The sequence below is a fragment of the Dasypus novemcinctus genome, chromosome X (assembly GCF_030445035.2).
Source record: "Dasypus novemcinctus isolate mDasNov1 chromosome X, mDasNov1.1.hap2, whole genome shotgun sequence".
Lineage (NCBI taxonomy): Eukaryota > Metazoa > Chordata > Mammalia > Cingulata > Dasypodidae > Dasypus > Dasypus novemcinctus.
The window spans coordinates 118,589,520-118,877,877 of record NC_080704.1 but is presented as its reverse complement, the minus strand read 5'-3'; the positions used below and the strand labels follow the sequence as shown (position 1 = coordinate 118,877,877).

Sequence of the window (288,358 nt, the reverse complement as noted above, 5' to 3'; positions counted from 1 at the left end):
AGGTTACATTAAATTTCATTGTCATATCTAATTAGGCTCTTTTTTTTCCACTATACTTCTATTTTTTTGTCTTTATCATTTTAATGTTACATTCAAAAAATATAAGGTCTCCATATACCCCCCACCCCCCTCACCCCACTTCTCCCCCCATAACAACAACCTCCTCAATCATCATGAGACATTAATTGCATTTGGTGAATACATTTATTGCATTTGGTGAATATATCTCTGAGCACCGCTGCACCTCATGGTCAATGGTCCAAATCATAGCCCACACTCTCCCACAGTCCACCTAGTGGGCCATGGGAAGACATACAATGTCTTAGATTCCACACGGATGCCGGATGCAATTCTGCTTTCAGTTGTAGGCACTCTTGGCTCCATGGTGTGGTGGCTGACCTTCTTCACCTCCATGTTAGATGAGTGGAGTAAGTCCAATAAACCAGAGTGTAGGAGTTGCAAGTCTGTTGAGGCTCAGTGCCTGGCTATCATATGGTCAGTCCAGAGATTCAGGTCCCCTGGGTATACATTAAACCGCAGCACCAACTACAGTTCCGGTAGAAGTAACAGGAGAGACTTGTGGACAAAGATCACATCTAAGTCCAGCTCCATCACACAGAAACACAAACTCCAAAGTAGGGCCAACTGAGATGGCACTGAACGCCATCTGCTATGACCAAAGAACCTGTGGGTCTCTGTAGTCCTCAGAAGAACCAATACCCGGGGTTGTATCTACTTTATCGGTCTCTGGGACTCTGCTGAGGTGTGCATAAGGACAACCCCTCTGATAACCTCCTGGCTCTTTTAGGAGACTCATAGCCATATTAACTCATTTGCCCTTTCCATTTCCCCCTTTTATTCAGGTCAAAAAGCATTTTTAACTCCTGGTATTATATGTAGACTGAGATATTCTGATGGTCCGAGTTGACCCTTTTATTCAAGGTCATTTTCAGTTACATCATCAGCTGGTAGTAATCGCTCGGCTCCAGGGTAAAAATAAATTGGCGTATCAAAAAATTTAAAAATGCAAAAGCTTTGTTTTTGATATTTTGGCTTCCATCACTGCAATAAGTGTTGCCCTGTATGCAAATTGGTAAGGCAAATACTTCCGTCTTTTCCTCAGTGTCTATGTCCTAATTTTATTTTCCCTAATTATTAAGCTTATCTTCACAAAAGTTTTAGATCACAGTAATTCATATATACAATATACAGTACTCCCACATATCCAACATAAAACCCTTTTCCCTTCCTCAGCAATAATCTTTTTACATATTCATATTATATTTACTGAAACTGATGTATAGATATTGATATGATAGCTTTCAAACAAGGTAGCATTTGTGTTTACATTGTGGTTTATATTTTAGACCACACAATTTTCTAAATTTGTAATTATTTTATGTTTTACATTATGATTTACATTTTAGCCTATCAGGCCCTATGTATTTTCGGTGTAATTTAACAGGTCTTATATCCATCCTTGCATAATATTGTGGAACACTTCTATTGCCCACACAGTTACATTGGTTCCATCTATTCAATACCTCTTTTCCCCTCCCCTTAGGGCCCACAGTGACAGTCAATCTTCATTGCTTGAAGGGCCATGTTCAGAGATACTTGCAACAGTGTTGAGGGCTTGACATGCTCAACTGCACTAATGCCCTGGGAGCCACCATTTCTCTCGAGAGATACAATATCCTCTATTTGAGAACATCAGTCCTGCCCAGGATGTGGGTATATTTTCGCTCACATTATATGGGTCTCTATCCAATGATAGAACCCACTATGGCAAAATGAGCATTCACATACTCCCTAGGAGCCTGTCCTGTGTAGGATTATCACCTTTTAGCATCTTAAATAGGTAATCTTCTTTATTATATTTTTGAAAAAGTTTTCTCAGCATTATACTCTCAACCAAATACCTGAAAAACTTCTATGTACATATGTTGCGCCACCCTCCCCCCAATTTGTTGGGCAATATTACCCATCCTCCCATCCCTAGCCCCCCTCAAACCTGCAAAGCCCTACCCAAAGGTAACCCTATGCCCCCATTTTATCCCTTCCTTGTACAAATACTTACCTCCAGTTTATCACAGATTTCTCCCATGTAGGTGTCAGCTTACATCCTTCCTATACCCCCCGATTTCCTGTAAGCCTATCATTCAGTCTCTAGCTCTCTGAGGCAGGTTGGTTTACTTATTTCATATGATTGAGGTCATGTAGTATTTGTCCTTCAATGCCTGGGTTGCTTCACTCAACATAAGGTTCTCAAGATTCATCCATGTTATCACGTGTGTTAGTAGTGTATTCATTCTTAAAGCTGAGTAGTATCCCATTGTATGTATATACCACATTTTATTTATCCATTCATCTATTGATGGCCATTTGACTTGATTCCAACTTTTGGCAATAGTGAACAATGCTAGTATGAACATTGGTGTGCATATATCGGTTTGTGTCCTTGTTTTCAGTTCTACTGGGTATATACCCAGCATTGAATTTGCTGGATCATATGACAAATCTATAGCGAGCTATTTGAGAAACCGCCAAACTGTTTCCAGAATGGTTGGATCCTTCTGCATTCCCACCAGCAGTGTATGAGTGTTCCCCTTCCTCCACATCCCCTCCAGCATTTGTAGTCTTCTGTTTTTTTCATAGCTCCCAATCTTACAGAAGAAGGATGGCATCTCATTGTAGTTGTGATTTCCATTTCCCTAAAAGCTAGATATTTGGAGCATTTTTTCATGTGCTTTTTAGCCATTTGTATTTCTTCTTTGGGGAAGTGTCTGTTTAAATCTTTTCCCCATTTTTAAAATGGGTTGTTTGCCTTTTTATTTTCAAGATATAGAAGTTCTTTTTATATGCAGGTTATAAGTCTCCTATCAGATATATGGTTACCAAATATTTTCTCCCATTGTGTAGACTCTCTTTTCACTTCCTTGACAAAATCCTTTGAGGTGCAGAAGGCTTTAATTGTGAGGAGGTCCCATTTATCTATTTGTTGTTTTGCTGCTCATACTTTGGCTGTGAAGTTCATGAACCCATTTCCTATTACAAGGTCTTGTAGATGCTTCCGTACACTGCTTTTCAAAGTCTTTATGGTCTTGGCTCTTATATTTTGGTCTTTGATCCATCTTGAGCTGATTTTTGTATAAGGTGTGAGTTGGTAATCCTCTTTCATTCTTTTACATATGGATATCCAGTTCTCCAGGCACCATTTGTTGAATAGGCCATTCTCTCCCAGTTGAGAGGGTTTGGTGCCTGTATCAAATATTATATGACCATATATATGAGGATTTATATCAGAACTCCCAATTTGGTTTCATTGGTCTATGTGTCTCTCCTTTTTTTTTTATTGACTTTGTAATAATATTACATTAAAAATATATATATGAGGTCCCATTCAACCCCACCCCCCCACCCCACCTCTCCGCGCCCCCAGCAACACTCGTTCCCATCATCATGACACATACATTGCATTTGGTAAGTACATCTTTGGGCACCTCTGCACCTCATGGTCAATGGTCCACATCATGGTCCATACTCTCCCCCATTCCATCCAATGGGCCCTGTGAGGATTTACAATGTCCGGTGATTGCCCCTGAAGCACCATCCAGGGCAGCTCCATGTCCCAAAGACGACTCCACCTCTCATCTCTTCCTGCCTTTCCCCATACCCATCAGCCACCATGTCCACTTTTCCCAATCCAATGCCACCTTTTCTATGTGGATATTGGATTGGTTGTGTCCATTGCACCTCTATGTCAAGAGGAGGCTCAGATTCCACATGGATACTGGATGCAATCCTCCCACTTTCAGTTGTAATCACTCTAGGCTCCATGGTGTGGTGGTTGTCCTTCTTCAACTCCATCTTAGCTAAGTGGGGTGAGTCCAATAAATCAGATTGTAGGTGCTGGAGTCTGTTGAGGCTCAGGACCTGGCTATCACATTGTTAGTCCAGAGATTCAAATCCCCTAAATATATCTTAAACCCCAACACTAACTGCAACTCCAGCACATTAGCATGAAAGTCTTATGAAGAGAGATCCCATCTGAGTCCAGATTCATCACACATAAACACCAGTTCCAAAGAGGGGCCATCTGACCTGGTAGTTAACCCTATCTGCCATGACCATAACTCCCATGGGTCTCTTTAGCCCTCAAAGGAACCAATACCTGGGGGTTGTATCTGCTTTATCTGTCTCTCAGACTCTGCTCAGTTGTGCATAAGGGCAATCCTTCTGACAGCCTCCAGACTCTTTTTTAGAGACTTGTAGCCATATAAACTCATTTCTCCTTTCCATTTCCCCCTTACATTAGGTCAAACAGCATTTTAAAGTCATGTTATTTTATGTAGACAGGGATATTCTGCTGATCCGCATTGAAGCTTCTGTATAAGGTCATTTTCCAGTTGCATCATCAGTTGGTAGTTGATAGTGGTCCCTCGGTGCCAGGGAGGCTCATCCCCGGGTGTCATGTCCCACGCTGGGGGGAAGGCATTGCATTTACATGCTGAGTTTGGCTTCGAGACTGGCCACATTTGAATAAAATGAAGGCTGGCAGGAGGAAATTCACAGGCACAATGCTGCTCTAGGCCTTGTTCTTATTTTAGGCTTATCAGCTCACAAGCATAGTCATTAGCATCAGGGACTCACTGTTGAACCCTCACTCCCTCCCAGTCCCCGCCGCTGTACCTGGGAGACTGTCGCTGCTCCCCTAGGGACCACGACAGAGCACCACTGGCCAGGAACCCAGTACCGTCCCCTGCTGTGGTTTTTAATTGTTGCCACTGTGAGTATATCCAAACATTACCATGCACCCTGGACATATGTTCTGTACAGCTCCCTGTCAGCCATATATCACCTGTCAATGGTTTCCTATACCAGTATTCCTCCGTTGCCATTGTTGAACCACTCTGTGATCCAGAACTCCCTGAAATTTGAAGTCCTATATAATGTCAGGGTCCCTTACTAGGAAATGGCATATACCGATGGGTTTAAAGGTTAGATAAAGAATACGTGTTGACTTGGAAAAATTTCTACATCCTATCTTTTTCTTTTTTTTTTTCCCCTAATTATTGAACTTCTATTCACAGGAGCCCTAGACCACAGCAATGCATATATATAATATACAGCACTCCCATACATCCACCACAAAACCTTTTCCCTTCCACAGCGATACTCTTACACCCTATTCACATCATATTTACTTAACGTGATGTACAGAGTCTAAGACAATAGCTTTCAAACAAGGTGACATCTGTGCTTACATTGTGGTGCATACTTTAGGATACACAGTTTTTTACATTCTTAGTTATCCTATGTTTTACATTATGGTTTACATTATCAGTCTGTCATCTCCTATATGTTATGGTGTAATATTACATGTTTTATATCCATCCTTGTGTACTCTCACGAAACTCCTCTCTTACCCCCCATTTACCTTGGTTACACACATTTAACATCCATTTTCCCTTCTACCTTGGTGCCCACAGTGACAGCCAACCTCCGTTTCCTGAGGAGCCACATCCAGAGATAGTTGGAATAGTGTTCAGGGACTAACTTGCTCAACTGCCCCAATGCCCTGTGAGCCACCCTTTCTCTCAAGGGATACAGCTCCCTCTATTTGATGGCATTAGTCCTCCCCAGGATGTGGGTCCACCCCCACTCTCACTACTTGGGTTTCTACCCCAAGGTGTCACCCACTCTGGCAAAATGAGCATTTAGACATTCCCCAGGAGCCAGTCCTGCATCAGACCCTCCCCTCTGAGCATTCTAAACAGGTATCCCTCTTTATTATATTTTGATATGATTTTCTCAGCATTTTACTCTCCACCAACACCTGACACTCTCTTGTGTTCGTATGCTACCCTCCCTCCCCCCACTTTTGGGCAATATTACCCATCCGCCCATCCCCAGCCACCCTCAAACCTGCAAAGACCCAAACAAAGGCAAACCCTTGCCCCCATTTTATCTCTTCTTTGTGTTCATACTTACCACCATCTCGTTTTAAATTCCACCCCTGCAGACATCAGCTCACATCCTTCCTCCACCCCCCGATTTCCTGTAAGCCTATTGTTCAGTCTCTTGCTACCTAGGGCAGCTTGGTTATTTCATATCATTGAGGTCATGTAGTATTTGTCCTTCAATGTCTGGGTTGCTTCACTCAACATAAGGTTCTCAAGATTCATCCATGTTATCACATGTGTTTGTAGTGTGTTTGTTCTTACAGCCGAGTAGTATTCCATTGTGTGTATATACCACATTTTATTGATCCACTCATCTGTTGATGGGCATTTGGGTTGATTCCGACTTTTGGCGATAGTGAACAATGCTGCTATGAACATTGGTGTACATATATCGGTTTGTGTCCTTGTTTTCAGTTCTGCTGGGTCTATACCCAGCAGTGGTATTGCTGGGTCATATGGCAAATCTATGGCTAGTTTTTTGAGAAACCGCCATACTGTCCTCCAGAATGGTTGGATCCGTCTGCATTCCCACCAGCAGTGGATGAGTGTTCCCCTTTCTTCACATCCTCATATTTTTTTAATGTAATATTTTTACAAAATCAATAAAAAAATAAATAAATAAATAAATAAATAATTAAAAAAAAATAACCATAGATTTGCCATATGACCCAGCAATACCACTGCTGGGTATATACCCAGCAGAACTGAAAACAAGGACACAAACCGATATATGTACACCAATGTTCATAGCAGCATTGTTCACTATTGCCAAAAGTTGGAATCAACCCAAATGCCCATCAACAGATGAGTGGATCAATAAAATATGGTATATACATACAATGGAATACTATTCGGCTGTAAGAACAAATACACTACAAACATACGTGATAACATGGATGAATCTTGAGAACCTTATGTTGCGTGAAGCAACCCAGGCATTGAAGGACAAATACTACATGACCTCAGTTATATGAAATAAGCAAGCTGCCTCAGAGAGCTAGACACTGGAAGATAGGCTTACAGGAAATCGGGGGTGGAGGAAGGATGTGAGCCGACGTCTTCAGGGGTGGAATCTATGACGAATTGGTGGTAAGTATGAGCACAAAGAAGAGATGAAACGGGGGCAAGGGGTTGCCTTAGGGTGGGGCTTTGCGGGTTTGAGGGGGACCGGGGATGGGCGGATGGGTAATATTGCCCAAAAAATTGGGGGGAGGGAGGGGCAACATACAAACATAAGAGAGTGTCAGGTGTTGGTTGAGAGTAAAATGCTGAGAAAACAGTATCAAAATATAATTAGGAGGGTTACCTGTTTAGGATGCTCAGAGGGGATGGTCTGACAGGGGACGGACTCCTGGGGAATGTCTGAATGCTCATTTTGCCAGGGTGGGTTGTACCATTGGGTAGAGACACAAGTAGTGAGAGTAGGGGTGGACCCACATCCTGGAGAGGACTAATGCCGTCAAAAAAGAGGGAACTGTATCTCTCGAGAGAAATCGTGGCTCCCAGGGCATTAGGGCAGTTGAGCAAGTCATGCCCTGAACACTATTGCAAGTATCTCTGGACGTGGCTCCTCGGGAAATGGAGATTGGCTGTCGCTGTGGGCCCCAAGGGGAGGGGAAAATGGATGTTGAATGGATGGAACCAAGGTAAATGTGGGGGTAAGAGAGGAGTTTCGCGAGAGTACACAAGGATGGATATAAAACATGTAATATTACACCAAAAACATGTAGGGGATGACGGACTAATAATGTAAACCATAATGTAAAACATAGGATAACTAAAAATTTAGAAACAACTGTATATCCTAAAGTATGGACCACAATGTAAGCACAGATGTCACCTTGTTAGAAAGGTATTGTCTCAGATTCTGTACATCAGTTTAAATAAATATGATATGAATAAATGATAAGATTATTGCTGTGGAAGGGAAAGGTTTTATGGTGGATGTGTGGGAGTACTGTATATGGTATATATGAATTACTGTGATCTAAGGCTCTTGTGAAGAGAAGCTCAATAATTAGGGAAAAAGAAAAGAAAAAGATAGGATGTAGAATTTTTCCAAATCAATATGTATTCTATATCTAATCTTTAAACTCATCGCTATATTCCATTTTACTAGTAAGGGAACCTGACATTATATTGGGCTTCAGTTTTCAGGAAGTTTTGGATCACAGAGTGGTTCAACAATGGCAGCAGAGGAATACTGGTATGGGATGTTATTGACAGGTGATATATGGTTGACAGGGAGTTACACAGGGCATATGTCCAGAGTGCATGGTAATGTTTGGATATCCTCATAGTAGAAACAATTAAAAACAACATTTTGGGGGTACTGGTTTACTGGCTGGGGCAGGCTCTGTCGTGGTCCCTAGGGGAGCAGCGGCAGTCCCCCAGGTGCAACAGTATGGACCAGGAAGGAATGAGGGTCCAACAGTGAACCCCTGATACTAATGACTATGCTTGTGAGCCTATACGCCTGAAATAAGAACAAGGCCTAGAGCAGCACTGTGCCTAGGAGTTTCCTCCTGACAGCCTTCATATTACTCAAATGTGGCCAGTCTCTAAGCCAAACTCAGCATGTAAATCCAATGCATTCCCCCCAGAGTGGGACATGACACCCGGGGATGAGCCTCCCTGGCACGGAAGGATCACTACCAAGTACCAGCTTATGATGCAACTAGAAAATGACCTTGAGTTAAAGGTTCAACGTGGATCAGCAGAATATTCCTGTCTACATATAATAACAGGAGTTTAAAATGCTGTTTCACCTAAATTAAGGGGGAAATGGAAAGGACAAATGAGTTTATATGGCTATGAGTCTCTAAAAAAGAGTCTGGAGGTTGTCAGAAGGATTGCCCTTATGCACACCTGAGCAGAGTCTCAGAGACAGATAAAGTAGATACAACCCCAGGTATTGGTCCTTTTGAAGGCTAAAGAATCCCGCAGGTTCTATGGTCATGGCAGATGGGGTTCACTGCCCTGTCAGTTGGCCCTTCTTTGGAGCTGGTGTTTCTGCGTGATGGAGCTGGACTCAGATAGGATCTGTTTTCACAAGACTTTCATGCTACTTACTGGAATTGTAGTTGGTGCTGGGGTTTACGATATACCTAGGGGATTTGAATCTCTGGACTGACAATATGATAGCCAGGCCCTGACCTCAACAGACATCAGCTCCTACACTCTGATTTATTGGACTTACTCCACTCAGCTAATATGGAGTTGAAGAATGTCAACCACCACACCACAGAGCCTAGAGTGCCTACAACTGAAAGCAGGAAGATTGCATCCAAAATGCATCCAATATCCATGTGGAATCTAAATCCCCTCTTGACATAGATGTGGAATGGACACAACCAAGCCAAGGTCCACAGGAAGGAGGAATACAGTAAGGATCAGAGTGGACTTAATGATATTCTATTCATGAACTATTTTGGTTAATAATCGAGAAAATGTGGCATTGATGTGGAAAAAGTGGTCATGGTTGCTGCTGGGTGCCAGGAAGGGGAGGAAGAGAAGAGATGTGGAGGCATTCTAGAGACTTGGAGTTGTCCTGGGTGGTGCCCCAGGGACAGTTGCCAGATGTTGTATGTCCTCCCATGGCCCACTGGATGGAACGAGGCAACATGTGGAACATGGGACATGGGGTGCAGCGATGCCCGGAGACATACTCACCAGATGCAATGGATGTGACATGATGATGGGGGAGAGTGTTATTGGGGGTGGAGTGGTGGGGTGGGGGCAGTGGGGGCGAATGGGGACCTCATATTTTTCTAATGTAATATCTTTTTTAAAAAATGAATAAATTGAGTAGAATTTGGAGAAAAAAAAAGAGAAAGAAAGAAAAAAGAAAGAAAAAAAGGCCTTTGGTGGATAAAGAGGAAGGAAAAACAAGGAAAACCAACCAAATACTAGGGAAAGTTTCAAGCAAGGAAACCTGTTTGCAGTTAAATAAAATGCTTAGCGATTTGACGTTCCCCCTTTTCTCCCTTCTTCACTTCCCTCTCTCCCAGGCAGCAGAGGTCCAGTCGGAGATTCAAGTGGGCCCTTGTTGAATCAGCTGCGCACAGAAAACAATGACTCTTAATTTCCAGAGAGAGAGCACCCACACCTCACCATGAACACCAAGTATGCTATTGGAGGCTTGGAAAGCACCTCCTACAGTCCCTCTCCTTTAGGTATGCTATGAGAAGTCTAGTTGATTTTCTAACTCCACCTTCTCCCAGGCGAAGTTTCCTATCGCAGGATATTTAGGTGAATTGGGCTTTCTCAGCAGGTACGCCACTCCTCTCTTCCCAGACTCTCCCCAAGCCAGCAGGTACACTCCTCCAAGCGCAAAAAAAGAAAAAAAGAAAAGAAAAATGGGAAGGGGAACACCAGAAAATTGAACCCACACTGGCCAGGCCCATTCCTGCACCCCCCACTGAATCCTTCCCACCCACGGAGTCAGTCGAACACCAGAGGGCTAAGGCAATCCCAGACCTCCGGGAGCACTGGACTTGGGAAAGGGAAGCCTGGGACTCTGCAGACCCAGGGCATGTAGGTCCATGGAACACAGGCTATGCGGCTCAGGGGACACGGACCTGGGGGTCATGAATCTGGGGACCATGGGACCCAGGAATGCCACCACACAACCGACAGATCTCAGGAAACACCGTGGCCGACAGCCCCAGGGGGAAGGGTCCCGCCAGTCCACAGCTTCTGACCTCTGTACTTGGAAGCCGCAATTCTACCTTTAGCAAGCACCACCTCTGCCACTCTCTCTCCAAATCAATGTCCACACACCCTCCACCCTGCAAGCCCCCAAGACAGCCTGCTCTGGCAAGACTCCAACCCCACTCAGCTGCCTCTTCGCAGGAGACCATAAGGTGCACTCACTCAGACACCATCTTGCCCATAAGCAACAGCTTCATTTTAAACATAATTTACATACCATTAACACTAACTAATTCAGAAAACTTTCATCACCCCAAAAAGAGAACCCATGAAGCCAACTGGGTCAGGAATTTTTTGACGTGGGTAGTTTTTTATTACTTACCCAATCTTTTTGCTTGTTATAGATCTATTCAGAGTATCTATTTCTTCTTGCTTTGGTAGTTTGTGTCTAAGAATTTCTCCTTTTCATCTAAGTTATTTAATTTATTGACACACAATTATTCATAATATTACTTTAAAATCATTTTTATTTCTGTAAGGTCCTTTTTTTCATTTTTGCTTCTAGCAATTTTAGTGTTCTCTTTTTCTCTTGGTCAGCCTATCTACATGTTTGCCTACTTTGTTAATCTTTTCAAAAAACCAGCTTTTGGTTTCATTCATTGATTTTCTCTATTGCATTTCTATTCACTAATTAATTTTCACTTTAATCTTAATTATTTCCTTCTTTCTGCTTGTTTAAAGTTTAGTTTTTCTTCTTTATCCAGTGTCTTAAGTTAGAAGTTTACATTATTAGTTTGGGATCTTTTCTTATTAAAAAAAAAAAAAGGCTTTCAGAGACAAAAGTTCCCCTCTAGGCACTGTTTTAGCTGAGCTCCATAAGTTTGGGTATGTTGTAGCTTTGTTTTCACTAATATCAAGGTAGTTTCTTATTTGTCTTTTGACTTTTTCTTTGACACAATGGTTATTTAGGAGTGTACTATTTAATGTTCAAAATGGGTAAGTTTCCTTGTGTTATGGCCTTCTAGTTTCATTCTGTCCTGGTAGGAGAACATACTTTGTATGATTTAATCACTTTAAATTTACTGAGGTTTGTTTTATGGCCTAGCATATGGTCCATCCTGATAAATGTTCCTTGTGAAAATAAGAAGAATGTGTATTCTGGCAGTATTGGGTAAAGTTTTCTGTAGATGTCTAGGTCTAGTTGGTTTATAATGCTGTTAAACTCTTCTAAACTTAATGATCTTTTTTAAACCATTATTGAATGTAGGGTATTGAAGTCTCTACTATTGTTGAATTGTCTGTTTCTCACTTCAATTCTGTCCATTTTTGCTGCATGTGCCTTGGTGCTTTGTTATTAAGTGCATATATGTTTACAATTGTTGAATATTCCTGAAGGAATGATCATTTTCTCACTATAAAATGTTCTTTTTTGTCTCCAGGAACAATGTTTTTTTTTTTATTCGATTTTGTCTGATATTAGTATAAATACAATAGCTCTTTTGGTAAATACTTGCAGGTAAATTTTTTCCCAGCCTTTTACTTTCCAACTATTGGGTACTTTGAATATAAACTGTGTCTCTTGTACATGGCATATAGCCCGTTCTTCCAATCTCTTTCTCTTAATTGAAGTTTAAATCATTTGTATTTACCATAATTATTGATAAGAAAGAACTTACTTCTGCCCTTTTGGTCTTTGTTTTCTAAATGTCTTGTATCTTTTTTCCTCAAATCCTCCATCATTTGCATGAAATATGTATTTCTTAATATACATTTTAATCTCTTTGTGATTTCTTTGAGTTATTTTTTAGTTGTTGCTATGGGGTTTACAAAAATACTTTATATCATTCTAGCTTAGATTAAGATCAGCTTTATTTCCATAAGTATACAAAAATTACTACTCTATACCTCTGCCCCCTTTTATACTTTGTGATTACAAACTATATCCTTTATACATTGTGTGTCCATCAATATAGATTTATAAATATTCATAACTATTATTAGGCAACTGTCTTTTAAATCAAATAAGAAAAAAGTGGAGTTACAACAAAAATATATTAATACTGTCTTTTATATTTACCTATGTAGTTACCTTTACTGAAGTTCTTTATTTCTTGGTGTGAATTCAAGTTATTACCTAGTGTCCTTTCATTTCAACCTGAAGAACACTCTTTAGCATTTCTTGTAGGAAAGGTCTGCTAGCAATGAACTATTTCAGTTTTTATTTACCTGGGAATGTCTCAATTTCTCCTTAATTTTTGAAGTATAGATATTCTCAATATTAAATTCATGATTGACAATCTTTTTCTTCCTTTACTCTGAATATGTCATTCCATGACCTTCTGCCCCCATGATTTCTGATGAGAAAACAGCTATTAAATCTTATTAAGGATCACTTGTATGTGAGGATATGCTTCTTTTTTGCTGCTTTCAAGATTTTCTCTTTATCTTTCAACAGTATGATCATGACATGTCTACGTAGGTGCATATCTCTTTGAGTTTATCCCAATTGGAGTTTATTAACCTTTTTGGATATGTAGATTAATGTTTTTTCAGCAAACTTGGGAATTTTTAGGCCATTATTTCTTCAAATATCCTTTCTTTCCTTTCTCTCTCTTCTTGGCCTGGAACTTACATTATGCATATGTTGGTATATATGATGGTGTTCCACAATTCTCTGAAGCTCTGCTGATTTTTCTTCATTCTTTTTACTTCCCACCCTCAACTGGATAATCTATCTTCAATTTCCTGATCTTCTTTTCTGCATGCTCAAATCTGTCTCTTGAGAATCTTTAGTGAAATTTTCATATCAGTTATTGTTCTTTTCAACTACAGAATTTCTACATTGTTCCTTCATTTATATTTTCTATCTCTTTATTGATAGTTTTCATTTGATGCACCATTGTTCTCTTACTTTTATTTATGGTTTTCTTTAGTTCATTGAACACATTTAAAATAGTGGGTTTAAAATCTTTATCTAGTAAGTCTCACATCTAGGCTTCCTTGGAGATGGTTTCTATTGGTTGTGGGTTTTTTTGTTTTTTGTTTTTTTTTTCCTGTTATGAACCATCCCTTTTTTCGTGTTGCATGTCCTATAATTTTTAGTGAAACTAGACATTTTAAATAATAAAATGTGATAACTCTATAAATCATATCCCTCTGCCAGATTTTATTGTTTTTATTAATTGGTTTTGTTGCTGCTGTTAGTTTAGTGACTTTTCCGATATAGTTCTGTAGAGTCTATATTTTTTTCTTGTGTAGCTACTGAAATCTCTGCATGGTTAACTTAGTAGAGAGCTAATGATTGGACAGAGATTTCCTTAAATGCCTTGAACCAATAAATCTGACAGAATTTGCTAAGGATTTCTGTGTCCTGGTTGAGTCATGCCTTGATGCTCTGGCAGTTTACTAATCTGACTTAGCCTTCATTTCCTGTTTTCACAGAGCCTCAGGGGAAACCAGTTTCCTGGCCTTCTAGATTCCCAGGAATATGCTGGAGCTTTACAAAGCACTCTATAGACATCGCATTAATCAGTTTGTCCTTTTCTTTTTTTTCATACTCTTGTTTGCCTCAACTGTTGCCCTCTTTTTGCCTCAATTCTTAACACTGATTCAGGCAACTGCAATTTTAAAATATCACTACTGACTGTTTTTTAAACGTGCTCCAGGGAAATAGCTGTTTACAATGAGTGAGCTGAGTCAGATAAAATAAAGATAACCCCTGCAAGTGGGGGTTCCCAGCGAGATGTAATATCAAATAATGATAATTCCCTGGAAACTGAGTTTTGAGGGGGCCTCCAAACCCATTCATCCCCCTCCAGTGATTGCTAGATTACCATAATTGTGAAGGTGTTGGTTTTCAAGGTTACTTCAGAGCTGGGAAGAGGAGTGTGGGAAAAGGGAAGTTAAAATGCCACATATTTTGCTGTTTATATAGAGATTCATTTGCTCTTCTTGACAAAATACTCCTCAGATTGTTGCAAGACTTTGGTTAATTTCCAGGTTTCTGAAAATGTTGATTTTTACTGTTTTTCCTGTGTTCTTATTGTTTTTATGAAGGATCAAATTTTTAAAAGTTCTTACTCTGCCATTCCAGAAGTGTTCTCCTATAGGTATGTTTTAATCCTAAAATATTTGTTATTCCAAACAAAGTCCAAGTATCATCAATCCCATTATACATATATACTACTCCAATCCAAGCATATCACACTCATTGTTGTATGCACAAACACACAACTTTTCACTCCTTTTTGTCAACTGCCAAGTGGATGGGGGTAAAGAAAGGAGGCACTTGGAAGGTTGACTTTTGGTATGTTTGCCTTTCTAACAGTGAATACCTCAAATATTCTGTGCAGGTAGATAACTATCCAAACCATGGAAACCAGTAATAGACCGTTTGCCTCAAGGCTTAAGAATTCAAGATTATCTTACTAAAAACAGGCAGTGTACTTAAAGTAATCATGAAGAAGTAATATGAAAAGGTATTTAATATACTACTCTACTTTCTTTTTCTTTCATATTTTTTTAATTGGCTGTTCTTTAATTTCTTATTGATTTGTCATCATTCTTTACATATTCTAGAGACAAATCTTGTGGGATATATATGTTATGAATATCTTCTTTCACACTGGTCTGTCTTTTTCACTCTCTTAATAGTATCTTTTGATGAATGGAAATTCTTCATTTTGAAGAAGTCTAATTTATCAGCAATTTCTCTTTATACTTAGTGATTTTTGTGTTCTTTAAAAATCTTTGCCTCTCCATCTGAGGTATTTTGAGGCAGGAAAAATGTGGAGATCCATTGCTTCAGTCAGACTGAGCATTATGTGAGTCTTGTGTTTGGATTGGCTGCTTGCCTAGCATGGTGTTCTAAGCCCTATTTAAGAAGTACTTTAAGCTTTTCAGACTCCTTCATTGTTCCATTTCATTTGATCCCTTGCAGAAGTTCATTAAAGTGCTTGCAGGAGGGCTTAGTTGATTTTTTAAAAATTTATTTTATTGTTTTTTTAAATTTATTGAAGTATATCATTAATACATACACATTCATAAACAATCAATGTATAGTAATACTTAGGAACTTATAAACAAACATACATAATATCATACAGGGCTCTCATACCTCTCCCTACCAACAATATCTTGCATTGTTGTTAAATGTTTTACCTAATGATTAAAGAGCATCCTCAAAATATTACTATTAACAAAAGTATTTTCCTCGAACCCATCTTATTATTATTATTGTTTTATATCATTTACATATGAACATACAAAAGCAATAAGTGTGTAGTAAAAGCTGTGAACTTACAAAGCAAACATGCCTAACATCATACAGGGGTCCCATATATCAGCCCACCAACAACACCTTGCATTGTCATGAAGAATTTATTATAAATTTTGAAAAAATATTGTTAAAATCTTACTACTAACTGATCTGCAGTAGTCCTTAACACAGTCGCAATAAAAAGGCACCCCCCAGCAGGCTGTTTTGGGGGCTTGCAGGGCAGGAGGTGATCTGAAGTTGAATTGGTGACACAGTAACAGAAGAGAATCTTGTGAGAGGGGGAATTTTGGGTTTCTGACACAGAGGTCAGAGTTTGCAGATGTGACCCCCCTCATAGGGCTGACACCCAACAGTGGGGATCCCTGAAGGCTGTGTTGCACTGCTGTAGTGCTCCCAGGCTCCCTGTTAACCAGATTTGAGGTGGCCAGGTCTCTGTCCCCTATACCCTGGTGGCCCACACCCCAGAGACTCACACCTCTTGAGTCTGCAATATCACAGACTTCCCATCCCTGAATCCACCATGCCCTGAGGCCCATCTGAGGTCCTTTATTGTCCTAGCCCTCGATGTTTGTGCTTTCCTTTTGTTTGTTCATTTGTTTTTTGTTTTCTCTTTCCTTTTTCTCTTTTTTCTTTTTTATTGTCCTGGTTGCTAATATTTCATTATCTCCTAGTCTTTTCTCCCATTGAATTCCCCAAGGTCTTTTTTCATTTATTTAGGGTTTTTTTTTCACTTTCTTCTTTTCTTTTTCTTGCTTGTTTCCCTCCCTTCTCTTTGCCCACCCCCTTTTTTTTCTTCTCTTTTTTTTCTTTTCCCTCATTTTCTTCTTATTTTATTTTATCTTAATTATACAATAGGTGCTGCAGGGAACACCTCACATTTGCTGGGTTTCCTCATCCTCAATTGCCTCATTTCAGTGTGAATTGATTTTGACCACCTACACTATCCCTTTTCCCCCACATCTTGATATCCTCCAGCATCTACTGACTCGCCTACATACCACCTCCCTTTCTTTGGTCCCCAAATTGTCTAAGTTTTAATTTCTAATACCTTTGTTTTGTTTTCTGTCTTTTATCCACTCTTGGTATTATTGTCTTTCTTTTCTCTTTCCCTCCCTCATGAAAACACTGGCTTTTTAATTCATACTATATTCCTCCCATATTCAGTTGACTACCTCATTATAGGTACTCTACTTACTACTATAACTCTACACAACTTACAGGAGTCTAATACCCATCCTCCCAGATCTCATATTGTTGCTCTGGTAACATTTATTATCAATACTACTTTACACATTTTCTCTTTTTACACAATTGCCTATCCCTGGCCCTAATATTTTCCTTCAAAGTCAACTCAGCCAGCAACAAGAAATTAGAATAAGAAGAACAAAGTGAAAAAGAGAAGATATAACACTCACATAAGAACAACAGCTAATTAATCCCCAAGACTAGACAAAGAAACTAAGGAGCTGATTAAACCCATAAAGATAAAATGATGACCAGACAGCAACAAAAAACTAAAAACCAAACCAGTAATCAGGAAAACATGGCTGAATCCAATGAACAAACTAAAAACCAGGAAGGTGAGCGGAACTTCAGACAAGTAATTAAAGATCACAGAACATATATCAGAGACAAACTTAATGAAGTAAAGGAAGAGTTTAAAAAAATGAAGAAAACACTTGGAGAGAAATTGCAGACATATGCAAAAAGATAACAGATATAATGGGAATGAGCACCACAGTTCAAGAAATCAAAAATACACTCACAGCAAATAGGAGCAGATTAGAAGAGGCAGAGCAGACAATTAGCGATGTGGAAGACAGTACATAGGAAATCAAATAGATAGTAGAATTGATAGATAAAAAGATAGAAAAAATCCAGCTAGGATGTAGGGACCTGAATGACAATGCAAAATGCAAAAACATATATATTATAGGCATCCCAGAAGGAAAAGAGAAGGGAAAGGGGTCAGAAGGGGTGTTGCAGGAAATAATGGCTGAAAAGTTCCCAAATCTACTGAGAGAGACAGATGTACATATCCCAGATGCACAACACACCCCAAATATCATAAACCCCAACAGGTCCACCCCAAGACATGTATTTGTCAAATTATCCAACACTCAAGACAAAGAAAAAATTCTAAAAGCAGCAAGAGAAAAGAAAACCATCACATATAAGGGAGGCTCCATAAGATTAAATGCTGACTTCTCATCTGAAACCATGGAGGCAAGAAGGCAGTGGTATGATACAGTCAAGGTATTAAAATTAAAAAATTTCCAACCAAGAACACTCTACCCAGCTAAACTAGCATTCAAAAATGATGGAGAGTTCAAAATATTCACAGATAAACAGAAACTGAAAGAGTATGCCAAAAAGAAACCTCCCCTTCAATAAATTCTAAAGGGAGTTCTGCAGGAAGAAAGGAAAAAACAGGACAGGCAGAGTTGGAGGAGAGTGTAAGAGCAACAAAAAAAGACAAAAAGAGAAGAAAAAAAACCAACAAAACAAAATATGACAAACACAAGTAAAATCAAAATATGGCTAATATAAATAATTCCTTGAAAGTAATGACACTGAATGTCAACAGATTAAACTCACCTATCAAAGATTCAGACTGGGACATTGGATAAGGAAATATGACCCATCTATATGCTGTCTACAAGAGACACATCTTAGACCCAGAGACTCATGGAGGCTGAAAGTGAATGTTTGGAAAACAATCTTACAAGCAAACAATAATCAAAAAAAGGCAGGACTAGCTATATTAATATGAGACAAAATAGACTTTAAATGCGAAAAAATTGTGAGAGAAATAGAAGGATACTACATATTAGTGAAAAGGACAATCTCTCAAGAAGAATGAACAATCATAAATATTTATGCTCCTAACAAGGGCACCTCTAAATATGTGAGGCAAACGCTGGAAAAACTAAGTGAAAGAATAGATGCATCTACAATTATAGTGAGGGATTTTAATACACCACTATCAACTCTGGACAGAACATCTCAAAAGAGAATCACTAAAGAAACAAAATATTTTAACAGTGTATTAGAGCAGCGGGATCTAATAGACATATACAGATCATTACACCTGAATACAGCAGGATATACATTTTTATCAAGTGCACATGGATCATTCTCCAAGATAGACCATATGCTAGGCCACAAAGGAAGCTCAATGAATTTAGAAAGATCAAAATCATTACAAAATATTGTCTCTGACCACAGTGGAGTGAAGCTGGAAATCTGCAAGGGCCAGAGGCCCAAATTTCACACCAAGATATGGAAATTAAACAGCACACTCTTAGGAAAACTGTGAGTCATAGAGGAAATCTCAAAAGGAATCAATGACTACCTTGAAACAAATGATAATGATAACACAACATACCAAAACTTATGGGATGCAGCAAAAACAGTACTGAGAGGGAAATTTATAGCCATAAATTCATACATCAAAAAAGAAGAAAGAACAAAAATTGAAGAACTAACTGCACATTTGGAAGAATTAGTAAAAAAACAACAAAATAATCCCACGGGAAGAAGAAAGAAAGAAAGAACAAAGATAAGAGCAGAACTAAATGAAAGAGAAAATAAGAAAGCACTTGAAAATATAAACAAGACCAAGAGCTGGTTTTTTGAGAAGATCAATAAAATTGACAAACCCTTAGCGAGACTAACAAAGAAAAAAAGAAAGAAGAGGCAAATAAACAAAATAAGAAATGAGAAAGGAGATATCACCACTGATCCCACAGAAATAAAGATAATCATATGAGGATACTTTGAAAAACTATATTCCAACAAAAACTACAATTCAGAGGAAATGGACAAATTCCTAGAAACACATAAGCAGCCTATATTGATGAAAGGAGAAATTGATGATCTCAACAAACCAATTACAAGTAAAGAGATAGAATCAATCATTAAAAGCCTCCCAACTAAGAAGAGCCCAAGGCTAGACGGCTTCACAGGTGAATTCTACAAAACATTCCGGAAAGAACTAACACCAATCCTGCTGAAACTATTTCAAAAAATCGAAACAGAAGGTACATTGCCTAACTCCTTCTATGATGCCAACATTACCCTAGTACCAAAACCAAACAAAAACACCACAAGAAAGGAAAATTACAGACCAATCTCTCTAATGAACCTAGATGCAAAAATACTTAACAAAATACTTGCTAATTGTATTCAACAGCACATTAAACGAATTATAAACCACGACCAAGTGGGATTCATTCCAGGTATGCAAGGATGGTTCAACATAAGAAAACCAATCCATGTAATACACCATATAAACAGATTGAAGGGGGAAAAATCCCATGATTATAGATGCAGAAAAAGCATTTGACAAAATATAGCACACTTTCTTGATAAAAACACTCCAAAATATCGGAATACAAGGAAATTTTTTGAACATGATAAAGAATATATATGAAAAACCCACAGTCAACATCGTTTACAATGGAGAAATCCTAAAATCCTTCCCTCTTAATTCAGGAACAAGATAAGGATGCCTACTCACTCCCCTTCTATTTCACATTGTCTTAGAAATACTTGATCGAGCACTGAGGCAAGAACCAGATATAAAAGGCAGTCAAATTGGAAAGGAAGAAGTAAAAATTTCATTATTTGCAGATGACATGATCCTATACATAGAAAACCCTGAGAGATCTACAACAAAGCTTGTAGAACTCATAAATGAGTTTAGTAAAGTCGCAGGTTATAAGATCAATGTGCAAAAATCAGTAGCATTTCTGTACACCAATAATGAGCAAGCTCAGAAGGAAATCAAGAAACAAATACCATTTACAATAGTCAGTAAAAAAATCAAATATTTAGGAATAAATTTCACTAAAGATGTAAAAAACTTATACACCGACTACACAAGACTGTTCAAAAAAATCAAAGACCTAAATAAATGAAAGAATATTCCCTATTCATGGATAGGAAGGCTAAATATTATTAAGATGTCTATCCTACCAAAACTGATCTACACATTCAATGCAATCCCAATAAAAATCAACACAGCCTTCTTTAAGAAACTAGAAAAACTAACTATGAAATTTATTTGGAAAGGAAAGAGGCCCAGAATAGCCAAAGACATATTGAAAAAGTAAAATGAAATTGGGGGAATCACACTACCTGACTTCAAAACATACTACAAAGCTACAGTAGTGAAACCAGCATGGTATTGCCATAAGGAGAGACACACAGACCAATGGAATCCAATTGAAAGTTCTAATATAGAACCTCATATATATAGCCATATAATATTTGATAAAGCCACCAAACCCTCTCAACTGGGAGAGAATGGCCTATTCAACAAATGGTGCCTGGAGAACTGGATATCCATATGTAGAAGAATGAAAGAGGATTACCATCTCACACCTTATACAAAGATCAACTCAAGATGGATCAAAGACCTAAATATAAGAGCCAAGACCATAAAGACTTTGGACAGCAGTGTAGGGAAACATCTACAAGACCTTGTAATAGGAAATGGCTTTATGAACATCACACCAAAAGCATGAGCAGCAAAAGAACAAATAGATAAATGGGACTTCCTCAAAATTAAAGCCTTCTGCACCTCAAAGGAGTTTGTCAAGAAAGTAAAAAAGGAGCCTACACAATGGGAGAAAATATTTGGAAACCATATATCCAATAAGAGACTTATAACTTAAATATATATAGAACTCCTATATCTTGAAAATAAAAAGATAAACAACCCATTTAAAAAATGGGAAACAGATTTAAACAGAAACTTCTCCAAACAAGAAATACAAATGGCTAAAAAGCACATGAAAAAATGCTCCAAATCTCTAGCCATCAGGGAAATGCAAATCAAAACTACAATGAGATACCATCTTACTCCCATAAGATTGGCAGCTATGAAAAAAACAGAAGAATACAAATGCTGGCAAGGATGGGGAGAAATGGGAACACTCATCCACTGCTGGTGGGAATGCAGAAGGAGCCAACCATTCTGGAGGACAGTTTGGCGGTTTCTCAAAAAGCTAACCATAGATTTGCCATATGACCCAGCAATTCCACTGCTGTGTATATACCCAGTAGAACTGAAAACACACGACACATTCTCCTTGGTGGATGAGTTAAGAGCTCATCTAAGATATGGCAGACCTCTTCCACAAGGGAATTTTGGGAGTGATTGTTCTCCTGGGTATTCAGTAATACTTCTAGGAGAAAAAAATAGAGCCTTCTCATGAGGCTGCAGACAATGATGAAGGGTTAGAGAATGGAATGTTTGCTTTGAATCTTCTTTCATAAGCTTGGGAACATGGTGGGATTCACTGTCATTTCACTTTATATACCAGAAAATTTCACATCCTGAAACTCACCAGTGTTCCACCAGCCTGGGTGTAATATTTGTTATAATCCAATCATAACAGTAATTGAGCCAAATCTGAATTGATCTGATGATTCCAAACACGGGAGAGAATCTTGAGCAGGAGTGAAGACTGGTGCCCAAATCTCTTCATGAGAATACTCAGCTGTGTGGCCCTGCACTCATCCAATGGGTCAGATTCTTACTAACCAGCAAGCAAAAACTGTGACAGAGATCTAGGATTTCATTCAGACAGTGAAACACAGATTTCATCAAGATAAAGGCCTGAGCCAGCAAATTCTTCAGCAAGTGGTCATGAGCCAATCAGATGCTTTCAAAGTCTTGGATAGAATTGATTTGATGAAGCAGCTGTGAGAACTGAGACTCCAACACATCTGCCTGGAGATAGTACTGGAGATTATCTATGAAGAATGCCATGTGATTTCTTAGGCGCCATTTGACTGCATCAGACTGGTTGGACTTGAGGTGCTTTTGATGCATATGTAGGGCACAGCAGTGCTGCAGCTTGGCTCATACCCAGCACATACTCAGTAGGCAATTAAAAACAGCATTTTGGGGAACAGATGAGGTTCAAGTGATAGGGCTTCCAACTACCACATGGGAAGACCTGGGTTCAATCCCTGGGGCCTCCTGGTAAAAAAGAAAAAGAGAAAGTATGCCTGCATGGTGAGACAGTGCCCATGTGGCAAGCCGAGTGCCTGCACAGTGAGCTGAGTGTCCACTCGGCAAGCCAAGTGCCCATGCATTCACCTGAGTGCTTGCATGAGTGCCTGTGTGGCAAGCCAAGTGCCTACACAGTGAGCCTGCTGCCCATGTGAATGCCTATGCAGTGAGCTGAGTACCTATATGGTGAGCCAAGTGCCCACATGAGTGCCTACATGACGAGCTGAGTGCCCGCATTGTGAGCCAAGTGCCTCTACTGTGAGCCAGTGCCTGTGCAAGTGAGTCATGCAGCAAGATGACAATGCAACAAAAAAGAGATGAAGGGGAGTGGCAAGGAGAGGTGCAACAGAAACCAGGAACTGAGGTGGTGCAAGTGACAGGGAACCTCTCTCCACATTAGGGGACTCCAGGATCAAATCCTGGTGAATCCTAGAGGGGAAAGACAAGAAGAGAAGTAAAAAAGAGAAATAGATACTGATGATCACACAGCAAATGGACACAGACAACAAAAACAGCAGGGCAGTGGGGGAGGGGAGGGAAAAAAACAAAGTTAATAGATACTTATATTTTTAAGAAAAGAAAAAAAAAAAACCAGCATTGTACTTTTCCAGGACAGGGGTGAAAAGAATTTGGAGTGGCCACTGCACTTTGTAGGAAAGACCTACGGCTGCCCATCCACATGTAGGGGCTTCCTGGCAAGGTTCCCCAAGAAGGTTCCTCTCTTGTCTGAGTAGCATCTTTATGCTCATTTCTATGACACTCATTTGTCAAGTGCAACAGAGGGAGAAAATTGTCACCATCTAGCAGTAACTTGTGTGCTGACTGTTGAAAGGCCACGTTCACATCATGCTCAGTTACCACACTAGGTGGTGTTTTAACATGTATTGAGCTGTGTCAATGAAGGCCTGAAACAGTTCTCCATGTCCCAGGAGGTACAAGTCTAATGATCTTCAGATAACCCAGTAAAGCAGACTCATACCATCAGCTTCCACAGATGCTCAGCCACAATGCTACAGATGTGATCCACCACTTGCTCAAAATCCACCAGGCTGAACAGTGGCTGCTGCTTGAGACAATGCAACTCTGCAGCACAAGTATCCTCCTGGTTTTTCAAAATGGATCCTTTTCTAGTCAGGTTCACATTTTGATTCTCTAACATCTGGACAGATTCTCCAACAAACAAGATATTTTCAGCAACCCTCACTGGAATGTAGGATGCCAAAATCACCACATGCAGAGAAAACTGCTTTAGTATATTCTCTTCCTCAATCAGGCACAAGTTGTGAAGTTCTCTCAACTGTATTCCTGTCAGTCCCCTAATGCCCAGATCCTCCTTGTCCTCTTCTGGCTAGGCAGAGATACTACCAGAAGATGGACCCTGTTTGATAAAGAACTCTTCATGCTGGTCTGAGGGAAGTCTGTGTAACATCCAGGTTGAGAGCTGCTTGTACATGACCCCATGACAAATGGCCAAGATTTTTTCTAGAGCACTTCAAACAGGAGGCACCCGCATACACAGCTGTATTTGTAGTGTTTCCAGGATTTGGCACCCATGAATCTTTTGCCTTTTCATTTGCTCTACTACAACTATCACAGAGGGAAATTGGATCTGGATCTGGTCTAAGGAGTAATTGACATGTGATACAGAGAGATGGGGATCAGTCAGGAACTCTTGCTCCAAATCAAGCAGTGCTTGGTGACAAGGTTGCAAAACTGAATCCAACCCCTTTCAGAAGGTCCTCAAATAGATTCCATGTAACCCACCTTGGTCCTGCTGAGATGGATGGTGATCCTGTTGCTGCACATGGTCCATATACTCTTCAATGAACTCAGTGAAGCAAATATTGTCTGTGCCAAGTTGGCAGTCAGTTCATGATGCTGATTTCACTGGAATGGAGAAATGGGAAGTCCTATGATGTCATCAAGTTGGTAACTTCATGGGTAGTATGGCACACTGCTTAAAGACCTGGTCTTTGGAGCCAGACAGCCTGGGTTTGAATCCCTATGTTGCCTCTTACTTGAAATCTTAGGCAAGCCTTCTTTATTAGTCAGTCAAAGGGATGCTGATGCAAAATACCAGAAGTCTGTTGGCTTTTATAAAGGGTATTTTTGGGGGTAGGAGCTTACAGTTACCAGACCATAAAGCATAAGTTACTTCCCTCACCAAGGTCTATTTTTACATATTAGAGCAAGATGGCTGCTGACATCTGTGAGGGTTCAGGTTTCCCGGGTTCCTCTCTTCCCGGGTCTTGCACCTTTCCAGGCTTAGGGTTCCTTCCTTCCTGCAGCTTGCTTCTCTTTCCTCTGTGTGCTTATTTCCCAGGGTTCTAGCTTAAGACTTCAGCATCAAAGTCCAACATGAAAACTCCAACATTAAGTACCCTCAACTCTGTCCTTTGCCATGTCTTTTATCTGTGAGTCCCCACCTATCAAGGAGTGGGAACTCAATGCCCTAATGACATGGTCTATTCAAAGTCCTAGTCATAATTTAACCATGCCCAGGTCCATACCTGTTTACAAATATAATCCAATATCTATTTTTGGAATTCATAACTATATCAAACTGCTGCACCTTCTATGCCTTAGTTTTCATATTATGTGGCAAAAACTGTGCTAGATGCTTCCAGTACAACAATGAAGGCTGCTATGGTCTCTGCTCCATGATTTGATGTATGCAGGAGAAAGACTGGAGGCTACTCCAGTTATTCCAAGTGAAAATGGAGCCCAGGTACCCACTCAGAGCCAAGAGTAGTTCATGCATCATTCCCACAGTGGACCTTGAGCCCCTGGATACATCATGCTCTCCTCCAGCATCCCTCTAGGCAACCACATAGATGATGCACCCTCCTTGACATGCTCCCAGGCCCATGGGATGGGCAGCTCCTCCTGAAGCAACCCGTCCAAGAGACTGTTGTGAGAGGAGCCAACAGAGAGTGAGAAGAGGTCCGCATGCTAAGTCCAAGAAGTGAACAGAGTTTGACGTGGTCCACAGGCTCTCTGGCATTGGCCTACCCAGGAGATGGAGTCGCCTTAGCTGCCCCACTTCTTTTCTTTTGAAACATGTTTATTTTATTTTATTTTATTTTATTTTATTTTATTCAAATTCAAAAACTAAAATAACAGACAAAATGCAGCTCAACAAGTTAAGGAAGCATTACTCCTAAAAAGTTTTATCCAGACACTTTTACCTCATCTAATTCTAACAACAAATTCAATTGTTCCACCATTGTTCAGAGAAATGCACAGATGAACACAGGTTAAATGACAGTCAACATTTCCTTATTAATGAAAAAACTGAAGAGAAAAAAATGCTTAATCATATTCCTATCTCACAAAACCAAACCCCATAATCTTTTTTTTTACCTTTAGCATTAATATAGTACTTTCTTTGCTTTTGCTACAAGACTATTAAAATATTGTTGCTTACTATATTCTATAAATTACATTAGTTATATTTTTCCATGTATCACACATTCTTAACACCTTGTAGTAGAACATTCCTGTATTTATATTATTAACCACAATCTTCATCTACCACCAAAATCCCTATTATACATTCCCTATATTATGACCCAGCTGTCCCCCAAATAATACTAACATCCCTAGACTACTGTTTCCACCACAATCACATCCATAAATCAACTGTGTTTGTTACAGTCATTATAATGTGCTACCATCAAGTCCACCCATTACCACATATTTATAATTGACCTTACTAAATATCCTACGTACATCCAGTATCATCTCCCCCTTTTCAAATCACATTCCATTTCCCACAACCTACACTTCGTAGTCCAACCCCATAAGTCTACTCATTGTATTTATTTCATATCAGTGAGACCATACAATATTTGTTCTTTTGTGTCTGGCTTATTTCACTCACCATAATGTCCTCAATTTCCTCTGCTTTCCCATGTCATCACGTGCTTCCTCAATTGATTTCTTCTTAAAGGAGCAATAGTATTCCATTGTATGTATATACCACATCTTGTTTATTCATTCATCGGTTTACAGGCACTTAGGATTTTTCCATTTTTTAACAATTGTGAATAATGTTGCTATGAACATCAGTGTGCATATTATTTTTATTTTAATACATTTTATTAAACTCAACATACCTCAAGTTTTATCATTTCAATATGCAAACAATGTAAAACAATTATTAGTCAAGTAATTTACATCCTTTTTAGCTATACAAAGTCCTTAAAACCTTTGGTGTACATGTTACACTTATAGAACATTAAATTCAGATTGGCAGCATTAAAGTACCTCAAGAGCCACACTGGGCTAGCGGTCGGGGGACATGACAGCAGAGCCCTAGGACATGCCCCCCACACACACGTTCTGGTGGCCAGAAATGAGGATGGCAGGGCAGTAAACTGCTGGAAAGAAATGTTTATTGTACCAGTGTAAACTTTCATAGAGCATGACACTCTATGAGGTACTGGTAGGAGTTATTACCTTAAAAGAACAGAGGAGACTCAAGTACTTGGTGATTACCAAGAGGCTTAAAATGTTCATATGCTTTAAATGTTCATATGCTTTATTTATGATAACAATGAGCACAAATGCATGGATATATAGGTAATTATATGTGAAGTTTCTGAAGTAGTGGAGGTATTGGTATCCATAGATTATGTCTAATTGGTGCATGTAGACACAAATTCCTTTCCCTGAAGTTTCTCAGTGTTTCACAAGATGTAATGATGAAAAAAATTCAGATGTGATGTTACCTCATTGTTAGAGATACAACCCATTCATTGACTCCCTTATTGATAGATAATGCAGTAGCTTCCAGTTGCCTATTTCAAGCCATGGGGTTAACGTAAGATCTTTTTCCTGAATTCCCAAGATTAGGAAGTATAGCACTTCCTCATTTTCTACACATAAACCTCATTTCAAATTTGCTTCCCATCTTGTCAGTAAGGAAAGCAATGCAGATATATAACAAAAGTCCTAGTCTCCTCTCTTGGATATTGTGAGAGTTCTTGGATTGTCCAGAATGCCAAGGATGTGATGATGAGTGGGCAGGGGCAATCATTTGCCTTAAAATACTTTGCTCATCCACTATTTGGCCCATTTATCCACTCCCTGGTGTCCATGATGCCCCCCAAAGGTAGTTTGGAGCAAGAAAACCATCCTTTAGTCAATAAAGTTAATAGAGGGGGCAACTGCTGCTTCCCAGCCAGAGTGAAATCCTCCATTTGGGTTTCTGAGTCCTTGATCCTTCATTTTGGTTTGGAATTCCTCTGGAGCACGATATTTAATTCCCCTGGTTCTGCACCAAAGCAAAAGTAGTTTAGTCTAAGGTTTAAGGATTTAACCTTCTCTATTCCTAAAGCAGAGCCCCCTCTGAACTTTGTGGCATGTCAAGAAGAGCCTGAAATTCTTCCTCACTGAAACAGATATTTCGGCTGTTGAAGAGTGCTGCTCCTGGGGATCTAGATTAAGGAAAAGTTGTGCCTTTTCCTAAAATTCTGGGCTCAACAACAATTTGTCTAAAAGGCTTAAAGTCTTCAGATCTTTCTGGTGCTCTAGGGAAGACAGAAGGGATGGCTGCTCAACTGATTTCTGCCAGCTGCTGCCTCAGCTGTGTCTCAGTGTGTCCAGGCTGATGAAGTTTTCCATCAGGATGTTCGCATTCTACAATCACACTCTGGAGCTACTCACCACAACAATGAATAAAGTGATATGTGTGTGGCTGACCCACATCCTACAATTTTTGCTTTTCATTTTCAGTTTGAATCAGAGGATTATCTTTTAACTGCCCCCCTTTTGCACCAATGGATTCGTATTGATCATGACATTTTCTATCTAATGGGAGGGGCAGGTAAGGAGTCTGAGTATTTAAGAATTGTCTTCCCAGAGTGGTGTCTTTTGGCAAGTGACTTATAAGTGTTTGTAGGGTAGAGCATTCTCCATTCCTTCTGCAATATGGGTAGGGTGGACCACCAGGACCTTGGGTACTTGACTCACACAGCTTGTGAACAAATCCCAAGGAACATAGGATTTGAGGGGAAAAAGAAGAATGGGCTTAAGTACCTGGTTTCCACAGGAAGAAGATGATGGTAGCTGCTTGGGACACTACACAGGTGGCTTAAATCCTGCCCAATGGTCAGACTGGAACAAGCGTTTGCAGCATCTGCCAAGAAATTCATGGGTCCTTTGTCTGCTGTCTGAAACAGTATTTGAATTCTTGCTTCCAGAAGGCTTGATTTGTTTAGCCACTTCTCTCCTTCTAAAACCAGGAAATCAGTTCTGCTCAAAGGCTTCAATGAAGGTGGTAGTTTGAGATCTCATGATGGATGTCCTCTTATGGTGAACTTCTTTGGGTAATCACTCTTGATTCCAAGGCTGCTGCTGCTGCTGCTGCTGCTGGGACTGCACTTCTCCTGAGGAGGATCCAGACTGCAGTCTGCTCTTCTTTACACATCCAGCTCCGTGATTCTGGAATTAAATCTGAATTGGATCTTCTGGAATGCCAAGATCTTTGGCCAGGTGTTCCCTGGCAGCTATACCAGAGTAGGGGTTCTTTTCAAACAATATCAACAGGGCATCCTTTTGACAAATGGGTCTGAAAGAATACTCTTTTATTGGTCCTCTCTTTTGAGCTTGCCACTCGAAGTGCTACTCAAATCCATATTGGGCAGATCTGGATCCTATGGAGACAAGGTTCCAACTGATCAGTTTCCAGAAACACAGGTCCTATGATAACCAGGAGGTCCCACACACTTCTAAAATGCCCTTCTCATTGGCCCCTCATTAAGCATTTATGACCACCAAGGAATCAGATTAGGAGGAAGAGATTCCACTGGACAATTGGGCACCCCTCAGAATCCTTTTTCACTGGATCCTATAGTTTATAAAAATAAAAATATTTAGTTCTCTGTTCTCTTCAATTACTCTTGCTTCTACTTTATGATGGATAACCATATTATTTAAATGTGGAGAGCCTCAAATAGCCTTGTACTTTCCCCATTTTCTCAACTTTTCCTGACACATAAGTGGCTCCTCTATCAAATGGTTTCTTTCAGCATGATGAGAAAAAAGAAAAAGAAAAAAAAATAGGAGAATTGGTCTCAGAGGGGCAAGTTTTGTGAATGCAAAATGTTATGGAATGCTAGAGAGATGGCAACCCAGTTTATGCCCTGACACATTTTTTTCAAAGATAAATGAAGTTTATTATATTTTGGAATTTTGTTTTGTTTTTTATTTTTTTAAATAAAACTGTGAAACAATTATTATATCCCAATGGTAGAGCGACCCCTGAAAGATGCACTAAACCCCTTCTTAAGGCCTTAACAAGATTTTTTGTAAATTTTTTCTTCTTTAAATACTTAAATATTTAAAAATTATACAATTTATAAAACAAACAATATAACATAAAGAATCATGTAGTATGGAGCTGCTTGACTGACAGGCCTTTCCATTTATAAAAGTGAAAGCAAAGAGAAAAAAGTATTAACTGAGTGTTCCTAGACAGCTGAGCTCACACTGCTCACACACTGACACAGAACCTTCTCATGTGTCAATTCTTGTAACTTAACCCTCCTGTCCCAACAACAGAGGCTGGGACCTCCCACCAGCCCCAAAGGTCAGGACACAGCTGCGTGGAATATGCCAAAAATGGCCAGTCTGTGCAGAGTCATCTCTCGGTCTTGCCTGCTGACCACACAGCTATGACCTTAGGGAAACCTGCCAATTTTACCCCCAAAAAGAGAATTTTAAAAAAACATATAGTGTTTCTGGAAAAGAAAAAAAATGTACCTTTGTGTTTAAATATCATTCCTCCACTCTTGAAAACATGGACCTTCCCCATTTCCCTACCTCCAAAAAACCTTCCACTTTGAGATAAATTAATAGCAAAAGGATGGTTTTGGTGTGGTTTGTGTGCTCTTTCTATCCTGGGTCTAGTGTTCTCTAAATAGGTGTGAAACAGGCTAAAGCTCAAAGACACACACAACCCTATCCTTTGTTCTCAGAGTTTGTTCAGTTCAATTTCACTTTCATTGGAACAAATCTGGAGTTAACTAGACAATTTTAAAGTAGAATCAAAGGGATAGTGCACCTTTCATTTAAACAAAGTCTTCCCAAACTATATAGATATAGATATAGATATATAGATGTTTTTCTTTTTATTTTCTTTGCATTTATTATTTTTTAATATTTTTTAAAGACACACAGATCACACAAAATGTTACATTAAAAAATATAAAAGGTTCTCATGTATCCCCCTCCCCATAACCCCCACTCCTCTCACATAGACAACTTCTTTCATTAGTGTGGTGCATTCATTGCATTTGATGAGTACATTCTGGAGCACTGCTACACAGCATGGATTATAGTTTATGTTGTAGTTTACACTCTCTCCCAGTCCATTCAGTGGGTTATGGCAGGATGTATAATGTCCTGTATCAGTCCCTACAATATCACTGAGGACAACTCCAAGTCCCAAAAATGCCCTAATATCACACTCCTTTTTCCCTCTCTCTGCCTTCAGCAACTCCTGTGGCCACTGTCTCCACATCAATGATATAATTTTTTCCATTGCTAGATTCACAATAATTCTACATTAGAATACCAGTAAGTCCACTCTAATATATATTTTATTCCTCCATCCTGAGGACCCTGGGATGGTGATGGCCATTCCAGCTCTAAATTGAGAGGGGCCTTGGATGGATGGGATTCTCCTGCTTGCGGCTATAGACTCTCTCAGTTCCCTGGTGTGGTGGTTGACCATCTTCACCTCCTTGTTAGCTGACCTGGGTAAGTCCAACAAACTGGAGAATAGATATTGCAACTCTCCTGAGGCTCCTGAGTGTTAGGGAGTTGGACTCAGATGTGACCTCTCTATGTATACTACTTCTGTCACTTTTACTGAACCTGTGGTTGGCACTGGAGTTGGTATATGCTCAGGAGACTTGAATCTCTGGACTGTCTCTCTCTCTTTCTCTTTCTCATTCTATATATGTGTGTGTGTGTCTGTGTGTGTTTATCCCTCCCTTTAATTTCACCCACCCTTTCCCCATAATCCCTCTCCTTCCCCTTCCCCACATTTTCACTATGGAGATTGTGTCCATGGAATCAGCCACTCCAAATTCTTGATTCTTTCCTGTGATGTCACCAACCTTAGTGTGATGTAAGAACTTGGGAAGGAAGTGCTGGCATGGGCAGGCACATTGGAATGGGGTGGAGCAGGGGTTGTGACTGTGCAGTAAGACAATTTCCATGTCATCACTAGGACCTACCACCTTCTCATCTCCACAATAATACCTTGTGCTTAGGTATGTCCTTACAAATTTTGTAAAATGAGAACTGAGAAAACTGGGAAACACAAAATGGGACAAGCTCTCTACATCCTTGAAGGAAGTAAAGAGAAGTATTTATCCCAGAGAAATCCCTAAAACTGGAAAACCACCACCCTTACCATACCTTATCCCACCTCCACCCCACCCTAAACCCCAACCCAGACCTCACGACCATCTTGCCCAGACTCCACACCCACACATATCACTTCCACATCTTGGGCTGTTTCCCTACTTTGGAGTCAGAAGGCAGGGAGCATCAGAGAGATCTGAGTTTTCTCTTTTAAGTGGAAATATTGATAGGTTCCCTTTTAAGATTCATTTAACAACATCTGATCATCTTTCTATGACTTTTAGGTGCTTTGCTGAAAACAAAACCAAGGGGATTTTATGAAGTAATACACACCCAGGCATTCAGAAGATGCTGGATTGGCCAAAACAGAGGCTAAAGGTTAAGTCTCTGACAATGTTTTATCTTTAATTCCAGCTGCTTGGGAGATTGTTTTAGACTCTTCTCCTAGCCTGATAGCCCAGGTATTCATAAGATTCTATCTCTCTTGGATTTCTCTGTCCTGCTGAAAGACAAACTTGAAGAAATGCATAGGAAAATATTTTTCTCATCTAAGTAAGATTTTCACATTTAAAATATAGTGAAAATCATTATTTAGACCAGTGGTTCTCACTCTTATTGTAAAATGGAATTATCTGAGGAGCTTTAAAAAGTTGTGATGCCTTCCTATCACCTCCAGGGTTTCAAATTGATCTGGGTATTAGAATTTTATGACCTGAGCACTAGAATTTTAAAATCTGTACAAGTGATTATATTGTGTAACCAAAGTTGATAAACATTGATTTAGATAATTCCTTAGTGAGTTAATTTTCTTATTACTGCTGTAACAAATTATTATAGACATAGTGGCTTAAAACAATACAGATTTTTAAAATAAAATTTTATTGAAGTATATGATTCATACATGAACATGAATAAACTAAATGTATATAGTAAAATTTGTGAACTTACAAAACAAACATGCATATAATCAAATAAAACTCCCATATAGCTCCACACCACCAACACCTTGCACTGCTATGAAATATTTGTTACAAACTATGAAAGAGCATCATCAAAATATTACTACTAATATAGCCCATATCTTACACTTGGTGACAATGCAAATTTTTTATCTACAATTCAGGAAGTCTGAATTTGAAATGGGTTACACGGACCTAAAATCAAAGTGTAGGCAGGGCTGTGTTCTTTCTGGAATCTCTAGGGTGTAATCCGTTTCCTTGCCTTATCCAGCTTCTAAAAGTCACCCTCATCCCTTTGTTCATGGCTCCAGTGCTCCATCCTCAGTGTCAACAACATTTGGCCACGCCTTTCTCATACTCCACAACTCTGGTTCTCCTTCTGTCTCCTTCTGTCTCCCTCTGTCTCCCTCTTCCACTTATAAGGACCCTTGTATTTATATTGTGCGAACCTCGAAACCAAGAAAAATTTCCCCATCCCAAGGTGAGCTGATTAGTAAGCTTACTGCCATCAGCAACCTTAATTTCCCTTTGTTAGGTAATCAGACTCTGGGAATTACATGGACATCTCTGGGAAGCCATTAATGGGCCTGCTACAAAGCGGTCTCTACTGAGTGAGCTATAGAATTCAGCATTGAAGAGGAGTTTGCTGCTACCCGTGCAAGGCAGAGGGGAGGCAAGGGGAGCTGAAGAAAGACACATAGAGGCAAAGACAAGATTAGAGGGGACCAGGTGGGCCAGGGCTAGCTGATAGCAAAGCCAAGGCCCTGAGCTGGCACCACAAGCTTTACTTAAAGCAGTTAACTAAGTCATTGTTCCCAGAGCAAGGGCTATCAGGCATGAAATTCTTTGAGGAGGAATTTTTTTTTTATTGCCAGGTTTCTTTTTTTTTTAAATTTTATTCATTTTGTAAAAATATTACATTCAAAAAATATGAGGTCCCATTCAACCCCACCACCCCAACCCCACCACTCCCCCCCCCAGAAACACTCACTCCCATCATCATGACACATTCATTGAGTTTGGTAAGTACATCTCTGGGCATCTCTGCCCCTCATGGTCAATGGTCCACATCATAGCCCATACTCTCCCACGTTCCATCCAGTGGGCCCTGGGAAGGTTTACAATGTCTGGTGATTGCCCCTGAAGCACCATCCAGGGCAACTCCAAGTCCCAAAAACACCTCCACATCTCATCTCTGAGGAGGATTTTCTTAGAGTTTCTTCTTATCAGGACATCAGCTCCTTTCTCCTTACTTGCAGGTACAGACATGGCTGACCACACCCTCTCCACTCTGCACACATTGAACCTCCCTAGCAACATGGCTTGAACCCCACACATTATTTTGGGGACCCCTACAGGCCCCTCTTTTCTTTTTTGTCTGGACATCAGCTGTGCCTGTGTTAGGTTGGTTTCCTCTGAAACTCTTACCCATCTTTGACTACCAGCCGGCTACAGACTATTGTGCATGGGGCACCACGAGAGCGGTCAGAGGCCATGCTGAGCCTTTTGTGCAAGTTTAAGGTGTGTGGTTTCAGTTTGAAAATGTCAGAGCACTCATCGAGCTTGGCTGCAAAATAGAGAAAACATGCACCACAATACAAGAACACAGACAATAAGGCCTGCTAAATACCAAAAGCTATGCTGAAACAGGTTCCAAAGATTGAAACCGTGTAAAGTATGTAGGAAGTTTTTGGCCAATTTTTGGGGGTCCCTAACTGCCAGATGAGCAGTTGGGAGAGCTAAGATCTCATCATGCAAATGTTTTAGATCCATACTAATTTCTTCATGATTCCATACCCCTTGTAGGTGCAGTTTCACTGCTGTAAAATTCCAAGAAGTTTAATCGAATTGGACAGAGGTCATGCAAACACATGTGTACTGTGGATGGCATTGTAGCCTTACATGGTACTGCAATGCCTCCAACTGATCTCCTAAAGAAAGGACCATTTCTTCCAATGCATTTAATTTTGCTTCCAATTTTTGGTCAATATGTTCCTGATTTTCTAATGCTAGCGAAGTGTTTTTAGCCAAATCATTTACAAAATGAGCTGTCTGAAGGCTATTTGCTAAGGCCACACCAGCGGATACAGAGGAGGCTACAAGGGTAATGAGGGCAACAATGCTGGCAATGATCAGGCCGAGGTCTCTACGATGTCATGACTCTAGTGCATGCTGCATGAGCTTCAATGTTCATTCCCCAGTGTCATCATACCAGGGCTCAGCTAGGGTCACTGGGAGCATGACAAAACTAGGTTGTTGGATGATGAGTAGATCATCATCCCAGTTAGCAGTGGTAATGCAATTGGTAAAGTTACAGAGGGGCATTCTACCACATAGTAAGATCCCTGAAAGGAAATATTTACATGGTCCACTAAAACTGCATAAGGGCTGGGGACACAGGCCTTCAGTCTGTGGAGAGGATGGCCATGGTGGCTGCTGATGGTCGGGAGAGGGAAGAAGAGATATGGTATGGGGGAATTTTCAGGATTTGGAGTTGTCCAAGGTGGTGCTGCAGGGACAGATGCTGGATGTTGTGTGTCCCGTCATGGCCCACTGGGTGGACTGAGGGACAGTGTGGACTACAATGTGACCACTGTCCATGTGCTGCAGCGGTTCTCCAGAATGTATTCACTGGGTGCAGTGGATGTGCCACAATGATGGAAGAGTTTGTTGATGTGGGAGGGGTGGGGTGGGTGGGGTGGGGGTATATGGGGACCACATATTTTTTTAATGTAACATTTTAAAAAAATAAAGAAGAAAATAAATAAATAAATAAAGTTATTAAAACAACAACAACAACAACAACTGGGGAACATGGTCTGCAGACCCAGTAGCTGTGAAATTGATATTATGAGTCACAGCAGTCAACCGCCACAGCTTATCCTGCAAAATAAACTTTGGAGAAGTGATGACATTAGCAACAAAACCTCCTGCAGTCATATAATGAAAATCTGGATGCTGGGAGTCCACACAGTGGGCCCAGATATATAAAGTACCCAAGCCTCCTGAGGTGTTATGAGCACAGCTGGAACATAAGCACAGGAGACCCAAGGAGGAAAGCCCTGAAACTCTAAATTAGTGCTTTTAGCACAGAGTGGCAATGGGGGCTGATAGTGCATGGCCAGTGGAGTATCATTAGTGAATCCCCATTTGCTTACAGTTTGGATGTATTTATAGAGATCCCACGGGCCAGCAACATTGGCTACATGACTGTCTCCATAGGCTGTCTGATTTTCCTGCTGGGTATGTAGACAACCCACAGTTTCCTGGGGAGAAAAACAAAAAGGCACTTCAGTAGTGAGGCCACTGTGGTTAAATGATTGACAACATGAGGTTTGATATGTTCTGTCAACAAGCCTCCTATCATGGTCATATAGTTGACAAACACAGGCACAGGTGGGTCATACCAAGTGACCGGGTAGAATTGGGGAGGCCCAGGAAAAAGCATCCAATAGGAATAAGATGCTTGGATGCAGGTTAACTGCAGCAACAACAACCACCCCGCCTCCTTACTCAGCATCCTGTTGGCCCCTGTCCTTGTGGGGTTTTTTTCACTTTTTTTTTCTTCTTTAGTTTCTTTTAAATGTTACATTCAAAAAATATGAGGTCCCCATATACCCCCCACCCCACCCACCCCACCCCTCCCACATCAACAACCTCTTCCATCATTGTGGCACATCCACTGCACCTGGTGAATACATTCTGGAGCACCACTGCACCACATGGACAGTGGTCCACATTGTAGTCCACACTTTCCCCCAGTCCACCCAGTGGGCCACTACAGGACACACAACTTCCAGCATCCATCCCTGCAGCACCACCTAGGATAACTCCAAATCCTGAAAATGCCCCCACACCATATCTTTTCTTCCATCTCCCTACCATCAGCAGCCACTGTGGCCACCCTCTCCACATCACTACTACAATTTTTGAAACTTCTCGTTCAGCTCCAAGCAGGTTGTGGCTGGCCAGACTGTGTGATCAGGAACCCACAGCAGCTGATCTGCTATTTCAAGAAACACACAACAGTAACCTCGGCCCCATAATAACACAGGGTCAGGACTATGCCACTGGCCTGTAAGGAGATCCTTCCAGAAAACAAGTCCTTTTTCCTCCCGTGGGGTCCTAGTGAAATGCCGTTCAGATGCAGAGGTCCCTGAAGCATCACAATTTTAAAAATTAATTGACGCCATGGACTCCTTGCTGCCTCTTCATTTCCCCCCTTTTTGTTTTAAGAGCTGCGTTTTTAGGGTGTGATTGGTTCTCTCAGCAACTGCTTGTCTGATTGAATTGTATGGAATGCCAGTTGAGTGGCGGATACCATAAGCAGAAAAAAATTGTTGCAATGCATGGCTGCAATAAGCAGGAGCGTTATCAGTTTTTACATGATGGGGCAAACCCATAACTGCAAATGCTAGCAAACAATGGTTGATAATGTGCCGCGGACTTTCTTCTGTTTGGCAGGTAGCATGGAGAAAATGGGAGTGAGTATCTACAGTTACATGAACCCGCAGAACATGGCCAGAAGGGGCAAAATAGTTGACATCCATTTGCCAGAGGTGATTGGGGCACCGGAGGTGGGGATTAATGCCAACAGTGGGGACAGAACTGAAAGGAAGACAGTTAGTACATTGCTTTACAATCTGACGGGCTTGTTCACAGGTTAGTTGAAATTGTTTCCGCAAACTATTTGCATTTGGTGGAACATAGCATGCAAGCATTGGGCTTCTGAAACCTTGACAAAGATGGGGGCTACTAAACGATCAGCTTGGGCATTACCTTCCACTAGGGGTCCAGGTAAAGACGTGGGGGCACGTAGATGACCTAAATAACAGGGATGAGACCGTTGGCGGATATAAGACTTTGCAAACGAGAGAAGAAAACACAAAGCTCTTCAGATGGGATAATATTTAAACGAGCAGTTTCAATTCGCAGGGCCACACCGATCACATAGCAGCTGTCAGAATAAACGTTAAGGGGCTCTTGCGGAAAATACTGTAGAGCATCACAAAGCGCACAGAGCTCCACTCGCTTGAGCAGAAGTGTAAGGCATTTGCCGGCCGCGAGAGAATGAAGATGAAACAACGGTGGCCAGACCCCAACTGGAACCATCTGTAAAGATAGTACGTGCATGTGGTATTGGACAGGCAGAAGTACGACTGGGAAACACGAAAGGGGTTAACAAGAGAAACTGTAATAGAGGGTGTTTTGGATAATGACTGTTAATTTCTCCTGGGAAATGCGCCAGTGCGCACTGCCAAGGGATGAAGAACATTACCAATTGATCAAGTTGGGTTTTTTTTGAATATGGAAGAACAATCCGTTGGGGTTCCATGCCAAGTAATTGAATTGCATGAGCACGACCCCTAGCAACAAGGGTGGCAACCTCTTCTGTGTAGGGAAGCACACTTTTTTGCGGACTATGAGACAGGTGAATCCACTCCAGGATGCCTATTGATTGCCACAAAACATCTGTAGGGGAAAAAGTAGTAGCGCAAATCAGTAATTTAACAGGCAAGGTAGTATTTTTTTTTATTTCTCTCCCCTTCCCCCCCATTTGCTGGGTGTTCTTTGTCCGTTTCTGTTGTTGTCAGCGGCCCAGCTCCACAGGGGTCAAGAAGGCCCAGAGTTTGAACCGTGGATCTCGCACGTGGTGGACAGACGCCCTAACCACTAGGCCAAGTCAGCTTCCTGGCAAAGTAGTATTAACTCGTGTTAGTTGAGCGTCTGCTATTTTTTGCTCCACAAGATTTAGAGCAGACTCAGCTTCAAGTAACAGTGTCTGTGGAGACGTGGGATCAGAGTCTCCTCAGAGAATGTCAAATAAAGGTGTTAAATCACCTGTGGTTAGTCCCAAAGAGGGTCGCAACCAATTCATGTCCCCTAAAAATTTTTGGAAATCATTTAAAGTAGTTAAATGTGATGCACGAATAGTCAGCCTTTGTGGCACTACTCACTGCTTTTCCACTAGATGGCCTAAGTAAGTGAAAGGAAAGTCTTTCTGGACTTTTTCTGGAGCAATTTGCAGTCCCCACTTCGTAAGCAGCTGTTGGGTGTCTGCAAAAAGTGAAAGCAACTGTTCTTCTGTTGCACAAGCCAATAAGATATCATCCAAAAGTGAATAATATAGGCAGAAGGGTATTTTTCTTGCACTGGGGTCAGCACCTTAGCTACATAAGCTTGGCAGACAGCAGGACTGTTGGCCATGCCTTGAGGCAGTACGGTCCAACAGAAAAGGCATAAAGGTTGTTGACAATTAGGGCTTGGCAAGGAAAAGGCAAAACAGGGGCGGTTGGCAGGGTGCAAAGGAATAGTGAAAAAGGCATCCTTTAGGTCTAGTACCAAAAGGTGATATGGTAAAGGGATAGTGGTTGGAGACAGGAGTCTGGGTTGTAATGAACCCATAATCTGCATGGTTTTATTTACTGCACACAGATCTTGATACAACCGCCAATTTCCTGATTTCTTTTTAATAACAAAAATGGGAGTATTCCATGGACGAAAAGTTTCACAGAGATAGCTGGCAGCTCTCTGTTCATTCACTAGCATTTCTGCAGCAACTAACTTCTCCTGTGTAAGGGGCCACTGATCCACCCAGACAGGTTGGTTGGATAGCCAAACTATGGGTGCTGCAGTTGGCTGGGTTGAAGTATCAGTGACCCCAGCTAAAAATGTGGGTACCCTAACCCCCATCGAGGAGGATGAGTTTAGCAAGAATTGTCCAGTCCTTTGGACAAAGGGGGTCAGTACCTACAGGTTCCAAAAGGGACAGGGTGAAAGCTGAAGTAGGATCCTAAACACCGCACGCTATTTTTAACTCTTTCAGCAGTTTAAAAGGAATGGAGTCATGAGAGCACGAGACCTGGCCAGGATTATTAGGGTCTGGGCATTCTATCACAGGGAATAATTGAAACCCTGTGACACCTTCCCCAGCAAGAGTGCCATGTGCAGCCCTTGCTGCAATGGAGATACCAAAGGAGCCTCTGCTTTATGCATGGGCGCCACAGGGGCAGAAGGGAGAGCTGGAGCTAACAAGTTCTGATCCTACACAGACAATTGAGACATCTGGCATTGTAGTCCCCCTAATCCAGAGCCCAAGGGCATGGTAAATTCTTCCCCCTCTTCCTTGGAGTCGTCAGCAGCAACCAGAGAGGACTCCTTTAACCCTTTATTAACTGTGGATGCTAAAGCTTCAACCATAGATTTGCATTCCAACTCCCTCAGAGAATCCTGGGAATCCCTTATTAAGCCCCACAAAGTAAAGGTGCACACTGGCATGCCCTGTGGCCCTTCAGCAGTGTAATGGTCCAGAGGGCATTGACCAATCTTACACCATGTCTCTTCATTAACGGTGCCTTCATCTGGAAACCAAGGACAGGTCTATTGCACAAAATCTAAAAATGTTTCCAGTTGTGAGGTCTTTACTTTTGAACCTCTATCAGCTAACAAAGCTTTCAGCATTTGGACATACAAACTATGCTGTGACAAACTGTGATTCCCCTTTTTTTACACCCAGCACTTCCTCCCTGTGCTTACCACTCTTCACAGGGGACTCCTTGCTTTCTCTTGATGTTCCTCCATACTCAGGTCCCTGTTCGGGCACCACTTGCCATGACCTGTGCGGGTGAAATGAGAACCTGAGGGGAGGCAAGGAGAGCTGAAGAAAGACACATAGAGACAAAGACAAGATTAGAGGGGACCAGGTGGGCCAGGGCTACCTGATGGCAAAGTGAAGGCCCCCAGCTTGCACCACAAGCTTTACTTAAAGCAGTTAACTAGGTCATTGTTCTCAGAGCAGGGGCTATCAGGCATGAAGTTCTTTGAGGAGGGTTTCCTTTAAGTTTCTTCTTATCAGAACATCAGCTCCTTTCTGCTTACATGCAGGTACAGACATGGCTGACCACACCCTCACCTCTCTGCACACATTGAAACTCCCTAGCAACGTGGCTTGAGCCCCGCACATTACTTTGGGGACCCCTACAGAGTTAGGTAGAAGAAGAATATATACCAAAGGGAATATACACAAATCAATTTTATTTATGGAGTGCATGAAGAGAGATATAGTCACACATTTGTGTTTATGTGCTCATTCAGACACTTTTGCAGTTAATAGACATTTGTGACAGAGCCTTATAAATACTAATCACTCAATAAATGTTCATTGAATGAATGAGTGAGTAAATGAATGAGTAGTTGATCATATGTTTCCAAAGGTGTGCTTCCTCCAGTTTTCCACATGTCTTTGTCTTGAATTATTTGTACCTGTAATGACATAGAAGAAATTATATTTGGTACCTCATCATCCTGCCAGATTTAGTCATAAGTTCCACTTTTGACTGAACACCCCAGTTAGCCATGCCATGGGCATAACATCAAGCAGGAAGGGTGAAAAGACCTCCTCCTAGCTTTTAGGAAAGGCCTCTGCCAGTTCTTCTCCAAGTGGCCCCTTGCCCTTTTGTGCTGCATAATTTACTAGCAAGGCCCTATTTCTCCATATGATTTGGATGATAAGAAGCTGCCCTCTGCTTCTACTTTTCATGCCATATGGTTTAAAACTTCCAATCCTCATACCTGTAGGAAAGCCTTACCCCTCCCCTCTGGATCACAATAAAGGAAAGAGGGCAGGACCCACCTGTGCTTCTCCCCACCTTCCTCCATGGGCCCTCAAGGAGCCTAGGTTGGGCAAACCCAACAGGCCTCCCCAACTCCCTCAACCCTTTCTCTCCCACTCCAGGACATTCTTTCATCTAACAAAGCTATGCTTTCATGCATTCTTTCCTGGATGGCTACCTGTGTTTGCATCTCATCACCCAAAGAATTTCCATATAACATCCAAAACAGTGCCCTAGTGAAAAAAGACCACCACATACTATCAAGTTCAAATTTTACCTGTGAGGCAGTTTCGATAGAGGGAGAACTGTATGGGCTGAGGTGCCCAGAATAGGAGTGGAATTGTCAGTAATAAGGCCAACTGATAACAACAGCAGCAGTAGGAATAGTGGCTCAGGCCTTTTGGGCCTCATCAGAGGAGAACTGCATTCATGGATGCATGATCTCCTCATATGTTAGAAGTGTTGACAGTATTAGATGTTCTGTACTGTCTTGAACATTTGATACACCAATAAGACAAGGGATATACAACAAAATCCCTGAAAATGAATAACAAGAATGAACAACCCAATTTTTAAAAATGGGGCATAGATATTTCTCCAAAGAGATATACAAATGGACAATAAGCACATGAAGAGATGTTCGACATCATTAACCATTAGAGAAATGAAACATCAAAACCACAACAAGATATTACCTCACACTGACCAGGATGGGTATTATTTAAAACAAAAATAACATGAAGTAGCAAGTATTAGCTAAGATGTGGAGATATTGGTAACTTTGTACATTTTTTATTTTAATTTTAATTTTAATTTTTATTTGTTAGAGAAGTGATGCATTTACAAAATAATCATTCATAAAATACAGGATTCCCATGCATCACACCACCACCTATACATTGCATTGGTGAGGAATATATGTTTTACAATTGATGATAGCATGTTTTTATAGCTGTACTATTAATTAAATCCATGATTTAACTTAGAGTTAACTGTTTGGGTAGTATAGTTCTATGGGTTTTTTATAACTTTTATTCTGTTACCATATATACAATCAAACATTCCTCCCTTTTAATCATATTTGGATATATGTTTAAGTGCTATTAATTGCATTTTCAAGGATATGCTACTATCACCACCACCAATTAACAAAACATCCTGTATCACCAAATGAAACCACAATGTAATGTGCTGAGGCAACTGGCTTGCAAGACACTTATAATTCTTCTTGTGACTCACCCCTACCACCCTTGTTTTCTTCCAGACCTATAACTAGACTGGCATCCCAACAGGCTTCAAAAGGTAAGGCACAAAGTGTGACCCATGAGAAGGTATGCTATACTCCCAATGAACTACATGATTTTTCCAATTTATATAGGCACAAATCAGGATAACATGTATGGAAATGGATATTAAAGGTATGGGGTAATGTGTGGAAGGAATATAAAGTTGATTCAGGCTGAATTTATTGATACAGATTCAGTGTTGTAGCTCAAGGGGTTAGAAAGGGCTCTAACAATTTGTTCAGGTGGTTGGCTAAAACATGGACCAAAAGGTGGCCTATATTAAATGAGGTTGAAATTACAGAACTGTCCTGATATAATTTAGATAAGGGGATACAAAGGCTTATAAAGATTGGAATGTTAGAGTGGATTTATCATGTAAGAACTGCACACCAATCCAAGGAATGTCCAGAAGACACAACTTTCAACAGGACTGTAAGGAACAAATTTGTGAAACTAACTCCCTTTTTCCTGAAGAACTCTGTGGTCTCTTTTTAATATAGGTTAGATATTACTATGATAACTGCTTTCACTGAACTTGGAAACTTGAACACAATGTGATCAGACCCCAGCTGGCAGAAATCAAGTGGCAGCACTTAAGCACCAAAGACAAGGTGGGCATAGCTATCATAACAGACAACAGACTCAAATTAGCAATCAAAAGAATCTGACTCACAAAGATCTATGGCATTGGCTAGTAGGTCATGGGGTTCTTAGTAGTAAAACAGATGTGCAGACTACTTGTTTCTTACTATATCTGTATAACCAGAAGAGATCTAAGTCAAGTAAACAAAAGATTAATTTGAATTACAAAAACAGAGAGTCATGAGCCCTTAATCAATTCCCAGACCTGAGACAGTTTACAGACCCAGAGCCCCTTGAATGAAGGGAAGTCCAGGTCCTCTTGGGAAAGGACCCTGTTATACTGCCTAAAATTTATACTGCTGATCTTCCTTCCAGCCTTCTCCAAAGAGACCTGTGGCATTTTGCCAGTGTATCTGTGCATTAGGGAAAAGGAAATGATCAGATATTTGTGGGATTATTAGACAATGGCTCAGAACTGACATTAAGTCCTTTGTGGTCCACCAGTCAGAGTAGGGGCTTATGGATGTCAAATGATCAAGGGAATTTTAGCTCAGGTCCATCTCACAGTGGGTCCAGTGAATCCCTGAATTCATTCTGTGGTTATTTCCCCTGTTCCACAATGCATAATTGGAATAGACATACTTAGCAACTGGCAGAATCCCCACATCTGTTTCCTGACTTGTGAAGTTAGGACTATTATGGTTTGAAAAGCTAAATGGAAGCCACTAACTGGCCCTACCTAGCAAAATAGTAAATTAAAAACAATACTGGATTCCTGGAGGCATTGCAGAGATCAGTGCCACCATCAAGGACCTGAAGGACGTAGGCATGGTGATTCCCACCAAATACTCATTGAACTCTCCTATTTGGCCTATGCAGAAAACAAACTGATCTTGAAGGATGACAGTGGAATATCATAAACTACACCAGTTGGTGGCTACAATTGCTGCTGCTATTTCAGATGTGGCATCCTTGCTTGAGAAAATCAGTACATTACCTAGTACCTGATGTGCAGCTATTGTTCTGGAAAGTGCTTTTTTCTCAATTGCTGTTAATAAAGACCACAAGAAATAGTTTGTTTTCAGATGGCAAGGCCATTAATACACTTTCACTGTCCTGTTTCAGGGGTATATCAACTTTCCAACCTTATGTCATAATCCAGTCCTCAGGGAACTTGTTCAACAATCCCTCCCACAAGACATCGAACTGACCCATTGTATTGATGATATCACATTGATTGGATCTAGTGAGCAAGAAGTAAGAACTAGTCTGAACCTATTAATAAGGCATTTGGATATCAGAGATGGGAAATGAGTCCGAAAGAATCAGGAGCCTTCTACCTCATTGAAATTTTCTCGGTGTCCAGTGGTATGTTTTATGTTGATCTATCATTTCTAAAGTGAAGGATAAGTTGTTGCATCTGGCCCCTCCTGTGACGAAAAAAGAAGCACAACACTTAGTTGGACTCTTTGGATTTGGGGGACTACATATTCCACATTTGGATGTGCAAGACCAGTCCATTTATTGAGTGACCAGAAAAGCTCCTCATTTTGACTGGGGACCAGAAAAAGAAGAGGCCCTGTGACAGGTCCAGGCTACTGTGCAAGCTGCTCTGCCATTTGGGCCAAATGATCAAGCAGATTAAATCATGCTGAAAGTGACAAAGGTAAATAGAGTTGCTGTGTGGAAACTTTGGCAGGTCTCTATAGGAGAATCACAACACAGAGCTTTGGGATTTTGGAGCAAAGCTTTGCCATCCTCAGCAGATAACTATTCTCCTGGGAAACAGCTTTTGGCTTGTTACTGGGCCTTAGTAGAGACTGAATGCTTAACTATGAGCCATCAAGTTCCCATGAGACCTGAGTTGCCTATCATGAGCTGAGTGTTGCCTGACCCACCAAATCATAAAGTTGGGTGTGCACAGAAGCACTCTGTAATAAAGTGGAAGTGGTATATATGATATAGGGCTTGAGTGGGTCCTGAAGGCTCTTGTAAGTTACATGAGGAAGTAGTCCAAATACCCAAGGCCTCCACTCCTGCCACATTACCTTCACTTTCTCAGTCCACAGCTGTCCACATGGCCTCTTGAGGAGTTCCTTACAATCAGTTGAATGAGGGAGAGAAAACTTGGACCTAGTTTACAGATGGTTCTGAACAGTGTGCAAATACCCCCTGAAAGTGAACAGCTGCAGTACTACAGCACTTTTCTGAAACATCCCTGAAGAACAGTGATGAGTGGCAATCCTCTCAATGGGCAGAACATCTAGCAATGCAACTGATTGTTCATTTTGCTAGGAAGGAGAAATGACTAGAAGTGTGTTTTTGTACTGATTCATGGACTGTCAGAAATGGTTTGGCTGGGTGATCAAGAATATGGAAATAACATGATTGGAAAACTGATGATAAGGATGTCTGGGGAAGAGGTATGTGGATAGACCTTCCTGAGTGTGCAAAAATCTTGAAAATATTTGTGTCCCACATGAATGCTTACTAGAGGGTGACTTCAGCAGAAGAAAATTTTAATAATCAAGTGGATTAGATAACCCATTCTGTGGATACCAGTTGACCTCTTTGCCCTGTCATTGCCCAATTTGGTCATGAACAAAGTGGCCATGGTGGTGGAGATAGAGATTATGCATGGACTCAGCAACATGGACTTCCACTTACCAAGGCTGACCTGGCTACAGACACTGCTAAGTGCCCAATCTTCCAGCAGCAGAGACCCACACTCAGCCCCTGATATGGCATCATTCCCCAAGGTGATCAGTCTGCTCCCTGGTGGCAGATTGATTACATTCGACCACTTCCATCACGGAAAGGGCAGGGATTTGTTCTCACTGGAATAGACACATACTTCGTATATAGGTTTGCCTTCCCTGCATGCAATGCTTCTGCCAAAACTACTATCTGTGGACTTACAGAATGCCTTATCCATCATCATGGTAGTCCACACGGTATTGTTTCTGATCAAGGAACCCATTGTACAACAAATGAATTGCAGGAACGGGCACATGCTCATAGAATTCTGTGGTCTTATACCATGTTCCTCATCATCCTGAAGCAGCTGAATCAACAGAACGGTGGAATGGCCTTTGGATGACTCTATTACAGCACCAGCTAAGTGCCAATACCTTGCAAGGATAGTGTAGCATTCTACAGGAGGCCATGTATGTTTAAAATTAGCATCCACACTTGGAGATGTTTCTCCCATAACCAGGACTCACAGGTCTAAGAATCAAGGCTAGGAATGGGAGTGGCACCACTCACTATTACCCCTAGTTATACACTAGAAAAATGTTGGCTTCCTGTCCCTGCAGCCTTAAGCTCTCCCAGTATACAGGTCTTAGTTACAAAAGGAGTGCTTTCAACAGAAGGAACAATAATTCCACTAAACTAGTAATTTAAGACTGCCACATGGCCATTTTGGGTTCCTCATGCCTCTGAATCAATAGGCAAAGAAGGGAATTACTGTACTGGCTAGGGTGATTGTTCTTGATTATCAAGGGGAAATAGGACTGCATCTGCAGAATGGGGGCAAAGAAGAGTTTGCCTGGAATACAGGAGGTACCCTAGGAAGTCTTAGTGCTACCGTACCCTGTGATTAGAGTTAGTGGAAAACTGCAACAACCCAATCCAGGCAAGACCACCAACGATCTAGAATCTTCAGGAATAAAGGTTTGGGTCACACTACTAAGCAAAAAACCACAGGTTGGTGAGGAATAGTGTCTCATGCTACTCTTCCTAACACACCTAGAATAGTAGCAATTCTAAAGGGAGTGAAATGATATCTCATGGTGGTTTTGATTTTCATTTCTCTGAGGCTGATAATGTTGAGCTTCTTTTCATGTACTTTCTAGACAGTTGTATATCTTCTTTGAAGAGACGTCTGTTCAAATCTTTTGTCCATTTTTTAATTGGTTTGTTTGCCTTTTTTGTTGAGTGGAAGGATTTAATTACATAATCTGGATATTAAACCTTTATTGCATATGTGGTTTCCAAATATTTCTCCCACTGTGTAGGTTGTCATTTTACTTTCATGATAGTCACTTCAGGTAAAAGAAGTTTTTAATTTTGATGAGGACCCATTTAACTATTTCTTCTTTTGTTGCTTGTGCTTAGGGAGTAGCGCCTAAGAAATCATTGCCTAACACAAGATCCTGAAGATGTTTCCCTACAATTTCTTCTAGGATTTGATAATTCTGGTCTTATATTAAGGTCCATTTTGAGTTCAATTTTGTATATAGTGTGATGTAGGGGTCATCTTTCTTTTATTGCAAATGGAGATCCAGTTTTCCCAGCACCACCTGTTGAAGAGACTATCTTTCCCAATTAAGTGGTCTTTGCCACCTTGTCAAAAATCAGTTGACCATACATGTGAGGGTTGATTTCTGAGCTCTCAGTTCTATTCCATTTGTTTATCTGCTTGTCCTTGTGCTTGTACCTTTCTGTTTTATTTGCTGTGGCTTTGTAATAAGTTTAAAATTGAGAAGTGTAAAATCCTCCAACATTATTCTTCATTTTCAAGATGGTTTTAGCTATTTCGGGCCCCTTACCCTTCTATATAATTTTTAAAAGATTAATTTATTTCTCCCTTCCCTTATTGTTTGTGCTCACTGTCTGCTCTCTGTGTCTGTTTGTTGTGTGCTTTCTGTGTCTACTCATCCTCTTTTTAGGAGGCACCAGGGGCCAAACCCAGGACCTCCCATGTGGGAGGGAGGTGCCCAATCACTTGAGCCACCTCTGCTCCCTGCTTATTGTGTCTCTTATTTTGTTTCCTCCTTGTGTCTCTTCATTGCACCACCTTGTTCTATCAGCTCGCCACACCAGGCAGTCGCGTTGGCTCACTGTCCTACTTCTTTAGGAGGTATCAGGAACTGAACCTGGGACCTCCGATGTGGTAGGCAGGCACCGAACTTCTTGAGCCACATCTATTTCCCCTCCATATAAATTTGATGGTTGGCTTTTCCACTTCTGCAAAGAAGGTTGTTGGAAATTTTACTGGTATTGTGCTGCATCTATAAATCACTTTGAGTAGGATTGACATCTTAATGATATTTAGTCTTCCAGTCCATTAACAGAGAATGCCCTTCATTTTTCAGGTCTTCTTTGTTTCAGCATTTTTTTTTTTTTAGTTTTCTGTGTACAAGTCCTTTACATCCTTGATTAAATTTATTCCTAGATATTTGATTCTTTGAGTTTCTTTTGTGAATGGAATTTTTTTCTTGATTTCATCTTCCAATTGCTCATTACATGTGTATAGAAACACTGTTTATTTGGGGGTATCAACCTAGTACCCACCAACTTGCTGGATTTATTTATGAGTTCTAGGATCTGTGTTGTGGATCTTTCAGGATTTTCTGTATATAGGGTCATATCATCTGCAAATAGGGAAAGTTTTACTCCTTCCTTTCCAATTTGGATGCATTTTAATTCTTTTTCTTGACTAATTGCCCAAGCTAGACCTTCCAGTACAATGTTGAATAACAGTGGTGACAGTGGGCATCCTTGTCTTATTCCTTATCTTAGAGGGAAATCTTTCAATCTTTCACCATTAAGTAGGATGTGAGCTGTTAGTTTTTCATATATGCCCTTTATCGTGTTGAGGAAATTTCCTTCTATCCCTAGTATTCTAAGTGATTTTATTAATTTCCTTCTATTCCTAGTGTTCTAAGGGTGCTGTATTTTGTCAAATGCCTTTTCTGCTTTAACTGATATGACCATGCATTTTTTTCCCTTCATTCTGTTAATGTGGTGTATTACATTAAGATTTTCTTATGTTGAAACACCTTGCATACCAGGAATAATTCCCACTTGATCATGGTGTATAATTCTTTTATTGTACTATTGGATTCGGTTTACTAATATTTTCTTGAGGATTTTTGCATCTGTATTCAGAAGAAATATTGGTCTGTAATTTTCTTTTCCTGTGGCACCTTTATCTGGCTTTGGTATGAGAGTGATGTTGGCCTCATACAATGAGCTTGGAAGTGTTCCCTCCTCTTCAATTTCTTGGAAAAGTTTGAGCAGAATTGGAGTTAAATCTCTTTGGAAAGATTTGTAGAGCTTCCCTGTGAATCTATTTGGTCCTGGGCTTTTCTTTGTAGGGTTTTTGTTTTTGTTTTTTATTACCGATTCAATCTTTTCACTAATAATTGATTTGTTAAGATTTTCAGTTTCTTCCTGAGGAAATGTAGGTAGTTTCTGTGTTTCTAAGAATTTGTCCATTTCATCTAGGTTATCTAATTTATTGACATATAGTTGTTTTTTGTATCCTTTTATAGTCCTTTTATTGCAGTGGGGTCGATTGTAATGTTCCCCTTTTCATTTCTGATTTCCATTATTTGTATCATCTCTTTTTTAAAAAAAGATTTGTCATTGTAGCTAAATTCTTGTCAATTTTATTTATCTTTTCAAAGAACCACAATTCGGTTTTGTTGTTTCTGTATGCATTTTCATTTTCTATTTCATTTATCTCTGTTCCAGTCTTTGTTAGTTCCTTCTTTCTGTTTTCTTTGAATTTAGTTTGCTCTTCTTTATCTCATTTCTCCACTTTTAAGGTTAGGTTTCTGATTTGAATTCTTTCTTCTTTTTTAATATAAGTATTTAGAGCTATAAATTTCTCTCTCAGCACTGACTTTGCTGCATCCCCTAAGTTTTGGTAAATTGTATTTTCATTTTCCTTCACCTAAAATATTTCCTAATTTCACTTATGATTTCCTGTTTAACGCCTTGGTTTTTTGTTTAAAGAGTATCTACAACTGCAAGCAAAACAGTTCCTTCCATCTGCCCCGTAAGAGCTAAACCTTATCTTAATCTGAAGTAGAACAAACATCACCTCAAAAATCTTCAAGAGGAAAGTGGACTTGGCCCATGGATATAGCATCCACATACCACATGGGAAGTCCGTGGTTCAAACCCCAGACCTCCTTGACCCGTGTGGAGCTGGCCCATGTGCAGTACTGATGTGCACAAGGAGTGCCCTGCCACGCAGGGGTGTCCGTTGCGTAGGGAAGCCCCATGCACAAGGAGTGTGCCCCATAAGGAGAGCCGCCCAATGTGAAAGAAAGTGCAGCCTGCCCAAGAATGGTGCCGCATACACGGAGAGCTGACACAACAAGATGATGCAACAAAAAGAAACACAATTCCTGGTGCCTCTAAGGACAGAAACGGTCACAGAAGAACACACAGTGAATGGACACAGAGAGCAGGAGCAGACAACTGGGGAGAGGAGGGGAGAGAAATAAATTTAAAAAAAGAAATCTTAAAAAAAATAAATCCTTAAGAATGAGGAATAAACAAACATAAGGGGGGAATATAACCATGGACCAAAGTAGACTTACTATCATTGTTGTAATGGAAGAACTTGTAACATTGATATAAAAATAGTGCTTACCAGAGGTTCTTTTGGGAGGAAGGGAATAATAGGTGGAACATAGGGCATTTTATAGCATTGGAATTGTTCTGCATGGTAATGCAATGATGGACACAGGCCACTATGCATTTTGTCAAATCTTATAAAACTGTACAGTGAAAAGTGTCAACCATAATATAAACTATTAATGGCTCTGCTGTTATGTGCATCTATATTTATAATTGTTACATCTTCTTGTTGAATTGTCCCCTTTATTAGTATATAATGACCATCCTTGTCCCTTGTAACTGTTTTTTATTTAAAGTATGTTTTATCTGATATTAGTATAGCTACCCCAGCTCTCATTTCACTGCTAATTACAAGGTATATTTTTTCCATCCTTTCACTTTCAACCTATTTGTATCTTTGACTTTGAGGTGAGTCTCTTGCAGAAAGCATAGTGTTGAGTCATGTTTTTCTTATTCATTCTACCAATCTCTGCCTTTTGACTGGAGAGTTTAATCCATTTACCTTTAAAGTCACTAAAGATAATACAAGACTATCTTCTGCCATTTTACTCTTTAACTTTTGCATGTTTTACAGTTTTTCCACCCTCAATTCTTCCATTAATGTCTACTTTTATATGTATTTGATTTTGGGGGGTTATGCCATGATAAGTGCCTTCTCTTTTATGTCTGAATATATTTTTCCTCTCTTTTCATTGTGGTTACCATGGAGCTAAAATTTAACATCCTAAACATACTACAATTATATTTGTTTTGATACCAACTTAACTGCAATAGCATACACATATTCTTTTTCTGTATCACTCCATCTCCCCCACATTTTTAATGTAGTTGCTACCACTTAGATCTTTGTACATTGTACATCCAAAACTATAATCATGACATTTTATGCATATGCATTTTAGCAGGTGTAGAAAGTAAAAAGTGGAGTTACATAACAAACAGTACCCTACAATAATGGTGGCATTTACAATTACCCAAATCATTACCTGTTCTACAGATCATTATTTATTTATGCTGCTTTGAACCACTGTCTAGTGTCCTTTCCTTTCAGTATGAAGAACTCCCTTTAGCATTGCCTTTCAGGCAGGTCTGGTGGTGATGAAATATAGCAGCTTTTGCTTATCTGGGAATGTCTTGATTTCTCCTTCATTTTTTTCCATTATCAGTAATGACTTTATTTTTTAATTTTTTAAATTTTATTTTGAAAGAAGCTTTAGATTACATAAATGTTGCTTTGAAAATATAGGAAGATTCCTATATATCCCACCCCACCCCCACAGAGACTTTTCCCCATTAACAACCTCATTCATTACTGTGGTACATTTGTTACAATTATGAACACATATTGAAGCATTGATACTAACCAGAGTCTATATTTTATATTATAGTTTATATTTTGCATCACACAATTTTTTAAGTTTTGATGGAATGTATAATGACCTGTTTCCATCATTGCTCCATGTTGCACCAATTCTTCCCCCCCTCTCCCCTCAGAACCTCTGTTGGCCACTGCCATTATATCAATGTTACAAGTTCTTCCATTGCCAGAATAATAATATGTCTATTTTAGTCCATAGCTGCATTTCCTCCTTATGTTTGTACATTCCTCAATCTTGAGGATTTTGGGATGGTGGTACATACTCTGTTTCTGATTGAGAGGAGGCTTAGATTCCATGGGGAAGTTAGATGGAACTGTCTGGTTTGCAGTTGTAGATACTTTCTATTTTATTGGGATGGGCATTGTCATCATCGTCTTTGTGATAGTTGTCTTGGGTGAATCCAATGAATCGAAGAGTAGGTGTTGCAACTGTGCTGACATTCAGGGTTCAGTTGGCATATGAACAGACCAAAGATTTAAGTCTCTTGGACATATATTTAATGAGTATATAGTGCTAAATATAAGTTCAAACAAAAAGGTTATAAGAACCATGTGTAGGGATATTATGAATGAGTCTAACTCTGTTACAGTGGGGAGCATATATTCCAAGGTAAGGCTCACTGACAGGGTGCTGAATTCCAGAGATTGCCTGCCCTGCCTATAGTGTCTAGAGGCCTCTGAAGCCCTCAGGAGCACCCTTTCTTGAGACATTGTTTACTAGTGGCAGCCAATGAGATCCCCCTAAGACATGCATAAGCATAACCTCTGAAATGACCTCCTGACTCACTTTGAAATCTCTTAGCCATATAATATTTCCCCCTTTTGGTCAAGGTCTTTTAACAAATGCATGGCTAGTTGGTGCTTGGTAATAATTCCTTGGTTCCAGAGAGGCTCCCCGTGGGGGAGTCATGAACCATGCTGGGGTTGCTGGAGGGGGAAGGTAGTGCATATATATGCTGAGTTTGGCTTAGAGAGAGGCCACATTTCAGCAACAAGAAGGTTTTCAGGAGGTAAATCTTAGGCAATATATAATACTAGGCTAAGTTTCAATTTCAAGAACAAGGTTCAGGAATACAACCATCAATATCAAGGGCCTGGCATAATGGTCTGTCCTATTTCACTAGGCACTGTCCATGTACTCAGGGGCTTCTTGCTTCTCTATTAGAGGATGTGGCGGCACTTCCCAGGATTGTCCCTCATTTTTGCAAGAAGGTCTTGCTGTATATAAAATTCTTGATTGAAAGATCTTTCTTTCAGCACTTTAAGTATTTCAACTCACTGTCTTCTTGCCTCCATGATTTCTAATGAAAAATTGGCACTCAATCTAATTGGGACCCCCTGATAAATAACATGGTGGTTTTCTCTTAGAACTTTCAGAACTCACTCTTTGACCTTGGCATTTGATAGAATGAATAATATATAATGGGGTATATTTTTCTTCATATTTATCCTTTTTGTTGTTCTCCAGGCATACCACATCTTTTGCTAAGTTTACAAAGTTCTCTGTTCCTATTTCTTTGAATATTCCCTCTGCCCATTTCTCACTTTTTTCTTCTTATGGGGCTGTCATGATACATACATTGGTATGCTTGATGGTGTCCTAAAGCTGTCTTGGGCTATTTTTGCTATTTTTTTTTGTTAGAGATTTATGTATGTATGTATATATATTTATTTATTTATCCCCAACCCCCATTTTCTGCTCTCTGTGTCCGTTCAGTTGTAGGTTTTCCTGTGTCTGCTTGTATTCTCTTTAGGCAGCACCAGGAACCAATCTTCAGACTCTCCAGTGTGGGACAGAGGTGCTCATTCTCTTGCACCACCTCAGCTCCCTGGTGTGCTGCATGTCTTATGTCTCTCCTCTGTGTCTCTTTTTTTTTCTTCTTTTTAATTTTTTTATTTAATTGTCTTTCTTTTTAAAAGATACATAGATCACAAAAAAGTTACATTAAAAAATAAAAGAGGTTCCCATATACCCCACACCCCACCCTACCCCCATTACTCCCACATCAACAACCTCTTTCATCATTGTGGCACATTCATTGCAATTGGTGTATACATTTTGGAGCACTGCTGCACCTCATGGATTATAGTTTACATTGTAATTTACACTCACCCCCAGTACATTCAGTGGGTTATAGCAAGATATATAATGTCCAGCGTCTGTCCCTACTATATCATTTAGTGTCTCTTTGTTGTGTCATCTTGCTGCACCAGCTCTCCACTCAGACCAGCTTGCCATGCAGGCCTGCACTCTCCATGGGTCAGCACTCCATTCAGGCCAGCATGCTACCTGGACCAGCACTCCACATGGGTCATCTCTCCGCTCAGGCCAGCTAGCCATGCTGGCCAGCCTGCCTTTACCACAAGGCAGTAGGAATTGAACCCTGGACTTCCCATTTGGAAGAAGGGAGCCCAATCACTTGAGCTACATATGCTTCCTTATTTTTGCTTTTAATAATCCTTTTTTCTTTTTGTTTCTCAGCTTGACTCATTTCAAGTGGCTTGTATTTGAGTTACTAATTCTTTCCTCTGCCCACTCCAATGTGTTCTTGAAGCCCTCCTGGGAATTTTTCATTTCATTTATTGTGGTCTTCAATTCCAAAAGTTCTGTTGGCTCCTTTTTAAAAATTTCTATCTTTTTACTAAGATTCTTATATTCCTGATTCATAGTTTTCCTGATATCCTCTAGTTCTTTCTCTGTATTTTCCTTCATCCACTTGAAAATTTTTAAGATGCTTTTTTAAAAGGCTTTGCTCATTGTGTCCACATTTTGGTCTTTTCATTGGTGTTTTATGGATTTTTCTCCTATTCCTTTGGATGAGCCATCATTTTCTGTTTCTTTGTTTGTCTTGTACTATTTTGCTGGACATTGTACATTTTAATATTTTAAAATGTTAACTCAGGTTTATTCCCTGAAATATCTGTTTCTTGGTTTCATAACCAGCTGATGATAAAACAGAGATTTTCTCTAACTTCAGCCCTCTTATCAGGAAGGTCAGCCTAAGGCAAATGCAGTGCACAGCGTTTTCCCTGTCTTTCTGAACTTCAGTCTTGTCTTGGGCTTTTGCTTGTTAATTGTTTTGGAGCACCCCTGTTTATAGGAGTTTGGTTGTTTCTTCTGTTTTCCAGGAGACAGACCTCTCTCTTCCAAGTGTTTGGTCCCAGGCCTTATGTTTTTTTATACTACTTTCTTTGTCTCAAACTTCTTTTGCCTGGAGAAAAATTATGGGAGGAAGGGCACCCAGAGAGGACTTTCTCAAGTCACTTTTTGCAAAGTCAAGACAGGGCCAGGGACCTATGAAGACACTGACCAGTTCCACAGTGTGCTGGGGAGGGGAGCAGAAAGGGTACCAAGAATTTCTCCAATTGTTCCCCAAAGCTGAGCTTTCCTGTCCTGTTGAGCAAATGCAGCCCTTCTGCTAACTCTCCCGTGCAGACTCTAGGAAGCCCAGTATATTTAAATCTCTACTGCCTCTACCCCAGGAAGGGCTGAAACAATGGATTCTGCCATCTTTGTCCCATGAGTCGAAACAAGAGCTACCCTCTGAGCCAGACCCCAGTGATCTGAATTTGTAATAAAAGTCTTGATCGCGATCAGCTGTGCCCATCCTTGTTCTTGGGGAAGGTGATTTTTATGGCCCTTTCTGTCACCAGCAAACTAGCCAGGAGCTGAACTCCAAGGTCATCTACCGCCAAACTGGAAGATGGGTGCTGGTATCCACTACATGGAAAGAACAATTTACAGTTTTTTACTGTAATTTATCAGTTTCTTCCTCTGGTTCTTTCTTGGATGCTGTAAAGCATTCTTCTGGACTCTGGACTTTTAAAATAGTTTTTTTTCAGACAGTTCCTACCTATTTAATAATTATTTTGGTAGAATAACTGAGTGTTGGAGTTCCCTACTCTACCATCATCCCCAGAAGTCCCAGCCCCTTGCACATTTTTTTATGGGAATGTAAAATGGTACAGCCGCTATGAAAAGCAGTTTTGCATTTCTCCAAGAAGTTAAACAAAGAAGTACCACATGATACAGCAACTACACTTCTTGGTATATAACCCCCAAAATTGAAAATAGATTCAAACTGATACTACATCAATGTACATAGAAGCATTATTCACAATAGCTAAAAGGTGGAAACCAACAAAGTGTCCATCAACAAATGAATGGATAAGTAAAATGTGGTATATTCATACAATGGAATATTATTCAGCATAAAAATAAACCAAGTTCTTATGCATGCTGTAACATGGATGAACCTTGAAAACGGTGTGCTAAGTGAAAGCAACCAGACACAAAAGGATAGTTTATCCAGTTATAGAGTCCACTTATGTGAAATACCTAAAATAAGCAAATTCATAGAAACAGAAAGTATATTAGAAATCATAAGAGACTGGAGAGAGGGGTGAATATGGAGTTATTCCTTAATAGGTACACAGTTTCTGTTAGGTGTGATGAAAAGGTTTTAGAAAAAGTGATGATGGATGCCAGCAGCATGAATGTAATTGATGACACTGAATTACACATATAAAATGGTGGAAACAACAAATTTTACATTATATATACATTTTGCCACAATAAATTAATTTAAAAAGGAACAACAAGAACGAAAAAATTAAAGTAAATCAAGTTACATCATTGTATTGTTCAGGGTCCTCTAGGGAAACAGAACCAAAAGGGGATATCTGTAAATAGTATGAGATTTTATAAAATTGTCTCAAATGACCATTGGGGTGAACAAGTCCAAATTCCACAGGCAGTCTGCAAACCAGGGGCTCCAATGAAAGTCCTTGATGAGTTCCCCAGGAGACCCTGGCTGTCTGAAGTAGAGATGGGAGTTCTCTCTCTGAATGCTGAAATCACTTCTCCTTTTATGGACTTCAACTGATTGGATGAGATGTCACTCACTGCTGAAGGCAATCTCCTCAGTTAATTGTAGATGTAACCTGCTATATATGCAATCAACTCACTGATTATTAAAATCCATGAAATGCCCTTGTATTACAGCTAGCCTACTGCTTACTTGATCAAACAACTGGGTACCATATCCTGGCCAAGTTGACACATTTGCCAAATCATCACAGTCCTGACTAAAAGATTAATAAACAAAAATCACTTGTACTTCTGTACTCCAGCAAAGAACATTCTGAAGTGGATTTTTTTTTAAATTCTATTAACAATAGCTTCTAAAATAATAAAACACCTAGGAATAAATTTAACCAAGGAACTGATGACTGTGTATCCCCAAAACTACAAAATACTACTAAAAGAAATTAAGAATACCTAAATAAATATAAAGAAGACCTCAGTAAATTCCCCCTTCATGGATAGGAAGTTTTAATACTGTCTGTCACCCAAAGTGATATTCTGGTTCAACACAAAACCTATCAAAATTCCAGCCACAATTTTCTGCAGAAATGGAAAAGCTGATATTCAAATTCATATGGAATCTCAAGGGGCTCTGAAACAACAAATTGATATTGCAAAAGAAGAATACATTTGGAGATCTCACCCCTTCCCCTTTCAAAACTTACTACAAAATCTTAGTAATCAAAATAATGTGGTTAAAACATAAAGATAGGCATATAAGCCAATGGAATAGAATTGAGAGTTCAGAAATAAATCCATGCATCTATAACCAACTGATTTTTGACAAAGGTACAAAGTACATGAATTGGGGAAAGAAGAGTATCTTCAACAAATGGTGCTGGGAAAACTAGACAACTACATGCAAAAGAATGAAGTTGGGGCAGTGGACTTGGCCCAGTGGTTAGAGCATCCGTCTACCACATGGGAGGTCCACAGTTCAAACTCCGGGCCTCCTTGACCTGTGTGGAGCTGGCCCATGCACAGTGCTGATGTGCACAAGGAGTGCCATGCCACGCAGGGGTGTCCCCGCGCAGGGGAGCCTCACGTGCAAGGAGTACACCCCATAGGGAGAGCTGCCCAGTGTGGAAGAAAAGTGCAGCCAGGAATGGCGCCGCTCACACAGAGAGCTGGCACAACAAGATGACACAACAAAAAGAAACACAGATTCCCGTGCTACTGACAACAACAGAAGGACAAAGAAGACACAGCAAATAGACACAGAGAACAGACAACCGGGGTGGGGGGGGAAGGGAGAGAAATAAATAAATAAATAAATAAATAAATAAATAAATAAATCTAAAAAAAAAGAGCTTGGAGGAATTATCTCTTAAAAAAAAAGAATGAAGTTGGTCCAATACCTCATACCATATACAAAAAAAATAGCTCTAAATTGATAAGGGCCTAAATAGGAGGGCTAAAACTATAATGGAGGTAACCTTTATAATCTTGAATTTGGCAGTACTTTTCTTAGATATGACACCAAAAACATGAGCAACAAAAGAAAAAATAGTTAAAATGCTCATCCTCAAAATCTAAAACTTTTTATATCAAAGAACATTATCAAGAAAGTGGGGGGGGAAAGCAAAATACAATATGGGAGAAAATATTTGGGAATCATAGATCTGATAAGGGTGTAATATCCAGAATACATAAAAACCTACAAATCAACAACAAAAAGACAACTCAATTTTAAAAAGTGTAAAATGAACTCAGCATATAAGTGCAAAAATTCCCTCCAGCGTGGGACATGACTCCCAGGAATAATACTTCCTGCACTGAGGTATTACTACCAAGCATCAACTAGCAATGCAACTGGAAAAAGACCTTGACCAAAAGTCAGAAAATGTAAAGACAAATGAGTTTATATGGCTAAGAGACTTCAAAGTGAGTCAGGAGATCATTCCAGAAGTTACATGTATGCATGTCTCAGCAGGATCTCAGTGATTGCCATATTAGACCCTATCCCAAATAGTGGGGCTCTTAAGGGCTTGGGAGACACCCAGACACTATGGTCAGGGCAGATAGCTCATGAGTTTGGTTACTTGCCAGTGAGCCCTACTTTGGGGTTTGTGTTCCCCAGCGTGACAGAATTGGACTCAGTTGTGGTTTCCCTATGCATGGCTCTTCTGTCCCTTCTATTTTGAACCCATACTTGGTGCTGGAGTTTGTAGGTCCATGTCCAAGAGACTTAAATCTTTGGACTGTCCATGTGCCAGCTGGCCTTGAATCTCAACAGAGTTGCAAAACCTATGCTCCAGTTCATGAGTCTCACCCAGGACAACTAATATGGAAGTGATGATGTACAACTACAGTACCAAAGAACCAGGAACATCTACAATTGCAAGCAATAAAGTCCCATCCATGGGCCCTAACAGATTGCAGCCCCTTCTCAATTAGAGGTGTACTGAACATCACCATCCCAGAATCCTCAGGATTGGGGAATGAACTATTGACTAAAGTAGACTTACTGGCATTCTACTATAAACTTACTGTGACTTTAGTAATGGAAGAAATTATATCACTGATGTGGAGGCAGTGACCCCTGGAGGTTCTGAGGGCAGGGAAAGGGAAAATGTGGTGTAATGCAGGGGCATTTTCTGGACTTGGAAATTGTCCTAAATGACATTGCAAGGACAGTTACAGGTCATTATGTATCTTGCCATAACCTACAAAATTGGGTGGGAGAGAGTGCAAACTACAAGGTAAACTTTAATCCACACTTAGTGGAAATGCTCCAAAATGTGTTCATCAAATATACAGAATGTACCACACTAATGAAGAATTATGTTAACGTGGGAAAGTGTGGGAGTGGTAGGGAGTGGGGCATATGGAAAATCCTATATTTTATGTAACATTTATGTAATCTAAGTATCTTTTCAAAAATTAACAAACATAGTAATTAATTAATTAAAACAAAGAAACTGTGCTCATGTCATTTGACCATTGACTATCTGTATATCTTTCTGAACATTGGAGGAACAATTGAGTTTATTTTTAGGATTAGATGAGCTAAATGTGCCTGGATAGAATTTTCTGGACTGATGCGTCTATAAATTCTTAAAGAACAGAGTCTTAAACATGGGGTGTCTGAGGTAGTTCTGGGAGTTTTGCCACTGGAGCTCTACTCTAATTGGACTCAAGGATACTGATGACTCCCTTTCTAACAAGGAAGAGGCTGCTAACAGTCCATTGTGTGAGATGGCAATTGAGATATGCAAAGTATCATCACTGGATTCACCTACTTCCTCACTTATAAGAAGCAAGAATCTGGGTGAGAGTATTTTCATCACCTTAACACAGTTTTGTGGAGTCAAACATTATAAGGAGGTAGACTGGCTCCTCCTAGATACTCTAGAAACTGTTACAAAAGAAAGAGGTGAGTTAAAGGCCCCAAATTTGGGAAGCAGACTTGGCCCAGTGGTCAGGGCATGCGTCTACCACATGGGAGGTCCATGGTTCAAACCTCGGGCCTCCTCGACCTGTGTAGAGGTGGCCCACGTGCAGTGCTGATGGGTGCAAGGAATGCCCTGCCACGCAGGGGTGTCATCCCCATGTAGGGGAGCCCCACGTGCAAGGAGTGCACCCTGTAAGGAGAGCTGCCCAGCATGAAAGAAAGTGCAGCCTGCCCAGGAATGGCGCCACACACACGGAGAGCTGATACAACAAGATGACGCAACAAAAAAAAAGAAACACAGATTCCTGTGCCACTGATAACAACAGAAGCAGACAAAAGAACATGCAGCAAATAGACACAGAGAACAGACAACTGGGGTGGGGGGTGAGAAATAGATAGATAGATAGATAGATAGATAAAAGGCTTCAAATTTGAAACTTAAAACACTGCATGAATGATGCAAAAGTGTTTCTATGTATCCTCTGAAAAGAAAGTCTTGTCTCCTGAAGCCACAGACTCATAATGTCTGAGAACCAAACTCAGACTCTCATTGTACGAGTAGCAGAGTAACAAAGGAAACTAAAATCTCAACCCTGCAGCGTTTCTGCAGTTAAGGTGAAGGCATTGATTGGAAAAGAGTGGAATACAGAGAACTGGGATGGAGACATATGGGATGATGATAATATTGATGGAGACATTGGAACCCTGAATTCTGCTGAGACTTTACCGGATAAGCCTGCTATGGCCTGCCCTGTGGAGACCACACCTTGTCAACTTAGTATCATCCAGCCTCCAGCCTGCTCCAGGGAGTCTGGACCTCCTCCCAGCCCTGAGGCAGATACCAGCCAAACTCCAGCATACACTGCTGAGCCTCCAGTCTGCCCTGAGGAAACTGCCTTCCAATCCCTGCCTGAAGAGATTAATCCTGTCTCACCAGATGAAAATGCAAGGGAATGCCCTGAGGTGAGTACCTTGTGAGGCATTTCTAATCATTCTCCTTACCCACCCCCACCACCTCTCTTGTTTTTGACACCTATTACTAGACTAAAGTCACAACAAGCCCCCAAAGGTGAAATACAAAGTGTGACCCAAGAGGAAGTAAGGTATGCTCAGAAAGAACTGCATGAGTTTTCCAACTTATATAGGCAGAAATCAGGGGAATATGTGTGGGAATGGAAACTAAGAGGATGAGATAATGGTGGAAGGAATACAAAGTGGGATCATGTTGAATTTATTGATATGGGCCCACTAGGCAGAAATTCTAAATTCAACACTATAGAAAGGGATCTAACAGTTTGTCTGGGTGGCTAACTAAAACATGGACCAAAAGATGGCCTAGTATGTCTGAGGTTGAGATGCCTGATTTTCCCTGGTACACAGTAGAAGAGGGAATTCAGAGGCTTAGGGAGATTGGAATGCTAGAATGGATTTACCATTTGAGAGTTGCTCACCCACCCCAGGAATGTCCAGAGGACACATCTTTAACCAGGATTGTGAGGAATAAATTTGTAAGACTAACTCCATCTTCCCTGAAGAACTCTGTGGTTGCTTTTCTCTGTAGTCCAGATATTACTGTAGGGAGGACTGTGATGGAATTAGAATCCTTAAATATTATGGGGATGATTGGATGCTGGTCTGGTAAAGTCAAGTATGGGCAGTTAATGGCCAAAGTCAAGTTGGGCGTGGCCACTAAATGAAAGGCAGATCCAAAAAAGCACTCAAAATAGACTTGAGTCATGTAGAGTTATGGCATTGCCTAATACATCATGGGATACCTAGCAGTAAAATAGATGGGGAGTCTACTAAATTTCTTCTGACTCTGTATAAACAGAAGAGTTCTAGGTTGAGTGAACAAAACCCTAACTCAAATTACAAACGCAGAGAATCATGGCCCCTTAATCAATTCCCAGACTTGAGATAGTATACAGACCCAGAGCCCCTTGAATGAGAAGGCCAGGTCTCATTGGGGAATGAACCTGTTAAACTGCCTAAAATTTTTACTGTTATTCTTCTTTCCACCTTTCCCCAAAGAGATCTACGGCCTTTTACCAGAGTAACTGTGCATTGTGGAAAAGGAAATGATCAGAAATTTCAGGGATTATTAGACACTGGCTCAGAAGTGACATTAATTCTAGGAGACCCAAAACCTTACTGTGGTCCACAAGTCAGAGTAGGGGCTTATGGAGGTCAGGTGATTAATGGAATTTTAACTCAGGCCCATCTCACAGTTGGTCCATTGGGTCCCCGAGTGCATTCTGTTCTTACTTCCCCAGTTCCAGAATGCATAACTGGAATAGACATACTTAGTAACTGGCAGAATCCACACACTGGATCCCTGACTTCTAGAGTGAGGGCTAAAATGGTTCGAAAGGCCAAATGGAGGCCACTGGAACTGCTCCTAGCTAGCAAAACGGTAAACCAAAAGCAATACCAGATTCCTGGAGGGATTGCAGAGATTAGTACCACCATCAAGGATTTGAAGGATGCAGGGGTGGTGATTCCCACCATATCCCCATTCAACTCTCCTATTTTGCCTGTACATAAAACAGATGGATCTTGGAGGATGACAGGAGATTATTGTAAACTTATCCAGGTGGTGACTCCAATTGCAGCTGCTGTCCCAGATGTGGAATCATTTCTTGAGCAAAATAACACATGCTCTGGTACCTGGAATGCAGCTGTTGATTTGGTGAATGCTTTTTTCTCTATTGCCATTAGTAAGGACCATCAGAAAGAGTTTGCTTTCAGCTGGCAAGGCTAGCAGTTTACCTTCACTTTCCTGCCTCAAGGGTATATCAACTCTCCAGTTCCAGGTCATAATATTTTCCACAGGGATCTTGATCATCTCTCCCTCCCACAAGACATCACACTGGTCCATTATATTGATGATATCATGTTGATAGGACCTAGTGAGCAAGAAGTAGCAAAGACTCTAGACTTACTAGTAAGACTTTTGTGTGAGAGAGAATGCGAGATAAATCCAACTAAAATACAAGGTCCTTCCACCTCAGTGAAATTCCTAGGTGTCCAGTGGTGTGGGTCATGTTGAGGTATCTCTTCTAAAGTGAAGGATAAGCTGTTGCATCTTGCCCCTCCTACAACCAAAAAAAGGACCAACACTTATTTGTGTCTCTGGATTTTGGAGACAACACATTCCTCTTTTGAGTGTGCTACTCTAGCCCATTTACCAGGTGAAAAGAAAAACAGCTAGTTTTGACTGGGGACTGGAACAAGAAGAGGCTCTGCGTCAGGCCCAGGCTGCTGTGCAAGCTGCTCTACCACTTGGGCCATGTGATCCAGGAGATCCAGTGGTGCTGGAAGTTTCAGTGGCAAATGGAGATGCTGTCTGGAGCCTTTGACAAGTGCCTATAGGAGAATCACAAAGCAGACCCTTAGGATTTTGGAACAAAACCCTGTCATCCTCTGAAGATAACTACTCCCCTTTTGAGAAACAACTTTTAGCCTGCTACTGGGACTTAGTGGAGACTGAATGCTTAACCATGGGCCATCAAATTATCATGAGATCTGAGTTGCCTATCAGGGGCTGGGTATTGTCTGACACACCAAACCATAAAGTTGGGCATGCACAGCAGCACTCTGTAATAAAGTGGAAGTGGTGTATACAAGATAGGGCTTGAGCAGGTCCTGAAGGCACAAGTGTGACATGAAGAAGTAGCCCAAATGCCCATGGTCACCACCCCTGCCGTGTTACCTTCTCTTTCCCAGCCCACAGCTTTGGCCTCTTGGGGAGTCCCTTACAATCAGTTGACTGAGGAAGAGCAAACTCGGGCCTGGTTTACAAATGTTTTCACACAATATGCAGGTACCACCCTAAAGTAGCCAGCTGTAGCACTGCAGCCTCTTTCTGGGACATCCCTCAAGGACAGTGGGGAGGGCAAATCCTCCCAGTGGGCAGAACTTTGAGCAGTGCACCTGGTTGTTCATTTTGCTTGGAAGGAGAAATGGCTAAAGGTGTGTTCGTACACTGATTCATGGGCTGTTGCCAATGGTTTGGCTGAATAGTCAGGGTCTTGGAAGGAACATGATTGAAAAATTGGTGACAAAAAGGTCTGGGGAAAAATAAATAAATAAAAAGGTCTGGGAAAGAGGTATGTGGGTAGACCTTTTTGAGTGGGCAAAAACATGAAAATATTTGTTTCACGTGAATGCTCACCAGACAGTGATTTCAACAAAGGAATATTTTCATAATCAAGTGAATAAGATGACCTGCTCTGTCGCTAATGCTCAGCCTCTTTCCCCAGCTACTCCTGTCATTGCCCAATGTGCTCATGAACAAAGTGGCCATGGAGATAGGGATGGAGGTTATGTATGGGCTCAGTCACACAGACATCCCTTACCAAGGCTGACTTGGCTACAGCCACTGCTAAGTGCCCAATCGGCCAGCAGCAAAGAACCACGTTCAGCCCCCAATATGGCACCATTACTGAAGGTGACCAGCCTGCTACCTGGTGGCAGGTTGACTAAATTGGACCACTTCCACCATGGAAGGGGCAGCACTTGATTTAACTGGAATTGACACATACTCTGGATATGGGTTTGCATTTCCTGCACGCAATGCTTCTTCCAAAACTACCATCCATGTACTTACTGAATGTCTTCTCTACTGCCATGGCATTCCACACAGCATTGCTCTCAAGCAAGGAACCCATTTCACAGAAAGTGATGTGTGGGAATGGGCACATGCCCATGGAATTCACTGGTCTTACCATGTTCCCCATCACCCTGAAGCAGTTGGATAGATAGAACTGTGTAATGGCCTTTTGAGGACTCAATTACAGTGCCAAATAGTAATACCTTGCAGGGCTGGGACAATGTTTTCCAGGAGGCTGTGTATGCTGTAAATCAGTGTCCACTGTATGGCGCTGTTTCTCCCATAACCAGGATCCATGGGTCCAGGAATCAAGGGGAGGAAACGGGAGTGGCACCATTTGCTATTATCTCTAGTGACCCACTAGGAAAATTTTTGCTTCCTGTCCCTGCAACCTCAAACTCTGCTGGTCTACAGGTTTTAGTCCCAAAAGGAGGAGTGCTGTCACCAGGGAGCACAACAATGATTCCATTGAACTGAAAGTTACAACTGCCACCTGGCCACTTTGGGCTCCTTTTACCTCTGAATAAACAGTCAAAGAATTATTGAACTGGCTGGGGTAATTATTCCTGACTATCAAGGGGAAATAGGACTGCATCTACATAATGGGGGTAAAGAAGAGTTTGCCTGGAATACAGGGGACCCATTGGGGTATCTCCTAGTACTGCCATGCCCTATGATTAAAGTCAATGGAAAATTCCAACAATCCATTCCAAGCAGGACTAACAATGACCCAGAACCTTCAGGAATGCAAGTTTGGCTCACTCCACCAGAAAAAGAATCACGGCCAGCTGAAGTGCTTGCTGAGGGTAATGGAAACATGGAATGGGTAGTGGAAGAAGGTAGTGATAAACATGAACTTCGAAAACATGACCAATTACAGAAACAAGGACTATAATGATCTTGAATCTTTCTTTCTTGATTCATGTGATGACTACATATGTACACAAAACAAATTTCTTTGTCTTCTTCCCCAATCTTTTCCCTTATCATATAACAAGTTGTATCCGTTTCATTTCATAATATTTGAGGATGTCAAGTTTGAGAGTGAATATTACCCAAGAACTTGCACCCTATTCTGTATGGAATTAATGCTTTCCAGTTGTATGCAGGAAAGTTGAACATTATTAGGCAGAAATTTATATATATGCATGTCTGTTATTGCTTTTACTTAGAGACTAAGTATGGTTTAAAGTAATGTGTATGGTTGTCGAGTTGACAAGTGGTAGACTGTGATGGTTAGGCTATTGTGTCAACTCAGCCAGGTAATTGTGCCCAATTGTTTGGTCAAGCAAGCACTGGACTAACTGTAGTACAAGGGCATTTATGGACTTCAGTCACCATTGACTTTACTACAGTAGTAAATCATAGATAGCTGATTACAATTATATCAATCAGGGAGATTGCCATCAGCAATGAGTGACACTTAACCCAATCAGTTGAATGCCTTAAAAGGGGAAGTGATTTCAGCATTGAGAGAGAATTTCCTAGCTTGTCTTTGGACAGCCATCCTCTCCCAAAACTCATTAAGAACCTTCATTGGACATTCATTGGAATCCCTGGCTGCAACCTGCCTGCAGAACCTGGACTTGTGAATCCCCATGGCTGCGTGAGAGACTTATAAAACCTCATACTATTGACAGATATATCTTGTTGATTCTGTTTCCCTAGAGAACCCTGAGTAATACAGCTGTTAAGGTGCCTTTTGCCTGTTATTTTATTTTTTTGAATTTGACACAAAATTTTCTTTAAAAAAATTAAAAATTAAAATTTAAAACTCTAAATATCTTTTTAAAAAAGAAAAAAAACAAAACAAAAAAATTGGCATATGACTTAAATAGACATCTGTCCAAAGATATACAAATGGCCAAAAGATGCTTCAATCATTGGGCATGAGGGAAATGCAAATGAAAACCACAATAATATACCACTTCACACCCACTTAAATTAGTTATTTTTTTAAAAAACAGAAAATAAATTTTGGCAGGTGTGGCAGTTTGAGATTTAGTTATGAATCCCCAAAAAAAGAAAGATCAGAGGAGGGGGCAAGATGGCGGCTGAGTGAACATCCCTGTTAGAGTCTTCTGCAGGGAATCGGCTGGGCGGCGTTGGAGACTCTTTGGGACCGGATTGTTTCGGGATTTTTGCTGGTCCGGAGGTGTCTGGACATCGATTTGGAGGGAAGGTAACAGAGAGGATTCGTCTGTGAAATATACACGGAGATCCCAGCTACCTGCAGAGGATTCCCTTCTTGGGTAGGCGGAGACGAGGCATCTAGCCCCGCTCGGTGGGGCTGAGCCAGGCCGGGCCGGGCCGCGGTAGCGTTTGGAGCCGGGCGGGGCCGGTGCAGGCCCCGGCTGCGGTCCGCGGTAGCGCTTGGAGCCGGGCGGGGCCGGTGCAGGCCCCGGCTGCGGTCCGCGGTAGCGCTTGGAGCCGGGCGGGGCCGGTGCAGGCCCCGGCTGCGGTCCGCGGTAGCGCTTGGAGCCGGGCGGGGCCGGTGCAGGCCCCGGCTGCGGGCCGCGGTAGCGCTTGGAGCCGGGCGGGGCCGGTGCAGGCCCCGGCTGCGGGCCGCGGTAGCGCTTGGAGCCGGGCGGGGCCGGTGCAGGCCCCGGCTGCAGGCCGCGGTAGCGCTTGGAGCCGGGCGGGGCCGGTGCAGGCCCCGGCTGCGGGCCGCGGAAGCGCTTGGAGCCGGGCGGGGCCGGTGCAGGCCCCGGCTGCGGGCCGCGGTAGCGCTTGGAGCCGGGCGGGGCCGGTGCAGGCCCCGGCTGCGGGCCGCGGTAGCGCTTGGAGCCGGGCGGGGCCGGTGCAGGCCCCGCCTGCGGGCCGCGGTAGCGCTTGGAGCCGGGCGGGCCCGGGTCAGGCCGCGGCGGGTACGGAGCCGGGCAGGGCCGGTCCAGGCCGCGGTGGCGGGAGGTGGATGCCGGAGCCGGCTGGGCCGCTGTAGCGAGCGGAGCTGGGCGGAGCCAGGCCAGGCCAAGGCGGCGTGAGGAGCCGGGCAGAGCCGGTCCAAGCCTCCGCGGCGGGCAGAGCCGGGCCTGCGGAGGGGTTTCTGTTTTTTTTTGTTTTTTTTTGTTTGTTTGTTTGTTTGTTTGTTTGTTTTAATTTTACTTAAATTTTTTTTTTTTTTTTTTTGAGCATCTGCAGTACTGGGGAGTTCGTGGGCCCTGGGCGGCCTATTGGGGGTTTGTGGGAAGGGAGGTGCTTGCAGACCCATTTGGGCAGACAGACGGGGGGGTTTTAGGGCAAAGCGGGGGGAAGTTGTTGTTTTAGATAGTGTTGCAATTGTGACACGTGTGTACCTGTATCTCTCTTCTCCCTATCCGTTCCCCACCGTTTGCCCATCCTCTTTTTCTTTCTTCCTTTCTTCTTGCCTTTCTTTTTTCTCTATTATAATTAGTTTGTTTGTTTTTTTTTTTGTTTTTTTTTCGGTTTTCTCTTTCCCTCTTGTCCCTCATCTTCCACTTATTTTTACTTTAATTCAAGTATACAATAGGTGCTACAGGGAACACCTCACATTTGCTGGGTTTTCCCATCCTCCACTGCCTCATTTCTGTGTGAACTGATTTAGGCTACCTACACTATCCCCCTTCCCCTGCATCTTGATATCCACTATCATCTACTGTCTCTCCTATATTCCACCCCCCACCTCCCGTTCTTTGATCCACAAAGTGTCTAACTCTTAATTTCTAATACCTTTGTTCTGTTTTCTGTCTATTATCCACTCTTGAAACTATTACCTTTCTTTTCTTTTTCCCTCTCTCATGAAAACAATAGCTGTGTAGTTCATACCATATTCCTCCCAAATTCAGTCATCAACTTCATAAAAGGTACTCTACCTACAGCTATAACTCTATACAATCTACATGAATCTAACCTCCATCCTTCCAGATCTCATATTCCTGCTTTATTAACAAACATCACCAATACAACTTTACACTTTTCCCTTGCTTACACAATTGCCTTTCCCCAACACTAATACTTTCCTCTAAAGTGAACTTAACCAACAACAAGTAACTAGAATAAGAAGAAAAAAGTGACAAAGAGAAGATATAACACCTGTGCAAAAATAACAACTAATTAACCTCCAAGAGCAGACAAAGAAGCTAAGGAACTGATTAAATTCGTCAAAATAAAGAGATGACCAGAAAGCAACAAAAATCTACGAACCAAACCAGTAATCAGGAAAACATGGCTGAATCCAATCAACAAACCAATAATCACGAAGGGGAGCAAAACTTGGCACAAGCAATGAAAGATCTCAGAACATTTATCACTGACAAATTTGATGCAGTAATGAAAGAGGTTAACAACATGAAGACATCACTTGGAGGGGAAATTGCAGACATACGCAAAAACATAACAGATATGATGGGAATGAACACCACAGTTCAAGAAATCAAAAATACACTTGCAGCAAATATCAGCAGACTAGAAGAGACAGAGCAGAGAATTAGTGATGTGGAAGACAGTACATCAGAAATCAAACAGATAGTAGAAGGGGTCAATAAGAAGATAGAAAAAATCCAATCAGGATTTAGGGACCTGAATGACAATGCAAAACGCTCAAACATACGTATTATAGGCATTCCAGAAGGTGAAGAGAAGGGAAAGGGGTCAGAAAGAGTGTTGCAGGAAATAATGACTGAAAACTTCCCAAATCTACTGAAAGAGACAGATGTACATATCCAAGAAGCACAGCGCACTCCACAAGTCATAAACCCCAACAGGCCCACCCCAAGACATATACTTGTCAAATTATCCAATGCTCAAGACAAAGAGAAGATCCTAAAAGCAGCAAGAGAAAAGAAAACCATCACATACAAGGGAAGCTCAATTAGATTAAGTGCTGATTTCTCTTCTGAAACCATGGAGGCAAGAAGACAGTGGTATGATATAGTCAAGGTACTAAAGGAAAAAAATTTCCAACCAAGAATACTCTACCCAGCTAAACTAGCATTCAAACATGATGGAGAGTTCAAAATATTCGCAGACAAACAGAAACTGAAAGAGTATACCAACAAGAAACCTCCCCTTCAAGAAATTCTAAAGGGAGTTCTGCAGGAAGAAAGGAAAAAACAGGAAAGGCAAAGTTGGAGGAGAGTATAAGACCAACAACAACAACAAAAAAGACAAAAAAATATATACAAACAAAATATGACAAACACAAATCCAATCAAAATATGGCTAACACAAATAATTCCTTGATAGTAATAACACTGAATGTCAATGGATTAAACTCACCTATCAAAAGATTCAGACTGGGACACTGGATAAGGAAATATGACCCATCCATATGCTGTCTACAAGAGACACATCTTAGACCCAGAGACGCATGGAGATTGAAAGTGAAAGGCTGGAAAACAATCATACAAGCTAACAATAACCAAAAAAAGGCAGGAGTAGCTATATTAATATCAGACAAAATAGACTTTAAATGTGAAACAATTGTGAGAGACAAAGAAGGATACTACATTTTAGTCAAAGGGAAAATCTGTCAAGAAGATCGAACAATCATAAATATCTATGCCCCTAACAAGGGTGCCTCTAAATACGTCAGGCAAACGCTGGAAAAACTAAGTGAAAGAATAGATACATCTACAATTATAGTGGGGGATTTTAATACACCACTATCAATTCTGGACAGAACATCTCAAAAGAGAATCACCAAAGACACAAAACATCTGAATAGTATATTAGAGGAGCTCGATCTAATAGACATATATAGATCGCTACACCCAAACACAGCAGGATATACATTTTTCTCAAGCGCACATGGATCATTCTCCAAGATAGATCATATGCTAGGCCACAAAGAAAGGCTGAACGAATTCAGAAAGATTGAAATCATACAAAACATTATCTCTGACCACAGTGGAGTCAAGCTGGAGATTTGCAAGGGAAAGAAGCCCAGATTTCACACCACGATTTGGAAATTAAACAACACACTCTTAGAAAAACAGTGGGTCAAAGAGGAAATCTCAAAAGAAATCAATGACTACCTTGAAACAAATGATAATGATAACACAACATACCAAAATTTATGGGATGCAGCAAAAGCAGTACTGAGAGGGAAGTTTATAGCCATAAATTCATATATCAAAAAAGAAGAAAGAGCAAAAATTGAAGAACTAACTGCACATTTGAAGGAATTAGAAAAACAACAACAAAGTAACCCAACAGGAAGAAGAAGGAAGGAAATAACAAAGATAAGAGCAGAACTAAATGAAATAGAAAATAAGAAAGCACTTGAACAGATAAACAAGACCAAGAGCTGGTTTTTTGAGAAGATTAACAAAATTGACAAACCTTTAGCAACACTAACAAAGAAAAAAAGAGAGAAGATGCAAATACACAAAATAAGAAATGAGAAAGGCGATATCACCACTGACCCCACAGAAATAAAGACTATCATAAGAGGATATTTTGAAAAACTATATTCCAACAAAAATGACAATCTAGAGGAAATGGACAAATTCCTAGAAACACATAAACAGCCCATATTGACAAAAGAAGAAATTGATGATCTTAACAAACCAATCACAAGCAGAGAGATAGAATCAGTTATTAAAAATCTCCCAACTAAGAAGAGCCCAGGGCCAGATGGCTTCACAGGTGAATTCTATAAAACATTCCGGAAAGAACTGACACCAATCCTGCTGAAACTATTCCAAACCATCGAAACAGAAAGAACATTACCCAACTCCTTCTATGATGCCAACATTACCCTAGTACCAAAGCCAAACAAAGACATCACAAGAAAGGAAAATTACAGACCAATTTCTCTAATGAACCTAGACGCAAAAATACTTAACAAAATACTTGCTAATCGTATTCAACAACACATTAAACGAATTATACACCACGACCAAGTGGGATTCATCCCAGGTATGCAAGGATGGTTCAACATAAGAAAATCAATCAACGTAATACACCATATAAACAGATTGAAGGAAAAAAATCACATGATTATATCTATTGATGCAGAAAAAGCATTTGACAAAATACAGCACCCTTTCTTGATAAAAACACTCCAAATGATTGGAATACAAGGAAATTTTTTGAACATGATAAAGAGTATATATGAAAAACCTAAAGCCAATATTGTTTACAATGGAGAAATCCTAGACTCCTTCCCTCTAAACTCAGGAACAAGACAAGGATGCCCACTGTCGCCGCTCCTATTTAACATTGTCTTAGAAGTACTTGCTCGAGCACTGAGGCAAGAACCAGAAATAAAAGGCATTCAAATTGGAAAGGAAGAAGTCAAATTTCATTATTTGCAGATGACATGATCCTATACATAGAAAACCCTGAGAGATCTACAACGAAGATTCTAGAACTCATAAATGAGTTTAGTAAAGTCGCAGGTTATAAGATCAATGCGCAAAAATCAGTAGCATTTCTGTACACCAATAATGAGCAAGATCAGGAGGAAATCAAGAAACAAATACCATTCACAATAGTAAATAAAAAAAATCAAATACTTAGGAATAAATTTAACTAAAGAGGTAAAGAACTTATACACTGAGAACTATACAAGATTGTTCAAGGAAATCAAAGAAGACCTAAATAAATGGAAGACTATTCCTTGTTCATGGATAGGAAGACTGAACATTATTAAGATGTCTATCCTACCAAAATTGATCTACACATTCAATGCAATCCCAATAAAAATCAATGCAGCCTTCTTTAAGGAACTAGAAAAACTAACTATGAAATTTATTTGGAAAGGAAAGAGACCCCGAATAGCCAAAGACATACTGAAAAAGAAAAACGAAATTGGAGGAATCACACTACCTGACTTCAAAACATACTATAAAGCTACGGTGGTGAAAACAGCATGGTATTGGCATAAGGAGAGACATATAGACCAATGGAATCGAATTGAAAGCTCTGATATAGAACCTCACATATACAACCACATAATATTCGATAAAGCCACCAAACCCTCTCAACTGGGAGAGAGTGGCCTATTCAACAAATGGTGTCTGGAGAACTGGATAGCCATATGTAGAAGAATGAAAGAGGATTACCATCTCACACCTTATACAAAGATCAACTCAAGATGGATCAAAGACCTAAATATAAAAGCCAAGACCATAAAAACCTTAGAAAGCAGTGTAGGGAAACATCTACAGGACCTTGTAATAGGTAATGGATTTATGAATATCTCACCAAAAGCACGAGCAGCAAAAGAACTAATAGATAAATGGGACTTCCTCAAAATTAAAGCCTTCTGCACCTCAAAGGAGTTTGTCAAGAAAGTAAAAAGGGAGCCCACACAGTGGGAGAAAATATTTGGCAATCAGATATCTGATAAGAAACTTATAACTTGCATATATAAAGAACTCCTACATCTTGAAAATAAAAAGATAAACAATCCATTTAAAAAATGGGAAAAAGACTTAAACAGACACTTCTCCGAAGAAGAAATACAAATGGCAAGAAAGCACATGAAAAAATGTTCCAAATCTCTAGCTATCAGGGAAATGCAAATCAAAACCACAATGAGATACCATCTTACACCCATAAGATTGGCAGCTATGAAAAAAACAGAAGAATACAAGTGCTGGAGAGGATGTAAAGGAAGGGGAACACTCATCCACTGCTGGTGGGAATGCAGAAGGATCCAACCATTCTGGAGAACAGTATGGCGGTTTCTCAAAAAACTAGCCATAGATTTGCCATATGACCCAGCAATACCACTGCTGGGAATATACCCAGCAGAACTGAAAACAAGAACACAAACCAATATATGTACACCAATGTTCATAGCAGCATTGTTCACTATTGCCAAAAGTTGGAATCAACCCAAATGCCCATCAACAGACGAGTGGATCAATAAAATGTGGTATATACACACAATGGAATACTACTCGGCTGTAAGAACAAACACACTACAAACACATGTGATAACATGGATGAATCTTGAGAACCTTATGTTGAGTGAAGCAACCCAGACATTGAAGGACAAATACTACATGACCTCAATGATATGAAATAAACAAGCTGCCCTAGATAGCAAGAGACTGAACGATAGGCTTGCAGGAAATCGGAGGGTGGAGGAAGGATATGAGCCGATGTCTGCAGGGGTGGAATTTAAGACGAGATGGTGGTAAGTATGAACACAAAGAAGAGATAAAAGGGGGGCAAGGGGTTGCCTTTGCTTGGGGCTTTGCGGGTTTGAGGGTGGCTGGGGAGGGACGGGTGGGTAACGTTGCCCAAAAGTGGGGGGAGGGAGGGGTAGCATACGAACCAGGAGAGGGTCAGGTGTTGGTGGAGAGTAAAATGCCGAGAAAATCATATCAAAATATAATAAAGAGGGTTACCTGTTTAGAATGCTCGGAGGGGAGGGTCTGATGCAGGACGGGCTCCTGGGGAATGTCTAAATGCTCATTCTGCCAGAGTGGGTGACACCATGGGGTAGAAACCCAAGTAGTGAGAGTGGGGGTGGACCCACATCCTGGGGGAGGACTAATGCCATCCAATAGAGGGAACTGTATCCCTCGAGAGAAAGGGTGGCTCCCAGGGCATTGGGGCAGTTGAGCAAGTTAGGCCCTGAACAATATTCCATCTATCTCTGGAAGTGGCTCCTCAGGAAACGGAGGTTGGCTATCACTGAGGGCACCAAGGTGGAAGGGAAAATGGACGTTAAATGTGTGGAACCAAAGTAAATGGGGGGTAAGAGAGGAGTTTCTTGAGAGTACACAAGGATGGATATAAAACATGTAATATTACACCATAACATATAGGAGATGACAGACTGATAATGTAAACCATAATGTAAAACATAGGATAACTAAAAATGTAAAGAACTGTGTATCCTAAAGTATGCACCATAATGTAAACACAGATGTCACCTTGTTAGAAAGCTAATGTCTCAGACTCTGTACATCACTTTAAGTAAATATGATATGAATAGGGCGTAAGAGTATCACTGTGGAAGGGAAAAGGTTTTCTGGTGGATGTGTGGGAGTGCTGTATATTATATATATACATTGCTGTGGTCTAGGACTCCTGTGAAGAAAAGCTGAATAATTAGGGGGGGGGGGGGGGGGGAAAAAAAAGAAAAAAATAGGATGTGGAATTTTTTCAAGTCAACATTCTTTATCTAAGTTCTTTATCTAACTTTATCCAAGTTCTTTATCTATCCTTTAAACTCATCGCTATATGCCATTCCCTAGTAAGGGACCATGACATTATATTGGGCTTCAAATTTCGGGGAGTTCTGGATCACAGAGTGTTTCAACAATGGCAATGGAGGGATACTGGTATGGGATACCAATGACAGATGATATATGACTGACAGGGAGCTGTACAGAACATATGTCCAGGGTGCATGGTAATGTTTGGATATACTCATAGTGGCAACAATTAAAAACCACAGTAGGGGGGGGTACTGGGTTCCCGGCCAGTGGTGCTCTGTCGTGGTCCCTAGGGGAGCAGCGACAGTCTCCCAGGTACAGTGGTGGGGACCGGGAGGGAGTGAGGGTTCAACAGTGAGCCCCTGATACTAATGACTATGCTTGTGAGCTGATAAACCCAAAATAATAACAAGGCCTAGAGCAATTTTGTGCCTGGGAATTTCCTTCTGTCAGCCTTCATGTTACTCAAATGTGGCCAGTCTCGAAGCCAAACTCAGCATGTAAATGCAATGCCTTCCCCCCAGCGTGGGACATGACACCCGGGGATGAGCCTCCCTGGCAACGAGGGACCACTATCAACTACCAACTGATGATGCAACTGGAAAATGACCTTATACGGAAGGTTCAATGCGGATCAGCAGAATATCCATGTCTACATAAAATACCATGACTTTAAAATGCTGTTTGACCTAAAGTAAGGGGGAAATGGAAAGGAGAAATGAGTTTATATGGCTACGAGTTTCTAAAAAAGAGTCTGGAGGCTGGCAGAAGGTTTGCCCTCATGCACAACTGAGCAGAGTCAGAGAGACAGATAAAGCAGATACAACCCCCAGATATTGGTTCCTTTGAGGGCTAAAGAGACCCATGGGAGTTATGGTCATGGCCGATGGGGTTAACTACCAGGGCAGATGGCCCCTCTTTGGAAATGGTGTTTATGTGTGATGAATCTGGACTCAGATGGGATCTCCCTTCATAAGACTTTCATGCGAATGTGCTGGAGGTGCAGTTAATGTTGGGGTTTAAGATATATTTAGGGGATTTGAATCTCTGGACTGACAATGTGATAGCCAGATCCTGAGCCTCAACAGACTCCAGCACCTACAATCTGATTTATTGGACTTACCACACTCAGCTAAGATGGAGGTGAAGAAGGACAACCACCACACCATGGAGCCTAGAGTGATTACAACTGAAAATGGGAGGATTGCATCCAGCATCCAGGTGGAATCTGAGCCTCCTCTTGACATAAAGGTGCAATGGACACAACCAATCCAGTGTCCACATAGAAGAGGTGGCATTGGATTGGGAAAAGTGGACATAATGGACAAAGGGTATGGGGAAAGGCAGGAAGAGATGAGAGGTGGAGGCATCTTCGGGACATGGAGCTGCCCTGGATGGTGCTTCAGAGGTAATCACCGGACATTGTAAATCCTCACAGGGCCTACATGATGGAATAGAGGAGAGTATGGGCCATGATGTGAACCAATGTATATGAGGTGCAGAGGTGCCCAAAGATGTACTTACCAAATCCAATGGATGTGTCATGATGATGGGAACGAGTGTTGTTGGGGGGGGGGGAGGGGGGGGGTGGGGGGGTGGGGTTGAATGGGACCTCACATATATATTTTTAATGTAATATTATTACAAATTCAATAAAAAATAAAAAAATTAAAAAAAAAAAATAAAGTACATTTATATCTCCAAAAAAAAAAAAAAAAAAAAAAAAGAATTGAAAGCAGAGACGTGAACAGATACTAGTATACCAATTTTCACAGCAGCATTATTATAATAGCCAAAAGGTGGAAGCAACCCATATGTCCATAAACTGATGAATGGATAAACAAAATATGGTATATATACACAGTGGAATATTACTTTGTTGTAATAAAGAATGAATTTCTGATACATGCTACAATATGGATGAAGCTTGAAGACATTAAGCTGAGTGGAATAAGCCAGACAAAAAAGGATAGATTTTGTGTGATTTAGCTTATATAAAGTATCTAGAATATCTAAATTCATAGAGACATCAAAGAGATTAGACATTGCCAGAGGCTGGGAATAGGAATAATGGGAGATATTGCTTAATGGGTATAGAGTTTCTCTTTGGGATTATGAAAAAGTTTTGGTAATCAATGGTGGTGATATCATAACATTTTGAATGTAATTACTGCCACTGAATTGTACACTTACACTTTAAAATGGCTTAAATGAGATATTTTGTGTTGTATATATGTTATCATGATAATAATTTTTATTTTTATTTTTATTTTTAAAGATTTATTTATTTGTTTATTTCTATCCCTTCCCCCCCCCCCCCAACCCCGGTTGTCTGTTCTCTGTGTCTATTTGCTGCATCTTCTTTGTCCGCTTCTGTTGTCAGCGGCACGGGAATCTGTGTTTCTTTTTGTTGCTTCATCTTGTTGTGTCAGCTCTCCGTGTGGGCAGCACCATTCCTGGGCAGGCTGCACTTCCTTTTGCACTGGGCAGCTCTCCTTATGGGGCGTACTCCTTACGTGTGGGGCTCCCCTATGCGGGGGACACCCCTGCGTGGCAGGGCACTCCTTGCGCGCATCAGCACTGCGCATGGACCAGCACCACACAGATCAAGGGAGGCCCGGGATTTGAACTGCGGACCTCCCATGTGGTAGACGGATGCCCTAACCACTGGGCATTGTACACTTACACTTTAAAATGGCTTAAATGAGATATTTTGTGTTGTATATATGTTACCACGATAATAATTTTTAAAAATATATATCTTACTGCTTGAATAAATTTAACCATCATTTTTGCCATTTTTCCCAAGCTTGTTGGAGTATATGTGAAAAAAAAAAGTGTAAATTCCTCTCCTAAAAGGTGGGGGAAATTAGTAGATTCAGAGTCAGTAGAGTATTGTATGGAAATATCAGGAAAGGATCAGGTGGAAGGAAATGAACATGATAAAAACTGCAAACGTGAACTGTTTACCTCATTATCATCAACTCAGAATTTTTAAATATGAATCAGACTAATTTATAATATCCCTATGCATGATTCTTCTACCTTTTTATTTGAACCTATAATTAGCACTATACCCATTAAATATGTGTCTCGGAGACTTAAATCTTCAGTCTGTTCATACACTGGTTGAGCCCTGCGTATCTCAGCAGAGTTGTGACCAACACCTACTCTCCAGATCATCAGACTCAACCAGGACAACTAACAAAATAATGATGATGGACAATACCCATCCAAAAAAAAAAAAAAAAAGAACAGAGAGTATCTTCAACTGCAAGCAAAATGGTTCCTTAGATCCTGCCCCATAAGATCTAAGCTCCTTCTCAATCTGAGATAGAGAGGTCATCACAATCTCAAAGTCTTCAAGACTGAGGAATGAACAAACATAACAGGAGAATGCAACCATGGGCCAAAGTAGACTTATTATTATTGTAGTAACAGAAGAACTTAAACATTGATATAAAGATAGTGGTTACCAGAGGTTCTGAGGCGAAGGGAAGAAAAGAATAGGTGGAACATAGGGCATTTTTCAGATATTGGAATTGTTCTGCATGATATTGCAATGATAGATATAGGCCCTTATAAGTTTTGTCAAAATCTATAAAATTATAAGTAAATGAGTGTCTGTTGTTTGTTGTATTTTTCCTCGTTGTCTGCTTGTTGTTTTTGCTCAAAGTCTGCTTATTGTCTGCTCATTGATTGTTTGTCTTCTTTGGAGGCACTGGGACCCAAACCTGGGACCACCTCCCATGTGGGAAGTCTCAGCTGCTTGAGCTACATCCATTCCCTCCTCTATGTTTTTTTTTAATAATTAGGATTTTTATTTTTAAAGAAGCCTTAGATTACATAAATGTTACATTAAAAAATGAGTCCCCAAGGGGTGGAATTTATGATGAGCTGGCAGTAAGTATAAACACAAAGAAGAGATAAAATGGGGGCAAGGGGTTGCCTTTGGGTGGGGCTTTGTGGTTTTGAGGGGGGCTGGGGACGGGCGGATGGGTAATATTGCCCAAAAAGTGGGGGGAGGGAGGGGTAGCATACGAACATAGGAGAGCGTCAGGTGTTGGTTGAGAGTAAAATGCTGAGAAAATCGTATCAAAATATAATTAAGAGGGTTACCTGTTTAGGAGGCTCGGAGGGGATGGTCTGATGTGGAACGGGCTCCTGGGGAATGTCTGAATGCTCATTTTGCCAGAGTGGGTGGTACCATTGGGTAGAGACTCAAGTAGTGAGAGTGGGGGTGGACCCACATCCTGGGGAGGACTAATGCCATCAAATAGAGGGAACTGTATCTCTCAAGAGAAAGGGTGGCTCCCAGGGCATTGGGGCAGTTGAGCAAGTTAGGCCCTGAACACTGTTGCAAGTATCTCTGGACATGGCTCCTCGGGAAACGGAGGTTGGCTGTCACTGTGGGCACCAAGGGGATGGGAAAATGGATGTTAAATGTGTGGAACCAAGGTAAAAGTGGGGTAAGAGAGGAGTTTCGCGAGAGTACACAAGGATGGATATAAAACATGTAATATTACACCATAAACATATAGAGGACGACAGACTGATAATGTAAACCATAATGTAAAACATAGGTTAACTAACAATTTAGAAAAATGTATATCTAAAGTATGCACCACAATGTAAACACAGATGTCACCTTATTTGAAAGCTATTGTCTCAGACTCTGTACATCACTTTAAGTAAATATGATGTGAATAGGTTGTAAGAGGATCGCTGTGGAAGGGAAAAGGTTTTGTGGTGGATGTGTGGGAGTGCTGTATATTGTATATATGAATTGCTGTGGTCTAGGGCTCTTGTGAAGAGAACTTCAATAATTAGGGAAAGAAAAAAAAAGAAAAAGAAAAAGATAAGATGTAGAATTTTTCCAAGTCAACACGTATTCTATATCTAACCTTTAAACCCATCGCTATATGCCATTTTGCTAGTAAGGGATCCTGACATTATATTGGACTTCAATTTTCGGGAGGTTTTGGATCACAGAGTGGTTCAGTAGTGGCAGCAGAGGAATACTGGTATAGGACACTATTAACAGGTGATATAGGGCTGACAGGGAGCTATACAGGGCATATGTCCAGGGTGCATGGTAATGTTTGGATATACTCATAGTGGCAACAATTAAAAACTACAGCTGGGGGGGTACTGGGTTCCTGGCTGGGGGTGCTCTGTCGTGGCCCCTAGGGGAGCAGCGGCAGTCCCCCAGGTGCAACGGTAAGGACCAGGAAGGAATGAGGGTCCAACAGTGAGAGCATGACTAATGACTATGCTTGTGAGCCTATATGCCTGAAATAAGAACAAGGCCTAGAGCAGCACTGTGCCTGGGAATTTCCTCCTGACAGCCTTCATGTTACTCAAATGTGGCCAGTCTCGAAGCTAAACTCAGTATACAAATGCAATGCCTTCCCCCCAGCGTGGGACATGACACCTGGGGATGAGCCTCCCTGGCACTGAGGGATCACTACCAAGTACCAACTGATGATGCAACTGGAAAATGACCTTGAATTGAAGGTTCAATGCGGATCAGCAGAATATCCCTGTCTACATATAATAACATGACTTTAAATTGCTGTTTGACCTAATGTAAGGGGGAAATGGAAAGGAGAAATGAGTTTATATGGCTACGAGTCTCTAAAAAAGAGTCTGGAGGCTTTCAGAAGGATTGCCCTTAATCACAACTGAGCAGAGTCTGAGAGACAGATAAAGTCGATACAACCCCAGGTACTCATTCCTTCGAGGGCTAAAGAGACCCACGGGTTCTATGGTCATGGCAGATGGGGTTTACTGCCATGGCAGATGGCCCTTCTTTGGGGCCGGTGTTTCTGCGTGATGGAGCTGGACTCAGATGGGATCTCTTTTCACAAGACTTTCATGCTACTTTACTGGAATTGTGGTTGGTGTTGGGGTTTAAGATATATTTAGGGGATTTGGATCTCTGGACTGACAATATGATAGCCAGGCCCTGAGCCCCAACAGACTTCAGCTCTTACAATCTGATTTATTGGACTCACCTCACTCAACTAAGATGGAGTTGAAGAAGGACAACCACCACACCATGGAGCCTAGAGGGCCTACAACTGAAAGCAAGAGGATTGCATCCCATATCCATGTGGAATCTGAGCCTCCTCTTGACATAGAGGTGCAACAGACACAACCAATCCAAGGTCCACAGAGAAAAGGTGGCATTGGAGTGGGAAAAGTGGACATGGTGGCTGAAGGGTATGGGGAATGGCAGGAAGAGATGAGAGGTGGAGGCACCTTTGGGACTTAGAGTTGCCCTGGATGGTGCTTCAGGGGCAATCACCGGACATTGTAAATCCTCCCAGGGCCCACTGGATGGAATGTGGGAGAGTATGGGCCATGATGTAGACCATTGACCATGGGGTGCTGAGATTCCCAGAGATGTACTTACCAGGTGCAATGGATGAGTCATAATGATGGGAGTGAGGGTTGCTGGTGGGGGAGTGGTGGGGTGGGGGTGGTAGGGTTGAATGGGACCTCATATTTTTTTTAATGTAATATTTTTACAAAATCAATAAAAAAGGAAAAGAAAAAGATAAGATGTAGAATTTTTCCAAGTCAACACATATTCTATATCTAACCTTTAAACCCATCGCTATATGCCATTTTGCTAGTAAGGGATCTTGACATTATATTGGGCTTCAGTTTTCAGGAAGTTCTGGATCACAGAGTGGTTCAACAATGGCAGCGGAGGAATGCTGGTATAGGATACTATTGACGTGATATATGGCTGACAGGGAGCTATACAGGGCATATGTCCAGGGTGCATGGTAATGTTTGGATATACTCATAGTGGCAACAATTAAAAACTACAGCTGGGGGGGTACTGGGTTCCTGGCTAGGGTGCTCTGTTGTGGTTCCTAGGGGAGCAGCGGCAGTCCCCCAGGTGCAGCGGCAAGGACCGGGAAGGAATGAGGGTCCAACAGTGAGCCCCTGATACTAATGACTATGCTTGTGAGCCTATATGCCTGAAATAAGAACAAGGCCTAGAGCAGCACTGTGCCTGGGAATTTCCTCCTGACAACCTTCATGTTACTCAAATGTGGCCAGTCTCGAAGCCAAACTTAGCATGTAAATGCACTGCCTTCCCCCCAGCGTGGGACATGACACCCGGGGATGAGCCTCCCTGGCACGGAGGGATCACTATCAACTACCAACTGATGATCCAACTAGAAAATGACCTTGAATTGAAGGTTCGATGCGGATCAGCAGAATATCCCTGTCTACATATAATAACATGACTTTAAAATGCTGTTTGACCTACTGTAAGAGGGAAAAGGAAAGGAGAAATGAGTTTATATGGCTACGAGTCTCTAAAAACGAGTCTGGAGGCTGTCAGAAGGACTGCCCTTATGCACAACTGAGCAGAGTCTAAGAGACAGATAAAGTAGATACAATCCCCAGGTATTGGTTCCTTGGAGGGCTAAAGAGACCCACGGGTTCTATGGTCATGGCAGATGGGGTTCACTGCCATGTCAGATGGCCCTTCTTGGAGCTGGTGTTTCTGCGTGATGAAACTGGACTCAGATGGGATCTCTTTTCATAAGACTTTCATGCTACTTTACTGGAATTGTAGTTGGTGTTGGGGTTTAAGATATAATTAGGGGTTTGAATCTCTGGACTGACAATATGATAGCCAGGCCCTGAGCCTCAACAGACTCCAGCTCCTACAATCAGATTTATTGGACTCACCTTACTCAGCTAAGATGGAGTTGAAGAAGGACAACCACCACACCATGGAGCCTAGAGGGCCTACAACTGAAAGCAGGAGGATTGCATCCAGTATCCATGTGGAATCTGAGCCTCCTCTTGACATAGAGATGCAACGGACACAACCAATCCAAGGTCCACAGAGAAAAGGTGGCATTGGAGTGGGAAAAGTGGACATGGTGGCTGAAGGGTATGGGGAATGGGAGGAAGAGATGAGAGGTGGAGGTGCCTTTGGGACTTGGAGTTGCCCTGGACGGTGCTTCAGGGGCAATCACTGGACATTGTAAATCCTCACAGGGCCCACTGGATGGAATGGGGGAGAGTATGGGCCATGATGTGGACCATTGACCATGAGGTGCAGAGATACCCAGAGATGTACTTACCAAATGCAATGGATGTGTCATGATGATGGGAGTGAATGTTGCAGGGGGGGGAGTGGTGGGGTGGGGGTGGTGGGGTTGAATGGGACCTCGTATTTTTTTTTAATGTAATATTTTTACAAAATCAATTAAAAAAAAGAGTCCCCAAATGCCCTCCCTATCCCACACATTCCCACATTAACGACATCTTTCATTAGTGTGGTACTTTTATTACAATTGATAAACCCATATTGAAGCATTGCTACTAACCATGGACTACAGTTTACATTATAGTTTACACTTTGTCCTTCACAATTTTGTAAGTTATGACAAAATACACAATGACCTGAATCCATTACTGCAATGTCATGCAGGACAAATCCAATGTCCCAAAAATACCCCCATATTTTACCTATTCTTCCCTCTCCCATCCCTCAGAGCCTCTGGTGGCCACTGCCTTTACGTCAAAATAAGAGTTCTTCCATTGGTAGAATAATAAATCTATAGTAGAATAATAATTAGTCTACTGTAGTACATTGTTCATTCCCCAATCCTGAGGATTCTGGAATAGTGGTGCCCACTCTGCCTTTAATTGTGAGGGCCTTAGATCCCATGGGACAGATGGATGGGACTATCTTGCTTGCAGTTGCAGACACTCTGTTCCTTGGGATGGGCATTGTCCATCATCTCCTTGTTAGTTGTTCTAATTGAGTTCAATGAACTGGAGAGTAGGTGTTGCAACTCTGCTGAAATTCAGGGCTCAACTCCCACATGGACAGACCTAAGATTTAAGTATCTGAGACATATATATATATTAAATATAGTGGTAATTATGGGTTCAAATAAAAGGGGCAGAAGAGCCATGTTTAGAGAACCTATAAATGAGTCTATCTCTGTTACACTGGGAAGCATAAATTCCAAAGTAAGGTCCACAGACAGGGCGCCAAATTCCTGAGCTGTCTGCCCCGCCTATAGTTGCTGAATATCTCTAGAGCCCTCAGAAGCCGCACTATTTGAGGCACTGTTTACTGTGGCAGTCAATGAGACCCTGCCTAGACTTGCATAAGTGTAACCTCTGAAATGACCTCCCAACTCACTTTGAAATCTCTTAGCCAAAAAAACTCATTTTTACGTAACTTTTCTGTAATCTGAAAATTCTTTAAAAATAAGTTGTTTTTTTTTAAAAAAAACTAGAAAATATATGAATCACATATACAAAAGCAAACTCTGGAGCAAAGGCATTGCTAGGATACAGCTCTCCTGGTACTTCTATTTCATGATGCATGGTTGAAGTTCATGAGATAGATCAGCTGAGTTTTGATTTTAAAAGAAAAAGTTTTTTTCTTATCAAATAAGCAGAAAGTATGGTGATTTATAAGACCAATTGTAGATTTAGAAGATTTGGCTTCAAATCCCTACTCCTAGCTAGCTGTGTAACCTTACTAACTATATGACCTCACAACATTTCTGAACTGCTGTGACTGAAAACAATAGTGGTCCCCCAAAATTTGCACTCCCATTTCCTTAGAGTATAATTGTTACAGGGAAGTGCTTGCCTAATCAGGGACTATATATCCCTGTTCCTCTTGCATCTAGATGAGGCCATGTGACTAGTTTTCACCAGTGAAAGCTGATCAGAAATAAGGGGTGTCACTTTCAAGTCAAGGCATTTACAAAGTGGATATACCTCCTTCACATTCTTTTTGTCCTCTACCAGTTGATTGTAGAGAAATCTCAATCTTTAGAGAATGGCCAAGCCATAACACAAAAGGAAACAAGGTTTCTGAAACGCCTCAGGGAGGAAACCTATTCACTAACCATAAATACCCACACGGGGCTGTTACATCAGTTTCTTTTGTGTTAGGGACTGAAATTTTGAGGTTCTTTTGTACTGTAGTTAGAGTTATCCTAATACAGATTCTGACTCCCCACCTGGAGACCGTGTGTGTGTGTTTGTGCATGCATACCACAGCACCACTACATTTATTATATAAAAAGTCATCAGAGAGAGATGTGCTACTAGACTGGTCAAATACGAGGATGACACGGAGGACTTTGGTGTGATGGAAAGGGCTAGTAGACAGGCAGGTGTTGGAAAGACTTGATTGTGAAAAAATGGGATGAGCAGTTTAGGGAAAATAATAGGTCAGCATGCAGACTACAATAGTGATTTCTGCACCCAAATATAAGCTCTAACACTTTACCAGCTACAACCTTGAACATATCACTTCACTTCTCTGTGCCTTATATATCCCAGTATCTTTCCAATAATAGTCTACTTTGCTTTGTAAAAACATATCATTTTCATTATTGTTACCATTATTAATAATAAATTAAAGCCATTTGCATGACTTGAATTTAAGGATGGCAATTCTCTTGATTTGTTTACCCACAGCCTTGTTCTTTGCAGACATTACCAATTAATCGATCACATGTTCTCTTTTTACCTGATTCCCAATGTGACCTAAAATCCTTCTCAACAATTTTCTAAGCAGCCTTTACCAAGTAATTGAAGCAAACGTGTAAATGGAAATGTATATGCCACTCCTGCTTCATAGTTTCAATGCATACATTTTATTCTTGCCATTGATGAAGACTGAACTGCCTTTGTGAGCATGTGTGAGACAACCCCTGAAGCTCCTAGAAATAGTGTGCATGCTGAGGGTGTGGAAGGGGCATGACCTTGTTGCAATAAATATAAATTGAGGAAAGAAGGAACTAAAATTAATAATAAATAATAAATGGCATTAATGTTGTGAATCAAACCTCTGGAAAAGGTTTCAAGTGAATCTGGACATTTCCTCACAGGCTCCTAGTGGTGTTTTCAAAGAGGAAAAATGTATTTGTACAACTGTATCAAAATGAGGTCAAAAACAAGGTTTGATTAGAAATTAAAATGCAAAATCTTTCTATTGCAATCTTAAATTTGATAACAGGCAATGAAACTTGCAGATGGCCAGAAGCACTCTTCTCGCTGGTTTATTTACAGGTTTTTTTTTAATTTTTAGAAATTACTTTACTTTTGTAAGAATGCCATTTACAAAAGAGGAAAAAACTACATTTTTAAATTAAGGAATCCTAAGATAGCCACGCTCCAACCAGTGTCATTAGAAGAATTGCTTATACAATGCTGCCCTCTAGAAATGGCTCAGTCTGTGCTTCTGCTCCAGCAGCCACTCTCCAGGCCACTGGACACTTTGTTACAACCAGAGCATATGCAAATGAGAGGGGAGGTATTCCTTAGTCTAGATCCCTAATGAGAATCTAACAGTGGTAAAAATGAGGTAACCAAGGCCTAGAAAGATCAACTGACTTGCCCAAAATCATACAATTTGTCACTGGCACATCTGGAATTGGAATGCAGGTTTTCATCTCGTATTACTCTCTTTCTCCCTCCTTCCCTCCCTTCCTCTCTCCCTTTCCTCTTCTTTCTCTTCCTTCTCTTCCTCCTCCTCCTTCCTCTCTCTCTCCATCACTCTTTCTCTACCCATCTCTTTATCTTCCTCCCCTCTTCTTCTCTTAGAGCGTAGGACATTAACTTTGGTGATTGGATGATGGAAAAGCTCTGAGTGGTGTCAGAATAAGAAAGGGTCTTGGTCTAATGAATGGCCAGAGCAATGATTTATATTTGGTTTATTTTAGTTTGTTATGAAAGGAGGAGGAATCCATAGGGGAGGGGCCACATTTCCCTGGAAATTTTCTTTTGAACTATGGTTTCTGGGCATCCAGAAAACTCTAAAATGCAAGACCACACTCACATTTGTTCTTACTTTTGATGCAGAAGGAGTATTTGAAAAGAAGTAGTTATCAGTCTGGGCAGGTCTCAGAGAGTTTGCATCTCTCAAACTTCTCTTCCCCTATCTTGAAAAGGTTTGGCACCATAACTCGTTGGGGTGGGCTGGAGAATTAGGGGAGCAGTAACTTGCCCCAGCACATTCACCAAAATTGTCTTCCTACAGAATTTATGGTAATATCTGGCTGTACAATTGAGTTTGTAACAAAAAGATATTAGAGGGATGCTCAACATTATTAGCCATTAGGGAAATGCAAATCCAAATCTCAGTGAGATACCACTTCATACTCACTAGGATGAGCAAAATCACAAAAACAGATAATAACAAATGTTGGTAAGGATATGGAGAAATTCAAGCACTCATAAATTGCTGGAGGGAATGTAAATGGTGCTGCCATTTCTAGGTGTATACCCAAGAGAAATGAAAACCTATGTCTACACAAAATCTTGCACATGAATGTTCATAGCAGCACTATTCCCAATAGCCAAAAGGTAGAAGCAGCCTGAATGTCCAACGACAGATGAACAGATTTTTAAAATGTGGTATGTGATCTAGGTTTCTTTAAAAAAATAAAAGATGATTTAAAATGTGGTATATCCACGCGATAGAATATTATTCAGCCACAAAAAAGAATGGAGTTCTGATGCCTGCAACAATATGGATCCGAACATTGAAGACATCATGTTTTGTGAAATAAGCCAAACACAAAATGACAAGTGTTGTATGATTCCACTTACATGAAGTATCAAGAAAAAGCACGTTCATAGAAACAGAAATAGAAATTCATAGAAGTGTATAATCTACAATGTAAACCATAATGTATCCAAAAATTTAGAAAAGTGTAGAGTCTAAAATATAAACCATAATGTAAGCTATAATGGAACCATGGTTGCTAGCTATGCTTCAATATCTGTACATCAGCTATAGCAAATATAACATCCACATGTAAAAAGATTATTGATGGGGAAATGGGAAAAGTGTTTGATGTTGGGTATATGGGAGTCCCCTATATTGTATATGTGACTTTACTGTGATCTAAAACTTTTTAGAGAACAAAATTAAAAATAAAAATAAAGGATGTAGACACTGAGGAAGGAATGGAGGAGATTGTCTTGCCAATGTACATGCAGGGCAACACCTATTACTGTAACAAAAGGCAAAACATCAAAAACAAAATTTTATGATATTTTTCATTTTTTACTCATTTTAGTTTTTCTAAATTATTATGTATTCTATTTCTAATCATTAAACCTGTCAAACTATTTCATTTTCCTACTAATTGAATTTGGTAATATATTAGGCTTCATTTTTGAAGATGTTTTAGATCACAGAGTCGTTCAACTGTGGCAGGGAAGGAGCACAGATGCAGGGTGTCAATGATGGGGGATGCATTGGTGGGAGGGAGTTCTCCAGAGCAGGCATACAGGGTATATAGATATGTTCAGATGTTCATTGGGTATTGTCATAGTGGATAGAGTTACACATGACAACTGAGGGAATGCTGAGTTTCCATCCTGGGGAGTTCTGTTGCATTCCACAATTGAACAGCAACAATCCCCCAAGTGCAAGGGCAAAGACCAGTGAAGAATGATGGCCCAATGATGGGTCCTTGATACTGGTGACTATGCTTTTGAGTCTGTGTGCTTGAAATTTCAACTAGGCCTAGAGCTGCAGGGTGCCTAAGAGTTACCTCCTGAGAGCCTTCATGTTGTTCAAATGTGGCCACTCTGTAAGCCAAACTCAACATGTAAATGCATTACCTTCCCCCTAGCATGGGACATGACTCCAAGGGATGAGCCTCCCTGGCACCAAGGGATAACTACCATCACCAACTGGTGATGCAACTAGAAAAAGACCTTGAATAAAAGGGGGAAATTGTAAAGACAAATGAGTTTACATGGCTAAGAGACTTCAAAATGAGTTGGGAGGTCATCAGAGGGGTTGTGCTTACGCACATCTCAGCAGGATCCCAGAGAAAACCAAAGTAGATACAATCCCAGGTACTAGTGGCCTGATGGCTATGGAGACACACAGGTTCTATGGTCATGACAGATGGCTCTGGAATTCATTGCCTTGCCAGTGGGCCCTACTTTGGAATTTATGCTCCTGATTGTGATGGAGTTGGACTCAGACGTGACTGCTCCACACATGCCTATTCTGTCACTTTTACTGAAACTGTGATTGGTGCCGGGCTTTATGTATGCTCAGGACACTTGAATCTGTGGATTGTCCATGTGCCAGCTGGACCCTGAGCCTCAGCAGAGTTGCAAGACCTACTCTCCAGTTCATTGGATATACCCAGATCAGCTGATGAGGAAGTGAGAATGGTCAACCACCACACCAGGGAACCGAGAAAGTCAACAACTGCAAGCAGGAGAATTTCATCCATCAATCATGTGGGATCTAAGCCCCCTCTTGATTTAGAGATGGAGTGGACATCACTATCCCAGGGTCCACAAAATGGAAGAACATATTATGAATTGGAGCAGACTTGCTGGTATTCTACTATAAAACTGTTGTGACTCTAGCAATGGAAGAAATTGTGTCATTGGTGAGGAGACAGTGGCCACAGGAGTTGCTAAAGGCAGGGAGAGGAAGGAAGAAGTGTGATATGGGGCATTCTGGGGACTTGGAGTTGTCCTGAATGATACTGCAGAACAGATGCAGGGCATTGTTTATGCTGCCATAACCCACTGGATGGTCTGGGGGAGAGTGTGAACTACAGTGTGAACTATGGTCCATGTGGTTTGGCAGTGCTCCAGGTTGTATTCACCAAATGCAATGAATGTGCCTCACTGATGAAAGGGGATGTTGATGTGGGAGGAGCCAGGTGGGTGGGTGGGGAGTGGATTATACAAGAACCTCTTATGTTTTTTAACGTAATGTTTTGTGTGATCTATTTATCTTTTTAAAAATTTTTAACAAGTGAACAAGGGTTGGGAGAAGGGATAATTGCTAAATGGATGCAGAATGTTTGTTTTGGGTAATGGAAGTTTTGGTAGTGGATGGTGGGAATGGTAGCACAGCATTTTAAATGTAATTAATTCCACTGTATTATACATTTAAAATAGTTAAAAAGGTAAATTTTATGTTTTTGCATATATATGTGTATATATACAGTACCACAATAAGAAAAGGAATAAAGTACTGATGCATGTTACAAACGTGGATGAACCCTGAAAGCATTAGTCTAAGTGAAAGAACCAGTCACTAAAAACTATGTATTGTATAATCAATTCATATGAAATGTCCAGAATAGGCAAATCCTTAGAGACAGGAAGTATATTAGGGAAGCAGATTTGGCTCAACTGATAGAGCATCTGCCTACCACATGGGTGGTCCAGGGTTCAAACCCAGTGCCTACTGACCCATGTGATGAGCTGGCCCATGCACAGTGCTGATGCACACAAGGAGAGCCATGCCATGCAGGGGTGTCCCCTGCATAGGGGAGCCCCACATGCAAGGAGTGCACCCTGCAAGGAGAGTCACCCCATGTAAAAAAAAGTGCAGCCTGCCCAGGAGTGGCACCATACACACGGAGATCTGATGCATCAAGATGACATAACAACAACAAAAAAGAGACACAAATTCCCAGTGCTGCTGACAGGAATACAAGCTGACACAGAAGAACACACAGTGAATGGACACAGAGCAGACAACCAGGGGAAGGAAGGGGAGAGAAATAAATTTTTAAAAAAAATTATATTAATGGTTGTTTGAGTCTGGTGGTGGGATGTGAGGATTGGAGGATAATAGATAAATGATATGGGATTTCTTTTGGGGATGCTCTATTGATTATACAAATCATGTCTATTGATAATGGTGATGGTTGTACAACTCTGTGACTAAACTAAAAAACATTGAATAGTACACTTGAAATGGTTGAATTGTAAGATATGTGAATTATATCTCAATAAAGCTGTTACTGAAAAATAATATATCTTTTTAAATGTATTAAAGGAAATTTGGGAAAGCAAGTGTCTGTTTAGTAGCTACTACCACATCAGTGATATTCTTAGCAAAGGTGCTTAAAGGAATTTTCTTAAGCTTGCTTGCTTCCCCAGGCCCTGTCCTCTGCTGCACTGCAGAGTTGATTGCATTAAATTCAGTTAAGGGGCCTTTGTTTAGATCACTTTATTAAAATGCTTTAGGGCTTTTGAGTGGATTCAGTCTGTGTGGCATGTCCTAGTGCTGGGTCTTATATAAACTAGAACACACAGAATGAAAAACACACAGAAAAGTGAGCTCTGCCATTTTGACCTAGCCACTGATAGTGAAGACTCTGGGTTTGCTTACAGCTGCAGAAAGACAGAGAAGCCCCAAGAGGCCCAGGGAGATGAGTCCCAGAAAGAGATGCCTGATCACCCTCAGTTGAGCTTGAAGAGAAAATAGAGTCCAGCAGACTCACCATCTTGCCTCACCACACATGGCAGGACTCCAGGATCTGCTAGCAGCTAACCTTTGGTGAGAAAGCATCTCTGATGATGCCTTTATTTAGACATTATTTTGCATTTTACCCCAAATAAATCCCCCTGATAAAAGCCAACCCATTTCTGGTATTTTTCATAGGGAGCCTTTGGCAAACTAAAACAAGGGCTCAAGATCCCTCTTTATATTTTACAGCAATGTATTCTTTCCACACTTGATCCAGCATTTCCTTGAGTTTGCAGTGGGAAAGACAAGTCTAGATTAGGTCTAAGTTGCTGAAACCAACAACTGATTCCTCTTTAATATGTGTTTTCTCCCAATATCATACTATGATACTCTTCAGTTTGTGATGGGTGTAACCACACACAAAAAAAATCCTTTTCATTTTCAGAGTCCCATGCCCTTTCCCAGGCTCATGGGCCCAAGACACACCTTTCTCCTCAATGTGAAGATACTCAGGGAAGAATCTTCACTTCCTTCTTAGGCAGAGTTCCAAAGAGGAAGCTACTGATATCTAGAAAATATGCTTATAAAATTTCTTCACTTAAGCAGCTCTGAAAATTCTAATACACTAATTGAGCTGGTTTTCTATCCATCTAATTTTAGAAATTTACTCTTTGTTCTTAATTCCCTGAAGGATATTAACCAGACCTTCTCAGTTTTGCTTACAGGAGTAAGATAACATCTCAAAGCAAAACCAGACAGAATGGTGTAAATCTCTAGCTTTTCTCAGAGACAAAAAGCTTGATATCCTTGAGCAGCTGGCTTCAAAAGGAGCAATGAAAGCCTTGCACCTGCGTAACAATATCCAAACTGTGGAGTTTTAGCCTGCTAAAACAAAGACAAAGTTGGACATGCTTGGGACAATACAGGACTGACAAATTACACATACTTTCCTCACAAGTCCTCTAGCAAATATTGCTTTTCTTCTCCCCTACTCTTTTCCTTTGCCTATAAAAACCCTAACTCCCATTCTCTCTTTGAACTAGTTTTGGGAAGATTCCCCCAGTTCCTTGCTTGTGCACTCGCAATAAATTGCCTTCTTACTGAGAGATGTGTTGCTCCTTTGTGGCGCTGGATTGGGTGGGCCCATCTACGGGAAATGTGCTTTGCTTACAGTAGTACTACCAATCCACATACTCCACTCTGGGGCTGCAGCTAGACACTGAGCAGAATCTCCTGGACTGAATAGTTTCCCACAATCATTCTTTGTTTTGCCTGGTGTTTCTTTTTTTTTCACATTTTTTTAATTGAAATTTATCATTCATACATGAACATCAATAAACAATAAGTGTATAGTTTAAGTTGTGGACTTAGAAAATAAACATGAAGATCATCATACAGGGCTCCGATATATTACCCCACTACAAACACCTTGCATTGTTGTGAAACAATTGTTACAAACTGCGAAAGAGTATTGTCAAAACATTACTACTAATTATAGCCAATATCTTACATTTGGTGTATTTTCCCCCCATCACCCTGTTAATGACACGCTGTATTAGTATTATACTTTTCCTTTTCTCAACTACCTCTAGGAGAATTCACATCTGGATCTTAAGAAGGGTCAGGGGTAAAGCAAGACCATTTTGGCTCAGCCCTCAGACTTTAAAACTGTAAATGTTGACTGCTGTCCAGTGGCAAATGTGTTCAAGGGAACAGGCAGAGCCCTCACAGTAGCCACCTGGTTCTGAATAGTGAAGTCATATGTTGTGCAGTGGTTTAATGTGTGGGCTCTGAGATCAGACTGCATGTGTTCAAATCCCAACTCTACTGCTTCTGAGTTCTGTGGCCTTGGGCCAGCCACTTAAGCTCTCTGTGCCACAGATTCCCCATCTGTAAAACAGGATTAATGAAAGTATCCATCTCTTGGAGTTGTGAAAATTGCACGAGATAATCCAGATAAAGCAGTTAGTCCAGAGCTTTGGCCCATGGTAAGTGCTTGATAGATGGTAATATTAAACTGTGGCTTTTGCCTATCTTCAGCCAGAGCTTCACTTTTTTTAAATTTACTTTTATGTCTGCCCCCACAATTTAAAGCAAGCCCTTGAAGACACTGGATGCTAAATATGTCCCAATTAGCCTATCCTCCCTCCACCTACCCCTCAAATCCCTCAGGGCTGAGTTTAGGTTTCCAGATAATAGCAAGGTCTTACATTTGTATGTATTGCATTTGATTTATCCAAATGTGCCCATATCTTTCATCCTGTGATGCTGTGAGATTAGCAAGGCAATGATGATTATCCCCATTTTAGAGATTTGGAAACTCCGGCCCTGAGTGGTAATGTGGCCTGTCTAGAATTACCCAGCTAGTGAAGGTGCAAGACAGAGGTATTCAAAGGCAAGTCTCATCCTGCAGTAGTCATTTCTACCTACTACAATGTCTATTTTCCTATGTGTCACAAGGACTCTAGCCACAACCCCTCCCTTTGTGTGTCCATACTGCACAGAGCTTTCAGACCAAATGAGAGGAAAGGAAATATATCATCCATAGGGGAAAAAACACTCCCTATAGTGCTTAGGTGGGTACATTATTTTATCTGTAATATTCTGGTTGGAGAATGAGATTGAGAGCACCTCAGGATCTCAAAAAATGGCCTATTGGGAGAAATAGGGGTAAGAGGTCCTTCAATTGATCTGACCAAAATAGTCTAGGCTGAGCCCAAAGTAAGACTCAGAGGTGTCTGGAAACAGAGGCATTGGTTGGTCAGTGATACCCCCAGCATGTGTTTGAATAGGGAAAGTGAACTTCAGGAGAAAAGTTTGTATAATATCAGCCCTTGATGGGAAGAGACAGATACCAGGGTGTGGAGTAAGTGGATGGGAGAAGGATAGAGGAAAAGGACAGGGAGACATTTGTTCTCCAGCTGGGCCTCAAGGACTAGGTATGTTTAGAAGGATTCTGGCATCTATTTGCATGGAGGAAGGTAGTTTTGAAGAGATCTGTAGACTTACATAGCCTAAGAGGGCAGGGATAGGGAGCAGAGAGAAGAATGAGGAACTGGGGACTGAAGGGTAGATCTGGAGAAAGGACATGACATTTGTTCTCCAGGCACAGGGACTAGATGTGAGTCCTTGTGTGGGAGGGGGAGGGTGACCCTGCAGGCAAAAGCTGAAGATACTCTCCTCACACAGGCCTCACTGAGATGTGGGGTAGAAGCAATGTTATTTCAGTGCTCAAGTGACATAAAGTGTGGCATAGAATGTGGAGAAGACATTTCCGCTCCTCATTGGTGACTTCAGCCAAAGCTGCCTGAAGGGAGGGCAGCATGTTCAGGCCCCTTGCAGTTTTGCAGCTGTGAAAGCCCCGGAATCTATGCCCCCCACCCCAGAAGGGTCCTCCATGTTGAAAGCACTGTCTCAGAGCATATGAAACTTCTGGGGTCTTCCAGAAGTAACTGGAGGAAACCTTCAAAGTGTTGAGGTCGTGTAACACCCGGTGGGGTACATCTAATTTTTTTACTGTTTATAGGACCCAATTTTTACCCATAGGCCAGGGAGATCTGGAGCAAGTTAAAACACTATTTTATGGCAGAAGAGATTATCTTAAGCCAAGCTTCTTATCAATGCTGAGTGACTCTAGAAATATTATATTTCTAATATAACCTTTAGGGTGAATGGGGTGGGTAAAGGAGCAGGGGGCTGAGCTCTGGCAGTATATGATTGAGCTCCATTTGTTCCATTTATCTCTTGTGATGTTAGCTTGAAGGAGAGGAGAGGCAAAAGCACATAGAATGGGAAGAAAAATAAAGATAAACAATGCTACTGCTCTCCATTATCATGGCTATTAGATAATCATTTTCATTTTTAAGGCATTGTCCTTTCCACATACATTTTCTTTTTAAGAATGCTCATTTTTTATTTATTTTTTTATTGTCTTTTCTAAATATGGATTATTAATTCTATGTCAATTTATTTTCCAGTGGAAAGTAAACTCATTAGTGCTTTCCTGAGCTAAGATTGACCCTGGCTAAATATGGAGATTTAGTCTAGTTCCTGTACTGGGCTAGGTGAGAGCCAAAAGGGCCAGAAAAGAGGGTGAAAGCTGGGTCCCCAGAGGCCTGCTGCTTCCGTGACTGGAATTTGTGTTTCCCAACTTTTTTTTTTTTTTTTTAATTTTTTTATTTTTTATTGACTTTGTAATATTACATTAAAAATATATATGTGAGGTCCCATTCAACCCCACCCCCCCACCCCCCCTCTCCCCCCCCCCCAACAACACTCGTTCCCATCATCATGACACATCCATTGGATTTGGTAAGTACATCTTTGGGCACCTCTGCACCTCATATACATTGGTTCACATCATGGCCCATACTCTCCTCTATTCCATCATGTAGGCCCTGTGAGTGTTTCCCAACTTATTGCACCCTCTTTTTCCTGAGGCAATAGCACTGGTGATTGATGCAGCTTTAGGCAACCCACAGAGCCAGATTCTCATCTACATTATCATGTGACTGCCAATTTGTCTGCCAATCTCTGTTTATTTTAAGAAGTGTTTTGCTCTTCCTGGAACCTCAAATCAAACCCAACATTTAGGGTAATGGAGCAGCAGACTTGAGTTTTCAGAGAGGACAATCAGGAGACATGGCGTTTGGTCTCTGTCCTTGTCTTTTTTTTTTTTAATTCATTTTTTAAAAAAATATTACATTCAAAAAATATGAAGTCCCATTCAACCCCACCGCCCCCACCCCCCACTCCCCCCACAGCAACACTCTCTCCCATCATCATGACACATCCATTGCACCTGGTAAGTACATCTCTGGGCATCGCTGCACCCCATAGTCAATGGTCCACATCATAGCCCACACTCTCCCACGTTCCATCCAGTAGGCCCTGGGGGGATCTACAATGTCCCGTAGTTGTCCATGAAGCACCACCCAGGACAACTCCAAGTCCCGAAAACGCCTCCCCATCTCATCTCTTCCTCCCATTCCCCGCACCCAGCAGCCACCATGGCCACTTTTCCCACACCAATGCCACATTTTCTCTGTTGTCCCTGTCTTTCTAAGCCCACTGCCACCTCCCTATACAGTCATCTGACCAGCAATCTGGACTATCGCAGTAGGGGCTCATAACTGGTCTCTGACCCCCCTCCCCCATCCTTCCTCCAAGCTGTTGCCAAGTTAGCTTCCTCAAGTATGTTTCTAATCATGTCATTCCTACTGTTTTTAAAACATCATTAAGTAACACAATTACATAGATTATTATTGAATAAATAGATCGGTCCTGTTATATCAAAGTCCCCATTGTTCTGCCTTCTTCTCTAAATAGCTTTCACCATAATTGCAACCTAACTTACTCATATGTTTTCTTCTTTATTGCCTCTCTCCCCACCCATATAAATGTAATTTTCATGCAAGCATAGTTCTTATTTGTTGGATTGTCCCCCAAACAGTGGCTGGCGCATTTTAGATGATAAATATTGATTGAATTGAGAACTCAATAAATCAAATTCTATTAGCCACTAATTATTCCTTTTTTCATAAGTGAACTTTATTTGCTTTTATGATTACAAATGTGGTACACACTTACTGCAAAGTATCTAGAAAGTACAGAGAAGTATAAAGAAGAAAAAAAAATTTTAAACCCCACTAACCCCACTATCTGAAGGCAAACACTGTTCATAGTATGTTCTGATTATCTATACTTGTTTAGAGACAAAGACCCTTATCAAGAGTGCTGGCCATGAAGCATAACAGCCAAGGGGACTGAGGGCAATTAATAACTGAAGCAGTCACCCAGAAGTCAGAGCTAGAGATTCAATACTGAGGGACAAGACAAGAGTCATAAACAGATCAAGAGGTCAGAAACTGACAGCACAAGAACAACTTGTCTTATTATAAGAATGCAATGAAATGATGCTTGTCAAAAGTTTAGCCCAGTACTTCTCACAGGGCACGCAATCAATAACTGTTAACCACTACTAGTGGTGTTATTATTATGGGTCAAAATGAATGATTCTGGGTGGAGACTACAAACAGGGCAAGGGTCACAGAGACCCATTTTTAGGTGCTATGGTTGTGGCACTTAGGGACAAGGTTACTGGGTTAAAAGGGTAGTATAAGAATGGGCATCACTCTCCTTATAAGATCCCCTTCCAGGTGAAGCTGGAGCAGAGCTTCATCAAGTTTGCTCGGTGACATGTGGTGAGACACTCTTAAGTAAGGCATGATTTTCCTACCTAGACTGTTCCCCAGGCCAAGATTTAAGACTGGTCTTGATGGTGATGGGAGTGTAGAATCTCACAAACCATATATGCTCAAAGTCCATCGTTTGGTTTTCAGGACACATCACAGACATGAGAGGCGAAGGATAATGTCAAGTCAGCTGAATAGAATATGGGGTGGGAGCTGCTTGGAGCAGGAAGCTGGAGGGAGGAGGCAACAAGGTTTATGATATAATTGAATGGAATGAGTTCAGAAACCAGTTCTCAATTTAGCAGCAGAGTCAGATATCACAGAAGAGTTCAGCAAGCATTACTAGTTAGTGAGGGCCTTCCGGTGGCCTGTGCTCTGTCGAAGATGATTGTGAAGACCTTCTCGAGGGTCTCCGTGCTCTTTCAGGTAGCAACAACGTTTAGGAACATGCTGGAGCTAGTATCAAGGAAAAAACAAGAGATGTAAGGAGCCACACTTACTATGATAGGGGATATTCTGCTGCCTGGATAAGTGCAGTAACTTAGCAGAAGGAACTTGGCTAATTTATCTTACTATATAAAATGTAACCAAGGACGAGGCTAGCCAAATACCTAGTGACCTGAGTCTACAACACACATGTTTAGGTGGGACCCAGTCCCCAAAGGAAGATGCCTTCCTTAGAGTTGGCCTTGGAATAAATAGAGAATTGGGACTGAGCACACCCAGAACCCTCATAATCAGATTTCATCCAATAACCATCCTAGACCCTTAGTAACTTGGACAGGCCATTGCTCCTTAAAGTGATTAGTCCACCTAAAATGACTGCTTAGCCATGCTCACTGATGAAACTCCAGGTTGGAATTTATGGTCTTGGAGTTCAATGACTGCTCATTGCCTCCACCTTATTCTACTCAAAGGGGTAAGGTATATTCCCCATCATTACCTCCTCATTTTTCTTCTCAAAAAAACTTGAATATATCCCCCCATCATTACCTCCTCAGTCTGCTGATCAGCATCCAGACCATTCTCCATTGCCTCCTCATTATTCCGTTTACAGGCTGACAGCAGAACCTGGCTTGAGTTGCCCGGGGAATCCTTCTCTTCAGCCAGCTGGCATTCAGTGTAGAGAGACCTGTCTATCAACTCCTTCAGGCTGCCAGCCACCTTCAGGAAGATCCGGCCCATTTTGGTGGTAACAGCTTCTGAGAGTCCTTCCAGAAACCTGGTCTGTAGAATGGCATCAGACCAAGACAAATGTCGTGCCAGCAGTAGGAAGTCAGTGGCATACTGCCTGACTGACTTCTGGCCCTGCTTGGGATGGCAAAGAACAGCACTGAGGATGTCTGCTTTTGACAGAGAGTCATATAAGCCCTGTGATCTGGTTAGGAAAGATTTATTGTCATCTGAGAGGGAGCTTCCTACTTCCATCTGCAAGATGGACCACCTCTCTGCTGCCCCCAGATGAAGAGATATCAGAAATGCCATTTTCTCTGAATCGTCCAAAAATTCCTTGATCTGTTTCTCCTCGTCGATCTCCATCTCCTCCTCCACAGAGCATGAACCCCAGGCTGCTTCCTGCTCTTCTAGGAGGTGACAGAGTGCTGGAGTCAACATTCCAAAGGATGGGACTTCCTTTGGCGGTAGGTTCATTGTTTTGGGGGTTGTGGTTGTCATGTGAGATGTGGACTTGGATCCAGAGGCTGTGGCATTGGAGGTGGATGCCTCTGCCTCTCCAGAGTCTGTGGTTTTTATTTCCAGAGTGGACATCACTCTGGAGGTTGTGGCTACCATTTGTGGTACAGACACTGTTCCCAGAGCTGGGGCCCTCATTAGCGGTGTTGACATTCCCCCAGAAACTGTAGCTGTCATTTGTGGCACAGACATCCCTCCAGAGGCTGTGGCTCTCAATAGTGGTGTGGACGTTGTTCCAGAAGCTGAGTCTCTCATAAGCAGTGTGGACATTGCTCCAGAAGCAGGGGCTCTCACTTGTGGTGTGGGCATCCCTCCAAAAGCTGTGCATGTTATTTGTGGCTTGGACATAGATCCAGAGCTTGAGGCTCTCGTTTGCAATGTGGACATTGCCCCAGAGGCAGTGGTTTTTATTAGTGGCCTAGGTATCTCTCCAGAATCCATGGCTGACATGGACAGCATGGGCATTGTTCCAGAGGCCATGGCTCTCATTAATTGTTTAGACATCCCTGCAGAGTCCATGGCTGCTATTTGTTTTGAGGACATCTCTCCAGAGGCTGGAGCTCTCATTAGCTCCAAGGGCATAGCTTCAGAGGCTGGGGGTCTCATGGGTTGTGGGAACATGGCTTCAGAGGCTGGGGTTCTTCCTAGTGGTGAGGACATCACTTCAGATCCTGGGGCTTGCACTGACAGTGCACACATCCTTCCAGAAGCTGCGGGTGTCTCCTGTGGCATAGACTTTGCTCCAGCAGCTGGGGTTTGCATCAGTGGCATGGACATCCCTCCTGAGGCTATGGCTGACATCTGAGGCACAGACATAGCTCCAGAGGTTGTGGATCTCATTAGCAATGAGGACATTGCTCCAGAGACTGGAGCTCTCATCTGTAGCATGGACATTGTTCCAGCGCCTGTGGCTGTCATTTGTGGAGTGGGCAGTGCTTCATAAGCTGGGGCTCTCAGAGGTGTGGCTATTTCTCCAGAAACTGGGGCTCTCATTAGTGGTGTAGACATCTCTCCCGAGTTGGAGGCTCTCATTAGTGGTGTAGACATTGATCCAGAAGCTGGGGCTATGATTTTTGATGTGGACATCACCTCAGATGCTGGGGCTTTCATCTGTAGTGAGGACATCCCTACAGAAGTCAAGGATCTCTTGAGTGATGTGGACATCCCTCCAGAGTATTGGGTGCTCATTGGCTGACTGAACATCTTTCCAGAGGCTGTGGCTCTGATGAGCGATGTGGGCTTTGCTCCAGGGATTGCAGTTCCAGAGGCTGTGGCTGTCATTTGTGAAGTGGACATTGCTCCAGAGGCTTGGGCCCTCATTAGCTGCACAGACATCCCTCCAGAAGCTGTGGCTGTCATTTGTGGCATGGCCATAGTTCCAGAAGAAATGTCTCTCATTAGTATTGTGGCTAGCTCACCAGAAGTGGTGGTTGTCATTTGTGGTGTGAATGTTGCTCGAGAAGGTTTAGACGTCACTAGTGGCTTGGAGACTGTTCCAGATACAGTAGCTCTCATTTGTGGCATGGACAATGCTCCCAAGTTTGTGTCTCTCATTGACCATGTTGACATTGATCCAGAGGCTTTGGCTGTCATTAGTGGGGTGGATGTTGCTCCAGAGGCCGTGGCTCTCATTTGTGGTGTAGACATCACTCCTGAGGCTGTGGCCCTCATTTGTGACATGGATATTGCTCCAGACACTGGGGTTCTTATTTGCAGTGTGGACATTGATTCAGATTCTGGGGCTATCAACTGTGGCATAGACACTGTTTCAGAGGCTGCATCTGTAATTAGCTGTGTTGACCTTGCTCCAGAAGCTGGAGCTCTCCATGGTGTAGACATTACTTCAGAGTCTGGAGGTCTCACTCTCTGTGTGGACATTGCTCCATTGGTCATTGGTTTCATAAGCCCTGTGGATATTGCTCCAGAATCCACTTTGTTTTTGGACCTTGTTAACTGTGTGGACATTACTCTAGAGACTGTGGCTGACATTTGCTCTGGGGACATTGTTCCAGAGGCTGTGACTGTGACCAGTGGGTTATACATTGCTGCAGAAGCTGGCATTGTCTTTAGCAATGCAGATGCACCTCCAGAAGCTGGGAGTCTCATTAGTGGTGTGGACCTCACTCCAGAGGTTGTTGCTCTCATTGGTTGAGTAGACATCATTTCAGTATCTAGATCGTGTGTCAACATTTGAGACAACACTCCAGAGCCCAGGGCTGGCATTTTCTGGGTGGGCACCACTCCAGAGGTTAGGGCTGTCATTAGCAGTGGGGACATTGCTTCAGAGTCTGGGGCTGGCTTTAGTAATGTGGACATCTCTCCAGCATCTGGAACTGATGATAGTGGTATAGACATTGCTGCAGAGGCTGGAGTTGACATTAGCAGTGATGACATTGCTTTAGAGTCTGAGCCTGAAATTCCCCCAGTGTCTTGAGTACTCGTTGGCTGGTTTGACATTGCCCCAGAACCTAGGGCTGACATTATCAGTGAAGATATTGCTTCAGAGTCCGTGCCTGACATTAGCAATGAAGATATCTCTCCAGAGGCTAGGGCTGTCATTAGCACTTTGGACATTGCTTCAGTGTCTTCATCTGTAATTTGCAAGGGGAACATTGCTTCAGAGCCTGGAGCTGGCATCTGCTGTGTGGACATCACCCCAGGATTTACCTCTGGCATTAGCAGTGGGGATATCTCGCCAGGATCTGGGTCTACCATTAATGGTGTGGACACTGATTCAGAGGGTGGGGTGCTCATTATAGGTGTAGACATTGCTCCAGAGGATGGAGCTGGCATTGCCAATGGTGATAGATCTACAGAATCTGATGCTGCCATTAGTGCTGTGGACATCGTTCCAAAGTCAGGAATTGTCATCAGCCCTGGGGACATTAATCCATAGTCTGTAGTGGACAACAATGGGGACAGTGTTCCAGAATCTAAGGCTGGCATTAGCAGTGGGGAAAGTGTTCCAGAGTCTGAGGATGGCATTAACAGTGGGGTCAGTGCCCCAGAGTCTGAAGCTGGCATTAGCAATGGTGACACTACCACAGAGTCTGAGGCTGGCATCATCGGTGGGGATATTGCTCCAGAGTTTGATGCTCCCATTAGAGGTGTGGACGTGGTGTCAAAAGGAGAAGATGTCATGATCTGTGTGACCATTCTTCCAGGGTCTGAGGCTGAATTTGAGGCTATAGGCAACTGGGCATGAGAAAGCAGAATTTGGACCTCTGCTCTGGTCTCTGCCATTGGTCTAGGGAATGTTGTCCCCCTGTTTTGAGTGTTGACATTTTCCTCCCTCAGCATATTGTTGAATTGCAGTGAGTGTAAAGTCATTGACATATCTGCCATGGCCACAAGATTGTATGGAGCAGGCCCCTAAAGTGACACTATTAGGGGTCAGTCCTGCTGAAGCCAAGCAGCGAGGAAATCTGTAAACAAGAAACACTTGTAGATGTTACAATCCAAGATTAAGAAGATTGGGAAATAGACTAACAAGTCAGTTAACAATTCACAATCGAGGCCTGTTTTTATCTGCTTCTGGCTATTTGGTATTAAAGATGGGCCTATCAGGTTAAAGAAGCTATACAGTAATGAACAAGTTTGAAGATGAAACAAATATATCCTTTTAAACCAATCCACCTAGTCACATTTAAGGTTATAGCATTTTCAAACTCTTTTTTTTTTCATTTTTTATATATATTTTTTAAAGATACATAGATCATACAAAATGATACATTAAAATATGTGAAGACAGTAGCCACGGGAGTTGATGAAGGCAGGGAGAGGGAAAAAGAGGGGTGACGTGGGGGCATTTTGGGGACTTGGTGTTGTTCTGAATGATATTGCAGGAACAGATGCTGGACATTATATATCCTGCCATAACCCACTGAATGGACTGGGAGAGAGTGTACACTACAAGATAAACTATAAACTATAATCCTCATATTTTTTATTGTAACATTTTGTGTGATTTATGTATCTTTTTTTAAAAATTAAAAAATAAAAATAAAATAAAATAAAAATAAGAGGTTCCCATATACTTTACTCCCCACACCTCCCACTCCTCCCACATCGACAGCTTCTTTCATTAGTGTGGTACATTCATTGCATTTGATGAGTACATTTTGGAGCAATTGCTACACAGCATGGATTATAGTTTATGTTGTAGTTTACACTCATTTTTTTCTCTATTTTTTTAAATATTACATTCAAAAAATATAAGCAGTCCCCATATACCCCCCATCCCCCTCACCCCACTGCTCCCACATCAACAACCTCTTTCATCATCGTGGCACATTCATTGCATTTGGTGAAGACATTTTGGAGCACTGCGGAACCACATGGATAATGGTTTACATTGTAGTTTACACTCTCCCCCAGTCCACCTAGTGTGCCATGGTGGGACATACAATGTCCAGCATCTGTCCCTGCAGTACCACCCAGGACAACTCCAAGTCCTGAAAAAGCCCCCACATCATATCTCTTCTTCCTCTCAGTTTTTAACTCTCAGCAGCCAGGAGCCTGATTAGTCCTGTAGCAAATGAAGCAGCAGCACCACCTACTGGCCAACTATGAGTAGTGCAGTTTCTTGGGTTATCTTCTATCATATACCAGCACTCACAAGCCTAGCCTCTTACCCCAGCCTAATCGTAAGGTCCTTGGGCTCATTGATTCCTGCCAGTATTACTCTGATAGCCTTGAATGGCCTCCTCTGGAAAAGGAAGGCATTTGTCTGATCAAATACTGAGAGCAGCATTTCCATGAACAGAAAATCCTATTATTATTATTATTATTATTATATAACAACAATCACTACTACCACCATTTATTGCTCATTTAGTGTGTGTCAGGCACTGTAGCAAGGGCCCTACAAGCATTATTCCATTTGGACCTCATAGTACCCTGTGCAACAAGTAATATTATTAATTCCATTACTCCAGCTTTCTCAGATTAGCCTGAGTTGGGGTTAAAACAGTCACTCTGACAGTAACAAACTGTATGTCTTTAACTCTCACCCCCTTTTCAGAGTTTCCTAGCCTTTTCATACCTAAAGTTGCATTCAGTTATGTCTATACTATCCTAGACTGTGGCTCGCTTGAAGTCTATAAAGGATACATATTTTGAACTTCTATGATGACTTAGGGGTGGGCAATCTTGGGGTCTCACCCCTCTGGCCCACCCTCATAAGTAGTTCCAGAAGGGGCTTCTTGGCACACAGCTTAGAAGCCAATGCACACATTACACAATGTTGGCACATCCCACAGCCAGCCCATTCCAAAAATGGAAGACTTGCTACTTTGAGACAATGTCACAAAAGTCATCAGTTTCATAGCTTTCTACTTCCATAATAAATGATAATACTAGCAACAGAAATACCAATGGCTATCATTTCTTGAGATTGTCCTGATTCTCAAGCACTGTGTTAAGCACTTTATATGTATCATTTCATTCCCCACCCCACCCCCGCCCCCCCACAGCAAAACTAAGAGAGCTTGGTAGTATTATTTCTTCATCTTGCAAATGAGAAAACTAAGGCACAGAGAAGTTTAGTAATTTGCATGCAATCACAGATTCCCAGGACTCTAACTCCAGAGCTCCTACTCTTCATGACTGTGTTATAATGATCCACCTTGTCTGCCCTCTTTTCCCCTTTACTTAGTGCGAGTACCAAGAATCCCACCCTCTCTTTTCAGCCTGGACAGCCCTGAGTTAAGAGTATGGTAAAAGAGATATTGACCTCATGACACCTTGGTCACTCTAAGACTTGGTACAATGGGAAAGACAAGAGTCAAGAGCAGTCGTGGAAGTCCATACCCTTCTTCAGAGAAATCCCTGAAGATGCCAGTTTCCCACTAGGTATAACCCAGGAAAATCTTACCTTGCCAGTCAGGGAGAAGAGGGAAGATATATCCTTTGTACCCCCAACTCTTTTAGTCTGGTCAATTTATTTATGCCCCGTGCCCAGCCAGTTAATTAAAGTAAGACCCAATACCAGCAGCTGTTCTCTGCAATCTCGCGTAACTATCCCCCGCCACGCCCCTCTTCTGCCCGCCAGCCAGCCTTCCCGCCCACCCGCCCCACTGCTTCTGACTTGCTAGTGCTTGCTCTGTCTCTCTGGTCCCAGATTCCTGCCTCTATATAGGCTCTGACATTTGCTTCTGGCCGCCTTTCATTTGACAGCCCTCCAGAAGCTCTGCTTTAACACTTGGCCTATACAACCCCACCCCTCTTCCCCACCCCACCCCCCATATTTCCACTAGCCTACGCCCCCATCTCACCATGCCAGACCCTGGCTGCCCCCCCCCCACTTCAAAAAGAGCAGATTCACACAATTACATAGATGAGATAGGAAGAGTCCTGACTCAGGAAATGATACATACCCTCCGTGGTTTGGGCAGACACAGGAGTCCTGGGAGCTAGGCACTGTAACTGGTGTGACATGCATGGAAGGGCAGGCAGGCAGAGGGTTAGAAGTAAGGGATCTGGGGTTGGAGTTTATATGGAGCTGTGTTAGAAATTTTCAAAGAGGCTCAGGTGCAGGAAAACCAGAATTTGGGGAGAAGGGCAGTAGGGTCTGGAGAGCAGAAATCTTAAGAGATCCTTGCAATAGCGATAATTTTTTAAAAAGGGACAATGCTCCCCAGTGTCAGAAGCACTGAGGGAAATCTAGCAACTGGTATCCTTGTCACAGTGCTAGGATTCAGCAGCAAGTCTCAAGGGATTTCAGACAGTTGGCTAGGAAAGCACACTAGTCTTGAGCATACCGATTAAGTGTTTGCTCATAGAAAGAGAGTTAAAGCTTGCTTTCTAGAACTGGGGTGCAAGGTCAGAGTAGGTCTAGCAGAAAGGTTTACTTGACGCCAAGTCCCCAACCTTTTGAACTAGTTTCCCTTAAACATCCAGACTAGGAGTAGAATTGATCCTGGATAGGACAGAGCTTTCGGGTGAAGTTCAAGGAGCCCAGGTATGGGGACTCAGAGTTTGGAATGGGGAGGGGGGACAGCAGAAGTATTCAGGTCATTATAAACATTCCCATACTCATAATTAGCAAAGAATAATAACTGAGCACTTGGGTAAGCACCACACTATATGTGGATTAAATGATTTGGGCTTCCTCTTGATCTAGAGGTGGAGTGGACATCACCATCCCAGGGTCCACGGAATGGAGGAATAAAATATGGATTAGAGTAGACTTACTGATATTCTACAATAAAACTCTTGTGACGGGTAATAAAAGAAATTGTAGCATTGAGGTAGAGAAAGTGGCCAGAGTAGTTACTGAAGGCAGGGAGAGAGAAGAAGAGACATGATGTGGGGGCATTTTGAGGACTTTGAGTTGTCCTAAATGGTGTAGCAGGGTCAGATGCTGGACTTTATATATCCTGCCATAACCCACTGAATGTACTGGGGGAGAGTGTGAACTACAGAGTAAACTATTATCTTTGTGGTGCAGCAGTGCTTCAAAATGTTTTCACTGAGTACGATGAGTGTGCCACAATGATGGGGGAGATTATTGGTATCGGGGGAGTGGGGTGGGAAGGTGGGGGGTATACAGGAACCTCTTATGTTTTTTAATGTAACATTTTTTTTGTGATGTGTATATCTTTCAAAATTACCATTTACAAAAATGATGGGGTGGATGGGTGGGGAGTGGGGTATATGGGAACCTCATTTTTTTTTAATGTTTTTTTATGTTTTTTAATGTAACGTTCTTTGTGATCTATTAACTTTAATTTAAAAAGTTAAAAAAAAATGATTTGGGCCTTACAGAAATCCATGGAAAGGAGGCACTGTCATCATTCCTGATTTCCAAATACAGAAAGAGGCTTGGAGAAGTTCTATGACCAAGGTCACAGAGCTAGTAAATTGGCAAAACTCAGGTTTGAGCCCAGTCCAGCCTGGTCCCTAACTATTATATTTCCTCTCTAAGTGCCCTATCCATTGCTATTCCTTCCTCCCCACTACCCACACTCTGCCAAGCAAGGAAACTTTACTGCCAATTCCTGAATCACTACAGTGTTAATTATAATAATAGCAACTGACACTGATTGAACTTTTCGATAAGCCAAGAACTATGCTGAGGGCCTTACACACGTTATCTCACTTAGTCTTAACAGCTACCCTGTGAGTTAGGTCTTTTTAATCCCAGTTTACAGATAAGGAAACTGAGCCTCACAGGTGAATTGACATGACCAAAAGCACACAGCTCTCTCTGGCTCCAGAGCTCACTGTAGTATACTACTCAAAAAAGAAAAACTCCAATCATTCTCCCCTCTCTCCTGAACCAAAAAAGTCACAGGAAACCCACTCACTCTATTCACTAGTATAACAACAGCAATAGCAACAGAAACAATTATTATTACTATTATATCTAATAATAAAAACTTACCAAAAAAAAAAAACCTTACATTTACTGTCCCAGGCATGGTGCTAAGCACTTGGCTTACATGATCTCATTTGATACTCACAAGTTATGTACTATTATATCCTTCATTTTCTAGATGAGAAACTAAAGACACAGAGAGTTTACCTAATATTCCCAAGGTCACACATCTAGAAAGCACTGTCGTTATGATAATAAAATATTGAAAATAATGTAAACATCCAATATTAGACTATAGTTCGTTTAATTGAGCAACTGAATCAGCATGCATCAGTAGCTGCCATTTATGTAACTATTGAAAATGCTGTTCCAGTGTGTACTTAATGATTATTGATTTTTCTCAAATAAATGTGCATATTTTACATGGAACAAATAAAGTCTAGAAGGATATATATGAAAAATGTGACCATACCCAAGTGGTGGGATTAAAGGGGATTTTTATTTTCATTTTCCTTATCTGCATTTTCTCATTTGTCTATAATGAAGCCATATTACTTTTATAAAAAGTAAACAACATTAAAGCTATCTTTAATTTTTTAAATTGTATTTCCCTAGGGTTCTGTCTTTAGCTTTCTCCACTCTTTTTCCTGCATACTCTCTCTAGGGACCCTCAACATCCCCCACCCAAGCAACCATTCTCCCCCAACAAGCTTCATGGTTGTGCCACTTGTATGTTGGGTCAGCAGTGACCTCCAAAAAATGTCTCCAAGGGCTTTCTTTTAGTTGTTTATTTTTAAGCATTTTTAACTTTCAAACTTATATTTATGCTTAAAAATTACCCAAGTAATCTAGGCTACATTCTCAGTATAAATTTTTTAAATAAGACAGATAAAGCTAAAATCCTGAAACTACCCTACTCCTCCCACCCGCAAAGTCCCATTCCTCTCTCGGTTAGCTATTGGGTGTGTCTCCTACCAAACTTTTCCTAACTGCTGCTACATTTAGAATTCATATCATGCAATTGCTTGCAAAACCCAGTGTGTGCAAACAGCTACAGTTAGAAAACTCTTCTTGCACTGGTTACCCAGGGCTTTAAGTTCTGGTTTAGTGTGACCATTTATCATCAGCCTGTTTCTAAGGAGTCTGCTGAGAAAGGGCTCTTGCATAGTTAGCCCAGTTAGGGCACATGCTTCTGTTTTATTAAGGTCAGAGTCTCTATTAACACAGTAAGGAAAGGCCTTCTCAGGAAGGAAAGGCCCAGAAATTTCTGTTTAGCATCTCTCAGGTCCAGGTCGCTCAAGTCCCGCCTAGTCTGGACTGATCAATAAGGCTAGAAAGTGTCATGCTTCTGCAACCTCACAAAAGCTAATTGAGTTTGGGGGATTGCATGACTACCTGCTCAAGGAAATAAGAATAAACAAAAGATTGTTCAATTTGTCAACAAATTGAGCTTTTCATCTCTTGAAAATAAATCTCTCTCTAGGTTCTCAACAATATGTTCTCCCCCATTCCCAGCAATCAGGTACTCAGATAACTGAAAATAGACAACCTAAGAATAAAGAAATGTTTGGTCTACATCAGTGTTCTCTGCTTTCCCTGACCATTCAAGGAGGGAGATACCTTCTCCCCCAGATCCCCAACATTCCCAACACTTGATATTCCCACTCAGCTCTTTATAAATAAAGAGGAGGAAATAGCTAACATTTATTGAGTACTTACTATTCCAGGCACTGTGTTAAGCACTTTACATAATGTTTTTTACTGTACAATAAACCAATGAAGTGGGGTTTTTTTACCCTCATTTCACAAATCAGCTGAAGAAGTGAAGTAGAGAGAAATTAAAATTAAGTAACTTACCTTGGCTCACACAGCTGAGAGGGAGTGAAGCTGGGCTTGTCACTCAAGACTGTCTGACTCAGCCAGTGCTCTTAACTCTTGGAAGAGTCACCAATATTGTCTTCAAGTCTCTAAAGAGCTGTCATGTGGAAGAGAAGGTAGGAATGTCTGAGTCGCTACAAAGGGAAAGATTTCACTGTTAGCTGGGAATTATGCTTTCATCGGATGTGCTGCAAATTCCCCAAACAACATGTATATGCATGTCCAACTCTACAGTGAAAAGAACATTATAAGAGCGAACGAATCTGCCTTGCATTAGGTGCTGTCCTGAAGTATTTGTGGAATCAGAGAGAACAGGAGGGATACCAAAAGACTGCAAATGGGTAGCGTCCCAATTTTCTTAAATAGGGAAACTACAGACTGTATACCATAAGCTTCAGAGCTGTGAGCTTGGTATCAATCCTCAGAGAGATTCTGCCACAATTATGAAGCAGGTAATGTATAAGCTCTTAGGAAATAAGTAGTGATGGGAGGTACCTAGAGTATGCCCAGTACTCTGAAAATAGGACCACGTTCCCAGACTTGAAACTCTTGCAAACCCAGATATTGGGAACTGACATTGGATCACCAGGTTTTTATTTTTCCAAGTAAAGACTTAAAGAATCAAGACAAAACAACCCCAAATCATCATTTCATAAAAAGGAAGGATTTCTTTAAACACCAGAAGAGAAGTTAATAACCTCAGAATAAAGGACTGTCCTTTAAGTTAAATAGATTTTACTTTACAAAAAAATGTACTACATAGTCTTCAGGCTTTTGGATTGTACCAGGGACTGCTACAGTTTTCCTCGAAGATGGGCACTGGTCCAAGGACTTGCTTTAGGAAATCACTCAGAGTTAAAATATCAACACAGATAAGATCAGATACCTGTAAGACAGGAAGTCTTTCTGGTCGGAAAGGGAAGAATAGAGTTTGACCTTAGCCTAAGTGAGGACAATAATATAGGTAAAGAAAGTATCCATAGGTGTGGGCATGAGAGAAATAAAAGTTGCCGCATGTGGATTCAAGCACTGCTGTGACGGGATTTGGTCAACACATTTGACCTCGACCAACCCTTGGTTCACACAGCCCTCTTGTAGAAATAAATGCCTGATAGTATTAAGCATTTGGAACCACAAGCCGGGTTCTTATTTGAGACTCTCCAAGCAAAATTCTAACTACTATTTGTCTTCCCAGGGAGATTTCCTAGAGGTAAAGGAATTCAAAACTGACTGAGCACCATTGTCCTGAAACAACCTGAAGAAGGTCACTAAGGGCATGCCACACCTTTCCAGCCTTGATATTATCCAGGTCAACCCTTTCATCAATAGCATAAATAAGGGCATGGAGGCGAATCTTACACAATTACTCTAACGTTGATAAGAACATGCATGATCAGGCTAGAAAGTAGGATTTCATTTTAAATCCATTGGTTTCAAATCCGTCTTTCTGTTTTTGAGAAGTTACCCTCCCATGTTATTTGTTGTCAGTCACTAAGTTCCTGCAATTGGTGCTCTTCATGGAAAATGTTCAGTGCACATATGGTAGCTATGAGCTCAGCACCCTGAAGAGCACATAGGGTCCTTCATATAAACTGCCAAGTGTGCATCTGAATCCTGTCACCCTCCCTCAGATAACTGGAGCCAATGTATCATCCTTGGTTGATGAGAAAAGAAGCAAAGTCATGTCCTTTTATTCACAGAATTGACCCCATTGCCAAAAGAGTTTAAATTGGAGTTTGGCCACATCTGTTGAACTAGACCTCATTTCCAAATGTGAAAGTAATACAATGTTCAGTACTTGCAGTAGCCTCTAGAACTGCACTTCTCAAAGTGTAGTTGGGGAACACCCTACATCAGCTGACCCCTGGGAGGACTGTTAAAATGCAGATTTGAGATCTTCACTTTTACAGAGCCACAATCAGTATGTGTGGGGGTGGGACCAAGGAATCAGCATTTTTTAAAAGATTTATTTTTTATTTATTTCCTTCCCCTTCTTCCACCCCCCCGAGTTGTCTGCTCTCTGTGTCCATTTGCTGTATGTTCTTCTGTGTCCGTTTGTATTCTTGTCAGTGGCACCAGGAATCTGTGTCTCTTTTTGTTGCATCATCTTGCTGCATCAGCTCTCCATGTGTGCAGCGCCACTCCTGAGCAGGCTGCACTTTTTTTCACATGGGGCGGCTCTCCTTATGGGGCGCACTCCTTGAGCATGGGGATCCCCAACATGGGGGACACCTCTGTGTGGCATGGCACTTCTTGCACGTGGGCCAGCTCACCAAATGGGTCAGGCCCTGGGTTTGAACCCTGGACCTCCCATGTGGTAGGTGGATGCTCTATCCGTTGAGCCAAATCCGCTTCCCAGGAATCTGCATTTTTAACCCAAATGATTGTAAGACACAATAAAGTTTAAGAGCCACTGGCTTATGGATTCATACACCCAGATTTTAACATTAAATAAGCCTGGGCTGAAACCTTAGCATGACAGGTTATTTCACCTCAGTTTCTTCATCTGTAAAACAGTGATAATAACAGTATCTACCACACAGGCTCTTTGAATATTTTAAACAAACAATGTGTGTAAAGTGTCTGACACTTAGCTGATGCTCAGTAACCTCTCCTGGTCCTGCTTATTCATGGACCCTGCTGCCTGTCATCTCTGTATTCAGCTTCTGGTCCTGTTGCCAACTGCTCACTCTTTCTAGTTCTGGTATTCAAACTCCCCAAGAGAGAAACTCTCATTGATCCAAATTTAGTCATCACTGTGCTCACTGGTCAAAGTGCTTGCATGGGATTCCCTCATAGGCTGCTTGCCAGCCTATAGAGCAACTGCTTTTGGGTCAGATGCCCTCTCCTGGCTCAATCGACTACTGCCAGTGGGAGGCAGGACCATGTGGTCCCAAACACAGCCATTCATAAGAAACTGCTACTTCCCTCAGCTAGAGTCTGTGAATGGAAATGCCTTAGAAGGGGTCCGTGGGTGTGGTAGGAATTCTGAGGCTTAGCCATTTCAGTACACCTAGGCTTCTCTTCTCATCCAGTCTGCCAAAGAAATGAAGTGTTCAAGTTCACTGATACCTTTGTTTCGTTCTGACTTTTCATCTCCATCAGACCAGGAACACCCAGTTTTCAAAAACGAGACCTCAGTCAAGGGGGCAAAAAAAAAGAAACTTAACCCTAAAACCAGACCTTCGGTTTCGATAACACATTTCCAAGGCAATTTCACATCTATTTCCTCATTGCAGAGCTTGAAAACTGGCAGCCACAGGCTGGATGCAGACTGCAGGTGTATTTTAATTGACCCACACAATGTTTTTAACATTTTAAAATTAGTTACCATTGATGTGGAGGCAGTGGTCACGGGAGGCTCTGGGGGCAGGAAGAGAGAAAATCAGGTATAATCCGGGGGCTCTTTTGGGACTTGAGAATCATCCTGAATGACATTACAACAACAGATGTAGGCCATTTTATATCTTCCCATAACATGCAGAATTGTGTGGGAGAGAGTGTAAACTACAATGTGAACTATGGTCCATGCTGAGTGGCAATGCCCCAGGATGCGTTTATCAATTGCAATGAATATGCCACACTAACGAAGGATGTTGTTTATGTGGGAGGGTATGAGAGGTATAAGGAGTGGGGCATATGGGAATCCCTATATTTTATGTGTAACATTTATGTAACTTAAGCATCTTTTAAAAAATAAAAAAACATTTTATTTGGAACTATTGTGATTAGTAATGGAAGAAATTATAGCATTGATGTGGAGAAAGTGGCCACGGAAACTGCTGAGGGTAGGGAGAGGGAAGAAAAGATATGGTGTGGGGGCATTTTCAGGATTTGGAGTTGTCCTGGGTAATGCTGCAGAGACAGATGCTGGACATTGTGTGTCCTGCCATGGCCCACTCAGTGGACGGGGGGAGAGTGTAGACTACAATGTGGACCACTGGAGCACAGCAGTGCTCCAAAATGTATTCACCAGATGCAGTGAACGTGCCACGATGATGGAAGAGGTTGTTGATGTGGGAGGAGTGGGGTGAGGGGGGTGGGGGATATTTGGGGACCTCATATTTGTTGAATGTAACATTTAAAAGAAAATAAAGAAGAAAAAAAGATATGGGATATAGTTTGTAGTAATATTTTGATGATGCTCTTTTACAATTTGTAACAAATGTTTCACAACAATTCTAGGTGTTGGTAGTGGGGTAATGTATGGGAGCCATTTATGATGATATGCATGTGGGGTTTTTTTGTAAATTCCCAAATTTTACTATACATTTATTGTTTATGTGTGTTCATATGTAAATGATATACTTCAGTAAAATTTTATTTTAAAATGTCCTATCAATGTAGCATGAAGGAAATGAAATTTTCCATTTGTGTCCTGAAAGAAACTCTCATTTTGGGTTGCCACAGACTGAATACATCTGGAAACAATACACAAATACACATCTCATTGTGTAAGTGGCTGAATACAGCATGAATTGAATTCTCAAAAAAATAAAATAAAATTAGTTACCGACCTTTAAGAGTAAGGAGATTTCACATAAAAAGCTGGATTTCTGGATTCTTTGGGAGAAATAGACTTAGATCCTTACTCTGACATAGCAACAGTCAACTGGAACTGAATAAGCCTCTCTCTTTAGATGGGGCATGTGTCCACAAGTTTGCCACAGTCACCCCCCGTGGCCACCTTTACTTTTTCACAGTGACCTTGGCTCTTGTGAGCATTTGTAGCCTCACCTTAATCCCATGGAATAGGTAGAAAAGGTGGTTAAAAACAGATTCTTGAGCTGGATTGTCTGAGTTGGAACCCCAGTTCAGTCCCTTCCTAGCTGTGGGACCTTGGGCAAGTGATTTAACCCTTCTGAACCTCAACTTCCTCAACTATAAAATGGGGATGGTAACAAGAGTACCTACCTCACAGGGTTAAGGGACCAACTAAATGAGTTAATATATATAAACTTCTTAGAACAAAGCTGGGCACAAAATATATTCGCTTCTTTCGTTGTCCACAACTCCTATCTATCGTTCTGGTATCTGAAAGATTCTGAAAAATGAAGTTTTATGGTAAGGTCATTTGGTAGTAAAACTGGATCTGAATTGGCATGAGGCTCTACTTTTATCCCATATAGAAATAGGAATGCATTTGATCACAATGTACTGCCCCAGAACTTTGTAGGTGGGTTACACAATATATGTCATAAGAACCATGTTACCTTTCTAAAATCCAAAAATTCTGAACTCCAAAATACACCTAGCTCTAAAGATTTTAGATGAGAGATTTGGGATCTGATTATTATTCATTTGCATACCCATTTGACAGATGGGAAAATGGAGGTACTGAGCATTAAGCAATTTGCCAAAAGTCCCACTGCTTGAAAGGAGAAATACTGACAGTTAGATATGAAGCCCATAGTGCCCAGTATTAAAGTATGCACCAGGCTTGCTGTTAGGTATGTTGATGCAGGACTCCAGTGACTACCAGCCAGGACCCCCTGAAGAAGTGAAGAATGTTACCATTTACTGAGAGTAGCAAGCCCTTTCCTTAGTAGCATTCTTTCAACTCTGTGTTAATCTTCATTATACAACATTGGGTTTGAATGTAGATGGGGATTATTTTTTCTGTTTTACAGACGAGGAAACTGTGTGGTCCAGAAAAGGAAAGTGACTTGCCCAAATTCACACAGCAAAGGAGAGGCAGATATGGAACTTAGAAACTCGATTTTCTATTTTTTTTTCCCTTAAACACAAGGACTAGTCCAAGGAAGTATATCCTGACCTTTCCACATCCTGACCCCCACTCTCTACAGCCAACTCTAAACTTTTCATGGAAAGGATGAAAGGAGAATATCCTAAGATCCCAACAAATACAATGAGACAGAGTACCTGGGTGGACTTCATCCTTGCCTGTACTACAGGCAACAGTGCCCAGACACCATCGAGTCAGAAGACAGGGAGAAGAGAATTCTCAAATCCCAAGAAAATCACAGAGACCCTACTGTTTGCTCTTCTCTGTTGATATTAAGAAGCTGATATTTACTGATGCCAAAGGTCAAAAGAAATGAAAAATCTACTGAAAAGGGAATGTCATCAGTTATGAAGCAATATCCTAAAGAAACCTTTGCACAGTATCAGTTCCTTTGTTTGAAATGCAGAATATAGAACACTGCTATTTCATATTGTTATCACATCAGAGACCTGGAAATGAAAACAGCATTTCCAGAACCTCTTTCCAGCCCCGTACCTTGGTACAAGGGAGCTTTCTGATAATGCCCCGAAGTTAAGCAAGTTGGAAACGAGAAGGCAGGTCATAACCCAGAATGACCTCATGTTGCTCCAAAGCTCATGGCTTGAGCCTAGGTTACTCCTACCAGCAAATCCGCACTTTGATCACACACCCACAGAAACCCAGATCTTTGAATTCAGCAGTCCTTTTTCAGGTTTTAGCGAGGCATTGGCAGCCTGAGCTATTTTGGGACACTTTCTCTGCTGCAGATGCCACTTTTGGAATACGCCTAGAACAAGCCAAGGACCTGGAGCTCTCCATCCTGGACCAGTTTTTGGGTTTGCTTGCTCTCTCTCTTTCTCTGGGCTGATTGCTTGGAGGACAGTTGCTCTTGCCAACCTAATCCCAAGAGCTTGACTACCTTGCATAGGCTCAAAGAGGCAGTGTGGCTGCCAGCACCCTCACAGGAAGGGGCATGGAAACACCAGGCAGCCTGGCAGGACAGGAGGCATCCTAGGAGTGGTCCAAGTTTGGATTTGAGCTGAGAAGACAAATGCAGGGGGTGGGGGCAATATTTTCCAAACATCTTATTCTTACAATCATCACTTCCTAATCTGATGCAACTGACTCGGCAGGCATTCAGGAGCCTATGATCTCCATCTTCCTGTCCTAAAATCCTCTGCACCTGTAAGTACCATCACTCACTGATGCTCATGCTGTCTTTTGGGGAGGGGGAGAGGAGGGCAGGGCCTTGGCTGGTCATCTAATAACCATTATCTAACTCAGGGGTGGGCAGGTCCACTGCGTTAGAAGAAATCCTGGCATCCCCACCCTCCTGAACTGCTTCTTAGTTTGAAATATGAAAATGCTTCTTTGTTCTTTCCCATGCCCCTACGGTACCAGAAACTCCACCTGTCCTTTGGGGTCTTCTGTTTTTCAATGATTTACACAGCTGATTGTTCGTGTTGGACTTACTGGGAAAAGTGTACCTTCGGCATTTGAGTTTCTTAAATACAACCACAGCTACTATTGTGAGCACAGTCCCTGCTGGCTTCTCCATCTTTTATGCAGCAGTTTGCTCAAACAGTGAAAGATGTTGTAAGCGGGAGGATGCAAAATGAGGATCTGGAAACTCCTCCACGGCAAAAGGGAAGAGCAATATGGCTTTGGTTGATTCTCAACGCAGTTAGAAATACTGTCACAATGGGAAGGGCTCCATGCTATGCCATATTTTAATAGAAAGAGGAATCAAATAGCTACAGGCTCCTCAGAAAAGGAGCATTTATGATGCTTTTATGGATTTATTGAGAGATTTGGCATTGTCCCTGGTGGACTTGTCAGTCCCTAAAGCAGCGCCAGCAGCTGCTCAGAAGTAAACATATAGCCCTTCTCCTTCTTGTCTTGGGGGCTGCTGAAATTCCCTCAAAATAGCCCAGGATGACAGAGCAAGGCCCTGTTACCTAATCTCTTTCCTAACATCAAAGCCAAATCATTCTCAAGGTATAGAATTTGGTTTTTTGTTTGGAGGTGAGGGTTGGGAATGTCTTTGATAGGAAGTCATTTGGAAAACCTGCCATGATCCATACCAAAAAATTGTCCCTCTGGGCTTTCGTAATGATTGCCTTAGCCATGACCAAAAACACCAAAAACAGGACCAGGCAAATATGTCTTGCCCTTGTATTTTCTCTCAGCAATCATGGAAGGAGCATTGCCTTTAAGAAAGAAAAAGTATAAAGTGTTCATTAGTTTAAGGCTGGTTATCTTTAGTTTCTTTGACTGAAAAAATAAATAATTTATTATTTGTATTCTACTAAGAGGGTTGGATCTGAGGAAGTTTTGAGGTGAACGATGTTAATAGCAAGGCCAATGATATCAAGAAAGAAAATTCAGGACACAACCAATCCAATGTCCACATAGAAGAGGTGGCATTGGATTGGGAAAAGTGGACATGGTGGCTGATGGGTATGGGGAAAGGCAGGAAGAGATGAGAGGTGGAGGCGTCTTTGGGACATGGAGCTGCCCTGGATGGTGCTTCAGAGGCAATCACCGGACATTGTAAATCCTCACAGGGCCCACTGGATGGAATGGGGGAGAGTATGGGCCATGATGTGGACCATTGACTATGAGGTGCAGAGGTGCCCAAAGATGTACTTACCAAATCCAATGGATGTGTCATGATGATGGGAACGAGTGTTGCTGGGGGGGGGAGAGGTGGGGTGGGGGGGTGGTGTTGAATGGGACCTCACATATATATATATATATATATATTTTTTTTTAAAGATTTATTTTATTTATTTAATTTCCCCCCTCCCCTGGTTGTCTGTTCTTGGTGTCTATTTGCTGCTTCTTGTTTCTTTGTCCGCTTCTGTTGTCGTCAGCGGCACGGGAAGTGTGGGCGGCACCATTCCTGGGCAGGCTGCACTTTCTTTTCACGCTGGGCAATTTTCCTCAAGGGCGCACTCCTTGCGCGTGGGGCTCCCCCACGCGGGGGACACCCTTGCGTGGCATGGCACTCCTTGCGCGCATCAGCACTGCGCATGGCCAGCTCCACACGGATCAAGGAGGCCCAGGGTTTGAACCGCGGACCTCCCATATGGTAGACGGACGCCCTAACCACTGGGCCAAAGTCCGTTTCCCTATATTTTTAATGTAATATTATTACAAAGTCAATAAAAGAAAAAAAGAAAAAAAAATATTTTAAAAAAATCTAAGGAACTATATTGTACAGTGAACCCTAAGTGAAATCATGGTCTTTAATAGTACAATTGTAAAAGTATGCTATCATGAATTGTAACTGATGTTGCATGCCATTTCAAGGTGGTGGTGGGGTGGTATATGATAATCCTGCATTTTATGCACCCATAACTTCTCTAATAAAGAAAAAAATGGTCATTCTAAAAAAAAAAAGAAAGAAAATTCAACTTGTGTCTAGGGGAGACTGACTTAGTTCTCAGGATGTAGAAAGAAACTGGTCTCGGGAGGAATTTGTTTTAAACTTGACTATTGTGTGATTGTGTAGTCTTTGACAACTCATGAAATTTCTTGGCCCTCCTGCTTGTATGTTTTTCCTCTGAGTAAATGATGTTTGGATCAGAAAGTTTCATTGTCTGGAAGATTTTGTGAAAGATTTGAGTGCTGGGGAGAGGGGGTGCCCTATGTTAGAGATTATGATTTTATTCAAAATAATCCAAGTTCTGGTTTGGCAGTAGCCTGAATTTTATGCCTACCTTGTGGCATTCCAGGAGCATTAGGAAAGTTCCCCTGACCTTCCAAATATGCCCCTATCAATTCCCAGGGGCTTGAAAATTGTTAAGTACATAATTCCTTTAACTCAAGGCTTTGGAATCAGTTAAAATGCCAACCTCTTGGGAGGGTCAACCTATTAAGCCTCATCTGGATTCATCCTATCCTGCCAGCATATTCTGATAGATGGGAGAAGAGAGATAGGAGAAACATGAGATCATTGTAGGTGCAAAGATAAACCTCAATGCAGGCGTCAAGAAGGATCTGGGCCAAGGCCAAAAGTACCAAGAAGCATTGTTGGCAGAAAAGGAGGGTTCCATTCCTGTTAAAATGGGGTGCAAGGCAACTTATCGAGGCAGATAAACAGGATTTAGGAAATAAGAAAAAGACTCACTTAAAGAAACTAGGGTACAGGGAGGAGGAAGAATCCTACCAACCGGGGTGGAACTGGAGGTAGGAGAATTTCCTGCAAGGGTACCCTAAGGCTGAGTTATCTGAGCCACTGAGCTAGGACTCCCAAAAACATGAAGTAGGGAAAGAGGTAACCTACCGGGGCAAGGAATCAAAGAGATCTTACATGCCACCATACTTGAACCCTGCCATTTCTGCAGCCTAGAGGGGGTAGGGCAAAGGGGAGGAACACATAAGGACTTAGATTTGAGACCTTTGTTCCTCCCTTTCCTTCCTCTGGGATCAACACTGAGCTCATATCAGTGGAGATCCACCATATATACAGTGACTCACTGTATTCACCAAGAACTGTCTGGAGTGGGATGGGAAGAAGAATGCAGAGCCACAGGCTAAGAGTGAGCCATCCCCATATTTCTATCTACATGGACACCTTCCTAGGACCTAGCGGGCAGGGTTTTGGAGTAAGGCCATCTGGGTTCAAATGCCAGCTTTGACACTTAACTAGCAATGCGGCATCGGGTATAAGTCACTTAACCTGTCTGAGTCTCATCCGTAATATGGGCACAATAATAGTAAAGTCTAAATAATAATAATAATAAGTAGTAAGGTCTACCACAAACAGTGGTCATGAAGATTAAATGAGACAGTGCATATAAAGCCCAACCCAGTGCCTGGTACATAGTAAGTACTTAACAAAAATCAGCAATGATTGCTATCCCCAGTTCTCTGCTGTGTGCCTCATGACCTGAGAATAGTTTATAGTAGCAGATAGTCCTGCTCAGTGCAGGTCTAACACCACCAGGGTTTGGGGGCTAACTATCTCCTTCATTTAAAGTGGCCCTCTTCTACTTTTTCTCCCAGTCTGCTAAACGGGAGTGTTTCTAAGCCTTTCCTCTCACTAGTTCTGTATGCACTCCATTCCCCCAGCTAATTAAACAGATGGATTCATTGCTAAAGTTTCATGAAATTCTTCCCTTGGCTTTCCCCAACCACAGAGTAAGTTTTGCCCCCATTCCCTAGTGGTGAAATGGAATCACTTTTGGGAGGGTGGAGTCAAGAAGCATGCAGATCCTGAAATACTAACAATAAGGAAATGAGATACACCTAAAACTTTGCCTCTGTGGATCCTGTAAAGTTTGCAGCAGCTGTGGTGTCCCTCAGTAGCCATGGCCACTCCCACTGTGGCTCCCTAACTCTGTGGCTGCTGGTTCAATGCTGCTCCTCCCCAGTGTCCCCCTCCCTCCCTCAGGGGACTCCTTGTTTGGGCCCCAGAGTCCTTTGGCTTCAAGAATCTTTCTTTTACTCTCTCTCCCTTCTCCCTCCCACCCTCTCCTGGGAATACTGATTTCAATGTCGCTCAGGGGGTGTGGCTGCAAAGAGGTAGCTCTGCCTTCTGTGCAGGCATGCCCTGGCTGTGCTCTCTGCATTGGAGCCCTCCCTAATTTTTGACTCACTGTGTGGAGGGGGAGGAAGCACCACCCAGGAATGCTTATGGCACCATCAGAATCAGAAAACATGCCTATAACCTCTTAAAAATTAAACAACATGCTTTTCAGACTAATTTAGTTTGGGTAGGAATCCCTCGGGGAGTTTATTAAAATGCGTATTCCAGAGACTATCCCATTGAGATAGAGTTTCTGGTTGTGGAAGTCAGTCCCAGAATCTGCATGCTTAAAAAGTTCTCCAGATGACTGCTAATGGGTGTAGGGTGGGGGGGGGTGTCCTTCGACCACCTCTTAAGATATGGTGCACCCCATCTTGTGGAATGGAGGCAGAGATGGGAAGAAAATCACAGAGCTCTGATTCCTGTAATGAGCCTCAGCCTATATCCTGACCCTTTGGGAGCAAAATGCAAGGGCCTTCTGTGTCCTGACACTCCTTTACCCAGCAGCAGCTCCTAGGCCATTTCATAAAGATCCTGAGCAGATTTAAATATCTGGACTACAGACTTAAATCTGGGATGCTGCCAATCTGCATGGCCAAATGGACAGAGAGCCCTCATCTAGAGGCATTTTGAGCTTGTTGGGGCTAAGGATGACCTCAGTGGTCAACTGCACACTGGAGCCACACTGTCCAGGGTTTGACTCTCAGCTCAGGCCCTTTATATGCTGTCTGACTTAAAACAATATATTCAATTGCTCTGTGATTTGTTTCTTTGTCTGTACAATTTGGATAGTGATAATAACCACCTCAGAGGGTGGTTATGAGTTATTTCATGTGAAGTGTGTAGAACTAGGCCTGGCCTAGATTAAGCACTCAGTAAATATTACCTATTATTATTGTTACTATAAATACTATTTCATATAAACAGGGTCTGTAATATCCATGAAGAATATTTGAGGAAATACATGTAAAGTGTTCAGAACTATTATTGGCGTGGACTCGGGGACTTAACAGATAAATCAGTAGAAGTCCTCATGGTGTCAGGGGAGACCAAGGCCATACTGGAAAAATAGTTTGGAGGATGAGACTCGTCAAGGGTCATTCAGAGGCTCAGAAAGAAGATGAATAGATAAAACGGCAATTTGGAGCTCTCTTACTTTCAAAGTGCAACTAAAAGTCTCAGGCCCAACTTGTTGCTATAGATTTATGCGATTATGGGATTTGGTTATAGAACCTGCTAAGTCTAATTAAAGTTTTAGGACTCCTAGGAGACTGGCTATGGTTTGCACACACAAGATCTTTTTTAAAAATCCCATTGTGAATGTAATCACAGTTCTGCAGCGCAGACGACTCAGTTACTCGCACTGGATGCTTCAGCAGTCATTGTATAGCTGTGGTTCTCGTCCTTTTTGTCCCAAACCCCCAGTCATCAATTTGTTGGATTTCAATAGAAGACAGAACTCAAAGGCAAAAGTGTTTGTCCTTTCCTTATATCAGAGTCCCTGTGAGTTCTGCACATGGAGCCCAATCCTTTGCTGAACAGAGCACAGCCCTGAAAAGGGGGATGGGAATAAGATTTCTCCAGAGAAGATGGGGATAAGATTTCTCAGAAGCAACAGAAGAAGGGTGATTTCTCACCTGGGCCAGTGCTCCCACCACCTTGCCGCTTAAGTGCTATGGCTCACCTGGCTCTGTCCCCAGCCCTTGCACTGGAGGAGTATAATGGGAGAGGAGAAAACTCCATCTAGTCCCATTGGGTCACCTAATACCATATGGACCCTAGTAGCTTCCCAGCCCCATCTCTCACCTGAGCACTAAGCCCAGTTTCCTGCTGGACATGTCCACTTGGATGTCTCACAGGCACCCCAATTCAACATGTTCAAACTGAAAGTGTCAACTGATACTGCTCATCCCCCCTCCCACTAATGGTCTTGTGCTCCCCTCCTTGGTTAACAGTATTACCAAGCTTGAACCTCAGGGTCACTATTTCCCTCTCCCTAACCACCCCTCCATCAGTGACACCCAGTCCTGTGGTTTCTACTTATTGGCTTGTGCCTGGAATTGTCCCCTCCTAACTGCTCTCACTACCATGGTCCTGCTTCACAGCACTTACCACTTCTTCCCTGGACTCTTGAGATGGCCTCTTAACTGGTTTACCTAATCTTAGCCTCCCTCCCCTCCAATCCTTTCTCACCCTGGTGCTGTAAGAACTGTCTTCCTAAACCTAAACCTGGTCTGTCACTCCTCTGCTTTAATTAAAAAAAAAAAATCCATTCCTGGGAAGTAGATGTGGCTCAAGTGATTGGGTTTCCATCTACCATATGGGAGGACCCAGATTTGATCCCTGGGGCCTCCTGGTAAAGGCGTGCCTGCGTGGTGAGCCACTGCCCACGTGGCAAGCCACACAGCAAGATGATGACAAAACAAGAGACACAAAGGGGAGAGACAAGGTGAGACGCAACAGAAACCAAGAACTCAGGTGGCACAAGTGACAGGGAACCTCTCTCCACATCAGAGGTCCCTAGGATCGAATCCTGGTGCAACCTAAAGGAGAAAGTGAGAAGAGAAGACAAAAAGAGAAATAGACAAAGATCACACAGCAAATGGACACCGACAGCAAAAGCAGCAGGGGGAGGGGGAGGGGCAGGGGGAAAAACCCTCTTTGGTTCCCTGTTGTTCAAAGAACAAAGTACAAAACTCTCAACTTTGGAGGTACCCAAAGGATGCCTGGAGCCATACTGGGTTCTCCTTTATATTTTCAATCACCTAGGCCTGGATACAATGAGCTATTAGTTTCTTCATTTGTAAACTGAGGATGAAAATAATAGTTGCTACCTCCTGAAGTTACAAGGATTAAATGACAGAATGTCCATAATATTCATGCAGATGATGCTGATAAAAAGGAAGAATAGTTTACATTCATTTGGTGTTTTCTAAGTGCCAGGCACAGTTCTAAGCTCTTTACATGGTTGGGAGTCAGTTGACTAGAGGAGTTAATAATACAGGGAAAGTGATTATGTAGGTATGTATATATAAGCACATACACACTCACCTCTAATCTTCCTTTCTTCTGCCCATCTTCCCATCCTTCATCATTCCTCCTCCCTAACCATCCCCGCCCCCACAGGGCTGGGTCAAGAGGAAGACAACTGCAGAACGGGTCTCTGTGTCTAGTCCCTGGTAACAGACTAGTAGAAGAGAGAGAAACTCTTGGAATTGCTTTTAGACTGTTGTCCAAGTTTTGTCTCCCCATTCAAGTTATCATTTTGCTGATGACAGAAACTATTCTATACCCCTTTCTGTATCCTGCATAAGTACAGCAGGTGCTGGACATGGGCAAGTGCTAAATAACATTCGGTGGGGCTCTACTTCTGAGGGCCTGGTTATCAGCATATCAGGTTATTCAGCAATTGCTGAGGCAGGTCTTGGAACCAGAGCTGATGGGTTCTCACAAGCGCATGGAGAGCAACAGCTGTAGTCACCCAGGTTAGCCTCCATCTGGCAGTGCTCAAGTTGGGGGTTGAGGACATGCATCCTGGACACAGCTCTGCCACCAAAGGCAGGGACAGGGGGGTGTGGGCAACCCTCTGCAAATCTCTCTGCTTTCCTGGGCTTCAGAGTCTTCAACTGTAAAATGCTACTTCTCAGGCCTACCTGAGGATCTGTGGCATGACAGCTGTGAAAGCTCTTAGTAAAAAGCTGTGCACATGGCCAGTCCAGAGATTCAAGTCTTCTGGGTATAAACCAACCCCAGCACCAACCACAGGTTCAGTAAAAGTGACAGAAGAGGCAAGTGTAGAAAGGTCACATCTGAGTCCCACTCCATCACACTCACAAACACAAGTTCCAAAGCAGCGCCCACTGATGAGGCACTGAACTCCAGGGCCAACTGCCATGACCATAGAACTTGTGTGTCTCTGTAGCCCTTAGGAGTACCAGTACCTGGGGTTGCATATACTTTGGCTGTCTCTGGGACTCTGCTGAGGTATGCGTAAGCACGACCCCTCTGATGACCTCCTGACTTTTTGAAGACTCTTAGCCAGCTGGGCCCTGAGCGTCAGCACAATTGCAACTCCTACTCTCCGGTTCATTGCACTTACCCAGGTCAGCTGACAGGGGGGTGAAGATGGTCAACCACCTCAACAAGGAACCGAGAGTGCCTACAACTCTAAGCAGGAGAACTGCATCTCTCAATCATGTGGGATCTAAGCCCCCGCTCGATATAGAGGTGGAATGGACATCACCATCCCAGGGTCCATAGGATGGAGGAATAAAATATGGATTAGAGTGCACTTACTGGTATTCTACTATAGAATATTGTGACTAGTAATGGAAGAAACTGTAGCATTGATCTGGAGAAAGTGGCCACAGTAGTTGCTGAGGGCAGGGAGACGGAAGAAGAGATGTAATGTAGGGACATTTTTGGGACTTGGAGTTGCCTAAATGATATTGCAGGGACAGCTGCTGGATATTATATATCCTGCCATAACCCACTGAATATACTGGGGAAGAGTGTAAACTACAATGTGAACTATAATCCATGCGGTGCGGCAGTGCTCCAAGTTGTATTTACCAAATGCAATGGATGTGCTGCAATGATGGAGGAGGTTGTAGACGTGGGAGGAGTGGGGGTGGAATATGTGAGAACCTCTTATATTTTTTAATGTAACATTTTTGTAATCTATGTATCTTCAAAAAATACATTAAAGAAAATAAATGCTCATTTTAAAAAAGAAAGGAAAAAAGCTGTGCAGATGTGAGGTGTTGATAATTTCAAGGGCTAGGGCTTCACTCGACAAGGAAACATTCAGGAAGTGGGGGAATGGGGGGAAGAAGCAGGGGACTTGTGTACCCAGGACATATAGGAGCCTATATTTGTTGTCTTTCTGCTTAGCAGCATTAGCGATTCAAGCGGGTGCTGCCTGTCCTTCGGGATCCTCGGGGATAGGAGAGGCTGCAGAGCAGGGAAGCAGCAGCCAGAGCACAATACAGTGAAAAATAGAGTAACAGCGATGAGGTGCCACGCATACAGGTTCATATACTTGTATTCACACTCCTGGTGGCCCCCAACGCTGCTGCGCCACAGCAGCTGGAGCTAATTACTGACAGCTCATTCTCGGCTCTTCTCTAGCAAGCGTCAACGCCCTCCAATCCCCACCCACCCTGGGGATTGCCTGAACTCTCAGAAGGAGTGTTGCTGGCGCCACAGTTAAGTGCTTAGAAAGAACATGGCCCAAAGATGTACTTACCAAATCCAATGGATATGTCATGATGATGGGAACGAGTGTTGTTGGGGGGGGAGAGGGGGGGGTGGGGGGGTGGGGTTGAATGGGACCTCACATATATATATTTTAATGTAATATTATTACAAAGTCAATTAAAAAAAAAAAAAGAAAGAAAGAACATGGTGGGGGGGAGGGGGCGGCGAGAGGAGTAGGAACCTGCCATGTGGTTCCCTGTCTTGTGGGGTAGGGTAGAGAAGAGGGAATGAAGGGGGAGAGAGTGGCTGGGATGCAGATGCAACTTTGTGCTAACAGATGTGCTCTCCTGGCAAGAGGGAGCCCCAGGCACTCAGCCCCTCCCTTCTCCTTCATCTGGATCTACCCAGGGATCCCCTTTTAACTCTTCTTCCTCTTAAATCCTTAACTTCCTCTTTCACTCTGTTTCTGGCATAAAGCTCAAGAAATGTTGAACTGATGGATAGATGAATGAAGAAATGAAGCATCCTCAAACCCTTACTACTCCCAAGCCCTATTCCCACCTCAGAATAATCATTCTATAACACCTTTCTTCTACTTTTCTTTCTAAATACTCCTTTGGGCAGTTTTAACTCTCACTGATATGCTCCCAACTCTCAAATCTGCATTGCCAGCCCTGATATCTCCAGCTGTCTGAATGTTCCCCATGCTCCACAAACATAATGTGCCCCCACATTAAAGTCTTGAGCAATGACTTCCCCAGGAGTTTTCTAAGAGTGAGTCCTGGCTGGTCTGTTGAGGGTATGGGGAGGGCAGAAACTGCCTTAGCTCCCTAGCAGAAAAGGGCAATGAGCATATTAGCATTATCCTCAGGGCAAACTCCTGATCCCAGGGCCATGCCAGCATGGGTCTGGGAAAACAGTCTCTTCACACTAGGATCCCCAAACTCTTCCCTTTACCCCCTTAACCCTCAACCCACCCACCCATCAACTCATAAAGAGAGCCAAACTGGAAATCTCTGGGGCTAACTGCCCAATCTGGGCTTCTAAGATGGGAAACAGGCAAGTTGTTTCAGCAAAGAGAGGCCCTTGAAAAGGAACTGGGGAGTTATTTCTTCACCAACACATTCCTTCCCAACCCCACTCCCGTTGCTTCATAATCCTGCATCCTCCCTCATTCTCCACCCAGTACACACAATTCCTCCTCACATAGAAAAACACCCCTCCCTCTCCAACTCCATCCTCTTCATTTTAGAACCCTGTCCCCAGGATAACTGCTCACTGGAAACTCTCACATAAATATTGAACCAAGATCTAAAAGTAATTTCAAGGTATGTTTGTGAAGGTATCTCCATGATATCCACAGATTGGTAGAAAGTGAGGATTTCATTCCACCAGAGCAGTGCTGGAGGGGAGACCTAGAATGTTTACTGAGAGTCCACACTCAAATACTTTCCTAGCCTTGGCAGGGAAAAAATCAAATAAAGCCCCTCTTTCCTCTAGGCCCTCTTGATTTGGATATCAGCCAAAGGAATGGTTAACAAATACAGTGGCTTTTGGTTCCTGGCAGCCCCTGGTCCTGTGAAGGCAGAATCCGAGTTACTTTCTTTCTCTTCCCGTGGGCTCCTGTATACCATACACTGGTACAAATGCAAGGTGTTATTCTACCCAGACATTTTATGGCCATATCTAGGCAGTTTCAGGTTTTAAAGCAAAGAAAAAGCTTTAGCACCAATTTCAGTCTTGACACACAAGATGTGATGTAATTTATTCAAAGCACTCCTCTTTAATTTCAAAACATTCGTTTGTTCATTCAGCAAATCTATATTGAGTATTTCAAAGAGGTGTAATCTATGGTCCTTGCCTTCAAAGTCCTCCTACTCTAGTTGGGGGGAAAAGAACATTTTTACAAGGGTTCACTAACAATACAAGACCATACCAACTCTCCTCCCAAGCCTAATGTGTCTCTTGCAGTCTCTGGTAGTACTGACATTTTCCACTCCATTGCTGTCATCACTATTGTTGCTCTCTTCTCCAGTATAGGATGGTGGTTATATATGGCTCCATGCTGCCTGGGTTCATATCTAAGTTCTCCTATTCATTAGCCTTGTGATCTTGAGCAAATTGTTTAGCCTCCCTGAGCCTGGTGCCTCCTTTATAAAATGCGACCATAATAGTACCTCCTAGAGTTAAAGTGAGAAGTAACTGAGTTAATGCATACAAAGTGCTTATAATGGTACCTGGCACATTATAAGGGCTCAATTTGCTCAATATATGTTAGTAATTATTATTTTCCTAATGTATCTATCATCCTTTGCTACCAGAAGTTATAATTCTTATGGGTCTTCCAAAAATAGGCAGTAGTGTGCCTTATTCATTCATCTTTCCAATCAACAAATACAAGTTGAACATCTGCAATGGGTGCGTCCCTGAGCTAAGCACAGGGCTAATGGACAAATAAATTATGACCCTTGACTTTGTCCTGGGTTAACTGTGCCTTAGAGCATCTGGAAGAAGCAGACAAAAATCCTCCCTTGAGGGATATACCCTCAACCCAGGTTTCATGGGATTACCATGGATGAAGACTTGCAATTGTATGATATAAAATATGAAGTTTTATGTGTATTAAAAAACTAAAGATTTTGAAGACATTATCAAGGAACATGATACCAGCAGAAAATAACCAGGAAAAGCATCATTCTCTTAAAGGTGGCAAAGCTAGAGTTCAGAGAAGTGAAATAACTCATCCAGCATCACACAGCTAATAATGAGTAACTCAAGTCAGATTTTCAGACTATAAGTCTATCATTCTTTTGGCAGACTCAGTGACTGGGGCTGTGGCATTTGTTCCCCGTGTCATTCAACAAGTGAGATAAGTACAAAGGACTGTGCTAGGCCTGTAAAAAGTACAAAAAATTAACAAAATAGTCTCTACCTCAAGGAACTTAAAACTTAATAAAGAGACAAGACAATACACAAATAAAGATAACTGATAATATCAGGCTTGTGAAAGAAACTACTATGGTCTGGAATGGTAGGTGGAGGCTTGAGCTGGCCCTTAAAGGACACGAAAGTGGTAGACCTATGGTGAGGGAGAACTTTCGATTGATACAAAGGGTAAAGAACACTGAGAACAGACTAATAAGTCATGGAGGAAGTGAACCTACAGAGCAGTTCAGGGAACAGTGAGTATATTTGGCTAGCACACTGGATAAATATAGGGGCAAGGCTGTGCAGTTACACAGGGTCCTGCACTCAGATGGGCCCCAAGCTTGGTTTAATGCTTTGCTTTTATCGTCTTGAAATTCTTAATAGTTTTTTTTAAGATTTATTTTTTATTTCTCTCCCCTTCCCCCCCCCCACCCCGTTGTCTCCTCCCTATGTCCATTTGCTGTGTGTTCTTCTGTGTCTGCTTGCATTCTTGTCAGCAGCACCAGGAAGCTGTGTCTCTTATTTTTGCATCATCTTGCTGCATCAGCTCTCCGTGTGTGCGGTGCCACTCCTGGGCAGGCTGCGCTTTTTTCACACAGGGCAGCTCTCCTTGCAGGGTGCACTCTTGCTCATGGGGCTCTCCTATGCAGGGGACACCCTTACGTGGGGGACACCCCTGCATGGCATGGCACTCCTCGCATACATCAGCACTGCACATGGGCCAGCTCACCACATGGGTCAGGAGGCCCTGGGTTTGAACCCTGGACCTCCCGTACGGTAGGTGGATGTTCTATCAGTTGAGCCACATCATCTTCCCTTAATTTTTTAACAAGGAGCTCCATGTTTTCAGTTTACACTGGGGCCCACAAATGGTGTAGCCAGTCCTATATAGGGAAATGGGGAGAAGTATGACTGGAAAGGCAGGGGCACTATTGGGAAGGACCTTGAGTGCCACTTTGACATTTGTTCTGGGGACAATGAAGGAATCACTGGAAGTGTTTGAGGAGGGGAGTGTTGTAGTGACTGGTTTTAGAAAGCTGCATCTGGTGGGGGTGTTTCATATGGATTGGAGAAAAGAAATATGGGAATTATTTAGGAGGCTGTTGTGATAAAGCAATTGGGCCTGGACAACGATGGTTGCAGAAGGCATGGAGAAGAAGACAAGGGTCTTCATTTATTCATTCATGCATTCATTCTACTGATGATTACATGTCACTGTGGTACAAGCTGGGTATGCACAAGACTCCACCCCTGACCTCAAATTGCTCACAGTCCAATAGGGGAGGTAGATAAATAGACTATGGTAGACCTATGTGCTAAGGGCTAGGATTAGATTAAGTTTAGGGTGATGGGGGAGCCCAAAAGAAGAGTGCTTAACCCAGACTGAGGATTCAGAGATTTCCAGGAAGATGTGATATCTGACCTACAACTTGAAAGTTGAGTAGAAATTCATCCAATGGAAAAGGCTCGGAAGGGCACTCTAGGAAGAGGGAACAGAATGTGCAAAATCAAAGAGCATCTACCATGTGCCAGACACTGTCATTTAGGTTAAGAATCCTTGCTTTCATGACAGGTAGGGGAAGCAGACATCTAACCAGAGAATAGCAAGACCTCATGGGAAGCACTGTGCTACGGAGGCTATGGGAGTATAGGGGAGAGGTATATAAGCCAGTCTGGGGAATCAAGGAAATCTCTTCTTTGGTAGAGATTACTTCCTGCACAAAGTGCTGTGGTTGAGATACTCACTAGGTAAAGGAAGAGGGGCGGGAGGTCAAGGCAGTCTGAGAAATGTGTGCAAATGCACAGATATAAGAGATGTATATGGATCTAAGAGAATTGTAAATGATTCACTATGATTCTAGAATAGAAAGAATGAATGGGGGAATGGGTAGATATGACCAAGGAGGTAGGCCATGAATGTCAAGCTAAGGAGTTTGGACTTTATCCTATAAAGCAGCAGATCTCAGCCTTGACTGCACATTGGAATCACTTGGGAAGCTTTAAAAAATACTGATGACTGGGTTCTGCCCCCAGGGATTTTGATTTAGGAAGGCAGAGGTGGGGAGGAAGCCTTGAATTGCTAAAGACTCCCCCAGTTTCTTCTAAATGTGCAGCCAGAGTTGAGAACCAAGTTCTCAAACTTTAAGCTCAACAGGATCACCTGAAAGGCTCATTAAACACAGAAGGGGGGCACCCTCAGAGTTTCTGATTTAATACCTACTCTAGTGAGTTTTCAGAGATGCTGGCTGGCCCTGGGACTACATTTTTAGAGCCAATAGTCTAAGGTGCTGTGAAGCCATTTACATGTGTAAAGTGTAGGGGAAAGTGGTGGGTGTGAAATGTTCTGATTTGCATTTAGAAAGATCACTCAGCTACTTTTGGGAGATATGGGGTGGGGGAGGTGGGGGGGTTGTGTGTATGAAGGTGAGGAAACATGCGACTATTGCAGGAATCAAGGCAAGAGATAACTGGTGGAAGACCTGAACTAAAGCACTGGCCATTAGAATGGAGAAAATGGTTTGAATTCCAGGAATACCTAGGCATTAGACTTGGCAGGGCTTAGTGGCTGGCTGGATGTAAAGGTGAGGAATAAGGATGAGTAAAAGTCAACTCTTGGGTTTTTGCCCTGGACAACTGGGTGTGGTACCATTCCTTGAAATAATGAACCCAGAATGAGGATCAGATTTGTGCAGGCAGGTGAACTCCATTTTGTACAGGGTCTTTTGGGCATCTAAGTGAAGATGTCTGGTAGCCAGATCTGGAGTTCAAGAAAGAGTTCATGACTGGAGATGAAGCTTTGGAACCATCCACACATGTATGGTAGCCAAAGCATGGGGAAAACTGAGATGAACCAAAGAGAGTATGTAGAGGTAAGTTGACCCCAACTGTTGGACATGATGATAGTACTGTAATCAAAAGTTAATTGGGAGGGGGAGGCAAGATGGCGGCTGAGTGAACTTCCCGGTTACTAGCTCCTGGGGGGAATTGGTTGGGAGGCGTCGGAGACTCTTTGGGACTGGCTGTTTCGGGATTTTTCCTGGTCCGGAGGTGTCTGGACATCGATTTGGAGGGAAGGTAACAGAGAGGATCCATCTGTGAAATATACACGGAGATCCCAGCTACGTGTGGAGGATTCCCTCCTTGGGTAGGCGGAGCTGAGGCAGCTAGCACCGCGCGGAGCCCCGGCGGGCGGCGGCCAGGGTAGCCGATTCCGGCCGAGCCCGGCTGAGCCGCGGCTGGCGGGGGGGCGGAGCCCGGCTGAGCTCGGCCGAGCCCAGCCGCGCCACGCCGGGCAGCGAGCGGGAGAGCCGCGCCGCGCCGCAAGCGGGAGAGCCGCGCTGCGCTGCGCCGCGCCGGGCGGCGGGCGGGAAAGCCGAGCCCGGCCGAGCCCAGCCGAGCCCAGCCGAGCCGCGGCGGGCGGCGGGCGGGGGACCGGAGCCCAGCTGAGCCCAGCCGAGCCTGGCGGCGGGGTTTCTGTTCTTTGGTTTTTTTTATTTTTTATTTTTTGTTGTTGTTGTTGTTCTTGTTGTTCTTTTTTTCTTTTTTCAATCCTCTCTTTCTTGTCCACAATATTCTTCTTATACTATTTTACCTTAACAATACAATAGGTCCTACAGGAAATACCTCACATTTGCTGGGTTTCCTCACCCTCCACTGCCTCATTTCTCTGTGAATAGATTTAGCCTATCTACACTATCCCCTTTCCCCTACAACTTGATATCCTCCACCATCTGCTATCTCTCCTATATTCCATCTCCCTTTCTTTGATCCACAAAGTGTCTAACTCTTAATTTCTAATACCTTTGTTTAGTTTTCCATCTGGTATTCGTCCCTGAAACTATTACCTTTCTTTTCTCTTTCCCTCTCTCACGAAAACAATAGCCTCTTAGTACGTACCACATTCTTCCCATATTCAGTCGTCTACCTCATTATAGGTACTTTCCTACTACTATAACTCTACACAATTTACATGATCTAACCTCCATCCTCCCAGAACTCATATTGTTGCTTTGTAAACATATATTACCAATACTACTTCACACTTTTTCCTTCCTTACACAATTGACTTTCCCCAGCACTAATACTTTCCTTTAAAGTGAGCTTAACTAGCAATAAGAAATTGGAATAAGAAGAACAAAGTGACAAAGAGAAGATATAACACTTACGCAAAAACAACAGCTAATTAATCTCCAAGACTAGACAAAGAAGCTAAGGAACTGATTAAACCCGTCAAGAAAAAATGTTGACAAGACAGCAACAAAAATCTACAAACCAAACCAGTAATCAGGAAAACATGGCTGAATCCAATCAACAAACTGAAAATCAGGAAGGGGGGCAGGACTTCGCACAAGCAATGAAAGATCTCAGAACATTTATCACCGACAAATTTGATGAAGTAATGAAAGAGGTTAACAGCGTGAAGACAACACTCGGAGGGGAAATTGCAGACATACGCAAAAAAATAACAGATATGATGGAAATGAACACCACAATTCAAGAAATCAAAAATACACTTGCAGCAAATGTCAGCAGACTAGAAGAGGCAGAGCAGAGAATTAGTGATGTGGAAGACAGTGCATTGGAAATCAAACAGATAGTAGAAGTGGTCAATAAAAAGGTAGAAAAAATCCAGATAGGACTTAGGGACCTGAATGATAACGCAAAACGCTCAAACATACGTATTATAGGCATTCCAGAAGGAGAAGAGAAGGGAAAGGGGTCAGAAGGAGTGTTGCAGGAAATAATGAATGAAAACGTCCCAAATCTACTGAAAGAGACAGATGTACATATCCAAGAAGCACAGCGCACTCCACTGGTCATAAACCCCAACAGGCCCACCCCAAGACATATACTTGTCAAATTATCCAATGCTCAAGACAAAGAAAAAATTCTAAAAGCAGCAAGAGAAAAGAAAACCATCACATACAAGGGAAACTCCATAAGATTAAGTGCTGATTTCTCATCTGAAACGATGGAGGCAAGAAGGCAGTGGTATGATATAGTCAAGGTACTAAAGGAAAAAAATTTCCAACCAAGAATACTCTATCCAGCTAAACTAGCATTCAAAAATGATGGAGAGTTCAAAATATTCACAGATAAACAGAAACTGAAAGAGTATATCAACAAGAAACCTCCCCTTCAAGAAATTCTTAAGGGAATTCTGCAGGAAGAAAGGAAAAAACAGGACAGTCAGAGATGGAGGAGAGTGTAAAAGCAACAAGAAAGACAAAAATAGAAGGGGAAAATAAAATAATACAAACAAAATATAACAAACACAAATCCAACCAAAATATGGCTACCATAAATAACTCTCTAAACGTAATAACACTGAATGTCAATGGATTAAACTCACCTATCAAAAGATTCAGACTGGGACACTGGATAAGGAAATACGACCCATCTATATGCTGCCTACAAGAGACACATCTTAGACCCAGAGACTCATGGAGGTTGAAAGTGAATGGCTGGAAAACAATCATACAAGCAAACAACAAAAAAAAAAAGGCAGGAGTAGCTATATTAATATCAGACAAAATAGACTTTAAATGCGAAACAATTGTGAGAGACAAAGAAGGATACTATATTTTAGTGAAAGGGACAATTTGTCAAGAAGATCGAACAATCATAAATATTTATGCTCCTAACAAGGGCGCCTCTAAATATGTGAGGCAAACGCTGGAAAAACTAAGTGAAAGAATAGATGCATCTACAATTATAGTGGGGGATTTTAATACACCACTATCAACTCTGGACAGAACATCTCAAAAGAGAATCACTAAAGAAACAAAACATTTGAACAGAATATTAGAAGAGCTGGATCTAATAGACATATATAGATCATTACACCCAAACACAGCAGGATATACATTTTTCTCAAGCGCACATGGAACATTCTCCAAGATTGACCATATGCTAGGCCACAAAGAAAGGCTTAATGAATTCAGAAAGATCGAAATCATACAAAACAATATCTCTGACCACAGTGGAGTCAAGCTGGAAATTTGCAAGGGACAGAGACCCAGACTTCACACGACAATTTGGAAATTAAACAGCACACTCTTAGAAAAACAGTGGGTCAAAGAGGAAATCTCAAAAGAAATCAATGACTACCTTGAAACAAATGATAATGATAACACAACATACCAAAATTTATGGGATGCAGCAAAAGCGGTACTGAGAGGGAAATTTATAGCCATAAATTCATATATCAAAAAAGAAGAAAGAGCAGAAATTGAAGAATTAACTGCACATTTGAAGGAATTAGAAAAACAACAACAAAGTAACCCAACAGGAAGAAGAAGGAAGGAAATAACAAAGATAAGAGCAGAACTAAATGAAATAGAAAATAAGAAAGCACTTGAAAAAATAAACAAGACCAAGAGCTGGTTTTTTGAGAAGATCAACAAAATTGACAAACCTTTAGCGAGACTAACAAAGAAAAAAAGAGAAAAGATGCAAATACACAAAATAAGAAATGAGAAAGGTGAAATCACCACTGACCCCACAGAAATAAAGACTATCATAAGAGGATACTTTGAAAAACTATATTCCAACAAAAATGACAATTTAGAGGAAATGGACAAATTCCTAGAAATACATAAGCAGCCCATACTGACAAAAGAAGAAATTGATGATCTTAACAAACCAATCACAAGCAAAGAGATAGAATCAGTCATTAAAAATCTCCCAACTAAGAAGAGCCCAGGGCCAGACGGCTTCACAGGTGAATTCTACAAAACATTCCGGAAAGAACTAACACCAATCCTGTTGAAACTATTCCAAAAAATCGAAACAGAAGGAACACTGCCTAATTCCTTCTATGATGCCAACATTACCCTAGTACCAAAGCCAAACAAAGACACCACAAGAAAGGAAAATTACAGACCAATTTCTCTAATGAACCTAGACGCAAAAATACTTAACAAAATACTTGCTAATCGTATTCAACAACACATTAAACGAATTATACACCATGACCAAGTGGGATTTATTCCAGGTATGCAAGGATGGTTCAACATAAGAAAATCAATCAATGTAATACACCATATAAACAGATTGAGAGAAAAAAACCACATGATTATATCTATAGATGCAGAAAAGGCATTTGACAAAATACAGCACCCCTTCCTGATAAAAACACTCCAAAAGATCGGAATACAAGGAAACTTTTTGAACATGATAAAGAGTATATATGAAAAACCTAAAGCCAACATTGTTTACAACGGCGAAATCCTGAAATCCTTCCCTCTAAAATCAGGAACAAGACAAGGATGCCCATTGTCTCCGCTCCTATTTAACATTGTCTTGGAAGTACTGGCTCGAGCACTGAGACAAGAACCAGATATAAAAGGCATTCAAATTGGAAGGGAAGAAGTCAAAATTTCATTATTTGCAGATGACATGATCCTATATATAGAAAACCCTGAGAGATCTACAACAAAGCTCCTAGAACTCATAAATTAGTTTAGCAAAGTCGCAGGTTATAAGATCAATGCGCAAAAATCAGTAGCATTTCTATACACCAATAATGAGCAAGATCAGGAGGAAATCAAGAAACAAATACCATTCACAATAGTAAATAAAAAAATCAAATACTTAGGAATAAATTTAACTAAAGATGTAAAAAACTTATACATCGAGAACTATACAAGATTGTTCAAGGAAATCAAAGAAGACCTAAATAAATGGAAGAATATTCCCTGTTCATGGATAGGAAGACTGAATATTATTAAGATGTCTATCCTACCAAAACTGATCTACACATTCAATGCAATCCCAATAAAAATCAACACAGCCTTCTTTAAGGAACTAGAAAAACTAACTATGAAATTTATTTGGAATAAAAAGAGGCCCCGAATAGCCAAAGACATATTGAAAAAGAAAAACGAAATAGGAGGAATCACACTTCCTGACTTCAAAACATACTACAAAGCTACAGTAGTGAAAACAGCATGGTACTGGCATAAGGAGAGACACACAGACCAATGGAATCGAATTGAAAGTTCAGATATAGAACCTCATGTATATAGCCATATAATATTCGATAAAGTCACCAAACCCTCTCAACTGGGAGAGAATGGCCTATTCAACAAATGGTGCCTGGAGAACTGGATAGCTATATGTAGAAGAATGAAAGAGGATTACCATCTCACACCTTATACAAAGATCAACTCAAGATGGATCAAAGACCTAAATATAAGAGCCAAGACCATAAAGACCTTGGAAAGCAGTGTAGGGAAACATCTACAGGACCTTGTAATAGGAAATGGCTTCATGAATATCACACCAAAAGCACGAGCAGCAAAAGAACAAATAGATAAATGGGACTACCTCAAAATTAAAGCCTTCTGCACCTCAAAGGTGTTTGTCAAGAAAGTAAAAAGGGAACCCACACAATGGGAGAAAATATTTGGCAACCATATATCTGATAAGAGACTTATAACTTGCATATATAAAGAACTCATAGATCTCGAAAACAAAAAGATAAACAACCCATTTAAAAAATGGGAAAAAGATTTAAACAGACACTTCTCCAAAGAAGAAATACAAATGGCTAAAAAGCACATGAAAAAATGCTCCAAATCCCTAGCTATCAGGGAAATGCAAATCAAAACTACAATGAGATACCATCTTACTCCCATAAGATTGGCAGCCATGAAAAAAACAGTAGAATACAAATGCTGGAGAGGCTGTGAAGAAAGGGGAACACTCATCCATTGCTGGTGGGAATGCAGAAGGATCCAACCATTCTGGAGGACAGTTTGGCAGTTTCTCAAAAAATTATCCATAGATTTGCCATATGACCCACCAATACCACTGCTGGGTATATACCCATCAGATCTGAAAACAAGGACACAAACCGATATATGTACACCAATGTTCATAGCAGCATTGTTCACCATCGCCAAAAGTTGGAATCAATCCAAAAGTCCATCAACAGATGAGTGGATCAATAAAATGTGGTATATACACACAATGGAATACTACTCAGCTGTAAGAACCAATACACTACAATCGCACGTGATAACATGGATGAACCTTGAGAATCTTATGTTGAGTGAAGCAACCCAGGCATTGAAGGACAAATACTATATGACCTCAATGATATGAAATAAGTTAACTGCCTCAGAGAGCTAGGGTCTGGAAAAGTGGCTTACTGGAAATCGGGGGGTGGAGGAAGGATGTGAGTTAATGTCTGTATGGGTGGAATCTGTGATGAGCTGGGGGTAAGTATGAGCACAAAGAAGGGACAAAATGGGGGCAAGGGGTTACCTTCGGGTGGGGTTTTCTGGGTTTGAGGGGGGCTGGGGATGGGAAGAGGGGTAATATGGTCCAAGAAATAGGTGGGAGGGAGGGGCAACATACAAACATGGGAGAGTGCCAGAAGTTCATTGAGAACTAAATGTTGAGTAAAACGTATCAAAGTATAAGTAGGAGGGTTACCTGGTTAGGACGCTCAGGGGGTATGGTCTGATGCGGGACGGACTCCGGAGGGAATAGCTGAAGGCTCATTTTGCCAAGGTGGGTTCTACCATTGGGTGGGGTGGACCCATATCCTGGGGAAGACTAATGCCGTCGAATAGAGAGAACTGTATCTCTCGTGAGAAAGGACGGCTCCCAGGGCATTAGATTGGCAGGCGTTGTGGGCCCTAAGGGGAGGGGAAAATGGACGTGCAATGGATGGAACAAAGGTAAATAAGGGGGCAAAAGAGGAGTTATGTGAGAGTACACGAGGATGAATATAAAACAGCTAATATTACACCAAAAACATATAGGGGATGACAGACTAATAATGAAAACCATAAGACAAAACATAGGATAACTAAAAAATTTAGAAAACTGTACAACCTAAAGTATGGACCACATAGTAAGCACAAATGTTACCTTGTTTGAAAACTATAGTTTCGGAATCTGTACATCAGTTTCAGGAAATATGATATGAATAAGTTAAAAGATTATTGCTGTGGAAGGGAAAAGGTTTTATGGTGGATCTGGGGAAATACTGTATATTGTATATATGAATTTTGGTGATCTAAGACTCTTCTGAAGCTGACATTATGTTGGGATTCACTTTACGGGAAGTTTTGGATCACAGAGTGGTTCAACAATGGCAGCGGAGGAATACTGATATGGGATGTTATTGACAGGATATATATGGTTGACAGGGAGTTATACAGGGCATATGCCAAGGGTATATGGTAATATCTATATATACTCATAGTGGAGACAATTAAAAACAACAGCTGGGGGGGTACTGGGCTCCTGGCCGGGGGGTCACTGTTGTGGGCCCTGGGAGAGCAGCGGCAATCCTCCAGGTGCAACGGCAAGAACCAGGAAGGAAGGAGGGCCCAACAGTGGGCTCTTGATACTAATGGCTACACTTTTGAGCCTATGCACCTGCAATAAGAACAAGGCCTAGAGTAGCATTGTGCCTGGGGGTTTCCTCCTGACAGCCTTCATGTTACTCAAATGTGGCCACTCTCACAGCCAAACTCAGCGTGTAGATGTGATGCATTCCCCCCAGCGTGGGACACGACACCCGGGGATGAGCCTCCCTGGCACCGAGGGATCACTACCACATACCAGCTGAAGAAGCAACTAGAAAATGACCTTGAATTAAAGATTCAATGCGGAACAGCAGAATATACCTATCTACATATAATAACATGACTTCGGGAAGCGGTTTGACCTAATGTAAGGGGGAAATGGAAAAGAGAAATGAGATTATAAGGCTGTGAGTCTCTAAAAAAGAGTCTGGAGGTTGTCAGAAGGAATACCCCTATGTACAACTGAACAGAGTCTAAGAGACAGATAAGGTAGATACAACCCCAGGTATTGGTTCTTTTGAGGGATAAAGAGACCCACGGGTTCTATGGTCATGGCAGAAGGGGTTCACTGCCATGACAGATGGCCCTTCTTTGGAGCTGGTGTTTCTGCATGATGGAAATGGACTCAGAGGGGATCTCTTTTCACAAGACTTGCATGCTACTTTATTGGAATTGTAGTTGGTGCTGGGTTTAAGATATATGTAGGGGATTTGAATCTCTGGACTGATAATATGACACCCAGGCCCAGAGCCTCAACAGACTTCAGCTCCTACACTTTGACTTATTGGACTTACTCCACTCAGCTAACATGGAGTTGAAGAAGGTCAACCACCATAACATGGAGCCTAGAGTGTCTACAACTAGAAGCGGGAAGAGTGCATCCAGTACCCATGTGGAATCTAAGCCCTCACTTGACATAGGTGTGCAATGGACACAACCAATCCAATGTCCACAGAGAAAATGTGGAATGGGTGTGGGAACGGTAGCCATGGGGGCTGCTGGGTGTGGGGAACGGGAGGAAGAGATGAGATGTGGAGGCGTTTTCGGGACGTGGAGTTGTCCTGGATAGTGCTTCACGGACAATTACGGGACGCTGTGGATCCCCCCAGGGCCCACTGGATGGAGCGTGGGAGAGTCTGGGCTATGATGTGGACCGTTGACTATGGGGTGCGGTGATGTTCAGAGATGGGCTTGCCAGGTGCAGTGGATGTGTCACGATGGTGGGAGGGAGTGTTGCTGTGGGGGGAGTGGGGGGCGGGGGCGGTGGGGTTGAATGGGACCTCATATATTTTTTTAATGTAATTAAAAAATAATAATAATAATAAATAAATATTAAAAAAATAAAAATAAAAAAATAAAAAAATAAATTACTTTTCACCAGAAAAAAAAAAAAAAAAGTTAATTGTGTTACCAGGCCTGAGGTGGGGATGGGATGTGGATGGGGTGGAGATGGGAGAGGCATTTCTACCCTCAAATCACATAGTCATAGTCCCAGGGAATTTGACAGGCAACTTCATTGCCCATTCAACCCCTACTTGCAGCACCATGACTCCTCACCTCCACCATAATCAACTTGGGATTCTCTTCAAAATACTTGGAAATGAAAAGGAAGTCAGTGATCACCCTTACATGAAGACCAACCACCAAAGCCAGGGCATGGGACCAGCTCTTCTGCTATTACCCCAGGTGTGTTCATTTTGTTCATTCATCATTAAAAATATTTATAGAGCTGCTGCCTAGAGGGTGTTTTCCCTTTGAAATATTCACAGAGGCCATGTTTCACATGCAGGTAAAAAATTCATAACCTGTTCTTATATAACCAGAAAAACAAGCACAGCTTAAAGGGCAACCTGCAAAGAAATTCATTCTGCATATATTTAAAATGTGCAAAAATGAGCAATTTTCCAGTGCATCATCAGTCATGACTATTTGTAAGTCTTCTCCATGGGCAAGTAGATTGCCAGCAATCAGCAGGACCAGCACAAATGATTGATGAGATAATTGTCCATTAGGATACAGATAAATTCTGTACTGTGGGAGGGTTAGACAGAATAAATACAGACATGATAGATGGAAGAAGACTTAGTAAATATGATAGAAGTTGCAGCCCCATTTCAGGATGTAACCATTTTCTGGCTGAATCAATGATTAATCAAAGACATTCTCTTTTGAAACTCTTTGATCACTGGTGCACAACCCCCATTTTGGGTTAAATTTAATAGCATCATTAAAAACTGCTATTCTAGTAACTCAAATTACTTTTCCGTAGAAGAAATCATGCCACATTAGAGAGTGCTTTTGTGAGCTCCTCAGGGCACGAGCCAAGTGCAAGGTGTGTGTGTGTGTGTGTGTGTGTGTGTGTTTTAATCATTTCAATCTTTAATGCCTAGCACAGAGTACTCAATAAATGGATGTGATTGTGAAAGTGAAATGAATTAATACATCTGTCTGTTCATTCATCTGTTAATTCCTTTAACAGATGTTCATTAAATACAGGAATTAAGAGCTCTGGTCCTGGAACCAGATGTTTCAGGCTTCAAATTCCAGCTCCAATCAACCGTATGACCTTTGGCTTCTCTGGGTCTGAAGCCTTCCATGTAAAATGAGGAAAATAATGGTACTTGCCCTAATAGGCTGCGTGAGGATTAAATGAGTTCGTGCATGTAAACCGTTTAGCAACGGTAGGGCTCATAGACAGTATGTACTAAAGGGCAACTTATTATTATTGTTGTTATTATTGCCTATACTAGGCTAGACCTTTCTCAAGTAACTATCATATTGGAAGCATGGAATCACTTAAGAAATGACATGGCTATTGGCAAAAGCTGGTTTCCATTTTCAAGTGGTTATTTATGGTTTCCTGCTTAGAGCCCTACTGCCCTAGGCCAACCATTCCTGACCTGGTGCCCTCCTGTGGCATCTAGGGCTGTCTCTTCCTGGGCTATGTACTCTAGAGAAGCCTAAGAAGCTGCTGAGTGGGAAAGTGAAGGAGGAAGGTAAGGGCTGGTGGGCATCCAATTAATTGTCAACATGCAGCCCAGGCCGTACCCTCATCCCTGTAACTCTCTGCATCTTTCCACGCTATTGTATAGCTCCTCCTGGCAACGTTTTTACCTACTAATTGCTATTTCTAATGCTTATCTTCTTGGCTCAGTTGAACAAGATTGTCCTTGATTTTAATTTTGATTTTAATTTTAAGACAATGTTGTAGAAAATACTTGATCTGGAGTTCAGTCAGCAGGCAAAGGAGACAATACAACTTAGAGGTTATGAATTCTGGAGAAAGAATTTGGAGATAGAAACAACTGACCACTGATAAGCTGTTTGACTTAAGGAAGGCACATTACTTCACTTCTCAGAGCCTCAGCTATAGAAAAGGAAAAGTGACAACAGTGGTTATGAGGAGTAAATGGAAACCACTGCTCAATAAATGGTGGCTATGACATTCTGAGGTCTTACACGCAGAAACAGAAGTCCAGTTAGGTTAAAGGACTTGCCTATATTCATGTAGCTATTTATCTTCTTGTTCTCACTACTAAATTAGTCCTGCCCCTTTTGAGCCTTTATAGATACCCATTTACAGATACTCTGATATACTCATCACAGTTTGGACTTGTTTTTTTACATCAGTTAAATTTAATAAATTTAAAAGCATTTGTCCCCTACTTGCTTTGAAGGTCTTATGAGCAACTCAAAAGCAGGACCTGCAGGTTGCTCATCTAGTATATGCCCAGTAAACATTTGGTGAATGGTAGTGGCTGTCAATCCAACCCAGTGGGATATGTCCCACATCCCCTGTGTTACATTACAAATAGAATAGAAATGTAGGATGGGTGCACTGGACTCATACAGGCCTAGATTTTAATTTTATCATTAATTGCTGATTATAAAGCATCTTCCAGTGCTAAATAAATGATAATAGTAGTAGTAGCTGCCACAGCGGCAGGAGTTGTTACTATGAGCAAAAAAGGTAGAGTAGGAAAATTTCCCTAAGGATGAGTTTTGTTCTCAAAGGCTACTATGAGGGGACCAAAAGAAGATATGTGGAGGAAGCATAGTGTGGTAGCATCAGACAAACATGGGTTTGAAACCCAGCTGACCATGTATTGATTGTGTGACCTTGCTTTACCCTCTCTGAGACCCAGCTTGCTCAGTCATAAAATGAAGATAATGATAGTACCTACCTCAGCTTTGTGGTAAGGATGAAATAAGATATGGTATGCAAAGCATTCAGCATAGTACCTAGCTCAGAATAAGACTACTCAAAAGCAACTTTAAAAAAAATAATTTTATGACTTACTGGATGAGTATTTCCAATAAAATCACATGAAAGACACTCCAGACATCTGCATGAGATCTGAAGGAGGAAGAGGTAGCTCCCAATAAAAACTGGTAAACACTTAATGCTCTTATCTCTTACCATGTAATACCTAATGTTGGAAACACTGGAAACTTAAACTTAGAACAAACCATTCCCAGAGAAGACATAGAAAGAAACCAATTTTTTACATCAAAATCACTTAGTTGCTCTACCTCAAAGAGTCCTTCAGCATGAGGTTATGTGTTGAAAAGGACAAGCAGAGAGCCTGTTACATGTGAAATAATCAGATTAGCACAGTCCCTACTCTCCTCCTAAATGGGAAGAAACAAATGCACCAATAATCAAAGAACCAAAAATGGAAAACTTGAGTCAAAGCAGTTGAGAACTGATGATCAGAGTGACCTCACTGACTTGAACCTTCACTCTTGGCCCTGGTGAGGCCTGCCAGACTGGAGAAATTCTCAGTCTGAGCAATTTACCCTGGCAGGGAAGTCTGATGACATGAAGTTGACTATGAAACTTCCTCTTTTCTCTTTATGAGTGCATGGGGGATGGACACGATGGGGTGGGATGAATGCACAGCCTCTATCTTTTTTCCTCTTTTCTGTTGCTCCTTTCTACCCCCCACCCCCGTTGTTCTTGTTTGGACATGCACTGGGAATAGCATTCAAGATTCCTGCATTCTCTATCTCTTTTTTCACGTTTGGATTGGCTGTTTGCCAAGGCAATTGCATAGCATTTTCAAAGAGCAGGTGAGTTTGGGGGAAGATCTTTTATCTTCTCTAATATTTTAACTCCCTGCAAATTAAAGCTATCAGAGACCCCCTTGGAAATTGCAGATAACACCAGGGCTTCCAAATTAAAGTGCCTATGAGAAACCCAACATCTTTTAGAGAAAAATACCCAGGTGTAATAGCTGTTTAAGCAATCTGAGATGTAACCTGAAGGTTATGTTGCTGATGTGAAAACAACTCTATGTTCCTTGTAAGTGACTAATGTGTGGCATTGCAGCCATGGATGTGAAACAGCTGGTTCTAACCAGAATGCAGGTGACTTGCTCACAATTGGGGAGGGCAGGTAAATATGCCTTTGCCTCCTGGTCTTCCATCTGGCCCAGACACGCAAATTCCTGTCTGCAACGTTATTCTTCTCTGCCAGAATTTAGTAGGTTAATGTCAGCATCTGGCAGAGATTGCCTGTGGTTACTGTGTGTCACATGGCAACAGGTAAGGACAACAGAAGGCTGCCAGGGAGGGGAGCTCAGCTTGTCTGAGGGGCAGGTGACCTGGCTTGCCAATAAGGGGAGGGGGGACACGCCCTGGTCCAAGGTGCAGAGAATGAGAGGAGAAGAAACTTCCGCAGGGAAAAGTAGACAATTACCATTTGTTGAGCACTTACTCTGTGCCAGGCACTGAGCCAGTTCTTCTGGGTATGTTCTTTCATTTGATCCCAGCAAGAGCCTCATTTTACTGATAGGGAAACTGCAGCCATACTGAAAATGCAGATCAAAACCAGGAACCGAGAACAAATACCAAAGCCCCCAGAAGGCAAGGCAGGTGGAATCAGTTGCCAAGAGAAATTTAAGAGCCTGAGTTCTTTACATCTATGGAGATTGGGATTTGGACATTCATGTCTACCCCACTCTATCTCTTCAGCTAACTCCCTTATTGGGCCAGCTCTGTCTGTCACCTCTAGATAGCTGGCAAGGGCATAGAGCTGGTTGTTCAGCAGGGACTAGGACCAGAACAAGGAAGAACAGGTGTCTGCAATAGATTCCTTCAAAGAATACATTAATGGCCACATGTTATAAAACTATGCTAGCATGCAAAGTGGGAGAAGAGGATGGAAGGGTTGCGATAGAAAAATTAGCACATGAATTTGAGTTCTATTTAAACTTCTATAATCAATGCTAATTGTTTCCTAGTTTGGAACTAAGCTTTTCTTCCATCATTAATACCTGTTGATAAATGCAAATATGCTTGAATTTCATTAGTAGGGACCCTTGCTTAAGCAGGCTGGCAACTGCAATCAAAACACAGGTCCAACTTTAACACACAAAAGAACTCTGAATCATGACCTGTCTAAATAGTCTTCCCTCACAGACAATATTAGCCCTTTTTTGTTCTTGAGCGAAAACTGTCCTTGACTCTGATTAGCAATGAGTGAACAAATGACACTATATTACAGCATCCTGCCACTAGGGTGTACAAGTCCCACACTCGTGAAAGGTAAGCATCTCTCACCTACAGACTGCTGTGCCTACAAACAGAAAGGTCCAAGTGTGTGGAAAGCATTAGATACTGCATGGGCTCAAAAACATTTTAAAGGTTACATACACCAGAGTGATCCATTTACATTGGCTGGGCTGTGAAATGAAGTGGGAAGGGTTTGGATGAGAACCCCCAACAATGACAACATAGTTGCATTCCCAGCTGTGTTAAATGACCAGCATGTCATGATTGCCTTTTCACGCAAATGTCAATGACATAATCCTAACAGGCTTGCAGCTCTCTCACTGGTGCAATAAAACAATGACCCAATTATTTTCGAGGGCTGAAGCAGCAGATGTAATTACTGGGTATGCTGTGCGGAGCACTGTGTGTGATGATGGGGGCACAGTAGGGCAGCAAACTGTGTGCTGAGGATTTGAAACCTGCCTCCCAAGTCATAACTCCTGGTATTCATCTGGTCAGAAAAAAATAAAGCCATTCGCTATGAAAGTTCCCACTTGTCATGATGGAGGCCAGTTGGGGAAATGTGGCACAGCGCTGACTGCAGCAAATTTTGTTTGAAAACCCAGCCGGTTTGTGGGTATTTGTTTGTTTATAGCTCCCCTGCCCCTCCCCCACACACACACCCTGCCTAGTTCTGCAAAGGATTTGAGATGGGATTTAAACACTGAAAGTTTGTTTAAGTGCTAAACAGGTCCAGCAACTTTTTAGATTGACGTAAAACGAAACCCATTGGAATCAAGTGCCTTGTTCTACAGAAAATTACTTTGGCTTTTCCAGTCAGAGCTGGTCCTCCTTGTGTCCTGTGGTGAGAGGGACCTCTTGCACCAGCATGCCCTTGTCCCCAGTGCAACACTTTAATATAGACCAGGGAAATAAACATGAGCCCATAAGCCTGAAGCCTGAAAAAAATAAAGGAACATGGATTTATTCATTCAGTTGTTTAACAGATATTGACAGGTATGTACTCTGGGACAAGCTCTATTCTAGGAACAGGGAAAGCTAAACGGAAGAAGACCCAGACCCTGCACTTTAGAAGCTCGGTCTAGTGGGAAGGATAGAGAAATAAAGATGCCCCTGCACTGTAATGCTATGGTGGAGGCATGCCACAGACCGCAGGGCAACATGTCAGCTGGAGGTTGGCAAAGACGATTTAGTGCATGAACTAGAGACTCAGACAGCCTGGGTTCAACTTTGATTCTGCCTTTCGCTAGCTGTGCAATCATGGGCACTTAGCTTAACATCTCAGAGCCTCAATAGCCTCATCTGTAAAATGGGCCTAAATAGGAGGATTATTGGGGATAATTATAAGGATTAAACAAGATAATCTCTATAGAACACTTAGTTCCTGGCATATAGTACACACCTAAGACAAACTTAGCTTTTTATGTTTCTTATTCTTTTTGTTTGATTTTAAGACCTTGTGTCTGGTGATGAGACTCCAAGGTTTCTAAAACAGAACTGATTTCAACAACTCCTTTCTAGCCTGATATTTTTTTCTCTTAGCCTGATTTTTTTCATATGAGATGACACAGTTTTGCCGTGATTTCTCCCTCAGCAACCATATGTCCAGCAAAAACCTCAGGGAGGAAATATTTCCCAGATGGTTTTGCTTACATTAGCCTACTATGTGCTAGGCACCATTCTGGGTGATAGGGAAGTAGCACTGAGCAATGCAGACAAGGTCCCCATCCTCTTGGAGCTTACATTCCAGGAAGAGAGACAGACCATATGGAGGTAAATATAAAGAGATGTGATTACTCAGGTGGTAAGCATGATGAAAGAAGCATTGCCAAAAAAAAAGGATATTGGAGAGGGGCAGGAGGGAGACTAACTATAGTGGTCAGAGAAGGCACATCTCAGGAGGTGAGATTTAAGCTCATTTAAGCTGAGAGTGAAACTTGAACAAGAAACCTCCTGGGACCTTTGGCAAGAGCAAAGTCAGTCAAGGCGGAAGGAACAGCATGTGCAAATGCCCTGGGGCAGGAAAAGTCTTTTGGAATGTTCCAGAGATAGAAAGACCAGCATGATTGGGACATACAGCCCTGGTAGGACAGTAAAGCAGGCAGGATTATTATATGCATTTTGAAGATAAGGAAATGGATAGTCAGAGAGATTAAGGGACTTACCCACAATGCCTTGCACACAGTAGGCACTCCAGATGTTGTAGACTGCTCAATCAGTAAGGCGGGACTGAGCGCCTCTGCCTTCCAAAATTGCACTGAGGTTTCCCACCACATCTAGGAATCAGCTACCCAGGGAGACTGAAACATGGTCCTTTTGTGTTGATGAGTCATAGGCAATGCACAGTTGAGTATGGGGCCCAGTGGCCCCAGCTGCTGCCTGAGTGTAAGGGGTGGGAGTGGGCTCTGCCTGTGGCTGAAGCTTTTTAGCATGTTTATGATGAACTGAAAGCAGTCACCACTTAATTTAAAATGCTTCCCACATATACACATACAATCTAGCAGCTGTGGAGTTGCCAGGAATTGAAGCTAAGTGTAGAAAATTGGAGGATCGGGAATAACTGGTACCCAGTCTTATTTTTCAGCTCCCACGGGCTGTCTCTGATCCCATACAATCCCACCTTCCCTGAAAATCCCCAGAAATCAAGACATGGCTAGGGACAGCAGTGATTTGGGGAAGGGAAGCCTCCTCAGAGCCCTTGGAGCCAGCCACACTAGTAGCCCCACCTGGTCTTAAGCTTGCCTGTTTTCCTCTCCATCCATACCCGTTAAAATATCCCTCAATGCCCAAACCCACCCTCTTGGCAAAGCCTCACCTTGCTGCCCCTCCAATCCATCTTCATGTTCCTTGACATCTGACAGTTGGGAAAACTCATTTGGCCATGGTCACAAACTGCCTGGGCTGGCTGCTGCTTTTTCAGGTATATGTATCTTGTCTCCCCAACAACAAATGGGGCTCTCAGCAAATGCATAAGGAAATAAGTTGCTTTCTTTTGTATTCTCCACATTTCTCAGCCCGGTAGTATGTAAACGGTAAGAGTCCCATGTGCATTTGTTGATGGGTTGCATGACAGTATCGTTTTAAAAGTCTTTTGGATGGAGAACCTGCTCTCAATTGAAACACAAGAATTTCAACTTGACAAAAATGTGAAAACCCTTAGGGGTATCCAGTTTCATTCCCATTCTCCCTGACACCAAGGTTACCCTGCCCAGAGCTGGATGAACCTGCAGCCTCTCAATGAAAATTGCCCCACAATTCATCTCTTTTGGCCCTTTGTTTATCATATCCTTTCTGACTGGAAAGCCCTCTCCCCTAACTCTTCCTGTGAAAATTCCATTTGCCCACCGAGGCCAAATCCAAAGGCCCTAAAATCTCTCTGGGCGCAATTCATTGCTTTTGTCCCTGAACACTCTTGGCACCCTGTGTATCCTTCTTTTATGGTATAGGCTGGTATGCTGGGATAACCTAGGTTCAAATCCCAACTCCATCACTTCCCAAGACAACCTCAGTTTTCTCTTCTGGAAAAGGGGATGACAATACCCACCTTACTAGAATGTTGGGAGTTAACAATGAAATAACATCTGCTGCCCACTTAGCATAAGTCTCAGCATACGGAGCCCGGTAAGTGTTACTCATCACCATCATCCTCATCATCACTGGCAAACAAGCAGGGTAAGGTAAAGGTTAAGAGTGTAGACTTTGGATTCAGATACTTCTAGGTGCCAATCCTGGTTCAGTCACTTCCAGTGTGACCTTGGACTACTCACTTCCTCTCTGAAGCTGTTTCCTCATGTGTAAAATAAGTAATGTGTAAAAAAATAATAATAGTTTTCCTGCCCCTCCCCCCATTCCCTTACGGAACCTGTTGGGAAGTTTCGAAGAGATCATGTATGCAAGGCAAACCACTTAGCACTTGGTTGTGGCATAAAAACTGTCATTCACATCGTGGATCCTCACAGGGCCCACTGGATGGAATGGAGGAGAGTATGGGCCATGATGTGGACCATTGTCTATGAGGTGCAGAGGTGCCCAAAGATGTACTTACCAAATCCAATGGATGTGTCATGATGATGGGAACGAGTGTTGTTGGGGGGGGAGGGGGGGGGGGTGGGGGGGGTTGAATGGGACCTCACATATATATTTTTAATGTAATATTATTACAAAGTCAATAAAAAAAAAATAAAGCCATAAAAAAAAAAAACTGTCATTCAGAGGTAAACTTCCCTACTACCTATTAAACTCTTTTAAGGGCACAGACAATATTTTACTTATCTTTGCATCTCTCCCTGCCTAGCCTAGCACAAAATCTCTGCAGCTGGCAGACACACAATAAATCATTGCTGGAGTGAACTGAAAACCCAAAACAGATGTGCCTCTTCCCCTGTCAAATAAAGCCTTCAAGCTTGTGGGTTGGGCCTCCCTACCCCTACAACTCCCCCTCTCTTTGAGCTGAGCAACCATCATTGTCTTGGCCTGACTTGGGGCTGGGGGGTGGATAGGCAGGGGCAAGGCCAGTTGGAAGTAGGGTAAGGAAGAGTTCTCTGTCCGCTCCTGGGGACCCCAAACAAATTGCCTTTTAAGGGTGCTATCCAAAAGTTTCTGCTAAATGAAAAGAGGGGGAGCTTAATTCCTGAGGTGATGAGGTGACACACCAAAAGCCCTCTACCCATCCAGTGCATAGCTGCTGATAAATCTGCCTCTCTCTAAGGTACAAAAAAACAAAAAAAAGTAAGTAAAGGAAAGTATGAGGAGAAAACTCTCTTCTTTAGAAACCATTACCCAAACCACCCCATACCCAAAGACCTCTAGAAACAGAACACAGAGCTTCACTGGGAAAAATATACCAAAACATACAAGTATGTTTTAAAACTACACTAGAATCCCATGTCTTCAGTGTTTCTGAGGCAGGGCTGCATAGATAGGATACATACAGGGACTCGCATGCTATCCAGCACAGGGTCAAAGTTAAGAGACAGACACCAGAACATGGCCACCTGGACTAACCCCAGGCAAGTGATTCAACCTGCCTGTGTCTCCACTTTCTCATGTGTCACATGTTATTAATACTACTACTTCCTCACAAGGTTTTTTTAAATGAGAATTAAATGAACTAACATATGTAAAGCACTTACCACATGCCTGGCACCTGCTAAACACTACACAATTGTTTGCTAAATACAAATAAATACATACATCTGGAGCAAGACATATCTAAAGGCAGGGTCATCAAGTGGTCAGAGGTGGACTTTGGCACGAGCAAAACTCTGCTTCGAATCCCAGTTTCATGATTTAGGAGCTGAACCTCTCTGAACTTCAGTTTCACCATCTCTAACATGGGGATTATACTGTTCCTATTCTAAAGGCTGCCGTGAGTATCAGTGATATCTGCAAAGTCCTGAACACAGTGCCTTATATGGAGTGAGTCTGCACTCAATAAAGATATAGTATTCATCACCTGAATTGTGAAGGGTACTCCTTCCCATTTTTTGTCTCTTCTAAGTTGAGTTAAAACAACATGTAGTTTTGGAAATCCTACCACAGTAAAGGAACAACTTCATCGTTTTGCCAATGAAATTCCTAAATATTTTTATTTGAGAGCCAGGAAAAAGAAACATATTTTGGTCATTTCTAAACCAACCAAGCACAGGCAATCAGTTTCTCCGCTCAGCAAACCTGACCTCAAAAGCTGCAAAAGTCACTTTGAAAGACAAAATCGAAGGAATGAGTAATTCACTGCAAACAAAAGCCATCTTTGTTTGCTGCCCAGCTTTGTGGGAAAAAAAATACCTCAACCCAGGAGCGTGGAAAATTCTTGAAAGTTCTTATTCTATTCCAGCGAATCCAACAGAATTGGCAAGACTCCTGGCCATGTGAACCTGAATCAGAATGAGCTGCCTCTACCCACATCCCTCCTCACAGCACCCAGAACCCAGCAGGGTACACTGGGCATCAATACATATTGGTTGTTGATTCCTTCATGGGAGTCCCAGATTCCATGTCTACAATGTCTGCTACATTGCCAAAACAATCGGAAAGCAGCATGAAAGAGCATTTTCAAAACAGTGGAAAAAAAGCATCCATCATCTCACCACTGTAACACAACTCTTAATTTTGGGTGGAAACATGTCTTTCAGTCTTTATCCACGTGCAGACATATTTTTACAGTACTGTAGTCATAGGGAAAAACTGCAGCAGCTTCAGCCAAGAGCCAGATACCATACAGCTCATGTCACTAAACTTTCCAAGTGAGGGCTTTTTCTTCCCTCATTCACACCATTCAGTCAGTCAGTCAGTCAGTCGACAAACATGGATTTAGCCAGGGACTTATGCTCGGCCCTAGGGAGTATGGAAATGACTGAAGGCACAGTCCCGGTCCTCAAGCAGCAACCAGTTTAGTATGGGGAAACAGGCAAGTCATCAGGAAATACAGCACAGTGTGGTCAATCACTGCATAAATGTCATGGAAGCACATGAGAGGGGCACTTAAAGCTGGCAGGAAAGGGCAGGGGATGGAGGAAATTAGGCAGAATACATTCAAAGGCATGGAGTCAAATGAAAGTGAGGTATTATCAGATAGTCAAAAATCGTTCAGAATAGCTGAAATATATAGGCAGGTGTGGAGTGAACGTAGTTATAAAGGAAGAAGGAGGCCAAATGATTGATGTTAAATGTTTCCGTTTCATGCTAAAGATCATGGGAAGCTTTGGAAGAATTTTAACCAGAATGCTAGCATAGTCAGATTTATATTTTAGGAAAATTACCCCAGCAACAGAAAGGAGGGTAGATTAGAGAGCATGATATGGGTAACAGGGAGACCATTTAGCAGCCTAATTCAATAACCAAGATAAGGAGGGTCCAAACTAATGAAACAGCTTCTCAACTTAAAAACTGTACTACTCTGGCAACTAATTTTAAGTTTTCTGTGCCTCTATCTCCATCTCTATAAAGCAAGAATAAATCTCCCTTGTGGAGATTTGGGAAGGATTAAATGAGACACTGCATGCAAAGTACCTGGCACAGTGGCTGCTATGCAGAATACCCTCGGTACATGTTACTCCCCCTTCCCCGCATTCCATTTTCTTCCACCTCACCCTTCCTTAAAGGCTTGCACGGTATGGAGCATGGAAGTGGCCGAGGCAGGATTCTAACCCAGACAGTCTGACTCCAGAGGGCAGTGGAGAAATTTTGAAAGTGCTGTTGTAAGGATAGTTACTTAGATTGTTTAGCTGAGTTGAGGGCCCAGCTGAGGTTGGAAACTATGAGTTTCTGGTGGGACTAATCAACAAAGCTATGGGATTTTCTCCAGCAGTGTTCCTTCATCTGGGTGTAAAAACAGAGGAGGAGGCTGTCAGTTAAATTTATCCAGGATTTGGATTTTTTCCAGTGGATCTAGCAGAAAGACACAAGGGGAGAGAGTTGAAGATATAGGCAAGATCCTGATGTATACATTCCAGGATTTAGCTAAACAGATCTGGCTGCTAATCTCAGCTCTGTCCCATACTAGCTGTGGGAATTTGGCTAAGTCACTCAACCTCTCTGAGCCTCAGTCCCCTCATCTTAAAAAAAATGACAACACTGCCTATCTCATAGAGTTCTTGTGAGGATTACAGGAAATTATTGAAATGATGTCATAAGATACTTAGTATGTGCATGGCACATACATATTCATTCTTATTCTTACCATAATCATCATTTTCAAGAATGGGGAAAGAAGGAAGGAGGCAAGGAGAGAGGGAGGGAGGGAGGGAGAGAAGGAGGGAGGGAGGGAGGGAGGGAGGGAGGAAGGGGCTGAGAGGGTGGAAAAATGGAGGCGGCTCAAGAGCCTGGAAATTCTGAAGTAAAAAGAGAGGAGCAACGTGGTTAGCGGGTAGGCTGTGGGTGGTGAGGGGTTCTGAGGTGAAGCATGATAAAGCTGGGATGGAGGTGTGTCCTGCACATGGATCATGGATGTCAAACTCACCCAGAATGATGTCAGGAATTGGGATGGAGAAGACAGTGCGCCAGATGTCGAACTCTTCGTTGAGTGTGGGGGAGTTATCAGGAGGAGGTGGTTTTAAAAAGTTGACAGGGAGAAGAGAGGAGAGGATGCAGTAGGCCAAGGACAGAGGACTAATGGTCTGGACGCGAGCAGGAGAAGCTAGAATACAAACCCCACCTCCCAACCCTAGGGTGCCTGTGCTGTGAGAGTGTGAAACAGTGTCCACTAGAGGGCGATGAGGGCAAAGCCATGAGCTCCTCTGCTGAGACTCTGGTTTCAGCACTTCCAGGCGCGACGGTAGAGAAGAATGTTCTGTAAAGTTTATTTAGAGAGTAAAGAAGAGGGGTGTTGTTTGCCATAGGATGGGGCTTCCAGAGTGTGCTGAGAAGGGTGGAAGAGGGCAGTAGTGGGGAGATAGATGATTCGGGGTGGTGGAGATGAAAGCACAGGGCCCAATGGGGATGGTATGGGAGAGGACAGATGATAGGCAGGAACATTTGGGCTGTGGCCAAGGACCCAGGGTTGAGAGGCCCGGTGGGATTAACTGTCCTCAGTGTTCCAAATGGAGCCTTTTCTTTACATCTTTTTGTTTTGTTTTGTTTTGTTCTAGCACATGGTTGTTGAAAACCATGCTAACCATCACTAAAGTGAAACTCCACTTCCCCGCCCCATTCAGCAGAGGTAACCATTGTTGACAGTCTGTCTATACTTCCAGGCTTTTTCCAACACATAACATATTATGATATCTTTAACAAAAATCAGTTCCTACCATGCTTACTCTTCTGTAACTCCCTCCCCACCTCTCCCTTATTAGAGAACTTGTGGGTTTACAGAATCATTCTATGGGGCAACAATAGGCAGTATAAGGGGGTATGGGATCTTTCCTTTTGGAATAATAAAAACATGCTAAAATTGACTGAGGTGATGACAGCACAAAACTGTGACGAAAATGAGAGCCACTGATTGTACACTTTGAATGGATTGTACAAAGCATGGGACTGTATAACTCAGGGAATCCAGTGGTGGAAGATGGACTGTGGTTAACAGGAAAAATATGAGAATTTTTCTCATGAGCAATAACAAATGTACAATACTAATATACAGTGTTAATAATGGGGGGGGTTGCAGGAAAATACACCAAATGTAAGATATAGCCTATAGTTAGTAGTAATATTTTGATGAAGCTCTTTCTTAGTTTGTAACAAAGGTTTCACAACAAAGCAAGGTGTGGGTGGTGGGGAGATGTATGGGGGCCTTGTGTGATGATACGTGTGTTTGTAAATTCACAAATTTTACTATACATTTATTTTTTATGTATGTTCATGTATGAATATATACTTCAATAAAATTTTTAAATGGAAAAAAATACAGGATTCTCATATACCACCCCACCACCAATACCTTGTATTGGTGTGGAACATTTGTTAAAATTGATGAAACCACATTTTTATAATATATTTATTTTATATTATATATTTATATTTATATTATATTATATATATTTATATTTATAGTATATTTTATTAACATACTATTAATTAAAGTCCATGGTTTAGCTTAAAGTTCACTATGTAGTGTAGTTCCAAGGTCTATGAAAAAAATTTTTTTGTGTTACTATATATACAATCTAACATTTCCCCTTTTAATCATATTTAGATATATATTTCAGAACAGTGCATTGCATTACCATGTTGTGCTATTTTCACAACCATCCATTATCAAAACATTTCCATCATTACAAATAGGAACCCTATCATTTTAGTTTTAGTTTTATTTTGTCAGTTCATTCAAATATTTATTGTTTTCTCATGAGAACCTAGGTGGTGGCCACAGCAGGGGCCTGGGTCCTCTGCACGGGGACCCTGGTATGTGTCTTCACAAGATGGTTGGTAAACTCCTGGTAGGGAGACTTGGTGAACACAGTCTCGTTCCAGAGGTCAGGAGTGAGATAGCTGTAGAAACCCTGTCCATTTTAAGCCTTAATTTTCCATTCCCTATCCCCACCCTGTCCCCTGGTAACCTATATTCTAGATTCTAGATAAATGAGTTTTTTAATGCTAATTGTTTCAAATCAGTGAGATCATAGAGTTATTTGTCCTTTTGTGTCTTCAAGTTTCCACCATGTTATAGCATGTAACAGGACTTCTTTCCATTTTATGGCTGAATAATATTCCATTGTGTTTACATGCCACTTTTTATTTACCCATTCATCAGTTGATGGACACTTGGGTTGCTTCTGTCTTTTGGCCAATATGAATAACTCCTCTATGAACATTGGTGTGTAAATATCTGTTTAAGACCCTGCTTTCCTATAACTTCCTTTTATCACAATACTATATTGTAGATATCATTATGGATCAAGGCATAAAGACCCAGTTTGTCATTTTTTTGTGGGTACATCATCATAGTTGTAGTAGAAATAGTAATGTATAGTATTTGTTGAATGCTTTGTGGCAGGTATTGTCTGAGCATTTCATATGGATTATCTCATTTATTCTTCATAACTCTATGAAGGAGGTATTGTTTTGTCCATTCTACAGATGACAAAACTAGAGGCACATAGAGATTTAGAAACTTGATCAAGCTCTCACAGCTCATAAGGGCTAGAGGAAGAAATCAAACCTAAGCATTCTAACCACAGAGGCTAAATTCTCAATCATCAGCATATTCGGATGTACCATAACTATTTAATCAGTTCTCCATTGGAGACATTTAAGTTGTATTCAATTTTTTGCCATTTACAAATAATGTTGAAATGAACATACTTATATATGTGAGTAATTCTGAAGGATAGACACCTAAAAGAGGAATTGCTGGCTCAAAAGCTATTTGCCCAGGGGAGCTGGTGTAGCTCAGTGGTTGAGCCTCTGCTTCCCATGTACAAGATCCTGGGTTTGTTCCCTGGTACCTCCGAAAAAAATAAAAGAGTCATTAGGTAGAGATTGTTTATGAAAGAAAAAAGATATTCCAAGTTGTTTTCCAGAAGTTGTGCTAACTTACATGTGCACCAAGAGTGAGTGAGTGTGCCTATTTCACTATGGACTCCCAAACACTGGAATTTATCAATCTTTTTTATTTTTTGCGAATCTGAGAGACAAAAACTGACATCTCAGTCTTCTCAATGGTGTCTTGATTTATATTTCTTAATTATTATAGAGGTGGTGAACCTATTTATATGGTATAGACCTTATGTGTTTCCTCTGTGAAACGTCCACTTATTATTCCTTCAACAAGTATTTATTGAGAACTTACTGTGTGCCAGGCACTGTTCTGGCACTAGGAATACAGTGAAGAATGAGCAAAAGCCTCAGCTGTCATACAGCTGACATGTAAGTAGAGGAAACAGATAGTAAACAGCAAACAAATAATGAAATAATGTAATCACAGATGAAGGTAAGTGCTCTAAAGAAAAAAATATACTTGTTACAGTATAATTCTTGAAATATTTTGAATAAATAGACCTTTGTCTGTCTTCTATGTCGTGACTTCTTTCTTTGTCCTTTGTCTCTCAACTTTGCATGAGATATCTTCTGCCATACGAAAATTAAGTTTTATTATCATTTTTTATAGTTCCCACATTTTTTTCTTGCTTTGCAAAGATACCCTCCCTCAAGGTATATACAAAATATTTCTATGGTTTCTTCTAGTCCTTTTATGGTTTTGTTTTTCTTTTTAACATTTAAATCATTGACTTATCTGGAATATACTTTGTGTTTTTTTTAAATTTATTTTTATTTATTTCTCTCTCCTTACCCCCCACCCCCGGCCCAGTTGTCTTTTCTCTGTGTCCATTTGCTTCATGTTCTTTTTTTCCGCTTCTGTTGTTGTCAGCGGCAGGGGAATCTGTGTCTTTTTTTGTTGCGTCATCTTGCTGCATCAACTCTCCATGTGTGCGGTGCCATTCCTGGGCAGGATGCACTTTTGTTTCCCGCTGAGCAGCTCTCCTTACAGGGCGCACTCCTTGTGCATGGGGCTCCCCTACACAGGGGGCACCCCTGTGTGGCACGGCACAACTTGTGCGCATCAGCACTTCACATGGGCCAGCTCCACACAGATCAAGGAGGCCTGGGGTTTGAACCACGGACCTCCCATGTGGTAGACGGACGCCCTATCCACTGGGTCAAGTCTGCTTCCCTGGAATATACTTTGGAATAAGTAATGAGATGGAGATCCAGCTTTATTTTTTCCAATGGCAGGCCAATTGTCACAGCAAATGGCACCATGTATTAAATGGTGCATCCCACCCCCCCACCCCCAAATGGTGAAACTGATGGTCAGAGATGGGAAGAGGCTTGCCCATGATCATGTAGCAAATTAGTGGTGGCAGACTTGGGCCTAGATCCTGGGTTGCATGACTCTGGTGACAGTGATAAACGACAGAGCTCCCCAAAGCTTCATCCCCTGCTGCACTTGAACCACCTTCCCTGACCTGCACCAAGACTGACTGTCTTCAGACCACAGTGACCTGTATTTTCCCTTTCCAAAAAAGTTCCCTGACCTGTCTTGCTCAGAGATAGGAATGCAGTGACCCATGGAAGCCCTGCTAATTATAAATAGGCAGAAGCTGCTGAACTCTGCTAGAAGACTTTGGATTGAGGCAGCTTTGGCTGCAAAGGGCTGGGGGCAGAGGGCAGACAGTTTTGCCATTTAGGAACCAAAATAGGAAGTGTTTTTTCTGAATAAAGATATTTGGCATTGTCTTCATTCATTTGCTAACAGAGCAGCTGCCATCTCGGGAGCCGTCCAAAGGGGCTGCCTCAAATTATGTCCAAGTGATAAGCTGAAAGCTTAGAGGCTGCTGGGACTTGTCCCAAGGTCCCAGTTAGAGCAGGCCCAGAATCCAAAAGGTTATCAAAGGGTAGGTGCTTGCTCCACCACCAAGGGAGCTTGGTTAATATTACATTTCATTTGTTGTTTCCTAGGTGGGGTTTTACCCTTCTCTACACATATCTCAGGACTGTGGGCTTTTCATACCCCAAGGAGATGGGTATCCAGGAGGGTGTTTCCAGGGAAAAAGAACAGTGAAGTGGGAGCTGAACTCATTCAGGCTACTTGAGACAACATTTTTAAAAATTCATATTTTCCCAAAGTTATGAGGATATTTTTGTTTAAAGTGTTCAAACAAAATCGGTGGATAATTACCTCCATTGTTTTGCTCTGCTTTCCACAGGTAGACCCAGCCGAAGGTATCGGCGGGTTCTTATTTTCCTACTAACTTCGATGGGTATTTTGTTGCTTCCTTCCCAAAGCCCATGGTAAATTTACTGCTTCTAATAAAGTAAAGCAATCTCCTAGCATCTCCTCTATCATCTACCAACAGGCAGAGTGAGCAGCATCCTCCATGACAATATTTAAGGTAGTCCATCCCACCCAAATCAGCCGTAATCACCCCAGATATTCCAACCATCAAAAGAGTGGAAAGAGACATGCATTCCAGTTTCCTCTGCCATGACTTGTTGCGTGACCTGAGGAAGTCACTACCCCTACCTGGCTACCAGTAAAATGATAAGGTTGGTCTTTATGGATTAGGAGCTCTCCATCGAGGCTCTTTAGCAAAATCACCAGGGGTACTTTTTAACATGAAGATCCCAGGGCCCCACTCTGACCTATTGAATCAGACACTCTGAGGATTAGGACCCACACATCTGTATTTCAACAAACCTTCAAGTAATTCTGTTGTGTAGTCAGGTTAGGGATCCAGTGAACCAGAAGTTTTGATATTAGATGGTCCAATACCTTCCTGGGAAAGTTCATACATTGTTTCTCTAAGAGACATACCCCTACCCCAGATAACGGGATATCTATTCCTTCATCAGGAACCCTGAAAGCTTTATACATGCATACGTCAGCTATTTAGCAGTCACCTCTGAGGACGGAACACAAAAGGAAAAGATGCACATTACTGAAGGGGAAGGGAGTAAGGGGAGTGAGAAACAGCAACAGCAACAACAGAAAAATGGAGGACTGGATATTTCTTTCAGGCGTACAGTTGCCTGAGACAACACTGGGAGCATGCAGGGCATTGACAGCTTATAAGGACAGTAACTGAGGCTCATTTTCCCTAAGAGCATCCCTGTCTCTACCCAGGAAAAGCAATGCAAAAAGGCACAGCCAAGCTGAGAAATAGCCCTCCTTTTAGTTGGCAAGGTCTTATGGCTCCCCACAACAGCTAGTGAGAGTGTAAACACATTTCTGACACCTGACCTCAGTCCCTTGGCCCAAGCATGACTTGAGATAAGAGGACAGTAAGAAAATCCTACCCAAGCTCTAGGTCATGGCATCAGGGCACACTAGCTTTTGGGTAGGCCCTAAACCAGGGCCCCTTCTGCTGATAACTGGAATCCTTCCCTCTTTTGGAATCAAAAGCCCCCATCTCCTGCCAATTTTATACCACCACTGTGTTAACATAGACTCCAGCTCTGTGCTTTCATTCATCATTCACTATTCATTTGCACACTATTTACTAAGCACTTACTCTGGCCTGGCACTGGGTTAATTAGGCCAAATGGAAACAAGACAGACATGATATTGCTCTCAGTGAGTCAACAAGCTAGCACAGTAGTTCTCAACCTTATCAGACCAAACATCTCTTTCCTATAACAAATCTTTTTTTCGACTCTCTTTACTATCCTATAATTGAATTCATAGGTAATATAACTTACCTACACAAGTAATTTCAAAAAGATTGATAAATGTCCTATCAAACCCAGAGGAAATAAAAGTAATCAATAATAACATAATATGTAAATGCTCACACAGAAGTACACTAAAAGACTAAATGAAGTAGGCAGAGGCTTGTGCCTTTAAATAGTATCCCCATGAATGCAACAGCCACAACACAAATTGACAAAGGCATGTTGTATTGACTATTCTAATTCCATGAGTAATATCACCATTGTCAACATGATTTTCTGAAATGGTGAATGACTCTGTGTGAACCTCTGAAAAAAAGGTTCAACTTTGCATCTCTTTACTCAAAACTGTGGGGAGAGGGAAATCCTTTGTATTAAAATTATTCAAGCATTTATTGCAGAAGTTCAGACTGTTATAAATGGGTTTATATTCATATGTCAGAATGAACGTCACTGGGACCTTCAAAGGTCATGTGGGTTTGTAGGCTATTCTTCAGTTTACAAGACTGTCCTGGATATTGCAGTGTATGATATTATCTGTTTCAGGCCCACTAAATGCCCTCACAAGTTTTCCAAAAGTCCTCTAGAGGGCGGAATTGCCTCAATTGAGAATCAACTGTCTACTCTTTCTGTTCCTGTAGGACTGGGGTTCTTGAGCAGTTCTTGCCTACACCCTTCACCCCTACCATCAAGGAATCGAGTCCCATCCTGGCTACCAGAGTCTGGCAGGACTCCTAAGTTTCATCCCCTCTTGCTCAGTTCAGTTATATGGGCAGGACCACAAAAGCTAACTGCTTGCTTACATTGCAACCTGTTGTTGCCACCCGCCTAGGGTGCCACTCTGGGAAGCTGAGTTTCCTGTCCCACCCCATGGGATTCTTCTAGGGTTGTAAACTCTAACCCTGTCACTCAGCACCACAACCCTTAGCCCCTCTGGGCTGTTGACAATCTGTAGGACAAGTCTAACTATGGCTAAGTTTAAACTTGGGCCTCAACAGATCCCTGTAGTTTTTGGCCCTCAGCTAGATTCCCATAGGATACGGAAACAGGAAAGAACTCTCTTCCACAAATAGGAAGACAAAGAGAGTTGGCCATTCCCAAGGCCTTCCTTCTATCACCTTTAAACACCTCTTTTATCAGCATCACACTAGACAGCCCTAAACCATTTGAGAAGTTGGCCTAACTCCCTACGGAGCAGTGTGGCCAAGAGTAGGTCCTCTGGAGTCAGACACACCTGGGTTCAACTACAAGGTCTATCCCATAATGCTGAGGGACTTTAGGAGGTTCACTTTAGACTCTTTGAGCTGTAGTTTCCTCATCTGGAAAATGGAGATAATAATACTACCTAACTTTATAGTGTTCCTCTGGGGATGAAAGTAAGTGTATGACTACAAAATTCTTAGCAAAGTGCCTGGCCCATAGTAATCGATAGTAATCCCCTGGTATTGTTACTATTCTGGGAATCACCTGGTGTGAGCTAAAAGCTGGCTTCCACCTGTGTGTTTCTACTTTATCTTCCTAACCAAAGCAGAAGTTTCTCTGAGGCTGTCCAGGATGAGATCTGCCCTGCTGAGTTGGAGGTCCATCCAACAAGAAATACCAATCTAGAAACGATGGACTATATTTAATAGTACAATTATAAAAAGGTTCTTTCAATCAAAGACCTAAATATAAGAGCCAGAACTATCAGAGTCTTAGAAGAAAATGTAAAGAAGCATCTTCAGGAAATTGTGTTAGGCAATGGTTGCTTATACATTGTACCTAAAGCACAAGCAACAAAACAAAAAATAGATAAATGGAACCACATTAAAATTTTAAACTATTGTGCTTCAAAGGACCTTATCATGAAAGTAAAATGAAAACCTACACAATGGGAGGAAATATTTGGAAACCACACTTCTGATAAAGGTTTAATATCTAGAATATATAAAGAAATCCTCCAACTTTACAACAAAAAGACAAACAAAACAATGGGGGGGGGGAAATGGGCTAACATTTTTACAGACATCTCTCCAAAGAAGATATGCAAATGGTCAGAAAGTACATGAAAAGATGCTCAACGCCATTAGCCATCAGGGAAATGAAAATTAAAACCACAATGAGATACCATTACACACCCATTAGAATGGCTGCTATTACAAAACTGGAGGAAAAAAGAAGAAAAAACAAACTAAATTTAAAAGCCCAGAAACTTATAAGTGGGGGAGAATATGCTAAGAACACTCATTCATTGCTGGTGGGAATGTAAAATGGTGTAACTGCTGTAGTAAACAGTTTTGCAGTTCTTCAGAAAGCTAAGTATAGAAATTACAATATGACCCAGCAATCCCACTGCTAGGTACATACCCAAAAGAATTGACAGCAGGGACTTGAACAGATATTTGCACAACAGTGTTCATATTTGCACACCTATGTTTATAACAGCATTATTAACAATTACCAAGATATGGAAGTATCCATCAGAGGATTAATGGATAAATAAAATGTAGTATATACATACAATGGAAGATTATTCAGTTGTAAAAAGGGATGAGGTTCTGATACATGTGATAAAATGGATGTACTTTGAAGACATCATGTTGAGTGAAATAAGCCAGACACAAAAGGACAAATATTGTAGGATCTCTTGATATGAAATAATTAGAATAAGAACACACATAGAGTCAGAATCTAGAATATAGGTTACCAGGGGATGGGGTGGTGATAGGGAATAGGAAGTTAAGGCTTAAAATGTCTAAGGTTCTTATTTGGAACAATGGAAATGTTTTGGTAATAGATGGTGGTAAGGGTAGCACAACATTGTATACATAATTAACAGCACTGAAATATGTATCTGAATGTGGTTAAAAGGCAAAATGTTAGGTTATATGAAGTAACAGCATAAGATTTTTTTTAAATTCCTTGGAATTGCACACAGAGACCCCTAAGTAAAACCATGGACATTAGTTAATAGTGCAATTATAAAAAAATGTGTTTCCATCAATTTTAACAAATGTTCCACATTAATACAAGTTGTTAATAATAGGGTGGAACATGGAAATCCTGTATTTTATGCATGATTGCTCTGTAAACCCACAACTTCTTTAATAAAGAAAAAAATTTTTAAAACTGGGAAGGAAAAAAAGTTCTTTCATGAATTAAAACAAATGTGCAACGCTAATGCAAGGTGTTAATAGGGTGGTATATGGGAAATCTGTATTTTATGCATGATTTTTCTGTAAACCTATAAATTGAAAGAAAGAAAGGAAGGGAGGGAGGGAGGAGAGTGGGGGAGAGAGAGAGAGTGGAAGGAAGGAAAGGAGGAAGGGAAGAAGGAAGAAAGGGAGAGAGGAAGGGAGGGAGAAAGGAAGGGAGACGAGGCTGGTAGAAGCTGGTAAAATCTTCAGGACTCTTTTCACCCAGCTATCAATTATGTTTGTTTTTTATTAATTTCTTTTTTTATTAGAGAAGTTGTAGTAAATTTAAAGTAATTTTTAGTTTATCCTGTTTCATTCCACAAAGGAAATCCAAGGGATAGTCATTGAGTCGATCAGGATTGGGGAGCAGAATACCTGGAAACTACACTTAAACAAGCCCCCCTACTTTCCTAGAAAATTCAAGGATTGTCTGAAAAGGTGACTGGGTGAAAGCTGACTGCATTGTTAATCACCTAAAGCAGTATCTGCAAAATGCAGAAGCTTTTGGAGGAAAATGGGAAAACAAAATCCATCATCCAGATGCCAAAGAAATCATTTAGCTCCTGTGCAGAGACGATATTAAAAAGTCATCTTGGAGCAAAAAACTAGATTAAGGCAAGAGACAACCTGAAGGTTCTAACCTGGTTGTTTGGCATTAAGAAAGTGTCATGAAAAACCCTGAAACAATTGAATGAAACATCCAAGCATTTATCAATCAGTCAATATTGATCAAGCACCTACTATATGCTGGCATTCTGAGGGCTTCAGAAAGGACAGGAGTATGACTCAGTCCAGAATCTTCCCTTGAAGAACTTGCCATCTAATTGGAGGGTGGAGGTGGTGTGGGGGAAAAACAAATCCCTACACAAAGCAATAGAAAGCCCTTCTTCATCTAGGGCTTTCAGAGTAGACTAACATCCTTTCAGTTGTTGTAATTATAGTCTCGTAAAATCAAGTAGACCAGATGTTCTGCTAGTTGGTAAAAGAAAATATACAGTTGAGCTTATTGAGGTGACTGTTTGACTTTATAAGGACTTAGAGTAGTTCCGAAACAGGTTTTGGTATCAGGATTGGGTTTATGTTCTGGCTCAGCCATTTACTCATTGTGTGACCTTGCTCAAGTTGTCTAACTTCTCTGAGCCAGTTTTTCCCTGTGGAAATTGTGTGTAATAACTATCTACTTTGAAGGATTGTTGTGAGGATTGAAAAAAGATACATTCTGCGAAGCACTTAGCATAGAGCCTACCACATAGTGAATGTTAACTAAAACATACCTTACTATGATCCTTAAAAGAGAGAAAAGGATCATCACCAGCGTTAGCCAAAGACATCTAGAAAATGAATGAAAATCTCATCCTCTCCTATTAGCAATGAGAAGGGTACTGCTCTCCTTCTCGGAGCATTGGGATTTTTGGGGAAGAGAGAGCCAGGCCTGGTAAACTGATGAAGTACAAGTGTTCCTAAAAGTCTCATACCTCCACTCCCCAGGTTAATCTGATTTTTGTGTTGCCACCTACTTGCCCCGAAGGAGCCCCTTCCCAGCACTAAAGCCCTTTCTGAGAGCTCTTCGTCATCCAATTTCAACAGTCCTCTCTTTACAACCTCCTTTTGCAATTTGGCAGCCCACGTCTCCTTCCTGAAGTATAACAACATTAAAAAGGATAGAAAAACTGTAATGTGGCCTTTAAAAAAAATGAATGACCTTTATGTAAAAACCCAACTGCGCTTCTAGGAAAATGCATGTACACAAAAGCCCCACAAAAGGCTCTGACTCACTGTTGGGAGAAGCAAGAAGCACACCTGAATAGATTTCTCAAATTTAACTGGCATAAATTTACTTTTGAATCTCCATTACACAGTGTAAAATCCCAACCCCAAAAGGAAACACTTTGGACTATTATGAGAAATCATAATGGCAGTTTCAACAGAATGTGAATGACAGAATTTTCTCCCGAAAATGCTATCATGTATATTTTCTTGTTTCCTGATTATTAATACAATACATTTTGCCTCTGAGTCTAATGGTTTTACATATGACAAGATAAATCAAGAATTACAGGAAGTCTAACAGCCTTAATTATTGAGGAGTTTAACTTAATCCAGTGGTTTTGCAACAACCCATACAGATTCAGATTCACTCCCTGCACTTAGTGGGCTGTAAAGAAGTCAGAAAGGGCCTTGAGCAACCTTGACAGATAAAAGGCACATGATACCCACAACCAAGGCTGTTTCTCCCAAGGTAAAAATAACAGTACACGCAAGTTTCTCTTACGTGTGTTAACCTCTTTCTTTCAATTTCCTATAATTACAGTTTCTTATGATGAAAGCATTGTTTTCTGTTTCTATCACCAATCAGCATGCTCCAGAGAAAGTCATTCGTGGCCCCTTGAGTTTATCCTGTAACTGTATTTAAAAAGGTAATGTTTCTTAGCCCAGCCAAATAAAACCAATTGGAAAAGCTCATCAAATGACAGCACAAGATACTTTAGGTTAGTTGTAAGAAAGAATATCATTTCAACCACATACCCAACAATCTCCCATGTTCATCTGCTCCCCCCAACACTCCCCCCCAATTCCTTGGGCCATCTGATACATCCTTTCAACCCTAGCCCCCTTCAAGCCTGCCAAGCCCCACCCAATAGTATCCCTATGCCCCCGTCTTATCCCTTCCCTGCACAACTACTTACCTCCAATTTATCATAGATTTCACCCATGTAGGCGTCAGCTCACAACCTTCCTCTCCCCCTCAATTTCCTATAAGCCTGCCATCCAGTCTCTAGCTCTCTGAGACAGCTTGATTTGCTTATTTCTTATCAGAGAAGTCATGTAGTATTTGTCCTTCAATGCCTGGCTTTCTTCACTCAACATAAGGTCCTCAAGATAATTAGTGTAACATTTTTTGTGATCTATGTATCTTTAAAAAAAAAAGACAATTTAAAAAAAAGTAAAAAAGCCACTCACAGGTTGAGAGAAAATATTTGCAAATTGTATATTGGACAAAGAACTTAGATCCACAATATAGAGTCTCACAATTATTTAGTAAGAAAAACAATGCAATAAAATAAGGAAAAGATTTGCAAATATACTTCACTAAAAATGTACACATTATATATGTCAAATAAGCACATAAAAAGGTGCTAAGTATCAATAATATCAGGAAAATGCTAATTAATACCACAATGAAGTATCACTACACAACTATTGAAATGTTTAATTTTTTTTCATTAAATGTTGATTACTACCTCCCCCCCCAAAAAAAAGAAAGAACGTCATAACAGCAAGTTTTCTAAACACTAATGGCCATTCATTTTCATTTCTAAAACGGCAGTTAAGGTTTAACCACATGTCAGACTATGTGCTCGGCGGGGGACAAGAAGTTCACAGGCTACTGAAGGAGACATGCGAAACAGATCACTACAAGACAGTGGGAGGAATAGTATAATAGAAGGGATTTGGAATGCTTTGTACTTTTAAAAGGCAATATTGTATACAAAGTGTAAATTATATACCACCTTCAGTGGTGTCTACAGCAGCACCCAGTAATCAAGTACATTCATATTTCTGGAGTCAAAACTTATGAATATTCACACAGGGTGTGGTAAATAATGAATATAAATAGGCTCACATTAGTTCAACTTTTGCAACCAAATGAGTTTGCTGTAAGCTTATTAAAGACTTACAGTTTTCAGAACTTTAATTGTTTTTCTTATTTTTTACAGTATATTGAGGTATAATTAGCATACGATAAACTGAATATTTAGGCATACAATTTGATGGGTTTAAAAATACCACAATCAAGATAAAAAGCCAAAATATCACTCCTAAAACAGTCTATAAAAGTTTTTATTAGAGAAGTTGTAGGTTTACAGAAAAATCATTCAGAAAATACAGAGTTCCATTATACCTGCTCTCATTATTAACATTTAGCATTAGTGTGATACTGTTGATACAACTGATAAGAAAATATTATTATAATTGTGTTATCAACTACAGTCCACAGTTTACACTAGGGTTCACTATTTCTGTGGTACAGTACTATGTTTTTGGGCAATTTTCACTCTAGTAACATATATGCAACCTAAAATTGCTCCATTTAACTATATTTGGATATATAATGCAGTGGTGTTCAATTACATTCACAGGGAAGAGGCTGTGGCTCAATCAGCTGGGCTCCCATCTACCATATGGGAGGCCCTGGGTTCACATCGCAGGCCCACAAGCACTGCAGAGAGCCAACTCAGAAAGGTGATGCAACAAAAAGGGAGACAAGTAAAAAAAAAAAAAACACAGCAAAGTGCGCAGAGAATGGACACAGAGAGCAAAAAAACAACAAGCAAGCCTCAAGGCGGGGGGAGGGGAGGATAAATAAGATAAATACAGACACACAAAAGAACGCACAGCAAATGGACACAGAGAACAGACAGCAAGCAAGACTCAAAGAGGGGAATGAAAAAAAAATTACATTCACAATATTGTGCTACCATCACCACCATCCATTACCAAAATTTTTCCATCATCCCAAACAGAAATTATGTATCAATTAAGCATTAACTCTCCATTCCCTTCCCCCCACACTAACCTCTTGTAACCTGTATCCTATTTTTTGCCTCTATGAATTTGCTTATTCCAATTATTTCATATCAGTGAGACCATATAAAATTGTCCTTTTGTGCCTGGATTATTGAATTCAACAATATGTCTTCAAGTTTCATCCACGTTGTTGCATGCATCAGGACTTCATACCTTTTAATGGCTGAATAATAATCCACAGTATGCATATACCACATTTTGTTCATCCATTCATCTGTTGATGCACACTTCAGTTACTTCCATCTTTTAGCAATTGTTAATAATGCTGCTATAAACATCGATGTGCAAATATCTGTTTGAGTCCCTGCTTTCAATTCTTTTGGGTTTATACCTAGAAGTAGGATTTCTGGGTCATATGATAAGTCTATACCTAACTTTCTGATGCACTGTCAAACTCTTTTCCACAGCAGCCGCCCCATTTTACATTTCCACCAACAATGAATGAGCGTCCCTATTTCTTCACATCCTATCCAGTATTTGTTATGTTTTGTTTTTTAAAAGCGGCCATTCTAATGGGTGTGAAATGGTTTTTCATTGTGGTTTTGATTTGCATTTCCCTAATAGCTAATGGTGTTGAGCATCTTTTCACATGCTTTTTATCCACTGGTATATCTTCTTTGGAGAAATGTCTATTCAAGTCTTTTGCCCATTTTTTAATTGGGTTTTTTTTTATTGGTAGGTTGAAAGATTTCTTTATAATTTCTAGATATTAAACCCTTATCAGATACGTGGTTTCCAAATATTTTCTCCCATTCCATAGGTTGTTATTTTACTTTCATGGTGAAGTCCTTTGATGTGTAGAAGTTTTTAATTTTGATGAGGTCTCATTTATCATTTTTTTCTTTTGCTTCTCATGCTTTGCGTATAAAATCTAAGAAACCATTGCTTAACACAAGGTCCTGAAAATGTTTTCCTATGTTTTCTTTTAGGAATTTTATATCTCTGGTTCTCATATTTAGGTCTTTGGTTTACATTGAGTTAATTTTTGTTTATGAAGTGTAAGAGAGGGGTCACCCTTTATTCTTTTGCACATGGATATCCAGCACTATTTGTTGAAAAGACTATTCTTTCCTGATTCAGTGGCCTTGGTTACCTTACCAAAAATCAATTGATCATAGTGCAGAAATTCTAGAGTTGACGGTAACACATTATAGTGAGTATAACTAGCATGGCTGGTTTATAAATGGAATTGTGGCTGAAATGGGTAGTTTAGGGATGTAAATGTCAATTGAAAGAATGCTAGAGGATAATCTAGGGACTGAATAACAGTGAGCCCGGTGGTAGATGAGGATTTTGGCTAATGGTACAAATACAAGAATGCTCTTCTATGAACTAGAACGTCACTATTACAAGGTGGTAAGAATATGGAGATGCATGAGAAAATACAATTAATGTAACTTATGGACTCTGGTTAACAGCAATATTGTAATATTCTTGCATCATTGTCCAAGAAAGTACTATATCAATGCTAAGGATCAATAATAGGGGGGTATGGGATTTTTTCTTTTGGACAAAGGAAAATGTTCAACCATTTACTGAGGTAATGACTGAACAATTCTGTGATGAAACTGAGAGTGACTGATGGTATTTTGGATAAATGGTACAAGGCATGGGACTGTATAACACAGTGAACCATGTGGTGGATAATGGACTGTGGTTAACAGTATAAATAACAGAGTGTTCTCTCATGAACTGTAACAAATGTACACTACTAATACAAGGTGTTAATAACAGAGAGATGTATGAAAAAATATACCAAATGTAAGCTATGGAGCATAGCTAGGGGTAATATTTTGATGATGTTTTTTCATAATCTGTAACAAGTGTTCCACAACAATGCAAGGTGTTGGTGGAGAGGTGATGTATGGGAATTCTGCACATTATGCATTATTATTTTGTAAACTCACAACTTCTCTAATAAAAATATATGTATATCCCAAAAAATCAATTGACTATAGATGTAAGGGGTTATTACTGAGTTTTCAATTCAATTACATTATTTTAGATGTCTGTCCTTGTGCCAGTCCTATGCTGTTTGACCTCTGTAACTTACTTATAACTTTTAAAATTGGGAAGTTTGAACCCTCCAACTTTTCCTTCTTTTTAAAGATGTTTGTGGTTATTCAGGCCCCTTACCCTTCCATATAAATTTGTTGATTGGCTTTTCCCTTTCTGGAAGGAAGGCTGTTGCCATTTTGAATAGGAATGCATTGAATCTGTAAATTGCTTTGGATAGAATTGACATCTTGACAATATTTCATCTTCCTATTCATGAGCATGGAGTGTCCTTCCATTTATTTAGATCTTCTTTGGTTTCTTTCAGCAATGTTTTGTAGGTTTCTGTACAAGCCCTTTACATTCTTGATTAGGTTTATTCCTAGATATTTCATTCATTTAGTTGCTATTGCAAATGGAATTTTTCCTAATTTCCTCATTAGATTATTCATTACTGGTGTATAGAAACAAGTGATTTTGTGTGCTGATCCTGTATCCTGCCTGACAGCAAAATTTATTTATTAGCTCTAGTAGCTTCTTTGTGGATTTTTCAAGATTTGCTATAAATTAGATCATGTCTGCATATAAGGAACGTTTTTCTTCTTAATTTTCAATTTGTATACTTTATATTTATTTTCCTGCCTAACTGCTCTGGCTAGAACTTCCAGAACATTATTGAATTCAGTGATGACCATGGACAGCCTTGTCTTGTTCCTGATCATAGAGGGAAAGCTTTCAGTCTTTCATCATTAATTATGTTAGCTGTGTGTTTTTCATATATGCTCTTTATCATGTTGAGGAAGTTTACTTCTATTCCTAGTTTTCTAAGTGTTTTTACCAAGAATGGGTGCTGGGTGCCTTTTCTGCATCAATTGCAATGACCATGTAGTTTTATTCTTTCATTCTATTAATGTGATGTATTACATTAATTGATTTTTTTATGTTGAATCATACTTCCACACCTGGAACATATTCCACTTGATCATGGCATGTTATTCTTTTAATGTGCTGTTGTTGGTTCGCTAGTATTTTATTGAAGATTATTGTATCTCTATTCATAAAGGATATTAGTCTGTAATTTTCTTTTTGGTGTTATCTTTATCTGGTTTTGGTATTAAGGTGTTGTTGGCCTCATAGAATGAGTTAAGGAGTGTTCCCTCCTTTTCAACTTTTGGTAAAGTTTGAGCAGGATTGGTATTAATACTTCTTGGAATATTTGGGAGAATTTCCCTTTGAAGCTACCTAGTCCTAGGCTTATCTTTGAGACATTTTTTGGTATAATATCTTGAGACATTTTTTGGTATAATATTTATTTTTCTTCTCTTTAATTAAAAAATTGCATAAATCAAAATCTGTAAAAATTATTTTGTTGGGCCGATAATACAAACATATAATATATTTGACAATAACAATATAAATGAAAGGTAGATGAGAAGAAATATACATTAGAGAAATGAAACTATACCAGATGGCAATTCAAATCCATAAAAAGAAATGAAGAGAATAAAAAATGGTAACTTAGAATATTTATATTTAAAGAAAACTCTATAAATATATGTAATCTCTCATTTCTTCTATTACCTCTTTTAAGATATACGTTAATATATAACAATAACTATCAAATGATATTGGGGTTGGTAAGTCATAGAGAAACAATATTTAAAAATCACAAAAATGGAGGAATATATAGAAATATAAAGTTTTTATATCTTATTGGAATGAATTTAGTATAAAGATAAAGCAGAGTCTGATATTTAACTTTTTTTTTAGGAGGTACCAGGGACTGAATCCAGGACCTTGTGCATGGGAAGCAGGTGCTCAAACCCTGAGCTACCCACTCCTAGATTCTGATACTTAAAAGGTATACTAGAGGAATGGGTGTAGCTCAGTGGTTTGAGCACCTGCTTCCCATGTACAAGGCCCCAAGTCCAATCCCTGGTACTTCCTAAAAAAAAAAAAAAAAAAAAAAAAAAAAGTACACTATAGGTTCTAGAGCAATCACTAAGAAAACATTACAGAAAATTTAAAAAAATAAGTATAGGAATTAAAATGATACACTGAAAATAAGACAAAAGGAGAGAGTGATGGAATAAAAGACGAAAAAAGTACTTATAAATCTTTTTGGGGACATTTTTGATTACTGATTCAATCTCTTTACTTGTTATTGGTCTGTTGAGATTTATTTCTTCTTAAGTCAGTGTAGGTAGTTTGTGTTTCTAGGAATTTGTCCATTGCATCTAGGTTATCTAATTTGGCATACAGTTGTTCGAAGTTCTTCTTACACTCCTTTTTTATTTCTGTGGGTTCAGTAGTAATGACCCTCTTTCCTTTCTGATTTTAGTTGTTAGCATTCATGCTATTTTTTTCTTTGTTATTCTAGCTAAAGTTTTGTCTATTTTACCTTTTTTTTCAAAGAGGCAACTTTGTATTTTGTTGATTCTTTCTATTTTTTGGCCTCAATTTCATTTATATCCACTCTAATCTTTGTTATTCACTTCCTGCTGCTCACTTTGGGTTTAATTTGTTCTTCTTTCTCTAGATCCTCCAGTTGTGAGTTTAGGTCTCTGATTTGAGAACTTTTTCCTTTATCAGTATGTCTTTAGAGACATAAATTTTCTCTCTCAGCACTAACTTTGCCACATCCCATAAATTTATGTATATTGTGTTTTCATTTTCAATCACTTCAAGATACTCCCTAATTTACTGGTTTTTAAGGAGTGCATGTTTAATTTCCAGATATTTGTGAATTTTCCATTTTTCCCTCTGGCATTGATTTCTAGTTTCATTCCATTTTTGATCACAGAAAATATATTGTATGATTTCACTATTTTTAATATTGAGACTTGTTTTGTGATCCAGCATATGGTCTATCCTGGAGAATGATCCATGTGCACCAGAGAAAAATGTATATTCTGCCGCTGCTGGTTGATGTGTTCTGTATATGTCTATTAGGTCTAATTTGTTTATAGTATCATTCAAACCTTCCATTTCTTTATTGATTTTCTGTCTAGATGTTCCACGTTTTCAGAACTTTTTGGATTTTGGAATGATACATCTGGGTCTGTGGACCTGCGTAAGGCAAGTCTGGCACACCATTAGGACTTAGAAATGAGAGGGCACTTCTGGCTCTGGGCAGAGCATGTGTGTCTTCTGAGCTCCTACTCTGTTGCTCTGGTACCATGGACATAATTTGAAGAGGACAGCTCTGTGTGTCTGTCCCTGTGTATGTGCATGTGTGTCTCTGAAACTGAAAAGAGTTCATATTGAGAATTGTAATACTTCGGAGACCAGATTTCTTTCTAGGATAGTCCCCTCTCATTGAGTGGAGCACTGAAGGTAGGGAATACTCTCCCTTTCACCTCTTGTGACTCTTAGAAGTGGCTGGGGCAGCATCACCCTGGGCCTTTTGGGGCTTGGAGCTGCGAAAGGTCTCCATGACTATCAGCATGGAACAGTAGTGGTTGGTGCTTGAGGTAACCCAGACCAGCTGACCCTGGTAACTCAATGGGAGGACTCTTTTGAAAGGCTGTTGGGGGATAAAGCACTGATTGTTGAGTTTGGCCTTGATAGTCTTGTCTGAGTTCACTCCCCAGGGAAATAGCAGGCAATGAACACAACTAATAGGTAGATATATTGGTAAGAATCCCAGGGATTCCTTTATATATGTGGCAAGGGGGACCCTGAAAAACCTGAACCCCTGGCTAGTCAAGCAAATGGACACTTGGGAAATTAAGATTCAGGGCACTAAAGTAAATGAGACCTCATTTATACTGTGAAGCTTGGTCCAGTGACATGTAAAATGGGGATAATGTTAATAACTGGAAAGGTCAGTAGAGTCTGCAATGAGGTGGCATGAACAGGGCTTCCATTACAGTGGGTGATACATAATGGATGCTTAACCGTTTCCAAAGCTGTGTGGTCCTTCTTTGTTGCTACTTCTGTTGAGACCACTCTATATTTCAAAGACTCTCCATTGTCCTGCATTCACACTCCAGCTGATGTAGCCTCTAAAATTTGAATAAGGGCAGTAGAAATGAGTCAAAGTTCCTTCCGACCTGGTTAAACCCCATGTTTATTTTCTTTGAGCATGCAGAAACCAGTAGTGTGGGAGCCCGGACCTCAGGCTCAAAGAGCTGGCTTCTGTACCATCCCTGAGCTCCCTTTTAAGACCCAGTACTTGCTTCATTTCTCCAAGGAGATGTTCCAGCCACAGGATGTCTGTGAAGAAGTGTGTGGTGGTTTGAAGTTGTATATACCCCAGAAAAAAATATGTTTTTTAAAATATAATCCATTCCTGAGGTGTGAACCCATTGTAAGCATTGTAAGTAGGGCTTTTTTTTTTTTTTTTTTTAGCTACTGGGACCAGGGATTGAAACCAGCACTCAAACCACTGAGCCACATCAGCCCCCCTAAGTTGTTTTTTTTTCCCCCATGTTTGCTTGTTGTTTGTTTTTATGTTTTTAGGAGGCACTGGAGACCAAACCTAGGACCTCCTATGTGGGAAGCAGGCACTCAACCTCTCAAGCCACATCTGCTCCCCAGCAGGACTTTTTAATGAGGCTACTTCATAAGGTGTGACCCACTTCATTCAGGATGGGTCTTAATCATATTACAGGAGTCCTTTATATACAGAATGAAAAGACAGAGAGAGAGAAAGAGTGAGAGAGAGAGAGAAAGAAAGAAAGAACCACAGAAGCAAGAAGCTGAAATCAGTGAAACCAGGAAAAGAAGGGAGAGGCTAGGAGAGGCCACCATGTGTATTACTATGTAAAAGAGTTCCCAGGACCAAGGATCACCTGCATCCAGTCTTTCAGAAGAATGCATACCTTGATGATGCCTTGATTTGGGCATTTTCTCAGTCTCAAAACTGTAAGCTAACAAATTTCTATTGTTCAAGCCAAACCATTTCATGATATTTGCTTTGAGTAGCTTAGGAAATGAAAACAGGGTGTTAGGAACAAACTGCCAGAGTGACTGCTAACCCTGTGTCTTGTCTTTGTGAAATACACAAGGCTTCCCCATCACTTACCTCATACTTCCCCATTCTGGTCCTGAAACCCGCAAAAGATAAATCTAGTTTTCCAGGTTATCTAACAGAATTGGAAGGATTTGAAAAACTATTCCCAGGAGTCCCCAGGTCCCCAGAGCTCCATTAAACACCTTCAACTTATTGCCCTGTAAATCAGCTTAGCTTGATTAACCATGTCCACTGGCCATAGCAGTTATGTGCAAGGGGAACATTCATCTGTGGCTTCTTACATTCTTGCATTCAGGCATTATTAATGTTATGGGTTTCCTGGGCATAGCAAGAGAAATATTCACCAAATATTTACTGAGTAGCCCCTTTGTCAGGTACTGAGCAAGGTGCTGCCAGCAATACAAATATAACCAAAACATACATGCTCCGTGCTCTCATACAGCTTGTAGTCTAGAGCAGCATATCAAATTTCTCCAGACCACGTGTGTCATAATCACCTGGAACTCTGTTTAAAATGCAGGTTTCAAAGTCCTGAATCAAACCTAATGGAACAGACTCTCTGGGAATGCAGCTTGGGGGAATTTGTGTTTTAACAAGCTCCCCATGTTATTTTTTTGGCACACTGAAGTGGAGAAGTACTGGTGTTTCTTGAATTTTAGTGTGCCTAAGAATCACTAGCTTTGTGGCCTTAGGCAGTCACTTAATTGTGCTCAGCCTGTTTCCATATATGCACCTATAATGCTATCATTCATTGAATTCCTACTATCTATCAGACACTGTGCCAAATCTTTCACCCTCAAATCTCACAAAATATACTCACAACTTCATGGGCTAAGGGACAGTTGTTTCTCTCATTTTCTAGATGAAGGATCTGAGATTCATTTATCCTATATCAAACAACTAGTAAAAGGAGGAGGTGGACTACACATCCATGCTGCCTGACCCTAGCTACTATTATATACACCACAATGCCTGATTCATAATATGTGGTGAGCAAATTGTAGCTGTGTGTGTGTGTGTGTGTGTGTGTGTGTGTGTGTGTATACAGCAGAATGAACTTCCTTGTTGTTCCTCTGGGTAAGTCCATGTTAGTGGAGTGGTCTCTGGCAATATGACTCAGAGGAATGGGGCCTTTCTTAACCAAATGTTCAAAACAACTTTTTCTGTTATTGTTATAATAATTGCAAATATTTGGGCCCATAGCCCCTATGAGTACACTTGCAAATTTTCAGAATAAATATCCTCATGTGGGGTTTGAAAAGTGTGGTAGAATCACTGTGAGGGTCACATCTCTGGCCACCTTTTGTAAGCTGACTTGCTAAGAGCAGGGCTCAAGTTCAGGGGGACAGAGAGAGACTGGCAGGCCTGCTTCCTCTCTCACACCTACCCTAGTGGATATCTGAGCCTGGCAATAGATAAGGGAAGCAGAAAAGCCTATAGGGAGGGGCATCTGAGTTTCAGGTTATCTGGATTGGGTAACTACCAGTTACCTTTTATCAACCAGGCAGGTTCAGTTAGGGGTTAACCCTCCTCTGGGGGAACACCCAGTGAGCACTTGCCACACCCTCAGAAGTTATTTGCTTCCTGAAGAAAAGGGAGTAGTCCTTAAGCTCTTTCTCTTCTGTTTCAAATGTTGCCAATCAGATAAAGGAAACTCCCCTTCAGGGACCCTTTTCTTCTAGGACCTATCCCCAGCTATCATCTACACTAAAAGCTTAAAGAAACCAATCCCCTCTTTTCTCCATTATACTCCAAAAAACATATCATTCTCTCTGCCCTCATCCTCCTCTCTGCCCTCTGGGAACCCAAGCCCACAGCATTTCAGGATGAGCTCAGTCTACAACCACTCCCTCTGAGGCCTGGCTTCCAACCTTGATGATTCCAAAGCACAAATCTGTTGCAACACACAGGGTCCACCCTAGGCCAAATTGAGCCTGGGACACAATCTTCTGTCTGATGATTTCCCACACACCCCCAGGCCCCACCCCTGCTTACATAGCCTTCCTCTTCCCTAGGGAGTTTTCTCCCTCTAACTCTTCCCATTCCTCTCTCTGACAGGAAAGGATCTCATGAAAGAATTTGTACTCAGATATAAATAATAACCCTGCCTTAAGGAGGCACCCTTCCTAGACTACACCTTACAATTTGACTCAAAGGAATCCTGCACTGGTTGTGAAGTTAATGGCTTCACTCACAGGCATAAAGAAGGTATCTGTGCCAAACCTTTCACCCTCAAATCTCACAAAATATACTCACAACTTCATGGGCTAAGGGACAATTGTTTCTCTCATTTTCTAAATGAAGGATCTGAGATTCTCAGTGCCCATTAGACTATAATGTGGGCCAACAAGTCTGTTTTCACCTTATTTATATAAGATGGACTGTGGCAACACTATTCTGAGGAATGGATTCTGTTTTCTGAATTCTAATCAAGTTGTGCAGTCAGACATCAAGAAAGAATATCTAGACTTGAGAGTGACCTGGAAAGTCTGGACAGAGGGTTGCAAAAGTAGAGTGTACTAAAGGAAGAAGTTGGGAAAGGAGGGGGAGACTTGCGGAAAAGAAGATCTCAGTGAGAAGAGGAAAAGAGAAGAGAGGGAGGAGGCATTGAGTGGGGTGAGGCAGAAGACTAGTAAAAATGGTTTTATGGAAAAAAACTCAAAAATTTTGAGTGCTCATTTTGTCCTGGACCATGTGGCTGTGTTATCTCATTTCATCCTCACAACAGCCATAGAAGATGAAAACGATCATTAGATCCATTTTACAGTGCAGGAAACTGAGACTCACTGAGGTTAAGTACTTTGTCTCAAATCACACAATCAATGAATGGTAGAGCTGGGATTCAAGCACTTGGTCAGACACCAGAGCCTTCTGCCTAAGGGTGTAGGATGACCTTCTCCCATGTGTCTTGAGACAGGCCAGACAACTCTTTCTCTTCACTATAACATAGAAATACTCACAGGTCCCACAGCAAATACCTGCGCCTGGGTTAAAGATTCTTTTCTGGGATGGCACCATTAAAATGCAAATGTGTACTCTGGAAAAGCTTAGTTTAAGGTGGTTTATATTCAGAAAGCAAAGCCCATGGGTCAGAGAGAAAGCAGGAAACAGACCATAGAGAAGTTGGGAAGGAAAGGCACCAGAAAGATAGGTTGCATATAGGAGTCAGAGCAGGGGCTATAGGGTTGACCCCATGGCACAGAATCCCAGAAACACACTGGGAGACTGAAGAAACCAAACCAAAGAGAAGCTTTCTCCATTTTCCCAGAACTGACCATATCCTCCATAAACACAAATGTGGGAAGACACACGCAGTGCTAGCTATCTAACACAGACATTGGAGACAAACAGCCTAGGTTCAAATTCTGGCTGTGCAACTTACTAGCTATGGGATTTTGGGCAAGTCACAGCACTGAATTTCCATTTCCTAATCTGTAAAATGCAGATGGAAATTAAAACATCTACTGTATACATGAGAACATGTATATAAAATGTTCAGCACAATGTTTCTGTTAACAGAAACTCATAAAATGTCAAGTCCATATACCTTACTTTCACCACCTCTTGACAGAACTGGGATACCAAATCTAAAATCCTGAAAATAACCTCTGAAGATGACTAAGGACTAGGATATTAATTGATTCATTCAACATATAAGACCTGAACCCTTCCTTTATGCCTGGGAGAGTCAGACCAATGAAACAGTCCTTGTTCTCAAGGAATTCACAGACTAGTGAGGACTGATCAAGCTTTTGCCATACAGTACAATACATTATAATAGAGGAAGATCTGAGAGGGCTATGGGAAGGCCACACAGAGAAGATTTTTGAGAGAGAATTTGAAGGATAAGCAGCAATTTTTAGGCAGAAGAGAAAAGAAAGTGGACTCCAGGTAAAGGGAATAGTATATATTAGGGAACAAAACATGACAGGTTTGGGTGGTGCTAAAATGTACAGTTGAGGATGCAGTGGGACTGGTGAGATATTACAATAGACGAGGAGTCAGAATAAGATAAAGTATTATTTAGTGCCACGTCTAAGCAGAGAGAGATAAGATTTAATTATACTAACCAGTATGGCATGGGCATTGACCAATCAGAAAGGAGTCACCTGGCCATAAACAATAAGTGAAGTCATATCAGGGCCTCTAAGGATGGGATTATTTATATGTAGAATAATTTGGGCCATTAAATTGAACATAGGTAGAAGATTAATGGGTTTGCTATTACTAAGGCTGTGCTGTTGGGCATTTAGCATATAAGATAGTGGTACATAGAATTACTTTTAAAATTTATTTAACATATGCATTTTTTATTAGAGAACTCGTGAGCTTACAAAACAATAATGCATAACATGCAGAATTCCCATACATCACTCCTCAACCAACACCTTGCATTGTTATGGAATATTTGTTACAGATTATGAAAGAACATCATCAAAATGTTACTACTAACTATGGTCTATAGCTTATATTTGGTATAATTTTCCATACACCCCCTATTATTAACATCATGTATTAGTATTGTACATTTGTTATACTTCATGAGAGAATGCTCTCATATTTGTCCTGCTAATCACAGTCCATCATCCACCACAGGGTTCACTGTATTATACAGACCCATGCCTTGTACCATCCATCCAAATTGTATACTCAGTGGTTCTCAGTTTCATCACAGAGTTGTTCAGTCATTGCCTCAGTAAATTGTTGAATGTTTTCTTTAGTCCAAAAGAAAAAAATCCCCATACTGCCCTATTCTTGACCCTTAGTATTGATACAGTACCTTCTTTGACAATGATGCAAGACTATTACGATATTGCTGTTAACTAGAGTCCATAAGTTACATTAATTGTATTTTCCCATGTATCACCATATTCTTACCACCTTGTAATAGTGACGTACCTTTGTTCTAGTTCATAGAAAAACATTCTTGTATTCATACTATTAAACACAATCCTCATCCATCTCCAGGTTCACTATGCTATACAGTACCTAGATCTTCCTCTAGCTTTCTTTCAACTGACATTTATGTCCCTAGACTACCTCTTTCAGCCACAATCACATTTGTAAGTCGGTTGTGTTAATTCTACTCACTATAATGTGTTACCAGCAACTCTACCCATTCCCACGCTTTTGCAGTCAAGTTAACTAAAATTTCTACATATATTAAGCATCATTACTCCTTCTCAGCCCTCATGCTATTTATTAGTAACCTATACTCTAGATTTTAACTCCATATGTTTATTCTTCATATTTAGTTCATATTAGTGAGACCATACAATATTTGTCCTTTTGTGTCTGGCTTATTTCACTCAGCATAATGTCCTCAAGGTTCATCCATATTGTCATATGAGTCCCAATTTCACTTCTTCTTACAGCTGCATAGTATTCCATTGTATGCATATACCACATTTTTTTATCCATTCATTGGTTGAAGGACACTTGGATTGTTTCCATCTTTGGGCAATTGTCAATAATGTCACTATGAACATCAGTGTGCAAATGTGTGTTCGTGTCCCTGTTTTCAGTTCTTCTGGATGTAGTCCTAAGAGAGGAACTACCAGATCATATGGCAGTTCTGTATTTAGCTTCCCAAGGAACCACCAAACTGTCTTCCACAGAGGCTGCACCATTCTACAGCCACTGTGAAATAGGAACACTATAGGAGTGCTCCTATTTTTCTACATCCTCTCCAGCACTTGTCATTTTCTGTTTTTGTTTTGTTTTTTAAGTATGGCCATTCTATCAAGGTGTGAGATGATATCTTATTGTAGGTTTAATTTGCATGTCCCTAATAGCTAGTGATACTGAACTTTTTTCATGTGCTTTTTTGCCATTTGTATTTTCTCTTTGGAAAAATGTCTGTTTAAGCCTTTGCCCATTTTTAATTGGATTGTTTGCCCTTTTATTGTTGAAATGTATGATCTCTTTATATAGCAGGTATATAGCCCTATTTTGCAGAAGCAATTTTATAAATTGCACTCATGTCTGCATATAAAAGATTTTTATACAACCCTGCCAAAACTGGGGTATCTGTTCAATAGTTGTCAGGGAGGAAGAGTATATTTCTAGCTCCCCTAAGTACACAGACTACAGCCACATACATGCTATGTCCCTAACCAATGTTGATTTGCTATAATGAAGTAGGTTGGCTTGAATGCTGTGGTGGTTTGGAGTTATGTACCCCATAAAAACATGTTCTTAAACTTAATCCACTCCTGTGGGTGTGAACCCATTGTAAGTAGGACCTTTTGTAAAAATTTTTATTTTTTTTTAAGATACTTAGATTACATAAATGTCACATATAGGGGATTCTCATATGCCCTGCTCCCCACATCTCCCACATCTTCCCAAATTAACAACATCCATCATTAGTGTGGTATATTCATTGCAATTGATGAACACATCTGGAGCATTGCCACTAAGCATAGATTCCAGTTTACATTGTAGTTTACACTCTCTCCTGCACAATTCTGTAAGTTATGACAAGATATATAATGGCCTGTATCTGTCATTGTAATGTCATTTAGGACAATTCCCAAGTCCCAAAAACTCCCCTATAGTACACCTGTTTTTCCCTCTCCCTGCCCTCAGAGCCTCCAGTGGCCCCTGCCTCCACATCAATGTTGTAATTTCTTCCATTGCTAGAATCACACTAATCTATAGTAGTATACTAAGTCCACTCTAGTCCATAGGTCGTTCCCCAATTCTGAGGGTTCTGGGATGGGGATGTCCACTCTACCTCTAATTGAGAGAGGCCTGCAATCTATTCAGACTGATGGATGGGACTCTCTTGCTTGCAGTTGTAGACTCCCTCAGTTCCTTGGTGTGGTGGTTGTCCGTCATCACCTCCTTGTTAGTTGTCCTGGGTGATACCAATGAACTGGAGAGTAGGTGTTGCAACTGTAAGTAGGACCTTTTGATGAGGTTACTTCAGTTACGATGTGGCCTACCTCAATCAAGATGAATCTTAATACTATTACTGGATTACTTTATAAGCAGAATGAAATTCAGACAGATATGGAGAGAAAGCCAGGGAAAGCAAGAAGCTGAAGTTCAGTGGAACCAGGAAGAGAAGAGAGTGGCCAGAAGAGGCTGCCATGTGCATTGCTACTTGAAAGAAGAGCCTAGGACCAAGAACCAACAGCAGCCAGAGCTAAAACACCAGATTTTAGGAAGAAAGCATCGCCTTAATGATGCCTTCATTTTGACTTCTCATAGCCTCAAAACTGTGAGCCAATAAATTCCCATTGTTTAAGGCAACCCATTACATGGCGGTTGCTTGAGCAGCCAAGGAAACTAAAACAAATGCCTTCCCCTTGAAATTTAATCTCTGGCAGTTTCTTTGAAATGTTTTAACTAATAATTTTTTTTTAATTTTTTTAAATTCATTTTAAAAAAAATATTACATTCAAAAAATATGAGGTCCCATTCAACCCCCCTGCCCCCACCCCCCACTCCCCCCACAGCAACACTCTCTCCCACCATCACGACACATCCACTGTACCTGGCAAGCACATCTCTGGGCATCGCTGCACCCCATAGTCAATGGTCCACATCATAGCCCACACTCTCCCGCGTTCCATCCAGTGGGCCCTGGGGGGATCTACAATGTCCCGTAGTTGTCCGTGAAGCACCACCCAGGACAACTCCAAGTCCCGAAAATGCCTCCCCATCTCATCTCTTCCTCCCATTCCCCGCACCCAGCAGCCACCATGGCCACCCTTCCCACACCAATGCCACATTTTCTCTGTGGACATTGGATTGGTTGTGTCCATTGCACATCTATGTCAAGAGGGGGCTTAGATTCCACATGGATACTGGATGCAATCCTCCTGCTTTCATTAACTAATAATTTTAATTAAATCACCCTTTCCCCTTATTCTATTCCCCGCCTTTGTTAATAATGCCATATATTTCTAGATTAGAGAAGAAATATTTTAAAAATTATCTTTGGACTTCATAGAGCTTCTCTTAGTTAATTACCTTCTGATTCGTCCTGACTGGTCCATGGTCATTCCCCACTGTGGTCTTATGCTAGCACAGATTTGATTGTCTGACCTGTTGTTTGTCTGAGCCTCCAAAGTGAGAGAATCATTAGTGTAGACAAGCTGCACAATGAGGTTATTTTAATCATTTATTTATTCACGAACCAGGACACCTTTCACGTCAGTTCTCCAAACAAGTCAATTTTTAACACATCTAATGGGAAACGGCCCAAATCAGTTCCATCTAGGTAAGGGCCAGCAAGCAAATCTTTTTCAAAAAACGAGTACAGATAAAAATAACTTTCCATGATCGTTTAGTACTAATCAAATCAATGGAACCAGGGTCATCTCTCCCTGATCTAGGTTGTAAGGGCAAATTCAACGTTGGTATTTGTAGTAAGTGAGCATGCCAAGTTTGGGCTTTAGAGCCAGACCAGCCTCAGTTTAAATTCCAGCTCTATCACTTACTTGCTGTGGGCTTTAGGCAAGTTTTTTTTTTTTATTTTACTTTTAAAGAAGCTTTAATTGCATAAAAGTTACATAAAAAAAATATAGGGGATTCCCACATGTCCCACCCCCTCCCTCTCCCACACTTTCCCATATCAACAACATCTTTCATTAGTGGGTACATTTGGTACAATTGATGAACACATAGTGAAGCCATTAAGCATTTTGTCATAATCTATAAAACTGTGCAGGGCAGAACATAAACTATAATGTAAACTATAGGCAATTTTTTTTAATTTTAATTTTTATTTAACTGTCTTTTTTTTAAAGATACATAGCTCACAAAAAAATGTTACATTAAAAAATATAAGATGGGGGTGGGGGGTATATGGGACCTCATACTTTTTTAATGTAACATTAAAAAAATAAAGACAAAAAAATATAAGAGAGGGAAGTAGATTTGGCTCAGTGGATAGAGCATCCACCTACCACATGGGAGGTCCAGGTTTCAAAGCCAGGGCCTCCTGACTTGTGTGATGAAGCTGGTCCACCCGCAGTGCTGATGTGCACAAGGAGTGCCATGCCACACAGGGGTGTCCCCCGCATATGGGAGCCCCACACCCAAGGAGTGTGCGCCGTAAGGAGAACTGCCACGTGCAAAAAAATTGCAGCCTGCCCAGGAGTGGCGCCGCACACACGGAGAGCTGACGTAGCAAGATGACGCAACAAAAAGAGACACAGATTCCTGGTGCCACTGACAAGAATGCAAGCAGACACAGAAGAACACAGAGTGAATGAACACAGAGAGCAGACAACTGGGCTGGGAGTAGGGAAGGGGAGAGAAATAAATTTAAAAAAATATAAATCTTAAAAAAATGTATGTATATGTATATATATATGTGTATATATGTAAATATGTAAATGTGTGTGTGTGTGTGTGTGTATATATATATATATATAAAAGAGGTTCCCATATACCCCACTCCCCCCCACCTCCCACTCCTCCCACATCAATTACTTCTTTCATTAGTGTGGCACATTCATTGCATTTGGCGAATACATTTTGGAGCACTGCGATACCGCATGGATTATAGTTTACATTGTAGTTTACACTCTCCCCCAGTTCATTCAGTGAGTTATGGCAGGATATATAATGTCCTGCATCTGTCCCTGCAATATAGGCAAGTTTTTTAAGCTTCACTGAGCCTAGATTTCCACATTTATTAGTTGGGGATAAAAATATCTACCATGTGGTGCAGCAGTTTTCCAAAATGTATTCACCAAATGCAATGAATGTCCTACGATGATGAAAGAATGAAAGAGGTTGTTGATGTGGGAGGAGTGTCATGAGGGGGGTGGAGGGTATATGGGGACCTCTTATGCTTTTTTTCTAATGGAACTTTTTTTTTTTAAATAAAGAGGGAAAAACAAATAAAAGTAAGGTATAGAAAGTAGAAAGCACTTAGCATGGTGCTCCATAAGGGTAGTTATTATTGTTATTGCAAGTCCATTACAAGGTGGAAAGAACATGAGTCATGAGATTCGGGTTCTCTTCTTAGCTGTACCACTAAATGAGGCAGAGAAATCACTTCTTTCTGTAACTCAGAAACATTGTTTGTAAAATAAGGAGATTTGCTGAAGGATGGCTAATGTGTAACATGGGTTCTACTACTCTTCTCTTCTACATCCATGACAGCATCAATATCCATCACAGTACTCTTGTCTGATGAGCAAAGACATAGAATCATTCTCAACCCTGGGTTCCAAATAGCCTCTACTGCTCAGTTAAAGTTGGCAAGTGAAAAGGAGACCATTTGCCTTCCTTGGATTAAATGATCTCAGATATCTCTTTTAGTTTTAACCTTCTATGGCTCTATGGAAAAGTGCTCTCTGTTATGTTTGCAACCCAACTCTGAGGTGAAGTAAAGGATTTTAGGTTCAGAGAGTGACTTCCCATGTAATAAGATGCAAACAAATTATTCAACTTAGTGGTATAATGCAATAAGACCAACCTGGATTTACACCTATTTCTTCTGCTGTGTCCTAGCTCTGTGACCTTAGGCAAGTCACTTAATCTCTCTGAGCCCCAGTTTTCTCATTTATAAAAATGGACATAGGATGGTTATATAATATGTAAAGATCAGCAGAAACTGGGTAAAGGATACACAGGAACTCTCTATACTGTATTTTCTGTAGATCTAGAATTATTCCCAAATTTAAGAAGTTTATTTATTTCTAAATGAGCATAAGGGTAATTGCCTTGAGGAACTGTGAAGAGTAAATTTGAAAAGGTGTAGGAAAGCACATAGTTTGGTGCCTTTCTTTTCCCCTCCCTGGCATCTCCCTTCACTTACATATTCGAACTTACCAAACACATGCGGAATCAGTAGATATGTTATCTGGACTGTGATGTCAGCAAGTTCACCCTCCTGACAATATTGCAGAGTTCAGAGCCTTGCTGCCAAGCCAATGCTCGACTGGAGCAGGTGGAGTTTAGACTTTCCTGGAAGTCAATGAATACATCAGACATTGCCAGAAAGCAAATTAGCCTGCCCACCTTTGTTGAATTCTGGGTATGGAGTTGGGGTAGGGGAGTTCAGGGGGAGGTGAAATAAAAGAACTGGGCTATAATCTGGATGATACCTGCAGGTCAAGGAGGTAGATTCATGTTCCACTCCCAACCTCATACCTAAAAATCTTTTCCTTGCAGACTTTAGAATCATTTCTTTGGGTGAGAGCACTGTACCCAGGTAGGCTCTTCTATATCCAAACAAGTTAATTAGTTCATTCATTAGATCTGTGCTGGGTCTGGGCCTGATTGCTCCCAAATTCATTCCTTCCCCCTTCTCTGCTCCATATTGCATAGGATGCTGACCCTTGCAGGCTATATTTCTCAGGCTCTGGTAGGTTTGGCCAGTGGAAAGCACTGGCTGGACATTGGAAAGCAGAAGGAAAAAAGAAACCAGTGTATTTCTCTCCCTCCCTCCTGCCTCTTTGGTGTCTCCAGCAATGATTGTGTTCCTTTCGTGGCTTCAGCACTGCTGAATAGACCCATCAAGTAACTCAACCCCTAGGTTCTAGACCAGGAATGGTAGTAGCTCCCTACTGTGGTTAAAATCTGGGTTGTCTTGTCGTCTTCTGCTTGGCATTGCAGCTCCTCCATCACCTCTGTAACCAATGCCCAGCACTGAATTCTTTCTTCCATAAATATTCAGTGGTTTCTTTTTTCCTGGTTGGATTCTGGCTGACAGATTCTCCATTAGCCAACAGAATGGATTACTTGTCTATTTTCATTTTGGAATGAGAGATTATGAGATACTGGAAAATTTGGCAGGAGATCAAGAAAGTGGAAGAGGTCTGGGAAATCAGACATAGAGGTCAAGCCCAGGTGAGCTTGGGCACCCAAATGGCTGAGCTAGCCCTGATACCTATGGGTGCCCTGGGAGTCTTCTGCTTTGGCAGAAAGTAAGTCTAACTCTAGAAAGAGAGGAGCAATGAGGGCCTCAGCGTCTGCCCCAAGAACATGGAGTGATGAGCAGAAAAGCATGGAGCTGTGGGGAGAAAAAACATGGGAGTCCAACTGATCCCATCAATTAGGCTGTCTTAATGGGCTGTTATCAAACTGTCCTAAGGAAAGGATTTGTCTGAGACTGAATGGCAATGACTTCAACTGCAACAGAAACCACACAGTACTATCCTCAGCACAGGAGCCACTTCACTTAATTTCCTTTCTAACTATGTTTGGGGCTACATAGAACCAGCCACGGTGCTTGAGTCCCATTCATCAGCTACTAATTGACTGTGTGACCTTGTTCAAGGCACTTAAAAGCCCTGTGTCTCCATTCCTCTTTTTAAAACAGGGAGAGGGGAGTCTGGTCCCCTGCTTACCTAAAAGGGCACATTGTGAGTACTCAGTACAAATCAAATTTCAATTCCAGCTCTGTGGAGGTGCAAGAGCAGATGCCTGAGAAATGCTTTCTACTGGGGACTGGGAAAGAAAGTAGAATGAAGGAATTATAGTGTAGTGTTCAAGAGCACGGTTTTAAAAGAAATCTGGTAGTTTGACTAGGTGTAATCATAATATCATCATTGTATATGAAAATATTTTCATTTTTTTGAGATGCATACTGAATTATGTTTTGGCAAAATGTTATAATATCTGAGATTTCCTTCAAAATATTAAAGCAAAGCATAAAAGAGAGGAAAAAAGAAAGGAAGATAGATAAAGCAAATGTGAAAATCTTGATAGCTGTTGAATCTGGGTGATTGGTACATGGGGTTTATTATACTATTCTATCTACTTTTGTGTGTGTTCAGAAATGTCCAAAATAACTTTTTCCTTTAAGCGTGGGTTTTAGAGTCAGACTTGGGTTCAATCCCATTCATTCGGGGAACAAAATACATATGGAGTAATACTATTTATGCCAGGTACTGTGCTTTGACTCAAGAGTGGTTTGGGGCACAAAACAAACCAGGTCAGGATTCCCAAACCTAGGGAGAGAGTTTAGATATTAGGCGGCCAGGAAAAAAAAAAGCCAAATGTCCACTCTACCTGTCTTTGCTCATTCTAAAGCACCTTTCTGTTTAAAAGGCCAGAATGTTTACTGCTGAATTCTCCCCATGAGCCTGGAGGCAGAAGCCATCCCAGCCTAGATTAGGGACACCTGAGCTCTCTTTTTGCAGCTTCTGCTGCAAAAGCCAATGGCTATTCAGGCAGCCTTCCACAGGGTGGACCACTACAAACTGGCATGGGCTGCATTTCAAATGCCCTGGGCAAATTCAGGCCTGTCATATATGTCCCTTCAATTCTCATTCCCAGGAGATTCCAGAGCTTTCTTAGGACACTCCAGTGCAATAACCAACTTGCCCCTTTCCCTCTATCACCTGTATCCCCCCTCAAACATGTACAGGAGTGTGTAACTGAAATCAGGTGGGAAATAGGCAGTCTCTGACATGAGATAGACCTGCATCTGAATTCTGGCTCCACCATTTACTCTCAGCATGACTCTGAGCAAGTCACCTTCATGCTATGAGCTTCCATTTTCTCTAGTGTAAAATAGCAACAAAATGGCACCTCCCTCACAGGGCTATGTGAGAGTTAACAAGGAAATGCATGCAATGGGCTTAGCCCAGTGCCAGGTATAAGTTAAGCCATCCAACAGCTGGGTACAGTTATTGCTGAGGGAGGGAGAGGAAATAGTCCCACCCTTGGCCTTGGTGAAGGGTGAAAAGGATGCTAGATGAGGTCTCTCTAAGTCATAAACCCTATGATTCTCTGTAAAGGAGGCCCTGAGGCAAAAGTTCTAGGCTAGGTATAGCCCAGAGGCTCCAGATGAGGTGGAGCCCCCTCTGACCTGGAGGGTCCCTAGGATTTTAGAGGATACCCAAGAATGAAGGCCAGTTTTGAGCCTATGACAAAGGTTTCAAGCTAAAGCAACCCACACGCACTCCCTGCCTTCCATGGCAAATGGTTTATCTACATTCCCAGCAGTTATCCTGAAGCTGACCTTGAATTGAGTAGGTTCTTTGACACTTCACTGTTCTAAATCCAGAAAGCCCAGCCATTCCAGGTTGTCTGCAACTAATTCAGGATCTGGGAGTACAAGTCTGTGAGAGCCCAGGCATGCACCAGCTGAATCACACATAACTCCACAACTGCCCTGTTTATGCTGACTGGAGATAAAGAGGAATGGCCTGCTCTCCCTCTGGGCCAGGTGAAATGTCCCAGAAGCAACTCTTGTGTTACAGTTTGCAGATTCCATTTTCCAGTTCAAGAAATAGAAGCACAGAGATGTTAAGTGGCTCATCCACTATGATCCAAAGCATGTGTGAGAGCTGGCAAGGGACTACAGGTTCCCTCGCCCTCCAAACCAGTGTTCATGCCCTTTGCTTCCTGCTGTCTCTGGGTATAGCTTTGTGCCAAGAAGTTCTCAAACCAGGGTAGGTCAAGGGCAGGATGAGAAAAGAGGGATGATTCCTAGAAGAAGAATCCCCCTTTTAAAAAGCAGTGTGACTTCCAGGAAGATAGCACTGAAGTAGGTAGGCAGAACTCAACTCTCCTACAAAAACAATGAAGAAAGGTCAAAAAGCTATCCAAGGGAGCTGCTTTGAGGATCTGCAGACCAGGAGAGTGCTGTGTATCATCCAGGAAGGAGGGGGCTGGATAGGCAAAGAGGCCAAGTTACTAACCCCTGTGGCTGGGAATGGCACATATACCCCACCTTCACTGCAAATAGCCTCAGTAAAACTCCTGGCCCACTGCAGCCAACTGAGTGGGAAAGAATGTTCCCTGGGAAGAAGAGGGGTCTGGTAGAAGGCAGAAAATGTTTTTTCTTCAGTGACTTTGGACAGATGAGTCCCTTTGAATCTCAAAAAAGACCCCAGCCAGCCCTGAAGTGGTCCCAGGGAGGGGGGGGGGCAGATCTGATCAGGCAGGCTGTCACACCCAGTCACCATGGGAGACAGAGGAACTAGGTCTGTGACAGAGATAGGTGCAATACCTGCCCAGGACAGAAGGAAGCCAGGAGAGATAGACAACAAACTCTTAGAAGCCCACTTGCCTAAGGGAAAGGGAGGGAGGGAGACCAGATAAGCTTTCGGAAGCCTACTTAAACTGTGGAGTGAGTGTAGCTCCATGTAGAAACACCTGCCTTACATATAGGAGGTCCCTGGTCATTGTTTTTAATGCAGCTAAGGAAACTTTAGAAGCATTGGGGGTAGGGATGGAGTTGTATGACAATAGTGCAAAGAGAACAGATCTTGGGATTAAGGCGGGGAGCGATTCGAATCCTGCCTTCTGCTCCTCCTAGTTTTGTGACTTTGGTCATGTTACTCTACCCTTCTGCTTTTACCCTAAGCACTTATAAAATGGAGATAAGGAATAAGACTATCTGCCCCAAAGGATAGTTGTGAGGATCAGAGATGAGAAGATAAAGCAGGGAAGCAGAATTGGCTCAACGGATAGAGCGTCCGCCTACCACATGGGAGGTCCACAGTTCAAACTCAGGGCCTCCTTGACCTGGGTGGAGCTGGCACATGCATAGTGCTGATGTGCACAAGGAGTGCCGTGCCACCCAGGGGTGATAGGGGAGCCCCACGTGCAAGGAGTGCGCCCCATAAGGAGAGCTGCCCAGCACGAAAGAAAGTCCAACCTGCCCAGGAGTGGCACCGCACACACAGAGAGCTGATGCAGCAAGGTGATGCAACAAAAAAAGACACAGATTCCTGGTGCTGCTGACAAGAATAGAAGCGGACACAGAAGAACACACAGCGAATGGACACAGAGAACAGACAACTGGGGCGGGGGGGAGGGGAGAGAAATAAATTTAAAAATAAATCTTTAATTAAAAAAAAAAGATAAAGCAACTGGCCCAATAATCAAAATAGCCAAATGTTGCCTACTCTATGCTAGACTCTGGGATAAGCACTTTGTATAGCTTAGTTAATTTATTCTTCACAAAAAGTATGAGGCAAGTACTGTTATAATGCCTCTTTATAGATGAGGAAAAAGAGGTTCAAGGAAGTTAACTGGCCCGAGATGACCCAGATAATCAGTGATGGTACTTGTATTTGAACCCAGGCAGTTGGAATTCACAACAGAGCTCTTAAATTCTCTGCTGCCTCCCTGTTTCATGGAAGATGCAGGCTTTGGTAGTGGGCAGGCCCAGGATTAGAGAAGTAGTATAGAAGTGGTACAAATGTGGTCTTAATCCAGGAAGCAAGGCTCAGGCAAGCACATGTTCCAGGAAAGAAGTTTCAGAGGGGGGGCCAGACGATTGCATCTGTTGTACATATCTCATCCTCACACAGACAACATATAATCAGATCTTTTAATTTATGCTTCCTTAGTGCTTCCCAACCTTCTGAACACATAAAAAATTATATTTTGAATACCCAAGGACCCTTGCTGTCCCAGGCCCCTCCCAGCCCCTGCAAGGATTTAAACAATCAATTCCTTAGTGTATTAGTCAGCCAAAGGGGTGCTGATACAAAATACCAGAAATTGGTTGGTTTTTATAAGGGGCACTTATTTGGGGTAGGAGTTTGCAGATACCAGGCCTAAAACATAAGTTACTTCCCTCACCAAAGTCTATTTTCATGTGTTGGAGCAAGATGGCTGCCAATGTCTGTAAGGGTTCAGGCTTCCTGGGTTCCTCTCTTCCTGGCCCTTGCTTCTGTTTCCTCTGTGTGCTTACTGCCTGGGCCTCCAGCTTAAGGCTTCAGCATTAAACTCCAACATCAGAACAACAACATCAAAAACCCTCAACTCTGTCCTTTGCCATGCCTTTTATCTGTGAGTCCCCATCCACCAAGGGATGGGTACTCAATGCCCTACTGACACAAGAGGTTTATTTGATTAAGTAATCAATATAATCCAATATAATCTCATATGCCCAGAGGAAAAGACCAGTTGACAAACATAATCCAATATTTCTTTTTGAAATTCATCAATAATATCAAACTGCTACACTTAGGTATATCAATTGAATCACTTTGCCATAACTCAAGGATACTTTCTATATAGCCCAGGCACGGTGATCTGGCCATAAATTTCCAATCAAATTAGACTAAAAAGGCAATCTTAACATCAGTACTTACAAATAGATAAATGTATGGTTTTAGTTTCTTAAAAATTTGTGACTGAAAGTTAAATACTTAAACAATTCATTACGTTTTGGGCACTGGTCCCTTTTTTCTTCCACTTACATTCAAAGCTGGTAGAAGAAGAATTTCCTGATATTTAATGTGGTGCTATACATTTTTAGACATGTCATTTTAAATGTCTAATCAATATGAATTCATTTGTCATTCTTTCCTACAATTATGGATCATAATAAGCTCATCTGTGATTCAGGAGAATGTAAAAAAAAATGCCCCCATGGAATTTTATCTTAATTCAGTATTATTGGTCTTTTAAAAGTGAAATATCTGTTTTCTCTTCTGAACAGAATGGGCATTGATAATTGTTCATCAGAATAGAGTATGATATTTTTCATACTTTTTTCAGTCTTTGACAAAATCATGGGTAAAACTGGTCACATCTGCATCATGCTAAAACATCTGGATGAATAAAAATGGGAGGTGATATTGTTCAATGACTAGACTGTTTAGTCCATGTACTATTGGCCAACATCTGGGTATTTGGCGTGAGAGGTTAAACAATGTTTCCTTTTCATCTACAAGTTCCGGCTTTGTGTATGTAGATGGCTTTTCATTAAAGATCAACTACTTGGATGCCTCTATTACAAAGGAACATATGGAAGCAACCAAAAGATAAAAATGGAAGGGAAAATTATGACAGAAGACAGTCCTAAAATGGTTCTGTCACTGCCATGGAGTTGTAGTCTGAACAAAGGCTAGAAGCAGGAATTTGCAAATTTTCTATATTAAAGCGGTACTGTTACGATGCAATAATGATAAGGAAAATTATGACTACTTTAAAAAAACACAGAAAGATGAAAAAGAAATGATCAGTAATACACAATTATCATAAAAATATTTAGCCTAAGCCAGTGCTTATTAATTCATGTTCTTCACTTTCAGGTGGTGCTCCTGAGCATGATGGCTAGGGAAAAAACTTGCCCATGAATTTAGCAGCCCAGGGCCCACGTGGCAGTCACATGCACTCTTTTTTTTCTCTATTTTTTTAAAATGTTACATTAAAAAAATATAAGCGGTCCCCAGATACCCTCCACAACCCTCACCCCACTCCTCCCACATCAACAACCTCTTTGATCATCGTGGGATGTTCATTGCATTTGGTGAAGACATTTTGGAGCACTGCTGCACCACATGAATAATGGTTTACATTGTAGTTTACACTCTCCCCCAGTCTACCCAGTGGGCCATGGCAGAGCATACAGTGTCCAGCATCTGTCCCTGCAGTACCACCCAGGACAACTCCAAGTCCTGAAAATGCCCCCACATCATATCTCTTCTTCCCTCTCCCTACACTCAGCAGCTATCGTGGCCACTTTCTCCACATCAGTGATACAATTTCTTCCATTACTACTCACAATAGTTCCATAGTAGGATATCAGGAAGTCCACTCTAATCCATACTCTATTCCTCCATCCTGTGGACCCTGGGAAGCCACCTGCACTCTTAATACACTACTCAATTGTAGCTCTGAATTGAGTTAGTTGACATTCACAGCCTCAATATGAATATGGGGAAAACCAAACAAATGGATTTCATTCCATTAAAACAAACCCAGAAATGCTCAGTAGAAATACTGAAAGGCCACCTGGAAGAGCAGAGCTTTCAGAATGCATTTTTAAACCACGGAGCTATAAAAGGAACCCAAAATTGTAGAAGGAAGGAAACAGGCAAAGAGAAGACATCCATCCTTGGATGAATTAGGCTTCTTTTGACATTAAAGCTACTCTGAATAATGAAGATCCAGTTGAAAAAAATGAGTGTACGGAATGGCAATCAGCTGCTGTTCACCACTGGGTCTGGTTCAGACTTGGCCCAGTGGATAGGGCGTCCGTCTACCACATGGGAGGTCTGTAGTTCTAACCCCGGGCCTCCTTGACCCGTGTGGAGCTGGCCCATGCGCAGTGCTGATGCGTGCAAGGAGTGCCGTGCCATGCAGGGGTGTCCCCCGCGTAGGGGAGCCCCACGCGCAAGGAGTGCGCCCCGGAAGGAGAGCCACCCAGCGCAAAAGAAAATGCAGCCTGCCCAGGAATGGCACGACACACATGGAGAGCTGACACAACAAGATGACACAACAAAAAGAAACACAGATTCCCGTGCCGCTGACAACAACAGAAGCGGGCAAAAAAAAAGAACACGCAGCAAATGGACACAGAGAACAGACAACTGGGGCAGGGAGGGGGGGAGAAATTTTAAAAAAAGAGTAAATAATTTTCAATAGTCATGGGAAAGAGAGTTATATAGCAGAAGAGACTTACCAGGGAGCCTCCAGAGGCTTCTTTCTTGAAAACCCTTAAGGTCAAAGACTATATGAAAAAACAAATTTACCTTCTTGACTTGACTATAGGGTTATTTGGCAGGATTAATCAGTTGCTTGGCTGGAGACAATTTCATTAATATGGCTCAACCCCTCCTGAGGCTAGACATAGTTTGAGAACCCGACAGACAGAACCATCTCTATTTTTCTGTATGACACCAACTGCTATTTTGATTTAACACTGTGTTTTTTGGGGTCTACAGCAGTGGAGAGTCCCATGAGACCCTTTGTGCACATTCAGTTCACCTAGCTTCAAGATATACATGAGATCTGATTTCAAGATAAAAGATTAAAATCCTACTTCTGAGTTGCTACTTCTCAAATATGCCCATGAATGAACATTTAGTTAAAAGCAGTGCTGATGTTCTCATTGCCATTTTCCTATGCAAAACAGGTAAAGTTATTATATTTTTCCATTCAACTAAATATTATTTTCACTTTGAAATTTTAAAAAGCTAGGAAAGTTTGTAAAGATTTTATTATTTTTACCTGAATTTACCAATGTGTTTTAAAAAATGTTTCACCATGGGATTGCATCCAGCATCCAGGTGGAATCTGAGCCTCCTCTTGACATAAAGGTGCAATGGACACAACCAATCCAGTGTCCACATAGAAGAGGTGGCATTGGATTGGGAAAAGTGGACATAATGGACAAAGGGTATGGGGAAAGGCAGGAAGAGATGAGAGGTGGAGGCGTCTTCGGGACATGGAGCTGCCCTGGATGGTGCTTCAGAGGTAATCACCGGACATTGTAAATCCTCACAGGGCCTACATGATGGAATAGAGGAGAGTATGGGCCATGATGTGAACCAATGTATATGAGGTGCAGAGGTGCCCAAAGATGTACTTACCAAATCCAATGGATGTGTCATGATGATGGGAACGAGTGTTGTTGGGGGGGGGGAGAGGGGGGGTGGGGGGGTGGGGTTGAATGGGACCTCACATATATATTTTTAATGTAATATTATTACAAAGTCAATAAAAAATAAAAAAATTAAAAAAATAAAAAAAATAAAAAAAATAAAAAAATAAAATGTTTCACCATGGATCTACAAGGTACCTTATTTGCATGTATTTCTGTACCTTATAGGAATTCAGTAAGTATTAATTGAACCTTTTCTTTAAATGTTATTTATTTCTCTCCCCTTCCCTTCCCCCCAGTTGTCTGTTCTCTGTATCCATTTGCTGTGTGTTCTTCTGTGTCCACTTCTGTTCTTGTCAGCGGCCAGGAAATCTGTGTCTCTTTCTGTTGTGTCATCTTGCTGCATCAGCTCTCTGTGCGTACGGTGCCACTCCTGGGAAGGCTGCACTTTTTTCGTGCTGGGCGGCTCTCCTTACGGGGTGCCCTCCTTGTGCATGGGGCTCCCCTATGCCGGGGACACCCCTGAGTGGCAGGGCACTCCTTGTGCCCATCAACACTGCTCATTGGCCAGCTCCACACGGGTCAAGGAGGTTCTGTGTTTGAACCGTGGACCTCCCATGTGGTAGGCGGATGCCCTATCCATTGGGCCAAGTCCACTTCCTGTATTAATTGAATCTTAAACCCCATCAGTTTCTTCTACATCAGTGTAGATATTTTGCGGCATCTCACCACATACAATTTGCACTGTTCCTCCATTGAGTCATTTGTATTTTCTTTAAGCAAAAAAGATTAATTGGGGAACAAACACACTTCCAACGATCTGTGGCAAGCAAAAAGCTGGCTCAGTGTCCTTGGTGAAACAAAACTTTCACTGAAAGCCAGAAATCAAATAAACATAGAATGTGCCTATGCTTCTAAGCCTGTTCAATCCATTTGGAATCATGGTCCACAACAACCTAATTTTCCCTCCCTCCCTCCCTCCCCCCAGATTCTCCACATAAGGCTTCTCACCCTTCTGGCTTTGAAGATTAAATATCCCTGAGGGCACAGTGTATTATAGATTAAAAACAGTTTTGGTGGCTGGAACTACTGGCTGCCACCATTTGCAAAAAAATGATAAATTTCAGTCACACCCATCTTCATGGAAGCAAGTCAAAACTCCACTTTTGACCCCCATTCCAATGCTTTTTCCACTGTTATAAACAGCCTTGCCCATTGACAAACTATTTTGGGAGTCTGGAGGTGAAACAATGAATGTTTCCCAAGCCATGTTCTTCAGAAAACTAGGCAGCTATTAATAAAGGATCATTTGTCAATTAAGTCTGAGAAATGCAGCATATTCTATACCCCCTTGGTGATTTGTAGTGCACATTAGTACTTTAAAGGCTCCAAGAATTCTTGTAGTAAAGAATCCTGTTCAATTTTATTTAACTCAAAAAATTTCAACCTTATTTGACTATGGATCCATTTTATCCCTTTGACTGCCTGTTAACATCTTGTAGTGTTCTGTGGTGCATAATTTGGGAGACACTGGTTAAAATAAATCAGGATTGTGTCGATTAAACTGTATTTAATATCCTTTGGACAGTGCTTAAGAGAATACCTCTCTTACTGGAATCCAGGTCTTCTGGATTTCTGGCTAGTTCATGTTCTCCCCACTGCATACATCACACACTTTTGTTCTTCTTGTTGCTTACTGTTGCTCAGATCTCTCTAATTAATTATTCTCTAAGACAATTAATTACCTTTTTATTATTCTTGTGAGGACGTTTTGGTGTGGGCGTGATATATTTATTAAATAATACACAGTATAGTGTGGATTTAGTAAGGGGTCTGTGGTTTTTACCTGATTGGCAAAAGGGCCCATGGAACAAAAAAGTTTAAGAATCCCTGACCTAAGGCAATGGTTCTTAAAGTGTGGAAACTTGGAAACTTGTTAGAAATGCAAATTCTTGGGCCCCACTAACTTCACATTTACTAAACCAGAAACTTTCAGGACAGGCCCTGCAATCTGTGTTTTAACAAGCCCTCCAGGACAATGTGATGTACCCTCAAGTTTCAGAAGCTTTGATCTTCAAAGGCAAGGCTTTAAACCACTTTCCCAACACCTGCTGTTACTCCTTTCCTCTCATCACTCAGAAAACAGTCAGGGTATAAAGTAAGGTACATGCCGGGGGCATGTGCCTGCACAATACTTCCCTTCTCTGCCCTTCCCTAAATCCGGAAAGGGTTCCTTTGGCAAACAAATCACTCATTCCCTTCCTTGATATACTCAGTTTAGAATGAAAAGCATTGCATGAAATATGTAAATATTATTCTTTAACGAGCCTATCAAATCCAAGCAGCTGGCCCCAACAAGTAGTTGCAAGCCGAGGCTACTTAAAGGTAACAGACGTATTTGTCTTTTAATAATAAGCACATTTTAACATACCTAAGTTTTTAAAAAGGGTTATATAGTAATTTTTTCACAAACCTATTGATCAATAAGCCAACAAATATATACTGAGTACCTGTTAAATTCAAAGTACTTTCCTCCGTGCTATGGGGCTTTCATAGAAAAGTGCGATGTGAGTTCCTTGCACTCTGGAATGTTACAATATAGTTTGAGAGATAAGACTTTCATATCAAAAACTGTCCAACAACATAGAGTAGTGGTTAGAAAGTGCCAGAAGAATACTACTAAACACTATGCATCTTGACTGGAAAGATATATTGTTGAAAGAACTTTGAGTTGAGAAGCAGAAAACGTGGGTTTTAGTTCCCTCTCTTCTACTTGCTAGCTCTGTGACCTTGGAGAAGTCACAGCCTCTATGGGTTTTAGTTAATATTCTGTAAATTAAGGGTAAAAATATCATAAATATCCAAAAGGCAAGGAACCAAAACAGATGCATCCTTGAGATACCTTTCAGTCTAAGATTGATGATTTCAGGAAGTCTCAAACTTTTCTGTGTACACATGCAAGCAGGGATGAAACATGGAAAGTGCATGCTCCAACCTAAGGATTCCAGGTCTTCTGATTTTTCTAAGGAAAGTGCAAATACACACTTTGCGCAAAATTTGTCCATTAAAATTTTGGCAATAATTCCATTTTTAAAATTGAGCCAAATAAAGTGTGTCTGTGAGCCAAATGTCCCCTGTAAATTGCTAATTGGTGACCTCTGGGCTAGACAGACACTACATAAGTCTTCATATGAGTTCCCATAGCAATTATTTTCCATGCAATTCATTTGGCAATTAATCACACTGCATTGTGGCATCTTTTCTATTATGGTCTTGAGCTGCTATTTAAACATGTTATAATTATTTTAAGTTTCCACATGTTTGCATCGTCTCTTCCCTCTGACTTAGTAAGCTCTTTGAGGATAGAGCCAAATCTTATTCCCCACAGTGCCTGGCACAGTGTAGAAGCTTGATCTGTTTTGGATTTAATTTCAAAGAAGAGTAGTGGAGCAGGATAGTGCACTGAAGGGTATCTCAGCTGATTTCTACATCTCAGCCTTTCCCATGCAGTCTGTGTTCTTTATCATATGTGAATTTGTAAATTTCTATTTAATAATAATAGCTTGAAGAAAGTTAAAATACAACCCACAGACTGGGAGAAAATATTTGCAAACATATATCTGACAAGGGACTTATATCCAGAATATATAAGGAACTATTAGGGGGAAGCTGGCTTGGCCCAGTGGATAGGGCATCTGCCTACCACATGGGAGGTCCGCGGTTTAAACCCTGGGCCTCCTTGACCCATGTGGAGCTGATGCGTTCAAGGAGTGCCGTGCCATGCTGGGGTGTCCCCCGCGTAGGGGAGCCCCATGCGCAAGGAGTGTGCCCCGTGAGGAGAGCCACCCAGCGCGAAAGAAAGTGCAGCCTTCCCAGGAATGGTGCCGCACCCACAGAGAGCTGACACAACAAGATGACGCAACAAAAAGAAACACAGATTCCCGGTGCCGCTAATAAGGATAGAAGTGGTCATAGAAGAACACACAGCGAATGGACACAGAGAGCAGAAAACTGGCAGGGGTGGGGGGAAGGGGAGAGAAATAAATTTAAAAATAAATCTTAAAAAAAAAAGAACTATTAGAGCTCAATAAAAAATGATAAATAAATAACCCAATTTAAACATGAGGAAAAATAAAAAAATAAAAAATAAAAGGGCAAAGAGTAGGCATTCTCCAAAGAAGATAGATATATGGACAAAAAGCACATGTAAAGATGCCCAACATCATTACCCATTAGGGTATCTCTAGAATGGCAATAATATAAAACACAGATAATAAATGTTGGCTAATATTTGGAAAAATTGAAACCTTTATATACTGCTGGTGGGATTCTAAAATGGTACAGCAGCTGTGGAAAAGAGTTTGTCATTTTCTCAAATGGTTAAAAATAGAGTTACCAAATGATCTTAGGTATATATCAAAGAGAATTGAAAATAGTGTTCAAACAAAAACTTGTACATGAATGTTCATAGTAGCATTACTCATAATAGCCAAAATGCCTATCAACTGATGAATGGATAAACACGTGAAATATTATTCATTCATAAAAAACAATGGAGTACAATGGAGTACTGGTACATCCTACAACATGGATGAACCTTGAAAACATTTTGCTCAGTGAAAGAAGTCAATCATAGACCACACATCGTATGATTCCATTTATATGAAATGTCTAGAATAGACAAATTTATAGAACAGAAAGTAGAATAATGGTTACCTGGGCAGGAATGGAGAATGGCTCCTAATGGGCGCGGGGTACCTTGTGATGGTGATTAAAATGTACTAAAGGTAGATTGTGGTGATGGTTGCACAACTTGTGAATATACTAAAAACCACTGACCTGTACACTTTAAATGGGTGAATTTTATGGTTTTACAGTATGTGAATTATATCTCAATAAAGCTGTTAAAATAATAAAAAATTAATAATAGCTATTATTTGTATAGCACCTACTATGTGGCAGACACTTTTCTGAGTGTTCTAGATATATGAACTCATTTAATCCTCACAAAACCCCTAGGAGGTAGGTACAGTAATTATCCCTACTTGACAGATGAGGAAATGGAGGTACATGAACATTAAGTGATTTGCCCAAGGTTTCACAGAGAGTAAGTGGTGGAGTTGGGATTCAACTTCATGCTGTCTGACTCTAGAGTGCTATGTTCTTCAACACAGTGCTATATTGGACCCAAGTAGTTAATACTTGTCATTTCTCCATTATTCTGCTACTGCCACAGTGGAGGGAGTCTTGGGTTTTGAGAGTGTCATCTCTGTGTGGACTTTGGTTACACTGGACGTGAGTGTAGGGAAAGCTGATAAGCAAAGAAAGGGGTCAAGAGGCTACAGAAGAAGCAAGAGGAATGGATTCATAGATGCTCTGGCTTTGAAGTAATTTTGCAATTCTTTCTTTGGTCCATGGCAGGAAGAGTTGCATCTAGTATGTGAGGGACTGTGTCCAATGAGTTATGGTAGGGTGGGGGGCAATCCTTACAGAAATTTAACCAGCCACATCTATTGGAAATGGTGCCCTTGTTCAGAGTGACCCATGAAACACAATGGCGATGACTCGTGCTCTTCTTGATTCCTAGGAGGAAATAGTTTTGCTATCTGCCTGGATCCTCTTTTTTTTTTTTTTTTAATTTTTTTATTTTTTATTGAATTTGTAATAATATTACATTAAAAATATATATGTGAGGTCCCATTCAACCCCACCCCCCCACCCCCCCTCTCCCCCCCCCCCAACAACACTCGTTCCCATCATCATGACACATCCATTGGATTTGGTAAGTACATCTTTGGGCACCTCTGCACCTCATATACATTGGTTCACATCATGGCCCATACTCTCCTCTATTCCATCATGTAGGCCCTGTGAGGATTTACAATGTCCGGTGATTACCTCTGAAGCACCATCCAGGGCAGCTCCATGTCCCTAAGACGCCTCCACCTCTCATCTCTTTGCCTGGATCCTCTTGATGCCCAAGTTTCAAAGGAAAATAGCTGGATTCTTTCATTCATTCATTCATTCATTCACAAGTATTTGTTAAGCTAAATACAAAGGGATGCAAAATTGATAACTATTATTTAGTGAGTGCTCCCCATGTGCTAGGCTTTACATATAACCTATTTAATTCTTACAGCAACCTTATGAGGTAGGTGCTATTACCATTCCATCTTGCAGATGAAGAAACTGAGGGAGATTAAGATCCCACATCAACTAACAACAGAGTAAGGATTTAAACCCAAATCTCTCAGACCCAAGTGCCATTTTCATTATAATATACTGCCTTCAACAAATATTCAGTGAACCCATACTATACAAGGCACTATGGAGGTAGAGAGTGCAACAACTGTTCTGTCCTCAAAACACTTTTAAACCAGCTGGGGACACTAGACATAAACATGGGAGAAGTTAGATACTACTATAATAATAATACAAGTAGTATTTAACAATACAGTAATAGAAGAGATGATAATGGCTAATGCTTATTTAACATTTAGAATGTGACAGCTTCTGTTCTAAGATCTTTACTAGTATTATAGCATTTATTCCATTTTATAGGTGGAGAAACAGAGGAAAAGAGAGTTGAAGTCATTCTCGCGTCATCATAAAGCTTATAAGTAGCAGAGTCAAGATTCGTACCTAGGCAGTCTGCCCTCAGACTCCTTTTAATTATTACATTGTATGGCCATAAATATGGTTCTATAAAACGAGTATGAATAAAAAGCTATGATGGCATTTTCAGGACATTGCAATTGTCTTGAATGATGTTGCAATGACAGATACAGGCCATTATCTATCTTGTCATAACTTAGAAAAATATATGGGAGAGAGTTTAAACTATAATGAAAACCAGAATCCACCCTCAGTGGCAATGCTCCAGTATGTGTTCATCAATTGTAACAATGTACCACACTAATGAAGGATGTTGTTAATGTGGGAAAGTGTGGGAGGGGGAGGGAGTGGAGCACATGGGAAATCCCCTACACTTTTTATGTAACATGTAATCTAAGTATCTTTAAAAAATTTTTTAATGTGCAAAAAAATGCCATGGGTTTGGGGCATATGAAAAAAATCAAAATATAGAGTATAAGTTTTATATTAGTGTTAAATTCCTCGAACTAAATAACTGTAAGTAATGTGGTTACATAAGTGAATATACTTTTTCTTAGGAAATATACATGGAAGTTAAGTGATCAAGAAGCATGATGTTATACAACTTACTCTCAAATTTATAGATAGACAGACAGACAGAATGGTACAGCAGATGTGGTAGAATATTGAAAGTTGATAGATCTGGGTATTTGGATGGGGGTAATGTTGGAGTTCTTTGTGTGGGTTTTGTATTATTTTTGCAGCTGTCCTGTAAGCTTGAAATTATTTCAAAATTTTAAAACAAATTTAAATGCTCTGTGAGCCCAAAGGAAGGAGCCATTAACTCTATCTGGGGCAGTCGAGGAAAGATTTCACAGAGGAGGCAATAGCTCCGCAGGGTCTCAAAGGACAGTAGGAATTTATTGGCAAGATAAGAGGAATAAGGAGGGAACAGCATGTGCATGATCCTCAGCAAAGAAAGGCCTGGTTTATCTGAGGAATGTTGAGAAGTTCAGCATGGTTTGAGTCTAGGGTATGTTGGTATTGTGAAGGGGTAGGGAGAAGCCATGATGGTGCAAGATGAGGTTGGAGATAGAGCCTGGGCAATCAGAGAGTGAAGAGCCTTAGGTACAGTGAAATAAGTAATAAATATGAGTACTACTATGATGCCTATAGTGAGATTCTTCCCTTTCTGTTTACCCTGATTTTTAAATAGTTTTCCTTCCTTTCTCCAACTTGAGGAAAGAATTCTGTTGAGCAATGACAAGAGTTCTTTGGGGGGTGGGAGGGTAGCTAATTGAAGGGTATACTCTTTGGAAAAGAGAAGGGCCATGGTGGAAAGAAAATTATAATGGGGAGGCCATCCAGGAGCAAGAGCCTCATAATATTCCAAGCCCTCTTCCACCCCTCTTTAATCTACCCTGAGTTTGAGTACAAGTAGAAGTTTCCCATTACCAACTCAGCCCTCATATACACACACCCTTGGGAAGAGGGGCCATTCTGAGACCAGGAGGAAGAAGCCATGAATTGACTTGTTTCAAGAGTTTTTCATCTCTTCATTCATGGGTCTGGGAGTATCTTTTGGTTCTTTTGCCATTGCATTGTCCAGAACAAAGGGAGTTCTAGTGCATCCTACAGTCAATGTGCCACTATAGAAGATTTATAAACAGAGGAGTATCAGGATATTCAATCCTGAAGCAAATTGAAGCCTCAACTAGAGGGAGGAAGAGACTAACTAGAGGCAGGAGGCCTAGTCCAGGTGAGAGAGGACATAAAAATTAGAACAGTGACCCTGACAGTGGGGAGAAGGGCCTAGATTCAGGAGACTCTTTCTTAGATAGATTCATAGGAACTTGATGACCAATTTATATAAGAGGAGGAGGGAGCAGGGACTCTAAGAGATAGCCAACTAAGTTGACAAACTAATTACAAGTAGGAGATTTGTTTACAAAACTTTTCTACTTCTGTGGCCTTCTAATGTCAATGGGCTTGCCTTGGTTGTCTGACTTGGTTGATACACCAAAAGCAGTTATGGGTTGTATCTTTTCTTCCTTTGTGTCCCCATTTATTCTAGCATTCTACATGGCTCTTTCCTGGCTCTGTTTTACTTTTCTTCTGCTCTTTTAAGAAAATGAATCAGAATTGGGTACACTTATCTAACCAGGGTCTGAAAGTGCTGTTTCCACAACCCTCATCCATGTCACCCAGATCCTGGATGCCTTGGTTTCTTGTTGTTGATAGCAGTGTTTTGATTGCTGTTTTTCCCTTTAAATTGGGACATTGCTTACACTCTGTGCAATAAAGTTCATCGTGACCCACTATGCTCTTTCTTCCCAGACTTGTACATAATTATCTTGTGTGTGGTTTATTTCTTCTATGTTTTTTTCCACATGGCCTTGTGAATCTGTGCTAAAGTTATTTAAAAAAAATAAGGAGAGAATTCTGACAAAAGCATAAGCTTTGAGTAAATAAAGACTTCTTAGCAAAGAATTTTTTTAAAAATACATCAATAGAACAGCATAGAGGAGTCATGTAAGATTTCACAATGAATGTCCACAAAGAAATCAGGGTCCAGAAGAAAAGGATGAAAATGGAGAGGTACTGAGGGTGGGGGTAAATATTATAATCCGACACCCTGTACAAATCAAAAATCTGTGCAGATGTATGGCTTATGCAATCTAGTGGAAAGAGAAGTTATGAGATGAGCCAAGGCCAACTAAAAAGAGTTTTTTTCCACACAAAAGCAAAAGAAATATTCTACCAGTCATGACTAAGAAAATGCTGGGCAGCACATGGACCTGGGGCGTGGGGCATGGGGGTGGGGATTAGAACACAATAATTCCAGTCTTTTACCGAGCTAATTAATGGTTTGATTTGGGTGTTGTTTTTCTTAAGAGAGAGAAAGAGAAAGGGGGAAGGGGAGAGATACAGAGAGAGAGACAGAGACAGAGAAAGAAACAGAGAGGCAGAGAGAAACTATTCTGTGATTTATTGTAATGTTCCCTTAGTTTTCATACCATTCTTTCTGTACCACGTAAGGGATAATGAAGTTCCCGGAAGACTGTGGGTATATGTGACCTGCTCTGCTATAGAGGCATTTCACAAAAATGTGAGGAGGTAAGACAGGGGTCTCACAGACAAGTAGAGAGATTTTGAGATTCTTGTTAGTTCATGTGACTAATGCATATAACTTTGCTGAGCAGGAGTGAATTTTATTTTTAGTTCTGATCCTGTGAAAAGTCAATGTAGGTAAAATACTTCCCTGGCATGCTTCTAAGATTGACTTTAAACACCCTATCCTGTGAGGGGTTGACTGCAGGGCTAGGGACAAACTTTGTGAGTCCCATTCTCCTTGGAGGTTCATTATTATTACTGTCTACTAGAGGCCCCCAGTCCACCTTCATTCTTAGCCCACCACCACCACCACTATCGCCCCACTGTAGTTAGGAAGATTAGAGTGGGAAGGGGCTTCTCTGTGCCTATGTGGATCTGGCTTTCTTGTCTACTGGGTCATTAAGAGCTCAAAGAGTGGCAAATGACCTACTGTCAGACTCCCCTCCCCAGCACCATCAAATAATAAAACAACACCAACATTTATTGAGAGCGTGCCAAGAATCAGATGCATTTGCCTTGCAAAATCTCCTTGAATCTTACCAGAAATCTCTAAGACAGGTGCTATGATCATTTCCAAATGAAAGAACAGTCTCAGAGAGGTTTAAGTGACTTGTTCAAAGGCACATACCAAGATATGACAGAGCCAGCATCTGAACCCACATCTGTCTGAGTTCAAAGCCCCAGTTCTTTTCATTATACCTAACCATTACTGAAAAAGCTAATTATTTTGTTTTCAGCTGAGTATTTGTGTTGCCTTACAAGGCAGAGTATGTTTTCAGTGTCCCAGATGCTAATAGGACCATAAAATCTCTGAGTTGTCTTGCAGCATTTTCCCTCAACTGAAAGTCTCTGAGCTGTCAGGTAGCCACCTTGGGAAGCTGTGCTAACCCTTTTAAGCTAATAGAATAGAGCCACAGAATCTCAGATTAAGGTCATCTGGTCCAGTGCCTCAGCTAATGTCACTAGTATTCCTGCGTAGAAATAGGCTAACTTCTGCTGGAAAACTTGCTGTCAAGCCTGGATTAATGGGCATGTGACCATTCCATTGTGCACTGGGCCCTGCAAATTACGTAGTGGTCCTTCTTCTAGAGATGAGAAACTCATTAGCTTGGGAGGCAGCTCATTCCATCTTTGGACTACTTTGTCTTTTAGCACACATCTTCATAGTATGAAAAAAAATCTGTTAATTTGCAGTTTCCTACCACTGGTTTCAGAGTCAAATAGACTTGAGATAAAATTTTTAACTCTGCAACCAAGTCATTTAACCTCTCTGAACCTCAGAAAGGTTCATCTATAAAATGAAAATGTTATTAGTTTCTTTGCAGGATTTTTAAGGACAGAAACAAGACATCATACATTGTATGTAGTCAATGAATGGTAATTATAACTAACATAATTATTACCCCTACCTTGGGCACAAATGACAGAATATGATACAGAACAGATTCTGGCATATTACCAACCTAAATTGGCAAGTCTCTTGAAGTGTCTTATATTTTCATTCTTCTTACTTCTTGTGCCAAGAAAATTTGAAATCATTAGCCCACTTAACATTTTATCTTTAATGGACAATAACCAGCCTTCTAATTTAATTTTAAATTTAGTTCTTAGTAGTAGCTATAGTATTTTACCATAGCATTGTTTAACATTGTAATTTTGTGCCGTTATTTTCCAATTGCTGAACTCACTGGAATCTCACTATAACTTTTTGAAGCAGGCAGGGAAGGCATTACTTCATTCATTCATTGACTCATTCACCCATTTAACGAATATGTATCTATGCACCAGGCTCTGTGCCTAAAAGCTAAGAATACGGTGGTGAAAAAAAGATACCTAGTAACTACCCTCATAAAACTTATATTCTAGTATGTTTGCAGAAGAGGAAACTGACTCTTAGCGTTTTAAGTAATCTGCACAAGGTCACATTACTACTGGGAGGTAGAACTGGGACCAAAACTGACTTCTTTTTGTTTACTTGTGTGTGTGTTTTTTGTTTGTCTGTTTATTTTGAGAGAAGTGGGTTTACAGAAAAATCATGCATTAAATACAGGATTCCCATATACCACCCTATTATCAACACTTTGCATTAGTATGGTACATTTGTTACAAGTGTTAAAGCATATCTTTATAATTGTACCATTAACTGTATTCCTTATTAAATTAAGGATCACTGTGTTGTACAAATATTAGAAATTTGTATTCTAGTAACATATATAAAACCTAAAATTTCCCTTTTTAACCACATTCAGATAAATAATTCAGTGTTGTTAGTTATAGTCACAATATTGTGCTGCCATCACCATCACCCTTTACCAAAACATCTCCATCAACCTAAATAGAAACTCTGTACATTTTAAGCATTAACTCCCTATTCCCTATCCCCCACCCCTTCCCTTGGTAACCTATATTCTTGTTTCTGAATCTACAAGTTTGCTTATTCTAATTATTTCATATCAGTGAATGTGCTTGTTTTGAGACTTTTGTAGACTTCAGAAAATCCTGTTCTTAAAGTGAACCCATTCCTGTGCCTGTAAACCCAATGTAGATGGAAACTTTTGATTAGATCACTTCAGTTACAGGCCTTTAATTAGATAGCAGGACCCAGGGTAGGTCTTATATTGGAGTCCTTTATAAATGGAAGACTGAAAAAAGCTGCAGACAAACATAAAAAAAGCTGCAGAGACACAGAAACCCTGAGAGGCTGAGAGAGAGGTCCCAGAGGTTGGAGGCCGAAATCGGCAGAGCATAGAGGCACAGAAAGAGGCTCTGAGATGCTGAAAGAGATGAGGCTCAGAGGAGAAAGGAGAAACGAGCCATATACCTTATCACCCACAGCTGAGCTCAGGGAGATAGTAAGCCTGGAGAAGACAGAGACTAGCAGAGCCACCATAATGCCCTGCTATGGTCTTGATCACCCACAGGTGAGTGCAGAGAGAGTGCATCTTTAGATGATGCCATGATGTACCTGATCACCCACAGCTGCAACTTGGTGAGACAGCAAGTCTTGATTTGGACATTTCCACGGCCTTAGAACTGTGAGCTTTTAAACTAATAAATTCCCATTATAAAAGTCAACCCATTTCTGGCACATTGCTCCCAGCCATCATTACCTGTTTCTTTGTTTCTCTTGTAATCTTTTCTTGCAGAGTGTATATTTTAATATTTTTAAATGTTAACAATGGGATTAATTCCCTGAGATGTCTGTTTCCTGAGATTTTCTAGCTAGTGATATGACAGGGATTTTCTTGAGTGTCAGGAGCTGACAAAACCAAGCAATCCTAAGCAAAGAACACCTTACCATCTTTACAAATTAGCTTCATGTTGTTTGGTGCACTCCTTCAGAGTTCAGCCCTCCTATCAGGAAAGTCAGCCCCAGGCAAATGCAAAGTGCAGGTCCTCCATCTTTTCTGGGCCTGTGTCTTGTCCTAGGTTTGTGCTTGTTAGTGGCCTTGGAATTCCTCTGTTATAGGAGTTTGAATGCCCCTTTCCCTCTCCTGGGTGTTCCACTGCAGGACTTAAAGCAGGTAAGCCTTTGTTCTCTGCTTCAGTGGTTTCTTATACTGCTTTCTTTGTCTCAAGTCACCTTTGCCTGGAGGGCATATTCTGGAAGGGGGGTTACACAGGAGAGGAGTTTCCTAGGACAGTCTTTCCCAGCCACAAAAAAGCCATGGACCTACAAAGGGAGCACCAGCTAGTTCCAAAGTTCCCTGGGGAGAGGATGGGGGAGGAACCCAGAAGGGCAACAGAAGCATCTTCCATGGCTCCCTAAAGTTGTACTTTCTTGACTTGGCACCTTCCCAGCAAATGCAGCCCTTAAACTTCCTTCACAACTCTAAGGATAAGTAAATGTCTTTGATTCTCCTCCACTGCTTTTGTCTGGGGCCAATGGCTACACTTGGATCCAGGACCCCAGCAATCTGAAGAAGCTAACAAAAAACAATGGTCAGCAATCTGATCTTCCCCCCTTGGATCTTGGGGTATTAGGGGTTTTTTAAATAAATTTTTTGAAGTGTATCATTCATACATGAATATATAAACAATAAATGTACATTAAAATTGTGAATTTACAAAACAAACATGCATATCATCATATAGGGCTCCCATATATCTCACCAACAACAACATCTTGCATTGTTGTAAAACATTTGTTACAGACTGTGAAAGAGCATTGTCAAAATATTACTAACTATAGCCCATATCTCACATTTAGTGTATTTTCCCTCAACCCACCCAATTACTAACACCCTATAATAGTATTATGTATTTATTATCTTTCAGGAGAAAATGTTCTTATATTTGTCCTGTTAACTACAGTCAGTCATCCACCACTGGATTCCCTGTGTAATACACTCCCATGTTTTGTACAATCCAAAGAGTACACTCAGTGGCTCTCATTTTCATCACAAATTTTGCTGTCATTACCTCAGTCAATTTTAGAACGTATTCATTAATCCAAAAGGAAAATTCCATACTCTCTTATACCTCCATTGTTGTCCCTTAATATTAAATATCTCCTTGCTATTGCTGCAAAATATTATAGTATTTTAATATATCAATATATTAATATTAATATATTATATTTAATATTATCATAGTATACTAAAGTATAATATAGTATAGTATTAGATTTTTATGTCTCCCCCTGGCACCAGCAATCTATGCCAGGGGATGGACCTCACTGCTGCCTGCCTTGAGTGTGGAGAATGGTCGCTGGTAACCACCACATGGAGAGACCAATTGACTGGTATTTACCATTATTTACCAACCTCTTCTTTCCACTCTACCCTGAATGCTTCACATTGCTCTATGGGGCTCCAGAGTTTCAAAATGGTTGATTTAAACAGTTCCTACCTGTTCAATAGCTGTTTTTGTAGAGGGACTGATTTCTAGAACTTCTTACTCTGCCATCTTCCTGCCCCATTCAGAACCAAGACTTGATGCTCATTCCAGTATATATTCCACTCTCACTCTGTCTCTTGTTTTGCTGCATCTAGTGTCTTCCTTTCTTCTACCCCACCCCTCAGCATATTGAAATTGCTATTAGACTAGTCTTTCTAAACATCACTTTTAGTTTTGCCACTGCAGTTTTATTAAATATTATTGCCACTAGTCAAGTGGTTCAACATCAAGCCACCCTAGTGTCCCTGAGCAGTTTCCTGAGCTTGATGACTTGTCTGGATAACTTACTCAGTAACTCAGAAGCAGAAGATCTAGGGGTCTGAATTATTTTAGCCAGACTCTCTGCACTTTCCTGAGTTAGTTAATCTTCCTTTGACTGGTCAGATAACATACAACTTCTGTTTTAAAAGTCTCCCAATTGCCCATATATAATATAAAAACACTCTGGCCTGGCTTTCTAGACACTCCATAATCTGGTCCCACCCTGCCTGGCTATTGAAGCTTATCATCTCTTTGCTCTATACATTGATCCCAAGCTCATTTCCTATTTTATGGCTTTTTCATGTACCTCATCACTCATCTTGCCTCCATCCCCAAACCTAGAAGCTCTCCCCTCTCCTCTTCACTTAAAATAAATCCCACTCAGCTTAAATCCTAATTCCTTTATGAAACTTGCTTTAATGTCCTAAGCTCTCGATGATCTATGTCTCCAGTATCTGAATAGTCCTGCATCTGAGCTTTAAAAATTAATTGCCCAAGTACATGCTAGAGAGAACCTCATTTGACAGTTCTTCATTTGAAAAAGTCCTGAGGATTTTAATTGGTCTCATGCTCAGTATAAATTAACAGTGGTGGTGCAGGTGCAAATATATAAATAAATAGATAGATGGGGGATGCAATCTCAGGCTGTACTAGAAGAAATACCATGTTCAGATTGAAAGAAATAATGGCTCAACTGGACTAATTCACTCACTCATTCATTTAAAACACATACTTTTTTTATAAGGTGGTACCAGTGATTGAACCCAAGATCTTATATGTGGGAGACAGGTGCACAACCATTGAGCTACATATGCTCCCTTCATTGTTCTTTTTTAAATTAATTTATTGAAGTATATCACTCATACAAACATACATAAATAATAAGTGTATAATAATAGTTGTGAACTTACAAAACAAACATATATACCATCATCCAGGACTCTCATAACTCACCTACCACCAATCATTTGTATTGTTGTTAAACCTTTTTAACTAATGATTACAGAGTATTGTCAAAATATTACTACTAACCAAAGTATTTTCCCCTAACCAACCCTATTATTATTATCTTTATATCATTTATATATGAACATACATAAAAAATTAAGTGTATAGTAAAAGTTGTGAACTTACAAAGCAGACATGCATAACATCATACAGGGGTCCCATACATTAACCCTCCACCACCACCTTGCATTGTCATGAGATGTTTGTTACAAATTAAGACAGAATATTGTCAAAATCTTAATACTAATCATAGTCCTTGTCTCACATTTGGTGTGTTTTCCCCCCAACCCACCCTATTATTATTTTTAAGTATAGTTTTTGACAGAACTTGTAAACTTATTAAACAATCATACACATGTGCAGAAATCTGAAACAACACCCCTCCATCAACATACCACACTGTGGTTGAACATTTGCTACAGATAAGATATCATCTGATTGTTACCATGTCTATAGTGTACATTTGGCTCACATTTTCCATATTGCCCCATTATCAACACAGTACATCTTTCACATAGATGCAAGAATATTATATTATTACTGCTAACCACAGTCCATAGGTCACTCCAGCTGTATTTTTCCCATGCTTCTCCACATTCTCAACACCCTACAGTAGTCATGTACATTTGCTATTGCATCTGTACCATCAACCACAATTCTCATCCACCTCTTGGTTTACTGTCATTAAATATAATAATTTAAAAAATAAAATAAAAGGAACAAAAAAGAAGGCAAAGGAGACTGTTAATATAGTCCACAGAAGTCAGCATCTGGAGGTACAAATCTCAATGGAGACAGGTGAAAAGTGGATCTGGAGGGGCAAATAGTACTCAGCATAGGCATTTTATGCAGAGAGAGCCATGTGGGCAAAGGAATGAGAGCAAGAAATAAGAAGGAGAAGACTAGTTTGATGCAACTAAATTGCAGTGTGTGGGGGGGGCAGATGAGGGTAAGGGGCTAGAGTACAGAAGATGTAAAAGGAGTATAAATAAACTGAATTCCAAATGATTAGATTTGCATCCTGAGAGTTCATGAGCTGATTTTGGCCTGCAAAAGTCTTTAAATATATGTGTGTGTGTGTGTATGTGTGTGTGTGTGTGTGTTTGTTTTTGTTTGAATGTGATTATCTGTAGATAACCATATGGATTCCACAGGTCCGGACTCTTGTTTTTGTCTCTCACTTAGCTTATCTTACTTTTTTAAAATTACTTTCTTTTCCCTGAAGGCATTTGAGAGAATAACCCACTTTAGAGCATGTCCAGTGGAGGGCAAAGTATATGGATTTGGAAACCATGTCAAATTAGGAAGAGTTATGGGAACAAAGTCATTAAGCCTTAGAAAAAAGATGGCTTAGAAGTACAAGTTGGCTTCCTTCAAGCTAACCAAAAGCTAACATAAAGAAGGGGGAGCAGGTTTATTTTTGTCTTGTCCCTTCGTTCATTTCACAAATATTTATTGTGTCCTCTATATACCAGGTTGTGACAGAACTGCTCCAAATGACAGAATAAGGACCAAGAGGTAGAAGTTTCAGGAATGTAAATTAATTAATTAATTAATTTATTTATTTTTATTTATTTTTTAATTCATTTTTTTATGTTACATTCAAAAAACATGAGGTCCCCAAGTACCCCCCACCCCCGTCACCCCACTACTCTGCCCACAGCAACAAGGAATGTAGATTTAGACTCAGTATAGTGGGTTTTTTTTTTTAACCATTTTTGAGTCTCAGAACAATTTGAATCTGATAAAATGTATATGGGTCCTCTCCCCAGAAAGATGTACCTATGGACAGGCATGCAAAAATCCACATGCAATTTATAGAGATTCGTAGACCCAGTGGAGTCCATACATGGACTCCAGGCTAAGAATCCTTGGAGAAGTGAGCTGAGGTGGCTCAAGAAAATGATCACCTCTCTCCCACTCCAGAAGTTCCCAGGATTGGTTCCTGGAGCCGCCTAATGAGAAGCAGACATAGAAGAACACACAGCGAAAGGACATAGAGAGCAGACAATGCGGGGGGGGGGGGGAATAAATATTTTTTTTACTTAAAAATTTATTTTAAATTTAATTGCCTTTTTAAAAAAGATACTATATCACAAAAAATGTTACATTAAAAAATATAAGAGGTTCCCATATACCCCACACCCCACCCCACCCCACTCCACCCACATCAACAAACTCATCATTGTGGCACATTCGTTGCATTTGGTGAATACATTTTGGAGTACTGCTACGCAGCATGGATTACAGTTTACATTGTAGTTTACACTCTCCCCCAGTCCATTCAGTGGGTTAAGGCAGGATATATAATGTCTAACATCTCTCCCTGCAATATCATTGAGGACAACTCCAAGTCCCAAAAATGCCCCCGTATCACCCCTCTTCTTCCCTCTCCCTGCCCTCAGCAACTCCCGTGGCCACTGTCTCCACATCAGTGACACAGTTTCTTCCATTGCTAGAGTTACAATAATTCTATAGTAGAATACCAGTAAATCCACTCTAATCCATATTTTGTTCCTCCATCCCGAGGACCCTGGGATGGCGATGCTGGATCCACCTCTAACGCAAGAGGAGCCTGGATCCCACATGGCTGATGGATGGAATTCTCCTGCTTACAGTTGTAGACTCTATCGGGTCCCTGGTGTGGTGGTTGACCATCCCAACCTCCCTGTTAGCTGACATGGACATGTCCAACAAACCAGAGAGTAGGTGCTGCAACTCCGCTGATGCTCAGGGCCCAGCCAGCACACAGTCAGTCCAGAGATTCAAGTCTCCCGAGCATACACCAACCTAAGCACCAACCACAGGTTCAGGAAAACTGACAGAAGAGGCATGTGTAAAGAAGTGACACCGGAGATAAACTCTCTCACACTCAGGAGCACAAATTCCAAAGTAGGGCCCACTGACAAGGCACTAAACTCCATAGCCATCTGTCATGACCGTAGGACCTGGGTGTCTATGTAGCCCTCAGGAGCACCACTACTTGAGATTGTATCTACTTTGGCTGTCTCTGAGATCCTGCTGAGATGTGCATAAGCATGACCCCTCTGATGACCTCCTGACTCACTTTGAAATCTCTTAATCATATAAACTCATTTATCTTTACCACTTCACCCTTTTATTCAAGGAATTTTCCTAGTTGCATCACCAGCTGATGCTTGGTAGAAATCCCTCAGCACCAGGGAGGCTCATTCCTGGGAGTCATATCCCATGCTGGGGGGAAGGTAATACATTTACATGCTGAGTTTGGCTTAGAGAGTGGCCACATTTGAGCAACATGGAGGCTCTCAAGAAGTAACTCTTAGACACCCTGCAGCTCTAGGCCTAGTTGAAATATCCAGCACACAGGCTCCTAAACATATTCATCAACTATGATTTTAATTCTAGATTAAATTAGCAAAATTTTAACATTATATAAATCAGTATTTTGTAGACTTTTTACCATAAAGGCCATTTTCATAATCAAACCAATGTGACTCAATAATTTTCTGAGTAAAAGTATAATAATCTATTACTAAAAACAGCAACAACTTAGATTTTCCGATCTGATAGTTCAAAAATTTTCAAGAAATTTTCATTTAAATCTTTCAAAATGAAATAAAATGCCAAATTTCATATATGTGTGTGATCTATGCATTTCTAAATACTCACTTCTCACTTCTCAAGAAGTAAAATTCTTACAAAAGTATATAGCCAAAGAAATGACAACTTTTGAAAACAAGCTCTTACAAAAGAAGTGTCAAGTTCATTGAGCCATAGATTTTAATATTTCAATGCAGGGATGCAAAATTTATAATGTAGCAGCTAGGCATACAGATCTCCAAATTAGGTAGAACTAATTCAGATATCCACCCATTCTTTCGTTGACTGTGTGACCTTGTGTTAGTTACATCACCTCTACATGTTTCAGTTTTCTTGTTTTCAAAAGAAATATAATAAGAGTACCTACGTCATAGGGTTTTTGTGGAACTTAAATGAGATTATATATATAATTTTAAAATTGTGTGTCACAAGGTAAGTGCCAAATAAATGTTACAAGCTTTTATTATTATTTCTACTAGAATATACGCTTCATGATGGTGGTTTTTATTTTCCATCTTTTTCTCAGTTGGATTTTTTTTGTTTTTTTTTTAATTTTTATTATTCATTTTTAAAAAATATTACATTAAAAAAATATGAGGTCCCATTCAACCCCACCGCCCCCACCCCACCACTCCCCCCACAGCAACACTCTCTCCCATCATCACGACACATCCATTGCATTTGGTAAGTACATCTCTGGGTATCACTGCACCTCATGGTCAATGGTCCATATCATAGCCCATACTCTCCCACGTTCCATCCAGTGGGCTCTGGGGGGATCTGCAATGTCCCGTAATTGTCCATGAAGCACCACCCAGGACAACTCCAAGTCCCGAAAACACCTCCACATCTCATCTCTTCCTCCCATTCCCCACACCCAGCAGCCACCATGGCCACTTTTCCCACACCAATGCCACATTTTCTCTGTGGACCTTGGATTGGTTGTGTCCATTGCACATCTATGTCAAGAGGGGGCTTAGATTCCACATGGATACTGGATGCAATCCTCCTGCTTTCAGTTGTAGGCACTCTAGGCTCCATGGTGTGGTGGTTGACCTTCTTCAACTCCATGTTAGCTGAGTGGGGTAAGTCCAGTAAATCAGAGTATAGGAGTTGAAGTCTGTTGAGGTTCAGGGCCTGACTATCATATTGTCAGTCCAGAGATTCAAATCCCCTAGATATATCTTAAACCCCAGCACCAACTACAATTCCAGTAAAGTAGCATGAAAGTCTTGTGAAAAGAGATCCCATCTGAGTCCAGTTCCATCCCACAGAAACACCAGCTCCAAAGAAGGGCCAACTGACATGGCAGTGAACCCCATCTGCCATGACCATAGAACCTGTGGGTCTCTTTAGCCCTCAAAAGAACCAATACCTGGGGTTGTATCTTCAGTTGGATTTTTAATTCCATTCTTTCCCACGGCCTAACATAGTGAGTGCTCAAGAAGTATTTTATTTATTTATTTTTAATAATTACTTTTTTTATTTTTAAAGAAGATTTAGATCACATAAATGTTACATAAAAAATCTAAGGGAGTCCCATATGCCACACTCCCTCCCCTTCCACTCTTTCCCACATTAACACCGTCCTTTATTAGTGTGGTACATTTGTTACAATTGTTGAACCCACATTGAAGCATTGCTGCTAACCATGGACTACAGTTTACATTATAGTTTACACTTTGTGCTGCACAGTTTTGTAAGTTATGACAAAATATACAATGGCCTGTATCCGTCACTGCAATGTCATGCCGGACAAATCCAATGTCCTAAAAATGCCCCGTCTACAACTGCAAGCAAGATATCTCCATTCATCTGCCCCATGGCATCTAAACCTACTTTCAATTAGAAGCAGAATGGACATCACCATCCCAAAATCCTAAAGACTGGAGAATAAACAATGTACTAAAGAAGACTTATTATTATCCTACTATAGACTTACTATTATTCTAGCAATGGAAAAACTCTTATCAATAAATATTTTTGAGTGAATTAATTTTCATGACAGCTATCTGAAGTTCTAGGATAATGCATATTGACTGTGCCACTGCTTCTAATCATACTTGGCAGTGACACAAGTAACTCAAGGTGACTTTTTAAATAAGAACTTTACTGAAATAAAATTCTGCCATATAAATCATCCATTTAACGTATACAGTTTGTATTAGTCAACCAAAGGGGTGCTGATGCAAAGTACCAGAAATCTGTTGACTTTTATAAAGGGTATTTATTTGGGGTAGAAGCTTACAGTTACCAGGCCATAAAACCTAAGTTACTTCCCTCACCAAAGTCTGTTTTCACATGTAGGAGCAAGATGGCTGCCAACATCCACAAGGGTTCAGCCTTCTTCCTCTTAAGGCTCCACGGTCCCAGCTTCTTCCAATATCTGCTGTAGGCTGGGATAAGTCTCATCTCTCTCCAGGCTCATTTCTCTCTGGGCTCAGCTGCTCTGCTCTCTCCACAAGGCCAGCTGTAACCTATCACATGAATGGCTCCTCTTTCTTCCTGGGACCTCTGCTGTGTGTGCCTTCTCTCTTTCCTCACATATCTGCTTCTCTGTGTATTTACTTTCCAGGGAGCCAGCATTAAAACTCTGTCTTCTCTGCCTTGTCTTTTTCTGTGAGTCCCCACCCACCAAGGGGGCAGGGACTTGACATCCTACTTATGTGGCCCAATCAAATAACTTAATCAAATAAAAGTGAGACCTCTGAATTCAATACAATCTAAGTGTATCACTAGCCCAAAGAAACAGACCAGTTTACAAATATAATCAGTATTTCTCTTTGGAATTCATCAATAATATCAAACCACCACACAGTTGAATGGTTTTTATTAGTATATTATAGCATAATATAGTATAGTATATTCACAGAGTTTTGCAACCATCACCATAGTCAATTTTAGAACATTTTCATTACCCCCAAATAAACCTGTACCCTTTACAATCTCCCCTTTCCCCCAGGCATAAGCAGTTACCAATCTATTTTCTATCACTATAGATTTACCTACCCTGGATTTTTCATATAAATGAAGTCATACAATATGTGGTATTTTGCATCTGGTTTCTTAAAATTAGCATACTGTTCTCAAGGTTCATCCATGTAATATCCATATTATTTGGCAAATATTATTTTGGCCAAATAATATTCCATTGTATGGATATGTCACATTTTGTTTATCCATTTAACTATTGATAGACATTTGGGTTTTTCCACCTTTTGACTAGTGTGACTAGTGTTGCTTTGGACATTCTTGGATAAGTATTTGCTTGAATACCTGTTTTCAATTCTTCATGATATATACCTAGAAGTAGAATACTAGGTCACACACAAGGTAATTCTAAGTTTAATTTATCAATGAACAGCCAAACTGTTTTCCACAGTAGTTGCACAGTTTTACATTCCTAAAAATAATGTATGAAGGTTCTAATTACTACATATCCTCACAAACACTTCTAATTTTCCATTTAAAAAAAAATTATAGCCATCCTAGTGGGTATCTCATTTTGGTTTTGATTTGTATTTCCCTAATGATTAATGACATTGAGCATATCTTTATATTTGCTAGCCATTTGTATATCTTCTACAGAGAAATGTCTAGTCAAGTACTTTGCCCATTTTTAATTGTTATTTTTTCTTTTTGTTGTTGAGTTGCAAGAGTTCTTTATACATTCTGGTTACTAAAGCTTTATCAGATACATAATTTGCAAGTATTTTCTCCAGTTGCATAAGTTGTCTTTTCACTTCCTTTATGGCGACCTCTGAAGCACAAACTTTTTAATTTTGATCAAGCCCAATTCTCTATTTTTTATTTTGTTACTCATGCTTTTGAGATCATAGCTAAATGCAAGTTCATAAAAATTTACCCCAGAGTGATGTCAATAACATGGTGACATGACATCCCCTGAAAAAGCCTCCCAAGAGATTTAGTGGATAAAAGGATAAATCTCACTTGCTTAGAAGTCTGGAACACAGTAGAGACTGGAGAAGGACTCTCCAAATGCTGAATTGAAGAAAAAGAAAACTATCAAGGTAGAAAATATCTGTCCTGGACCACCAGTTCATACCCCTCTCCTATAAATGGTCCTGTACAGCTTGGGAAACAGTCAGAGGCAGTACCCTGGGACCCTCAAACCATGGACAGAGATTATAGAGCTACACACATCATAGAGTTGGAACCCCATGTATATCCAAGCACAGGGACCCAAGTCGGCAGAGACCCAGAGTGGAACAAAAGCTGCTGAGGAGGGCTGCATACAAAAGAATCCCCAGAGGTGAGGGGGAATATACCATGATACAACTGTGAATAGCAAATCTTGAGCTCACTCAACACAGTTTCTGTTGGCTGAATCAATTAAACACAAAATAGACTTTTCCGGAGTGACCAATCTGTCTGGGTTGACCTCATCTAGCTCCCTGAGGCAGGATACAATAATGGGGGAAAAAACCACAGGCAGAGTAGACTCACACAGAAAAAGAAAGACAGAGGGGTTAAACTGAACTTCTGTAATACAGGAGGGTAACAGAAATTAAAAGTGTAAGGAAACTGGGGCACCGAGTGAGGAAGAGAATTTTTAAAAATCATAGGAGCTGGGGAGAAAATTCTGCACAAAAACAAAAAAAGAAGAGATCAAGAATCCTAAAGAAGAAAAAGAGGAAAGGAAGCTTTCTCCAGGAGGTGAAACAATTACACCAAAAGTGCAATAATAAAAATTGTACTGCATATCCACAGCAAGAATCAGATGAAGAAGAGCTGAGAAAATTTGATCAGTTAAACACAGGCTATTCTAAAGGTCTTGAAAAAGTCGGACCAAGTGTCAAAGAAGAATCTTAACACAAACCCAATCAACAAAAACACCCTAGACAAGAGGGAGAAATGGACCTTCATAGTTTACTTATAAACATAATCAGATACATAGACATCAACAAAAAATTACAAACCATACTAAGAAACAGGAAGATATGGTTCAGTCAAGGAAAGAAATTAAAACTTCAGAGGAGACTAAAAAATTGGAACAGGGGCGGAAGCAAGATGGTCGCTGAGTGAACTTGCCTTGTAATCTCTCCTGGGAAGAAATGGCTGGGTGCGGCTGGAGGTTCTCCGAGACGAAGCTTTTTCGGGATTTTTGCAGGGCAGGAAGTGTCTGGACATGGATTTGGTGGAAAGGTGCGGCAGGAAACACCTCACATTTGCTGGGGTTTTCTCATCCTCCACTGCCTCATTTCTGTGTGAACTGATTTAGGCTACCTACACTATCCTCTTTCCTCTACATCTTGATATCCGCCATCATCTACTGTCTCTCCTATATTCCACCTCCCACCTCCCTTTCTTTGACCCATGAAGTGTCTAAGTCTTAATTTCTAATACCTTTGTTTTGTTTTCTGTCTGTTATCCACTCTTGAAACTATTACCTTTCTTTTCTTTTTCCCTCTCTCACGAAAACAATAGCTTTTTAGCTCATACCATATTCCTCCCATATTCAATCATCTACCTCATAATAGGTACTCTACCTACTGCTATAACTCTACACAATTTACATGAATCTAACCTCCATCCTCCCAGATCTCATATTCTTGCTTTGTTAACATATATCACCAATACTACTTTACACTTGTCCCTTGCTTACACAATTGCCTTTCCCCGGCACTAATACTTTCCTTTAAAGTGAACTTAACCAACAACAAGAAATTAGAATAAGAAGAACAAAGTGACAAAGAAAAGATATAACACTTACGCAAAAACAACAGCTAATTAATCTCCAAGAGTAGACAAAGAAGCTAAGGAACTGATTAAACCCGTCAAGATTAAATAATGACCAGAAAGCAACAAAAATCTACAAACCAAACCTGTAATCAGGAAAACATGGCTGAATCCATTACAAACCAAAAATCAGGAAGGGGAGCAGAACTTTGCACAAGCAATGAAAGATCTCAGAACATTTGTCACCGACAAATTTGATGAAGTAATGAAAGAGGTTAACAACATGAAGACATCACTTGGAAGGGAAATTGCAGACATACGCAAAAAGATAACAGATATGATGGGAATGAACACCACAGCTCAAGAAATCAAAAATATACTTGCAGCAAATATCAGCAGACTAGAAGAGGCAGAGCAGAGAATAAGTGATGTGGAAGACAGTACATCAGAAATCAAACAGATAGTAGAAGGGGTCGATAAAAAGATAGAAAAAATCCAGCTAGGACTTATGGGCCTGAATGACAATGCAAAATGCTCAAACATACATATTATAGGCATTCCAGAAGGAAAAGGGGTCAGAAGGAGTGTTGCAGGAAATAATGGCTGAAAACTTCCCAAATCTACTGAAAGAGACAAATGTACATATCCAAGAAGCACAGCGCACTCCACTAGTCATAAACCCCAACAGGCCCACCCCAAGACATATACTTGTTAAATTATCCAATGCTCAAAACAAAGAGAAAATCCTAAAAGAAGCAAGAGAAAAGAAAACCATCACATACAAGGGAAGCTCCATTAGATTAAGTGCTGATTTCTCATCTAAAACCATGGAGGCAAGAAGGCAGTGGTATGATATAGTAGTCAAGGTACTAAAGGAAAGAAATTTCCAACCAAGAATACTCTATCCAGCTAAACTAGCATTCAAACATGATGGAGAGTTCACAATATTCACAGACAAACAGAAACTGAAAGAGTATACCAACAAGAAACCTCCCCTTCAAGAAATTCTAAAGGGAGTTCTGCAGGAAGAAAGGAAAAAACGGGACAGACAAAGTTGGAGGAGAGTATAAGAGCAACAACAACAACAAAAAAGACAAAAAGAGAAGGGAAAAAAAATAAAAACAAAATATGACAAACACAAATCCAATCAAAATATGGCTAACACAAATAATTCCTTGAAAGTAATAACACTGAATGTCAACGGATTAAACTCACCTATCAAAAGATTCAGACTGGGACATTGGATAAGGAAATATGACCCATCCATATGCTGTCTACAAGAGACACATCTTAGACCCAGAAACGCATGGAGATTGAAAGTGAATGGTTGGAAAACAATCATATAAGCAAACAATAACCAAAAAAAGGCAGGAGTAGCTATATTAATATCAGACAAAATAGACTTTAAATGTGAAACAATTGTGAGAGACAAAGAAGGATACTACATTTTAGTGAAAGGGACAATCTGTCAAGAAGATCGAACAATCATAAATATTTATGCTCCTAACAAGGGCGCCTCTAAATACGTGAGGCAAATGCTGGAAAAACTAAGTAAAAGAATAGATGCATCTACAATTATAGTGGGGGATTTTAATACACCACTATCAACTCTGGACAGAACATCTCAAAAGAAAATCACTAAAGAAAAAAAACATTTGAACAGTATATTAGAGGAGCTGGATCTAATAGATATATATAGATCATTACACCCTAACGCAGCAGGATATACATTTTTCTCAAGCGCACATGGATCATTCTCCAAGATAGACCATATGCTAGGCCACAAAGAAAGGCTGAATGAATTCAGAAAGTTTGAAATCATACAAAACAATATCTCTGACCACAGTGGAGTCAAACTGGAAATTTGAAGGGACAGAAGCCCAGGTTTCACACCACGATTTGGAAATTAAACAGCACACTCTTAGAAAAACAGTGGGTCAAAGAGGAAATCTCAAAAGAAATCAATGACTACCTTGAATCAAATGATAATGATAACACAACATACCAAAATTTATGGGATGCAGCAAAAGCAGTACTGAGAGGGAAATTTATAGCCATAAATTCATATATCAAAAAAGAAGAAAGAGGGAAAATTGAAGAACTAAATGCACATTTGAAGGAATTAGAAAAACAACAACAAAGTAACCCAACAAGGAAGAAGGAAGGAAATAACAAAGATAAGAGCAGAACTAAATGAAATAGAAAATAAGAAAGCACTTGAAAAGATAAACAAGACCAAGAGCTGGTTTTTTGAGAAGATCAACAAAATTGACAAACCTTTAGCAAGACTAACAAAGAAAAAAAGAGAGAAGATGCAAATACACAAAATAAGAAATGAGAAAGGCAATATCACCACTGACCCCACAGAAATAAAGACTATCATAAGAGGATACTTTGAAAAACTATATTCCAACAAAAATGACAATTTAGAGGAAATGGACAAATTCCTAGAAACATATAAGCAGCCCATATTGACAAAAGAAGAAATTCATGATCTTAACAAACCAATCACAAGCAAAGAGACAGAATCAGTTATTAAAAATCTCCCAACTAAGAAGAGCCCAGGGCCAGATGGCTTCACAGGTGAATTTTACGAAACATTCCGGAAAGAACTAACACCAATCCTGCTGAAACTATTCTAAAAAATTGAAACAGAAAGAACACTGCCGAACTTCTATGATGACAACATTACCCTAGTACCAAAGCCAAACAAAGACACCACAAGAAAGGAAAATTACAGACCAATTTCTCTAATGAACCTAGACGCAAAAATCCTCAACAAAATACTTTCTAATCGTATTCAACAACACATTAAATGAATCATACACCACGACCAAGTGGGATTCATCCCAGGTATGCAAGGATGGTTCAACATAAGAAAATCAATCAACGTAATACACCATATAAACAGATTGAAGGAAAAAAATCACATGATAATATCTATAGAATCAGAAAAAGCATTTGACAAAATACAGCACCCTTTCTTGATAAAAACACTCCAAAAGATTGGAATACAAGGAAATTTTTTGAACATGATAAAGAGTATACACGAAAAACCTAAAGCCAACATTGTTTACAATGTAGAAATCCTAGAATCCTTCCCTCTAAACTCAGGAACAAGACAAGGATGCCCATTGTCTCCACTCCTATGTAACATTGTCTTGGAAGTACTTGCTTGAGCACTGAGGCAAGAACCAGATATAAAAGGCATTCAAATTGGAAAGGAAGAAGTCAAAATTTCATTATTTGCAGATGACATGATCCTATACATAGAAAACCCTGAGAGATCTACAACAAAGCTTCTGGAACTCATAAATGAGTTTAGTAAAGTCGCAGGTTATAAAATCAATGCGCAAAAATCAGTAGCATTTCTGTACACCAATAACGAGCAAGATCAGGAGGAAATCAAGAAACAAATACCATTCACAATAGTAAATAAAAAAATCAAATACTTAGGAATAAATTTAACTAAAGAGGTAAAAAACTTATACACCGAGAACTATACAAGACTGTTCAAGGAAATCAAAGAAGACCTAAATAAATGGAAGAATATTCCTTGTTCATGGATAGGAAGACTGAACATTATTAAGATGGCTATCCTACCAAAACTGATCTACACATTCAATGCAATCCCAATAAAAATAAACACAGCCTTCTTTAAGGAACTAGAAAAACTAACTATGAAATTTATTTGGAAAGGAAAGAGACCCCGAATAGCCAAAGACATACTGAAAAAAGAAAAACGAAATTGGAGGAATCACACTACCTGACTTCAAAACGTGCTACAAAGCTACGGTGGGGAAAGCAGCATGGTATTGGCATAAGGAGAGACACACAGACCAATGGAATCGAATTGAAAGCTCTCATATAGAACCTCACATATATAGCCACATAATATTTGATAAAGCCACCAAACCCTCTCAACTGGGAGAGATTGGCCTATTCAACAAATGGTGTCTGGAGAACTGGATAGCCATATGTAGAAGAATGAAAGAGGATTACCATCTCACACCTTATACAAAGATCAACTCAAGATGGATCAAAGACCTAAATATAAGAGCCAAGACCATAAAAACCTTAGAAAGCAGTGTAGGGAAACATCTACAGGACCTTGTAATAGGAAATGGCTTCATGAATATCACACCAAAAGCACGAGCAGCAAAAGAACTAATAGATAAATGGGACTTCCTCAAAAGTAAAGCCTTCTGCACCTCAAAGGAGTTTGTCAAGAAAGTAAAAAGGGAGCCCATACAGTGGGAGAAAGTATTTGGCAACCATATATCTGATAAGAAACTTATAACTTGCATATATAAAGAACTCCCATATCTTGAAAATAAAAAGATGAACAACCCATTTAAAAAATGGGAAAAAGATTTAAACAGACACTTCTCCGAAGAAGAAATACAAATGGCAAGAAAGCACATGAAAAAATGTTCCAAATCTCTAGCTATCAGGGAAATGCAAATCAAAACTACAATGAGATGCCATCTTACACCCATAAGATTGGCAGCTATGAAAAAAACAGAAGAATACAAATGCTGGAGAGGATGTGAAGAAAGGGGAACACTCATCCACTGCTGGTGGGAATGCAGAAGGATCCAACCATTCTGGAGGACAGTATGGCGGTTTCTCAAAAAACTAGCCATAGATTTGCCATATGACCCAGCAATACCACTGCTGGGTATATACCCAGCAGAACTGAAAGCAAGGACACAAACCGATATATGTACACCAATGTTCATAGCAGCATTGTTCACTATTGCCAGAAGTTGGAATCAACCCAAATGCCCATCAACAGATCATCAATAAAATGTGGTATATACACACAATGGAATACTACTCGGCTGTAAGAACAAACACACTACAAACACACGTGATAACATGGATGAATCTTGAGAACCTTATGTTGAGTGAAGCAACCCAGGCATTGAAGGACAAATACTACATGACCTCAATGATATGAAATAAGCAACCTGCCTCAGAAAGCTAGATACTGGAAAAGAGGCTTACAGGAAATCGGGGGGTGGAGGAAGGATGTGAGCCGACGTCTGCAGGGGTGGAATTTATGACGAGCTGGTGGTAAGTATGAACACAAAGAAGAGATAAAATGGGGGCAAGGAGTTGCCTTTGGGAGGGGCTTTGCGGGTTTGAGGGTGGCTGGGGATGGGCGGAAGGGTAATATTGCCCAAAAGTGGGGGGAGGGAGGGGTAGCATACGAACATAGGAGAGTGTCAGGTGTTGGTGGAGAGTAAAATGCCGAGAAAATCATATCAAAATATAATTAAGAGGGTTACCTGTTTAGAATGCTCGGAGGGGATGGTCCGATGCGGGACGGGCTCCTGGGGAATGTCTGAATGCTCATTTTGCCAGAGTGGGTGGCACCATTGGGTAGAGACCCAAGTAGTGACAGTGGGGGTGGGCCCACATCCTGGGGAGGACTAATGCCATCAAATAGAGGGAACTGTATCTCTCGAGAGAAAGGGTGGCTCCCAGGGCATTGGGGCAGTTGAGCAAGTTAGGCCCTGAACACTATTCCAACTATCTCTGGACGTGGCTCCTCAGGAAACGGAGGTTGGCTGTCACTGTGGACACCAAGGTGGATGGGAAATGGATGTTAAATGTGTGGAACCAAGGTAAATGGGGGGTAAGAGAGGAGTTTCGTGAGAGTACACAAGGATGGATATAAAACATGTAATATTACACCATAACATATAGGAGATGACAGACTGATAATGTAAACTATAATGTAAAACATAGGATAACTAAAAAATTAGAAAAATGTGTATCCTAAACTAAGCACCACAATGTAAGCACAGATGTCACCTTGTTTGAAAGCTATTGTCTCAGACTCTGTACATCACTTTAAGTAAATATGATGTGAATAGGGTGAAAGAGTATCGCTGTGGAAGGGAAAAGGTTTTGTGGTGGATGTGTGGGAGTGCTGTATATTATATATAGGAATTGCTGTGGTCTAGCGATCTTGTGAAGAGAAGTTCAATAATTAGGGGAAAAGAAAAAAGAAAAAGATAGGATGTAGAATTTTTTCCAAGTCAACACGTATTCTATATCTAACCTTTAAACCCATCGCTATATGCCATTTTGCTAGTAAGGGATCCTGACATTATATTGGGCTTCAATTTTCAGGAAGTTCTGGATCACAGAGTGGTTCAACAATGGCAACGGAGGAATACTGGTATAGGATACTATTGACAGGTGATATATGGCTGACAGGGAGCTATACAGGACATATGTCCAGGGTGCATGGTAATGTTTGGATATACTCATAGTGGCAACAATTAAAAACTACAGCTGGGGGGGTACTGGGTTCCTGGCCAGTGGTGCTCTGTCGTGATCCCTAGGGGAGCAGCGACAGTCTCCCAGGTGCAGCAGCAAGGACCGGGAAGGAATGAGGGTCCAACAGTGAGCCCCTGATGCTAATGACTATGCTTGTGAGCTGATATGCCTGAAATAAGAACAAGGCCTAGAGCAGCATTGTGCCTGGGAATTTCCTCCTGACATCCTTCATGTTACTCAAATGTGGCCAGTCTTGAAGCCAAACTCAGCATGTAAATGCAATGCCTTCCTCCCAGCGTGGGACATGACACCTGGGGATGAGCCTCCCTGGCACCGAGGGATCACTATCAACTACCACCTGATGATGCAACTGGAGAATGACCTTGAATGGAAGGTTCAATGCGGATCAGCAGAATATCCCTGTCTACATAAAATAACATGACTTTAAAATACTGTTTGACCTAATGTAAGGGGGAAATGGAAAGGAGAAATGAGTTTATATGGCTACGAGTCTCTAAAAAAGAGTCTGGAGGCTGTCAGAAGGACTGCCCTTATGCACAACTGAGCAGAGTCTAAGAGACAGATAAAGTAGATACAATCCCCAGGTATTGGTTCCTTTGAGGGCTAAAGAGGCCCATGGGTGCTATGGTCATGGCAGATGGGGTTAACTGCCATGTCAGATGGCCCTTCTTTGGAGCTGGTGTTTCTGCGTGATGAATCTGGACTCAGATGGGATCTCTCTTCATAAGACTTTCATGCCACTGTGCTGGAGTTGTAGTTGCTGTTGGGGTTTAAGATATATTTATGGGATCTGAATCTCTGGACTCACAATGTGATAGCCAGGTCCTGAGCCTCAAAAGACTCCAGCACCTACAATCTGATTTATTGGACTCACCTCACTCAGCTAAGATGGCGTTGAAAAAGGACAACCACCACACCATGGAGCCTAGAGTGCCTACAACTGAAAGCGGGAGGATTGCATCCAGTATCCATGTGGAATCTGAGCCCCCTCTTGACATAGAGGTGCAATGGACACAACCAATCCAATGTCCACAGAGAAAAGGTGGCATTGGAGTGGGAAAAGTGGACAGGTGGCTAATGGGTATGGGGAATGGCAGGAAGAGACGAGATGTGGAGGTGTCTTAGGGACTTGGAGCTGCCCTGGATGGTGCTTCAGGGGCAATCACCGGACATTGTAAATCCTCACAGGGTCCACTGGATGGAATGGGGGAGAGTATGGGCCATGATGTGGACCATTGACCATGAGGTGCAGAGGTGCCCAGAGATGTACTTACCAAATGCAATGGATGTGCCATGATGATGGGAATGAGTGTTGCTGGGGGGGGAGTGGTGGGGTGTGGGTGGTGGGGTTGAAGGGGTCCTCATATTTTTTTTTTAATGTAATATTTTTACAAAACCAATTTTTAAAAAAATTGGAACAATTAATCAAAGATGTTCAAACAAATCTTCTAAATTGACTTAAGGAGATGACAGAAAATATGGATAAAGAGCTAAAGGAATAATCCAATACTATGGGCCAGCAACTTGGGCAGAGGATGGCATGTGGGGTTATCGAACCCCTATCTATATGCTAAAACGAATCATCCACCTACAAGCTGTAGTAGAAATAATAACTAATGAAACTGCCCATGCACTAAACTTACTAGCCCAAGAGCAAACTAAATTCAGAAATGCTATCTATCAAAACTGTCTTGCCCTAGACTATCTTTTGAAAGCTGAAGGGGGGAGTTTGTGGAAAATTCAGTCTCTCTAACTGCTGCCTTGAATTAGATAACACTGGAAAAGTTATTGATGAAATTACAAGCAAAATAGTAAAAATTGCTCATGTCCCAGGGCAAACCTGGAATAGTTGGAATTTAAATAATCCCTTTGGAAGCTGGCAGTCAATAGTAAACAATTTCAAGCTTCTACCGGGAATAATTGCCTTCTTCATAGGAGCATGCATCATCCTTCCTTGCCTCCTCCCTTTCATCATAAACAGAATGCACACCCTAATAAATGGTACAGTAAAAAGGCAAACAGCTGCCCATCTCATGGCTCTATATACATACCAGTCAGTCCAGAGGGACTCAGACAGTAGTGATGCCGAAGCTTGATAACTTAAGCTTGGCCTTAAAGGGGGGGAATATGATATAGCCTGTGCATAAATTCAAAATTGTTTCCAAGTGTACCTAGTCCTTGAAAGTCCAAATATGTAATATAGGCCCTACAGTCTTTGAATGTTCAGAAAGGATGTAAGACTGAATGTGTATTCAAGGTTGCATCCAGACAGAATGTGGAAGATATGCTAAATCCAAGCTGGCTTGGAATGTGGGGAATATGTGTTAAATCAAAGTTACCTGGAGGAAATAACCTATCTGATACTCAGATAAAACACTGAAGAAACTAACAAAAAGTCTATTTGCATACAATCACCATTTGTCTCCCTAATCCTATTTCCTCTGTATAAAAGAAACCAAAAAATGCTATTCAGGGCTCAGTTTTTTATTAGGACAAGAGTCCTCCAAGTCTAGCTGGTCAAAATAAACCAACTTCCTTCTCAGAAAAAAAAAGAGCGAAAGGATATTAAGAAGACAATGTGTGAGCATAAAGAAGAATTTGAAAGTAGAAAAAGAAATATAGCAGAAAATATGGGGATTAAAGGCACAATAATAGAGATTAAAAGTACAACAGAGACATACAATGGCAGATTTCAATGGGCAGAAGAAAGAATCAGCAAACTAGAAGACAGGACAAAGAAAATCAAACAGTCAGAAGAACAGATAGAAAAAAGAATAGAAGAAATAGAGCAGTGTCTCAGGGGTTTGAGTGACAGCATGAAGTGCAAAACATATGTATCTTGGGTTTCCCAGAAGGAGGAGAGAAGGGAAAAGGGGCAAAAGTATATTTGAGGAAATAATGGCCCCAAATTTCCCAACTCATATGAAAGACATAAATATACACGTCCAAGAAGCACAATATACTACAAACAGAATAAATCCTAATAGAGCTACTCCAAGACACATACTAATCACAATGTCAAGTGCCAAAGATAAAGAGAGAATTCTGAAAGCAGCAAGAGAAAAGCAATTCATCACATACAAGACACAATAAGAATAAGTGTTGATTTCTCATCAGAAACCATGGAAGCAAGAAGTCAGTCTCATGATATCTTTAAGGTGCTGATAAAGAAAAACTGCAGCAAAAACTTCATTATCTAGGAAAACTGTCCTTCAAAAATGAGGGAGAGCTTAAAATATTCAAAGAAAACAGAAACAGAGAGTTTGTCAACAAAAGGACAACTAAAGGGAGTTCTGCAAGTTGAAAGGAAAAGACAGGAGAGAGTGGCTTGGAGTACTGTGAAGAAATGTAGATTAACAGTAAGGGTAACTAAAAGGGTAAATATAAAACCCAATGGTACTGTTTCCTCAAAATACAACTGTACTCCTTAATCCTATAAGAATCAGACTAAGGGCATATTTCCCGATAATGGATACGCAAAATACAAAATGGTAAAGGGGGACAAAAACAACATAAATAGGGGAGTCAGAGATATTGGAGCAGAGAACGTGTATGCTATTGAAGATAAATTGGTATATTTTCAAATTAGTAGGTGTTAGATACAGGTTGTGTAATATAAACTCCAGGATTACCACAAAGAAAATATTTTTAAAATATACAGAAACAGAAATGAGAAAGGGATCAGTCAGATACATCACAAAATATCAACTATACAGAAAAAGAGGTTGCAATAAAGGAAAAGAGAGGCAAAAAAGATATGACATATAAAAACAAAAGGACAAAAAGCTGAAGTAAGCACTGCATTTATAGTAATAACACTGCATGTTAGTGGACTAAACTGCCCAAGCAAAAGACACAGATTGACAGAATGAATGAAAAAGCATTGTCCATCTATAAGTTGTTTATAAGAGACTCACCATAGACATAAAGACTTAAATAGCTTGAAAGCAAAAGGATGTAAAAAGATATTCCACACAAATAAACCAAAAAAGACCAGGGGTAGCTATACTATATCAGACAAAAAAGAGTTTAATTCAAAAGCAGTTATATAAGAGACCATAAGGACAATATATATTAATAAAGTCCACCAAAAAGAAATAGCAATCATCAATACTTACACAACCATAGTGTGCCAAAATACATGAGACAAACACTGGCAAAACTGAAGGGAGAAATAGATGTCTTTACAATAATAGTTGGAGACTTCAATACACCATTCTAATCAATAGATAGAACATATAGACAGAAGATCAATAAGGAAACAAAGAAGTTGAATAAAATGATAAATAAACTAGACCTAACAGACATATACAGAAAATTGCCCCAAAGCAGCAGGATATGCATTCTTCTCAAGGGTAAATGGGTCATTCTCCAGGATAGACCACGTTGGGTTATAGAACAAGTCTTAATAAATTGAGAAAGACTGAAATTATACAAGACTTCTCTGACAATAATGGAATGAAGCTGGAAATCAATAAGTGGAGAACTGGAAAATCTACAAATATATGTATATTAGTCAGCATTCACTAGAGAAACAGAATCAACAAGAGATATCTGTCAATACCATGCAATTCTATGAGACGCTCTCACGAAGCCGTGGGGATGCACAAGTCCAGGTTCCGCAGGCAGGCTGCAACCAGGGCTGCAATGAGAGTCCAATGAAGGTTCTTTTTTTTTTTTTTTTTCCCCATATATGATTATTTTATTTTTTTTCCCTTTTTTTTTATTGACTTTGTAATAATATTACATCAAAAATATATATGTGAGGTCCCATTCAACCCCGCTCCCCCCACCCCCCCCCTCTCCCCCCCCCAACAACACTCGTTCCCACCATCATGACACATCCATTGGATTTGGTAAGTACATCTTTGGGCACCTCTGCACCTCATAGTCAATGGTCCACATCATGGCCCATACTCTCCTCCATTCCATCCAGTGGGCCCTGTGAGGATTTACAATGTCCGGTGATTGCCTCTGAAGCACCATCCAGGGCAGCTCCATGTCCCAAAGACACCTCTACCTCTCATCTCTTCCTGCCTTTCCCCATACCCATCGTCCACCATGTCCACTTTTCTCAATCCAATACCACCTCTTCTATGTGGACATTGGATTGGTTGTGTCCATTGCACCTCTATGTCAAGAGGAGGCTCAAATTCCACATGGATGCTGGATGCAATCCTCCCATTTTCAGTTGTAATCACTCTAGGCTCCATAGTGTGGTGATTGTCCTTCTTCAACTCCATCTTAGCTGAGTGTGGTAAGTCCAATAAATCAGATTGTAGGTGCTGGAGTCTGTTGAGGTTCAGGACCTGGCTATCACATTGTCAGTCCAGAGATTCAAATCCCCTAAATATATCTTAAATCCCAACGTTAACTGCACCTCCAGCACATTAGCATGAAAGTCTTATGAAGGGAGATCCCATCTGAGTCCAGATTCATCACACATAAACACCATTTCCAAAGAGGGGCCATCTGCCCTGGTAGTTAACCCCATCGGCCATGGCCATAACTCTCATGGGTCTCTTTAGCCTTCAAAGGAACCAATATCTGGGGGTTGTATCTGCTTTACCTGTCTCTCTGACTCTGCTCAGTTGTGCATGAGGGAAATCATTCTGCCAGCCTCCAGACTCTTTTTTAGAAACTCGTAGCCATATAAACTCATTTCTCCTTTCCATTTCCCCCTAACTTTAGGTCAAACAGCATTTTAAAGTCATGTTATTTTATGTAGACATGGATATTCTGCTGATCCGCATTGAACCTTCCGTATAAGGTCCTTTTCCAGTTGCATCATCAGTTGGTATTTGATAGTGGTCCCTCGTTGCCAGGGAGGCTCGTCCCCGGGTGTCATGTCCCACGCTGGAGGGAAGGCATTGCATTTACATGCTGAGTTTGGCTTCGAGACTGGCCACATTTGAGTAACATGAAGGCTGACAGGAGGAAATTCCCAGGCACAATGTTGCTCTAGGCCTTGTTCTTATTTTAGGTTTATCAGCTCACAAGCATAGTCATTAGCATCAGGGGCTCACTGTTGAACCCTCACTCCCTCCAGGTCCCCGCCGCTGTACCTGGGAGACTGTCGCTGCTCCCCTAGGGACCGCGGCAGAGCACCACTGGCCAGGAACCCAGTACCCTTGATGAGTTCTGGGAGATGTTGGCTGTCCAAGGATGATCTGGGAAATTCTCTCTCAATGCTGAAATCACTTTTCTTTTCAAGGCATTCAACTGATTGGGTTAAGCATCACTCATTGCTGATGGCGATCTCCCTGATTGATGTAATTATAACCAGCTATCTATGATTTACCACTGCAGTAAAGTCAATGGTGACTAAAGTCCATAAATGCCCTTGTATTATCAAATGCCCTTGCTTGACCAAACAACTGGGCACAATTTCCTGGCCGAGTTGACACAGTAGCCTATCCATCACAATATGTAAAATAAATAACACTCTCTTAAACAATCGGTGGGTCAAAGAAGAAATTGCAAGAAAAATCAGTATATCTTGAGACAAGTGAAAATGAGAACACAACATATAAAAACTTAAGAATTGCATAAAGTAGTGCTGAGAGGAAATTAATAGCCTTAAATACTTACATTAAAAAAGAAGAGCTAAAATCAAAGACCTAACTGCACACTTGGAGGAACTAGAAGAAGTGCAGTAAATTAAACCCAAAGTAAGCAGAAGGAAAGAAATAATGAAGATTGGAGCATAAATAAATGAAATTGAGAATAAAAAACAATAGAGAGAATGAACAAAACCAAAAGTTGATTCTTTGAAAGATCAATAAAAGTGAAAAGCCCTTAGCTAGACTGACAAAGAAAAAGAGAGAAAATGCAAATAAATACAATAATAAATGAGAGGGGGGCATAACTACTGACCCCAAAGAAATAAAAAGGAACATAAGAAGACACTATGAACAACTGTATGCCAACAGATTAGACAACCTAGATTAAAAGGACAAATTCTTAGAAATATGAACAAACTACACTGACTCTAGAAACAATAGAAGACCTCAACAGACCATTTGAAAGTAAAAGATTGAATCAGTCATCACAAACCTCCCAATAAAAAAAGTCCAGACCGGATGGCTTCGGGGGAAATTCTACCAATCATTCCAAGAAGAATTAATACCATTCCTGCTCAAACACTTCCAAAAAATTGAAGAGGCGGGAACACTACCTAAGTCATTCTATGTGGCTGACATCACCCTAATACCAAAGTCAGATAAAGATAATACATGAGAAGGATATTACAGATCAACTTCTCTTATTAATATAGACGAAAAAATCTCAACAAAATAATTGCAAATTGAATCCAACAGCAAATGAAAAAAGGTATATACCATGATCTGTTGGGTTATATCCCAGCTATGCAAGGGTGGTTCAACATAAGGAAATTAATTAATGTAATACACCACATTGTTAAAACAAAGGGAAAAACACATAATAATCTCAACTGATTGATAAAAGGCATTTGGCAAAATTCAGCATACTTTCTTGATAAGGAAGCTTAGAAAAATAGGAATAGAAGAAAACTTTCTCAGCATTATAAAGGGCATCTATGAAAATCCTAAAGCTAACCTCATACTCAATGGTGAAAGACTGATAGCTTTCCCTCTAAGATCTGGAACAAGAAAGGATGCTCACTGTTACCACTGTTAACCAACATTGTCCCAGAAGTTCTAGCCAGAGTAATTAACCAAGAAAAAAATTAAAGGCATCCACATTGGAAAGGAAAAAGGAAAACTTTCACTATTTACTGATGACATGATCCTACAGAGAGAAAGTCCCAAAAAATCTACAATAAAGCTCCTAGAGCTAATAACTAAATTCAGCAAAGTGGTGGGGTCAAGATCAACATACAAAATTCAGCAATGTTTCTATACACTAGTATCGAGCAATCTGAGGAAGAAATCAAGAAAAAAATTCCATTTGCAATAGCAACTAAAAGAATCAAGTGTATAGGAGCAAATTTAACCAAGGATATAAAGGACTTATACACAAAAACTACAAAACACATTGCTAAAATAAATCAAAGACCAACATAAATGGAAAGACAGTCTATGTTCATAGATTGGAAGAATAAATATTGTTAAGATGTCAATTCCACTCAAAATCATTTACAAATTCAACACAATCCTCATCAAAATTCCAAAAACCTACTTTATAGCAATAGAAAAGCAAATTATCAAATTTATTTGGAAGAGTAACAGGACCTAGATAGTCAAAAACATCTTGAAAAAAAAGAACAAAATTGGAGGATTCACATTTCCTGACTTTAAAGCATATTCAAAACTACAGAAATCAAAATAGCATGGTACTGGCAAAAGGATAGCTATATTGACCTACGGAATCAACTTGAGAGTTCAGAAATAGACCCTCACATCTATGGCCAATTGATTTTTTAAACTATATTTTTATTACAGAAGTTGTGAACTTACAAAACTATCATGCATGTCTGTAGAATTCCCATACATCACCCCTTCACCTACACACCACACTGTGGAGGAACATTTATTACAGTTTATGAGATAATATCATCAGACTATTACCACCAATCATGGTCCGTAGTGTACATTTGACACACTTTTTCCATACTCCCCCCCATTAACAACACAGTATATCTTTGGCATTGATGCAAAAATATTACAGCATTGCTGTTAACTATAGTCCATAGGTTACATTAATTGTATTTTTCCCATGCTTCTCCACATTCCCACCACCCTGCAATAGTGATGTACATCTGTTCTAATTCACAGAACGACAATCTTGCATTTGTACCCTCAACCACAATTCTCATCCACCTCTGGGTTCACTGGGTTATTCAGTTCCTAGATGACACTCTAGTTTTCTTTCAATTGACATTTATATCTCTAGCCTACCGTTTTCAGTCACAATCCCATTTATAAACTAGCTGCTACTCACTATAATGTGTTACCATCAACGCTAATTTCCACACTTTCACAGTCAAGTTAATTAAAACTTCTACATACATTAAGCATCAGTAGTCCTTCTTGGCCTTCCTCTTATCTCCTAATAACCTATAGTCTAGGTTTTAACTCCATGTGTTTATTCCTCATATTTAGTTCATGTTATATTTATCCTTTTTTGTCTGGCTTACTTCACTTAGTATAATGTCTTGAAGATTCATCCATGTTATCAAATGTGTCACAATTTCATTTCTTCTTACTGCAGCATGCTATTCCATCACATGTTTATTCCACATTTTGTTTATCCATTCATTGGTTGATAAACACTTGGATTTGTTTCCATCTTTTGGCAATTGTGAATAATGCCGCTATGCACATTGGTGTGCAGATGTCTGTTCATGTCACAGTTTTCAGTTCTTCTGGATATATTCCTAGTAGAGGAATTGCTGGATTATATGGCAGTTACCACATGATTCAGCAATCCTGCTACTAGTGTAGACTGAGAAGAACTGAAAGCAGGAATTCAATCAGTTTTCATGCTGATGTTTATAGTGACATTATTCACAACTTCCAAATGATGGAAGCATCCCAAGAGTCCATCAAACAATGAATGGATAAACACAATGTGATATATACATACAATGGAATATTATTCAGCTGTAAAAAGGAATGAAGTCCTTATCCATGTGACAACATGGATAAACCTTAAGGGCATTATGCTGAGTAAAATAAGCCAGACATGAAAAGACAAATATTGTATGATCTCACTGATATGAAGTAATTATAATAAACAAACTGATAGAGTTAGAATCTAGAATATAGGTTACCAGGGGCAGACTGGGGGTAAAGAATGAGGAGCTAATGTATAATTTGTACAGAATTCCTTTTTAGGGTGATTGTATATAGATTTGGAAATGGATGGTAGTGATGGCAACACATTATTGTGAGTGTCATTAGCAGTGCTGAATTACGTTTGTGAATGTTGAAAGGGGAAGTTTTGGTTCATGTATGTTACTAGACTGAAAGTTAGAAAACATTCTAACATGGGACTGAATAACACAGTGAACCCTATTTGGGTATTGGACTGGGGTTAATAATACAAGTATAAGAATATTCTTTTATGAATTATAACAAATGTATGACACTAATATAAGGTGTTAATAATAGGGTGGTGTATGGGAAAAATACACCTAATGTAAACTTTTTTAAAAGCCTGGCAAAAAGAATGGATACTGTTTGATACCATTTACATAAAGTTTAAAAACTGGTTAACTAGGGAAGTGGCTGTGACTCAATCAGTTGGGCTCCTGTCTACCATATGGGAGGCCCTGGGTTCACATCCTGGGGCCTCCTTGTGAAGGCAGGCTTACCTGCACACTGTGGAGTGCCACCGGCCCATAGGTGCTGCGGAGTGCCGCCCGGCCCGCAAGAACTGCAAAGAGCTGACTCAGCAAGGTGACCCAACAAAAAAGGGAGACAAGTAAAAACAAAGAAGGACGCACAGCGAATGGACACAGAGAGCAGACAACCAGCAAGCTACAAGAGGGGGATACATAAAAAATAAAAATACAGACACACAGAAGAATGCACAGCCAATGGACACAGAAGAGCAGACAGCAAGCAAGCCACGGGGCGGTGAGGGGGGAAGCTTTAAAAAAAAACAGGTAAACTATTCTGTGATGTTAGAAACCAGGATATGGTATCTTTGAGAAGGAATGAAGGAGTACATGGAATAATTACTTTGTGGGAATTAATTCAGACATATTTATGATTGGTCTATTTTTCTAAATGTTTGTCATCTATTTCAATAAAACGTAGTTTAAAAATTACCTCTACGTTTTCTTTTAAGAGTTTTAAAGTTTTGGCTTTTATATTTAGGTCTTTGATACATTTTTAGTTAATGTTTGTATACAGTGTGAGATAGGACTCCATTTTCGTTCTTTTGCATATGGATATCCAGTTGTCCCAACACCATTTGTTGAAAAGACAATTCTTTCCCCATAGAATTTTCTTTGAACTGTTGTAAAAAATAAACTGAACATAAATATATATGGGTTTATTTCTAGACTCTTAATTTTATTCCATTGATCCATATGTCTATCCTTAGATCAATACAACACTGTTTTGATTACAGTATCTTTGCAGTACATTTTAAAATTGGAAGTGTAAGTCCTCAAAATTTATTGTTTTATTAGTTCTAAAATTTTTGGTGGACTCCTTAGGATTTTCTATATATAATATGTCATTTGTGGATAGAGAAATTTTTTACTACTTCCTTTCCATTATGGTTATCTTTTATTGCTTTTTCTTCTCTAATTGTCCTCACTAGAAATTCTTGTACAAGGTTGAATAGAAGTGGCAAGAGCAGGCATCTTTGTCTTGTTTCTTATCATAGGGAAATGCTTTCAGTCTTTCACCTTGAAGTATGATGCTAGGTGTGGATTTTTTGTAGATGCCTTCTATCAGATTGAGGAACAAGGTGGCACTTTATGGAACTAGAAGTTCTTCAACAATAATGGAAACCTCTGGCCCAGCTGTATTTTTTCTTTTCTGTAATGGCACAACTCTCTTAAAAGGCAGGTGTATACCTTATTCTGGTTTACAAACTGGGGAGATTTCACTTCAGAGGGGAGTGTTTTGAAATATAGCCTACTGAGAACTGTACAGAGGTATAAGAATTAATTTAAATTATAAAACACAGGACAGTAGATTTTCTTTAAGCCATGACTTTATTTAGTCGAATTAATTCTAATCTCTGCCAGCACACCTCATCTTTTCCTCCTTAATGGGAGAATGAGAATGGGGAAAGAGAGTAGATTACTCTCATACACGATATCTAGAAAAGAAGTAGAATGTAAGAAAAGACTGTCTGGGTTTAAAACACTTCTTCTGCCACTTGCACAACAGGACCTTTGGCAAGCTATGTAATATCTATGTGCCTCAGTTTCCTCATCTGCAAAATGGGGATGATACAAAATATAATGATGATGATAATAGTGACACCTATCTCATAAGGTTGTTTTGAGGAATAACTTAGTTTTTAGGTAGAAAAATACTTAGAACAATTCCTGGCACCATAAAAAGCTCTATATATGTATTTGCAATTAGATTGTTATATCCACTAGCAAAAACATGGGTTTAAGAGCCAGATAAATTCAGGTTCAAATCTCTGCTTAACTGCTCTTATCATCTATGTGAACTTCAACAAGTTACTTAATATATCAATCTATATCTATATCTATCTATCTATCTATATAAAAGTCTGTGACTTCCTAATTCTACTCCACAGTATGTTTTCTATATCTTTACATTTGAGTACACAAAGATCTACCTCATTCTTCTTAATGAATGAATGGCTATCAGTAATCCATACTCTGGATGCATCAGTGGTTAACTTTTTAAAAATCCTGCCATAATCCACTGAATGGTCTGGGAGAGAGTGTAAACTACAATATAAACTATAATCCATGCTGTGTTGCAGTGCTCCAAAATGTATTCATCAAATGCAATGAATATGCCACCTGATGAAAGAGTTTGGTCATGTGGGAGGAGTGGGGATGGGTGGGGAGTGGGCAGAATATGGAATCCTCTTATATTTTTTAATGTAACATTTTTTATGATCTATGTATTTTTTTAAAAAAATTTTAAAACTATTAAAATTTTTTAAAAGTTTTAAAATCTTCATTGCCCTCAGGATAGTATAGTCTGCAATTTTAGGGTGCCTTTTTCTCAAAGCCTGTATTTAACAATGTAGCATGTAAATGTTTAGTTAAAGGCAAATTCATTGCAAGGATCATGAGTGTTTTTCTGAATTCCACATTATAGGGAACAAAGGGAAAACAAAATATTCAGGCAGAACATTACTTCTTTAGATGAGCCAGGAAGAAAAACAAGTCACCCAAATTATTACCAGCTTTCAAAATTTCTTTTCTGGCATGTTTAAGTATTAACCACATTGGGAATAAAATGTATGATGTAATCATCCTCCAAATTTGGTCCCTTCTTCACTCAGGGTTGTAATACACCTGCATACTCTCACCTCTTGGCTATTATCAATGCTTGTGGGCCTAAAACTACAAATACCCTGTTTAAAGTAGGCCAGTAATATGAGCTACCATTTATTAAACACCTATTATTTTCTGATTATTTATTACATATGTTATCTCTAATCCTCACAATAACCTTTTGAGGTATTTAAGTGACAGAAGGAAGCTCCAAACTCCCATCTCTCTGGTTCCAAAGCCAGTGACCTTTCCACTCCTTATCAAGCCATTGTCCTAGAATCAGAACTCACAAATCCAACTCACTAGTGCTGTTCTGCTCACTCTCTGACTTCTTTGTATTGTTCAGAATTGTTTTGGGTCTGTTAGTATTTCCTTTCTGTAAACTTTTTAAGGACAAGGACTGTATCAGAAACTTCTGGGGTTTTTTTTGTCCAGAATGCCTAGCACAGTGCTGAGCAATGTAAATTCCATGAGGACAGGGATATGGTCTAATTAGCCAATGTATCCTCAACATCTAGAGTAATGCCTGGCACATAGTAGGCATTCAATGTTTGCTGAGCTATTGTTCTAAAGGTGAGCATGGATTTTTGAATCATATCAAACTAGAATTGAATTCTGGTTCTGGAACCATACTAATTATTTAAATTCTGTCTTATCTCTATGACTTGGTTTCCTCATCTTTAAACTGGGGATACAATTCAGGGGGCTCAATATGTGGAAAATACCAGGTGCGTTGTCTGATATTCAGTTGGATTCAAGAAGTAGTAGCAGTAATTTTTCTGGTAAGGGCTGGATTAACATTAATTGGCCAATTTAATAGGGGCAATGATCAATCAGAAAAGTGAGAGTAAAAGCAGTTTTATACCTTAGTATTAAATAAATGAATAAGGTGAAATGAAAGATTAAATGAAAAAGAAGATTGGAGTGGCAAACTGGTAAGTTCAACAAAGACCTTAGGAAGCTTACTAAATAGAAAAGCAACTGTTAATCTGGTGATAAAAACACTGAAGTAACTATAATAATTAATGCTTTGTACTGAGAATTACTATAGTAATTACCCTTTTGGAGAAGAAACTAGCCCAAATTGAGAAACTTCAAAAACTGATAACCATGTATTTAAAATGATTACATTTATATAAATAAATCCATGAAAGAGAAATTAAATTAATGCTTCCAGAATAAGCAAAATACATTGTGTTGATTTCCAACAGCCCTAAACTGTCTATGTGCTACTGATGGAGCTGTCAGAATATTGGGCAAGTATTTGTAAAATTCGAAAGTGTCACAGCACAGCAGCAATGTGGTTATAAGAGAAGAAAATGTGTATAGATGGAATCATGGAAATGTCACTCACTGTAATATCTGAGCAGTAGTTTGCAATCAAAGCAGTTAGCAATTAGAAAGTACAGGGCTCTGACTCCACAGAATTTTTAATATAAGAAGCTATGACAGCATACAAAACTTGTCAAATACTTTGTGAAGAGGTTTTGTCAAGGGTAATGTCTGCCTTAATGACATCTGGAAACAGTTGTTTTTCTCCAAAAGATAGCAGTATGTCTAGGCCTGCCAAATACAGATAATCAGGTGCTTACCTATCACTAACAAAATTATGCTTTCCTTGTTGTCAGAAACAATCTGCTCACATTGTGAGACGAATATATTACAGAATTTGTGAAAAGCTGTTGAAAAATTTCCTGTGGTTGGCTGAAGAGTAGTGGTTGCCACTCATGAGCTCCTTGAAAACTCCTCAAAGCAAAACTAAATATGAGACAATTTAATTTAATATATATATATATATACACCATATAGCATTTTGAAGAAAAGTGGGGGAGATGCCATAAAACCAAGCTAACAAGAGAAGTGTGTTACAAACTCCCAAAAGGTTGGGAGCCACTGATGGTAAGACTGGCCCATTATATGGATTCAGGGTAGTTAGCACAAATTCAGAGCACCATGCCAAGGCACATCTTCAAAACAGTTAAAATCAAGTGCATGATATTTCTATGGTATTTTAAAAGTGGGTACTCACATAAATAGTAATTCATGAATTCTATCTCCAAGCTTTTGATAATTTTTGTAGTTAAATCGAGAGTTTTCTGAATGTCTGAAAATGTACAGGAGTCCAATGGCAGCAACTAAGTCATTCCTTTATTTGAAGGAACATTTATTGAGAGCATCCTATATGCCATGTACTGATACACATTGCCTGTTAGAAAGCTTAGAGCAGTTTACACAGGCCAGTGATGTAGAGGTGTACTTGTTTGCCATTCTTTTTTTTTTTTAAGATTTATTTATTTATTTATTTCTCTCCCCTTCCTCCTCACCCCCCCACCCCGCCCTGGTTGTGTGTTCTCTGTGTCTATTTGCTGCATGTTCTTCTTTGTCCGCTTCTGTTGTTGTCAGCGGCATGGGAATCTGTGTGGGTTTTTTTTGTTGTGTCATCTCGTGTGTCAGCTCTCTGTGTGCGCGGCACCATTCTTAGGCAGGCTGCACTTTCTTTCGCACTGGGTGGCTCTCCTTACGGGGCGCACTCCTTGCGCGTGGGGCTCCCCTACGTGGGGGACACCCCCGCATGGCACGGCACTCCTTGCACGCATCAGCACTGCACATGGGCCAGCTCCACATGGGTCAAGGAGGCCTGGGGTTTGAACCGCAGACCTCCCATGTGGTAAACGGACGCCCTAACCACTGGGCCAAGTCCGCTTCCCTGTTTGCCCTTCTAATAGCATATTTTTAAAATGTCTTCATGGGAGTAGATATAGCTCAAGTGGTTAAGCACCTGCTTCCCATTTATGAGGTCCCAGGTTCATTCCCCACTACCTCCTAAAAACAAACAAACAAACAAAAACCAACTCTCATTGAGGAGCAGATGTAGCTCAGTGGTTGAGCACCTACTTCCTGTGTTTAAGGTCCTGGGTTCAATACCTCCTGAAAAAATATTTTTTAAAAAACTTCAGCAATAGCATATTAGAGAAAACAGTTTCTTATTGTGCTTCACCATATCTTTGAATACAGTAATTGTCATTGTAGTTTTTAAAAAATAATCTGTTCATATTCTCTGTCCATTTTTCTATGGGTCTTTTTTATTGATCTCTACAGGCTCTTTGAATATTACAGTACTGCCTATCTGACATTATTATTTTTATATAGGAACTTGTAGAGAAAGCCAAATTTGCTCAGTAACTATCAGAGTTGAAGTCTGTTAATATTGTGTAATGACTAACAAATAAGTCTATCAAAATCCTGATATCATTTTGGTGCTGTTCATTTCTCCTGTTTATGCATTAAATCTCATTTCATGTACATCAAAATAGATTATGCTAAAACCAAACAGATTCTAGGTGTGTCTACCAAGCAATAGTGTTCAACAGTTAATAGAGAAAAAATTGGACTATAATCTTGCCAGTCATTTCAAACAAAACAAAACATAACAAAAAACTGAAAGATGTTTCTGTGGTTGCTACTGTCAACTACCTGATAATTTTTCTTGAAGTTGGCATTAATAGTAGCATTTTTGCAATATTTTCACGGCTACGTATATTTAGAAAGGGCTGTGCTGGCACCTAACCCACAATCTACCTTCTTGCCTTAAAAAATCTTAGCACACATAAACAATTAGGGCCTGGAGCTATGTGAATTTGACAACAATACTGACCTTTTCACAAGAAATGGCGGAAGTAATTTGAGGTAATACCAGTGTTGCTCAGCTTCTTGAGCCAGCATCCGCAATGATAAATAAGCATTAATATCTCCATAGAATTATTTTCTCTCTGATTCAGAGTCAGTAAACATTGCTGAGTGTCTAATATGTGTCAATTGTTTTCACATACAATCTTTCTTCCAGTCCTCACCACAGCTTTTTAGGTATCCCCATTTTCATATGAGAAAATTGTAACTCCGGGAGGTTAGTTTACTTGTTCATAGTCACAGTAGTAGCTAGTTAGTGGCAGAGATAGGACTTAAACCCAGATTTTCTACTCTAAATCTAGAGTTCTTTTGATTGTGCCAAAACTGCCCTCCTCAGCAGGACTGGACAAGACACATGAGTGCCCCAAGTTTATGTTTCTGGTGCCTCTTCAATTCAATATTTGAAAAATATTTGCTCAACATTTATTTAGTGAGAGTAGAGAGACACAGAGTTTCTATTAATAAGAGTTTATATAATTTTCCTTATGTTCAAAATAGAGAATTTACCACATATGCTTTTTTTGGGGGGAATGAGGGATTCTACATCTTTTTATTATTATTACTATTATTTTGAATTTTTAAATTTAATTACCTTTTTTCTTAAAGATACAAAGATCACAAAAAATGTTACATTAAAAAATATAAGAGGTTCCCATATGCCCCACACCCCACCCCACCCCACTCCTCCCACATCAACAACTTCTTTCATCATTGTGGCACATTAATTGCATTTGGTGAATACATTTTGGAGCATGGCTGCACCACATGGATTATAGTTTACATTGTATTTTACACTCTCCCCCAGTATATTCAGTGGGTTATGGCAGGGTATATATTGTCTAGCATCTGTCCATGCAATATCATTTAGGACAATTCCAAGTTACAGTAAAAAACATAAGAGGTTCCCATGTACTTCACTCCCCACAAACCCCACTCCTCCCACATTGACAACTTCTTTCATTAGTGTGGTACATTCATTGCATTTGATGAGTACGTTTTGGAGCACTGCTACACAGCATGGACTATAGTTTATGTTGTAGTTTACACTCTCTCCAAGTTCATTCAGTGGGTTCTGGCAGGGTATATAATGTCCTGCATCTGTCTCTGCAATATCATTGAGGACAATTCCAAGTCCCGAAAAATGCCCCCATATCACACCTCTTTTTCCCTCTCCCTGCCTTCAGCAACTCCCATGACCACAACTCCACATCAATAATATAATTTCTTCCACTGCTAGAGTCACAATAATTCTGTGGTAGAATACCAGTAAGTCCACTCTAATCCGTATTTTATTCCTCCATCCTGAGGACCCTGGGATGGCAATGACCACTCCACCTGTAAATCGAGAGGGGGCTTAGCTCCCACATGGCTGATGGATGCAATTCTCCAGCTTCCAGCTGTAGACTCTCTCAGTTCCCTGGTGTGGTGGTTGACCATCCTCACCTCCCTGTTAGCTGACCTGGGTAAGTCCAACAAATCAGAGAGTATGTGTTGCAACTTGCTGAGGTTCAGGGCCCAGCTGGCACAGACAGTCCAGAGATTCAAGTCTCCTGAGCATACACCAACCCCAGCACCAACCACAGGTTCGGAAAAAGTGATAGAATAAGCATGCGTAGAGAGGTCACATCTGAGTCCCACTCCATCACACTCAGGAACGCAAATTCCAAAGTAGAGTCCACTGGCAAGGCACTGAACTCTACTTTTAACAATAGTAGCTACCATTTATTGTGCACTTACCATGTGTCAGGCACAGTGCTAACCACAGGTAATACTTTACAAGTATTATCTTATTTAATACTAGGAGGTTGATGTTACTGTTGTTGTTCTTATTCCTCTTTAATGAGTGAGACCCAAAGAGGTTAAGTGACTTAGCCAAAATCACACAGCTTGTGAGTGGTGGACCTGGGATTTAAGCTCATGCACATTGTCACCAGAGCCTACGGTATTAACTACTATGTCTTTTTTATGCCCACTTTCTTTATTCTTCATTTTATTTTATTTTTCAAGAAGTTTAGATTACATAAGTGTTTCATAAAAAATGTAGAGGAATTACCATATACTCCACCCTTTCCCCTCCCACACTTTTCCTTATTAACAACATCTTTGATTATTGTGGTACATTTGTTACAATTGATAAACACATATTGAAGCATTGCAACTAGCCATGGCAAATAGTTTACATTAGAGTTTACACTTTGCACTGCACATTTTTATAGGTTTTGACAAAATATATAATGGCCTGTATCTGTCATTGCAATGCCCCATGCCACACCTATTCTTTCCTCTCCTTCCCCTCAGAATCTCTGCCGGCCACTGCCTTTATATCAAAGTTACAAGTTCTTCCATTGTTAGAATAATATTAAGTCTACCTTAGTCCATAGTTGCACTCCCACCTTATGTTTATTTATTCCTCAATCTTCAGGATTTTAGGATGGTGATGCCCACTCTGTTTCTAATTGAGAGGGGGCTTAGATCCCATGGGGCAGATTGGTGGAACTGTCTTGCTTGCAGTTGTAGATACTCTGTTTTGTGAGGATGGAAGCTGTCCATTATCCTCATCATTTGGTTAGTTGTCCTGGGCGAGTCTGATGAACTGGAGAGTGGGTATTGGCTGAGACACTGCTGAGATCAGGGCTCAACCAGCATATGAATAGCAAGAAGATTTGAGTCTTTACTATCTATATTTATTGGGTACAGAGCTAATTATAGTTTCAAATAAAAGGGGCAGAAGAGCCATGTGTAGGAAAATTATAAAAGGGGGGGGAGTCAATGGTGCTGGAATGTGAGGGGGTGTAGGGTGAAGGGGTTGGGTTGGCCTATCCATGGAACTGGGGAAAGGGCTGGAGGAAAAAAAGAAGTGAACAAGGAGATGATGATGGACGACCATCCCAAGGAACAGAGAGTGTCTGCAACTGCAAGGAAGACAGTTCCACCTATCATTGAACCCCATGGAATCTAAGCCCCCTTTTTTTTCTTTTTTAAGCCCCCTCTTAATTTAAAATAGAGTGGGCATCACAAGCCCCAAGTCCTCATGATTGGGAAATGAACAATGGACTAAAGTAGATTTATTATTCTATTTTAGACTAATTATTATTCTAGTAGTAGAAGAACTTTAATCATTCATATAAAGGCAGTGGCCACCAGAGGTTCTGAGGGCGGGGGGGGGGGTAAGAATAGGTATAATATGGGGGCATTTTGGGACATTGGAATTGTCCCACATGACATTGCAATGACAGATACAGGTTATTATATATTTTGTCATACTTATAAAATTGTGTAAAATAGAGTGTAAACAATAATGTAAACTATAATCCGTGGTTAGTGGCAAAGCTTCAATACATGTTCATCAAATACAACAAATGTACCTCGCTAATAAAGGATGTGTTTAATGTGAGAAAATGTGGGAAGTGTAGTGAGTGGGGCATATAGGAATCCCCTATATTTTTTATGTAACATTTATGTAATCTAAAATATCTTTTAAAAATAAAAATAAATGGATTTTTAAAAACTACAATGATGGGAATATTCTTTTGGCAAATACAGTAGGGAAGGGTTATTGGTGCAGCGTGTCAGGGGTAAAGAGATATGTGGGATAGGGAGCACCAGGGGTATGCTTCTGTGGAATATGTATGTTCATCTTGTCATAGTGTGTTATCTCAGTGGGTGGAGACCCACACAATAAGCAAGAAAATTAAACTCCCATCCTAGGGAGTCCTGCTATGTTCTCAATTAGAGGGGCAAGAACCTCTCAAGAATGTAATAAGTGCCTAATAAAGGAAAACAGACGAATATTTCAAACTCAATATTAATGTGTGTAACTATGAACTGTATTCTTCAAAAATTGAAACTTAGTGTTTACCATGTGTTCTGAGGGAGAGGGAGGGAAGAATAGAATAGATGGAGCATAGGGCATTTTTAGGGCATTGGAATTGTTCTGCATGATCTGTCATTAACAGATACAGGCCACTATAACTTTTGTCAAAACCTATAAAACTGAACAGTGCAAAATGTGAACCATAATGTAAACCACTGACCATGGTTAGTAGCAATGCTTCAATATTTGTTCATCAATTGTAAAAAAATGTACCATACTCATGTAAGATATTATCAGTAGAGGAAAATGTGATGGAGTATAGGGGAATCCCCTATATTATCTACATGATTTTTCTGTAACCTAAAACTTCTTTGAAAATAAAGTGAAAAAAATAAGACACTGGGGGAACATACAAAAGAAATTGTCACCATACATAAAAGATAACGTATCTTATGGTGATGAAAGACAATGAAACTTTTAAAATGTATTTTTATTCATTTTTTATTTTTGTATTTTATTAGTTTTTTATTATTAATTTATTATTTTTATTCATTTTTTAGTTTTGTTTTTGGGAAGATTTTGGATTGCAGAAGGGTTGCAACTGTGGCAGAGGAGGATCACTAGTGTGGGGATATCAGTGATGGGGGACATATTGGGAGGAGTACACCTGGGGCATGCCTTTATGGAATATGCATACATTCAAGTGGTATGGGGTGTTGTTTCAGTGGGTGAAGACCCACAAAAATAACCAAAAGAAAATTGAATTCCCATCCTGGGAAATCCTGATACATTCTCTAATAGAGTAGCAAGAATCCCTAGAGTACATGGGCAGTGCCTAGTGAAGGAAGACAGACCAACATGGCAGGTCCTTGATGTTGATGCTTGTACTTATGAACCTTGTTCTTGTGAAATTGAAACTTAGCTTAGTATTGTATATTGCTTAAGAATTACCTCTTGAAATCTTCTTGTTCCTCAAATGTGGCCTCTCTCTAAGCCAAACCCAGCATATAAATTCATTACCTTCACCCCAGCGTGGACATGTCAGCCAGGGATAAGCCTCCCTGGCACTAAGGGATTATTACCAACCACCAACTAGTGATGCATTTGGAAAAAGACCTTGGCCAAAAGGGGGAATATTAAATACAAGTGAGTTTTTATGACTAATAGATTTCAAAGTGAGTCAGGTCATTCCAGAGGTTACGCTTATGCATGTCTCAGGAGGATCTCATTGAATACCACAGTAAACTGCGCCTCAAACGAGGGTGCTCCTGAGAGCTCTAGAGACATCTATATACTATAGGCAAAGCAGACAATCTCAGGGATTTTGTCCTCTGTCATGGGCCTAACCACAATGATTTGTCTTCAACTATAGCAAATATCCCAAGTTGATATTCATTTCTCTGTTTAGTTTTGCTACTTAAAATTGAATATGATGGAAGTAACTTACATGGATATAGTTATAAAATTATATTTAAAAGATTTAAAAATTTTCTTTTTTTTTTTTTTTGGCTTTCTTGACAGCACTCCATTTCCTAATTTTCTGTATTTCTTGTTTTATCCTGGGTTTCCTTTTGCATTTTACAAAACCATGCAACTTTTGGGAAGGTGTAAGAGAAGATTTAAAATTTAGATGAGAAAATAAACCACTCGTTCCAGATAACCAGTACTGGTGGCATCTATTATTTTGTCTTGCAATTGCAGTTGATTGTGAAACGTTGCCCACTTAAAGCAACACCCAACTTGCTAATCTCAGAGTTGATGGCACATCCTCTAACTTGCACGTGCTTGTCACAAAAATGGTGTAATTGACATCAGTGAAGACTGGCTTGTTTTTGTTTTTGATTTTTTACTCAAGGGCCCCAGCCTCCTTCGTGAAAGAGGTGGACAATTTCCATCTCATCAATTATTTTGAGAGGTACTGGCAGAAACTGAATATAATCAGCACTATATTTGTGATGTATTCCAGGGATTTTTTCCCCCAATGGATCTTTAACATACATTGATTCATTTTAAATTTCCAGAGATTTTTTTTAACACCCCTTTTAAATTGACACCTCAGGCAATTGCCTGGCTGGCTGGCTGCATAATCCTCTGCTCTGTCTCAGCAAAGGTGTGGGGCAATTGATGGTTCTAAAACAGTTTTCACAATGGTATATTGAACTCCACAACTGATGAAGCAGCAAGATGTGGTTTGGTCACCTGCATATTGGTTCAAATATTAGAAGACAATTGTACCTGACCCTAGTGTGCATACAGATTCCAGAGCAAAACTCTTTGGGTGGGTTTTCTTACCCTGCCATTTGTGAACAGGTGAAACCTGATTTTAATCAATATCAGAGGGTAGCTATAGCCTGCAGTTTTAAAGTTTGAATACTGATGTTGAAACAGCTGTATAATTACAGTGCAGTTTTATTACAGGGTGTCTCATGTGTATACTTATAATGAAGTTCAGGTAACTTAGAAAAATGATTGTGAGCAACGTCAGGACATCTACAATCTGAATTAACCCTTGTGCTAATTAAAGCAAAACCTTCAAACAAAATTAGAAATGAGGGATGTGGCAGTTTAAAATTATTTTATGAATCCAGAAAAGAGGAATATTTTCTTTGTAAACTAATCTATACCTCTGGGTTTAGTACGCCTTGGTTACATTAAATTCACTTGTGGGGCCTATGATTAGATTACTTGACAAGATTGCTTTAGAGCTTTGGATTGGATTACTTCAGTGAGGTGTGACTCAGGTAGAGTCTCTGCTCCCTTGCTGGGTCTGATATAAAGGGACACACAGATGGACAGACACAGGACAAAAGGAAATTGCCATGTTTGATTCTGCCATGTGAGAGAATAAGACTCCAGTTTTGCACACAGTTGAGCTGCAACTAAGACCCTAAGAGACAAGCCCTATGCCAGTGAGAGAAAGAACTACAGGACCACTTAACCATGAAACTCCAAGAGGCTGGGCCCATGGAGCAGATCAAGAGGAGAGGATGAGCCCAGAGGGGAAAGCTGAAACCTTGCAGAGATCAGTGGCCATCTTGCTTCACCATATGGCAACACGCCAGAATCAACAATTGCTGACTTTGGTGAGAAAGCATCTCTGCTGACGCCTTGATTTGAACATTTCATGGCCTTGGAACTGTAAACTTATACCCCCAAGTAAATCCTAATTTTAAAAGCCTAATTATTTCTGGTACTTTGCTTCAGCAGCCCTTTGGCAAACTAAAACAGAAATTGGTACCAGGATTGTGCTGCTGTACTTACCAAAACTGCTAGAATGGTTTTATAAATGGGTAAGGGATATTTTTTGGAGGAATTGTGAGATGCTTGGTAGAAAAGGCCTAGATTGCTTTGAAGAGACTGTTGGTAGGAATATGGACCCTAAAGTTATTTCCAATGAAGCTTTAGAAGGAAATGAGGAAACCATTATTGGAAACTGGAGGGAAGGCGATCTGTGTTTTAATGTTGTGGAGAACTTAATAAAATTCACTCCCGATGTTAGATGGAAGGCAGAATTTGGAAATGAAAAGTTTGGACATTTAGCTGAGGATATTTCTAAAGTAAATGTGGAAAATGCAGCCTGGCTTCTCCTTCCAGCTTATATTATAATGTGAGAGGACAGAAATAAGTTGAGAACTGAATTGCTGGGCACAAAGGAACCAGAGACTGATTTAGCAAATTCCAAGCTTCTTGAAAACAAGCCCCCAGAGGATAGTAGCCCATGCGAAGACTTAACTAGATGTGGAACTTGTAAGTCAGGATTGGAAATGCAGTTGCCCAGGAAGGACTTGTGTGAAGTCTTACTGTCTGATGGCTTGGAATCCTGTTTCCTCCATGCTAAACCAACAAACTTTTTGTGAGCTTTGTATGAGTGAAACCGCTGTCAGTCTGGACTGAAAGGTACAGGGAGGGGAGAAATTAAAGGGAAAGCAGCTTCAATAGGAAAACCATGGAAGCTGAGGTCTAGAATTAAGACATCTCCTTGGGCCTAGAGAGGGAAGGACTCCACCCATGCATATGGAAAGGATGAGTTTGCCCCAGCATCTGAAGAGGATGGATGTTCCAGCCCATTGGTCAGGGATAGTGTGGCTGTCCCAGACTACAGAGAGGGTGGAGAGTACTCGCTAGTGGTTGTGGAGAGTTAGATCAACAGCCTGGTCCCCATAGGTTGGGGAGAGTTAGGTTGCCACTCCATTGCTATGAGGGGGGTTGGTCTAGTCACCACTGCACTGTTCTGTGTTGATTGGGCCTGTAAGCCATAGAATAGAGAGAATGTTGCCACCACCTCACTGTACTGTTGCCACAATCTCATTGTACTGAGATTGTCGCCCAGAGATTGGGGAAAGTGTGGCCATTACCACAATTATCTTAGAATGTGAGGTCTGGAGCGCAGTTCCCTCCAAGATGCTTGGTGAGGGTGGAACCGAGAAAATGGCCATTGGGCAATTCTGTGGAAAGGTTGGGCCCCCATGAGACCCCAAGTAGCAGAAGAAATCATTTAAGGAAGTCTCTCAGATTTTGAAATCTAATGGAGAATGCCCTGCAGGTTTTTGGAACTGTTGGGGATCTGTAATGTGTGTTTCCCTCCCAAATACTCCTTATGGTGTTGCAAATGCTTACCCTATGTGTGTTCCTCCTTTTTATGCTGGAAGCAGATAACGTGTTTTCTAAGTTTCACAGGTCTACAGCCTGAGGGGATGTTTGCCCCGAGACAAACTGTATTCTTATTACTAATTTTGTACTTAGCATTACTATTGAAATGATTTAAGGTTTTTGGAATATTGTGATGTAATGAATGTATTTTGTACATGGAAAGACATGTCTTTTTGCAATTCAGAGGGTGGAGTGTGGCAGTTTAAAATTATTTTATGAATCCCAAAAAGAGAAATATTATGTTTGTAAACTAATCTGTCCCTCTGGGTGTAATACCCTTTGATTGCATTAAATTCAGTTGAAGGGCCTTTGATTAGATTATTTGACAAAATCGCTTTAGGGCTTTGGACTGAACCACATCAATAATGCCTGACTCAGGTTGACTCCCTGCCCCCTTGCTGGGTATGATATAAATGGACACTCACTCAGAGAGAGAGTTTTGTCATTTTCCAGTGAATAAGAGAGATCATGCCTGAACACACTGCCTATAATTTATGTTTGTCTTTGGATATGGAAAAAAATCATGTAGGTGATACACAGATGGAAATACTGATTTGGCTCCTATCTTTGTATCCCTTCTACAAAGAAGTGATTTAAAGCCTAAACATCTAAGGGAACGGTAATACTCATTGGTGGTTAAAAGAAAGCCTTCAGAGTTAGGCAGCCCTGGATATGAATCCCAGCCCTGCCATTTATTTGTTATATGACCTTGGGAAAGTAGTCTAAACCTCTCTATGCCTATCTACAGAAATGGGGCGTCTAGGACGTACTTCTTAGGGTTGCTTTAGAACTAAATGAGATAATAATATACATGGGAAGTGATTTTTCCAGTGTGTGGCATATAGTAAGTGCTCAAAATATATGGTAGCTATAATTATCCAAGTTTTCTAGGGTGGTCCTGATTTCAAATATCTTGTTCCATTTTCAGACTACGTGTTCTCATTTGAAATTCCAAAACATGATCACTGTACATTTCTCTTTGGTGTTTGAAGGAGGCTTTCTTTCCTGAAGCATCGAGACAGAAAACTGCCTCCTATCCCTACACTTGATTTGAAACTCTCAGTCCTAATCAAAGACAATTTATTAGGATACAACCAATTGCTTTGCAGCCTTGCACCCATGAAAAATTGGTGATGGTGGGGTAGAGCATGATCCTGTACCCAGAGATATTCAGGCAGTAAAGTTTTTTTTAAAAGATTGTATTTATTTATTTATTTTTCTCCCCTCCCCACTCCCACCCCAGTTGTCTGTTCTCTGTATCTATTTGCTGCTTCTTTGTCCGCTTCTGTTGTTATCAGCAGCACGGGAATCTGTGTTTCTTTTTGTTGCGTTATCTTGTTGTGTCAGTTCTCTGTGTGTGCGGTGCCATTCTTAGGCAGGCTGTACTTTCTTTCACACTGGGTGGCTCTCCTTACGGGGCACACTCCTTGCGCGTGGGGCTCCCCTATGTGGGGGACACCCCTGCATGGCAGGGCACTCCTTGCGCACATCAGCAGGCAGTAAAGTTTTTGGTTATGTTTTCTATAAACACATATTGTCCACAATGAGTGGACAAACCAGAAGACAAGGATGGGTGAGTAGGGAGCGAGGAAGTCTGCTCAATGGGTGTGACCCTTTGTTTTAGTTTGCCAAAGGACTGCTGATGCCAAGTACCAAAAATCTGTTGGCTTTTATAATGGGTATTTATTTGGAGTGAAAGCTTACAGTTCAAAAGCCATGAAATGTTCCAATCCAGGCATCAGCAGAGATGCTTTCTCACCAGAGTCAGCTACTATTGATTCCAGTGTGTTGCCATATGATGAAGTAAGATGGCTGCCGATCTTTGTAAGGTTTCAGCCTTCCCCTCTGGGCTCACCACCTCTTCTTGAGCTGCTCAGTGAGCCCAGCTTGTTCGTCCTTCATGCCTAAGTGGTCCTATAGTCCTCTCTCTCTTGGAATAGGGCTTCTCTCTTAGGGTTTTAGGGCTTCTGTCCTTGTAGTTCAGCTGTATGGAAAACTGGAAGTCTGTCTCCCACATGGCAGAGTCAAACATGGCAGTTCCCTTTGTCCTGTGTCTGTCCATCTGTGTGTCCATTTATATCAGACTTAGCAAGGGGGCAAAGACTCAAAGTGAGTCACACCTCACTGATGTCTAATCCAAAGCCTTAAAGCAAAATTGTCCACTAGTCTAATCAAAGGTCCCTCAACTGAATTTAATGCAATCAAAGGGTATCACATCACCCAGAGGGTCAGATTAGTTTACAAACATAGTATTTCTATTTTTTGATTCATAAAATAATTTCAAACTGCTACACTCCAGGCTCTGAATCACAGAAAGAAATATCCCCATCTTAGGCTCATCCAGGGCTATGGATCTGCCCAGGATCCATTCTTGATCTGCCAAGTTGGTCTCTAGAAAGTGAACTGCCCTGACACTATCTACTTTAGCCTCATTTTAAGTAATAATAATCATGCCATCATGGTTTGGATGTTAGATATATTTTAATGTATATTAAAGCAAATACTAGGGGAGTTCTGGGAAGGTGGCATTGGAGTTGGCAGGCAGAGCTCACCACTCTCACAAAAACAACAGAGAAAAAGTCAAAAGTTGTTTGAGTAACCTGCTTTGTATGTCAGCAGACCAGGACAGTGCTACACAACTCCCAGGTGGTTGAGAGATAGAAAGACGAAAAACCCAAAACAACAAACACAAGTTACCAAAAACCCATGGCAAATGGGAAGGACTACCCTTCTCTACTCTCAGGATACTAAGCCAGGGTAAAACCCATGGCTCACTGCAGCAAACTGAGAGGAGAACAGACTGCTTCCTCCCTGTCAGTCCTTACAAGGGAAAAGGGAAAGGAGGCAGGGGATTTCTCTTCAGTGAATTTGGCCAGGAGAACCTGCTTTGAATCTTGGCTCTGGCCAGACCAAAACACAGGAAAGCAGAGATTGAAACACTTCCATGATAAGGTGCACCAACAACCAGCTATCTGCTAGCTGGCCTGGAAATTGCATGGACAGCAACTGCCTTTGGGGTTCTCTGTGCCCTAAAACCTGGAAGAAAATCTGCAGCCCATTGGTGAGTCCTTGGCACAATTCTGATAACTTAAGCTGGGTTATTTTAAAGACTTAGAATACGTTGAACCAAAGGTCAAAGAAGAGCCATGAAAACAATAGACAAGGGAGAGAAACTGGCCATCAGAGTAAAATTACCAACATATCCAGATGCCTAGACATCAGCAAAAAATTACAACCCATACTAGAAAACAGGAAGAGATGGCCCAAACAAAGGAAGAAACAAAATATCCTAAAGTGATACAGGATTTAAGAAAATCAATCAATGATCATCACAAAATTCCCCTAAATCAATTGAAAGAATTGAAAAAAAGTATGACTAAAGAGATAAAAGATCTTAAGACACTGTGTGAACATAAAGAACAATTTAAAATCCTGCAAAAAAAAAGGTAGCAGGCCTTATGAGAATGAAAAACATGATGAATGAGATGAAAAATACATTAAAGGTACATAAAAACAGATTTGAATTGCTTGAAGACAGAATTAGTGATTTTGAAGATAGAACATCTGAACTGGAAAAGAAAGACAGAAAGGGAAGAGAATGGAAAAAAATGGAACGGGGTCTCAGGGAATTGAATGACAATGTGAAACACACAAACATATGCATTATTGGTGTCCCAGAAGGAGAAGAAAGTGGAAAAGTGGTAGAAAGAATATTTGAAGAAATAATGACTGAAAATTTCCCAACCCTTTTGAAGGACATGAATATGAAAATCTAAGAAGGACCCGAAACAGAATAAATTCAAATAGATCTATCTGAAGACACATACTATTCAGAATGGCAAAAATAAATAAATAGAAATAAAGAGAGGATTCTGAAAGTAGCAAGAGTAGAGCAAAGCATCACATACAAGGGAATCTCGATAAGATTAAGTGCCAACATCTCATCAGAAACCATGGAGGTGAGAAGAAAGTGGTATGATGTATTTAATGGACTGAGAGAAAAACTGCCAGCCAAGAAATTTTTATCCAGCAAAACTCTACTTCAACAATGAGGGTGAGTTCAAATTCTTCACAGACAATCAAAAACTGATAGAATATGTTACCAAAGGACCAAAATTATAAGAGATACTTAAGGGAGTGCTGCAGCCTGAAAGTAAAAAACAAGGGCAAGACACTGGGAGAGTGTAGAAATTAAGATTATTAGGAAGGGTAAATTAAAGGGTAAAAAGAGACAATAGCATAATATGACAACAAAAAACCAAGGGACAAAATGGATGAAGTAATACCTTTACAGTAATAACATTGAATGTGCTAGAACAATCTATTCAACAAATGATGTTGGGAGAACTGGATAGCCATATCCAAAATAAAGGAAGAGGACCCCTATCTTACATCTTATACAAAAATGAACTCAAAATGGACCAAAGACCTAAATATAAAAGTGACAACCATAAAACTCCTAGAAGAAAATGTAGGAAAACATCTTCAAGATCTTGTGGTAGGCAGTAGTTTCTTAAACCTTACACCCAAAGCACAAGCAAAGAAAGAAAAAGATAAATAAATGAGACCTCCACAAAATTAAACACTTTTGTACCTCAAGGGGCTTTGTCAAAAGGGTGAAAAGGCAGTTGATTCAATGGGAGAAAATATGTGGCAATCACATATCTGATAAGGGTTTAAAATCCATGCTGTGTAGCAATGCTCCAAAATGTACTCATCAAATGCAACGAATGTATCATACTAATGAAAGAAGTTGTCCATGTGGGAGGAGTGGGGGGTGTGGGGAATGGGGTATGTGGGAACCTCTTATATTTTTTAAAGTAGCATTTTGTGTGATCTATGTATCTTTAAAAAAAAAGATAGACTGGATTTTGAAGACATAGTGTATATAAAAAAAGAATGCAAAATATCTTATTAATAAATTTTATGCTAATTATATGATGAAATGATAATATTTTGGATATATTGGGTTAAATAAAAGATATTAAAATTTTAAAAATCCATATTATATAAAGAGATCATACAACTCAACAATAAAAAGACAAAGTTTCTTATTAAAAAAATGGGCAAAAGACAGTTCTCCAAAGAAGAAATACTGATGGTGAAGAAACACGTGAAAAAATGTTCAACATCACTAGCGAATAGGGAAATGCAAATCAAAAGTACTATGAGAGGGAAGCAGACTTGGCCCAATGGATAGGGCATTCACCTACCACATGGGAGGTCTGTGGTTCAAACCCCGGGCCTCCTTGACCCGTGTGGAGCTGGCCCATGCACAGTGCTGATGCGCACAAGGAGTGCCCTGCCATGCAGGGGTGTCCCCCGCGTAGGGGAGCCCCACGCGCAAGGAGTGCACCCCGTAAGGGGAGCTGCCCAGCGTGAAAAAAGTGCAGCCTGCCCAAGAATGGTGCCGCTAACACAACAAGATGACGCAACAAAAAGAAACACAGATTCCCGGTGCTGCTGATAAGGATAGAAGCGGTCACAGAAGAACACACAGCGAATGGACACAGAGAGAAGACAACTGGGGAGGGGGATTGGGAAGGGGGGAAAAATAAATAAATCTTTAAAAAAAAGTACTATGAGATATCATTTCACGCCTATTAGAATAGCCACTATTAAAAAGTCAGAAAACTGTAAATGCTGAGGAGGATATGGAGAGATAGGAATGCTTATTCACTGTTGGTGGGAATGCAGATTGGTACTGCCACTGTGGAGGACTGTTTAGCAGTTCCTAAGGAAGTTGAATATAGACTTGCCATCAACCTGGCAATACCATTACTAGATATATACCCACAAGAATTGAGAGCAGTGGCATGAACAGACATCTGCACACCGATGTTCATAGCAGTACTATTCATGATTGCCAAAAGTTGGAAACAACCCAGATGTCCATCAACTGATGAATGGATAAACGAATTGTGGTGTCTACACATGATGGAATATTATGCAGTGGTAAGAAGGAATGGTACAATGTAAACTATAATCCCATGCTGTGTAGCAGTACTCCAAAATGTATTCATCAAATGCAATGAATGTACCACACTAATGAAAGAAGTTGTTGATGTGGGAAAAGTAGGGGGTCTTGGGAGTGGGGCATATGGGAATCTCCTAATTTTAATGTAACATGTTGTATGATTTACGTATCTTTTAAAAATAAATAAAAATATATTAAAAATAAATTAAAAGAAGTGAAACTGTAAAGCACACGACAACATGGATTAACCTGGAGGACATTATGTTCAGTGAAGCAAACCAGACACAAAAGGACAAATACTGTATGCTTATGTTATTATGAACTAAATATATTTTGTAAATTCATGGAATTAATAATTAGAATATAGGTCACCAGAAAATAGAATGACTGTAGAGAATGGAAATCTGAGGGTTAATCGGTGCAGAATTGGTTAAAAGGTTGTTTGGAAATCTTTGGAAATGAATGGAAATGGTGAATGCACATCACAGTGTTTGTGACTAGCAGAGCCATTACATGAGTATGACAGTGGTTGAAAGGGAAAGCCTAAGGACATGTATATTACTAGAAGGAAAGCTAAAAACTATAACAAGGGACTTTATAACACATTGAAACCTCATGTTAAATATGAATATGGGTGATTTTGCATATATAAGACTGTTTTACAAAATACAAATATAAATATATTAAAGAGAAGAAAACAGAATAGCAAGTATATATGGAGGGGAAGCATACAGAGATTGAGAGGTGAGATTTGTTTGGTTGGTTGGGTTTTTGTTTTTTATTATTATTATTATTACTGGAATAATGAAAATGCTCTAAAAATGATTGGAGTGATGAATGCACAACTATGTGATAATACTGAATACCATTGATTGTACACTGTGGATGGATTTATGCTTTATTAACATGTATCAATAAAATGTATTTGTTAAAAAACACTTAAATTTTTAAATAAAAGATGTTCATTTATGATCACCTAAAACTATCTCATGTACCACCAGGGTTATATATACCATAAATAGGAAAACAGTGATCTAGATGATCTCTAAGTGACCTTCCAACCTTGACTTTCAATGAAAAACTTAAACTTCTAAAAGTAGTTGAAAAAAATTTTGAGACTGATTTGGGCAGGATGGCAATTTGCCAACCCTTGCTCATTTTTCCCTCTTGCAGTCTCCAGTCTCTGCTTCACTGCCTCCCATTATTCCGATAGATTTTAACAGCTTTTCAGAAAAAACTGGGCACTTTCAAAGCACAAGCTGCTTCTATTTCCACAACCACTGATCTTCAACCTCAATCACAGGTGTCACATTCTTAGAGGTTTCTCTGACCACCCAATCTAAAGTAACTCTCCGCCTCCCCGTAATGTTACCCTGTTTCATTTTTCTCATAACAGTTAGTGCTGTTTGAAATTTCTTGTCTATTTGTTGACTAGTATCTTGCCAGTCTCCCTGACTAAAGAAAACTCCAGGAGGCCCCTGGATCTAGCAGCCTGTTTGGCATGTAGTAAGCACTCAAAAGTATTTGTCAAATGAATGCATGTGGTGATTTTAAAGTTCATGTTGGATCACGGAACTGAAAAGCCAGAGGCAATACATGGAAAGCTGGACTTTGGGTAATGAAATTTTCCTTCTATTGTAATTTGGGCAATGAGCTGGGAAGGTGTAAAACTCTCTAAGGTACTTACACCACTCATTCTTTCTTGAGCTCTTACTGTCTTCAGAGAATTTTGAAAAGCTATACTTTGTGGACTGGCTACTATTTAGCTCTAGGGCCTGTGCTATTTATAACCCTGAGGTCCATTCATTTAACTCATGTTTAAGTTTATTTAATACTATACAATGAGCACTGTTTGTCGTTTATTTTCCCAGATGGCATTGTCTTGTGAAAGCAGATCTTTGTTTTTAAGGTGTCCCTGGAATCTTGACCCTCACCCTGACCCTCCTAGTAAGTGATAACACTTACCATTCATTGAGTGCAGATTAATAAATGTGAGGCACTGTGCTGAGGGCTTTACATGTATTCTTTTATTATATATTCCTATAACTCCATGAAGAAGATACTATTGTTATCTCATTTTATAGATGAGGAAACTGAGGCTCACTGAGTTTAAATGATTTGCCAATGTCACATAATTGTTAAGGGGTATAATGGATTCATAGCCAGGCAGCATGCCCCCTACATTGTGCTATGACCCTCCAGAGTCACTATCCTTAATCTTAAGTATGTAACAATATCTTTTATATTTCATATGCACTCCTATCACTTATAAAATATAACACCTCAGACTCTGGCAACCCAGCCAGAGGGCTTTCCTGAGGTGCTGGCAATGAGACAAGTAGATATATTCTAAGATCTGACTCTGTGTGGTCCAGAACATGAGGTACCAGAGTAAGTATATCATGGAGTAGTTGCTACACTTCATTACATCTTAGGAATAACAATGATCCTCAGTAAAAATGAAATTTTTAAAGATATAGTTTGAGGAAAACTGTATATCTGGACTTCTTTCATTTGAAAATGATTAAGCACAAAGCAATTAAAGAAAAGCTGAGGAAGATAGTTCATTTGTAGAGACTATACTAAATGCGTATTAAAAACATATCTTGGGAAGCGGACTTGGCCCAGTGGATAGGGCATCCGTCTACCACATGGGAGGTCCGCGGTTCAAACCCCAGGCCTCCTTGACCTGTGTGGAGCTGGCCCATGCGCAGTGCTAATGTACGCAAGGAGTGCCGTGCCACGCAAGGGTGTCCCCCGCGTAGGGGAGCCCCACGCGCAAGGAGTGTGCCCCATAAGGAGAGCCGCCCAGCGCAAAAGAAAGTGCAGCCTGCCCAAGAATGGTGCCACACACACAGAGAACTGACACAACAAGATGCTGCAACAAAAAGAAACACAGATTCCCATGCCGCTGACAACAACAGAAGCGGACAAAGAAGACGCAGCAAATAGATACAGAGAACAGAAAACCGGGGCAGGGGGAATGGAGAGAAATAAATAAATAAATAAATCTTTAAAAAAATAAAAAATAAAAATAAATAAATAAAAACATATCTTGGGAAGCGAATGTGGCTCAAGTGATTGGGTTTCTGCCTACCACATGGGAGGCTCTGAGTTCAGTTTCTGGTGCCTCCTGGAAAAGGCAAGCTGGTGCAATGGGCAGGTGTAGTGAGCTGATATAACAACATGGTGCAACAAAAGAGACACAAAGAGGAAAGACAATGAGAGACACAATAAACCAGGGAGCTAAGGGGGCTCAGGTGATTGAGCACATCCCTTCCACATGGAAGGTCCTGGGTTTGATTCCCAGATCCTCCTAAAGAGAAGAGGAACAGAGAGCACACAACAGACACAGAGAATAGTCAGCGACTGCAAACAATGAGGGGGGAATAGATAAATAAAATAAATCTCCTTTTTAAAAAATCTCAGTATAGGCAACCAGATTAAGATAATAAATATATTTCTGCTATCAGTTTTATCATATTTCAATATAGAACTAAAAACTATAAAATACGTTTTACTTTTACACAGATTTTCCATCTCACTGAAATATATTCATTTGTTTAGAGGCTTTTCAAAGCACTTTTACTTTCTTTATTTCATTCTGGTCTCATAACAACAATGTAAAGTACTGGAAAGAAGGAATTATCTTTGTTTTACAAAAATATAAATTTAAGGTACAAAGTGGACAAGTCACCATATTAGGGTTGTGGTGGTGAATTTCGGTCCACACCATGACTATGCAAAAATGTCAAATTTCTTAATATCCCTCCAAAAATTCAATCTGCTGTGAGCCTTCTACCTTCCCAGCTGACTAAAAATACCATCTCACTTGTGGTTTTTGGAGGCCCTCTCTCTACCAAAGTTGTATGAAGGCCCTAGCAGCAAATCATACACAGATCTACCAGCATGGGTCCTTCGTGCTTTTTTCAGTACACATCACTGCTGATATACTTGTCATGCAAATCCATGAGGCCCCTTGAATGTAGATGGATCAGCTGCTTCTGCACAAGATATAAGGTGAGGAGGGTGTCTTTGCTAGGTTGGCAGCCTCAAGGCCTAGTATGCAGCCTCTCTCTCTCTCTTTTTTTTTCAGAAGGACCCAGAGATTGAACCCCGGACCTTGTACATGGAAGGCAGATGCTCAACCACAGAGCCAAATCTGCTCCCTGCAACCTCTCTTAAATGTATCATGCCACTATTCTCTTTTAAGATCTTGCAACTTCTTTTTTTTAATTTTAAAAACAATTTATTGAATTATATCATTCATTCATTAACATACATAAGCAATAAGTGCATAATAAAAGTTGTGAACTTACAAAACAAACATGCATAACATCATATACGTATATCATCCCACCACAAATACCTTGCATTGTTGTGAAACATTTGTAACAAATTCTGAAAGAGCATTGCCAAAGTATTACTAGTAACTATAGTCCATATCTTACTTTTGGTGTATTTCCCCCCCAACCCAACCTATTAGTTTATTGTTCATAAACCATATAATTTATCTAAAGTTTACAACCAATGGCTTTTGGTATAAGCACAGAGCTATGCATTCATCATTTCAATCAATATTTGAGCATTTGCATTACTCCAAAAAACCCAACAAGAACAAAACACTATCATACCCATAAGTTAGCCCTACTAATTACAAATCCTATGATGTGCATTCATCATTTCTATTCATTTCCAAACATTTACAAACCACATTTTACCAATTCTGCACAGATTAAACCTCAGCTTTTCATTCTCTAACCACATTCTATTCTCTGATGACTTATATTCTAGCTGTTAACTCCATGAGTTAAGATCTTACAACTTCCTTGGGGCACTAAAAGGAAGTCTGGGGAAGCAGACTAGGCCCAGTGGATAGGGTGAGCACCTATCCCCTGGGAGGTCAGCAGTTCAAACCCCGGGCCTCCTTGACCCGTGTGGAGCTGGCCCATGCACAGTGCTGATGAGTGCAAGGAGTGCCGTGCCACGCAGGGGTGTCCCCCACATAGGGGAGCCCCACGTGCAAGGAGTGCGCCCCGTAAGCAGAGCCGCCCAGCGTGAAAGAAAGTGCAGCCTGCCCAGGAATGGTGCCACACACATGGAGAACTGACAACAAGATGATGCAACAAAAAGAAACACAGATTCCCAGTGCCACTGATAAGGACAGAAGCAGTCACAGAAGAACACGCAGCAAATGGACACAGAGAACAAACAACTGCGAGGGGGGGTGGGTGGAGGAGAGAAATAAATAAATAAATCTTAAAAAAAATTTTTTAAATTAATTAATTTTTTTAAAAAAGGAAGTCTGGTGTAGTCCTTGCTGCTCACAGAATCTATCATTACTCCCATTTCTTCTCTAGTACTGGAGAAGCTCAAATTCTAGGCCAGACAGCTTCTGCCACCTCTACTCAAAAGTGTTCGCCTTTTAACCCTCTGAGATTAGCCAGCATAATTCCTCTCAATGAATTTAGGATTTTGAAACTAAAAGCTCTGGATTCAGATGATCTTCTATGTGCATGGAAAATTGTGTTTTTGACCTTGCAAAACAAAGCCCACAAGGTAAGGGAACAGAGAGGCTTGGCTGTTTTCTTTCTTTCTTTTTTTTTCAGAATGTACTGGGGATTGAATCTATGACCTTGTATATGGGAAGTAGGCACTCAACCACTGAGCTATATCCACTCCCCTTGGCTATATTTTAATTTGACAGGGAACAATATCTACAACAGTGAGACCAAAATACAAATAAAATTAATATCTCAATAAATAATCCCGCCACAAACTTTTTTTACAAACTTACTGGTAGCTCATTGTTTTCAGCACGTTACTTGTAAGTCAAGTGCAATCATAGATCTACATATTTGCAGTTGATTCCAATTCAGCTAGTTATTTATTGAACATACAATGTTCCCACCACCATACTATGCACTGAAGGGCATATGTAAGAAGAAAAAGATACAGTATTTTTCTTTGACATGTAAGGAAATGAACCCACAATGTCCTCTTTGACCATCTCATAAATTTGAGATCCCACTACCCAAGGGGTCAGGATTTTCTTTTATAAAGATTATATCCTTTATGGAGAGTGTCTTCCTTTCTTTCTTTTCTCTTGCTTGCATTCATTCATGAAACAACATATACCAGTCATTGCACCAGGGATAAAAAGATGGATGACACTGCCCTTGACCTCATGCAGTGAAAACTTGGTAGAGGAAGAGAATAGATCTGTAACAGTAGAGTGGCATGATAGCAGAGACAGCTTTTAATTTAGGACTTAAAGGATGAGTTGGAGTTTACTAGAAAAGAAGTGGGGAGGAAATTTTCAGGAAAAGGAAACAGCATGGGAAAAGAACTTAGAAAGAAGTGAAAGCACATAGCATAGTCAAGGAACTGTCAATTATCTGACAGGACTACAAGGTCTGTGGGTGATAATGGTGAAAGATAAGGCTAAAGAGCTAGTCTAGGGTATGACTGAAAATGTTCCTGAGTGCAGTGCTAAAGAGCTTAGGATTCTTCTTATAAGTAATGAGAAACCAACTAGAGGTTTTAATCAGGGAAGTGACAAGATCAAACAACACTTTTTTTTGCGGTACCGGGGGCCGGGGACTGAACCCGGGACCTTTTATGTGAGAAGCTGGCACTCAACCACTGAGCCATATGGGCTCCCCTAAACAACAATTTTTTTTCAAATATTTCATCCTCTATTTGATTTATAGAGTACAATTCTTTGCAGAGTATTTTATATAAATGGATTGTTCCTGTTAAAGCAGTTCTTTGTGTCCAGAAATTGAGCAAACATTTAACTCATAGAAAGTTTGTCATGCCTCATTACAATACAGTTTGTCTGTCTTTATTTCCATATCATTCTTTAGACAGAGCACACCACTGTCATCTTCTGAATAATTTCTAATTTTATAAAATACATATAGCTTGACCATCTCTATGGTTATCTGCCTATTGTTCTAACTCATAACTATCTGGTTCATAATATATTGGGTTCCCTAAATAACATATATATATATGTATATATCTTTCCTTCATGTCTCCCTTTTATTTCCTCCTTTCTTTCTTTCTTCCCTCCCCCCTCCCCCTCTCTCTGCCCTCCCCTCTCCCCCACCCCCAGCCTGCCCATCTCTCCCTGTCTATCCCGCTCCTTTCTTCCTTCCTATAAATTTTCTCTAATATGTCCAAAATGTGTCTTTTGGGCTGGAAGCGTGTACAATATAAAATCTTTCCCCAACATTGCTGAGAAACAGAAGACAGCTTCAACAAACAAAACAATGGTTATTGTGTCTGCTTCTGGGACTGTAGAGACTGTAACTGAGAAGAAAGATGGGGCTCTAACACCAGATGGCTCTGTTTTTATTAAAGCCCAATGAAGGAAAATGCATAGCATGAATTATTTGAATCTGTCTTTTTTATCATTCAGAGTTTTATTTTTTTTTATTTTTAAGGTTAAATACTGTATATTTTAATTACATGAAATATCTTGAAATAGCAATTTTATATATAGAGAAATTAAATTCGAAGTTACCAGTGGATGGAATTGGGGAGAAAGGAGTTGTTGTTGCTGGTGGATCTAGATTACTTGCAAAACAAAACAAAACAAAGCCAACCCAGAAAAAAAAGTGATCTCATGGCAAAGCATCACAGAAGGTCAACATGGCAGGTAGCACACTAATTGACCAGCTGGAAATGTATTTGGGATACTTGGGGCTTGAGATGGCCATCATGGGCCTTGATAAGCATCCATATGTAGTCCTGGGCTTCTGAAAGCCTGGGAGCATGTGTAGGGTTGCACACAAGCTCAGGGAGACCAGAGGACCCTGACTGCCCACCTCTCTTGTGAGTGCCAGTCTTTATGCACTCAGAAAGCAAAGGCCTGGAAGACCTGCAATCTGCCTGAATTCAAATAAGAGCTAGACCCACACATAAATCTACTGGCAAAGACTTACTGGCTCAAGGTATTCAAGCACAGTTTGTGGCCAATTATTGGCTGACCACTAAGCTATGCTGACTCAGGGATGACTCTTAGGATTTTGGATTTAAAGAAAAAGCAAGAATTTTAAAAAATGAGCGGAGTGGAGAGGGTGTAGCTCCATGGTTGAGCACCTGCTTCACCTGTATGCTGTCCCAGGTTCAATCCCCAGTATCTCCTCGCTCTGCCCCGGGTCGAGCAACCCCACTCCTTCCACCTCGCCCATGACCCCATGGCCCATTTAAAGTTTTAGACATAGGAATATTTATTCTGGAGAAACATGGCAAAACTCCTGTTTGTAAGATAAGTTTTTTAGATGAAGCATATAAATCTAAATGGTAGAATTACTGTATAGTGTTTGGACTATGCTTTCATAAGTTTCGGTTTATACTTAAGATTAGAATTCTGAGAAAAATGTTTTTGATGTACAAATTTAATTTAATCCAAATATATAAATGGATACATTTTAAAGACACAACTTGAAAAGCAAAAACTTGAATAGTAAATAACTTGTCTGTGTTATTGAAATGTTGTCTCCTTGACTTTTGTTCTATGATAAAGGAAGTAAGTGATTGCTTTCTCTCCTAGAAATATACTGCTTTTACTACTCTGTTTCCCTTGCTTCTGTAGCATAAGTTTGTCACAAGGCTTAAATATTTTTAAAATTCATTTTGATTCAAAACTGTTGCTTTGTTATATGTGGGATCTTTGAAAGTTCAATAAAAAATGCATGCATATATGAACATTCTGAAGTTTCTCTTAATTCTGATTCATGCTTAAGTTTTTTGGCTTTAAAGAAGTTGTTGTCCTAAATGATATTGCAGGGTCAGATGCTGGACTTTATATATTCTGCCATAACCCACTGAATATACTGGGGAACAGTGTGAACTACAGGGTAAACTATCATCTATGTGTGCAGCAGTGCTCCAAAGTGCATTCACCAAGTGCGATGAGTGTGCCACAATGATGGAGGAGGTTGTTGGTGTGGGAGGAGTGTGGTGGTATGGTGGGGGGTATATGGGAACCTCTTATATATAATTTTTAAAGATTTATTTATTTATTTCCCTCCCCTCCCCCCCCCCACCCCAGTTGTTTGTTCTCTGTGTCTATTTGCTGTGTCTTCTTTGTCCGCTTCTGTTGTTGTCCGTGGCACGGGAATCTGTGTTTCTTTTTGCTGCGTCATCCTGTTGTGTCATTTCTCCGTGTGGGCGGGGCCATCCTTAGTCAGGCTGCACTTTCTTTCACGCTGGGTGGCTCTCCTTACGGGGTGCACTCTTTGCGCGTGGGGCTCCCCTACGTGGGGGACATCACTGCATGGCACAGCACTCCTTGCACACCTCAGCATTGCGCATGGGCTAGCTGCACATGGGTCAAGGAGGTCCGGGGTTTGAACCACAGACCTCCCATGTGGTAGACGGACGCCCTAACCACTGGGCCAAGTCCACCGTCTCTTATATTTTTTAATGTAACTTTTTTTGTGCTGTATATATCTTCAAAAAATACAATTTACAAAAATGATGGGGTGGGGGGTAGAGAGTGGGGTAAATGGGAACTTCTTATGTTTTTTATGTTTTTTTTTGTTTTTTAATGTAACATTTTTGACATCTATTAACTAACAAAAAAAGTGTAAAAAATAATAAAATAAAGACAATTCAACCATGCAGTCAAAAAAAAAAAAAGAAGTTATAACAATGGTAGTTGCCTCCTTCAGTATTTGTTAGATTAGATGTATGAAGTACTGATAAATGTCACAATGAAGGTTTTATTTTTTAGATTATTATTGTAGGTAGGTTATTCCTTACTACAAGTGAGTCATTTTTAAATGTGCATTTTTAATGAGTGGCTTTTATAGATACATTATAATAAATTGTATTGCTACATTAAAAAAAAGAAAATTACACTTGAAACACAACCCTCATTCCCATAAATATGCAGGCTTTAACCATGAGCCCCTGATGTATGGTAACGAAGAATGCAAATATAAAAGTGTCAAATATCAACAGCACCTGATGATCAAGTTTTAGGAACATTAGATTATTCTGCAATCTGAAATTTCTGGTCTACATACACATGCTAAAACGTCTTTAAGGTATGTAAACATGTTTTGAATGCTTCTTCTGACAGAGATGTCAAGGATAGACTCAAGGAGGATGAGATCGTATAAAAAGAGAGCAGTCAGGTGATTCTTGGTGAGAGCTGATGAAAAACTGAAATAAGCCAATGAAAGTTAAAATTGATTTGAGGTAATACTGGTGGGCTGAATGTAAGAGCTGAGGGATAGGTGAAAGCAAAAGATGACTTACAGGCCTGGGTAAGCCAGAAGATGGAAATGCCATTAACCAAAATAGGAAATACATAAGAGAGTCCGGGTTGTATCAATATATAATGAGTTCTGTTTTAGACATGTTGGCTATGTCTTTGGCAGATCCAGGTGAAAATAATAAGCCAATTAAACAGCCTGCAGCCTGGTTAGGAAAGTCAGGGCTTGAGTTAGAGATTGGGCATCAGCATACAAGTGTTGAATAAACCTATGACAATGAATGTAGAGCAAACAGGAAAGTCTAAAGACAGAGGCCTGAGGACAGGTAGCTGGAATAAGAGAAGACCCCAAAAGAGACTGAGACAAAAAACAATGAGGGGAGGGAAAGAAGAGAAAGGTGTGGTGGACGCCATAGGAGAAGAGAGGTCCTAGAAGGAAGGAGTGGTCATGTGTAACTAATACAGAGTAGAGGTCAGATAGGATGAGGGCTGAAAGGGCCACTATGAACTGGGCAATTTGGACATGACTGGTGACTATGGTTGGACTAGTAGTGGGAGAATAAGCAAGATTGTTGTGGTTTGAGAGCTAACAGAAGATGAGGAAGGACAAACAGTATATGAGGATTATTCTTTCCAGAAGGCTGTCATTATGGAAAGTGAGAACTAAGATGGTGGAACCATAGGAAAAGTTAAAGGAAGTATTTTTTTTAATTTGGGGAGAATACCTTTGGAGTGTGAATGTGGAGATATGAAAGAAAAGAGGACTAAAGCATGGAGTTGAATCTCAGAAAAATCAGGGGAGGATGGGTTCTAGTGCCAAACTTCTCAAACTATCTGTGGTGAAGGATACAATTTTATAAATTAACAGTGTGTCCCAGACTGGTTATTTTGTAAAATATAATAAAAAATAATTACTAGAAAGATGAGGCAAAAAACAAGGACATAAAATACGAGCTCCAATTTTTAATTTTTATAGCCAATGAACATAAAACAACTATCAGATTGCTATCAAAGTTTCTAATTGCTCCCTCTCAATTTCAGTGCTCATGTTGTTATGGATAAGTATCAAACAATCTGGGAATTGGAAAAGTCTATGACACACTTTGAGTAGCACTTTTCTAGACCATAGATAAAAGGAAAGGAGGAAGGTAGAAACACAACTTCTAAGAGAAAGGAGGGAAGCAGGAAAGAATAGGAGACTATAGAGAGAATTTTGAGATAGAATGAAGGAGAGTTGAGGGATATTCCACCTGAAAGTCATTTTTTTGTAGTAAAGTAGGACTCTTGATCTTCTCCTAACAGTAAAGGGTAATGGGGATAGGGTGATTACATGGATGTAGTAATGGGTTTAAACAGCTGTTGTGGGAAATGAAAAATTGAGCTGAATAATAATGAATGAAAGAGTTTTCAAACACTGTATAAGGCCCAGGTAAGGCTGGAAATGATAAACTTGTTATGCAACCAATCAGTTCAATTCTGTGATTTTCCCTAGCAGAGTTTTGCAGCCTCAAAGCAGGAGTGGAGAAAGCATATGATAGAGTTCTGGTAATAAGGTGGGCTAGGTGTGCAGGTTGACTCTCCAACAGAAAGCAACTAAAATGATGGATAAAATGCAACATGCATCTTCTTAAAGGTATCAAAGATCTGGCAAGGCAGCAAGGAATTATAAGCCTTAATCTAAGTGATTGCAGAAAGGTGGAGCTACTCCTACTCAGAACATTTGGTGAACTTCATTTAAGATTCAGGGAACAAGCCATAAGTGGTGTGCAAAGACAAAGCCCAAGTCCTACCCATAGTGAGGAGTCTAAAGGTTCTTCCTCAGATAAAATTGGAGTGACAAGAAGCTAGATCCTCAGCATAAAATTGAACCAGAAACATCACAGGTACACACACACACGCACAAAAGCATGCACACAAATACATAGGGAGAGTTGGAGGAAGTTAGCCTTGGTACTGAGTGGAGGGGAGGGGACACCTGCCCTGAGAGGTTGTAAATATGATCTAGTCTAACAAGGATTTGCAGTCTATATTTACATCCCCAGGTGCTCCAAAATAACTCAAGCTCTGGATTGCAAGTAGACCCAGATTGATAGTGCCATCAGGCCCCTAACAGCATGCAAATCCTATCCACAGGAACCCACCATCATCCTAGACCTTTTAGTATTCCCACAATTTTTCAAAGAAATTAGGAGATCTTAATTAAAAATCACAAAGCACACAACAAAACAATGGGCCATGAGTTAAAAAAAAATTTTTTTAAATAGGAGGATTGGGGGAAGATGGCAGAGTAGGAAACTTTAGGACTCATTCCTTCCACCAGAACAGCTATTGAACAGGCAAAAACTTTCTGAAACAATTATTTTGAAATGGCAGAGGCCAGAATAACACTGTACAGCATCCAGGGAAGAGCATGAGGAAAAGGTTGATAAATTATGGTAAAGAACAGTAAATTTCTTTCTATATGCTGTGTCTACCAGTAAATTGCTCTCTAAACGCTGTGTCTATCCCATCTCTCATGGCAGATTGCAATGGAGTTCAGCCCCAGGCTAGATCACTGGTAAAACAAAGTGACAAAAATCCTCTTTCCCAAGATCAGTGATGGGCATAGCAGATCTCTGATCATGGTTTTGATTCACATTTTCAAATCACAGGAGGCCTGGCTCTGAGGACACTCATTGTTTCAACCCACTGAGACAAAGGCAGCAGTGGCCATTGCTTCAAACTACCCTGGATAAAGACCATGGCAGAGGAGAATTAAGGACCCTAGGTTTCTTCAGGGATGTCAGGGAGAATTAGTTGAAAGTGTGAATTTACTAGGCAGGCCAAGAGAGCACAGCTTTAAGCTGCCATGAAAGGAGCTCTTGGTGCCCTTCCTGATCCCTTGCCCAGGGCATGTTGGAGCTGGTCTGCATTCCCTTCAAGGGCACCAGGCCTTGTTTCGACAGGAATAACTGACTTGGGAAAGTCCACTTCAGCCTACTCCTCCTTCCAGAATTTGCCCTCCAGGCAAAAGCAGCTTGAGACAATGAGAGGTGTATAACAAACTCTAGAGGTAGAAAATTTAGGGATAAAGCTTGCTGGCTTCAAACACCCAGGAAAGGGAGATCTGCTCCTGGGAAACAGAAGGGAAAACCAAACTCCTGTAAATAAACCAGGTACTTCAAAAAAACTAACAAGCAAAAGCCCAGGACAAGACACAGGCCCAGAAAGACAGGGAAAACCCTGTATACTGCATTAGCCTAGGGAAGACCTTCCTGATAGGAAGGTTAAAGGTCAAGAAAGTCAGTCTTATAACCAGCTGCTTACAAACCCAAGAAACAAACAACATTGGAATAAATTTCTGGAATAAATCCCAGATTTAACATTTTAAAATATTAAAATGTACAGTGTTCAACAAAAGAGTACAAAACAAAGAAATGGGAAATAATGGCCCTTCCAAAGAAAGAGGGTAAAAATCCAGAAAACACCAATGCAAAAGATGAGAGTGTGGACACATTGAACAAAGCCTTTTTTTAAAGATTTATTCTATTTATTTCTCTTCCACTCCCCTCCCCCCAATTGTCTGTTCTCTTGTTCTGTGTGTTCTTCTGTGTCCGCTTGCATTCTTGGTGGCATCGAGAATCTGTGTCTCTTTTAGTTGCATCATCTTGCTGCATCAGCTCTCCGTGTGTGTGGTGCCACTCCTAGGTGGGCTGTGCTTTTTTTTATGTGGGGCGACTCTCCTTGTGGGATGCACTCCTTGCACATGGGGCTCCCCTACATGAGGAACACCCCTGTGTGGCACAGCACTCCTTGTGCACGGCAGCACTGCACGTGGGCCAGCTCACCACACAGGCCAGGAGGCCCTGGGTTTGAACACTGGACCTCCTATACAATAGGTGGATGCTCTATCAGTTGAGGCACATCTGCTTCTCTTGAACAAAGCTTTTTTAAAAAGTATCTTAAAAATGCTCACGAAGATGTAGGAAAATACAGAGAAAGAACTAAAGGATATCAGGAAAACAATGAATGAGAAATATTAGAATCTTAGTACAGAGATAGAAAATGTAAAAAGGAACAAACAGAACTACTGGAGTTGAAGACCACAATAACGGAAATGAAAAACTCCCAGGAGGGCTTCAAGAGCAGATTGGAGCTTGCAGGAAAAACGAATCTGTGAACTTGAAATGAGTCAAAATGAAGAGCAGAAAGAAAAAAGAAAAAAGAATTACTAAAGCAAAAATAGTCTAAGACACCTCTGGGACACCATCAAGCATTCCAATATATGCATCAGGGGAGTCCCAGAAGAAGAAAGAGAGAGAAGGACAGAAGAAATACTCTAAGAAATGACAGAGAACTATCCTAACTTAGCAAAAGACATGAATATGCACATCTAAGAAGCCCAGAGAACAACAAACAGGAAAAAAGCATGAAGGATAATGCACCCTATCATATATTAATCACACTATCAAATGCCAAGGACAAGTAGAGAGTTCTAAAAGCTTCAGGAGAATACTACCACGTTCTGTAAAAGGAACTAACAATTAGTTTGAGTGCTGATTTCTCATCACAAACCATGGCAGCAAGAAGGTAGCAAGTTGGAATGCTTTAAGTGCTGGAAAAAAAAACAACTGCCAACAGAGAATTTTAATTTTAATGCCTGGTAAGGCATTCTAGCAAAAATGAGGGATAGATTAAGTCATTCCCAGAAAAAAAAACTGAGAGAGTTTATCACCACTAGACTTGCCCTGCTTCTAAAAGACCTTCCTTCTAAAGGGAGTGCTTCAGAATGAAAGGAAAAGACACTACATAGTAGCTCAAAACAGCATAAAGAAATAAAGTGCTGAGGTAAAGGTAACCATTTGGGTAATGATAAAGGCCAGTATTATTGTTGTGTATTGTTGGGAATATACCTCCACTACTTACTTTCTACAGGTGTAAAATGCAAATGCATAAAAAAGAAATGATAGTTTTGTTTTGGGGGAGGTATTAGATTGCAGAAGGGTCACAACTGTGGCAGAGGGGGATCACTGGTGTGGAGTGTTGCTGATGGGGGTATGTGGGGGAGGGGTGCACCTGGGGCATGCCTCTATTGTATATGAATATGTTCAAATGGTCATGGAGCTTTGTCTCGGTGGGTGGAGACCCAGACAATAACCAAAGCAATATAGAATTCCCATCCTGGGAAGTCCTTCTATATTCTCTAATAGAGCAGCAAGAATCCCCTGAATACATGGACATTACCCACATCCTTGATATTGTTGGCTGTACTTATGAACCTTGTTTTTATGAAATTGAAACTTAGCCTATTATTACATATTTCCTAAGCATTACCTCCTGAAAACCTCCTTGTTGTCAAATGTGGCCTCTCTCAAAGCCAAACTCAACATATAAACAAACTACCTTCCTCCCAGCATGGGCCATGACTCATGGAGATAAGCCTCCCTGGCACTGAGGGTTTATACCACACACCAACTAGCAATGCACTTAGAAAACTATTTTGACCAAAGGGGGAAATATTAAATACAAATCAGTTTTTATAACTAAGAGATTTCAGAGTGAGTCAGGAGGTCATTCCAGAGGTTACGCTTAAGCAAGTCTCAGCAGGATCTCATTGACTGCCACAATAAACAATGCCCCAAACAGCAGGACTCTAGATACATCTAGAGGCAGGGCAGACAATCTGAGGAATTTGGCACCCTGTCAGAGGGCCTTTCTTTGGAATATATGCTCCCCAATGTAACAGAGTTAGATTCATTTATAATTTCCCTAAACATGACTCTTCTGCCCCTTTTACTAGAACCTATAATTAGCACTATACTCGTTAAATATATGCCCCAGAGTCAAAAATCTGTGGTCTGTTCTTATGCCAATTGAGCCCTGAATCTCAGCAGAGTTGTAACACCTACTTATCAGTTCATTGGACTCCCCCAGGACAACTAACAAAAGGATGATGATGGACAATGCCCATCCCAAAAAACAGAGAGTATCTACAACTGCAAGCAAGACAGTTTCATCCATCTGCCCCATGGTATCTAAGCCTCCTATCAATCAGAAATAGAGTGGGCCTCACCATCTTCAAATCCTCAACACCGAGGAATGAACAAACATGAGGTGGAAATGCAACTATCTAAAATAGACATTATTCTAGCAATTGAAGAATTTTATATCAAGAACATTGATATAAAGGCAGTGGCCACTAGAGGTTCTGAGGGAAAAGAGAGGGAAAAACAGGTGTAACATGGGGCATTTTGGGGACATTGGAATTGTCCTGCATGACATTGCAATGATGGATACAGGCCATTACACATTTTTTCAAAACCCATAAAATTGTTCAGTATAAAGTATAAACTATAATGTAAACTATAGACCATGGCAAGTAGAAATTCTTCAATCTGTGTTCATCAATTGTAGCAAATGTACCACACTAATGAAAGGTGTTAATGTGGGAAAGTGTGGGAGGGGGAAGGGTTGGGGTATATGGGAATCCCCTATATTGTTGACATAACATTTATGTAGTCTTATGCTTCTTTTAAAATGAAAAATAAAGAAAAATAAAAAAATAAATGATAAATCTATGGTTTGGGACATACAATGCAAAAAGTTATAAATGGTAACAAGTACAAAAAAGAGGTGGGCGAGACAGAGGGGTATAGGAAAAGTATGTGTGTATACTATTGAAATTAAGTTGCTATTTAAACAAATATGATTTAGGATTGTAAATTTTAAGATCATTGTAACTGCAAGGAAAGGAGATGAAAAATATATTCAGATAGAAATAAGAAAGCACTTAATATGGTACATCAACAAAAAATCAAATATTTTTTAAAGGTAGGCATTAATGGAAGAATTCAAGGACAAAAAAGTATGAAATATACAAAAACTAAGTACAAAATGGCAGAAGAAAATCCTGCATTATCACAGGTGATTTTCAATGTAAATGAATTAAACTCTCCAGTCAAAAGGCAGAGATTAGCAGAATGGATAAAAAAGTATGACCTAACCATATGCTGCCTGCAACAAACTCATCTTAAATTCGAAGATAAAATTAGGCTGAAAAGTCAAAGGATGGAAAAAAACATGCCACTTAAGTAGTAATCAAATGAGAGCTGAAGTAGTAATATTAATATGATATAAAATCAACTTTAAGTAAAACAGAGTTATAAGGGACAAGACGGTCATTATATACTGATAAAGGGGATAATTCAACAAGACGTAACAATTATAAATATATACGTAACTAACTACAGAGCCCAAAAATATATGAAGCAAATGCTGACAGACTTGAAGGGGGAAATTGACAGTTCTATATTAATAGTAGAGACATTATTTTTTTATAGTAGAGACTTTAATACACCACTTTTAATAATGGATAGAACATCTCTAGTTAGAAGATCAATGAGGAAATACATGACTTGAACAATACTCTAAACCAATTAGACATAACAGACATGTATAGAACACTCCATTCAACAAAAACAAAATACACATTCTCTTTGAGTACACATAGACCATTTTCCAGGATAGACAATATGTTAGGTCACAAAGCTAGACTCAATAAATTAAAAATATCAAAATCATACAATGTATACTTTCCAAACACAGAATGAAGATAGAAATCAATAATAGAAGGAGAAATGGAAACTCCAAAAATATATGGAAATTCCACAACATATTATTAAACAACCAATGGGTTAAAGAAGAAATCAGAAGCAAAATTAGGAAATATTTTGAGGCAAATGAAAATGAAACTAAAGATACCAAAACTTATGGGGGAAATGAATTTGGCTCAACTGATAGACTGTCCACCTATCACATGGGAGGTCCAAGGTTCAAACCCAGGGCCTCCTGACCCATGTGGTGAGCTGGCCCATGTGCAGTGCTGATGCATACAAGGAGTGCTGTGCCACACAGGGGTGTCCCCTGCATAGGGGAGCCCCACGTTCAAGGAGTGCGCCCCATAATTAGAGCTGCCCCACGTGAGAAAAGTGCAGCCTGCCCAGGAGTGGTGCCACACACACAGAGAGCTGATGCATCAGCTTGATGCAACAAAAAGAGATACAGATTCCCAGTGCTGCTGACAATAATACAAGTGGACACAGAAGAACACACAGCAAATGGACAGAGAAAGTAGACAACTGGGGGACAGAAGGGAGAGAAAGAAATAAATAAATCTTTAAAAAAAACTTATGGAATGCAGCAAAGGCAGTATTGACAGGGAAATTTAGCTCTAAATGCTTACATTTAGAAAGAAAGACTTTAAATCAGAGACCTGTCCTCAAAACTGGAAAAACTAGAAACAGAATAGCAAACTAAACCCAAAGTAAGCAGAAGGAAGGAAATAACAAAGATTACAGTGCAGATAAGTGAATAAGAAAATAGAAAAACAATAAAGGGAATAAACAAAACAAAGAGTTGATTTTTAGAAAATATCAATAAAATAAAATGACTTTTAGCTGGAGTGGCAAAGAAAAAAAAAAGAGGATTTAAATAATAAAAATCAGAAATGAAAAGGAGGATATAACTACCAAACCTGCTGAAATAAAAAGGACTGTTAAAGGATACTATGAACAACTATATGCCATAAATTAGATAACCTAGATGAAATTAACAAATTCTTAGAAACACAAACTACTTACATTGACTCAAAAAGAAAGAGAAGATCTCAACAAACCAGTTACTAGTGAAGAGAGTGAATCAGCAATCAAAAACTTCCTAACTAAGAAAAGTCTAGGAACAGATGGCTTCACAAGGGAATTCTAACAGATATTCCAAGAAGAGTTAACTCCAATTCTCCTCAAACTCTACTAAAATTGAAGAGGAGGGAATACTCACTAATTCATTCTACAAGGCCATCACCATCAACCAAAGTCAAACAATGATACCACAAATAAAGAGAACTACAGGCCAATATTTTATGAATACAGATGCAAATATCCTTACCAAAATACATGCAAACTAAATCCAAAAGCATATTAAAAGAATAATACACCATGATCAAGTGGAATTTATCACTGGCATGCAAAGTTGGTTCAACTGAAGAAAATCAATTAATGTAATACAGCACATTAACACAATGAAGGGAAAACCCACATGATCATCTCTATTTATACAGAAGAGGCATTTGACAAAATCTAGCACTCTTCTTAATAAAAACACTTAGAACACTAGCAATAGAAGGAAATTTCCTCGACATGATAAAGGACATATATGAAAAACCCACACTTAACATCTTACTTAATAGTGAAAGAAAGCAAGCTTTCCCTCTAAGGTCAGGAACAAGACAAGGATGCCCACTGTCACAACTGTTATTTGACATTGTACTGGAAGTTCTTGCCAGAGAAATTAGACAAGAAAAAGAAATAAAAGGCATCCAAATTGGAAAGGAAGGAGTAAAACTTTTCATAGTTGTGGATGACATGATCCTATATACAGAAAATCCTAAAAAGTCCATGATACAGTTCCTAGAGCTAATAAATGAATTCAGCAAAGTGCTGGGATACAAGACCAACACCACAAAATCAGTAGGGTTTATGTACACAAGCAATGTACAATTGGAAGAAGAAAGCAAGAAAATTCCATTCACAATAGCAAAAAAAACCCAACAACAACAACAAAAAACAATAGCAATGAAAAGAATCAAGTAACTAGGAATAAATCTTGCCAAGAATGTAAAGGACCTGTTCACAGAAAACTATACAATATTGAAAAAAGAAATCAAAGAAGACCTAAGTAAATGGAAGGATAATCCATGTTCATGGACTGGAAGACTAAATATTAAGATGTCAATCCTATGCAAAAAATTCATAGATTCAATGCAATCCCAATCAAAATTCCAACAAACTTCTTTGCAAAAATGGAAAAACCAATCATTAAATTTATATGGAAGGTAAGGGGCCCCCAAATAGTTCATTCCATCTTGGAAAAGAAGAATGAAGTTGTAGGACTCACACTTCCAGATCTTAAAATATATTACAAAGCCACAGTAATTAAACCAGTATGGTACTGACAGAAGGACAGACATATGAAACAAGGGAATAGAATTGAAAGCTCAGATATCAATGCTCACGTTTATGGCCAAAAGATTTTTTTAATCTTTTTTTTTTAGATTTTTTTCTCTCCCCTTCCCTGCCCCCCGCCCCCAGTTGTCTGCTCTCTGTGTCCATTCGCTGTGTGTTCTTCTGTGTCCACTGGTATTCTTGTCAGCAGCACCTGGAATCTGTGTCTCATTTTGTTGCATCATCTTGCTGCATCAGCTTTCCATGTGAGCGGCGCCATTCCTGGGCAGGCTGCACTTTTATCGCTCTAGGCGGCTCTCCTTACGGGGCGCACTCCTTGTGCATGGGGCTTCCCTACACAGGGGACACCCCTGCGTGGCATGGCACTCTTTGCACACATCAGCACTGAGCATGAGCCAGCCCATCACACAAGTCAGGAGGCCCTGGGTTTGAACCTTGGACCTCCCATGTGGTAGGCAGATGCCCTATCCGTTGGGCCAAATCCGATTCCTCCGAATGATTTTTAATAAGGGGGGGAAAGACCATTCAATTGGGAAAGAATAATCTCTTAAACAAATAGTGCTTGGAAAACTGGATCTCCACTTGCAAAAATAAAGAGGGACTCCTACCTCATACTGTATACAAAAACCAACTCAATATGGATAAAAGACCTAAATATAAGAGCCAGAACTATTAAGCTCCTAAAAGAAAATGTAGGGAAGCATCTTTAGAACCTTGTGTTAGACAATGTTTTCTTAGACTTTATACCCAAAGCACAAGCAACAGAAGAAAAAAATAGATAACCAGGACCTCATCAAAATTAAATCATTGTGCCTCAAAGGACTTTATCATGAAAGTTCTGGCAACCTACACAATGGGAAAAAATATTTGGAAGCCACATATCTGATAAAGGTTTAATATCCAGAATACACAAATAAAACCTCCAAGTTAACAACAAAAAGACCAACAAACCAATTATAATCTCCGGAAAAGACTTGAACAGACATCTCTCCAAAGAAGATATACAAATGGCCAGAAAGCACATGAAATGATGCTCAATATCTTAACCATCAGGGAAATGCAAATCAAAACCACAATGAGCTATTATTTCACACCCATTATAGTGGATGCTATTCAATAAGAAGAAATGAAGGTATGAAGCATATGAGAACATGGATGAACCCAGAGGAAATTACACTGAGTGAAGCAAGTCAGACGAAAGGTCAGAAACTGTATGATTACGCTATTATGAACTAAATATATTGTGTAAACTCATGAAGTTAATAATTAGAATATATGTCACCAGAATATAGAGTGAGGTTAGAGAACACAGAGCTGAAGTTTAATCTGTGCAGAAATGGTAAAATATTTTTTGTAAATCTTTGGAAATGAATAGAAATGGTGAAAACATATCACAGTGTTTGTAACTAACAGTGCAGAAGGAAAGCTAACAACTGTAAAATGGTACTGTATATGACAGTAAAACCTCATGTAAAACATGAATATGGGTGATATTGCATATATAAGACTGTTTTTACAAAATATGTTAATAAATACAAATAAACTATAGAGAAGGAAAAAGAATAGCAGCTATGTATGGCAAGGGAAGCACAGAGAGATTGAGAGGTGATGAGTTTTGCTTCTTGTTTTTTATTATTATTATTGGAATAATGAAAGTGCTCTAAGAATGCCTGAAATGATGATGCACAAATATGTGATTACTAAATACCACTGACTGTACACTTCGTTTGGATTTATGCTTTATCAATATGTACCAATAAAATTGATTTGTTAAAAGAAAGAATGGCTGCTATTAAAAAATGGAAATAACAAATGTTGTTGAGGATGTGGAGAAATAGGAACATTCATTCATTGGAAATGTAAAATGCTGCAGCCACTGTGGAAGACAGTTTGTTGGCTCTTCAGAAAGCTAAGGACAGAAGAACCATATGCCGTGGTAATCTGACTACCAGGTATTATACCCAAAAGAACTGAAAACAGGGACTCAAAAAGGTATTTGCACACCAGTGTTCATAACAGCATTATTTACAATTGCCAAAAGATGGAAGCCATCCAAGTGTCTATCAACTAATGAATAGATAAACAAAATGTGGTATACACATATAATGGAATATTATTCAACCTTAAAAAGGAATGAAATCTTCATACATGCAACAACATGGATGGACCTGAAGACATTACGTCAAGGGAAGTAGCCAGACACAAAAGGACAAATATTGTATGATCTCACTGATATGATCTAATTAGAATAAGCAAACACATGGTGTCAGAAACTAGAATATAGGTTACCAAGGGACAAGATGGATATATGGAATGGCAAGTTAAGGCTTAAGATATACAGGGCTCTTATTTACAATGATGGAATTATTTTGGTAATGGATAGTGGTGATGGTAGCCGAACATTGTGAACATAATTAACAGCAAAGAAATACATATCTGAATGTGATTAAAAGGGGAAATGTTAGGGTGTATATATAGTAACAGAATAAAGATTTTTTAAAATCCATGGAACTATTATACGTTACATAGTGAACTATAAGTAAAGCATGGACTATAGTTAATTGTACAATTATAAAAATGTGTTATCATCAATTGTATGAAATATTCCACCCCTATTCCAGGTATTAATAATAGGGTGGTATATGGAAATTCTGTAATTTATTCATGATTATTCTGTAAACCCATAAATTCACTACTACAAAAATAAAATAGCAGTACTTCTAATCACCCAAGATTGCCATGTAAGATGTACCAAGGTGCTATTCCTCACAGAATCTTTGAACAACTGGCAAAAACTAGCAGAGCCATCTTTCTGAAAACTTTGGAAAATAATTAAAGTTTGCAGTAACAGGGCAAGTGCCAAATTAAGACAGTATAGTTTTTAAAAAACGGTAGGAGAAGCTCATAGTGCCCTTGCTGACTCCTCTCCACACTCCCTATCTGATGTGCCCATTGTGGGTCCCTGGTTCTATTCTTGAGGAGGCAGAGTAATGCCATGTGCATACTGGAGTGCCGGTGTATCTGAGCCCATCTATTGGGTGGCAACATGGGAAACTGAATCGTTAAAGTTGCCTCTGGCTTACCTCCCAGAAATTGCCCTTCAGGCAGTAAACAGCCTGCAGACCGGCAAAGTAGTATAAGAAACAATTAAAGCAGTGTAGAGCAAAGGATTATCAGCTTTAAGACATACAATTAAGTACCAGGAAAGGAAGAGAAGTTAATGTCATAGAAAGTGGAGGGGGCATTCAGATTCCTGAAAATGGAGGCATTTCCAGTCCACAAGGAAGCACAGAACAGGAAAAGACAGAGGCTCAGAAAAGAGACAGGGTGCGGCACTTCACATTCAGCTTGGATTGGCCTTCTTGATAGGAGGGCTAACTCTGAAGGGGAGCATGAGCCAACAAAGAGCCAATTTTCAAAGACTGGGAAAGGTGTCTTTTTGTACCATTTGTTTATGTTAGTTCCTGGCACTCAAGGAAATCTCAGTCATTTCACTAACTGGATACGAACTTAAAAAACACACAATTCAGGCATTATATCCCAAAGTTTATCACTTTGAAATATTAAAATGTACAGTGTGGAACAAAAGATTATAAGACAAACAAAGAAACAGGAAATGATGTCCCATCCAAAGGAACAAGATAAAATTTCAGAAACCATCACCAAAGCAGACCAGACTTTGGAGATACCATGCAAAGACTTTTCTAAATGATCTTCAATGTGCTCATTGTTGAATAAAAGTGGTGGCAGTGGGTATCCTTGTCTTGTTCCTGATCTTAAAGGGAAAGCTTTCGGAATTTCACCATTGAGTATGATGTTAGCCAGAGGATTTTCATTTATGCCCTTTATTATGTTGAGGCAGTTTCTTTTTAGTCCGCATTTTGTACATTTTTAATCAAGAAGGGGTGCTGAATTTTGTCAAATGCCTTTTCCAAGTCAATTAAGATGATCGTGTGGCTTTTTTCACTTCATTTTATTAATGTGGTGTTTCTTTTTTTTCTAAAGGAGGTACTGTTCAACCACTGAGCTACATCAACTCACCAATGAGAGTTGTTTTTTCATATATGGGAAGCAGGTGTTCAACCACTGAGCTACATCAGCTCATCAATGAGAGTTGGTTTTTCATTTTTCTGTTTGTCTGTCTGTTTGTATCAGGATCATACTCAGGACCTTGTACATGGGAAGCAGGGCCTCAACCACTTGAGCTATATCAGCCCCCTTAATTGAGTTTCTTATGTTGAATAACTCTTCTATACCTGTGTTAAATCTCACTTGATCATGGAGCATAATTCTTTTAATGTGCTGTTGGATTTGGTTTACTTGTGTTTTACTGAGGATTTTTGCATCTAAATTCCTGTATTAGTCAGAATTCTCTAGGGAAACCTCAGGGCATTCCCTTGGCATTTCATCTAGTGAGACAAGATTAATCTTTCAGGCAGGGGTTGGATGGCAGACTCCTCAGGGCAGGGTGAAGGTTGGGTGATGGTTTCTTCAGGGCAAGGAGGAGGTGGAGACCCCTTGGGGCAGGCTGGAGCTTGGGCAGTGCAAGCTTGAGGTTGGGTGGTACCCACCTCAGGGAAGGAAAAAGGTCCGGACTCCCTGGGGCAGGCTAGAGGCTGAGTGATGCAAGCTTGACACTGGGTAGTCTCCACAGGGGAGACCATTACAGGTTAATCTGGCAAAATCTTAGCAGAATGTAGGGTTTTGGTGTCCCCACCAGTATCATCAGCAGCCCATATGTCTCCATCCCAATCCTCAGGGTTCCACTCCTTTCCAATCAATGCCCTTACTTTAACAGCAGATACCCTGCATGGTTGAGATTTTAGTTTCTGTTGTAACTCTGCTACATGTACAATGATACTGTTGAGTCTGGTTTTCAGAAACCTCAAGTCTGTGACTACATAAAACAAGATTTTCTTTCAGAGCACACGTACAAAATTTCACATCATTCATGGGGCATGTAAGTTGCAAGTTTGAAGCCTTCAGCCCATCCCTTTCTTTTGTAACTTTATACAGCATATTTAGGAACAGCCAGTCAACATCATTGTACCTTTTAACTCCACAAAACTCTATTAAGTTGTTAAAAACACTCGCACCCAGGTCCTTGTCTCTCATAAGCATGGAAGTAGTCATAGCCAGTGGTGATATTTTCCATATCTCTATTGCCAACTCACACCATGGACTGTCAGTGGCCTCTTGATTATTGGATTATTAGTGCCCTTGTATCTAACAGAGTAGAGAGCCAATTGCAAATGTCCCAGAACCAATTTTTAAGATTCTGTTTCTCAAGAACCACTCCCAGTAACAAGCTGTGTTAATCAGGGTTTTCAAGGGAAACAGAACTGACAGGAGATATTCGTAAATGGTATGAGATTTTATAAAGTTTTCTTACGTGTCCGTGGGGATGCACAAGTCCAAATTCTGCAGGGCAGGCTGCAAATCAGGGGCTCTGATGAAGATCCTTGATGAGTTCCCAGGGTACTCTGGCTGTCTGAAATAGAGATCAGAATTCTCACTCTGAATGTTGAAATCACTTCCCCTTATAAGGTCTTCAGCTGATTGGATGAGGTGTCACTCATTGCTGATGGCAATCTCCTTTGTTGATTGTAGATGTAATCAGCCATCTATTCAATCAACTCCCTCATCATTAAAACCCATGAAATGCCCTTGTATGACAATTAGCCCAGTGCTTGATTGACTAAACAACTGGGCACCATTACCTGACTAAGTTGATGCATTAGCTTAATCATCACAATTTCTAAGAAATGTTGGTCTATAATTTTGTTTTCTTGTGATATTTTATCTGGCTTTGGTGTTAGGGTGATGTTGGGATCATAAAATACATTAGGAAGTGTTCCCTCCTCTTCAATTTTTTTGAAGAATTTGGGCAGGATTGCTGAAAATTCCACTTGGAAATTTTGGTAAAATTCACTTGTGAAGCCTTGTGCTCTTGGATTTTTCTTGTTTGGGGTTTTGATTGCTGAGTCAATCTACTTATTTGTAATTGGTCTTTTGAAATCTTCCTTTACTTCCTGATACAATGTAGGTAGTTTGTGTGTTTCAAAGAATTTGTCTCTTTCATCTAAGTTATCTAATGTGTTGGCATATAGTTGTTTATAGGGTCCTCTCATAATCCTTTTTATTTCTGTGGGGTCAGTAGTAATGAACCCCTTTAATTTCTGAATTGAGTTGTTTGTCACCTCTCTTTGCCAGTCTAGCTAAAAGATTGTTGATTTTACTAATATTTCCAAGGAATCAGCTTTTGATTTTTAAAAGTTTCTCTATTTTTTTAATTCTTAATTTAATCCATCTCTGAGTTAACCTTTGCTATTTCCTTCCTTCTCCTCATTTTGAGATTGGTTTGCTCTTCTTTTTCTAGATTGATCACTGTGAAGTTAGATCTCTGATTTGATATCTTTCTTCTTTTTTAATGTAATCAGAGCTATAAATTTCCCTTTCAGCATTGCCTTTGTTGTATCCCATAAATGGTAGTGTGCTGAGTTTACATTATCATTTTCCTTAAGACAGTTACTAATCTTGCTTTTGATTTTCTCTTTAACGCATAGGTTTTTTTTAGAGTATGTTGTTTAATTTCCACATAGTAGGGTATTTTCCAGTCCTTCCTCGGTTATTGATTTACAGCTTCATTCCATTGTGACTGGAGAATGAATTAAATATTTTGTTTGAGACTTGATTTGTGACCTAACATATGGTTTATCCTGGAATGTAATTCATGTACGCTCAAGAAGAATGTGTATTCTACTGCTGTTGGATGAAGTGTTCTATATAAGTTTGTTAGATTTAGTTGGATTATAGCATCAATCAAGACTTGTATTTCCTTACTGATCTTCTGACTAGATGTTCTATCTATTATTTATTGAAGTCTCCTACTATTATTGTAGATCTGTTTAATTCTCCCTTCAAAGCTGTCAATAATTACTTCATATATGTTGCAGGTCTGCTGCTGGGTGCACAAATAGTCACAATTGTTATGTATGTTGCTGAAATGGTCCCTTTATTAGTATATAGAGACTTCTTTGTTCCTTGTAACAGTTTTTGACTTAAAATTTATTTTATCTGATATTAACATAGCTACCCCTGCTCTATTTTGGTTACTATTTATATGGCGCAGTATTTCCCCATTCTTTTCTTTCAACCTACTTGTTTCCTTGAATTGAAGGTGAACTTCTTGTAGGCAGGTTTTTTATCATTTCTGCCACCTTCTGACTTTCAAAAATTTACTTATTTTCCCATATACCATCCTATTATTAACACCTATAATTAGTGTGGTACATTTGTTATAATTTAAGAAAGAATATTTTAATAATTGTACTATTAACCATAGCCCATCATTTTTAACAGGGTTCACTGTATTTTACAACCCTAAGTTTTTTCTTTTAATTTTTATCCTACTAACATATATACAACCTAAAATTTCCACTATTAACCACATTTGTATATATAATTCAGTGCTGTTTGTTTTAGTTTGGCAAAGGCTGCCAACGCAGTATACCAGAGATGGGTTTTGGCTTTTAAAATGGGGATTTGTTAACTTATAAGCTTACCATTCTGAGGCTGAGAAAAATATCCAAATCAAGGCATCAGGTGACTCTCTACCCAAAGGTTGCTGCTGGCAATCCAGTGTTCCTGCCACATGGCAGGGCACAATGGCAGGTCTGCTGGTCCCTGACCTCTCCTTTAGGCCACATTGCCTTCAGCTTCTGACTGCTCCGTCTGTGACTATCTTTCTCAGATTCTGAGGGCTTCTCTCTACGACTTTCTGCTCTGCTGATTCCAGACTCTGGTCTCCAGGACCCTCTCTATCAGCCTCTGGGGATTTCTGTCTCTGTGGCTTTTTATCCCTCCATTTATAAGGGACTCCAGTAAGAGTATTAAGACCCCACTCTGGGGAAGCGGACTTGGCCCAGTGGTTAGGGCGTCCATCTACCACATGGGAGGTCTGCGGTTCAAACCCTGGGCCTCCTTGACTTGTTTGGAGCTGGCCCACGCGCAGTGCTGATGCACGCAAGGAGTGCCATGCCATGCAGGGGTGTCTGCTGCGTAGGGGAGCCCCACATGCAAGGAGTGCACCCCGTAAGGAGGGCCACCCAGCGTGAAAGAAAGTGCAGCCTGCCCAGGAATGGCGCCACATACACAGAGATCTGACACACAAGATGACGCAACAAAAAGAAACACAGATTCCCATGCCGCTGACAACAACAGAAGCGGACAAGGAAGAACACGCAGCAAATAGACACAGAGAACAGACAACCGGGGTGGGGAGGGGGGGAAGGGGAGAAATAAATAAATAAATCTTTTAAAAAAATACCCACTCTGGGTCACACAATCCAAACAAAGGCTCTTAACTGAAATAATTTAATCAAAAGGTCCCACATAGAATAAGTTTACATGAACCGGAATGGATTAACTTTTTAAAAACAGAATTTTCTGGGGTCCACAAAAGACTCAAACTGCCACACTGTTCATTACATTCACCATGTTGTGCTATTGTCATAACCAACCATTTCAAAACACTTCTCTTGTCCCATATAAGAAGTCTAAACTTTTTAAGCCTTAACTCCCTATTTCCTATTCCCATCCTGACCTGGTAATATATATTTAGATTCTGATTCTATGGCTATAAAATAAGCCTTAATAAATTTAAAGGGTTGAAATCATACAAAGTATGTTTTCTTACCACAATGGAAGGAAATTATAATTAAATAACAGAAAGAAATCTGGACTTCACAAATAAGTGGAAATCAAGCAACACGTTCTTAAATAACCAATGGGTCAAAGGAAAAAATCACAAGGGAAATTTGAAAATATTTTCAGATAAAGGAAAACAAAACCACAACGTACATAAAATTATGGGATGCAGGACAATGGATAGTTTCAGGGTAAGATGGTGGCAGAGTAGGGAGCTCTAAGAGTCAGCTTGTCCTACAGTACATTTAGTAATCACCCAGAGCTATCTCAGTCACCTGCTTGGGAGGCCCAGGAGACCAGAAGTGCATCCTATGAAATCCCTGGAAGAACAGAAAGAGGAGAGACTGCCCATCTGCAGTGAAGATTCATGAGTTGAGTACTCCATGCCATGGAGGCCAATGCCCATTCCTGGCTGATAGGGAAAGATACTTCAGAAGCTATTCCCTGGCTGGAGGTGGAGGCTCCATTTCCCAAAAATGGGGGTAGAAGAGACAATCAGCACCAATTTCAGTTATTGATTAGTGAATTTCATTGGTTAAAGTCTAATCCTAAGTACAGGTAAAGTCTGAACCTGACCAAGCTTGAAAGAGGCTGGTAGCCTCAAATATTTTTTTTGAAGTACCAGGGCCTGGGATTGAACCCAAGACTTCATAAGTGGGAAGCCTGGTGCTGAACAACTGAGCCACATTGGCTCCCCTGAGTTGGTTTATTTGTTTGCTTGTTTGTTTGTATTTGTCTTTGGTTTTAGGAGGCACCAGGAACCAAATTTGAAACCTCCCATGTGGGAAGCAGGCACTCAACTGCTTGAGCCACATCCACTCCCAAGGTAGCCTCAATTTTAACTTCACCCCCTGGCATGAAGGAAAGCAGGGTTGATTGAAAATTACTGTGATGGTAGGGGCTGACTTCTTCCTACCCAGATAAGATAGCCCTAGCCTGGGCTCCAGCCCCACCTCCAGCAGGTAGGAAGATGGGGAGACTTGCACAAGCCTCTCCAGCCAACTCTAGTAGCTTTTGGCCCACGTGGACTAGATTGTTAGGTACTCATGTGGCTACATCTCCATCCTCAATAGGACAGGAGAGGGGCAGTGCTTCCCCAGCCTCTCCAGGCAACTGCAGGTGCTTTTGGTCCTCACAGGCAAGACTATTGGGCACACTAGTCACTCGACCCCC

The 288,358-nt window shown here is 40.6% G+C and overlaps 1 protein-coding gene and 1 pseudogene across 2 annotated transcripts; both read right to left on the bottom strand.

The window, feature by feature from the left end:
• Positions 1-22,235: 22,235 nt before the first annotated feature.
• On the bottom strand, positions 22,236-25,688 carry LOC101427824 (gamma-tubulin complex component 4-like; annotated as a pseudogene).
• A 71,618-nt stretch (positions 25,689-97,306) lies between these two features.
• RTL9 (retrotransposon Gag like 9) lies at positions 97,307-283,967 on the bottom strand. 2 transcript variants are annotated; one of them, XM_023582615.2, is made up of 4 exons: positions 283,869-283,967; positions 109,842-109,996; positions 98,966-103,089; positions 97,307-98,428 (listed from the first exon to the last, which is right to left on the bottom strand). In XM_023582615.2, the coding sequence occupies exons 3-4, from the start codon at positions 103,007-103,009 to the stop codon at positions 98,315-98,317; spliced, it is 4,158 nt and encodes a 1,385-aa protein (XP_023438383.1). In that variant the 5' UTR covers positions 103,010-103,089; positions 109,842-109,996; positions 283,869-283,967; the 3' UTR covers positions 97,307-98,314. The 2 variants fall into 2 exon arrangements, with proteins under 2 accessions (XP_023438383.1, XP_058147353.1); XM_058291370.1 differs by having other exon boundaries at positions 109,842-109,959.
• Positions 283,968-288,358: the final 4,391 nt, after the last annotated feature.

Coding starts and splice junctions, on each gene's coding strand:
- RTL9 (XM_023582615.2), bottom strand. CDS start 103,009: ATGGCAGATATGTCAATGACTTTACACTCACTGCAATTCAACAATATG. Junction 98,429..98,965: donor CTGATCAGCAGACTGAGGAG/GTAATGATGGGG, acceptor CCTTGATACTAG/CTCCAGCATGTTCCTAAACG.